A 288,358-nucleotide genomic window follows, 5' to 3' on the forward strand; every position below is an offset into this window, starting at 1 on the left:
ATTTTAAACAAAATATTGCAAGAGTTTTAAGCATGTTTATATTTTAAGTTTAAAAAAGATATCTTTAATTGTGTTGGCCCGTGTCCTCTATAAAGTCTAAAAAAGGTAAAGGTAGTCCCCTGTGCAAGCACCAGTTGTTTTCGACTCTGGGGTGATGTTGCTTTCACAATGTTTTCACAGCAGAATTTTTACGGAGTGGTTTGCCATTGCCTTCCCCAGTCATCTAACTTTCCTTCCAGCATGCTGGGTACTCATTTTACCTACCTCAGAAGGTAGGGTAGGAAGGAAGGCTGAGTCAACCTGGAGCTGGCTACCTGAACCAGCTTCTGCTGAGATTGAACTCAGGTCGTGAGAAGAGGGCTCCAGAGCTTTACCACTCTGCGCTACAGCTACTCTGCTATCTGGCATTACATTTCAGGACACACATGACTCAGCCCTACAAAATACCATTTATGTCAGATCTGGCACTCCTAACAAACGAGTTTGACACCCCTCTTCTAATATATGTTGATTGTCTGTTATGAAAGGATTTCTCTTTAGATTTCTGTATTCACACTCTCATAGAGTTGCCAGTTCTGAGTTGCAGTCTGCAGCCTACAGAAAGCGGAGTTTGGGAAGGGATGGGACCTCATCAGGTACAATGTCACAGAGTCACATCTCCAAAATGGCCATGTTGGTGAATCAGAAAGCATGAACACATCAGAAAGCATGGACACATTTTGAAAGGGAAGAACTTTGCTGCAGAATTAACGCTGTGTGGTTTGTCATCTGGAAAACAATTGTAATTCTAGGAGACTTCCAAGCACCACCTGGAGGTGGGCAACCGTACTTTGGCAGATGTATCTATACAATATATTCTGTGATAAATAACTGGATAAACGACTACTTTCAGTGAAATCCTAAACAGTGATACCTCAGTCTAAGCCCATTTATTTCAGTGGGTTTGGACTGGAGCAACTCTGTGGTGTAATACTGATTCCTAGATGTTTATTGGCAGTCTGAACTCCCCCTTAGCTAAATTTGCTTTGGCAGCAAGCAATGCATTGCTTTGGATAAGGTGAGGTCAAGGCTTTCCTTAGGCTATGCTAATGAGAGGCCAAAACCCTGGGTGGGAGACTGATCCACTGATGGAACATCTGCATGCCTACAACATTCCTGTGTGCAAAAGCTGGGGGCTTATCTATGTAATTTTGTCAGCAAATGCAAGTCCTCTAATCTAATTACTATCAAGCAGCCAGGTGGGCTTGATTACCTTTCACTGACTTTGCCTGAATATCTCCTACCAGCCTGCCTCAAGCATTGCAGAAACCTCCACCCTGCCTTGATGCGATCACCTTTTATCTCAGTCAGAGCCCAGAAATCCATAATCCTTAGAACTTCCCCTGAAATCCTGCACCTTACAATTATTTGTTTAATCTTTTTTTGCGCTGGTTCCTATAACTATTCCTATATTCTTCTATCCAAACCTGTGCTATATCATTATCCCCATTTTGTGGCTTTATATTACCCAGCTGAGCATAGGGCTGCCAACCTCCAAGTGGGACCTGGAGATCGCCCAGAATTACAACTGAACCACAGACTACAAAGATCATTTCCGCTGGAGAAAATGACTGCTTTGGAGGGTGAACTCCATGCCATTATTCCCTGCCAAGTCCCCCCCCCCCTCTGCAGGCCCCACCCACAAATTTCCAGGAATTTTTCAGCCCAGAGCTGTTAGCCCTGTCTCTCACCCATTCCTCCTTGTGGCCTTCCCTGACACAGAATTTTCATTCAGCCAGAAGCCTGGTTCCCTTTCACTTTCTCTGATGTAACTCTTCATACATGTCATCCTTCTGAACACAACAGTTTCACTGTTCTTATGTTTGAGGACCTTTCCAATTCCTTTATCAACCTATTTTCCAAGCAAACTAAAACTTGTTTAGGAAAAGATCTTATTTTGCGGTTACTGTAGAAGAAAAGAGGTTGGTTTTTGTACCCCGCTTTTCTCTTCTTTAAGAAGCCTCAGAGCAGCTTACAATCTTCTGCCTTTCCATAAGCACCTTGTGACATAAGTGGGGCTGAGAGAGTTCTGAGAGAACTGGGACTGGCCCAAGGTCACTTAGCTCGCTTCAAGTTTGGTGTAGTTTGGTGTAGTGGTTAACTGTGTGGAATTTTATCTGGGAAAACTGGAGTTGATTCCCCACTCCTCCACTTGCACCTGTTGGAATGGCCTTGGGTTAGCCATAGCTCTGGCAGAGGTTGTCCTTTAAAGAGCAGCTGCTGTGAGAGCCCTCTCAGCCCCACCCACCTCACAGGGTGTCTGTAGTGGGGGGAGAAGATATGGGAGACTGTAAGCCGCTCTGAGTCTCTGATTCAAAGAGAAGGGCGGGGTATAAATCTGCAAACCTTCTTCTTCATGTGGAGGAGACTCAAACCTGATTCTCTAGGTTAGAGTCCGCCACTCTAAACCACAACACCACAGTGGCACTCTCAAGACCCTTGACCCACATGTTCTGCTCTCTTCCAACTGGCAAGTCTTTTCCAAGCTAGCTAGGCTGTAGCAGTGAAAAGAGCCCTGGTCACACTGGTCACAGTTATAGGTGAGTGTCCGAAACTCAAGTTAGATTGTCTACACATGTGGCAGCACCATCTTAAAGCCATTGTGTTAGTTAGCAATGTGGTCAATAATGTCTATATAAAACAATTTTTAAAAATATATAGTATTCGCTGGCATATCACACACTCCCTAGATTTATTACAGATATTTAAATTCTTATTAAAATAAGATAATGCTATTGATATATAAAAAGAGAGCCAGAGACTATGTATGCCCCAGAAAGCTAGCTGTTGTCTTCAGTGGATCCAGCTTCTTAACCTGTGCTTTCAACCTTTTTTTATATCAGTGATGGCCAATAGTAACTCTCCAGATGTTTTTCGTCTACAACTCCCAAAAGCCCCAGCCAGCATGGTTGATGGCTGGGGCTGATGGGAGTTGTAGGCAAAAAACATCTGGAGAGCTACCATTGGCCACCCCTATTTTATATCTTTGAGGTATCAGCACCATAAACATTTTTTTTAAAAAAATAACCTTTCCAGCCAGCAGCAGCTCCCCCAAATAGCAAGTTGAATAAAAAATACAACCTATTGTTTCGAGATATGTAAGATGGTAAAAACAGGGATTTCATTTGGTATAGAAATGTTAATTTATGTAGGGAACCTTTTTTCTCCAGTCTTTGTCCTTGGCTGGCCCACTCTTTTACATTACTATCTCCAGAAAATATCATAAAATGCTAATGCAGACTTAGATTCTTATATACAGAAAAAAGGACAAAGTGACACTGCCTAGAGATGCTTTTGCTAGACTAATTTTTTTGCATAGATTTTCCTCCAGTACTCCTGATAAGTATGTACATTGGGAACTAAATGATACTATAAATACGAACTATTCCTCTGATAGTGGCATGCATCCAACCATGCAGTTCTTCTGATAGAATGGCAGAGAAAGAAGTACTTTTCTCCCTTTCTCACAATACAAGAACTCAGCAGTTGAGTTACAACAGATAAAAGTAAGTATTTCTTCACCCAAAAGGTATTTAACATATGGAATGTTAATCTATGCATGCAGCTACATACATAGACAGTTTCAAGAGGGGATTAGATAAACATATGGAGCAGAGGTCTATCAGTGGCTATTAGCCACAGGGCATAGATTGAACTGTGTCTGGGACACGTGATGCTCCTTATTCTTGGTACTTGGGGGGGGGCATGGCAGCAGTGGGAGGGCTTCTTGTGTCCTGGCCCCACTGGACCTCCTGGGGATTTTTTTGGCCACTGTGTGACACAGAGCATTGGACTGGATGGGCCAATGGCCTGATCCAACAAGGCTTCTCTTATGTTCTATTGGCAGTTTTGTCTGTGAAAGAAGGTTGATTTCCACTGCTTCTTCATTCTCACTGCCAATCCCCACTTTGATCTCTTTGCTGCTCCTGTGTCTCCCCTGCTCTGTACCAAGCGGGGGAAGTAGCAAAGCCCCACTTTGTGAAGCAGCTACTGTATTTTCTCTCAAGATACATAGGGTGATTCCGCATTAGCCTTTGCTCCAGCCTCGGTGCTTTGTTTCTCCCGGGGCAGATGTTGGTTTCCACATCTCTTGAACACAACCACATAACTCCACGCCCATGATTCCACCCAGTTATTTCGTCATACTTCCTTAATTTTACTCCCTTTGAAAATTATCCAATATTTTCCTGAAATAAAGTAATTTTTTTAAACAAATCACGTTTCGCGTTACAATGCGAAAAATATATAATGATGTAATACGATTTTCTTTTACTGAATACATCCCTTGCTTTCACCTGCCCCCATTCTTTATGGTATTCCATGTGATTTTGATGTGTCATTGCATTGTGATTACTTTCTTCCACCCTCCGATTAAAATCACTCCTATTATAATTTTTTTTTTCAAATAAGATCGTTACAATGCAACTAAATAAAAAGCGATGTTACACAAACTACTTTAAAGATGCACAATTGCCACCTTTATCGATTCCCCCCCCCCATGGCCTCAAATGGAAATGGGAATTTGATTATGTTTATAGGTTTATATTTTTGAAAGGTTGGGGAAACTTTCTCCCTTAACCCCTCTGCATAAATCTTCCCCCCACACACACTCACACCTTCATGCATCTGTTTGTAATTTGTTATAGCTTTTAATGGAAAACTGTGTGCTTAACATTCAGTGTGTGTGGATAAAAATGGTGGATTGCCGACTCAGATTTCCCGGGGCCTAGATAATCTGCCAATGGCAGGGCAAAAGGAAAACACGTGACTTTGCCAGTATTATGCCTCTGGCATTACGTTGTAATGCAAACAAAGACAATCACGTTGTAACGCGAACACGCATGCATGTTAAAAAAAATGGGAAACGTATAAGGGAGGGGGAAATTGCTACGATTGTGGGGGAAACTCCGGGAGCAGTAGTAATGCGTAATCAGAACACACAGAACAGATTGGGAATTGAATCTGGGAGAAATCCTCTAGTGCGGAATCGGGAAATCACACCCACATAGAACAACCCCGGAGCGAAAGGGAAGCAAATGCCAAATGAGGAATCAGCCCTAGTCTACAACAGGGCCAATCAAATCATTTGCAGTTTCCCCTACATCAAACAGATTAGCACAAAAATCCAAAAGAGTTGTGCTCAACTGCATGTGCTAACTCTCCTTCACATTCAGAGTACTTGAAGAGAAAGAAAGCTATGGAAAACGTCTTGTACACATTTTTTTAAAATGCCGTGCCTCACATTTTCATGCCATATCTAGGATTGCCCAAATAAATGTTAAAATGAAACAAAAAAATATTGAACTAGGATACCTGATGGAGTAGGCAAAGGGAAGTAGGGTGTTCCACAAATCCGGTGCTACATTGCCCAGTTCTTAACAGTGGATTATAACACCCTAAAGACGTTATATTTAACATTGTCACAAAAGCTTTTGTGGCCTAGAGGTCACTTTATCAGGTGCATGAAGAGTTATCCTAAATTACCAAACAACGAAGTATGGAGAACATTTTCTTTTTTAAAAAAAAAAAAAAAGGTGAAAAGCCCACAAATGCAGCAATTCGGTAGCCAAATATATGCAAAATCTGACGCCCAGCTGTACACAATTCGTATATCTGCTGTGCTAATTTGATATACCTTGAACGGGAAAGAACCCACAGTCCTACCGCAACAGAATGTGCCCAGTCGCCAATTTTAGTTCAGCGACTGCAGTTAAATGAGACCTAGGCTTGCAGGCGGCACCGAGAGCCTCCGCGTGCTCTCCCAAGTGCGGCAAGCACCAGCCTCGGGGCACAAGACACAGAGGGGTGGAGCTTATGCAGACTAGCAGGAGAGCGAGGGCAGGTGGGTCGCGTGACTGGCTCCCGAGTATGCGGGAAGAGGGAAACAGCGACTAGGGATCGGGAGGCTGGTTGTTCTGGCGCTGGCCCCGCCCAATGGCAACCTGGCCCCGGGAGAGCTGGGTTGCGCGCGCGCGCGCGTCTGCTCGTAGCGCCAGAGGGCTGAGGAAGGCTTCTCTGCGGTTCTTGCCAGCCACACCACTAATGCAACGCGACCCTCCCCTTGCCCTCAGCTGCAGCGTGATCGGAGTCCGGCTCGCGCTGCTTGTTTTGTGCCCCATCCGGGGGGTTGCGGAGAGTCGCTTGTGCGGATGCCCGTCGCCTCCGCCGAGTAACGAGAGCTATTTCCTTAGGAGGCCTGGCTGCCGAAGGCTGGCAGCAGGAGCCCGCGCTTCGGCTTGGAGGGGTTGGGCAGGAGCTCGGGTGCCTAAGTCGTCCTGAGCCCGGCGCGCGGTGATTTGGAGAGTGGCCGGATTCATTGGGGAGGGGGACGTGTAGGCCGGCAGGGGCGTGCTCTCCGAGGCTTGGCGGTGCTTTGAGTAGCTCCAGTCCTGAGGTTGCAAGTTCCCAGAGAGATTAGCTGATCGCGGTTCTCAAGATCTGTTTCTCTGCCGATCCCATCGCATTGATAACGCGCGACCTTTTCCTTGTAAGCTCGAGTACGGGGCGGGGGGCGTTCTTGCTTTAAAGGGGGGTAGAGTGGCCCTTCCGCGCTCCGTGCCGGGTAGGATCGGCCCTTCGCTTTGGATTTCCCGTAGGGGGGTGTCTTCCTGCAGCCGGATCCTTCCAGGGGCTTGAATGCAGTGAGACGGCGCTGCTGCCGGCGGGAGGTGAGGTTGGGCGCGCCCAGCCGCCGCGGGTGCCGCTGATGCTGGCTGAGGTCACCGCTGTGCTCGTCGCCGCGTCCTCTGCCGGTTGTGCCTCGGCGGCTGGCTGCTTTTCTCCACCGCCGAACGCGGCTGATGAGGACTGAATAGCGGGAAGGGCGATGCTGCTGCTCTTTCTGCCCCCTTTCCCTTCCGATGCTTCTAGCTCTGGCCGGGGCTTGTGTCGGGGCTTAACTGGGTCTTGGGAGCAACCTCCCGGGCTGTGCATGATTTAAAGCGAAGAAAACCTCCAAGCGAGCCCGGTTGGGCTGCCTTTGTCTTGGCCGGAGGATGTGGGTGAACCCGGAGGAGGTGCTGCTGGCGAACGCCCTGTGGATCACCGAAAGGGCCAACCCCTACTTCATCTTGCAGAGAAGGAAGGGACACGGAGGAGATGGAGGCAGCGGCGGGCTGGCTGGTAAGGGCATGCGTGTGAATGTGGAGGAGAGAGGCTTGTGTGTCTTCTCCCTTGAGAGAGGCTTCTTTAAATGGCCAAACACTGCTGATTCTTCCTTTTTGGATGGTTATTCCTGTGCGTTTTTTATCTGACTGACATCTAATATCTTGGTGCAGGAGCTACCTTCGCCACAGTCACCGTTCACTTCAGATGTATTATTTGGGTGTACAATGGTGGCCTAGGCTTATTAGAGCTCAGAAGCTAAGCAGGGTTGGCCCTGGTCAGTATTTGCATGGGAGACCACCATGGAAGTCCAGTGTTGTTATGCATAGCCAAACCACCTCTGAGCATCTCTTGCCTTGAAAACCCTAGGGAGTTGCTTTGATGGCATTTTCCACCATCCATCACAGCGGCCACTCAGGCAGTAAAACCTGGTTAGTAGTCTGAATATGCCTTTGCCAGTTTATCTTGTGGATGGCTGCATAATCTGCATCTCAAGCTGGAAACAAGATTCTTTTCTTAAAAAAAAATCTCCATAAATATTATAGGAACATTCCAAAGGATAGAGTTCTATGAAAATTCTAGGAAGGTGCTGCTGGAAAGTTACATAGAGTTAAAATAATATTAATTATGCTTATGGAATTTGAATGCTCTGATCCTGTGCACACTTACTTGAAAGTAAGATGCACTGAACTTAGTGGGTCTTATTTCTGTGTATACAATATAGATTGGTATTTTGCAATCTTTCTCTAATTTTTCTTCAAAAGGGCTGTAAATGTTGGTCATTGTTTATCTTATTTTAAAGCTACCATACTGGGAATGAAAACATAGGACCTTGTTACTCACACAGTGAATGGGAACATAGACCTTCCAAGTCCAGTTCTTTATTAATTGGAGCACCCTGCTTCTTTCTCTCACCAAGATCAAATAAGTTCAACTATCTGGCTCATGTGAACTGGGATAATTTCCCAAGCATTAGTTTCTGTGGTTTACAGTAATAAATGAATGATGGAGCATTTTCCTCACTGAATTTTCAGTTCATTCTTTCAGTAGACCGCATGTGTCCATGGAATGGAGAACTGTTCGAAGTCCAAATGAAAACTGAAACGAACTTTACTAACTCAAATGCCAGGAACCTGTGTAACTTCTCACTTTTATGCTTGTTGATGATCAAAGAGATTAGCATAATTTGCCAAATATATTCTCGGAAAATGGCAAATCATCATTCATTTAGCAGGATTGTTGTTGCAGCAAAAATGATTTGAATGGCTGACACATATGGTGGCATAATCTTTGGTGGGATCTTGGTAATTTAACACCACATCAACAGAGTGATCCTATGCAGTCTTAGATCCATTCATTTCAGTGGCGTTATTCTGCATAGGACTTGCTCTGTCAATCTTTTATATTTTAAGATGCTCTTCATTGGTCTTATCCTAAACTTGACATCCCAGATTCATTGTTCCATGGAGATTTAATAGAATCATTACATGTTTACAGTAGTTGTGCTCATGCCTGTAAATACAGTTGCTCATCTAAGGCATTTGCTGCTTCCATGGTATCATGGAAGGAAGAAAAATCACATTTGGTTTTTTTCACGTCTATATGACTGTGGTTTATATGGATGTCCATTGTATAATTCAGTCTTGGTCATAGAACAGGAGCAAAGTTCTGATGGTATCTGCAAGTATTTAATGTTTGAGATTGCCCTAAAAGGATGAAAACCAGAGAGGAGGGGGGGACAGGTGATCTTGAAAGAATATTAATACATTTTGCAATACAATGTTATTAATTTCAGCCTTTTGAGGCAGCCTGTAAATGTATGTATATTTTGTTTCAAGTGTTTTGAAAAGGCTTGGGTTTTTTTTAAGGCTTTTTTTTTTTGTAGAGTTCTTCCTTTAAGGACTGGCATCTGCATTATGATTCCTTCACACAAAGTGACATTTCTGTTCTCGCCCCCCTTTAATCATTGTGGCTTGTCATTTGCATAATACTTCCCTTGGGCAATTACCAGCATGAAAAGTACAGAAATTAATCATAACCCCTTTTCAACTTCTGCTTCCCTCCCCTCATGCCCATTATCAGCATTGATCTTTCATAACTCAGACGGTTACGACGGAACTGCATAATAGCTTAAGATCCTTTTTTCTAATGTTTGATTCTGTAAAGCAGGGTTTTAACAAACATGGGTCATTGTAGACATGTCTGCTTCAAAAAGCTGTTTGAGGCCTTTCCAGATACATCTTGCAGAAAACATAAGATCCCCATTGAGAACAAGAGTTCCCTCAGATACGTAGAACATCCATAACTGAGCAGCGATTTAGTTTGGAGTTTCTAAGTCGAGCACCAGCCACTGACTCCGGCTAGATCTGTATAACAGTCCGTAACTTCACTATAACAGGATATTTATTGTGAAAAATTGTTTTGCCTGTGCAGGCATATGTGTGTGTGCCATTTTGATCCTTGACTGTCTGGGCAAATGATGTCAATTTACAAGCAAAAGCAGACCTAAAAGAAGACCCAGTTAGCCGGAGAAAGATTTTTGCCTTGGGATAGCCTATAGTACTTCAGTGAAACCGATCTTGCTGTCTGAAGGGCATAGTCATCTCATTTGCAGCTACGTGTAATTCCTAGTGTATGCCAACACTTAGATTAGCAGGAACCAAATCTAAATAGCAGAGCATGTACTTTTCATTTAAAAGATCCCAGATTGAGTCTCTTACATTCAAACTAAGGGGGATAACTGGTAACAAATAGGGCTGAAACTTCTTTGTCCATAGTATCCTCTGTCAATCAGTGCAGACAGTAGATCAGATTAGACCAATGGTCTGTTTCATGTATGTTTGTACCCAGTTTGCACTTAAATGCAGTCCTAAGCAAGAGTTAGTCAATTGATTTAGAAGGCTGCAACTTTGCTTAGGATTGCACTGTCAGCATGTAAGTAGAAACCTCTCATAATAATAATAATAATAATAATAATAATAATAAATTTTAATTTATATCCTGCCCTCCCTGCCGAAGCAGGCTCAGGGCGGCTTACAATGACATAGTACATTGTACCATGATACAACAATAAAATTCAAAGCAATTAAAATACAATTACATATAAACAACATCTAAAATTAATAGTTTAAAGTTACAATATAATATAAGATGGTGCTACAGTCTTGATATGCATAAACATAGTTTTTATGGTGATGGTGCAATGGTTCCACCTTAAAAGGCCAGCTGAAAGGACGGTTTTACAAGCCCAACGGAACTGATTAAGGCTCTGTAGGGCCCATACCACCTCTGGTAGCTGGTTCCACCATTGGGGTGCTGTTACTGAGAAGGCCCGCTCCCTTGTCGCTTTTAGTTTGGCCTCCTTTGGCCCAGGGATTTTCAGCAGATTTTGTGAGCTAGATCTCAGTACTCTCTGGGGAACATATGGGGAGAGACTGTCTCTAAGGTAGGCAGATCCTTGGCCATATAGGGTTTTAAAGGTAATAACCAGCACCTTGTAATGAACTCGGTACACAATTGGCAGCCAATGCAGTTCCCGCAGTGCAGGCCGTATATGTTCCCACCTAGGGAGTCCCATTAACAGCCTGGCTACCGTGTTCTGCACTAGCTGCAGTTTTCGAGTTTGGCACAGGGACAGCCCCATGTAGAGGGCATTACAGTAGTCTAACCTCGAGGTGACCATTGCATGTATCACTTTTGCCAGGTTGTCACGCTCCAGGAAGGGAGCCAACTGTCTCGCCCGCCTAAGATGAAAAAAGGCAGATTTAGCAGTGGCTGCTATCTGGGCTTCCATTGTCAGAGAAGACTCCAGTAGCACCCCCAAGCTCTTGACCCTGCGCACTGCTTCCAGTGGCGCACCATCAAAAGCCGGTAGGGGAATTTCCCCTCCCAGACCGCCACGGCCCAGGCAAAGGACCTCTGTCTTCGCTGGATTTAACTTCAACCCACTCAGCCTAAGCCAACCTGCCATGGCTTGAAGCGCCAGGTCCAGATTTTTAGGGACATCATCAGTACAGCCATCCATCAATAGATAGAACTGGGTGTCATCAGCATACTGGTGACAACCCAGCCCATATCTCCAGGCAATCTGGGCAAGGGGGCGCATAGAGATGTTAAACAACATCGGGGAGAGGACCGCTCCCTGAGGCACCCCACAATTAAGTAGGTGTCTCTGGGATAGTTCTCGCCCAATTGCTACCCTTTGTCCCTGACCCTCAAGGAAAGAGGAAAGCCACTGCAAGGCCAGCCCCTGAATCCCTGCGTCGGCGAGGCGGCAGATCAGCAACTGGTGATCGACCATATCGAATGCAGCCGATAGGTCTAACAGCAACAGTACCACCAAACCACCTCGATCCAGATGCTGCTGGAGATCATCCATGAGGGCGACAAGCACTGTCTCTGTCCCATGGCCCGGGCGGAAGCCGAACTGGAATGGATCTAAGGTGGAAGCATCATCCAGAAAACTCTGCAACTGCAACGAAACTGCCCACTCTATAATTTTGCCCAAGAAAGGCAAATTTGAGACCAGCCGGTAATGCGCCAATTCGGTCGGGTCTGATGTAGCCTTTTTCAAGAGAGGGCGGACCACAGCCTCTTTAAGGGGTGTTGGAAAAAGACCCTCCGAGAGGGATCTATTTATGATATCCTGTATAGGACATCTTAGCTCCCTCTGGCAAGCTTTAATTAGCCAGGAGGGACATGGGTCCAGATCACAAGTTGTTAGACGTACAGTAGAGAGCATTCTGTCAACTTCCTCCAAGCTGAGTGTGTCGAAGCGATCCAGAGTCAAACCGGAAGGCAGTCATGGAGCCTCGAGTTCACATACTGTATCTAATGTGGCGGGGAAGTCGTGGCGGAGCAACTTGACCTTGTCTGCAAAAAATTTCGCAAAAGCCTCACAGCCTATCTCTAATTCCTTATCATTTGGCCTGCCTTGTGGCAGTGTTGTGAGATTCCGAATTGTCCTAAACAATTGTGCCGGGCGCGAATTTGCAGATGCAATCTTAGCCGCAAAATATATTTTCTTTGTGGCTTTGACTGCCATCTCATAGGACCTCATAAACTCTCTATAAGATGTTCTAGTTGCTTCATCCCGAGTACGCTGCCATTGCCTCTCTAGCCGTCTGAGTCCTCATTTCCGCTGATGTAATTCCGGAGTATACCACGAGGCCAGCTTAATACGAGGTCGCAGAGGGCGTCGAGGTGCGGTCTCATCAACGGCTCTGGAGAGCCGTCCATGCCAGGCGTCAACCAGGTCGTTGAGAGAATCTTCAGGGGGCCAGGGATCCCATAGAGCCATTTGGAACCGTTCCAGGTCCATCTGACTCCGCGGGCGAGCCATAATGAGCTCATCGCCTAAATGGGTTTTGAGTGGAGCATCCACACGAGCCCTGAGGGCAAAGTGGTCCGACCATGGCACCGCTTCTGCAGTTATATCGTCCACCATAACCCCGGCCGCAAAGATCAAGTCTAACATGTGCCCTGCCTGGTGGGTGGGGGATGTAACAAACTGAGAGAGTCCTAGTGTCGCCATGGATGATACTAGGTATGTCTCCTGACTAGAGGCTGAGTCATCAGCATGGACATTGAAGTCACCCAAGATCACCAGCCTTGGGTACTCCAATGCCCAGCCTGTTGCACCTCGATCAGGGACGGTAAGGCATTGGCTGGTTTGAATAAAACTCTTCTTTAAGATATGGTCCATAAGCATAGAGTAGATTTTTTTTTAATGATGCTGTGAGTGCCTACTCATATTGTGTACTTACTTGTCTTGTGTACTTCAAATCATTATTCAGTCCTGTTGTTTTTCTTTGGATCTTGTAAGTGCTTTCAAGTAGCATCAGTAAGATTCCTGTGTTTTTTAGGGAAGTTCCCATTCAGATGCTTCAGGGAAGTGAGAGCCATTGCCAGAAAATGAATTGTTTTGTAAAAACAGGGTTTGTGGTGGCAGCTGGTTCATACCACCATGGAGCTGTCCATGGCAGCCTTGGTGTGTAACCTGACACAAACTAGACAGAGGGGACCTGCACAAGTATCTGCAATAGTTTATTTTTAAGTGAATTAGAAAACATAGTGGCAGCATTGAAAAGCATATACAAAGTTAGTATGTAAAAAAATAATTTATACAGTCATACATAATAAGAACAGATAGATAAATGACCATTGAGAGTTATACCCCAAACCAATCAGCCATGGCTTGTGCACAGATTTTCATACAGGTCTTCATAGTAACTGCATTATTTGTTTGTTTCTTGAGACTTTTCTCTCACCCTACCACCCAAGCGGGCTTAAGGTAGCTTATACATTATATAAATCACAATAACACTTCCATAAAAACATTAACAGCAGTAAATAATATATTCTAAAAACTGACAGATCTTTTTAAAATTCAAGTATTTGTTTTTCCCTGTTTTAATGGGAAATTTTTGCTTGGTTGGTAACATTTGTCTTAGTAGCATTTTGGAGATGGTACATCTTGAACTTGTGTAGGATTATTAGGTACACCAAGATTAAGGTTTGAGGATGCTGTAGTTTGTAATACCTTGAATGAAATTAACAATAACAGCAAATGATGTTCTCAGTTGCCAACATTTTAACTGCAGGATCAGAGTACATTTGAGAGAATTCAGCACTAGAAATCTAAAAGTCTTGAAATCATTACAATGGATGGATCAAATGAGTATCATGAGATCATACATTTTTAAAGACTCAAGCCAGTGTACTCTTGTTACTCCATTCCTTATCAGGGATTAATAATGGAATTATGGAATGCAAAAAGAATCTGTCACGTTTTTAAAGATTGTCAGGATAGTCTATGGAAAATTTGTCTTCATTGGATGCCAGACATGCCTGATACATTCTGGCTTTGTGTAAAGCTCACTTGCTGAAAAGGTCATCAGGTAACTTAATGCTGTATTTGCATTGTGAGGATTTTCCATTTCTCTGACATCACCATCATGAATGCAGAGGCATTCGCATTGGCAACACAGGACTTTTATGTGGACTTTTCTCCAGCGGTTACTGTTTCCCCTACATCCTCTCCCCTCCATGGCACCAGAGGGATTCTTTTTCAGCTTTGATTTTAAAAAGTAATTGCTGGATGTTCCGATGAACTAGTAGAACACTGTCTAAAAGCAGCTAACCCTAAATATGTATTCTTTTTTATGCCCTGCATTTCTCCCAAATGGGGACCCAGAGCAGCCTACATGGTTCTGCTCTCTTCCATGATATGTTCACAATGACCTTAAAGCATAGGTCAGGCTGAGAGAATGTGACTGGCTCAAGCTTCCATGACAGAATGGGGATTCAAACTTGGGCCTCCTGGTTCCTAGTCCAACACTCTGCCTATGACATAATGAGATCTTTCTCATTAAAGGAACTTAGGTATGAGGGATTGGTTTGAGGCAGGGGAATTAAAAAAAAATTTCTTGACCCATTTGGTATTTTGGGAGTAACCAGGGCTTTTTTTTAAAGTAGGACTGCAGTTCCAGCTGGCTTGGTGTCAGAGGGTGTGGCCTAATATGCAAATGAGTTCCTGCTGGGCATTTTCTTTAAAAAAGTCCTGGAAGAAACTGATGCTAGAGTATGCTGAAGCTCGATAATAATCTTGGATGGGAGGGAACTGGAAGACACATATGAGCAGATATAAATATCATTACAGTAACTGTGTTTTAATTTTATCCTAATTATTCAACAAAGATTATGCTGCAGGCCACCATTATGGTTGTCATGAGTAATTAGCTACTTCTGATGCTTCCTACTTTGTTGCAAATTAAAATAAACTTCAGATATTAAAACAGGACCTGTTAGTCTTTTACATTTTTACATAGTAGTTTTGTGTGCAGAGTGACTATATGGTTGTTACTAATCCAAATAATGTTGTTTTCTCATGACATATGCTGTCATCTTTATTCTAAATGCATTATTATTAGGGCTATGTTTATGCATTTTTTGTTCTTTGTGTGGCTTATGCCACATGCAAGGAGTAGTAGAGCATGTAGGTGGAGGAGGCAAGCAGGTTAAGAGTTGTCCTAGAAATATTACAGCAGTTCCATACATGGAATTCTTCCTCCTTTTCCCTTTCACATTATCTGGCCTGGAATTCTAGGCTGCCATATTCAATGTTTGTGAATTTTTCAACCTTTATTCTCTATCCGCTTCGCTGCATAAATATTTTATTTTTAACATTAAAAAAAATCACTCCATGGCTCAAAATGGCCCTCAGTATATTCCTGTCAAAGTTTGTTGATGATAGATTCATGAAGCATAACATTCTGTGTCAGTCAGGTCTCATGATGATGTTTCCCAAGATATATGGAAAAAAACAAACAAGTGAGCCACATGAACTGCCTTTTGAAGTAAAGGGAAGTGATGACTCATAATAAAGGAGCCAGAATTACTTCATCATTACCTGTTTGTTTGTTCCTTGGCTCACTGAAGCAGCATAGTAAATGAACTATGAACCAGCCCATTTCCAGTTCAGATCTAAGCCAAGCTGAGGAACCTTTAGACACACTACTCTATACCACAGCTGCCTCCATCAATAATATATGGTGAAAATGCCTGTCTCTCTTATGGAATGTTGTTACAGATTGAAAATCTTTGTGAATGTTGTATGTTTGGACTAGAGAAGTCGATACTGACTAGGTAGAGAGCCAGTTAGGTGTAGTAGTTAAGTGTGTTGACTCTTATCTGGGAGAAGAGGGTTTGATTCTCCACTACTTCACTTGAAGCTGCTGGAATGGCCTTGGGTCAGCCATAACTCTTGCAGAGTTGTCCTTGAAAGGGCAACTTCTGTGAGAGCTCTCTCAGTCCCACCCACATCACAAGGTCTATGTTGTGAGGGAGGAAGGTAAAGGAGATTGTGAGCCACTAAGATTCGGAGTGGAGGGCAGGATGTAAATCCAATTTCTTCTTATGTGACTGCTACAAAAAGACAGCAGCTGATTCACAAATGGCTGAATAGACTCAACCATCTCAGATTGGAGGTTAAGTATTACAGAGAATCACATTTAAAGAAGGGTGCTGTATGTTAAAGGCTCCCTTCAAATAGAGAATTAGCAGAGAAAACAGAGTAGCTGTTGTGCTAGTTTTCTGCTTGCGTGGGTTTTTTTAGATGAAGTAGTATTCAGAGCTGGTGTCTGTTCTACCACTTTTGTTTTTCACTACTTCCTCTTATTCTGCTGTATATGCAAGCAAGGTATGAGTGTACTGTTGTATATTGAACTCTGTCTTGCCCGAGCTTGAGTCTTCAGCTAGGCTCCTAAAAACCCTAAGCTTTGCCCAATCAGGAAAGAGACTGCTTTGGAGGGAATTGTCCTGATTGGGCTTTAAACGGATATTCAGCTTGGCTGACTTTTGGAATACTTGTAACTTTGTATATAGTTAATAAAAGCTGATTGGCTGGAGGCAATGTCAGGAGTGTATATAAGTGGGGATATTGTTGTATTGTTCTTTGTGTGTTTTGAGAGCTGAATAAATCACTTACTGTTTTCGAAGAAGAAATGTTCCGGCCTCAGTTTATAATATGTACATTTTCCTCCATAACCTCTTCTAGAACTGGGGTGTCAAACTCATTTGTTATGAGGGCCAAATCTGACATAAATGAGACCTTGATGGGTCGGGGTGTGTCGCGCCATGTATGTACCTATTTAAAATTAGGTAGCAGAGATATAAATTTTATTAAGGACACAGACGAACACAATTAAATATTTTTTAAAGGAAAAAAACATAAAAATTAGCACTCATTGGTCTTAAAGGTGCTTTCTTGGTATTTCTCCCATGGAATCCAGGGAACAGGACAAAGGAAGCTCTTTCTCTCTCCTTCCACCCCCAGGGGACCAGGAGGGGGAGGAGCCTCAGTCAGTGGAGAAAATAGAGGTTTTGCTGTATCGCTCCTGTACGATTGAGCAAGCCTTGCAAAGCAAGCTGCGATTCAGAAGGAAGCAAGAGAGCGGGAGAAGGAAGCAGGCAAGACTCAGTTTCTCAGGGTCCTGATAGGAGCCCTCCAGGGACCTGATTTACCCCCTGGGCTGCATGTTTGACACCCTCATGTCATGACATCCCAACATTTTGTGTCACCTTGCTCCCTTTCATTGATGTGGTGCAGGGTTAGGGAACAGCAGACTGTTGTGAAAGCATCAAAGTAAATTCTTATAGATATTATAGAAGGAAACTATGTTCAGTTTCCATATTTTGTTATCATATTTCTTTTTAATTTTAGAATCCCATCCATTTCTTTGCTTGGCTGTGAAATCTTGGAAGGTCATGTACACTAAAAAGAATAGCTATTGATGATTTTGGAAAAACTTTGAGACTTTGAAGATCTTGGGGTACTTAAGGAGCAAGCCTAAGCATATTTACCGAGAAACAAGTCCCATTTTATTCAATAGGGCTTACTCCAAAGAAATATTCTTAGGATTGCTCCTTAGTCACTTCAGGTAGATGTAATACATTGATGAGTTTAGTATTGTGTCAAGAACTAATTTCTGAAAACAAAATTGTACACAAAGGCAAAAATCAAACATTCATGAGCACCACAGGATTTAGTAACATGCTTATCAATTATGACCTGGCATCCAAAGATTTATGCAAATATAGTTGATTATGTGCAAATAAAATATGCAGATTGTATTCAGCTTTTCTGTTTTAAGTGTGCTCCCAAAATAACCGCAATTGCTGAACAAAATTGCCAGGCCTGCTATTGTACAATTCCAGTAAGAAGTCCATATCATTCTGAATATGGTACATGAAGGATTTTTATTTGACTGTTTTACTAACTGGAGATTCCTGTTATAACAGAACAAATTTTAATGCATGCAAAATTGCAGTTTTCAGTGCACAGACAACCAAATCTTTATGTCTGAAGAATTTGCCCTAAATCAACCTGTTTGATTTTAAGATAGCCTCTACATTATCTGGAACAGCAGATAATTCTGTAGACATATAATGCAATTGATAAGTAAAGAACCTGGTATTTAAATTTTTCTCTTGACAGATGTCATATCTGTAAAAATGGAAATTCAGGGAAACAACTTCGCTGATTAGAGGTTGGATTTTATGACTTTGTAAGCAGGACCACTTGAGAGCACTTAAGATTGTGTAAGCAAATAAAATTTACAAAGTTCCTCAATCATGCTTCAAATAACTGTACATGTTTCTGAAATCCATTGGCTAAATGAATAATCCTCTTCTTTCTCTAGCTACATTCATAACTTTTCATCTGGGAAAAGCCTTTATTAAGGACATTTCCCCTAGCAAGTAGAAAGATCTTACTTAACAGGTGACCAGAACTTGGCAATTATGCATCAGCTATTTGCAATTACAGTAGTGTTAAGGTTGGTACTTCACCAGCGTTTTCAGACAGAGGCTTTCTCTGGCAGTTATAATGCTGAAATTTGTAATGTGTGGGTAAACCTGTACTGGAAAAAAGGTTTGGGGTCTAGGTCTGATTAGTAGACTGCAAATACTCAGATAGGTATTTGGCCAGACCAGACTAGCAGATACCTGATGTGTACATAGGCTTATATTAATTTGAATGTTTAGTAAAGGCTCATGGGGCATGCTTTTGAAAGGGCCACCATAACTGGGACTAGCTAGCTGAAAGGGCAAGGAATTATTATTGAGATGCATTTGAAGGTAGTGCTCTCTGAAAGGCAAAGCCAGTTTGCAGGTTTTGGATCCAAAAAGAACACAGATCTGAAACTGCTAGTTTGGCAGAACTAAACACTGTTGCCTGGGAGGGCAGCACTGGCTAGGAAGAATTGAAGAAGCTGGGAAGAGCAAGGAGCAGGAATTGCTGACAGCTAAACTCTTCATTGATTGCCTAAGGTGAACACCCTAGTACAGAGCTGCCCCATTGCATCTTGCCAGGAGGAAAGGGGAGCATCTTCACAAGAAGAAGATTTATACCCCACCCTTCTCTCTGAATCAGAGACTCAGAGCGGCTTACAATCTCCTATATCTTCTCCCCCCACAACAGACACTTTGTGTGCCAGTGGGATTAAAGTTTTGAGCTACTGTATAAGTTAGTTTGCTCTGGTGTTATTTTTCCTGAGCTAAGACAAAAATGTGTGAGCTGGAGGCTAAAGAACTGCAAGCTAGCTCACACTAACTCAGCTTAGAGGGAACACTGCCTGTGAGGTGGGTGGGGCTGAGAGGGCTCTCACAGCAGCTGCCCTTTCAAGGACAACTCCTGCAATAGCTATGGCTGACCCAAGGCCATGCTAGCAGGTGCAAGTGGAGGAGTGGGGAATCAAACCCAGTTCTCTTAGATAAGAGCCCACACACTTAACCACTACACCAAACAAAGAAGAGTTCCTGCTGTTGCAAGAAGGCCTACTGGATATCTGGGACTTAGTTTCAAGCGTAGCCTCTGGATGAACCCACAGTACTGTCTGTGCCTTCTACAAAGCGAATTGTGATAGAACTCTGCTCTGGGGACACTGGTTAATGAACCAGTATTGATAGCTTTAGGAATGTTTTTCACAGTTGTGTTCTGCTATATTTAAATAAATTGGATTTACATTCTGAATTTGTGAATGTTACTTTTGAATTTGAACCGGAACCTTGGGACTCAGGGGGTTATGTATGCCTACAAGTTAGGTGCCCATTTCCTGATTATTACAAATTCAGCTGTACTAACAGAAGTGCAACTGGGGAAAACTGCAGTTGCTTAATGGTAGATTTCAGTTTCCAAGCTTAAAATCACCAAGATAATGGGCACCATTATAAGGGTGCTTTCCAGTTTATGATACCTTGGTAGGGAAATGAAATATTTGGATTACCCTTAGTTGCTCCTTGACATACTTTACCTCTTTGCTGAAGTCCATCTAAGCTTCAGTGTCTCATTGCTTGATCAATGCATGGGTGTTGTTTCTCTGTGTTGCAGTGCAGTCCAGTGCAGAGTTAGAGTAGTCTGTGCCTATTGATTTCAGGGGGCATAGACTGGAGTGCTTTTACATAGGATTGTACCATTTAGTCATCATCAGGCACCTCTTCCATTGTTGCTGATTCAAGACTTTCTAAATTGATTGCACCATGGCTTTAGATATCTAAGCAGAAGACAGTGCACTTCTGCTCTCTCTCTGAGTTCTGCATCAACAAACACTGTACGTTTCTCAAAGACAGGGCAGACAAATTATTTTCATGTTTTTATTGTTATGTACCAAGATCAGATTACAACCACAAGAGCTAGAGAAATACTTTTTGCAATGAAATCTGATATTCACTGAATTCTAAGCAAGTGTATTGAGTGCTTGGGACTTGCTTGCAGATCACATGATGCAAAACGTTAGGATAATCTCTGGGTATGTAGTGGAGTCATGAGTTTAGTGATCTTGCAGATTCAGAATCACTTACTGAGCTTTAGCTTCTTAGCTACTTCTGTCATTAACAAAATGTCCACAATTATGATTTTACAGGGTGTATAGAGGGATAGAGCAGGGTGGACAGAAATTGTCATTAACCAGTTGCCCTTGACTAGTAGGCATCAGGAAAAACGGTAGGGGAACTAGTGACCACTACTTTGACTAGTGCTCTCTACCTGCTTAGCCAAGGCATTCTGTTTGGAATCCCTTTACTACTGTGGGAGCTGAATAGGTGTAGGTGTGTGCTGCTTGGGGGCAAAGAGGGTCCCTGCCTAGTGGCTGTTTTGCAAGTCAAGGCCCATGCAGCTTGAATGACCTTTATCAGCTGCCACCAGCAATGCTGTTCTGCTCTAACTAAAATCTCCTGCTGAGAAAAAAACAGAATTTGGTTTAACTTTTAGCCTGGGAGCAAGTAGCCAAGACAATAAAAGCCAGTGGGAAAACTGCTAGGTGATGTGAAAGCCAGGGTTACTCCATCACATTTTGCCATGTGCACTGCCACCATCTTTGCAACTCCTTTCGGCTGGGAAGACAGTTCCATCCGGCTTAGTGATCTTCCAGATTCAGGGCTACTTACTGAGTTGACTTGGAGAGGAGTTTCATAGTTGGGCCTGGCTTGCTCTTGCCTTCTGGCCCTTAGCCAAGTAGGAACTGAAGCTTGAGAAGCATTTGTCATCAAGCCAAGGCATTTTATGCACCAGGCTGCCCATTTGTGATGGCCAGAAGGAGAAAGACTTTGTTTGTTGCTCTGGGCAATGTTGCTGAGACCTGGGGAGGAAGTAGGATTGAAACTGAGACTCAAGACTTTTCAGCCGGGAAGTAGCAAAGAGGAGACATATACTGATGAGATATGAGCAAGATATCTCCCAGTGCAAGGCAGAGCAACTGATTTAGTATCTGAGCTTTCTGATTCCTTTATTGCATTTAACGGCAGCCATGGGGAAATTATCCAAAGTGTGTGAGCCTGCCCTTCATGTAAAATGGTTGAAAGTCTATTTTTAAATAAAACCAGACCATGGAGGCAAGCTGTCTCTGTTCTGTTGTTTGGAGCATATTTTCTCCTGGCTATGGAGCTGGAAGTCAGCCAGGCTGCAATGAAAATACTGGAATCAATGAAGCACGGCAAGGTGTTTTGGAGGAGCAGGGCTTTACTTCCATCTTCTGTGTACTCTATTTTTTGTAACAAAACAAAACTACACTTTTCTCTCCTATCCATCCTTGAATATGCCAGGAAAAGAGGGGAAAGCTCACTCATAGAATCATAGAGTTGGAAGGGACCTCCAGGGTCATCTAGTCCAACCCCGTGCACAATGCAGGAAACTGACAAACATCTCCCCCTAAATTCACAGGATCTTCATCACTGTCAGATGGCCATCTAGCCTCTGTTTAAAAACCTCCAAGGAAGAAAAGCCCACCACCTCCCGAGGAAGCCTGTTCTACTGAGGAATCGCTCTAACGGTCAGGAAGTTCTTCCTAATGTTGAGCCAGAAACTCTTCTGACTTAATTTCAACCCATTGGTTCTGGCCCTACCTTCTGGGGCCACAGAAAACAATTCCACACCATCCTCTATATGACAGCCCTTCAAGTACTTGAAGATGGTGATCATATCACCTCTCAGCTGCCTCCTCTCCAGGCTAAACATCCCCAGCTCCTTTGATCTTTCCTCATACGACTTGGTCTCCAGTCCCCTCACCATCTTTATTGCCCTCCTCTGGACCTGTTCCAGCTTGTCTATATCCTTAAAATGTGGTGCCCAAATCTGAACACAATACTCTGGGTGAGGTCTTACTAGAGCAGAGTAAAGCGATACCATCACATCATGTGATCTTCTGTTGATACAGCCCAAAATTACATTTGCCTTTTTAGCCACTGCATCACATTGTTGACTTATGTTCAGCGTATGATCCGCTAAGACCCCTAGATCCTTATCGCACATACTACTGCTATGACAGGTCTCCCCCATTTTTCCTGTTAAAATTCCCTGTTAAAATTCATTTTATTGATTTTAGCCCAGTTTTCCAGCCTGTCAAGGTCACCCTGTATCCTGTTTCTGTCTTCTACTGTATTTGTAACCCCTCCCAATTTAGTATCATTGGCAAATTTAATAAGCATTCCTTCTAATCCTTCATTCAAACCATTTATAAAGCTGTTGAACAAAACAGATCCCAGGACAGATCCTTGAGGCACTCCACTTGTCACTCCTCTCCAAGAGGATGAGGAACCTTTCACAAGCACTTTTTGGGTGTGATCTGTCAACCAGTTACAGATCCACCAATGGTAACAGGATCCAAACCACATTTTACCAACTTGTCAACAAGGATAGTATGTGGAACCTTATCAAAAGCCTTATTGAAATCAAGATAAACGATGTCTACAGCATCCCCCTGATCCAGCAAGGTAGTCACTTTCTCAAAAAAAAAAAAAAGGGATCAGGTTAGTCTGACATGGCTTGTTCTTGAGAGAGCCATGCTGGCTCTTAGTAATCACATCCATTCTTTCTAAATGTTCCAGGACTGACTGTTTGATGATGCGTTCTAAAACTTTTCCTGGTATCGATGTCAAGTAGTTATCCGGATCGTCTTTTTTCCCCTTCTTGAAGATGGGGAGAACATTCACCCGCCTCCAACCTCTCCTGTTCTCCCAAGAATTCTCAAAAATAATAGCCAGAGGCTCAGAAATTACATCTGCAAGCTCTTTTAGAATCCTTGGATGCAGTTCATTTGGCCCTGAGGACTTAATTTCATTTAAAGAAACTGTGTTTTTATGTACTATCCCTATGCTGATCCTAGGTTGGAAATTCATACCCTCCTTATATGTTCTGTTTTTGCCATGTTGAGCACTATTTTCCTCAAAAGAGAAGACTGAAGAAAAGTAGAAATTGAGCAGTTCCGCCCTCTCTTCATTACCTGTTACAATTTCACTTTCTTGCCCTCTCAATGGGCCTACCATGTCCTTGCTCTTTTTCTTACTCTGAACATAAGAAAAGAACCCTTTTTTGTTGTGTTTAGCATTTTTGGCCAGCCTAAGCTCATACTGAGCTTTAGCTTTCCTTTCTCTACAAGCACTGGTAATTTGTTTATATTCATCCTTGGTTATAAGGCCCTCCTTCCAATTCCTAAAGGAGTCTTTTTTATTTCTCAAGTCTTTAGAGAGTTGTTTATGGAGCCAACTCGTCGTCTTTAGGCTTTTTCCATTTTTTCTTCTCATAGGCATAATCTGTGATTGCGTGTTCAGTATTTCACTTCTAAGAAACTCCCACCCCTCCTGAAACCCCTTCTTCCTAAGTATTCCTGACCATGGGATTTTACCCAGCATAATTCTAAGTTTATCAAAGTTTGCCTTTCTGAAGTCTAACCTATAAGTCTGACTGCATATAGCTTTTCCCTTCCCTAAGACTGTAAATTCCAAAATCACATGGTCACTACTTCCCAGGGTGCCCACTATTTCCACTTCTTCAATCAATTCTTCCTTGTTTGTGAAGGAAAAGGAAGTTGTCAGCAAGATGTCAGGAATCTATTTGACTTTTCATTTTTAGCAGGGTTGGACTTCCAACAAATGTCTGGGTAATTGAAATCACTGTATCCCTTTTCTTGGAGAACTTTGCAATCTGTTGTAGGAGTATCTCATCCAAGTCCTCTGCCTGGCTTGGTGGTCTATAGCAGACCCCCACAATGATATCACTGTTATTTCTTACTCCTTTTATTTTTACCCAGAGACGCTGAACGGAGCTGCCATGCTCAGACTCGCATATTTCCTCACAAGTATATACCTTCTTCATATATACTGCTACGCCTCTGCCCTTTCTCATTTGCCTGTTCCTTTTAAATAAGTTGTAACCCTGAATCCTAATATTTCAGTTGTGAGTGTCGTCCCACCAAGTTTCAGTAAGGCCTATTATAGTCTCCTTCCTGTATTAGGACTTCCAGTTCCTCTTGTTTGTTTCCTCTTGTCTCTGTGCATTAGTATAGAGACATCGGAATCCACGTTTTGTGCATCCCAAGGGTTTAGTTTCATATAGCATCAAGTATAATTTTGGGTAGCCCAAAGTTTGTTATGGGGTAAAGAAGACATGCAGCTACCCAGTTCCATATCTGGTACATTTTATCTGTACAATAAGATTTCTGGGGGGCACCTGACTTTGAATATCTTCACCCAGGCTTTTTGCTAGGGAACGTTCTGTGTCCCTTTTAAGGCACAGTCTCTAGAGCCTGGGATAACATGATTTAGGGTGACTTAAATTTGTTTCAAGGTAAAACTGCTTCTCAGTTTTTTAATTTTAATTTCATCTTGAGGGCACCCTGTTTTACAGCCGTTAGTATTAAGATCAGACTTTAGACCAGGTAATACCATAGTTTTCCTTTCAGAGCTGAGACCCTGGATGATCAATTTGGTCTAGTCTAAAGCACATTGCTTCAAGTATCATCAATATTTGTGGTTGGATTTGCAAATAAGAAACTAGGAGCTGTGAGTAAAGAATTGGGAACCAACTTTAGTCTTGTGCCAAGAGGAAAGAATTATGTTGCTATGGACTTCTCTTATCTCCAGAAGCTTGGATGAGACAGACCACAAGCCCCAAGGAAACCAGACTCTGAGTCTGGCTTTAAAATCTTGTCTTCCTGACAAACCTCAGTACTTTTTTTTTTTAATGAGAGCATTACTTTGACCCTTTAAAAACATTAGAAATTATTTTAGACATATTGACAGCTTTGCATTTTTCAGATGCCACTGTTTACTGAATTGTGAGTATGAAGTGGCACCTTCAGCTTTTAACAAAATAGGATTTTCAACAAAATGTAGTAACAAAATCATGTGATGTTATTAAAAATGATACTGAAATTTAAGCTTCCATTATAACAGAAGCTGGCTTCCTTTTAACAAAATATGGATAATACTGGTTTATATGTCAGGTCTTCTGAGAGTACCTGTAGCAATCCTTTGCAGACTGATTTGAGGATAAGGTTTGGCGAGATCAATCAGTATGGCTGCTGACTTGTAAGAAGTAATTGTCACTGGCTGCAGCCTTAAACTTTAATTTTGTGGCTGGCTGTGCTCTGAACTGCTTTCTATGACTGACAGAGCGGATGGACCCTGGGATTCTAGTTTTTTAAAAACCCTAAAAATTACACTAGGTGACAGATGACTGAGACTGCTTACCTGCTTCCAGAACGATAGCTGATCCCCAGACAACAGACGTCAGTTCTCCTGGAGAAAATGACTGTTTTGGAGGGTGAAGTATGTGCATTATTCTCCTCAGGCATCATCCCTGATACCTCCAGGGATTTCTAAACCTGGAGTTGGCAGGCATAGTTACCAGACCATTTAGCAGGTGATCTAGTTATCCTCTCCCCCCACCCCCACTTCTTGAGGACAATTCAGAGAGGGTGGCTGTTCAGGAAATGTAGCCCTAGAAACTGGATCTTTGATGTTGAAGAAACATTGTTAACCAAACATGTACAATGACTGTATTTTATTACTAAAACCAGTCGCTTGATGGTTGCCACAAGGGCTTGACTGTTAATGAATAAATCTTACCTTTTGGAATTTGGTTGATATAGCGCTCATGTGACTGTTGTATGCTAGCATGTAGTGTCTCTGTTATGTTGTTACCCAAAGTGACAGTGATGTCCTCATTGTTAAAGCTCATAGGCTGTTGCATAGAATCGTGCTAGTCTAGGTGATAGATATAATCCAATGTAATTATTAGAATGAGTTATTCATTGAATCATTTAATGAGTTATTCATTGGGTTGGGTTTTGGGTTTTTTGCACAGTGCTATCAATGTGCATGCTCTGTTTACCTGATACAATGAAATGTATCTTTGTCTTGAGAACCTTAAGAGAACAGCCTCAAATTTATCATAAATGATATCACAAAGCAAGGAGAAGAATGAACAATGAAGACTATGCCTTCGTTTCAGCTACACATACTTGTACTTTCATTCTGTATTGAAACTAAGCTGTGTCAGATGCCTTGCAGAAAGGGAAGTGAGAGAAGTGGCATCATGGAGATGATGTGGAAGGCAGTTTCAGGCAATCAGAGGAAAAACAGTCGAGTTATTTGAGGGTGCTGAAGATCTTTTTTAAAGAATATTGTAAAGGGAAAAGTAACAAATAGGCAGCAGACTCAAAAGATACTCATATTCAAAGATAAAGCCAAGGGTTTGTGCCTGTTTTACAGATCTGATTGTGATGAATGTGAAGAGCACAGTGAGATGAAAGACTGGGAGGAAAAATGAGAAGTTAGTCAAGTTCAGTTTGAAATGATGAAGAGACATCCAAGTGGAAATATTAAACAAGAGGCAGGAGGGAAGAAGTAAGTTCAGAGTGAGTTGGATATCATCAGTATATAATACCTAAACCCATCAGGTTAGACATGGCCAATCAGGGATAATATGTAGGAAAAAAATGGGCCAAGGATAGGTTCCTAAGGAAGCCCAGCAGAGATGGGGAAGGCAGTGGGAAAGCTTCCCTGTGGGAACACTGAAAGAAGAATTAAGGGAGAACCAGCTGTGGACAGTCACAGAAAATAACATCAAGAGTGAAGCTGATGGAGAGGAGGATGTGACAATGAGAATAAACAGCAAAGTGGAAATCAGGAACCAGTTTGAGGGGGAGGGTGAATCACGGGTTGGCTTTTTCAGAATGGGACAAACTGAGGCATGTCTGAGCACAGTAGAAAAGGAACCAGAGGAAAGGTTGGGAAAGAATGGCGGATGAGTTGGCAACCAAAAGCTGTGAAATAATTGAATCAAGGTAGTATGTGAAGAAATTGGATAAGGCCAGTAGGATAGGTGACTGATTAAGTGAGGCATTTGGATGAGAGGAAAGATTAAAAAGAGGTGAAGAAAGAACTGAAAGAGGATGGAAATGGTGTAGGAGAGATCAGGACAGATTGTTCTGAAAGAATGCAATGTTTTAAGGAGGAAGGAGGTGATAGGGCAGATTTTAACAGAGCACTGAAAGTGGAAAAGAGATACTGGGGATTCCTTGACTTGGTGATGGCAGTTTCATTGTGTTGCTTAGCTTAGCAGATGGCAGTTCAGAAGAAAGAGGATGAATGTATAATGGACAAAATCAGCCAGCTCTTCTTTTCTAGGAGTGAGCAAAAATTAGCATTTAACTATGAAAGTCTGAACAGAGATACCAGATGGAATGTGTGAGCCAGAGTGAGATTAATGTTGGTCTAGGAAATTGATAGAAATAAAGAGTAAAGGACAGTGGATGAGTAACTGCAGTCTGTGGAGAAAGTTGAAATGTGGGAGGTGGAGGCAGCTTCCAAGAAAGCCACTACATGCATTGCCTGCAAATTATGGAAAGCACAAGAAACTGAGTGTGGGTCACATAGACTGTATGTAATGTGGAATGAGATAAGATGAGGGTCAGACAGAATATTCTTCAGCAGTGAGTTTGGGGGAGGGGGGAACCACTAATTTTTTAGCGAAGACAAGATCTAGGAAGTGTCCAAAGTATGTGGTGGAATCCATCTAGAAGCAGAGATTGAAAGAAAGGAAGTAGGAAATCATTGGGTTGGAAGGGATATCAGCTGTTGAGATTACCAAGAAATAAGTTGTCTGAGAGGAATAAGATGGGTCAGGCATCAGACTCTGAAATACAGGGAGAGAGGGAGCTGGTAGGGTACAGGAGCAATATGTAGATAGAGAATTGGAAGCAGAATTATACAGAATGAAAGTTGAGGAAGAGCAGACTGGGGGATCTGGGATGCGGTTGAAACTGGCAGAACACCACAGCTGTACACAATTTAAAATAATGGATCCCAAATATGGGGGAATAAGCTGTTGTCTTTGCTAAATGTTATGGCTTGAACTCTGACTCCTTAATAGCAGATTATGCTTTGTTTGTATCCCTCTGCTAATTTATTATGCAGCATATGAACATCCAAGCACTGAGACATGTTGCAACTCCAAGCAAGCTTTAGTTTTATGGTAATATGACTCTTGAGGTTCAGAGTCTCCCGAGGTGATGAGAAGCAATTCACTCCATCGATTACAATGGGATTTATGCATGAATAGTGTAACTAGATATGCTAATAGGGTATAGGAGAGAGAGCTGCAAAGAATTGAGCTCATCTAGATTTTGGATCATTTGTGTTTACATAAAGAAAGGTCACAAACTCTAGAATACCGCCAATATGGACTGTATTTCTTTTGTTTTATTTATTTTGCTGCTTACTTCCTGTGAATCTCAGACTGAACAGTCTGGAGTGCAAGGACATACATAAAGGCCCCCAAACCAGTTTTTCGGGAAGTACAAGATATGGTAGGGTGTCTATCCTTAAATGTAAAGTGTTTAGCTTGAGCTGAATAATTCTTTGAAGTCTGGCCAATAAAAAATAAGAGACCCTCTGTGATGCATAGTAAATTTCTGAAAATAGACCAAATAAAGGGGTACCCCAGTGTGAATAACAGTAGTAAAAAGAAAACACCGGGGAGTAGAACCATCAAACAATTATTCAGATATTCAAAATGTGCATACAAGCATTCATATATGTATTTATATATTATTCACAACGACTCGCAGTAAAAGCCAGGCACAACATTTTACCAAAGCACAATTTAAAGGTGCAGTACATTTTAAATAGCAAGCATTCCAAGCCACACAATTTACAAGGAGCAGTTTACAAAATAATTTTCCAGGTAAAATAAAGTCACCAAAACTATCCAAAAATCCTTTTAGTCAAATTGTAGATGTTCTAGTTGTCAAGTGCCCCTGGGAAAAAATTCACAAGCTGCGCAAATCTCAAAAAGCAGTTCACAAAACAGTTTTCCCAATAACCAAAGGCACCAAAATATACAAAAGTCCTTCAAAGTATGTTTCCAAATTAAAGGAGACAAACACCTTTTAAATGTATGGTGAAAAATCTAATGCCAAGTTAAGACCAAAAGGTGCATAAGATTTTAACCTAAAGATAAACCAAGTCTCCTTTTGAAGTAATATCCATTGGATATTTTCTATAGTATAATCCTGTGGTTGGTAGGTATACAATACAGAAAAGTTAAGTTGTTCTGCTGTATGTCCCATACACAGAAAATGTTCCACCATATTAGCCGACTTCCTCTTACTTTGGTGCTCGACTATATGAGTTCTTATAGCCCTCATTGACATGCCCACATAATATCGCTCACATGTGCAAATTAGCTTGTTTTGTTTTGCAAGTGGCAAAAAAAGAAAATTGCAACTTGATGTTCTTGTTGCTGTCCTCAAAAACATCACAGCGTGAATTTACCTGCTTTGCAGTGACCACATCTCTGGGTTCCCATTAGTTGGCATATCCATGGTCTTCTGTCCTTTCCTTAAATCAGCTCTGACAAGCAAATTTCTAATATTTTCCCCCCTATACAAACCAATCCTAGGTGGAGGAGTGCATCCTGGTATGTGTGAAATAACATGCCAGTGATGTAGAAATGCTCTACATATGCCAGCTGCCAAATGGGGAAAATGATGTATAGTAAATTTTCCTCTAAATGAAGAATGTTTGCAAACCATCATGCTAAAATCAGATTTTTTTGAAATTAAAACTCCAATGTAGCTTTGACATTTTTACATGTCACTTACTTATATTTACGTTCATGCTTTCATAGGTTCCTCTGTTTCATAATGGTGTCACATGGATGAAGACTCTGACCAGAATTCAGCTGCAGATTAACACTGCAGAAAGAGGCTGACATCTGTCCCAGTACCCAGTATCTATTCCAGATTTTGTGCCATTGGAATGAAACTTTTCCTGTGGAAGACAGTAAATGCAGGCTCAGATATCACCATGTGATACATGGAGTCAAGCAATATTTAACCCACAGGGTAACCCTATTACCAGCCCTAGTCTGCTCACACATATTTAAACTTTGCAATTTACCATTTCTTACACCTAAGGTATGCCTTTCTACTCTCAAAGCTTCAAAGCACACTGATGTGGAAAAAACAATTTAAACCATTAGGATTCTAATGTCCTTGTTATACAGAAAAGTAGAATGCTGAAAGTGAGACTTAAAACCAAGGGAAGCAAAAGTGCAAACGAAATGATCCTGATGCAGAGACAGCAGGTGGAGTAAACTGTACAAGAAGATAGACTATCAAACTGTACAAGGAGAACAAGGAAATGCATTTGTTGGCACCAAGGAGCAACGTACTGAGTCAGGGTAGGGTAGGCCAGTTGGCAGTTTCTAGAATATCCTCATTTCCTGATGGAAGAGGCAACTGCCAGATTCTTCCTCAAGCCAAAATTCTTTTGCCAAAGTTTTTTGAGAGATGATATGGATTGGAGAAGTTGGCTCCAGGCACTGAGTCTCCTCCTTTCCACCACCAGCTGAGGAAGTTGGCCATTGCTGTCTGAAGAATTTTTGCTTTTTTTCACCTAGGATGTGGTGCATACCAGCATTAAACCCCAGGCAGCCTGAGTTACTCTGCTGGAATTAAAGACACATTGCTGTAAGATTCCTTAAGGGCTAATGCATTTATCATGAAATGAACTAGTATGTGCCGTAGCCCGCTTAATCAGATACATGAAGTTGTTGGGAGTCAGTTGGCAGATACGCACCTATGGCTAGAAACAATAGAGGTCCATGTGGAAAATATTACACAGGGGTCTAGAAGATTCAGGTTTCCTGGAAAATCATTTGTAGCCTTGGACATATATATCTCTGGTAACTGAATCTAACACTTCATGTATCTGGTTGTGGCTCATAAAAGCCACACTATATTCGTTATATACTGTCATTTTGGCTGCACATTTTGCCCTAACACAGATCTCCCACTGGAATTGTTCCTCTTCTTTTGTCAGCCTCCATGTGTGGCTTGGATATTTCCTGGAATTGCAACTACTATCCAAGTGACAGAGATCAGTTTTCCAGGAGAAAATAACTGCTTTGCAGTGTGGACTGTATGGCATCACATCCCTGCTGAGGTCACTCCCCAGGCTCCACCCCCAAATCTCCAGGAATGTCCCAACCTGGAGTTAGCAACCCTATTACCAGCCCTATTAAAGTTACCTCTGATGTTTTGATATTTTAAAAAAAAATTAAGGGAAATGTGCGCTGAAAGAGGAAAATCAAAGCAAGTTTTGAAAGCAAATTCTTGAATACCTTTGAAACCTGCCAAGGACAGCTTGAGAAAATATTCAGTACAGCATTGTCTCTTCACTTAACAAAGGTTCTAAAGAAGAGATGTGACAAGGAAGGTCAAAGTCTCAGAGGGTGTTCAATTATTTATAACTCAGTGCTCTTGCATGAGCAGAGTGTAGTTCACTGTGTTAATGCTGTGTAGGCTATGCCTGACTCTTATTGACGGAGACTAGAACAAAGGAGATGTGAGCTAATGGGTATGGAGAGAAGAAATGGAGAGATTACTTCTGGCCAAAGAATGATGAACAGCTACAATCCAGAGGAGAGAGATGTCAGCTGAATGCCCACTGAAAGTCTCATTCTAATTATGCAGGGAACTTCAAAATGCCAGAATGGACTTCGCATTAGTTGAAACAGGTTGGATCTCTGTGTTACGATGGTTTTGAAGAAAAGTCCTGTCCTTTCAAATGAGTGTGTGTGTGCGCGTGCACGTGCATGCATGTGTGTAGGGATTTTCCAGCAATTCAGCCTGTCTGGAATGGCCTTGGGTTAGTCATAGCTATTGCAGGAGTTGTCCTTGAAACGGCAGCTGCTGTGAGAGCCCTCTCAGCTCCACCCTCTGTCTGTTGTGGGGGGAGAAGATATAAGAGATTGTGAGCCACTCAGTCTCTGATTCAGAGAGAAAGACGAGGTATAAATCTGCAGTCTTCTTCTTGTAAAATGTTGTGTTATTTTCAAATTTTGATGTCTGTTACAAGAAACCAGTGTGGTTACTAACTAAATTAATTTTTCTCCAGGTCTTCTTGTGGGCACTCTTGATGTTGTACTAGACTCTAGTGCAAGGGTGGCACCATATCGAATCCTCTATCAAGCTCCCGACTCTATGATATATTGGACTATTGCCTGTGGTGAGTATATGAACTCTGAGCAGCTTACTAGAGGATAGTTTGTTCTTTGTAACTCAGTGGAGTATACTGTATGCTGAATTTCTTACATTACTGATATAGAAAAGGCGATTTATAAGACTTATGCCAAGTAAAGCAATTATATTCTTCTGCACTTAGTCCCCGATAGTTTTCTGACCTAAAGACATTTATTTGTATCAAACATTTGTTTATAATACATCTTTGCAATTATTGTTGCATTGTAGACTATAATAACCTAGTAGGGCCACTTGAACTGGTGTCTTTGGCCTAGAGTAGACATAACATTGCTGATTTCTTAACAGTGGTTAATAGAGAAATAATATGGTGCAAGCTCATGCATTTCAACCCTTTCCCTCACCTCCTGTCCCTTATGAATATTCTGTTGCCCTTTCATTTTTAGATTAAATGTAGTATAGTGTTACATTTGCAGTGGTGCTAACCATGGTTAATGCCTGTCAGCATTTATTTTAGCCAGAACTGCCATCAGCTACAAACAGTTTCAAACTCTGGTTAAGAGCTCAACCTAGTTAGCATTAACCATGGTTAGCAGTGATAGAGACATCTCTGCTGGACCTCTCTTTCTAATTACTAACTGGAATAGTGCCATAGTTCTTGTGGAAAGCTTTTTTTGTGTGTGTGGCTTTTGCTTAGCAGAAAAATGTAACTGCATTTGTGCTTAAAGTAATTTTTATTTTGTACAAGTGTTTCTCCCCTTTAAAAATCTAGTTTGACTTGACTTCCAGAGTTGGAACATGGAGAGTTGAGCTGCTTCTCTAAAGAGAAGCGGACCGGAACTTCTGTTCTGGGTAGAGAAGGCGACCTCAACGCTTGCTGCCTACTTTTCTCAGTGAGGGAAAAGGCTAAGACGTGCTCAGGAAAATTCTGAGGGGATTTACTTTGGCTTGTGAGGAGTCCCAGTGGGGTTCCTTATAGGCTTTGAAGAGTCCCTGGCGAAGAATTGCATTCCCGCGTCTACAGAGGATTTCCGAGGTTATTAATTTGACTTAAATTCATCATGTTTCAAGCTTTCTTTGGACTATTCTAACATTTAAACATTTATCACTGGCAAGAACGGTGTTAAGAAGGATATATTGGGCTGCAAGGTAAGAAGATCTTTATCATTCCGAGACTAAAATCAATTTTATTTGAGATAAAGATTAAGATTTGGACTTAACTACATTATTCTAAAGTTGTAAAGAAGAGAAGGGGTTAATTTCGGGACTTTTGGCATTTAAGAAGCAAAGTTAAAAGATGAAAAACAACTATTGTTTGGAATACTTGCGGTTTCTGCAAAAAAAACCCCATCGTCACTGAGTTGCTGAACTGGAAGACGTTACAGGAAGTGGCATCATACAGGTATCGCGAGATGTCTCAACCACTGAGAACGTGACTTTGTGGCAAAAAAAGCAGGAAGGAGCCATTAGAAGAAGGGAACTTTTAAACCTCCTGGCCTTCACTAGGACTTGAAAACCATAGAGAAATTGTGGTGGCCATTAAAGGAAGGTCAAAAAATGTAAATATTCAAGAAAAGAGAATGAGACTTTGAAAATTAGTGGAGCCAGCAGATATCAAGATTACAAAGTGAAACATATTGGATTATAATATTGGAACTGATTTTGGTGACTTTTTGGTGAAAAAGGAAAAAACTTTCAAAAGGGACTGAAAAATTGCGGATGCCATTTTGTGCATTTTTAAAACTTTGAGTTAGGAAGCCCTGAGAACGGCGATTTTGGGCTTATTGAAAAGGGCATTTCCTAATCTATAAGATCTTATGGTTTAATTTGAATTTGGTGAGATCAATTTAAGAGCCTATTTTGGTAGTGGAGAAATAGTAATGTCTGATCACAAGTCGGCACCAAAACACACACGTGCAAGGACTGGTTCACTTGAGGAAGGCATAATGCCTAAAATACAAGAGCAATTGGATGCTATGGAGGCAAGATTGGTCAAAGTGATGAAAGATCTACTAATGGAGAATAAGAAGCAATTAATTAAAGAACTAAAAAAAGATATTGAAATAAATGCAGAAGTGGTGAAGACAGAAATTAAAAAAGAAATTGAGGATCTCAGAAAGGATTCACAAGCAACATTAAATAAAGTACATGTGGTTGAAAATAAGGTGAAGGATCAAGATTCCATTATTAACAAATTTCAGGAGAAAGTAGTTCTGCAAGACTGTAAGTTAATGGAAAAACAGATACGTCTGAGATGAGTACCTGAGAATGAAGGAGCTGACTTAAAGACATATATAATAAGCACTATTGCTGAGTTTTTGGAAATAGAACCTGATGAATCTAGTTATCTTTATGATTACATATACAGGGTCAATTCATCGTTTGCCAAGAAAAACTACCAAGAGATGTGGTAGTAAAATTTATTTCAAGAGACATGGTGGGAAAGATCTTAAGAAAACAATTTGAAAAAACATTGGAAATTGATGGAAGCAGAGTAATCATGAAAGAGCTGCCAAGAAAGGTTATAAATGACAGAAGATTGTACAAAAAATTAACTGACAAGCTGCGGGAGAATGAAGTGAGATACAGATGGATACTGCCTGAAGGTCTAAGTTTTGAATATGGAGGAAAGAGGATTACAATTACAAATGTACAGGAAATGAGGAGATTTTTTGAAGAAAATGAGGGATTTGGGGATACAGAATAAAAGAAGAATCGTTATGGATTACAAATTAATATCTTGGAACGTAAATGGACTAAATTCACCGCAAAAAAGAAAGGCTACATTTCATTGGATCAAGAAACAAAAATGTAACATAATTTGTTTACAAGAAGTACATATTAAACAATTGGATCACAAGTTTTTATGGAATAAACAATTGGGTAAGGAATTTTTTTCCTTGGCTAAAGAGAAAAAAAGGGGAGTGAGTTTTTATGTTAAACAGGAACTGGATCCAAAATTGATTTTTAAGGACAATGAAGGAAGATATCTAGCTGTGGAAGTGACGATGAATGATAAAAAAACATTGTTGTTGGGATTGTATGCCCCAAATGGGGCGAAAGACTCCTTTTTTAAGGATATTGTACAACAATTAGACCAAGTGACTTATGAACAAATAATGGTAATGGGAGATTTTAATGGAACAATTATTAATGATTTGGACAGATCAGGGAAAAAAATAAGGAGGGGAAGTTACCAAAGTCATTTTTTAATCTAGTAAAACAAGAAAGTCTGGAAGATATATGGAGGAAATTTAATCCTAAGGTACGTGATTACACTTTCTTTTCAGCTAGGCATAACTCTTTCTCAAGAATTGATATGTTATGGACTACAAAAGATCTTGAACTTCTAATGAAAAAATAGAGATTCTTCCTAAAGTTGGGGCTGATCGCAATCCATTGATGTGGTCGGCAAAGAGTGTGAAAAAGATTAGGAGATGGAGAATAAATGAAGATTTGCTACAGAAAACTGAGCCCTCTCCAGCCCCACCTACCTCACAGGGTGTCTGTTATGGGGGAGGAAGGTAAAGGAGATTGTGAGCCGCTCTGAGACTCTTCGGAGTGGAGGGTGGGATATAAATCCAATATCTTCTTCTTCTTAAATATTATGCTAAGTTATTTCAAGCTCAAAAGGTGGAGAAAAGAAAAATAGATGCATATTTACAGAAGATGCAAGTAAATCCCTTAACAGAAAATATGGGAAAGTTATTAAATGAACCAATTGAAAAAATTGAAGTTGAAGCAGCTATAAAGTCAATGAAAATGGGAAAGGCACCGGGTCCAGATGGTTTTACAGCAAAATTCTACAAACTCCTTGCAGAGACATTAGTACCGAAACTTCAGAAGCTGATGAATGTTACAAGGATTGATGGGATAATACCAAATACATGGAAGGAAGCAACAATTTCGTTGATACCAAAAGAAGATAGAGATACAACAAATGTAAAAAATTATAGACCATTACTTAACAATGACTACAAAATATATGCTTGGATATTAGCAGAACGACTCAAACAGCATTTGAATAATTTTATCAAAGAGGAACAAGCAGGATTTCTTCCCAGGAGACAAATTAGAGATAATATCAGAACTGTTATAGATATTGTTGAATATTATGAGAAACATCCTGAAAAAAAAGTGGCATTATTTTTTGCAGATGCAGAGAAGGCCTTGGACAATCTGAATTGGGATTTTATGTTTGCAGTAATGGAGAAATTGGGATTAGGAGAAGATTTTATAAGAATGGTTAAGGCGATATATACTGAGCAACAAGCAAGACTCTGTATAAATGCAGATTTGACAGAGAAAATGATTATTGGTAAAGGAACAAGGCAAGGCTGCCCTCTATCTCCATTGATATTTATAATGACATTAGAGATTTTGCTTAGGCAAATACAAGATGATAAAGAAATAGAGGGGTTGAAATTGAAAGGTTTTTCTTATAAATACAGAGCATTTGCTGATGATGTAATGTTTATCAATGAAAATCCCTTATCTGTGACACCATTGCTGCTTCGTAAAGTGCAGGAGTATGGAGAATTGGCAGGTTTTTATATAAATAAAGAAAAATTGAAAATTTTGTGCAAAAATATGACAAAGAGTCAACAGGAAGAACTAGAAAGTATAACAGAGTGTGAGGTCACTTCAAAAGTAAAATATTTAGGTGTGGAAGTTACCATGAAAAATATAGATTTGTATAAAAATAATTATGAAAAGCTTTGATGGAAAATTGATGAAGATTTGATAAAATGGAACAAATTGAACCTGTCTATTCTGGGCAGAATCGCTGCAATTAAAATGAATGTTCCACCAAGAATTATGTTTTTATTTCAAACAATTCCAATTGTGAAGGACAATAAACAATTTAGTAAATGGCAAAGAAAAGTTTCAGAATTTGTATGGGCTGGGAGAAAACCAAGGATCAAAATGAAAATTTTAACCGATGCAAAAGAAAGGGGAGGTTTTCAGTTACCGGATCTAAAATTGTATCATGATGCAGTGTGTTTGGTATGGTTCAAAGAATGGATGATGTTATTAAATAAGAAATTGTTGGTTTTAGAAGGCCATGGAAATATTTTTGGTTGGCATGCTTATATGTTGTATGGGAAAAATAAGTCTTTCATCTTGCTATGTGTTTGTGGCCAATCCCTTTGCTTGTATAGCTGCTTTAATAAGGCAGTCCTGGTCTGAATCTTTCAAACTCTTGATTTGTAGAATATGTGGAGTGTAAATTCTATGCATATTTACTTGTAAATAAATCCCAGTGGCTTACTACCAAATAAGTATATGTGGGGTTTCTGGTTTGTTTGTTTAATAATATAGATTTAGAAATCTGCACCCATCAGCTTTATTTCTTGTGGTACAAATAACTGCAGTTTATTTCTTCACATCTGCCACTCATAAAGACAATCTGGTTGCATTAGTGACTAAGATATTTTTACTGGGCCCTGTTTTTCTTCCCATTTTAATCTAGCAGGATGTGATAATATATCCTGACAGCAGGTCTTTTAAAACAGTTTCACAGACTCAAAACTGCTATGTGAGGGTTGCCATTTTCTTGGAACAAGTGTGAAATTGCACCATTAGTTTTAGTATGTCAGACTTTCCATTATTATCCTAAAGACCCATGCAAGCTGATAATATTTAGCTGTCCTTGATAGGCATAATATACTTGATATTCATAATAACAGCAGAGATTCTGAAGATGCCAACTTCAATTATTTATAACATGAAACTAATAAAAGTTGAAACATGGATGTTATCCATTAAAATCCATTAAGCTATTTAGGGATGCTTTTGAAGTTGGCTCAGAATTCAAGCTTCAGCCACTCGCGTGTCTTCAGAGTGGGAGTGTGTTTCACAGTTTCTAATGCTTTGACAGACAAGAATTTCCACTTCCCTGGAAAATTTAGGTTCCAGAATGCACTGGGTGCCATGAACACTAGACATTCAGGTCACTTGCAGGGGGAGGAGGAAGGAAGGAAGAATGGAAGGAAGAGATTTCCCCTTTTTTCCATCCTTAGCATCCTTTCTGTTTCAGGGAAATAAACTCTTTGGAGACAACCTGGATGACATCCTGCTAGAAACAAAGAATAGGAAGCTGTACCTAGAGCATACAGAAGAGAAAATAGAAGGTACAACCCTTCACACTCCTTTCAAAGCCAGCATACTCTGCTGTGCTTCGACCTTGACCAAAGACACACCAACTTGAACAGACAGACAGAATACTCAAGGATATCTCTGTAACAAAAAACCAAACGTTCAGCCCTTTAATTTCAATAAAGGAAATAAGCTCTAATAAAAGAGAGAATGGCACCAGATCCCCACAACTGGGAGGAGGATTAGCTGACTTCCTCTCCCAGTACAGTTGGCCCAACATCGTCCAATGGGTAATGGACATAATTAAAATGAGGTATGCAATAGAATCAAAATGTTTCCCTCCAGACAGGTTCTCCAGTCTTTAGAATCCAAACAGATAGAGAAAACCTGCTGTCTATAGAAGCCATTCATCACCTAGTAAACATTGAGGCCACAGAACAGGTTCCTGAATGTGAAGTTTCATTAGGGGTCTACTCAGTTTTCTTTACAGTCCCCAAGAGAAATGGGGACTGGTGAGTAATTCTAGATTTAAAGATTGTAAGGCTCTCTGATTCAGAGAGAAGGGCGGGGTTTAAATCTGCAGTCTTCTTCTTAATACATTTGTGGTCCAGAAGCGCTTCAGGATGGATCAGCCTTCTTGAAATCAGGGCAGTCAGACTGGCCTTAATCAGGTTCTGGGATGTGATCAGTAACAATAATGTCTTAATAAGAACAAAGACAAACAATATCTTGTTGAAAGCCTATATAAATAGGCCAGGTAAGTCCAGGTCTTCAACCCTGCACACAGAGGCAGCATGGATCATGTGTTGCTCAGAATGGAACCTCGAGTCTGTATCAAAACTTTTGTGCTTGCAAAATGTGCTAGCAGATTGCTATGGAGACAACAGGTGAATGATGAGTGGTCTCTCAAGATGGAGATATTCCTGCAGGTTGTGAAATGCTTCTGCAACCCAGTTGTGAACCTTATAGACTGAGACCTTAATCACCATGCACCCAAAAGTTCTTATGGTTCCAGATGGGGGGAGCAAAACAGCAGAGGAGGGGAGGGATGTCCCCCCTCCGGCCACCAGGCATCCTTTAAGCCTTTCCACCTGTTCTGCTAATACCAAAGATGCTGAGGAAACTGAGGCAAAAAGAAGTAACCCTGATCTGTATAGCCTTCACTTGGCCACTCAGACCCTGGTTTTCAGCATTAGTGATCAATAGAAATCCTTGGCAGAATTTTGTTATTGTGGAGGACATGCTAAGTTTCACAGGGCCTGCAAAGCAGCACTCTTCCATTTAGCTTTTCATTATTGGGTCTGTTTATGTGGGGTGTCTTTTAGTTTTATTTGTATTATTTTTTAATTGGATGTCAGTTAATACTTTAGCTTTTAGCTGCTTCAGAACTGCTTGACAGCGAGAGGCGACCTATAGTAATAATAATGCTTCAGCAGGGGCCGCTGTGGCACCCAGACCCAGCATGGCTACACCTGACTACTTGGAAATGGAAAGATTGTTCTGCAAGGATCACAAGTATCATGGTAGTCACTAGAGGAGTTTCTACATCAAGAAAGCATGCTGGTGGTGCAAATGGAAGAACCTAGACCCATTCTCTTCCATGTTATGCTAAATCCTGGAGTTCTGCAAATAGTATCAACCCAAATATTCTACACAGACAAGTGGCAGCTCTGGCTACCATTGTCCCAGAACTTGGTGGATGCTCTGTATCCAGACATCATCATATAGTCAGGCCTCTCAAAGGAGTAGTCCACATCAACTCTCCAGTTGTCCATAGATTTCCTTCTTGGCAACTACATGTAGTCTTGTTGGTGTATACTCAAACTCAATTTGAACATCTGAGAGAAGTTCCACTGAACTGATTGAAAATGAAGGTCATGTTTCTGATAGCCATGACTTCAGGAAGAAGGGTCTTAGAATCAGGAGTTTTATCTACCAAGAAAAGTCTCTGTGTTTTTCACAAGGACAAGTGAATGGATCCAGCATTCAGTCAAAAGGTCAATACTTGTTTCCACTGCTCCCAGGCAGGCCTTCATTCTGTCCAAAATCATTTCATCCCATTTCATGCTAGATCTTCAGAGCCTTAAGGATCTACATCAGGTACATAACATCAGTTCATAAAACAGACCTTTTTATCTTGGTGAGTTCACCTAACAAGGGACAGAAAATGTTTAGAGCAACGATATGTCTGAGGCAGTGCATTTCACATGCTTACCAAGGTACCACCTGGAACCACAGCTGGCTCCATTCATAGTGCTAACTGCTAACACAGCATTGGATGCTGAAGCTTCCATTGAGGAAATGTTAAAGTGTCCACATGGTTATCTCTGTTGACCTTCATCAGGCCCTAGAAAATGAATATCTTTGCTTAGCTGACAGAGCCTTCAGAAGGAGGATATTACAGCAAGTAGTGCAGGTGGATTGATTTTCCCGCACAACATGGGATACAACTGCAACAAAGGAGCAATGACACTTACCATGAGGGTTCCTTCTCATGGTAAGGGAGGGAGGGCATCTTGTCCCACACTTAAGTGAATGAGGGGATAACAATCTGTTTTTGCCATTTTAATGCCTGCTTGTTTCCTGTCTTGTGATTCCTGTTTCCTAAAATGTTGAATGGTTTACTTAAAACATTAAATAACATTAAGTAAAACATTATTAACTACTTTGGGGAAAGTGGGTGACTCTGCCCCAGGAGACAGGAAACCTGGATAAATTTTAGTCCTGCCTCCTTAATGGGCAGATGGGAATCACCCATGTCAAGGTGTCCTTCCTTCCTTCCTCAGAGCAGAGGGAACTGTCATAAGTGCCAATGTTCCCTTCTAATAGCAAAGCCTTAAATACTTAAATCCAGTAACTGGAGCTGTAAATGGGCAAGACAGATCTTTCTACAAACCTGAAGAGGGCTCCAGGCTTATAGAAAAATGTGAAATCTACACAAGATACATTGGGGGCTTTAAAAAATCCAAAAATGAAAAAAGGAGTGCCTATATCTGTAAGCAAGGCATTCCCTTAGTGGCTGTTGCTAAGCAATAACAATATTCTAGGCTGGATTTCAGTGATTAAAAGGCAGGGGAGAGGGCAGGGCCCCTTCCAGGCCTATTTTGAGTGAAGACTGATTAGGGCCAGGCCTGACTAGGTTGCCATAGAGTCCAGCTTCCAAAGCAGCCATTTTCTTCAGTGTGACAGATTTCTGTCATCTGTTCAGTTGTAACTCTAGAAGATCTCCAGGTCCCACCTGGAGCTTGGCAACAACCTCTGAGAGACTTGATACTATTCAACTTGCATGATTCAGCTAGGACTGGCTGCTTGCTGCTGTTCAACAGCAACAACCCTATCAAAGCCAGTGTGTTATAGCAGTTAGAACAAGGGTGGCCAAAGTTGCTTAACATAACAGCTACACAGAATAAACATCAGACGTTTGAGAGCCATAAGATGTTTGAGAGCCACAAGACATGAATGTTAGATGTTGGAGAGCTGCAAGAAAGGAAAGGAGGGAGAGGTGGAAAGAAAGCAACTATAACTTTAAATGCATTCTCCAAGCCACATGTGGTTTATTGACTTTATCATTTTCAATGCCCCACCCTTTTGTGGTTTTCAGACGTTATTCAAAATTTTCAGTTAGTTCTTGATAAGATCCATTCTGGTTTCTTGGACATGTGTGCTTATTTCCCTTTCCTCTTCTCATATAAGTTAAACTGTTATTAAAGAATTCCCAGTTTATTATGAGCCACAATTTAGGGAGGGCCTGTGGCTCAGTGAAAGAGGCTCCACTTTGTATATAGAAGGACCCAGATTCAATCCCTAGCATCTCCAGTTAAAAGGACCAGGTAGTAGACCTTGGATAGAGACTTTGGAGACCTTGGATAGCCACTGCCAGTCTGAGAAGACTCAATCTTGGTGGACCAAAGGTCTGATTCAGTATAAGAGGAGAATCTTACCAGATGTGGAAATTCTTGTAGGCTGATGCCATGTGCACATGTTAGAATGATGATTCCCTCTAATTTTGATCAATGTTTTGTAACACTACATTGAAGCAACAGTTGGCTCCCACAGTAGAAGTTCTCAAAATTGATATTAATTCAAATGTTTGACTTCATATTACAAGAAGAAGGAAAAAGAAACAGGAAGCTTTGGATCAACCCCCAGTTATCTTGTTGCATAGGAAGTCTGTTTGACATTTTTTTAAAAAATCTATTATGCTTTACTGCATAGGAAGTCTGTTTGAACATTTTGAGGTATTATAAGTTTCAAAAACTATTTGACATCTTTATTGTTAATTTGAGAACGCTTGTCCATATATATATAAAGGGTTTATTATTGTGAATTAGAACAAATAAATACTTTATTCAGTTCAGTCATCATAAGGGTTATGTATTGATATAAAATAGTTAAAATATAGAAAATTTAATCTTTGCTGTATAGACAATCTTTAGTATCTCTGATTTAGTATAAGACAGCTTCGTATGTGTTCAGATGTTGTGTCACAATATATTGTGACAAATTCAGGGGGGTAGTTGTGTCTGAAGCAGCAGAACAAGTTTGAGTCCAGTGACACCTTTAAGACCAAAGAATTTACAAACATGCAAGAAATGAATGACGTTATGTGTTAAATCCCTCTTTAATATTATTATGCTGTATGCTAAATTGATGCTATTCACAGGTTTTACAAACTGCCTTAATCCAATCTTAGCTACATCTGTTGCTGTTACTTATGCATCTTGACTGTAATTAGCCTTCCCTGGCAACACCCTCCCCTCCATATGTAATGGCTGATGTCTTCTGTTTCAATGAATCTGAAAAAATGTGCATGCACAGGAAAGCTTATACCCAGCATAAAACTTTGTTGGCCTTAAAGGTGCCACTGGACTCAAAATTTATTGTGATGTTTGAGCTGAGATGCTTTAATGTATTGCAGTTTTTTACTTGCAAGCTGGGATACTAAACCACCCAGTTTAAAATTCCACTTTTTGCATAAGAAACAAGCCTCAATTTGCTAAAGTTTCCCAATAGGGACATGACAATAAGTTGTAGGTAGGATGAAGGGTAAGTCTTTAGTTTCAGCTTTGTACAGAAGGAAAAGGAAGAAAGCAAAGAGGTAGAGTGTGCAAACCTAAGAATAAACCATGTTTATTGTCCTTGTGAACAAACCAGAGTTTGTTCATGACATCTTGTTTCTCAACAGTCTAAATTCTGTGTCTATGTTCAGTCTGTGGCTGCTTGCATCACTCCCAGTAGCCCTGTGTAGACATCCCAATCATGTGGGCACTCACCGCACAGAGAGGGAGAATGAGCATGTTGACTCTGTCCATTACTTCCACATGATTTCCAGGTGGTCTGCATGGACACCCACTCCCTGCAATCAGAAATTTTGCAGGTAGGGACTGTATCCATTAGTTGACATGGCATGATTATGGTACAGTTAACCCTATTTATTTGTTTTGTCAAAGACTAGGAGTACCATTTTTTAGAGAAGGCAAGCAAGAATATAAAAATAATAGTAGTTTAAAAGATTTCTTCAAATCATCAATGAATAGTGATAGTGTAGTAACAAAAAGCATTTTTTATTGCTCAGCAGAAAATGAGCCATCTTTTTGCATCCATCTAGTGATTTAAGTGCATTACCTATATGTTATGTTATAGCTCTCTGTGGATATGTAAAAGCTACAGAAAAAAGGACTTAGTCCTTAATGTCACATCCAGAGTTATAATGATACATTTTCATGTAGTAATCTTAAGCAAAAAACAGTATGATGATCATATATGAGCCTTTGCTGCCGCTGTTTAAATTATGTAGGCTTTCAGAAATGATTTGTATTCAGAGTGCAGAGTAGAAATGCAAGGCCTCCCTGGAATGGTTCAAAATGATCTCATTCCTCATCAGCAGAACTGTGTCAGAGAAGCTTATACTTGCAGTTCCCTGGAAATAATTTATCTACATGGGTAGTTTTATAGTGGATAGAAAATAATGTATTTGGTCATTGCATATACACCCATGACTTCCTAACACTCTAGTGATCTACAAACTCTTTGGGTGTTTTCCCACAGAGCTTACCTTGGAGCGACGTCCCTCTTCACCGCGCAGCGTCTGCGCGGATTTCCCACCAACTGCTCTGCAGAACCAGGAAGTGCCGGACCTTTTGCGTCGCAGATGTTAACTGCTAAAAACCAGTTTACGTTAGCGACTCAAAAGCCGCGGCTCTTCCTGGTTATGCGGAGCAGTTGGTGGGAAATCCGCGCAGACGCTGCGCGGTGAAGAGAGACGTCGCTCCGAGGTAAACTCTGTGGGAAAACGCCCTTTGTGTTCAGGGTTGCAGTATAGTCTACAAGAATAATCTGCATTTTTAAAAGCACTAATTACAGTAGGCGGGAATTATGCACACGCTTAACTCTTCCATTGAACAGATATATTAAGAGCACCTCTCTCAATGTCACTTAAATGAACTTTGGGTGGATAATACTTTATATTTACAGGTTTTGAGATAGTTAATAGAAGATGGTTCCAGTCTGGCTTCTTTTTCTAATTATGGATTATGCACGTAATTCCTTGATTTTTTAAATTGGCTCCTAACCAATTAGTTGTATGTATTTGTTTTACTTTATATATTGTTGAGGTTATTTATTGGCTGTGTGATCCTGTATCAACATAATGTGTAAGCATAAATATAAAGAAAGGCTGGAATACTACAAGCACAGCTGGTTTCCAATATTATTTAGAACTTCCATAGGACTCTTGTTAAACTGGTAAACAATTTGAATACATTTAACCCCCTCCCCCCCAAAAAAAAACCTGACACATTTTCTCCATATCAAAAGACCTGAGTTTCATAAGAATACATACTTTTTGTGCCCTTTCCCATTAATTGTGCTGTCAAAAGAGTGCAATCAAGAAAGTGTTGGATCTAGACACTTGAGTTGAAGTTGAGGATTTAATTTTGTTCCATACTATAATCTCTGATAGGCAATAGTCATGATTGCTATTTTAACAAGATTTAGCCAAAGCTTTTAAAAATATCTGGGAAATCCAGTATGCATGGGAAAGCATGTAATGTTTACATGCTTAGAATGTAAACTGGTGATCTAATCAACTGGTGGGTCACACAGGCTACCTTTGGATGAATTTAATGTTTTGTGGGGTACTCTTTGCTGTTTTCTTTGTAATCAATTTCCATGCACATGTTGGTACCTGAATCAGATTTATCGAGGGGGGGGGGGATTGGCTCAATGGTAGAGCATTTGCTTGGCCTGCAGAAGATCCCAGATTCAGTTCTTGCCATCTCCTGTTGAAAGGACCAGTAAGTAGGTGATGTGAAATACCTCTGCCTGAAAGCTGGGATATCTGCTGCTAGTTGTCAAGAGTAACTTAATCTTTATTTTTCTTGCTATATGTATCTAAATTGCTCACAGTTATACAATGCCAACGCTTGTACTTGCTATGCTAGCTGATTGCTTTGAAGCATTCTCGCTGCTTATCTAGAGGGAGGGTCGCATGTCTGGGAACTCGTATGTTACTATACAACCAAGGTCAAGGTGGAGATGTGGCCAAAGGGGTGATGCTAGAGTAGGAGGGAACCCGCACAAAATCCTCGCTACAGCTTTGCGTGCTTGGCTTAAATTGTAACAGTCAGGGCAAAGGGTTATAAGAGCAAGGAACTGGCGGGAGAGCCAGTTCCAACAACGCCTGTATCTGCCTATGATGCTGGAATAAAGATCTTGAACTGTACTTGTCTATTCCTTGCCTCTGGGTCTGACATTTTGTCGGAACTCCTCTGAGCAGCCTGAACCCAGACTAATGATGGTTGGAGAACAGAACCAAGCTATGGGGACAACTATAACCACTACAACCGACGAGGAGGAACCAAAGCCCGAAGGGCCTAGGGTGACTCCCGTCACAGTGATGGGCCGGAGGAGAGAGTGGGGTTCCATGGATTTCCAGGAGAGTATTATCGGAGATCTGAGAAAGGACCCCCATCACTGCATCTAACTCGGGGCTACAGAGATCCTACCACCCATGGGGGTTCCAGGGTGACGAGAGTGGAGGGGACTACCAGCGTGCGAGCGGCATGGGAAATGGCGCTAACAAGCAGGTCAAAAAGCCCTCACCAGCCAGAGCAGCCAACTGCACGAGGAGATGCAGGTCATGCACGCCTTTTGATCCAGGAGAAGCACAACCTCACTCGACAACTACAGTCAGTGGCGGAGTGTGTTGCGGACGCACCCCCCTGACAAGCTCTGCGAGAGGGTGACCAACCCAGGGCCCTGGTGGGAGGAGAGCCGCCAGCAGGAGAATAGCCTGGAGGGGGCGAGCTAGCCCCCAACTCAGGCCAGAGGAACCTGCCCCAGTACCAGGCAGGCCTCGGGTCAAGTTCGATGGGGACCCTGCAGACCTTGCCTACTTCATAGTGTCGGTGCGGGACCACCTCAGCATGTGGGCACGCAACTTTCCGACAGAACAGCTGTGGGTAGTGTTCATCGGGAGCTGCCTCCATGGGGCAGCTGTCCAATGGTATGTCACCCTGTTCAAAAGTCGGTCCCCGGTCCTAAACTCAGCCACGGACCTCTTAAGGGCCCTCCACCGCCACTTCGAGGACCCTCTGCAAGAGACTAACGTGATATCAGCCCTACAAGACCTGAAAAAGTGCCGGGTCGGTGTGTGACTACCTCAATGAATTCAGGGCACTGAATTCAAAGTCCACCAATGGGAGAAAGGGGCCAGGACCAAACACTTCAAGCCTGTGAGATAGAGGATTGCAACAAGATGGTCACCCTTCACAAGAAGTAACAGAGCGGGGGCCCCCAAGGAAGGCCAGGAGAGGCCCCCGAGACCGAGCCTCCCCAAGAGGGCCCCCAAGTCACTCTCCCAAGAGGAGCAAAACCGCAGAGCCAAGGTCAAACTGTGCTTCAAGTGTGGGGTTGAGAACCACATCACCAGCGAGTGTCCAAGCAAGCCGAGAGAGCCACAGACCTCCACGCCCATCAAGCCAGAAGCGAAGAAGAAAGTCGGGAGGTCGGGACCCTGATTGATAAAGCCAAGTCTGCGGTGTTCCGAGAGCCAATTCTGGAAGAGTCTGAAGGGAAGGACAGAGAGGCCCAGGTGTTGGGAAACGATAACGACTGCTGTGAGGAGCGCAGAACAGCAGGTCCAAGCCATGACCACGCCACTAAGGGTGAGATTATCCGGGACTTTGTATTATGTGCCCATAACCCTAGTGAACCCAGTCACAAAATGGTTTTCCTGCATCAGGGCCCTACTGGACTCGGGGTTGCTATCACCCAGTTTAGTAGAGGCACTGGGACTGAGAACTGTCCCCTTATGGAGTCTTATATATTTGAACAGATGGACAGGAGTCCGATGAAGGGAGAACCGTGTAGCACTGGAACGGAAGTATGCGCCCTGGAGGTGGGAGAACACTGGGAGCCCTGCACCTTGATCGTGGCCCTGGCCGCTACATTCGAGCCGTTCTCAGCCTAGAGTGGTTGGTCGATCATGATCCACTCGTCCAGTGGAGCGGGAGCACAATATACTTTCTAGACCTGGTGTGCAAGAGTCACTGCTGGGACAAAAAGTGGGGGCCGCATCCCCCTCCAACTGGAAAAGTTATGCGTTACCGAAGTAGAGACACCCACTGCCCACCAAATACCAAGATCTATATAAGGTGTTTGATGCTCAAGAAGTGGACGAGCTACCCCCTCACCGAGACACAGACTGTGCCATTGAGCTGGTAGAGTGGGAGTCACTACCCAAACCAAACTGTACTCTATGAGCCGGAGGGAGTGGGAAGAGCTGCAAAAGTTCCTGGAGCTAAACTTACTCAGGGGTTTCGAACGACCTGCCAAGTCCCCCCATCCCACCCCTGTATTTCTCAGAAAGAAAAAGGACAACAGTTTGCAGCTATGTACTGATTTTCACGGGTTGAATGCAATTTCTATATATAATATATAATAATAGATTTTATTTGTATCCCGCCCTCCCCGCCTAGGCGGCTCAGGGCAGCTAACAACATTTTGGGGGAATATACGATGAGGTGCCCCACTTGCATATTTCAAAGAAGAGGGGAGGCCTTCCTCCCGGGCACCTCCAACCCTTCCCTTCTGCTTCGTGCCCCTGGAAATGTATATCAATGGACTTTATAACTGACCTTCCCCCGTCCATGGGGAAAACCGTAATCTGGGTGGTGGTGGACACCTTTTTCAAGCAAGCCCACTTCATACCCTGTAAGCAGCTACCCACAGTTAAGCAGTTAGCCCAAATGTTTATCCAGCACATCTTTCAACTACACACTTTCCCCAGTAAGGTGATTTCCGACCACAGACCACAATTTGTTGCCAAATTTTGGTCACACCTATGTGAGTTGGCTGGGATGGAGCAAGGAATTAGCTCTGCCTATCATCCTCAAACAGACAGACAGACGGAACGCACCAACGCGGTGCTGGAATAGTTTTTACGCTGTTACGCATCTTTTCAGCAGGACAATTTGGTGACCCTTTTACCTTTTGCGGAGTATGCTTACAATAATAGTGTACATAGCGCCACCAAAATAAGCCCGTTCCAAGCAGTGCATGGCTGCGAAGGCAAACCTTTCCCCGAGCTCGTCTCCCTCCCCTGTCAGCTCCAATAAACTTTGTGGAATGGTGTAAAGGAATAGCTGAGGGATGGACAGTTATCAGGCAATAACTCCAGAGGGCACAAGAGGCCTATAAAGCACAATATGACAAAAAACACTCTGAACTGTGGGACTTGGCAGTGTGGGAGAAAGTATACATTTCAACCAAGTGCTTACCCAACGCACAAAACTGTAAAAAGTTGGGAATGAAGTACTTGGGACCTTTCCCGATTAAACGGATTATAAATTAAGTGACTGTAGAACTAGAACTGTCAAAAAACCTAAAACATGTGCACCCTTGTTTCCACGCCAGCTATCTGAAGGTGGACCCTGGGCTCTCGTCATGGCATCCCCAGACGAAGCCACTGCCCCCGACTCTGGTTCGTGGTCAGATTCATCATGAGGTACAGGAAATCCTCAACGCCAAGCTCAAACATGGTGAATTCTTTTACCTGATCAAATGGACCCATTTCCCATTATGTCAAGCAGAATGGGTTAACGCCACAGATATAAATTGCAAGGCAATGATCAAGGACTTACAACGAACATCCTGAAAAGCTCAGGAGAAGGGAACCTTAGGGGGGGCAGAATGTCAAGAGTCACTTCATCTTTGTTCCTCTTGCCATATGTATCTAAATTGCTCACAGTTACAGAATGCTAACGTTTGTGCTTGCTATGCTAGCTGATTCCTTTGAAGCATCCCCGCTGCTTATCTAGAGGGAAGGTGGCATGTCTGGGAACTCATATGTTACTATGCAACCAAGGTCAAGGAAGCTGGTGGAGATGTGGCCGAAGGGGTAGATAACAAGCACCTGGGGTGATGCTATAGGAGGGAACCCGCGCAAAATCCCTGCTAAAGCTTGGCGTGCTTGGTTTGAATTGTAACGGTCAGGGCAAGGGGTTATAAGAGAGCCAGTTCCAACAACGCCTGCGTCTGCCTATGATGCTGGAATAAAGATCTTGAACTTTACTTGTCTATTCCTTGCCTCTGGGTCTGACATTAGTCTGAGTAGGCAATACTGACCTTGATGGACCAATGATCTGATTCAGTATAAGGCTGCTTCATGCGTTCATGTGTTTTGTGCATGAAAAAAATGATTAAATATTTTTGTGCTTTGTGATGAACATGTCATAAATATTGAACCAACAGTTTATTTTGTTTTTGCAATAGGTTGTTCAAGGAAAGAAATAACTGAGCACTGGGAATGGCTGGAACAGAACTTACTGCAAACTCTTTCAATCTTTGAAAATGAAAATGACATATCCACATTTGTCAGAGGAAAAATACAGGTAGCACATGTCTTGTCCCCACAGTTAATAATCTATGCAATCCTGATTTGGTCTTATATTTGACATGCCAGCTTGTTTATTTTGCTTTTAGGAAAGCACTGTTTCCAGTAGAAACATGGCTTATCAAGCCGGAGGAAAAACTTCATTGTCAAAGGGCTGTATCAGTGTAATTAAAGAAATGAGAGATTGAGATTCAGAAAGATACTTCAGGAGCAACCAAGATCAGAGCCAGCATCAGGGATTAGTATGGTGGGGAATCTGCCAGGACTCATTGCCTGTCCCAACAGGAGACATTGGGACAGTCTTTCATTTCCATATAGGAGAAGAACCTAGAGCAGGGTTTCCCAAACTTTTAGCTCCCGTAACCCGGGAGCTTTCTTTGCCCTCTCTGCAGGATCTGGTGGGGAGACGGCAAAGGGAGAAGATCTGCCTCCCCCCCCCCCATTTAAACATTCGGGGGGGGGGGACCCGGGACCTGCCTTTGTTGTCTCCCCGGCTGACAGGGAGATGGCAAAAGGAGAAGATCTGCCTCCTCCCCCTTTCTAAACACCCTGCTGGGTGTTTAAAGGGGGGGTGAGCCCGGGACCTACCTTTGCCAGGCAGGGAGATAGCAAAGGGAGAAGATCTGCCTCCCCGCCTTATAAAAACACCTCACCAGGCTGTTTAAAAGGGGGGGGAGCCTGGGACCTGCCTTTGCGGTCTCCATGACTGGCAGGGAGATGGCAAAGAGAGAAGATCTGCCTCCTTCCCTTATACAAACACCACATTGGGGTGTTTAAAGGGGGGGGAGCTCGGGACCTGGCTTTTCCGTCTCCCCGCCTTGCAGGGAGATCTGCCTCCTTCCCCCTTCTAAACACCCTGTTGGGTTGTTTAAAGGGGAGGGGGAAGCCCAGGAGCTCCCTTTGCTGTCTCCTCGCCTGGTGGGGAAATAGCAACGGCGTTCGATCTGTGCCCCTCCCATTTAAACACCCCACTGGGGTGTTTAAAGGGGGGGAAAGCCCGGGACCTGCCTTTGCGGTCTCCTTTGCTCTCTTTCTTTGCTGTCTCCCTGGAACCTGGTGGGGAGATGGTATAGATCTGCCTCCCCCCCCCCATTTAAACACGTCGCCGGGGTGTTTAAGGGGGGGGGAAGCCCAGGACCTTGTCTCCCCGCCTGGCAGGGAGATGGCAAAAGGAGAAGATCTGCCTTCCACCCCCCCTTCTAAACATCCCACCAGGGTGTTTAAAGGGTGGGGGAGGCCTGGGACCTGCCTTTGCTGTCTCCCCGCCTGGCAGGGAGACGGCAAAAGGAGATCTGTCTTCCGCCCCCCCTCTAAACACCCTGCTGGGGTGTTTAAAGGGGGGGGAGGCCTGGGACCTGCCTTTGCTGTCTCTCTGCCTGGCAGGGAGATGGCAAAGGGAAAAGATCTGCCTCCCCCTTCTGTTTTAAACACCCCACCGGGGTGTTTAAAGGAGGGGGGAGGCCGGAACCTGCCTTTGCTGTCTTCCCGCCTCGTGTGGAGGCTGCAAAAGCAGGCCATTTGCCTCCCACCCACATTCATACACCATGTTGGGTGTTTAAATGAGGAGGGGAGCTCAGGAGCTGCCATAGCCTCCACGACCCGGTGTCCACAGGTCTGAGGCCCAGGACCGGGTTGCGACCCTGCGAATGGGAAATGCTGATCTAGAGATCTTGCTTCTTTTTCAGCTGCTGGCACCAGTGGAATAAAAAAGGAGCAGGAGCAATCACATCCCAACTCCTCCAGCATAGCCATGGTTGGGGAAAAGAGAGGAGTAGTAATTGGCGAGAAGTTGGCTGGGAAGGGGAGGACAATATAGAGCTTCCTTGAGAGGGAAAAAGTGGCCACAGTTGGGGTGAAACAAGAACGAAGCTGTAATGGAAGGGCTTATGGTCATCCTGTGTTTTAAGGACCCATGAAACTTGCAGACTGATGCATGTAATAGACTAATGGGTTTTCTGATTGATTAAATCTGGTAACAGCAGACTCTTGTGCCATTTTGGAAGATGCTTTTGAAACTTCTATCATTTTTAAAAGTCGGTTTACTATAGAGCAGGGGGTTGCTATTGTTCTAATGAAACTAAGTCCAAAGCTTCCTTATGAATGTGGAATGAGTTGAGTGGTCCTTTGGATATTGGCTGTATGGATTTCCTAGTTCAAAGGCTTCTGTGAACCTTAAGTAAATTAGATGTAGCAATTTAGATTTTACCTTTTTGTGCTTTTTCTGTACTACACTGATAAGTTGCAAATCTGCCAGTAGTCGCATGTTTTTGCTAGTCAGTACAAAAAAATTATTGTGTTGGTATTGCAATACAAAATATTCAGGTACACTCTGTGCAGCCAAACTATATTGATCTTCTGCTTCAGGGCATCATTGCAGAATATAATAAGATCAACGGTATCAAAGAGGATGATGACACTGAAAAATTTAAGGAAGCGATAGTGAAGTTCCACAAACTGTTTGGGATGCCAGAGGAAGAGAAACTGGTGAATTACTATTCCTGCAGTTATTGGAAAGGGAAGGTCCCTCGCCAGGGCTGGATGTATCTTAGCATTAACCACCTCTGTTTTTATTCCTTCCTCATGGGAAGAGAAGGTAGGTATAGTGGTTCTGTGTTTATTGATGTGGTGCAAATATTTGGGACAAAATGTATACATTTATATATCTGGGACAAGTTAGGCTTGTTAATGTATAACTGTATAAATGGCAACCTTTCCAGCTTCTTACTCATATAGATTCAATTGTCATGTATCAGTTTGTTGTAGTGTGTGGGGCTGCTAATGGAACATCAAGCCATGTTTAGTGTCCCAATGGGGAAAGTTATCTGCACATTTTAAAGGTAGTGGCCATAGCTAATACTACCTCTGTGCGGTTCTGAGACTTGTTGGCTTTACTTTGGGGGCTACAGTGATAACATATTATGCTGTTGTGATGTGAGTCAACATAGTATGCTACTGAAAATGTCACAATGGAGGACAATTAAAGGGAAGATTGACCCAATGATGTAATGAAGCCACATATAACCCTAATTTTTAATTAGTTGTTATTACACCAGTGTAAGTAGTAGTCAGTCACTTGTTGATAACTTGGAATTCAAATGCTGAAAGTAGCATAAAAAACAAAATATGATAATTTTGTATATAAACGCAGAGCAGTTTTTGTTCCAAAGAAGATGAGGGTGGTTCAGATAAAAGATGTATCTGCTGCATGATGGTTTTATAAGAAGTGCTCAGCCATACATAATTACTGTTTTTGCCTACATCCTGGCACCAGGATGTTTACCAACATCCTGGCACCAGGATAATTACAAACATTCCTAACACCTGAATCAGTTTTGAGCTCTACCTACTCAAATGTAGTAATCACAATACCTTTGATGGAACCTGCCCTGAGACTGCTTTGTGGGGAGGGCAGGATAAAAATCAAATAAAATAAATAGATAAAATAAGTAAACATTGCATTGCCTTAAAATATTGTCTCAGATTTGTTATTCTGTTACTGCACCCTGGACTGTGACTAGGATAGGGTTTGTTTTTGGAGTTCCACTTGCAGAATGGAATTTTGCCAACTCTCCCCTCTTGCTGCAGCCCACAAGATCCCTTAGCATGCTGCCCCTGGGCACTGGGAACTTCCAGGAAATGTCCCAGTAATGTGGGGGGAGGGGGGGTCCAGAGCGAAGGAACAGTAGGCAAAAATTCAGTCTCTGCTGGTGGAAAGTGACTTTTGGAAATATCTCATTGATTCAAGTACATGTCTTAATTTTGTAGATGCATCCAGAAGGGTCATCTTTGTGGGGGGGGGGGGCTCTACTTTGAACAGAAATGTTGTAGCCAGTTACCAGTCATCATCTGAGGAAAGTGGTGGTAGAGTGGTCAGGATTTCCTGGATGACACCTCTATGCTTAACCCATTTCAGTCTGACTTTAGGCCTGGCTATGGCACTGGTTACACTGGGGGATAGCCTCCAATTAAATATGCACAAAGGCTGTGTCTCCCTTCTGTTGTTAGATTTTGGCAGCCTTTGGTACGGTTAACCATTCAACATTATTGAAGCGTTCAGAGTAAGAAGCTGGATTAAGAGGAAGTAGACTGGCGTGGTTTCAGTCTTGACAGTCCTTCAAAGGGGGGTAGTAGTTTACATCATTCTCCTTTCATCTATTTTATTCTCACAACAATGCTGTGAGGTAGTTTAGGCTGAGAGTGTGTAACCAACCCAAGTCACTCAGTAAGCTTCCGTGGCAGAGTAGAAGTTCAAAGCTGCATCTTTCAGATCCTAGTATGACACTCTACCTGTGTTACCATACTAGTAAGTTAGGGGGAGCTTTTCTGTGGAATGCTGCAGGGTTCTGTATTGTCCCTAATAATTTTTTTTTAATTTTGAGGTTTGGGTCCATAAGTTTTGCACATATCATCAGACTGCCAGTGCTTTGTCTGAATCACCAGAGTCTGATGTTTCTGTTCTAAAGCCAGTGCCTGTCAACTGTAATCTAAGAGAAAATGAGTGAGCTGTTGCTAATTTACCAGCTGAGTTATCCACAATTCACACATTACACCAGTATTAGTTGCTGCATTGACTTCTTATTTGGTTCAAGATGTTTGTTATGACCGATAGAACACTTTGAGACCTAGGGTCCACATATATTCAGGACCGCCTCTTCCAGTGTACACCTACATGCTGTCATACCAGCTGATTAGAACTACATCTACCTGCCCCAGCATTTTTCCTGGTGATTCCTTTGAGGTTATTAGTCTTCCTGTGCAGGTCACTAGGGCCCCCACATTATTGAGATTTCAGATTCAGAAGAAGATGATATTGGATTTATATCCCGCCCTCCACTCCGAAGAGTCTCAGAGTGGCTCACAATCTCCTTTACCTTCCTCCCCCACAACAAACACCCTGTGAGGTGGGTGGGGCTGAGAGGGCTCTCACAGCAGCTGCCCTTTCAAGGACAACCTCTGCCAGAGCTATGGCTGACCCAAGGCCATTCCAGCAGGTGCAAGTGGAGGAGTGGGGAATCAAACCCGGTTCTCCCAGATAAGAGTCCGCACACTTAACCACTACACCAAACTGGCTCTCCGGTGTAGGAATCATCTAGATGAGTCTTCCAGTAAAAAAATTTTCTAGCCAACTGAAATTGCTTTAATTTGTGTTATATGTCGGTTTGAATTGTTTTGTTCTGGTGCATTTTAAAAATCATTGTAACCCAACTTGAGTCCCTTTTTAGGAGAATGACAGGCTAACAGTGTCATAAATAAATATTGCTAACTGTTGCATAGTCTTGCTTCTGTGAATTCTTTTTAATGCCGTCTAAGCTAGTGATGACAACTGCTGCATTTATTTCAGTGTTGGTATAATTTACTGATGTGTTTTATGGGGAAATAAATCCTGTAGCCAGCGTTAACTGAAGCAATAGCGATGCACTATATTAAAGGATCAAAATAGGATTTAAGTGTGTAGCTCTATCTATGATTTTGTTTTTTGAATTGCTGAATGATCTTTTTCTGTTGATACTTCACTCTTATTTTTTTTTTCCAGCCAAGCTAGTCATCCGGTGGGTTGACATTATCCAGCTTGAAAAGAATGCAACTCTGCTTTTACCCAATGTGATCAAAGTTAGCACAAGGTCCAGCCAGCATTTCTTTTCTGTTTTCCTTAACATAAATGAAACATTCAAACTAATGGAGCAACTTGCCAATATAGCCATGAGGCAGCTCTTGGATAATGAAGGGTTTGAGCAAGACAGGTCTCTACCCAGACTTAAAAAGAAATCCCCGAAAAAAGTATCTGCCCTAAAACGGTAAGTATATGTTTCTGTGTTTCTTTTTAATTCAAAGACCAGTGGAATCCCAAATGAAACTGACTGTGAATGTGTGTGTTACATTCTGTTATATTTTCAACAGTGTTGAAGGTATGACCTGCCCTCTCAACAGCCTGTGATTTAGGGTGGGTTGTGTGAGAGTCACTGCTCATTTCTTCAGAAAACTTTGTATCTAAAGAAGTGAGTAGTGACTCATGAAAGCTCATATCCTTTCACAAATTTTGTCAGTGTTTAAGGTGCTAGTGGACTCTTGCTCTTTTTGAGTCTCTGCTTTTTCTTACATTCACTACCATTCTTTTTTTGACTTCCCCTTCTTTAGATTTAGAACTGAGCCTTGTCTCTTTTTTTGTTACTGTAAAGCTCCATGTCCAAATAATTATGCCATGTTTTTAAAGGATTCGCACATAATCCAGAGATGTTGAATACATATATATAGCAGGATGCAGGAGAAGAGAACCTTGGGCCTGTGTTGCTTCTCCTATTGCACGCATTACCTGGATTGCAGATTGATGCTTATAGCCATGAAGTTTTCTTATTTTTAAATTTGAGGAATGTTGCATTTAAGTGCTATCCTAGAAAGTGCCCCTCTTGGCAAATATCAAACATCACATGTAAGTGTGCAAATAAGATACATATTATATATAATACTGTGGGGCATGGTTCAACAGAAAATCCTACCATGGGTGTATATCAATAACTTGCATGGTGCAGTGGTTAGTGTTAGTCTTAGATCTGGGTTCATAGCCATTCCACCAGCAATGAACTGAGTGATTTTGGGGAAGCTGTTAGCTGCCAGTTGGATAATCCATCAGTGAAACCATAATACCAGTAATCTATCATACAGAATTATTGTAAAGATGCAGATATTGCATCTTGGATTTTGCACAGATCTTTCCCTCATTTTCTCTCAAGTAGTCCTATCCAACCCAGAGAAGTTGATTCCTGGGGTTTCGGAACTCATACAGACAAATAAGAAATGTGTTGACAGAAGAGAGAAGAGGTATGATTTTGCCCCCTCCACACTGAATCCTCTGATTTTGTGCACTCTGCACTGAATCCATGTGATTGTTGATACACATGAGTACCATCACGCCAGGAATCAATTTTCCTAAGGTTGAATGAGACTGCTAAGGGAGAGGTATATAGGAAGGATCCCCAATCTTGCACTCAGGAATTAAGGGAGCCAACTCAAAATACTGTTTAATGCCTTATTTATAAATGAAGCATATAGATAGAGAATGCTACAGAAATATTAGTGTTAGTGAACTGTTGTTAAAAAAGCAAATTTGTAATGCATGCATATAACATGTGGGAAAATACATGCAGATGTACAATAATACTCTGAAATGCTCATTTTAGGGATCTTGATGCCAGAGCAAAAAGTGAAAGGTACCGTGCTTTATTCCGGCTTCCTAAAGATGAAAAACTTGATGGACACACAGATTGCACTTTGTGGACTCCCTTTAATAAAATGCACATTTTGGGCCAGATGTTTGTGTCTACAAATTACATTTGTTTTACTAGCAAGGAAGAACACTTGTGCAGCCTTATTATCCCACTGCGAGAGGTAGGTGTAAAGGCTGATTTTTTAAAAAAGTTAATTTAGTTTAGTTTTAGTTTAGTTTATTTGATTTATATCCCACCCTCCCTGCTGAAGCAGGCTCAAAGCAGCTCACAAACTTGATAGAATAACAATAAAAAAAGTTATATTAAGCATTTAAACAAACAATTTAAAACAGTTTAAACAATTTGGTGCTAATTCCATATGATTTAGGATGGCATTCAGTGTTCTTGGACATCCAATTGGATCTAATATCACGGCAGTGGTCATTCAGTTAAAAGCCAACTTAAATAATGTCTTGCAAGCCTTGCACAACTGGACAAGGTCCTGCAAGGCTCTGCTAAGTTCTACTGCATGTATAAAATTATATATCATTATCATTGCTTCTGTTACCATTGTAGCATTATATTCCATTGCCATTTTTTTCACAGTGATTGCACAATTTACTGAAAATTGATGATATCTCTCTGGCGATTATGATGATTTATACATTTCTGGTCCTTGGTTGTTGTTTAGTTTTCAAATATTCTTAAGCACTGTGCTGTGGGTTTGTAAGACAACGACTTACAAACAAAGGTACATGATACTGAAGATAAAAGGGATGTGCATATAAGCACTTACACATTATTACATAATGATTAGGTGGCATAGTCACTGCAGGAGACTATTCTGAGAGGAAACGACCTTCAGTACTAAAGTGTTTCAGTGTTGTTTGCTTATTAGTCAAAAAGATGTATATGCATAGGATGTTTTTAAGACACCATTGAAGACGACAACTCCATGATATCATCAGGATATTTCCAGTTATCTTAAGAGGTCATGGGTATGAGTCTTAACTTCCACTGTATACTTGAAGTATACTGCTGAGTTGGCTTATAGGTACAAAAGCTTCACTGAATGTTGTAGTGGTGTAAGGAATAGTCTTTGTCCTCTTCTTGTTCCATTACTCAGTATGGTCTAAGCTGCCACATACAAGAATGTAGTTTGCACAGGTAAGGCAGAACCAAATTACCTTCTTGTGCTAAGAGAGACAAGTACAACAAACTTGGCCTGTGACATTTTATCAGGACATGAGAGAAACTGAAGCATATTACAGTGCTTTTCCTGTTTAATGTATTGTTAATGTGGTATTATTGCATGTCAGACAAAAATAATAGAAAAGACATTTAAAGGAAGCTGACTGGGGAAGGGACAATGAGGAAATATCACTTAAGTAACTGAGACACAGCTTGTGATCTTTGAACACTACTTAACAGGATATGTTAAATGAAAAACAATTGCCTCTTTCAACTAATGAAACATTAAAACTCTGAACTAATGCTTGACCATAGATCATTAAACGAAAAAAACCTCTTCAAAATGAAACTAAAGCCTCTGTAAATTGAAACTCTATTATCCTGAAGTGCCTAATGCAATTTTTATTACTTCTGATAAACTATCTAAAAGCAGTGGTTTAAAGCTCTTAGAGATTTCTTCATGCTCATGACAGAGATCATTCATACACTTCATTTCAGTGCATCGTAACTACCCAGATACTCATAAACAGGCACACCTACACACAGTGTACACTCTCTAGTCTCTTACAAAAGTAATTGCAGAAGTGCCAGTGATGAGAATTAAGAAGGCAACTGTGAAGCTCTGGGATGCCACAACATGAGCTTGTCTACATTGTTACTCTTTTTGACTTCAGCTACCACCATGTACATTGCTATTGTTCAGATCTTTTTTCATCTAAAATATTTATATAGAGATGTCTTAAACTATATTTGAAAAATCACACTTCTTGCACAATCATTCACTTTTGCTGAACAACAAACTTTGTAAGGATGTGTAAACTTTGGATGACTACTTAGCATCCCCAGGTATGACTGATAAACCCAACTGGAACTGTGAGACACTGATTTGTCGAAGTCAGTAGTTATATTGGCTGATCATATGAGACTGTGATCTCTGTCTTCAACTGTGTGCAAAAATGGATGCACAGAATGTACTCTAGTTATTAGATTTATGACACTTAATATAGTGAAGGAAATCAGTAGTACATGTATTATCAAGTTGGATCCCACCAGCTCTTCAGCTTGTAAAAAGTAAAGATTTTGACTTTCAAAAAAGCTAAGCTAAGGATCATGAGACTTGCATGTACAGAACCATCATGGGTCAGGAGCTTGTAGCAAGGAGGGGAGCTGGGAGCAATTGAGTGAAAAAATTGGCCGGATCCAGACATAAGTCGATAACTTAGAACAAAAACTGTGCTGTTGCCAATGCTGTATGTGGAAAAAGCATGACCAACTGGATTTGTGCACTCATAAAACTTGTTTGCTTTTCTGTCCTCTCACCACCATTTAGGTGACCATTGTAGAAAAGGCTGACAGCTCAAGTGTATTGCCCAGCCCCTTATCTATCAGCACAAAAAACAGAATGACTTTTCTCTTTGCCAATTTGAAAGACAGAGACTTCCTTGTGCAGAGAATTTCAGACTTTCTTCAGCAAACTACTTTGAAAATATACTCTGAAAAAGAGATTTCTGGAAGTTATAACAGTTCAGATGATGAGGTGAGTAGAAAACAGTCCTTTCTGTCCATAAAGTCTGTCTCAGGTTAACATAAGTGTTAAAGCCTAGGCATGAGTTCCTGACATGAAGTGAGAAATTTGGTATAAAGACTTATTGTCTGTCAAGCTCCCTTGCTCTTAATAAAGTGATTAGTTGGACAGTTTGGTGGGCACATGTTATAGTCCTTTTATAGTTAGGGTTGCTAATGGCTGTTTTGGAGGGTAGACTCTATGACGTTATACCCTGCTGAGATTTCTTCACAGGCTCCATGCCCAAATCTTCAGGAATTTCTCAAGATGGAATTGGCAACCCTGTTCTAAGCCTGTACTAGCCAAAAACTGACCCAGTGGAGATGGCTTGTTTGAAAATGCTTGCATGTAAAAGTTTGAGCATGTGTTAAGGTCCAGCAAAAATAGCCTAGAACATAAGAACATAAGAGAAGCCATGTTGGATCAGGCCAGTGGCCCATCCAGTCCAACTCTGTGTCACACAGTGGCCAATACACACACACTGTAGCTAATAGCCACTGATGGACCTCTGCTCCATATTTTTATCCAATCCCTTCTTGAAGCTGGCTATGCTTGTAGCCGCCATCATTTCCTGTGGCAGTGAATTCCACATGTCAATCACCCTTTGGGTGAAGAAGTACTTCCTTTTATCCATTTTAACCTGACTGCTCAGCAATTTCATGGAATGCCCATGAGTTCTTGTATTGTAAGAAAGGGAGAAAAGTACTTCTCTCTCTACCCTCTCCATCCCATGCATAATCATGTAAACCTCTATCATGTCACCCCGCTGTCGACATTTCTCCAAGCTAAAGAGCCCCAAGCGTTTTAACCTTCCTTCATAGGGAAAGTGTTCCAAACCTTTAATCATTCTAGTTGCCCTTTTCTGCACTTTGTCCAATGCTATAATATCCTTTTTGAGGTGCGGTGACCAGAATTGTACACTGTATTCCAAATGAGACCGCACCACAGATTTATACAGGGGCATTATGATACTGGCTGATTTGTTTTCAATTCCCTTCCTAATAATTACCAGCATTGTGTTGGCCTTTTTTATTGCAATCGCACATTGTCTTGACATTTTCAGTGAGTTATCTACCATGACCTCTCTCTTGGTCAGTCTCTGCCAGTTCACACCCCATCAACTTGTATTTGTAGCTGGGATTCTTGGCCCCAATGTGCATTACTTTACACTTGGCCACATTGAACTTCATCTGCCACATTGACACCCACTCACCCAACCTTAACAGATCCCTTTGGAGTGCCTCACAATCCTGTCTGGTTCTCATTACCCTGAACAATTTAGTGTCATCTGCAAACTTAGCTACTTCACTGCTTACTCCCAACTCCAAATCATTTATGAACAAGTTAAAGAGCATGGGACCCAGTATTGAGCCCTGTGGCACCCGACTGCTCACCATCCTCCACTGTGAAGACTACCCATTTATACTCACTCTCTGCTTCCTATTAATTAGCCAGTTTTTGATCCACAAGAGGACCTGTCCTTTTACTCCATGACTCTCAAGCTTACTAAGGAGCCTTTGATGAGGAACTGTATCAAAAGCTTTCTGGAAGTCAAAGTAAACAACATCTATTGGGTCTCCTTTGTCCACATGTTTGTTCAACTTCTCAAAGAACTGTAACAGGTTAGTGAGGCAAGATCTTCCCTTACAGAACCCATGCTGAGTCTTCCTCAATAACTTGTGTTCATCAATGTGCCTATTTATTCTGTCCTTGATGATGGTTTCTACCAACTTTCCCAGTATTGAAGTCAGACTGACTGGCCTGTAATTTCCTGGATCTCCTCTGGAACCCTTTTTAAAAATGGGGGTGACATTTGCTACCTTCCAGTCCTCAGGAACGGAGGCAGATTTTAATGAAAGATTACATATTTTTGTCAGGAGATCCAGAAGTTCAACTTTGAGTTCTTTCAGAACTCTTGGATGTATGCCATCCGGACTTGGTGACTTATTAGTTTTTAATTCATCAATCAGTTGTAGGACCTCCTCTCTTGTCACCTCAATCTGACTCAGGTGTTTCAACACCCCTTCCAAAATTAGTGGTTCTGGAGCAGGCAAACACTTCTCATCTTCCACAGTGAAGACAGAGGCAAAAAATGCATTCAGCTTCTCAGCCATTTCCCTATCCTCCTTCATTAATCCTTTTACTCCTTGGTCATCCAAGGGCCCCACTGCCTCCCTGGCTGGTTTCCTGCTTCTAATATATTTGAAGAAATTTTTATTGTTAGTCTTTATGCTTTTTTGCAATATTCTCCTCATAGTCCCTTTTTGCCTGCCTGATCACAATCTTGCATTTGATTTGCCACAGTCTGTGTTTCCTTTTATTAATCTCACTTGGACTAGCTTTCCACCACTTAAAGGAGTCCTTCTTGCCTTTTACAGCCTGCATAGCTTAGTAACATTGTCTTTTGAAGATGAAGAGAGGGGACACTCTAAGCTGAGTCCTGAAGGCAGCACCTTAAAAATAAGAGCTTGCTTTTCCAGCTTTCTCATTTCATCACTCAGATAATACATTGTACTGATTTGATAGGAACTGATGGCTATTGCCGCTTTTTCTTTGACCCAAGCGTTAAAAAAACCTGGCATGGCAGTGATCACGAAAGTTTTGACCAGCAACCTGCAATCCCACATCTGAAAACCAAGGTTTCAAAACCTAAGTTGCTTCTGTTAAAATAAAGCTTCTGCTTGCAGGAATAAATGCAGAGAAAATGATATATTTGGCTGTATTGGAAGATATCATCTTGTCTGGAACATTGCCTGGTGCTGGTATCAGCAAAATGCCAAGTATTGAAGGTTGAATGTTTGCCAACTTGTAAATGAAATACAACCACAGTAAAACCTACAGGAAAGTAGCATGATGGAGTGCATATAAAAATTACAATAATTAAATATGAAAGTCAGCTTGTCTGTGTTGCAAATGGATTCTAATTAACAGAAACTGAAGCTTGCCATATCTTAGTTACTTTTTTTGAATGAGCTGGGATGGGGGAAGAAGTTACACTGAGCCTCCACCTAAGACTCTGGAGAGCTGCTGCCCCTCTAAATAGACAAAACTGACCATGATGGACCAAAGGTCTGGTTCAGTATAGGGCAGCTTCATGTGTGTGTTCACGTTTAAGTCATAAAATTGAGAACAACTTATTTCAGTGTCATTTCAGAGGATAGCCATGCCGATCTGCAGTATAGCAGTTTGATTTGAGTTCAGTAGCACCCTAGAGACCAGCATGGTTTCCAGGGTATGAGCTTTTCAAGAGTCAAATCTCCCTTCATCATATATCTGAAGGAGGGAGCTTTGACTTTTGGAAGCTCATAGTCCCAAAATCTTGTTAGTCACAGATGCTACTGGACTTGAAACTAACTTATTTAGATTTGTATTTAAGCTTTGCTTGTTTGCTTAGATTTGTATTTAAGCTTTGTTTGTTTTGAGCATAACATAAGAACAGCCCTGTTAAATCATACCAGTAGTACATCTGGTCCAGCATCCTGTCTCACAACAGGCAAGCAGTTACTCTGGAGGGTCAACAACAAAGCATAAAGGCTGAGGCTTTTCCCTGATGTTGCTTCCTGGCCCTGGTATTCAAAGGTTTACTATCTCTGACTGCAGTTCTGAAAGTGGAATAATGCATCCACAGTCTCAGGAATGGAATCCACTGCAGAATTTGAAGTGATTTAAGATTTCTGCCATGACCTTTTTGGAATTGGATTGCATTCTCCTGTCTCAAATTGGACCCATTGTGTTTGCCCCCCAAGTCGGAATAAAGAGGCGGACACAATTAGATTGGTGAAACTATGGGCCACTTTTATTAAAATAACCAGCAACGGCAAGGGCAACCGAACTGCGGCCAGGTCAGGGCCAGGGGTCTCCTCAGACCGCTCCCCTGCCTTTTTCAGCGGGCGAGAGACCCGGCCCCCCCCAGCCGGAGCTGTGAGCCACAGCTCCCGTTAGACAGGCCCAGCAGGGAGGCTCGCACCGGAGGGCCCAAACACCAGACGCGAGTCTCAGCGAAAGGCACCCATCCAATCGAGTCTCCAGGACAGTCTGCATTCATATACCTCGGGCCACACCAAAGGTTGATCCTGCCAGACCCCTAACTCCCCAAAAGGGGGAGGCTAACCGGTCCTCCCCAGGCCGCATGGTGCCATAAACCCTGTAAAACCTGCCACAACTAAGGCCAAGTCTCTACTTAGGGCTTAGCACCCACAGAAAGGCCCAAAGCCAACACAAGCCCTTGCCATAAATCCCTCAGGAAAAGCATATTAACCTTTTCCGAGAGATGCACACCATCCCCTCTGTAGAGGTCGGGACATTCCTTAGAAATATCCGGATGGGGCAAATAGTGGCCCAAACCACCCTCCGAAACCTTGTGAATCTCCTTATTCGCTCTATAACGAGCCCTTTCTAATCCAGCTGGATTCCAAGCACTGCGCCATACCAAGTGCGGAATCATGGCCGACCAAACTATAATGGTACCAGGCCATCTGTTCCTTATGTACTTGAAATCGTCTCAGGCCTGCAAGATCAAAGCCTTGCCTTTAATCAGCCCGAGATCATTCCCTCCCAGGTGAACAATTAATACCTGCGGAGGAGGGCCCAAACACCCATGAAATAAGAAAAGGGGGGGGGGAGCAAGCCAGGCCACTGAAGACCCCTGCTCCCCCGCCATTCAACCGTAACATATTTGCTGAGCCCCAGCTGAGAGCCAACAGCAGTTCTCCGAGCTTGACTGTGCCCGCAGATGAGAACTCTGCTCCTCCGGCCAGGAACAACAGCATCTAAAAGGAAAAACATACACGTTATAAAACCCAAACTTAAACTACACCCCACCCCCGCTCCTAATAACAACTACCAGCGGAGCAAAGGGGCGAATAGCACTTTTGTAAGCCTGAGATCGCCAACGGCCAAGGCTGAATGGACGAAGTAGGATAACCCAGGGCAGCAGCTGCAGAGGCCGCGCCGATTCTAAGAAATGGATACAAAACCTCACTCCAAATAACCCCGAAATTGATGTCTTGCCAAAGGGCTACCCTCAAAATGGCAGAACAACAGCCTTTCGCAACCTCAGAGCTACCTTACCCCCTGATAACTTAACCTACCTGAAACTAAAACTTTTAACAAATATAAACTGTCCCCATTATGTGGGTACCTGCGAAGCCATTCCTCAAGAGGACCCACCTTCATCGGGCTGAGGCCTTTCTCCAGATTGAGAAGGGGCCCCCCCTGATCCTTTCTGACCCTTGTGTGGCCTGACTCTCGGGCAGTTGTTGAAAGAGTGTGGGCCGGCGCACAGGGGGCATTCGTGCTTGAACTGGCAAGCTTTACAACTGCACGCCCCCTGGGCCCCAAACTCCCAGCAGAGCAAGCGGTGCTGAACTGCCTGCCCCGCAGCGCTGCGGAAGGATACTGAAGCACTGGAAGGAGAAGAGGAATCCTTGGTTACAAGGTGACCGCTGTCGGATCAATCCCCCAAATTGGGCCGAGCAGGTGACATCACCTGCAGCCACAACTGCTGGTGAATCCGATCCCAAGGGAGTGAAGGGTACAAAGCGGCCCTCACCCTGAACTCCTGGTCATATTGGATCCAGGCCGGGCCGCTGAACATCGTATACCCCTTGTATATGATGTCCATATACTGAATCAACTCTGTGTCACACAGTGGCCAAAACACCCAAATGCCATCAAGAGATCCAGCTCCTCCTTGTCCTTTTTCTCCAAATCCCTAAATAAAAGGGGGAATACGTCCACGTATTCCCCTTTTAAGATTTTCTCCCTCGTGGCAGGCAGCAGGTGATCACCCAGCGGCAAAGCCACTTCCCCAAAAGCCATAGCACTAAAGGGGACCGCCCCATACGGAGATGGGCAACCCCAGCCTCCAGGCCAAGCCGCTGCTGACCCCTGCTGCCCCACCCCGGGCCAATTACCAAACAGACCGAACTGACCCTGTGGCCACGTCCAGTTGCTCAGCTGCTCTAAACCTAGAGCAGAAGGAGCCCCAGCACCGCCTAACGGAGCACCCGCCCCTCTACGACCAGCAGACCCCCAAGCCCCCCAAGGCCATACAGGCCCAGAATGAGGCAAAGAGCCGTCCCCCGACTTACCAGAAGGTAAAGCAGGCACCAAAGCTGATCTGGTACTGCTCGCACCGGACAACAAGCCCGCTCCAACATCAGAGCCAGCGGGCCCCACAGCTCCTCCAGCAGCAACCGCAGCAGATCTGCCCTCCAAAAGAGATAAGCGGGTCAATATATCTGCCTGCAAAGCACGCTTAGACAACCGCCCCTTCTTAGGCAACTGAGAAGGTGGAAACCCCGATGCCTGCTCAAGTGCTCGCAGCCTCTGAAAAATGGCTGCATTAACATCATCGTCCCCTTCCTCGTCCGACGAAGGGGGGGCGGAGGCTTAGATGGAGGCTTAGGAGCCTTAGGGGCAGGCTGTTTCCCTTTTGACTTTCCACTGCCTTTGCGACCCGACATGCTCACTGAAGAGCACAGCACAAAGCAGAATTTCTTTAATTAGCTTAACCAAGCCTGAGGCAAACAAAGGAATAAAGGTGGGGAAAAACAGCCTTCAAAATGGCCACCACCCCAATGAACTCTAAAATGGCCACCATCTCAACACCTCGTAAAATGGTCGCCCCAAGAGTAGGGTTGCCAAGTCCAATTTAAGAAATATCTGGGGACTTTGGGGGTGGAGCCAGGAGACTTTGGGGGTGGAGCCAGGAGACCTTGGGTTGGAGCCAAGATCAAGGCTGTGACAAGCATAATTGAACTCCAAACGGAGTTCTGGCCATCACATTTAAAGGGACGGCACCCCTTTTGAATGCCTTCCTTCCATATGAAATAATGAAGGATAGGGGCACCTTTTTGGGGCTCATAGAATTGGACCCGCTGGTCCAATCTTTTTGAAACTTGGGGGGTATTTTGGGGAGAGGCACTAGATGCTATACTGAAAATTTGGTGCCTCTACCCCAAAAAACAGCCCCCCCAGAGCCCCAGATACCCACGGATCAATTCTCCATGATTTTCTATGGAAATAAATCTCCCTAGGGAATAATAGAGTTCCCACCAGACATTTCCCTCCCCTCCCCCCACTTTCTGACGACCCTGAAGCGCAGGGAGAGTCTCCAAACTGGGGGATCCCCTGCCCCCAGCTATAGCAACCCTATATTTTCCAACCCAGACTGGGCAACTCTACCTCTGGGCTTGGCTTGCTGGAGTCAAACATTTTGCCCTTTCTGCTAGCAAGGCAATGGAGAGGCAATCACTACCCAGTTATTTTTAGAGTGTTTTACACATGGCTACAAATCACTGAGCAGGGAGTAAAACTGCAGCCACGATCCTTTCTCACCCCTCTCGTGGTGGCCGGCCAGCTCTCTTACTGTTTTGTAGATAATTCTCCCCAGGCCCTGTGAATTCATCTGCATGGTCACTCAGCAGAACTAATAGCAAATGAATTCCAATTTCCCCTCTGAAGAGAAGCTCTCGCCCTTAAAAATTATTGCATTTTGTAAAAGGTTTGTATCCAAACCAAGCCAAAACCCTCAGAAGTCTTAAAAACACAATAAGGAAGGGGTGCAAAAAACAACTGCCAGTCCTGGGAGAGAAGGACACAGCAGTCCACACCACACAGGGCTCCGCCAGAACATCAACGGTGCCCGACCCGCACAATTCCGTTGCGCAGCATGCCAGGATCTGTCGTCCCCACTGGCGCCCGAACCGCAGAGTGACAGGGGCCCGGTGGGACGAGGGAGAGGAGATCCTTCGCCGCTCTCCCCAGGCAGCCCGCAGCGGCAGCAGCGGTGGCCTGTGCCGCGGCCGCTCTCCTCAGGCAGCCTGTAGCAGCGGCGGCGGCCGCTCTCCTCAGGCAGCCCGTAGCGGCAGCAGCAGTGGCCTGTGCCTGTGCCGCTCTCCTCAGGCAGCCTGTAGTGGCGGCGGCAGCAGCGGCGGCCGCTCTCCTCAGGCAGCCTGCGGCGGCTGCTCTCCTTAGACAGCCTGTAGCGGCGGTGGCGGCAGCGGCAGCAGCCGCTCTCCTCAGGCAGCCTGCAGCGGCCTGTGCCCGTGCTGGCAGCGCCGGGCACCGTGAGGGGGAAGCACCATCCCTCCCCCACTTCCAGATTATTGGAGAGCGGGGGAGGAGGCTGCCAACCGGGGGGTCCCCCGCCAGGGCAGGAGGGTTGGGAAGCCTACCCAAGAGCAAGGGTGTGGGGAAGAAGCAAGGCCAAAATGGCCGCCAAACACCAGGGAAAAGTACAGCACTCAAAAAATGGCCGCCCCAAGCACAGGGTATGGGGAAGAAGAAGCAAAGCCAAAATGGCCACCAAGCACCAGGGAAAAGTACAGCAACTCAACAATGGCCACCCAAAGCACCAGGAACGGGGAAGAAGCAGCAAGACTAAAAGGACCGCCAAGCCCCAGGGTAAAGTACAATTACAAGCACCCTCGAACCCATTGACCAATAGCCGCCTCTCAAAACGGCCAGCGAGCCCGGCTGCTCACCACTGTCTTGGCCAAATGGCTACCTAATCCCCTGACAGAATGAAGGGGGAGGGGGTCCAAAACTGGACTGCTATTTATAGAAGGTGCTGCTACTAGGGCCCCTGCAAAGGAAGCCTCCCTCAGCCCAAAGGGCACCCTATAACCCCCCTGGGCACACAGCCAAACTTTAAAGAACAATGCTCCAGCGACGCGCTCCGCTCGACGATCCCCAGCCTCCCGGCCTACACAGCCCTCAAACACTAGGAGCGTGCAAACACGCTCCCAGCCCTTCCGAAAATGCCGAGAGGACTGCACGGCGTCAGACAGGGCTTCAGCAATAGCTCTGAAGCCCCGCCCCCTAGAGACACGCTCAAAAGCGCGCCGAAAAAGTCCGCTCTCCCTCCAGGGGGGGCAAAATTCCCCCTCTAGCCACGCTGCGATGCAGCGGGCTCAAGGAGGCTCCATTTTCCCTAATGACTGTTGATGTGTCTGCTTTTTCTTCTCTGCAGAAGAGGCAGGGTTCATGGAAACCTGGCTTTCTGTTTTTCTGGACTCCTGCCTTATTCTCCTGCTCTATTTCTGACTTCAGGGCAGATTCCAGGTTTTGTCCTCCTTCTAAGCACATTGCCATAGCTCAACCTTCTCTACTCTGTTTGCTGTCCTTTCTTACACACATTTTACCTACTCTCTGGGATTAGTAAGGAGGACTAAAAGTGGCCAGAATCTCAGACTCCTTTCACATTATTGTTCTAGGAAAGGAAAGGTCCCCTGTGAAAGCACCAGTCATTTCTGACTTCGGCGTGACGTTGCTTTCACAACGTTTTCATGGCAGACTTTTTTACGGGTTGGTTTGCCATTGCCTTCCCCAGTCATCTACACTTTCCGCCCAGCAAACTGGGTACTCTCTTTAAGCCGGATGTTATTCATTGTTGGCCCAATTTCAAGTAAAGTGATACACAGATGGGGGTTTCATACAGCAAATTTTCTTCCATTAATGAACAGCCTCTGGAGCACTGTGGTAATTTCAAACAGTGCCACTCCTGAGGCTATGCAGTCTTCCTCTGACTTTTTTTTTAACATTCTAAGGTGAGTGCTATAGTGTTGAATTGCTAAACTTTTGAGATGCACTGGCTGAATGGAGTGCTGTAGTGCTCACCTTAAAACATTTAAAAAATAGTCTGAGGAAGATTGCCGGGGGGGGGGGGGGGACGGGTAGCAGTATTGTAGGAAGCACTGTGGACATTTTAAACAGCACACCACAGTGATTCAGAAGGTGAAACAAAGGGGTTGAAAATGGGGAAAAACAGTTTCCCTCAAAAGTGGCTCACGTACACTTTGTTAACCTGACACAAGCAAGTTTGTAAGAACAGGTAAATAAATTCCACTAGCAGCCAGTTGCTAAAACGAGTCTGTCTGAAATGACAGGAAGAAATCCATTAGCAACCAGCTGCTAAAATGGAATATAAAGGCAGTTTGAAAAAGGTCTCAGTCTTCCACTCCCCTCAGTTCCTCACTGACAAGAGAAGGTTACAGAGACTTCTGAGGCAGTTTTTTGTTTCTTGGTCAATGAGACACCTGGGCAAAGCAGGGAATCATGTCTTTGTATAGGAGTATCATTCTCTTGTTCCTTTCGCCTACATTGCTCCCATCAGGAAATGAGAGTTTTCTCTAGAGGCTTCTGTAGGAAGGAAAGTGCAACTCTTGCATAAGAGAATCACATACTTAAACACCCCCCCCCCCCAAATCTCTGTCATTCTTCCATCAGGAATGGAGATTACAGGCCCCTGGGACATCACAGGAACTTTTTGGACAATCTCCCATTTCTTGAGGGAGTGGAGAGGTTGAGCATTTCTGGTCAGCAGCAGGTCTTAGCATGTGACTCACTGTGTCACTTCCTGACACCAGTCCTATCTGACCTGCTGTTGCCATTCACCATTTATTTTCCTTTGCTTTCTTACACCAGTTTCTGCTTTCCTTTTGATAATCTCTTAACTTGATTGAAATACAGCTCCCCATATATTTTTTTATTGCTGATCAGCCTTGTGTTGTCCTGGGACCAGAATGTAAAACACAAGTATATGTGGATCACCTGTTTAACCACCTCAGACTGCTAACAAAGGGTTACATTTTGCAAGAAATACAACTGGTGTATTACCTTTCTCTATAGGATGAGTATCTATGACATAAGCATTTCTGCTTCTTTGCTTTGTCAAACACTTTCATCAGTTAAATTTTTGGGAACATTTTAAGGTAATGGCCTTGTTTAAAAGAAAAAGGAAAAAAAATGTTGTTTTGCTAGCTGGTACATATTGAAGCCAAACTCCCAGCAGGAGTAGCAGAATTTTATTGTCCTTTATTTTGAATCCTCCTGGGTACATAATTCTTAATAACTTTGCTAGTTAGAATTTACATGTGTATTAAGTTACTGTCTGAAAGGCCTCTGCTTCCTTTCTCATAATACGATGAGGTATTGTGGCGTGATTTTTAAAAAAGTTTAGAAATTTATTTTATGAGAGAATTCAGTATTCGCTTAATGCCAGAATTTGTGTTCCATAAACCTTGTTTCTATTGCCATAGCTTAATTCTCAAGGTCTGCTGCAGTTAATCTGTTTCTTAATTATTTTTATAGGACTCGGCTGTTGCAAGCAGTCACATAATTTGTTTTAGAGGGGTTTCAAAGGTTACAGATGCCTCTCTCAAAGAAAAATTTGTGTATTTTAATCGTACGTGTCAGAATGCTCGTGAGTTGTGGATTTTCTGCTGCAGCGCTACGGTCTGGCTGTCTCTCCCTCCTTCAGTAGCTTAAATTACTGTGGTTCAGCAATAAAGCTGGCAGAGGAGAAAGATGGGTAATATGATAGGAGAAGCAGTGCAAACCCAACTTCTTCCTGCCACATAGTTATTAAAGCTTAGTCAGAACAGCAATTAACAGTCCAATGGGTACTATTACACTAGCACACACTTCACATAAATTGATCCATCCTCTTTTTCCACTGACACCTGAAAAGTTTAAAGCGGTGAGGATTTTTTCCCTCCCTCCTCATCAGGTATATTCAAGGGCAAGTAGCATCATTTCATCGAGCCCTCAAAGAAGTCTTAGTTCTGAAGCAGATGGCGAACGGCAGTTCAACCTGAACGGTAACAGCATCCCAACTGTAACACAGGCACTGATGACCATGTATCGGCGGCGTTCACCTGAGGAATTCAACCCCAAATTAGTATGTTGTACTGCTTTTGTTCTCACATAAATAATGAAAGTGCTTGCTATGTTTGTTTAAAAATAATTATATTCTGTTTTTAAATTCCTTCATTTGATCCTGTGTGATCCATGTAGAAGAAATTTTAGACTAATTTAAAGCTTTGTGTCAAATGAATTGACATGAAATGATGGTGTCAGAGAGCATATTATGCAGCTAGCTTATAGGGAGTTTCTTTGAAACAGACTTAGATACTTGTATTTTTTACATATTTCCCTTTTGGTATCTGCATTCAAGAAATAAGAGATTTCATGCAGTGGTTTTGTAATTATTGTATGGCTACAAGTGAAAATCGCTGATGGCTGCACAAGTGAGGTAGACCTATTCAAAACATATCTTAAAATGATTTTTAGCACTGTGAACTTTTCCAGGGGCAATGTCATGATCAGGAAATCCTAAATTTATTTTATGAAACTCTTCTTTTACAATTTCAAGTAAAAATGCACACTATTCCCTTAGAATATGCATATTAAAAATTAAAACGTTTTTAAATTATGAAATATATAAAAACCCCAATAATAATGTAGGAAATTTTATTGACAATAGAATTACAATCTTCCTGTACTTTACCACATAACATGTAATTTCAGTCATGGTATGAACACAAGTAAGGCTAAAAATAAATCAACAAGAACATTTCCTTTGGTGGTATCTGGGTGTTATGACTAGTTTCTCATATTCCAGATTTCCTTCCCTGAGTTTTACTCGATTTGGGCATAATTTCAGTTCAGGTATTGCATTAAGCCATGTTTAAGGAAGTTTGAATAAGGTTTGGAATGCTGTGTAAACCAATAGACCATAGTTTACAGTCAGCAGGCAAATCAGAAAAAATTGTTCCAACTGTGGACTAGTGCAGTGACTGAATTAACCAATCAAAGTTATGGTTGTTGCACTACTTCCAAAGGTTGCTGCATCTTGGTGATGGGAGTGGGTTTATAAACCTGAGTGTTGGGGGGGGGGAGTAGAAGCTTCTGTAAACTGGCTTGTCTGTTGTGTATTTGAAAGCTAAAATCATGTTTAGTGTGATGTCTGAACTTAGCCACTGTCTCATCTCTTTCTTTTAAGGCAAAAGAGTTTTTGAAAGAACAGGCTTGGAAGATTCATTTTGCTGAATATGGTCAAGGGATCTGTATGTATCGTACAGAGAAAACAAGAGATTTGGTGTTAAAAGGTATTCCTGAAAGCATGAGAGGGGAACTCTGGCTGCTCCTGTCAGGTGGGTCTGCATACTGTTGCATACTGTTAAGTTAATGACTTCTAGCTTCTAGCTGAAACTTCTTCTGTGGAATTTGTTGCACTATCAAGCCAGTAGCTACTGGGGGGCCTCTGGCAGACCCACCCCCAATTTCCAGGGGGGCCCAACTCAGGGCCCCCACCCCAGGAAGACCCAGCCTGCCTCAGCTGAGCAGGACAGGAGAGTGAGAGGTGGTGGGTCTTTGTGCTCTCTCAGCCAAGACCCAGCCTGCCTGGCCCCACCTTTTTAGGTCAAGGGCTTTTAAAAACTTCAAACAGCTGACTGATACAAGGATTCATTTGCAATTAATCAAGTTGCTAGGTATTAACAGATGCAACTGCTTTCTGTCCCTTAGGTGTGATCAACATCAACTCCTTTGTGGGCTCTCCCAGTAGCAGCCCCCAAGCACTTTCTGGAATGGCCTTTTTGAAAGAATGAGGAAGTCCTATAGGGTATTTAGAAGGGGCATCAAGATGGAACTATTTAGAAGGTCCTGTGGGGGTTTCTGAAGCACTGAGTTTGTTTTTACTTGAATTTCTGGTGTTTAAATTAGTATAGGATATAGTGTGGATGCGCAAGCTTTTAATTGTACAGCCTTGCTCTGTTTTAAGTTCTTGTTGCTACCCACTTGAGGCCCTATAATAGAGAGGAAATAATAATATATTCTAATATTAATAAATATATAAATACTTGAAATAAAGACAAGCCTGATTTTAGGTGGGTGACTAAGAGAGGCTATTAGGCATAGACATAACATGTATGTTAGGCATGAAGCAGTGACTTTGCCTTGCCTAAGTCTTGGAAGCTGACCTCAAACTGAAATGACCCTGTATGTATCGTACAGAGAAAACAAGAGATTTGGTGCTAAAAGGTATTCCTGAGAGCTTGAGAGGGAAATGACCCTGCCTTGCCTAAATCTTGGAGCCTGCAAGCCAGTACAGTAGAGTTTAGGGAGTGGAAAGACCTTGGTAATATATAATGCTATGCAATCCACCTTCCAAAGCAGGCATTTTCTCAAAGAGGAGTGGAATAAACATTTTAAAGAAACAGATAATCTGGTTGGTCTCTAAAGTTCTCCTGAATTCAAATCAAGCTGTACATAGAAACAGTATATCAGATAAAAATGGCATATAAGATAAAAACTCTTTTGTTAAATTTATACATACAATTTCTTTTTATTTCTTTTTTCTTTTTTAGTAAAGACAACATTTGGGTTGGTGCACACATAGTACATTAGTTAGCATGATTCTGTTTTTGTGTTATGATCCAATTAATGTTATCTTAGAAGAAGCGCCAGGTGTTTATTGACAGTGGAAAACAAAAAGTGACTAGTTAACTTGGACACACAAGTTAACCCAGTGGCTGTACCCAGTGGCTGAGATCCAAAGAGGATATCAAGGGAGTTGAACATGATTAGCAGGATCTGACCCCCCCCCCACACACACACTTCGAACAGTCAACCCTTTGTGCCATTAACAGATCCACCTGCAATGTCAAAAGTTGCTTACTGTGTCATTTAGAGGGTGAGAGGAGCTGCTTTTCAAGGAAAGACAAGCTATTTGTGGTGTACAGAACTATCTGCGCAGTTCTTTTGTTCACAGCATGTATCTGTAACCTCTTTTTCAATGTGTTCTTTTAACTTGGTAGGAGCTATTAATGAAATGGCCACCCATGCTGGGTATTACGAAGACTTGGTGGAAAAATCCATGGGAAAATATAATCTTGCCACAGAAGAGATTGAGAGGGATTTGCACCGTTCTCTGCCGGAACACCCTGCATTCCAGAATGAGATGGGCATTGCTGCTCTGAGGAGAGTGCTCACAGCCTATGCATTTAGAAATCCAAACATAGGATACTGTCAGGTATTTGAAACTCTCTTTCTCATTTTAAGAATTCAGTTTCTTTCATTTCAGGAATTATTGTTGAATTGAGTTTTTTGTGTTGGAAGCAAATCTTCCAGAAACAGTTATGTACGTGTGCTGGTTAGGTTAGATGCAGTTTTATGAGGATGAAAAATGCCTCCTGTTCAGTGATGTCCTGCTTGGGTTCTGGGCATGGGGGTGTTTGAGCATCAACATATTGTAGAGGGAAGAAGATTCAGGAGAAGGGAAAAGAAAAAAAGACTTTTTTTTTCTATCTCACCTCCCAGTGCTCTTCCTCACCATCCTGTAGCACTAAAGCCATCCGATTGTTGTTGGTCTCTGATATGACACAGAAAGAGGTTTCACATGCCGCATACCGATGTTGTACTTGAAAAGAAGATGTCATACTTGTAAAGAAAGTTCAGCTTTTTGTTGTAGGGTCCCAGTTTGTATATTGTAATGGCACTTTTGTGGTTGCTTGAATATGAGACTGATGGGGGCAACTAACAGTTATGGGAAGCACTTTCTCTTAAGCACATGACAGAGTGTTGTTAAGTATCTGACCATACAGTTTGGCTCATTTCAGCCTTGCTTGTGAGAAGCCTTCTTCCTTAAAGGTGTAAAGAACAGCTGAGAGTTAATAGTCCTTTTAAAACTTCTTTTCTCTAGGCCATGAATATTGTTACATCAGTGCTGCTTTTGTATGCAAAGGAGGAGGAAGCTTTTTGGCTGCTTGTGGCTTTGTGTGAACGCATGCTGCCAGATTACTACAACACAAGAGTAGTTGGTATGTTAAAGGACATTTTGTTGGAATGATCACTGGCTATTTCAGGGCTAGTAAAACCACCAGAGAGTAACTGATTTGCAGGTGATGGATGCTTGAATTCAATGATGTTGAATGATAATTGCATGGTTGAGGCCCTACTTATTATTTGGGGGAACTTCTTCACATTGTGTCTGAATATATCTTCTCTATATTTAATTTCAAGTCTATTAAATAGAAACATTTTTTGTTTTATTTACAACCTTTTTCACTAAGACTCAAGGCAGACTACACAGTGTAAATCAGTAGAATCAATATAAGATTGCAGCAATCTGGAACAAGGCATTAAGTATTTAACATGATATGATTAAACAGTGCAGAAAATGATATTACTTAAATATAAGAACAAAGCAACAAGAGTAGGGTAATACATGCAGCAAAAAGATAAACATATTATCTACAGTGGAAGAGTTAAGAGTCCTTCTTCCTTTAGCACCATCCTGAAACATTTTGATTATATTCTTATTACCTTTACAAAAATGCCCTCCAGTGCAATTCTGTTTTACATAGTTTGCAGAAAGACAGGCCATCCAACCATCTCTTTCTGTTGAAAGGGGAGATTTCTACTGGTTTCCCTCCATCCCTCCACAAATGCTCCCTTTTATCCCAGTACTGCTCATGCTGGTCTGCTAATCTCCAGGAACAAAATTGAGGGCAGGGCAGGCTCAGCATTGTGCAGCCTGAGAGTGTGCTAGGAAAGTTTCAGTGTGGTCTTGTCACAGTCTCATACAACATAAGCCATCAAACTGCCATCATAACAGTTAAGATTTACAACCAGCCTAACTAAATCATAAAATTAGTCACATGCATGGGGGTCAAGAGATAAAATGTAGCAAGAGAAGACATAACAAAGGGCCAAAGACTGTAGGATGTTAAGAACATATAACCCATACACAAACAATCAAAACAAAATTTAAAAAAAACATTGACCAAAAGCCTCAGTAATTACCAGCATTTTGCATTGTACCAAGAAGTAAATAAGCAGCCTGTATGGTTCTGCTACAACTTGAGAGAGAGTGATGTTCCTAGATTTGTCATGGAATTTTGTATCCGTTGCAGACACTAGAAGGTATTTTCAATGACATAGTAGATCTTGAATGTTAAAAATGTGTTGGTTTGTTTAAAATACAGTATTTGTATTCTGCTTCTTCAGTATACATAAGCCCAAGGCGATTTATAATTAAATTACTAGCACTTACTTAAACTGACAGAAAAACCATATGAAGTAACTAAAACAGCAACATCATAATGAAACAGAAAAGTAACTGAAGGGAAAGAAAAGTCCATTAATAACCAGTGGAAATAAGACCCTTGACCAGATACTGCAAGTTATTCAGCAGTGGCTCCAAGTGCAAAGTAAGAAGGTCATTCCATAGCCAGGGATAGTTAGATATGGGTGTGAGACCATTAAAAGGTCTTTGGGTTGAATCCAACCAGCTTTTCTCCTGGTGAAAAAAGGACAGGTATTCTTGGACTACCAAAAAAGACTGTAGTAGGGATCATTGGGATCTTCATAGACAAAAGCTATGTGAGATAGGGCTGGCATAAGGAAGAGAATGTGAAAGCTGGCTAGATCTAATTTTTTGTCATATCTTGCTTTGCTTTAGAAGGCAGGGGAGCACAGAAGCAGTCCTTGAAATAACTACTGCTGAAAGAAAGAACGTATTGTCTTTGTGTCAAGAAACTTGTGTTCTGTTTAGGTTATACATTCCTTAATGGCTCATATTTCACTCTTGTCCAATACTGACTGTGTCCTGCAGGTGCACTGGTGGATCAAGGCGTGTTTGAAGAGTTGGCTCGGGATTACGTTCCACAGCTCTATGACTGTATGCAGGACTTGGGGGTCATCTCCACCATCTCTCTTTCCTGGTTTCTCACACTCTTTCTTAGCGTAATGCCCTTTGAAAGTGCTGTGGTGGTTGTGGACTGTTTCTTCTGTGAAGGCATAAAGGTGATATTCCAGTTAGCATTGGCTGTGCTGGATGCTAATGTGGACAAGCTGCTGAATTGTAAAGATGATGGTGAAGCTATGACAGTGCTTGGAAGGTACTTACTGAAAATTTTGTTATGTCTGAAACGCGTTGTAAGAGTAAACATCCCATTTGTGTTACTGCCCTTGCCATGTACATTGCCCTTTTCCCTTTAAATCAGTCCTGTTGAATTGTCAAAAAGTGTTCCTTTTGATAAAGAGAAAACATAGTCATTGAATGAAGAATTCTGACTCATCTGGTTCTGTCTTAATAATTGGCCCCTGCTAGTATTGGAAAGGAATACTGCCTGTAACACAGTATTGTTTGATTTCATTGTAAGGAGTCATCTCATACTTAGGCCAGTGGTTCTTCCCTTCATAGCATTGTCAGCCTTGACTTGCTGTGACCATACAAGCTTTCAAAGCTCCATTAACAAAAGGGCTTTTATTTGGAGATGGTAAGAATTACCACATGCTTGCAAACCGTGCATATTATAATTTAGCCTCTATGCCAGGGTTTCCCAAACTTTTCTTTCCCGTGGCCCGGTTATTTTTACACTTCTGCTTTGTGGCCCACTAAAATTTGGGGGTGGAGCCAGGAGACTTTTGGGGTGGAGCCGGGAAACAGGAATTATGTCATTTCCTGTGGTGTCAAGAACCAAGTGATGTCACTTCTGGGGCACACTGAACCAAAACTCCACCTTTTCCTGTTATGTCACTTCCAAGACACTCCCCCAAACCTGCCTCTTCTTCGGAAGTAAATTCAATTTCAGAAAAATCTCTCTGAAACTCATGCTGAGCCAAAATGGTGGTGGAAAGTAGGCGGTCCTCTCTTTTCACCCCCACACCTGCATGCACCTATCTGTGTATTCTTCTCCAGCTTGCAAGCACTCCTAATGCCCATGTTCAATTGCCTGCACCACCTACACATCCCTTCCTCAACAGCACTGGCCAGTGTATGCAATTGGGAGTGCTGTTGCCATTGTCATCAGGAATGACAACGATTTGTACCACCCACACTGGGCCCTGGCAGCTGCTCTACCTCAAAATATGCTGACACATTTAGTAGGCCCTTCCTTCAGCTGCTACTACTGGAACCCTGCCTTAAGCTACAACCAAGCTTGCTTGGTTTCAAGAAAATCTTTCGACAGCTATTTTTCATACTTTTCTTTGGTTGAAACACAGGGAAATTGCTGTGAAAGGTAGCAGAGAATTGTATTGCAATTAATGAATTAATTTCAAGTTATATGAAGTTCATACAAGCTTTTCTGCAGTTATCCCAAACAGGATATTTATGAGGGACTTGCAGCTTTTTACTGGCTGTGTTTCCCATGCCTTTAAAGCAACCTGTTGTGCAGATACTTAGCCAGTGAACTACTTTCATCATTTTTAATATCTACAGGAGGAGTTTAATTTTGATGTCAGACAGCTGTTAAAAGCAGGACCAGTAAAATGGTGCCAAGTTCATAGTATCATCTTTTCCAGTGCTGTTGAGATATACTGCAGTAATCTCCAATCTCTTTCTGCCGCACATCTCTTACTCTCACTCACTCACACAGAAATCTCATAGAAGACCACCTGGCTACAACTGGGGGTGCCAACTTTTCATTGGCAGAGTTCCTATGTCTGCAACAACAGTATGATGAGCAGAAAAGTTTCATCCAGTAAAAATTGAAAGAAAAAAAGAAAGAGACATGGAAAGAATGAAATGGAAGGAAAAGGAAAGAAAAGAAAGACATGGAAAGAAAGAACATAAACATAAGAGGAGCCATGTTGGATCAAGCCAGTGGACTATCCAGTCCAAAATTCCCTCATACAATGTCCAAAAAGCACCAGAATGTCCAGCAGTGGGACCAGGGCACTAGAAGCCCTGCCACTGTTGCTTCCCCCCCTCCCAGCACCAAGAATACAGGCAGAGCATCACTTGCAGGGGAAGGAAGGGGGAGGGAGGGAGAGAGAGAGGGGCAAAGAACCCCCCCCCCTTCCTCACCATCAGATGGCCCCAACCAGCAACCATTCTGCCCAGGGGTCATTTGGTACAAAAATAATAGCTACTGGAATGCCCACGCCCCTCCCGGCTGAAAAAAACACACACACCCTTCTTTGCCGCCCAGCCCTCCCGGGGAAATCTCCCCAAAAGAACATACTGCAGGGCACATGAAAACTCATACCCTGAAGAACACTTCATGGGTCTAAAGTGCCAGTGGATGCTAGTTTTTCTCTCAAACACTGGGAGTGGGGGAGAAGGAAGGAGAGGTAGCCCAGCTCCTCTCTGCACAACACAGAGATGGGGCTAGCTTTGGCTTTTCTTGTGATCCAATAGTGAGGATTCCGTGGCCTGGTACCGGGTCACGACCCTGCAAATGGGAAACACTGCTCTATGCTGTTTGTATTTTATGGAGTGTTCAACTGCAGGTTGTGCTCTATTCAGAAAAAGTAGTAATGTGTGCATGGTAGAAATGGAAATAAAATGGAGAGAATGATGTATGACCACCTGATCAAAAGCAATGTTGGGTGCTGTAGATTCTGTAAAGGTTTGGACTGGAGAACTTTTTGAGTACCTGCCAGCCCTGGTTCTGTGCCTTTATTGTGGCTAGTTAGAGGCATCACATCTTTAACTTCATCCACAAATTCTGCCTCATCCTTTATTTTTCTCCTCCATTTAGACAGTCTTAGGCAAGCCACAAGCTCTAGCCAACTCCTATGTGTAATATGAGTTTAATAATAAACATCTGCATTATAAGTTTGATGTAAGAATATCTGAAGTAATGTATATTATGTGCTGTATGATCTTGGGAAAGGCTATACACTATAAATATCAAGCTTCCAGATAGTCTGGATTTTTTAGAAAATTGAACTCTTGAGGAGAAAAAACATGTACAGTACTTTTAAGCTTGGATGAATGTTAGACACTGAGTGCACCTGAATGTGTTACATTTGCTTTCTCTTGCCTTCCGTAGGTATTTGGACAGTGTGACAAATAAGGACAGCACTTTGCCACCAATCCCTCACCTTCATTCATTGCTTAGTGATGATGTTGGACCTCACCCTGAAGTGGATATCTTCAGACTCATCAGAACTTCCTATGAGGTAATATGACCAAGATGTCAGCAGCTATGAGTTGAAAGGTGAGCAAGGGAAAGGAAAAACAAATTGCAGCAAGGCCAGTTTGCAGAGAGCACTGCAGTGAATCTTACCAAGATCCTCCTCATGATGTGAGACACACGCATGCACATCCTGTCTGCCACAAGAAGGGAGTGGCTAGATCCTACAGGTTGGGCAAATGCATTTATGGGAATGTATAAGCACAAAGTCACAGGTGGCATTCTTTTGTAGTAGTAGGGGGAATATATGAGGCCAGTATTTGCTTCCCTGTTCCGCTTCCTTGTAGATCCTATGTATCTTGTGTGAAACAAGCCCTTTGTAGACTGATTTCTTTCTGAAAAGTGTTAGATCAAAATGTGTAGTAGTATGTGAATTCTTGTCAAATATATCAGATACATTCCCTCTGTCCCCTTCATTTAATTGTGAAAAACTATATAGTAACAATGCCCCAAGTTAAAGGATGTTTTTGTCTCTGTTGTTCAGAAGCATCTGTAAAAATAGAGCTAAGTTTAAAACATGGTTGCATGCAGCCATGCAAGGTAAAGTACTTGAGTAATGAACTACATGCAATATGTGCAATGAACTATATGCAATATTCATGTGAACAGAATGATTATGAACCGTTGGCTAATTGTGGCTTCCCTGACTATGGAGACACTTTGCCAGTCTGTGAAATTATAAAAACTTCTGCTTCCTAAACCATGCTTGCTCAGCAAAGACTTTCTGTCCTTTACTACCACAAGAGACGTAGCCAACCTCCACTGACATAAACAAGTGTAATGTGAGCAACCCTTCCACTCTCAGCATTATGTGTTGGCAATGCAATACAAAAATGTTAGCTATATCCAACATGGGCTATAATCAGATTTAACCACACAGATAAACCTGTAATCCCACCAATTTTCAGTAGTTTTTAGATGCATCTAATATTCTGGGAGCTGCATTCCAGAATTTGCACTTCTATATCTCTCTTCCATTGGGCATAGCTGAGAAAATTCAGCTCCTCTGATACAAAAAGAATAAGGCTCAGTAATAAATACAAAGTGCAAAGCTATTGCTTTTGTTCATTATAAAACTTTGCTAGAGAACATAGAAGGCATAAATGAAGCTGTCTTTTAAGATTCTGCATCAAAATTGAACAATATTTTTCCCTTTAGAAATTTGGAAGCATACGAGCAGATTTGATTGAACAAATGAGATTCAAGCAGAGACTGAAGGTGATCCAGACACTTGAGGACACTACAAAACGCAATGTGGTAAATTTTTGGAGTGCTTTTCTAACTCATTCTTGAAGTGCAGGTCTTTACTATGTGTCAAAACTCTTTGTGCTTTTATATTTTGCAAGGTACGGACCATAGTGACTGAGACCTCTTTTACTATAGATGAGCTAGAGGAGCTCTATGCCCTTTTCAAGGTAAATTTGAAATACTTGGTTAGTTCTTAATTTACCCTGTGGTATTGCAAGTACATGTTTTGTTACCATCAGAAGCAAATAAGAATTGTCCATCTGATGACGATGGAGTTTAAAACTGTGCTTGAGTAAGTGGGCAGAGAGCGTCTTTGACTTATCAAGCAGGACTATTTCATATGATGCTAAGTGTATTGTGGGTATGATCTTCTAACATGCCAAATTAAAGTGAATGTAGAATTGTGGGGAACAAATTCCCATGTACCAATAATTTTCATGTTCATAATTGTTCAAATAAAAACTTCCACACTAATTTTTTCTGCAAAATCACCATAATTTCAATGGTGAATTAGGCTGCCCAGTTGTAGAAAAGGAAGTGATTGTAGCACAAAGAGCCTAGGGCTGCCATTCTGAGAACACTTTCCTCTGGAGTAAGTCCATTAAACAACAAAGGATTTTCTTCTGAGTAGACATGCTTAGGATGGCATCCGTCACATTAAATTTTGAGACTCACCCCTCCTTTAAATCCATCACTGTAGTGCAGTCTGGAGCATAAGAGTATCCAGATGTCTGTATGGGTGCAAAAGTGCATAAACAATTTCTGCCTATGCAAATTGTGCACAGATATTTCAGTGGCTGGCCATCTCTCCCTTGACTGTTGGGGGCGGGGGCGGGTTTGACATACTACATACCTTCACGCTAATCATGAGCTTGGAGTGCAGGTGTACATCTGTAGCTGCTCATCACAGATGGGATTTTGTAACTGGGAAATATCGGCTGCAATCCTTTTGTGCGGGTGTTCTACATAGAGGGTTTTATTTATTAAAATATTTATACCCCACCTATCCTTTGTGGCTCAAGGTGGCTTACGATACCAAGTTTAGCAACATAAACAATAAAACCGCAAGTAACACATGTGGTTTATTTCCATACAAATCTCATGATACATGTTGTAGTCTTTTGGGTGATCAAAATGGCATATCTTCCTTTTTTTCACCAGTGGAAAAACTGTCAGGATCCTACTAGTTTCAATGTGTCTGAATAATATTAATTATCCTCTGGGTCAAAAACAGCTTGAAAGGACCCACTAGAGAAGTAGTATAAATCATGGATGCTGCTGCTGCTGAAATGGATACAAATCTTGTAATAGAACTAATCATATTTGCCTTGATTTTCTTCAGGCAGAGCATTTGACAAGCTGCTACTGGGGAGGCACCAGCAATGCCGTTGACCGCCATGACCCAAGCCTGCCGTATTTAGAACAGTATCGCATTGACTTTGAGCAGTTCAAGGGAATGTTTGCTCTCCTTTTTCCTTGGGGCTGTGGAACTCACTCTGATGTTTTGGCCGCACGTTTGTTCAGATTACTGGATGAAAATGGAGATTCATTAATCAACTTTCGGGAATTTGTTTCTGGGCTAAGTAAGGAGAATGCATGGCATGAGCTTTTAAAACACCCCAAGCCCTACATGTATGGTCCATCAAGGACCAAGTCTCTTATCTTCCTTATCCCTTAAAACTGAAATCTGTGATTTGGAATGCAGTTTTATTTTTTGCATTTTAAATGGATGTGCTGTTTGGTCACTTTGATATGATTGTGTTTATCACATTTGCTTTCATACAATATCTGATTATGGTTGGATTAATATTCTGCCCCAAAACTCAACTATATATTTTTAATCTATTATAAGGAGAGAATCAGTGTTGTCATTTGTCAGTTACAGTGGAGCATGTGTTTTTACATACTAAGAAATAAGCAGTATATTATTTCTCTAAGTGATATATATTGGACACAGTTTTCTTTTCAACAAGACCCTTGAGGTTTGTTGAAAAAAAATTCATTCCATAAACAAGGTAACATTTGAATTGGATTCAGTGCAAGAATGCCCAAGTTTCTTGTTGTTGACATTTTTAAAGGGTCACATCATGAATCTGAGAAGTTTTCTGATGAGCAAGCTTTCTTGGGCTTCCCCTCCCCCCAAAAAACCCCATCCAGTTTATCTAATTTCACGTGAGAATCATGTATGCATGTTCCTTTAAAAAAAAAAAAGACCAGAAACACATGCTGCGCTTGAGGAGCCAGGAAAACAGGGAAAGGTCACACACACGTCTGTGTTCTTGTACATCCCTCCCCCACCCCCCGTTATCCACATTTAGGGAAATATACAATAGGGCTAATATCTTTATTTTTAAAGCTACTCTTCTACATCTAGGGGGCATTCAAGGTGGCTTACAATGTCAAATGACATAAAACAATGTAAATTCATATTAATAATAAAAGCCCCAGCATTAAACAGCAGCAATACAAACTCTGCATCATAAAAATTAGTGTTGAACACAATTAAAAGACGTAACCATCAGAAGCTGAATATACACAAGACATAACTTTATTTATTTTGTATTTTTGTGTGCGCACACCTGGAAATCATGGCAACCCCTACTTGGGACCTGGAAGATATTTAGGGAGGTGGCTGAATAAAACCTGGCCCCGCTTCCTAGTATGCCAAGGAGGTCTCCCATCTAAGTACTTGTCAGAGTCAACCCAGCTTAGCTTCCAAGATCTGATAAGATTGGGCTTGCCTGGGCTATCCAGGTCAGGGCTAGGATGTTTGAATGATTACATGTGTTGCATGTTCGTTATTCTGTTACAGTGACTGTACCTCTTCTAGGTGCAGCATGCCATGGGGATCTTACTGAGAAGTTGAAGCTGCTGTATAAAATGCATGTTTTGCCTGGTGAGTAACAGGGCTACTTAAAATTAGACTGAAACATCTTACTGGGATATTTGCTGTTTTTCTGGACTATTGCCACTAAGGGGGTGTCTGTTTCTACAAAGCAAAGGGGTGAGGAGTGAAGAATAGCTGCACTATGAGGTACAGCCAAAATCCTGTGCATGTATCCATGCTTGTGCTTAAAAGATGTGTGCCACTTCTGGTGCTGTAACTGTGTGTATGGGAAAAACACACCACTTAAGATCCTACCAGTACACATGACTGCCATTTCTTCTGAAAGGGGTGGTGCATGGATGTTTCATTCTCAAGCACATGCCGAGGCTAAAACATCCTAGTGTTGCCTCTTCCAAGAAGTGGCTATCGTGCATATCACATTTGCCTATACATATAGATCTTCTTCGTGGTCTCTGTGCATCACACTGATGGGATTAAGGCGCCTGCGCCGATCACGATCGGTAACTTCAAAAGCTGCGGATTTCCGCGCCCCAGGCCCGGTGCGCATGCGCACAGCCCCCACTGCGCATGCTCACCGAGCCCGGAGCGGACATCCCGCCAGTTCTCTTCTGACCGCCGCTCGGATCAGTCGATCTTTTCGCTACGGTCGGTATTTTCTCCTATATCTATACGTAGACTGTGGATTTCCAGAAGTTTTTTCTTATTTTCTTTCTTATTTTAGTTTATTATTTTCGTTTTAAGAGGAGGAAACGAAATTGGGATTCTCCTCTCCAGTTCCCGTTTTTTTCCTCGCCTTCCCCCCCCCCCTCATCCTTTCCCGCCACGCATGGAAAGGCGCTGGGGATTTTTCCGGAGGTGCACGAGGTGTGGCAGCAAGATAGCCCCTCCAGACGGACACTCCCTCTGCCTGCTCTGCCTTGGGGAGTCCCATATTCCTGACTCTTGCATACATTGCTCGAGATTTTCAAAGCAAACCAGAAAAAATCGCGCAGCCCGGCTGGCCGCCGCATTAATGGAGAGGGCACTTTCACCGAAGAAGATGTCGACCGCTTCAAAACCGTCGACATCCGAGTCGGTCGGTACCGACAGGGCCCTTACCGACGCCGATCGCCCCAGCAAGAAAGCGGGCTCGGCACCGAAGTCGGACTCCTCTACGCCCGCAAAACGGCCTAGAGAGGAGAAGGTCGCCCACACCGAAACAAAGAAAAAGAAGGCAGACAAACCCAAACCCAGTGGGCATTCTGCTTCTTCCGCCCCGACATCGCCATCAGCACAGGCGATCGGGAAGGTTCCACCGCTTAGGCTATTCGCCTCGCCTAGCCATCGTCACAGCTCACCGACACTCTCAGCCATGTCGACGCAGATAGCGATTTCATCGGACTCCGACATCGAACTCGCCCAACGCTCGGGAACGGAACAGAGTCCTACGGACGAGCACCGCCCTCGAACCCCATCCCCGCAACCTAAGAGAGATGACCGTGTTACTCCCCCAAGGGGTCGGTCGCGGAGCCCACGCAGACCTCTCACCCCCCGCCATCGCTCCCGAAGCAGACGTCGGGACCGATCACATAGCCGCTCCAGGAGCCCTAGACGTCGGCACCGATCACGTGAGTCGACCAAGGCCAGATCGCCGGTCGATCGTTCACCGAGATCGAAGCCCAGAGACATTTCACCACCCCGGAAACCACCACCCCCGATACCATGGGACCAGAGACAGTGGCAATACTTATATGGCTCTTACCAGATGCCTTCAGTTTTTCCTTGGTTGCCCCCCAGACAAATAGACTGGGACCAGCAATCTGAGGCGTCAGTGAGATCCAGAACCTCCTATCATACACCGAGGCATGCATCATCGGCGTCACTGGCAAAACCCCCGAGCATCGAAAAGCCCCCAAAGCAAAGCTCTCCTCGACCCCGAGGACAGGAAAAGGTGACACCAGAACCGGATAAGACCCCAGAACCCCATCCTAGGTCAGAGCACTCGGAATCGCCAGACGATTCGAAGTCAGGGGAGGAGTCTGCCTCAGAAGAACAAGGCACCCCTTCCTCCCCGGAGGAACCATCACCTCCGGAGAAGGTCGGGGAAGAACAACCTATATCCCCATCTGAAGATCTTAAATCTTATGGGGATCTCATCAAACGCATGGCCCAGACACTGGCCCTGACTACTGTTCAGCCTCAACCGGTAGTCACTGACAATGTGTTCGATGTAGTGCAACTCGACACCTCCACGGCAGTGGCACTCCCTCTAACGTCTGTCATGCTACACACGGCCAAATCCGCATGGGACAAACCTGCGTCGACACCAATATCGTCACGCAGGCTTGACCACATGTATAGAATTCAGGAATCGACTGCTGAATTTCTATTTAACCACCCTAAGCCGAACTCGGTGGTGGTCGCCTCCTCTTCCAAAGCTAGGAAGACCCATTCGACCCCCCCTGACAGGGAGGGCAAGAAGCTGGACAACCTGGGTAGGCGGTTTTATACAGCGGGTTCACTAGGCGTGAAAATGGCGAACTACACAGCATGCATGGGGCGCTACCAATATGCGTTATGGGACCAACTCTCCTCCATTTTACCTACTCTCCCAGAACAAGCAAAGACAGCAGTCAGGAAACTGCAAAAAGAGGGAATCTTACTGGCGAAACAACAAATCAGTTCCGCAAAACACGTCGGCGATATAGGGGCAAAGACCATCTCCTCGGCCGTGACACTCAGAAGGCATTCGTGGCTAAGGTCAACGGCCCTCCAACCTGATACTCAATCATATATAGAGGATTTGCCATTCGATGGTAGCGGTCTGTTCAGTGCAAACACCGACACCGCTTTACAAGAATTAGATAAAAGCATTAAAACATCAAGAAACCTAGGGGTATCCACCTCATCGAAAACACAGACCAAACGACCTTGGTCAAAGACTTGGAACAAGAAACCGTTCTCAAAGCAGCAAGGGGACCAGCAGTGGAGACCAAAAAGTTCGGGCTCTTTCTCCAAGCCTCAATATGGTGCAAAGACGAAATACTCACCAACTTCTACGCAGACCCCTCGCCAAAAGGGAAATAGGCAGCCCAAACAGAGCCTTTGACTGCCTCCCCCTGTGTTTTTCCCTATCCCCATCCCCTGGGAACCAGACAAGACTCTACCCTTTCTTCCCAGCTTGGACCAAGATTACTACCGACAAATGGGTCCTATCTGTTATTCTACTGGGCTACCAAATAGAGTTTCAACAACAACCCACTGTCCCTACGGTCGTCTACACCACACACTCTCCAATACTAAAAGAAGAAGTACAAGCTCTTCTACACAAGAATGCAATAGAGGCAGTCCCACAGTATCAGGAAAGACAGGGATTCTACTCCCGATATTTTATAATCCCCAAGCGGGATGGTGGCCTCCGGCCTATCATGGACCTGAGAGCTCTCAATATTTTCATCACTCATCACAGGTTCAGGATGACCTCACTGCAGAACATTCTACCTCTGCTCAACCAGGGAGACTGGATGGCCACGTTAGACCTGCAGGACGCATACTTCCATATAAGTATCCACCCAGACCATCGGAAGTTCCTCAGGTTTACCATCGGGAAATCCCATTTCCAATACCGGGCGTTGCCATTCGGACTTTCAACGGCCCCAAGGGTCTTTACGAAGACCATGGCAGTAGTGGCAGCACATCTGAGACTGCAAGGGATAGTGATATTTCCCTATATAGACGATTGGCTCCTGGTGGCAAACTCCAAGGACCGTCTACTACACCACATCCAGATAACCTTAACCCTTCTACAAGAACTGGGGTTACAGGTCAACAACAAAAAGTCACATCTCCAACCATGCCAAAGGATACAATTCATAGGAGCGATCCTAGATACAAGGAAATGCAAGGCGTTTCTCCCACCAAGCAGAGCAAACGACATAGTCTCGCTTGTGTCAGAATTCTTCCACAACCCAACGGTGAGAGCGAGACAGATACAGCGCCTTTTAGGGCTGATGGCCGCAACCACAGCAGTCATCACGTTTGCCAGGTTCCACATGCGGATGCTCCAATTATGGTTCATCAATGCATTCAACTGCCTGAGGGACCCCCCGTCACGCAGGATGCGTGTTCCAGAACCAGTCCTTTTCTCTCTAACGTGGTGGCACCAGAGACAACATCTAACGGAGGGTGCCCCATTTCACAAGAGGGCCCCTTCCCTGACGATAACCACAGACGCATCCCTATGGGGCTGGGGAGCACATCTGAACGGCATGTGCGTTGGGGACAGGTGGCCTCCATGCCACCTAGAATTTCACATAAACTTTTTAGAGCTGTTGGCAATCCATCACGCCATCATCTCATTCCGGAAACTACTCACCAACAGATCGGTGGCAATTCTTACAGACAATACGACAGCCCTAGCATACATAAACAGGCAAGGGGGCACAGTGTCCCGGAAGCTTTGCCTGCTAGCTTTACGCATTTGGGAGATATGCAGAGAAACACGGACAACCCTAACTGCAGCACATCTCCCGGGCACTCTCAACTCTTGTGCGGACTCTCTAAGCAGAGGAGGTGCCGTACTCCACGAATGGGAAATGAACTGGCAATTCCTTCAACCAGTTTTTCAGAAGTGGGGAACACCGGAAATAGACGTGTTTGCGACTCGCAGAAATTCAAAGTGCAGGAAATTCTGCTGCAGGGGGGGAGCCGACCCGAGATCGCTGGGAGACGGCCTGATATTTCCATGGAAGGGACAGCACGTTTACCTGTTCCCTCCCATCCCGCTCATAACCAAGGTGATCCACAAGATTCACAGCGAAAGGCCACGGGGAATCCTAGTCACCCCTTGGTGGCCGAGACAACATTGGTTTGCCCCAATCCTGAGCATATCCGAAGGGGTCTACCATCAGTTCCCACCAGCCGCAGACCTACTAGTATCGCATCAGGGAAGGGTGACTCATCACGATGCACCGCACCTGAAATTGACGGCGTGGCGGCTATAACTGCCCCATTATCAGCCAGGGCACAAGAAGTTATTCTGAACTGCAGAAAACTATCCACTCGGAAGTCCTATGACTACAAGTGGTCTAAGTTTGTGGAGTTTGCTTCATCAGAGGGAGCAGACCCCGCCACAGCGGGCCTTTCCACGGTGTTGGACTTCATCCTCGCCCTAATCGACAGGGGACTAGCAGTATCATCAGCAAGAGTGTACTTGGCTGCCATATCAGCTAATCACGTGAACATTGAAGGCCACTCGGTGTTCTCACACCCAGACTCTAAGAAATTCCTTCGTGGCCTTGCCAGACTGTACCCTGTAGTAAGGGTTCCAGCCCCCGCATGGGACCTCCCTGGAGTCCTACACGCCTTATCGGGGAAACCATTTGAACCCATGGCGACATGTCCTCTGCAGTTGCTAACGTGGAAGACGGCTTTCCTCTTAGCCATTACGTCGGCCAGGAGAGTAGGTGAACTGGCCGCTCTCCGATGTGACAACCCATACTTACGCTTTAGTGCAGACGGTGTCTGGTTAAGACCAGATATCAGATTCCTCCCCAAGGTGGTATCCTCTTTCCACTTAAATAAGGAAATATACCTGCCGGTGTATTTCCCGAACCCTACGACAGATGGGGAACGCAAACTCCATGCACTAGATGTCAAAAGGGCATTATCCTTTTACCTACACAGAACGGGACCCTTCCGGAGGGACTCCAGACTTTTTCTGTCCTACGCCCCAGCGTCTCAAGGGAGCAAGGTCTCAGCTCAGAGGATCTCAAAATGGATCTCAGAGACCATAAAACTCTGTTACTTGATAAATAAGAGGCCCTTGCCTGGCCCCATTAGAGCACACTCCACGAGGGCGATGGCCACTTCAGCAGCCTTCATGAAGGGAGTGCCCCTGAGTGACATTTGTGCAGCAGCCACGTGGTCCTCGCCGCATACCTTCGTTAGACACTATGCGTTGGACCTGAGATGGCATCAGGGCACTTCGGTGGGCCAGGCGGTACTGCAGTCGCTGTCTTACTGATGAACCGGAGCACCCTCCTCCAGGTAGGACATTGGCTTGCTAGTCTCCCATCAGTGTGATGCACAGAGACCACGAAGAAGATAAACAGGTTGCCTACCTGTGGCTGGTGATCTTCGAGTGGTCATCTGTGCAGTCACACTACCCGCCCTCCTTCCCCTCTGCTGCCGGTCCATCAGTGGATCATGCAGCGGTCAGAAGGAACTGGCGGGATGTCCGCTCCGGGCTCGGTGAGCATGCGCAGTGGGGGCTGTGCGCATGCGCACCGGGCCTGGGGCGCGGAAATCCGCAGCTTTTGAAGTTACCGATCGTGATCGGCGCAGGCGCCTTAATCCCATCAGTGTGACTGCACAGATGACCACTCGAAGATCATCAGTTACAGGTAGGCAACCTGTTTTTGCCACACCAACAGAGAGAGAGAGAGATAATTATGGCACCAAGCCAGTATATCATATAGCTAAAACATATAATTGCTGATAGCATAGCTAAAAATTACGTTAAACATAAGCAAGCTTGGGTACTACTACACCAGTAGTTTTCCCCAGTACTAGAGAAGTAATTTTTAAGCATCTAGTTACTGTAGGTGCCTAATCATTAATAACATTTAAAACAAATGAAATCATTAAATGGTGACATAGTTTTGTGGGGGGATGTTTGCTTTGTGATGTCTACTAGAGATCCTGTTTGTCTTGAGGGACTAATATAATTTAGCTCTTGTTAGGAAAGGATGCAATAGTCCAGGCTGCATAGTTTATGAACTCTGTAAAGGCAGTTATTAAGTGTTTTCAATAGAGGTTCAAGGCTCCTATATGAAACTTGTTTGAAAGTATTTTTAATGTAATTATACCCATTAATAGTCTGTTCTTGACCTGTAACAAATACTGTTTATAAACTCAAATATATATATGGGGTTTTCATAATTGAATAGATCCAGGTGGATTAACTGATCTATCCAATGCATACTAATACTTGATTCTTCTTTGTATAGATCCATCCTCTGACCAGGAAGAGCCAGATTCTGCTTTTGAAGCAACTCAGTACTTCTTTGAAGACATCACACCAGAGTGTACACATGGTATGTGGCTTTATTTCAGATTTATTAACTTGTTCCTCTCACAAAGCATGAGAAAGGTGTCTAAACACTTATAAAAATAAAACATAGCTTCAGCTACCATTAATATCTTGCAGAAGAAAGATATTTTTAATAAGGATACCTTTGTGATGTTGAAGTGTCCTGTAGTAACAAATATAAGCTGTATTCAGTATATTTACAAATGCTTCTGGTAAGGCTTAGTAGGTAGCTGAGAACACTAAATTTCTAATTAGACCCATGGTAGTCTTGATAGAATATCCAGGTACTCTGGAGCCTCCTGCCCTCCTGCCATCACAGGAATAGAAACAGGGGGAAGGGAACTTTAGTTCTAGTTATTAGTGCAATCCCTCCATTAGAGATTTTTTGAAACTCTGAGATTAACACTATGACAAAAGGAATACTAACATTCTTCCCACAGATGTAGTCCATACACATTGTAACCTGTTCAAGGCCTAGATTATGGAGAACAGATGGATTTATTACAACAAAAACCTCAGAATGGATGCTGTAATACATACAGTATTAAAAATTACCCTATCGTATAAATAAATAAATGCAGCTTCATCTTTTACTGCTGGAGATATGGTAATGTACAGTATGGGCTTATTTGCCATACTGTTGATGTTTCAGAGGTAGTGAAAAACAGACATTGATTTCTCTGACTTCAGTCAACAAGCTGGAGTTGCTGCTTAAACAACCTGAAGAGTCAAAGAATCTTCCACAGAACATGGAGGTCAGCGTTTAGGAGAGTCTGTTCTTCAGTTTGTTCACAGTAACCAGTAGTGCTTGCCTCAGAGAGCCTAGCTGATATCAGCTTTTTCTAGCTCATTTATCACAGATGTACTTTCATTGTGTCTATACACATGTTTCTAAAATGACATTAGCTTTCCTTTCTGAATATTATTAGTTGTTGGCGTGGGCAGCAAGAACAGACATGGATCAGATGAAGGGTTTGTCAATGTGAGTGTGAGAACTGAAAAAGGTATGCTTTTCATCTTATCAGGGCCAATAATGGGGTAGGGGGCTGGAGGTGTGTGTGTGGGGATGTTCAGTATAAACTGAACCAAATAAATATCCCAAAAATACCTTATCTGTATTTTGGGGTATTAATTCATCCAAATACAGATCAAAGGATCTGATCCCACTACTGATGTAGCTGAGCCTGAAGAAAAGCTGATTTCTTGACTTCTATTCAGGTTAGCTATACCAAGGAGAGGATCAGCTGGGGCAGCAGGAGTTGAGAGCTCCACATTGCCTCGACTGCTGGGCTCTTCAAGCCAGGTCTGAATGTGGTGAGAAGAGACTTCCCTGGCGCACACAGAACCTTGGGCCAGCTTCTCCTGCCTGGAAGCCTCCCATCCAAGTCTTTGTGCTGTGGCAAGAGACCTCTCCATTGTACATAGATCCTGGGGCCAGCTTCTCCTGCAGTTAACTCACCACTTTGGAGTTGACTTGTGCACAGTGCAGCTTGCAAAAGCCATTTAAAGCATTCCCTTTAAATAACTTTTCTTCATCCATTGGAAATAACGCAGGATGGGGCACCTTCTTTTGAGGTTCACAGAATTGGACCCACTGGCCCAATCTTTTTGAAATTGGGTGGGGGGAGGTGAAGAGAGGCACCAGCAGTTATGCTGTGAATTTGATGCCTCTACCTCAAGAAATATCCCCCACAGAGCCCCAGACACTGCTGGATCGATTCTGCATTACACCCATAGAGTATAATGGAGCCAAATAAATTCTGGTTTCCCAAATACTTACTGAATCCCAATACCATACCAATATTGGGATTCAAGAATATTAGAAAATATCAATATTTTAGGAGTCCAATAGACCCAAATCCGAAAAACAATTTTTTCTTGCACACCCCTAGCTGGGAGTTCAGAATTCTCAGGGCCCAAGTTGCAGGGAGGGGGAAATAAGCCAAACAATCTATGTGCCTCACTTTGTTCTTACCAAGCCCTTTGCCAGTACTCTTCGGCTCCAACAACAATTAGAAGTCGTCTTAGGAAATAATTACTAGTTTAAATAGCACTTTTCATTTTTTAAAAACCACGTGTTAAAATGAGCAATTACAGATTCTCAGTAAGGCTTTCCTTCATCCCTTTCATTAGAAATTGCCAGATTCTATCTCCTCTGTGTGTGTGTTTGTCTTCCTTAAATGTGTGGAGGTGGGGAATATGGAATTCTTTCCAGAGACCTGTGGGGGCTCCCAGAAGCCTGCATCTCTTTTTCTAATGTGGTGGGGAGAACATTTTTGAAGGAAGTAAGCATTACATCATTTTCCCTTCTCTTTTCTGGAAAAAAATTGTCATAGGTAAGAAGAATTCTCAAGACAACCGAAATTACCTTAGAATGTGGAGTCAGGAGAATAAATCCAAAGCAAAGAATGCAAAGGATTTGCCCAAATTAAATCAGGTAAGTGTCATTGGATAAGTTTTTGATATTTCTTCAGCTATAGGTGTTTATGATGGCCTTACCACATTCTGATCCAGCAAGGATGATATGTATGCAGAAGAGGACTTCTGTGCACAACTTGCCGTCTGGACCAAACACATTCAAAAGCATAGTTAGTGGAACAGAAGACCCTATATCCAGCACTTTGCATTCTGTGTTTGCCTCACTCTAAAAGCACAGAGGCATATTACTATTGTAACATTTATATTGTATGTCATATGCAGCAGCCTCTCTGCCAAAGTAACAAGAGTCTTAGAATTTTTAAATTTCCACCTAAAAAGGTGCTGAGTATACCATCCTGACCTATCACACTAACCAATCCCTCAGCCTCCTCCTTCTAAGCTTAGTTTCCCCCCTGAATTTTTCCTATTCTTTTTTTGATAAGAACATAAGAGAAGCCATGTTAGATCAGGCCAATGGCCCATCCAGTCCAACATTCTGTGTCACACAGCGGCCAAATATATATATACACACACACACACACACACTGTGGCTAATAGCCACTGATGGACTTCTGCTCCATATTTTTATCTAACCCCCTCTTGAAGGTGGCCATGCTTGCGGCCGCCACCACCTCCTGTGGCAGCGAATTCCACATGTTAATCACCCTTTGGGTGAAGAAGTACTTCCTTTTATCCGTTTTAACCTGTCTGCTCAGCAATTTCATCGAATGCCCACGAGTTCTTGTATTGTGATGTTACCATTTAGTATGTAATTAAAATCCTTATTTTGTCACAGCTTGGCTGAGAGCAATTTGTTCAAATTGGGCTGAACAGTAGATGCTATTGAAAATTTCTAGATCCATTTTTGAAAGCAAAACTAGTCGATAGGAATTCTTATTAATAGCCTGCTAGCATAGCCTATCTACAAACAGTTGCTTGCTGAAGTTTAGTCTCCTGAACAGAAGTATTGAAAAACAAATGTTCTTGCAGAACAAACTATATTTTGCTTTCTTGATTTTCATTAGCATTGTATTTTTCTTTTGCATCTAGGGGCAATTTATTGAATTGTGCAAGACAATGTATAATATGTTCAGTGAAGACCCCAATGAGCAAGATCTTTATCATGCTACTGCTGCGGTAACAAGTCTACTGTTGGAGATCGGTGAAGTTGGCAAGTTATTTAGTGTACAGCCTATAAAAGAGGCTGAGCGCAGCAGTAAAGCCACACAAAATTCAGTACTCCAGAAGAAGGATAACCAGCAGTATCACATTGAGCATCACAATCTTTTCCAAGGTGGCTTCCTTGCTGATGATGAAGAGAATGTCTGTGGTGACGGTACCCAGATGGAAGACATTAAGCTGGAAGACTCTTCTCCTAGGGACAATGGAGCTGGTTCTTCCATGCTTATTTCTGATGATGACACTAAAGATGACAGTTCCATGTCTTCCTATTCTGTGCTAAGTGCAGGTTCTCATGAGGAGGATAAGCTACACTGCGAAGATATAGGTGAAGACACTGTTTTGGTGCGAAGCAACAACACTGCTTCTCTGCCAGGGAGCACTAGCATTGACAGAGACTGGGCCATCACCTTTGAGCAGTTTTTGGCTTCACTCTTGACTGAATCAGCCCTTGTCCGGTATTTTGATAAGCCACTGTGTATGATGGCACGGATTACTAATGCAAAGAATGTAAGGATGATGGGGAAACCTATAACATCTGCAAGTGACTATGAGATCTCTGCTATGTCAGGCTAAGTGGGCCTTATATGGAGGTGTTTTTTTTTAACTTTTAAGTTTTTATTATGTATTTATTACTGCCAGGCACAGGTACAGATATTTTCAAAACATGGGTAAATCTTGACAATGTAAACATGTTGGGGTGTAAATCCATACTTACCTTGAATTATGGGCATTTTTTTCTCTGTGGAAACTATTACCAGAATGCTTGTTTGTAACCAATATATGTGTTTGGCGGGGGGGGGGGTCAGTGTCAGTTCTGTCTTGTATGATTAGCCTTCTTATCAACTGATAAATGGTGACAATTAGTTCAGTTTTAATTGTAGAAGTGAATGTTTGTGTATGCTTTTAAAACAGGTTTGAAGTCTTGGAGTATGGAGAAAAATTGGGAAGCTTAAAACGCCACAAGCTGTGTAGGGGTTGCAGTGTACACATGGCGCTCCTTTTTAGTCTTCCCCATTCTTTTGAGGAAGGGCAGTATTTATATCCATTCTGTTCACACATAACTGCTCCCTTTATTGAAGTGAATGGAAAAGCAGAAGTCCTTTCGGGCAAGGGAGCACCTTGGGTGCATTTTAGTCCATGTGCCTGTAAGAGATTGGTGGGTTAGGGGAAAGATAGAAAGGGATGCTGTCAATTTGTTTAGGGTTCAAACATAAGATCTGTGCAGCATCCCTGGTGGATGTCTCTTTATATAATTTTTAAGAGGCTAGTGATTCCTAATACTTTTTTAAATACATTATTCAGAGATACTGCCATGGACCTGCCTTGACAATGCCAATGTTCTGACCTAAACAATTCATAGTACCCCTTTTTAAAGTGCGTTTTAAAACATATTTTCTGTAGATAATTGTCATTGATACTGTAAATCTAAGCATTATCATGAATCTAATGTATTGTAGATCAAGCATTCATAGATGAACTGCATAAATGTTAATTTAAGCACTGTTATTAACAGGAATGTAATCTGGAAAAATCTGCAAGAATATGTAATTGAATGTTTGAAAGTCTTAACAACAACACTGTCACTTTATTATATAGATGAACAATGTATAATGTAATAATTTACTGAATGGTATGTTGAATGACAATTGGAGCACCTGCACTTTGAATCCTTGCTTCTTTTACAGGAACACTGAATGGACACTTATTTTGTTCCACTGTGGGCACAATACCCACTCCACAGGGATTCCCACAGGCTCAATAGCAACCTGTTTGCCCCCCCCCCCACAACAGTACCGCTAGAAGTAGGAGGAGGAATCAGGGCCCTACAAAGCCTATGGAAATTTCTTGCACAGGGTTACTGTCTCCACCATGGGACTAAATTGTGCCCAGTATTTTTTAAATTTCTTGGCTCATTCATAACTCATAACTAATTTAAGTCAGACTCATTCTAACCTGCCTGAACTTTATTTGCTGCTTTCAAAACTATTTCCATCACTTTTTAATATATATGCTGTTGTATTTTATGATCATATAACTTTTCTAGGGTTTTTTTTTAGCTGAAGCTATTGGTTTAATTGTTTAAAATATTTAAATAATCAGAAGTGGTTTTAGCCACAGTAAGGTAATCATGAATAAACTTTTTTTTAAAAAGACATTAAACTATTATCAGATGGAAAATTTTGGTTGTCATTCATGGTAAAGCTTCTGTTGTGACAGTCCACATGCTATAATCTCTACTGTTATGTAACAAATCATATCAAATCAGTGTGTAGTAAGTAAAAGCCTACCTCTGCAATTGATACTTCTCTGTTAAATTTTGAGCTTTTCATTATCTTATTGTTACAGGGAGTGGGGAGTTGGTGGGCCATATATTTTCTACAGATTTACTACCAAAGCACAGAAATGTGGATGTCATTTAAATCACCCTAGATGGCATCCTGAGAATATAATGTACTTTATTTCTTGAACAAGTTTATAGCCCTCTCATATGCACACAGAAGTAATGTGTGAACTTTAAACAGTACAGATGAAAAAACATCACTGCAGGAATTGGTTTTAGTGCTTGATGGACTAAACCTATGCAGTATGTTTGGTACTAGAAACAATGAAGCTATCAGCTAAAACTTCACCGTATGCATACATGATATTCCTGGACAAGAGGTTCTCTGGATCAAGATTAGTGACATTCTTATCAGAATTCAAGAAGACTGAACTGAAGCCGTGAATTATTGGACTAACTGCAGTAAAATAAACTGCTAACATGAACAAATGATATGCTTTCTCTAGGAAAAAATGTTGCAACAAGATGAAGCAAACTTTGGTTCAATATTCATTATTATATGCTGTTCAGTTTGCTAAACCTGTCATAAATAAGGGGCAGGTGTTTTTCTGTGGAGACTAGACTGTACAAAATGTGTTTAGGATATACAACACATTTTTAGTGGCGCATGTGAGATTCTGGAATAACATATCAACAAATGATCTGAAATTCAACCAATTTTTCCCACGTGACTAGAAATTATTAGAAACCCAAGCATACATACAGCGATATAATGGCTGCTAGGAAGCCATGGAAGGACTTGGTTTTGTATTGAGGCTTTGACCCACATTCTCACAGAGGCCTTATACGGTAGGGCAATCCCAATGTTAAGATAGGGGAAAGCAGTGTTTTAAATAAATTAAGGTTTATGGCAATGCAATTCCTGGACAACAGAATTTCCTTCATGCAGAATTTCATCTGCCTCCATCAACTTTTTGCCTACCTGCCAAGTTTCACCATAATAACTCAAGTACCATATTTTTTGGACCATAAGACACACTTCCCCCCCCACACTTTTTTGGGGGGAAAGTGTGTGCGTCTTATGGAGCGAGGGGATGATAGGACTTACCTTCCTCCGGAGGGGGGGCGATCCACTGCCTTCGCCTCCAATCCCGGCACTTCCCCCGTGCCTGGCTCCAGCTCTGCTTCCAGCAAGCGCTGGGATCGCTCCACGCTGCCCCCACCGCAAACCCAGCACTTCACGTCGGCTGCGGAGGGGGCAGCGTGCTTCCGCCGTGCCTATCTGCCTCCAGCTCTGACGCTTACAGCAAGTGCCAGAATTGCTCCCTCTGCCCTCTGATCCTGGCACTTGCTGTAAGCATCAGAGCTGGAGCCAGGCAGACAGGCACGGAGGAAGCACCCGCCCCCTCCGCAAACCCAGCGCTTCGCGAGCGCCGGCTGCGGAGGGGGCGGCGTGCTTCCTCCGTGCCTGTCTGCCTGGCTCCAGCTCTGATGCTTACAGCAAGCGCCGGGATCGGAGGGCGGAGGGAGCGATCCTGGTGCTTGCTGTAAGCATCAGAGCTGGAGCCAGGCACGGAAGAAGCACGCTGTCCCCTCCGCAGCTGGCGCTCGCGAAGCGCTGGGTTTGCGGTGGGGGCAGCGTGGAGCGATCCCAGCGCTTGCTGGAAGCAGAGCTGGAGCCAGGTAGGCAGGCGCAGGGGAAGCGCCGGGATCGGAGGCAGCAGATCGCCCCCCAGGAGGAAGGTGCGTCCTATGGTCTGAAGCGCCTTATGGACCAAAAAATACATAAACCATTTTGTACAGTGCAACCCTATTATCTGTGTAGAAAAAACATGAATAGTTTTGCATAGTTGGTAGAAAGCCAAGAGTGGGAGCTTTCCTGGCCTCCTTGCACAAGCCGTTCCACAAGACACGACCCAAAATCGGAGAAACGTGTAGAGGTGGTTGTTGATTTTACTAATTTGCAGGTTGGCACTTTCAGAAGCCTCTGCTGACATAAGCAAAGTTGTCATGGTGGAATATAAGGAGACAGTCCCATAAAGCTATGAAGGGCTTTGTATGTGATAACAATTCCTAAACTGAGCCTAATAACAGATGGGCAGCCAATGGAGCTTCTGTAGAATGGGAGTAATATGCATACTCCATCTAGCTCCTATTAATAGCCACAACATTCTGGACAATGCATTACAATAGTCTACTCTTCGTATTTTTGTAGTGTGTGTATCTGAACCTGAAAGTCCCAGTGACTGACCCTGCTGGGGGCATGGAGGATATTCAGAGAGGCGGCTAAATAAAGCCTGACTACTGGTATTTCAAGGAGGTCTCCCATCAAAATACTTGCCACAGTCGACGCTGCTTAGCTTCTGAGATCTAATGAGATTGAGCTTGTCTAGGCTATCTAGGGCTTAATAGTCTACTCTTGATGTTATTGTGGCATTGATCCAAGTGGCCAGGTCAGTTGTAAGGGGCCAGGCTTACAGGCCAGGCTTAGTTATAGAAAGCCTTTTTTGCAGCTGCATCAAGTTGGCTTCTCCAGTAATAAAGCTGGATGTACTGTGACCCCACCAAGGCTCTGACCCTCTGCAATGGTCAGTTTAATTCCATAAAAAGTGGGGAGTATAAGTAATTAAACTGCGAAAGTCACTGCCAGCAGGGGTAGTGATAGGCAGAAGCACAGATTGCTTTAGATGGAGTTAGACAAATTCATAGAGGACACGACTGAAGGCAACGTCTGTGTACAGAGGCAGCAAACCTCTGACTACCAGCACTGGGGAGTATGATTAGAAAGGGCCTTAACCTCTATGGCCTGGTTGTTTAGCTCTGCAGGACAACCGAGTTGTCTGCTGTGAGAAACAGTATGTTGGGCAAAATGAACTACTGGTCTGACCTAGTAGGGTTTAAATACGTTCTAATGCAACTAAAGAATAGGGGCTGCATGCAAGGGCACTAAAATTATAACCTACCAAAGGCAGCTTCTTTTAAAGTACCGTCAAGTCACAACCAACTCATGGTGACTCTTTTCATGCTGTTTGCCATTGTTTTTCTCCACATGGTAGCCAAGCTAATACTGTATACCACATGAGTTTCTAACCATGTGATCTTCTGATCCACCATTCCAAACCACCATCACATTTTATTGCTTCATGATGTAACAGGCATGTACATTTCTAGTAGTGAACAGTGAGTCTTACACCATACAGGTTTACAAGTCATCACTTCTAGCAGAAAACACAACACAAAAATCAACTGAAAACTGTTACAAATGTGACCTTCACAGACATAACACAAGTGCAAATAATACAGACTAAAAACATAGTAATTACAGAGCCTCTCCTGTACAACAGTGTAACTTAGAAAACTAACAAAGTTTAGAAAACTAGTAAGTTTGTTTCAAGAGTATATGGTCTACCTTTCCACATTTGGAATGCATGACAGATGACTTTTCAAGTTATCAATAGCATAGGGGAAAAGGTAATGGCTCAGTGGTAGAACATCTGTTTTTTATCCAGAAGGTCCCAGGTTCAAACCCCAACATACTAATTTTTTTAACTAGGTAAGTGATTTGGAAGACTATATGAGCCTTTGAAGAGCTGCTGCCAGTCCGAGTAGACAATACTGACCTTAGAAGACCAGTGGTCTGACTCAGTATATGGAAGTTTTATGTCTGAAATGCATCTCTAATGTCCTGCATTGGGTCATAATAAAATAATCTTCATACATAAAATTGATTTTGTGATGCGGTTTGCAAATTCCAATTTGTCAATGTCTACTCTGTAGGTATCTGAAAATAAATACATCTTTGAACACTGTTACGTTTACTTGAGACTTAGCTGAAAGAAATTAACAGGTCTTATGGTTACTGTATCAAATTCTTAACCATTATGGTCAACACATGCAATTTTAAACATTTAAATAACAATGCTGCAAAGGAACCAACTTTTTATGTGAGCAGCTGAATTTTTCCAATATGATTAGGTTTAGAAGCTCTCAAAGGAAAAAATGTAAAAGGGGCAGGAGAAAGTATACAGAGAACAACAGCCAGTTCTGTCATAATAGCTGCATAGTTCCAGATATTAAATAATGGAAACAGCCACATCTATACTTATTCCCTTATCCTGGTTATATTCACATTTCTTCATTTGATCCTGTCTACCAATGTAAAGGATTGTGTGCAAAAATGAACAGCTGCTCACATGTCAGCCAGCACATGTATTTCATTCAAGATGAAATTAATTGCTGTCTTCCACTTTAAAGATGCAAATCAATAAGTGTATTGTCATAAGATTGTCTTAATGCAATGTTTAGCAGAAAAACCTTTTACGAAGTGATGTCTAAAAACATGTTTCCACACCACCAAAAATAGACTACTTACATACTCAAACACAAAAAATGCATTACTCAAAGAAAATACAAGCACACTGAACATACTGCATGGGAAAACAATGAATTAAAAAAAATGCATTAGGTCCTAATTATTATACCTGAACAGACATCTACATGGATCTACATATTGAGAGAATGCTGCCTTGCATTAAAAGAAGATAGTCTAAAGGGGAGGCAGATTAGCTTCTCATATATATGTATATATTCAAAAGTTAAGAGTACAAATTACTCCAATTGGAAGTATTTAAATTGTAGCAACTACTCTCTCAGACTATAAAAACCTCCTTACAAACAACTTCCAAATATGATTGTTAGCATGGGAGGGGGAGGGAGGGAGATGGTAATCATTTACTGTTAAACTGAAATTGAAAAAGGTAGTGACCAACACCCTGTGCTTTGGTGGTAACTATTTTCATTAGATGCTTTGCAATATTTAATTTTTAACAGCTAACCTGTTCCACAAATAGTGGCTTCTGTACAGCAAGATTTTGTGGCTAATCTAGAAACCAAATTTCCAGTTTCAAAATCCATTCATATCTGGAATCCAGTCTGGAACTTGGACAGAATCGGAATCCATACATCTGATCCGTCTGAAACATTTTCTGGGTGGAACCAAGCAATTCCACCAATTTCTGTTTTAAGAAATTAATGGAATTTCTCATATAACTGCAGTCTTTCATAAACTTCTAGCATATTTCATACAAATTTTAAGTCCCATTGACAGAAACCTGCCTTTCACAATTATTTTGTGACCAAATATACACTAAGGAAATCACTGGGTCAGTGCAGATTCTGCAATGCACATAAAAATGATGGAATAGGATTTATGTAAAAAAAAATGCCCTTTTTTGTGAATAAAACTAATGTGGTGCACTGCTAAATTGATGAATGAGCAACATTAGGACACACTCTTGAATCTCCTCTGGCACATACTTGCACCAGTGTCCTCAGTTCCGTTTAGTTACATATAACCCAGTGAAATTTTTTAATTAACTGCAGCTTCTTAAATATTCACAGCTTTCATGATTAAACTGCTAAAAACCTAGTCAAATAGAACTGAATGTGTGATTACAATACCTCCACATTGCACAAAAAGGATATATGTCACATTTACTGCAGTATTTCAAACAAAAATGATGTTGTGAACCAGCAACTTCAGTACTTATATATAGCTAACTCTGTTTTCCTCCATGATAGAAAACCCTACCATGAATGGGAAGAAAAGAGAGGGCTATCCTAGCACACAAGAGCTCCAGGGAAGCATCTAAGGCTAAGCCATAGACATTTGGTTTTGCACACCAAGTTTATTTTGGTTCATACCACATTTGTTTTGTAGTAATTAGTGCTTCTATTCCACAAAAAATATTGAACAGTTACAGAAACAAATGAAGACACTGAATTTTCAATCCTCCTTATTTCTCTTACCCCCCAAAGGAACAAGACTTTGAGAAGTTTTATTAAGATATTAAACTTTACTGTACATTAGAGAAAATTTTCCAATTTTTTAAAAATTGTCAGGTACTAGTTAGAAAGTATAGGCTATAAGTAATATTTGCAGGGTAGATAATGACTACAGCATTAAAGTGTCGGCAGGATATGAAATCCTGTTTTCCTTTAGATCATTCTTGCTGTGCTCTTAATTGCAAATGAAGAACAGTTATCTATCATTGATCAGGTGGGCAAAATTAAGCAATACTTATGTATTTTGCTAAATCTGCTATTATCAACCCATAACATAGAGACCACAACATGCTCAGAACTGTCGCACAACAGATACAGCCCCAGTTCAAAAAAGTTTAACTGTAGTCAGCAGAAGGCACTTTGAAGATTAAGCTTTGAGCCCCAACAAAACATAAAGATAAGTCGATTGGAAACCAAACATTTTTATAAAATAATTAATAAATTTACCATATATATAAAATCGTATTGCCTCGATTGTCTAGAAATATACCACCCAAGTGGCCTTCTTCAATACATAAAAATGTACAGAAGAAAGAATCCAGTTAAATGGACAGTTACTTGTCACTCCTAAGAATTTTGAGCTGCAGCCTTCTCAGGCTTCTCTACCAGTTGAGAATGTGTGGGTAGACAAAAAGAAAGTCCAATAATTGAAATATGAAATCAGCTGCATAGCCTTAAATAAGAAGTATGACACAGAAAAACATTTAGTTCAAAGTATTATTGGCAACATGCAAAGACTTATCAAAAGCTTTTTTTAATCCGGTGTTCTAGTTGCATAGTTCCCTAAAATCCCTTTAATGAAAGCATTACAGAATAATCTCATTTAACTCAAGAGTGAAGATGTTTACACATCCAAATGATTTAATCCGTTTGCATGTCCCTTCCTCCAACAAGAAAGCATGTTACATGTCAGAAAAACAGATCTAAAACCAAAGTTGTTTCTCTTCCAAAAAGTATTGAAAGTATCTGGCTGTAAACTAATCACTGGTCATATCTGGAAAGGCAACTATTATTAGGTAATATGGGAAAGCCCAAGTACCTGTCTCATCTTCCTGACAGAAGTGTATAAAAGTTATGAGGTCCTATGATCCAGTGAAGATCTTTGTATTTTAAAAGTTCTTCCCTTCAGCAAATACTATACAATTCTAAATAAGTGTTGATTGTCCAAGCTCTCCCAAGTGATTTTTTAAAGTTATAAAACTTGATCATTAAGTGAAGATTTTTGGTTAAAAATGAGGATTCCATTCAAGTGCATAATTTTTATGTACAGTACCCAAAGGTCTGGATGCTATTTTTCACTTTATAAGGCAAGAACTACATCATAATCCTGAAGGCGTCTTTTGATTATTTCATGAAATTTTTCTCTGTACTGATTGAAGTACATAATACTTTCCGGTTCTTCTTCAAACCAAAATTTGTCAAACTCATATGCCAAGTAACCTGTGAAAACCAAACCAACATTTAATCAGAGAAAACCATTTACTTGTAGGCAACATTAAAAATAAAATAATGACTTGTATACAACCATGTAGTTTAAGGACATTTCTACTATAAGAAAAGGCGGCAGCAACTTTTTCCCTCTTCTTATAGCAACCCCCCATTTTGCACCCTATGTTGTTCTTAAGGGTTCACTGGCCCGCAAACCAAAAGTATGAGATGACAGGTCTCAGTGGACCTCTGCTGGCTGTGAGGACTATTCCACAAATGGATCTCGTTGGGTACAAACTGGTGCCCATTATTAGAGTTTATCAGTTCCGCAAGGCCTGTAAGACAGTTCTCTTCCGGCAAGCCTTCAGTTACTGTAGGAGAATTCTGGAACAACTGTCGTCCTGAGAATGAGTAACATCTAATTTGTAGCACCAACTGTATATTGTTTTTCATTTATATTGTTTAATGGTTTTATTGATTTTATGATTGCAATCATAGTATACTATGATCTGATGTAAGGCACCCTGAGCCTGCCTCAGCGGGGAGGGCGGGGTATAAATCAAATTAAACATAAACAGAGCAAGTTTTCAACTGAATATACTGTCTCCAATCAAAAAAACTCCTTTAGGCAAATCCAAGTGTTTGAGTGCACCCAGAAGTATTTCTGGATTTTTTTTCCTTTGAAGAGAATTCCCCTTCTTCTCCCCATGCTGTATCTAACAAAATTAATTCTAATTTAAATCTGGACTACTTGACATTGAATAAGAAATTGAAAAGAGATCAAGAGCACAGCATATAAGAAACATATTTCTTCTGTATTCTCTTAATAAAAAATCAGCTTTCATTTACCATAAAGCAATATGTTTACTGGAGCAATCCTAAGCAAGTCTACTTGGAAGCCAACCCCATGTTACTCACATGTTATTCATAGTATTCTTAGTACTGCAGCTGAGTCTTCAGGATAAAACAACAGCCTCTGGTTCAGGTTAAGTTTTAATATGTTTTTCCAAGAAACATACTACATTCCCTTTTTCAAATATTTCTGAAATTATGGCAGCTGATAGTCTAGTACAACAGCGAGATCAACTGGTAATTAGCTCAGGAAGAACAATTCCTGAGAATGCAGACGCTAGTAGGACAGTTAAAGATACTCACAGTAAAAGCGGTGGAAGTGATCCATTTGTGCTACAGAAGGAACCAGGTTGTAGAAGTAAGTTTTTAAAGCACCATTCTTTAATAAACTGTAAGCCATCTCTGTCAAGTTGATCCCAACTATTGCATAAGAATATCTGCAAAATACAAAAATTCTTAACACTACAGAAACTGATCTTCTGCAGTTAACCAATATGCATATCCAAAATAATCGAACTTGTATTGAACAGCCAACAAGGGTGCCTTTGAATAGGAGGTTAAAGTTTTGTTTTAATTCTACTGAACCTAAACATCATCCATTTGTTATTGGTTTGAATCCTTGGTCTTGGAACAATATTGGCATGGAGGGTGGGCATGGTGGTGGGAGAAGGTGAAGATTTAGGATGTTTGGTATAGAAATGCTCTGACTTCTCATTCCCAATCCATTCCCAATCCATCCCAGAGTCATTCCTCTTTCTCAGGCTTGATGCTGTGTTATGTCAGGTCAATGTTTAAAAGGACTGCTATTCTCAAGGAGCTTATCTAAAGAGGGAATTTCAACCTGGTGTGCTTGACTGAGACCTGGATGGGCAAAGATGAAGTGATTCCACTCACTCAGATGACTCCACCAGGCTACTTGGTCCTCAAACAACCTTGAACAGGAAGACTGGAGCAATCTGGCAATCTTCATCTGAGATTCTTTCTCCTTCCAAAGGATCCCTGTACCAACAATCCCCAGCACTGAATGTGTTGGTCTAGTGTGGGGTGTCAAGGAGAGGGTGAGTGTCTTCTTGGTTTATCACCCACCTAGTACACCAGCTGACACCCTGCTAAGGCAGTGGCCGGAAGGAGGAGGCATTGTACTTTTCCAGACTGTTCGTCTCAGGGGATTTCAATATCCATGAGAAATATGCCTAATTAAGGGCTGCCTCAGACTTCATGATTGCCATGGCAACACTGGGACTCTCTCAGATTGTTTTGGCCTCATGCATGAGGCAGGCCACACACTGGATTTGGTCTTTTGTGCAAGGTGGTTTTGTGTGAACTGGTGCTATGATCAGATCACTTCCTTGTGAAATTTGGTTTGGGTTTTCCCCTTCCTTATTAATTATCAGCCATAGAGACTTATGAATCCAACTGATTTCCAGAATGCTTTGCAGAATTTTCTGGACCTGCTGACAGTTCTTTTGATGAGTTAACAGAGGCCTTGAATTTAGACTTGCAGGAAGCCCTCTACACTCTCCAATCTCCTTGGCCCTCTGGTATACAGAAGAGCTGAGGAATGTAAAGAGAGAGCTCAGATGACTAGAGCAATGCTAGCAACAGATTTGTAATGAAGCATCAAGAACACTTTATAAAGCCCATCTAAGGAAGGCCTATGAAGTGGCCATGAAGGCAGCAAAGTAATCTCACTTTTCTGCCTCCACTGCATCCGCTAGTTTACGTCCAGTGTAATTTAGACTAATTCAGCAGTTGACTACTCCTGCAGTGATTCCTAAAACATATAACAATTTGGCTATTAGTAGAAACACTTTTGCGACATTTTTTGCAGATAAAGTCTCTTCCCTCATCAGGACCTGGATCCCAGGTTTGGAACAAGTAGCAGAATGGAGGCTCCACCTGCCATGTTGGGTCCTTTTTTGGACTTCATCAGCCTGGAATGACAGGGTCCTGATTAAATGTGACCCACTACCTGCTCCTTGGATCCCTACCTTTTGTGGCTAGTGAAAGCCTGCAAAGAAATGTGAGGAGCAGATCTGAGAGAAAATATTAATCTCTCCTTTTATCAGGGCTCTTTTCCTAGCTCCCTTAAAAAGATCTCCCCAGGCTCTCCTGACAAAAAAAATTGTTCAACCTAGCTAATTATTGCTCCCAGTATCTTCAATTACTGGGAAAGGTGACTGAGGAAGCAATGACAAAGCAGCTTCAGGATTTCCTGGATGAAAGATTGGCCCTGGATTCCTCCAATCCAGTTTCCAACTGGGGTTCAGTACTGAGACAGCCCTGGTAGCCTCGGCTGATGACCTGATTACATCTTGACAAAGGCTGTCAGCAGTTTTCAACACAATTGATCAACTGGTTCTGGTTGACCATCCAGCTTCCCTGGTGGTGAGGGGCACTGCATTGAGGTGGTTCTCGTCATTCCTCCAGGGATGCTCACAGATGGTAGCTGTTGGTGGAGAGAGGGCGACTCCCTAGACACTAACCTGTGGGTCTTTCAGGGGGTCAGTCCTCTCCCCAATGTTGTTTAATATCTATATGCACCCTCTGGCAGATATTGTCAGGTCTGGAGTTGGGTGTCACCAATATATGAATGACACCCAGGTCTACCTTCTGCTTGAAAAGCAGCCAGCTGCCAGGAACTCGGCCCTGGCCTCGTGCCTGGATGTCATAGTGGACTGGTTAAATTAGAGCTGGCTGAAGTTAAACCTTTCAAAAACGGACATCATGCAGTTGGGTAGGTCCAGGACCCAGGGGGTGGCTGGCTTTACCACCACTTGACAAAGTCCAGCTGTCTGCAGTAAACTCTATTAGGAGCTTTGGGGTGTTGCTCAATTCTACCCTTATCCTCATCAAATATGTGTTCAGGATGGCAGATAGTGTTTTATCACCTACATCAAGCCTACTAGCTGGCCCCCTATCTGTCCTGCTTTGACCTTGCCACTATGATCCATGCGACATTCTAGATTAAACTACTGCAACACGCTCTACATACGGCTGCCTTTAAATATGCTTCAGAAGCTTCAGGCAGTCTAAATGGGGCTGCTAGATTGCTGGCTGGGTCTACCTGGTCTGTACATTTAACACCAATACTTTGGCACCTGCACAGGTTACTGGGTCAACTTCTGGTGCAAATCTGAAGTGCTGGGTTTTACCTTCGAAGTCCTAAATGGTGTGGGACCATTAAACCAGCAGGATTACCTCTCCCAGTATGATCCCCCTCACCTCCTCAGATCATCACTGCAGAGCCTTCTACAGGTGCTTGGCCTGTAAGCTGCCTGCCTGTCAATCACCAGGGCAAGGTCATTTTCAGTGGTTCCTCTTCTCACTGGAATCAGCTCCCAGGGAAGTTTGTCCCCTCCGGGATCTTCCAGAATTCTGCAGAGTATGTAAGGCTGCTTTGTTGTATGTAGCCTTCAATTAATGTTAAGAACTGGGGAGCTGGCCAGTTGCTTTATTTGTCTGAGTAATTTGTGATGTTGATGTTTAAATTGGTTTTGTTGCTTTATTTACTTCATTTATTTGTATTTATTGTTGGAATTATTATTAAATGTTGGAAGCAACCTCGACTGCCCCATGGGTAGAAGGGGCAGGGTCTAAATAAAATACTGTCAGTGTGCATGTGTGAACAGAAAAGCAGTTTCAAATGCAGGTATTGCGTTCTGAAATTCCTTGGTATGAAGGAAGGGTGATTTACAATCATATTTCAATTTGCCTGCATTTTACAATACATGTGCAATTGCTGTCTCAGAACTACCACCTCAGTCTAAGACAAGAAGGATGTTCACATTCAATACATACTATTTCTTAACCCAGATAATAAAATGTTCCTTTAGTTAACAGCAATATTGGTGGTTTCTATTTCTGAACTTTTTTGTCCTATGTTCAAATGGGCAAAAAACAAGATATGCTGAGGTATGTTACCTGGACAGTAGCTAGCCTAATCTATGATATAGAGCTTCTTGTAAGAATAAAATGGAGAACCACTCTGGGCTCCTGCAGGGAGGAGAAATCTCTGAACCTACACATGCTAAAAATCTGGCAGTGACCTCATCTCACCATTCTCCTGCTCCTCCTCTGTACATAACTACAGACAAGACTGCTTTTGGGTTTTGTTTTTCAGCTTTAAACATTAACCTTGGTAACTTTCATTCTTTTTGTAGAAGTAACTTACCCCAGTTTTGGATTATTTGAACGAATAAGGATTTGACGTGCTTTGTGGGTATAATGTTTACTGAAGTATCTGAAAATATACATAAAAACTGAAAGTAAATTACTTCAATTTAGAGAATAGTGCTCATATTAGTGATAAAAATACTATTTTTTCAGAATATCTCCACTATATTAGAGTTAATTTCCATGAATGACAGAAAAATGGGCTTTGAAATACTGCTTTATTCTGAACACTAAATCTCATGCTAAATGCTTCATTTTTCTACTCAATACCCACTTACATCATAGAAACATACCCCATGTTACCTAGATGTATTTGATTTTAAACCAAGGAAAAGTATTTTGACTTACAGAAGATTAACTAATCCCAGCATGCCCATTCCTCTGAAGTCTGTTTTAGGGTCATCACCTTGGAAACCAATGTCACACCACTGCTTCGTGATTCTAGCCTTCAGTTTTTCATGGGGCATCAACAAATTCCAAAGCTGCATAAATATTCTTCTGTTAACAGAATTATCAGTATTTTCCTATCCTCATTCTGAACTATAATGTCAGTTAACAGTAAGATACAGTCAACATGTTATGCTTTTTGTTACAGACAAAACAACTACATCAGCAACTGACAAACATTCTGAAACATGCATAACATTTAATAATTGAAAAATGCTCTCCTTTTTGGTTGGGTCCAACTGAATGAATTCTTATCAGTCACACTGCAGTTTACTCAGGAAGGGCACTCTTCAGCCTGCCAGACTTCCTACTCATTTCAGTGGAAAGGGTGGACTGTAAATGTATAGATCTGTTCTCTCTGTTGAGGTTAACTGAATAAGTCAACCCACAAGTTACATGGGAACAGGGCCGGATCTACTCCTTTTTTGAGGGGGGGGGGGGCAAAACTAAAAAATGGTGTCCCCCACTCAAAAAACGGTGAGGGTGTGTACCTGCTGCCCCAGGCAAGGCAACTCCACCCCCATCCCCACAAAGCAGCCCCAGTCTTCTACACCCCAGGCTCCCGGCCTTTTTCCTTTCCCAGGTCTGTGCACACACACCTCTGGGACGCTGTCACTTTCTCCTCCTCGGGTCTGTGCACACAAGGTTAATGAAGGCTGCTGTGAGCATGGCCAAGCCCCTGGTCCCTGGCTGGCTGCCCACTCTCTTAATCCAGAGATTGTTATGCAGCTGCACCAATGGACAAGGTAGGTGGGGAGGAAGAGGGGGTACCCTCAGACAGGTTCAGGAGCTGTGCTCCTGAGAGCTCCTAATGAACCTGAGGACTGCCTGTGCTTCAGTGATTGACAGTTACATAACAGGGAGTATCCTGTCCTGTGTTAACACATGGAATTCATTGCCACAGGAGGTGGTAGTGTTTACAAGCATAGACAGCTTCAAGAGGGGATTGGATAAGCACGTGGAGCAGAGGTCCATCAGTGGCTATTAGCCACAGCATATTGTTGGAACTCTCCGTCTGGGACAGTGATGCTCTGTACTATTGGTGCTTGGGGGGAGGGCACAGTGGGAGGGCTTCTAGTGTCCTGGCCCCAATGGTGGACCTCCTGATGGCACTTGATTTTTTTGGCCACTCTGCGACACAGAGTGTTGGACTGGATGGGCCACTGGCCTAATCCAACATGGCTTCTCTTATGTTCTCTTATGCCCCTCCCCATTTAAAAAACAGATATGTAGGGAAAGTGAAGGAACTTGAAATGATTTACATTTGTAATTTACTGTTTTTTTTAATTTTAATTTTTAAAAAAACCCTAAGAATAAGTAATATAATATCATCATGGGTGGTTTATTTTTAATCCTAGACATACAGGGGAATTCTGAAACTGTCAAGAGATTTACCACCTTTCACTAACCTAAAGCATGAAGCAATACCACACTGACCTGCATAACATTGGCTATATACCAAGCTGAGTGCGAACAAGTTTTCATCAGCTTTTTCATAGTAGCACAGGAACATCTTAGGTGCTATAAAAGTATAGTGCATAGGAGGGAACAGCTCAAATTGTGATGTCTTTCATGAAAAAACTACCTCAACTTTACTCAGCAAGCCTACCTAAAAGTCAAGCTTGACAATGTGCTTGGAACATCTGCTGCTATTATTGAGCATCATTTTATAAAACCATCCTCCAGATTCAAGAGAAGTCTTCATTCACTGAAGTGTCTGTCTCTAATCAGTTTGTATGTGCCTTGTGGTGACAGGATATTTTATAGACATTAGTCCTTTTACTCTAGGGGCAAATAAGACCCCATACCATGTAGCATGTGCCTCCTCCACTGGGGGCTGGGCTTGTAGTGCCTGGCTGGGAGGTAGGTAGGGCAGTGTTGCTGGCAGGCAGGGGCTGGCAGCAGTGGGTGGCAAGCTTGGAAGCTGGAGGGAGGCAGAACCGCTGGGCTGGAGCGGGTGCACTTGGCAGGTAGACTGTGGGGGGGAGCACACATGAGCTTCTCTCCAGCATTTTCCCCTCCTCCTTCCCAGTGTGGGCTTTCTTCCCCCAAGGCTCCCTCCCTTCTTCCGACTCACAGGGGTTTAAGGCATCGGCCAGGACGAGCAGTAAAGCAGTCGAGAAAAGTGGCCCCCAGGAGGAGACGCAGGAGAGCAGCGGCATCTCAGCAAGGGTGTCAGGGGCGGGAGAAAGGGGCGGGGGCAGCGTTTGGGCCCTTCCTCAGCTCCAAGGACAATTCAAACATCAATGGGACACCCTCACTTTATCCTCCCCATGTCTGTGCACACAGACCTGGGGAGAAGAAAAATGTGGATGGGATGGCCAATTTGGCGCCCCCCCCCACGGCGCCGGGGGCAGGCACCCCCTCTTGGCCCCCCCTAAATCTGGCCCTGCATGGGAACACCAGGTTGAATGGGGAGATTGGACTGACACACAAGTTTTTGATCAATGTATTTATTTGAAAAGTTTTGCCAACAAATGCAGGGGATAAGCCATGCAGGTTGCATTCACTTTTTAGTCTGCTGCCCAACAGCAACTGACATAAATACCACCATTATGGATCAGACCGAGGTCTACCATTCTTTCTCCAACAGTGGCCAGTCAAATGCCTCTAAAAGTTCATAAGGAGCATTGTCTTAACCATCATGCTCCTGTTCTTTACTCCCAGTAATTAAAAATACATGATCTACAAATATGAATGTTTTAACTTTTATGAGTAACTATCATGTTTACTTCTACTGTCCATGTCTGTTTATTCTTCTTTAAAGCCAGCTAAGCTGGTAGCCATTACAACATCCTGCAGCAATTAATTTCATCAATTAATTATGTGATGTGCGAAGGCTTCCTGTTTCCTGTACTGAGCCCAACATTAATCCATTTCACTAGATGAGTACTTGTTTTACTGTTATTACAGACATTTCTTTTTGTTCACTATTCACAATTCAGAAGTTTCTATAACTGGCAAGAAGTGTTGAAGTACCATAACAGGTCCACCTCATGGACAGCTGCAATCAGAAGTGTGCAGCTCTGGTAAACCATAATGAACACCAAATGCACTTCAGTCACAAATTTGAATTTGATGAATGAGCCACTTAAAACCCAACAATAATTTTTACCTCAATTAATTGATTCTCATGCTCTTCATTATTAGAGTTATATGAACATTTTCTCAGGTCTTCTACATCCAAATAAAGTTTTTTATAACCAGTTATCTGCAGCAAACACATCTGGAGCTTCAAGGAGAATCTATAATATATGCAAAACATAACTATAAACATGACAGATTTGATCAGCAATAAAAATGAACTTAACTACTTTTGCTAGTACTTTTTGAATAAATGAAATAGATCATTTTGGTATTCCACGCTAACAAACTTGTACTACTGTAAGACCACAGGATCCATGACAAAGATTAAATGTAGGTAACATAGGCACAGTCTTGTATCAAGCTGACCAGTGTGTGCAGGAACAACTAACAACCACACATGGTTTTCCAATCTTTACGTGTACAAAAACAGATGAAGATGGCTTATACTGAACCACACCATTGGTCCATCAAGATCAGTATTATATATTCAGACTGTCACTGGCTCTCCAGGGTCTCAGGAATAGGTGTTTCATATCACCTTCCACCAGCTGCATTTAACTGGAGATGCTGGGGATTTTCTGCTTGTACAGCTGCCTGGTTCATTATACCCTTATTAATGTAGAAAAAAACTTCAATGCCTTCTCAAACTCCAGCTCAACATCACCAGAATATCAAACATTCTAAGTGTTATGTCAGCATCATTCTTTTTGTCCTAAGGCCAAGCTACTAACAAGAGACTAAGCATATGGGAATTTACCTACAACATGAGGCAAAACTACTCAATTTGCCTTTGTTTGACTTCACATCCTCATGTATCACCTTGAATTTATCACGAAAAATTTCTAATGCAATAGCTATCAAGAAATTCCTTTCACCTGGCCTACAAGGAATCCAAAAATCTTGCTTGGTCTCAAAGATATACTAGAAGAATTGTAAATCCAGTGGAGAGACATTTTTGTTCTTGCTCAGAAAAACTACATGCAAACTGACATGGAAGACACCAATGTACATCTGCTTTCCTCACCTGCACTGAGCACAGGGATGATGACAAGACCATTAAAATCAAAGTTTCCCCCTAATTAGAACCCAAAGTAGCTTACCACACCATTCTCCCCTTAACCACCTTATCTTCACAATAAAAGCCCCGTGAGAAAAATTAGGTGAAACTATGTGATCGTACCATAGTCACCAAGCAAACTTCCATGCCGGAGTGCGGATCCAACCCGGATATCCTAGGTCCTAGACTGACTCTCTACCATTACACCACAATGATGATGATATTGGATTTATATCCCGCCCCCCACTCCGAATCTCAGAGCGGCTCACAATATCCTTTATCTCCCTCCCCCACAATAGGCACCCTGTGAGGTGAGTGGGGCTTAGAGGGCTCTCACAGCAGCTGCCCTTTCAAGGACAACCTCTGCCAGAGCTATGGCTGTCCCAAGGCCATTCCAGCAGGTGCAAGTGGAGGAGTGGGGAATCAAACCCGGTTCTCCTAAATAAGAGTCCGCACACTTAACCACTACACCAAACTGGCTCTCAGCAGTGGCCAACACTGTACCATAGCTGGTGGAATTTGAAGAACCTAAAAGATCAAATGGTGAGAGTCCAAACTGAAAAACTGTAACTGTTTTGAAATACACCAAAGGCCCACTTAATCTGAATTCACTAGTTCCTCATGTCATTTCATAAATGGCCGTCTTCTTTATCTGCACTTCTGATTTTTGTAATGTTTGGGTTGTCCCTACTGCACAGTCTCCCCTAGATCATTCTCATAACTGAGTCTACTACTTAATCTAATATTGTGGTTTTATGCACTACCTAGTTTTTTAAGCTAGGTAGTGCATAGGCAGCAATTTTTCTTCAAGCCAGTTTTGCCAGGGATCCTGGACTATCTTCTGGGTGTGAAAAGGTGTTACTGGGGTATGTGTGTGGGGGTAGGTATTGGTGAATTTCCTCCACTGTGCAGGGAGCTGGACTAGATGACCCTGGAGGTTCCTTCCAACTCTATGATTCTACTCATTATATACTAGTGGAAAACATATGCTAAGTTATATGCACTATTTCTTTTACAAACATGAATTTTTCAAGCAATAAATAACTGTTTGAATGAAAGAAACAGAGTTGAAAAAGACACGGTCACAAAGAACAGTATCTTTGAAACAGAAACAGAGTTGAAAAAGACATAGTCACAAAGAACAGTATCTTTGAAACAGAAGCAAACATACCCTGTATCCTTTTGTATATCAATCTTCTTTTCTTTCATGATGAGTGCTACATATTTTTTTACTTCATCTTCAGGAGCGTGCACAGCACTTTGCAATACCTGATCAACACAGCACAGATTGAATCAAGTACTCCTTTTATTAACTCACTGAAATACCATCTATTCATAGTGGCCACAAAGCAATGGTTTATAGAATGTCAGAAGATCGTTAAGACTGAGATCTGTCAGTACCAAATATTTTTTAAATTAATATTAATAATAATGTCCAATAGCCAACATAGAGATATATTTAGTCAGCACAGGCTTTGTGATAAATTCAAGTACATATGAATTGATTTACATGACAACTTCTACTTGACAGTTAACTGACATGGCTAGCTTGTAAAAGCTGTGCTGATCAGGGCTAATAAACAGAAACCTGTAGCAGTCTTCTCTCAAAGGCCCAAACAGCACTGGAAAGGGACTCCCCTTCCCTACCTTTTACTGACAGAAACCATAGCTTGAAGGCTGGCAATACTGTTGTGGTTGCCTAGCAACCTCCACCAAGGGCATCAATTTCTTAAAGCTACAGGCACCACTTCTATTATTTTAGGAATTAACACCCCCTTTTTTAGATTTCAGATCTAAACCTGCGGAGTTTTCCAAATTTGCAGAAAGATCTGTTGTGATTGTTTATGGCACCAGTCTCTGGATATAAGTATCCATAGATCTGGTTATGTTGATAATCAGATATATTGATCTTCAAAAGTTCTGCTGACACAGCTAACATTTGTTGAAATCTAATTTGGCATAATTCTACAAGTCAGTTCAGTTCAAACAACAATTCAGTGAAACATTATTAACAATGCACTGTGATTTGAACACCACCTGTAGAAACACAAGAGACCTATAAAAAAGAAAATACTTTCTGTAAAGAACTGTGGGATGGGTTAAACATACTCAACAATGCTGTGAATTTCTAAAGCAGTCTGTCACAGCAACGTGACCTGCTCAAAAAAGGCAATTATCACATGACACATGCAAGCCCTTGACCTTGTATCTTAACCACAGTGTCAAGATAGCTTACCTTACTCTTTGATGATTCCAGTGAATGCTCTATAAAATAAACATTTACAAGTTACCACGGTGTGCAAAATCAAGATTTAGATTTCTTAATTCATTGAGAGTAGATTAGTAGATATGCTTATGACCATGATTTAGGATCCCATAAGTAATCTATTTTTAAAACCCATTGAACAACCAGCAACAAGCCAAATCCTTTCCCACAGAGGTATTCTTTTCAGAAAGTCATAGGCACATAAACAAGCATGAGAACACTATTCCGTATCTGATTTACATCCAGAATAAAATATCCGCACCCAAGCATTAGTACAACTACATTTAAAACAAAATAATTGTGATCCTCTCTCCTCCATTCCCCCAACATCTCTTGAAAAATCACTTGGCAATCACAGGAGGCTCATGGATAATATGCTACAAAGCATGGTAAACTGCAAAACATCACTGTCATTTTCCTCTTGCACCAACAGAGCTTTCTGCATCAGTAGAAACTGCTGATAGAAGAATGAAGAGGGATGATGTTGCCCAACTCAGTATAAAACTCCACCCACATCTTTCATAAAAATTATAACTTTTATAAGTCTAAAATGCTTTACTGCAGGGGTGGTCAATGGTAGCTCTCCAGATGTTTTTTGCCTACAACTCCCATCAGCCCCAGCCAGCATGGCCAATGGCTGGGGTTGATCAGAGTTGTAGGCAAAAAACTTCTGGAGAGCTACTGTTGGCCACTCCTGCTTTATTGTGTTTCTTAACTACATACTTAGTGGTTGCACTAAGTCATAAAATCACCTGTTTCCCCATGTCTGCCCATTTGGCACCCTTGCATCAATCACATACCAAAAAAAATTAAGATAAAAGAGAAGAATTTCATAAAATGTACAAGGCTTCATGCCTCCTGAATATCTAGATGAGTTAAATTAAGAAATAAAATGTCAGAGGTGGAAACTAGTCAGAGGGTCAAAATTACTGATTTTACAGACAAAAATTATAATTAAAAAAACCCACCCTGACCAAATATTGATGAAAAACTGACAAATTACTGAACAATTTAATTTCAGCCTATCTATAAATTAGTGTTTTAAAAGTAAAACTGGAACTTCATTAAAATTATTATCTGGCCTCCATTGTCCCCATAGTCAACCATCACACACTTTTATTGAAAAACATTTTTATAAAGATAGGACAATGTTTTCATTACTTTACAAAATTTAAAGCAAAAAATATTCCTTTTTAAAAATAATCACATATTGCAGACCATAAAGCAGCAAAACGTATTAAAAATCATACATAAAACAACCATTATGAGAACAAAACATAATTACTGTAAGATAAAACATGTATTTGCTTATACTTCGTCTTTGGGTTTGATTTTTGCTAAAAACAGAAGTTATTCAACTCTTTAGCTTCTCAACAGTTTTCTGCACTGCATCCACAAGAATTTTTTTCTTGTTCTCTTCTTCCGTTGCGTTTCCCACTCCTTCTAGCATAAGCTGTGCTATGTTGAATCTTACCCTTTTTCTCAGCAGCCTCCTTTACATGTTTGGTTGCATCACTTAGTAATACTCTAGCAATCATCATCTTCTCATTCTGTTTTTATTTCAGCTTTTTCAGTTTTGCTTCCTTCTCTTGTATCCTATTCTTTTCATAATATATCTTCTTAAACCTTTCTAACTCCTCTGCCTTTCCCCTTTCTTTTTTGCTCATTCTCTTTAATAGCATGCTGTTCGTCACAATACTGCCTGTAATGAACATGAGCTGCTCTTGTCAAATCTCCTCCATGATATTAACATGGTATACCTTGTTTTTGTATACATTATAAAAAGCTTCTTTGACTATCAGTTGGGCATTCAAAGTTTTCTCTGATATGCTGGCCCTTTCATTGGTCAAAATGAATCCAGATTTTGAAAACCCTCTTTCTAGGTTCACACTACTTCATGTTAATGAGATGCTGCTTTCACCATCTCGGTAACCAGTGGGTAATTTGGATCTCCAGATGGTTTCATCTTTTCAAAGAATTTTCAGTATGAATTTCAGTATATATCTATGATGCAAGTTTCACTGCCAGTTTCATCTTCAAATTTAAGTTTCCATTAATCCACAATAATGCCCAGTGGAATATCCATTGAGAATGTTGATGCTCCTTTCATTATATCCTGTGGATTCCTTCCTTGACTTGCTCTGCTGGAGCTAAACATTGAAGGTTTTTCTGAGGATGGGCTTGTCCAAGATGATTGAAGTAAAAGGTGCTTGCAGGCTGCTATGGATTGTTGTTGTTGTTCCTGCTAAAAAGAGTAGCTGTTCCTTTTCAGAAAGTTTTTCCCAGTTCATCACAGATTCTACTTTCACTGGTTACTTCAGTTGAAATGGGAGAAAAATCTGTCTTCTCACTAGGAAGTCATCATTTTCTCCCCCAAATGTAGTAACGAAAACAAAAAACCCCCACACAAATTGTATTCACAAAAACAAAGAAACACACACCTTACTGACCAATTTTTTTAAAAAAAAAACTGATAAATTAATGAGCAAGATTTTAAAAATGGGCTTTTACTGACCATTTTCCACCCCTGAAATGTAAATATTAGTTTAAATTGACAGTCCATCTGGTATAATTGCTAGACTAGTATCTGGAAGACCAAGATTCAAATCCCCATTCATGTCATGGAAACTCACTGGGTGACCTTGGGCCAGTCATATTCCTTCAGCCTAACCTACCTGTATGGTCCTAGAGAGCCCTACTCCAGCTCCCAGGCACTGAAATTATAGCCATCTGGCCTAGCCAGGAGCCTTAAGAGATCTAAACCTTTTAACACCTACTCCAAGGCACCAAAACTACAGCCAGCTGGACCAGCTAGGACCCTCAAGGGTTCTAAATCCTTTTCCAGAGACTTTTCAGCTTCCCAGGTTCTCCTCTGAGGTTATCTGCATATACGTAGTAACTCTAGGCATCAGAAAATAGAGAATGTTCAAGTCTTAGTAAACTGTTCAAGTTACAAAAAGTATATGCTGGACTGGAAATATTCTAAAGGCACACATACAATGACAAATAAAAAAAAGAATCTTGCTCATCAGATGCAAGTCAACCACATGTTCTTGAATGCAGGCTTGAAAGAGAGAGTCCAAGTTTTTTTTGAGGGGGAGATCATATCCTCTTCTCAGCTGCTGATAGAATAGCTGGCCTCCCACTTCCCAAACAAGGCATATTTTCAGACATCCTTGCCTCCGCTTAGCTAATTGGCACCACTAAGTAGAAACATATTAGGGAGACTCCCAAAGATGATTCTCTTTACAGCTAAAAAGCCACTGGTGAATGTAGTTAAAACAAGCACATTGCTTTTAACATGCCGGCCAGAGGCCTACAAAAGCTTACAGGTTATGAAAAATGATAAACCTAGCAGCATAAAGGCTTAATGGAGACTATCCCTTACACTACTTCACAGGGTTGTTCTGAGGATAAAATTAAAGAAAGGAGAATGATGTAAGCTGCTTTGGGTCTCCACTGGACAGAAAGGCAGGGTATAATTGAAAAAATTAAAACAATTACTTACCTATTGTGAGTGTTCTTTCTGCACTTTTCTTTGAACCATCACAGATACGCTGCAGTTCACATTTTCCAGTGAGCTGTCTCAAGATCCATTTTATCCAAAATCGAAAGACATGTTTATACAAGTAGCTCCATAAGTGTATAATCATTTTCTAAAAACCACACAAACAAAAAAAAGGGGACTTAATATAACCCTACAAAACCTGCTCTATATATCAGAGCTCATGTGCAGCTTAATTCTATGTTTATTCAAAAGTAAATCCAACTAAATTCATAATACTTACTCCCATGTAGCGTACACTGGCTTGGAAAACCTTAAATTCCAGATCTAGCTGTGCCTCAGTATTGCCAAAAGGTACAATTAACTCAAATACAAGCTCTTTTAAGCAGGCGTTTGCCTCTCTCATTCAAATAAATAAGCCTTAAAAGGACTGAACTTTTGGTGACACATGCCCCAACCTTCAGCGAACCAGGAGTCTTCAAGGCCAGCAAACCATTCCACATTAATAGTTACCAAAAGTCTTAGGGTGGAAAGACTGCATATTGTTTTGTGATTCTTTGGCTCTTCCTAATTTTTTTTAAAACTTGCATTCCTGTTTCATTGGGATTTTTTTTTTAAAGAACGAATGCCACTACCACCCAGCAGAACAATTTAACATTTTGGATATTACTAGTAGTTTAAGAAGATGATTTTGGATTTCTCAGAGCGGTCACCATCTCTTCTACCTCCCTCCCCCCACAACAAACACCCTGTGGGGTAGGTGGGGCTAAGAGTGCTTTTACAGTAGCTGCCCTTTCAAGGACAGCTTCTATTTAAGCTATGGCTGACCCAAGGCCATCTCAGCAGGAGAAAGTGGAGGAGTGGGGAACCAAACCCGGTTTTCCCAGATAAGAGTCCGGGCACTTAACCACTACACCAAACTGGCTCTCATTTACTGCTCTCTTCAGGGCTGCTTTTTCTTACCTAAACACACACACACTAAGCACTATAAAAGCAAAGCGTCAAAAAGTCATTAACTGAACAAAGCTATCCAGCATGAGCCATAAGGTGCTGTCACAATTCCTGCAGAACTACCTGATCCCGGAAGCGAATATTGGGCCGGTGTTTAGAGACAGCATTCGGCCTTCTCCCTTCCATCCCACCTCTTCCTGTAGTTTTCTCACCCCGTCCCCCCCTCCCCCCTCAGACCAGCGACAAAGTTCCCAGTGGATCGCGCCCCCCCCCCCCGCCTGCCCGCTCGCTCGCTATACCAAATTTGGGTCACATCCTCACTCCCGTAAATGAACAGCAAGACTGGCGGAGGCCTCACTTCACCTTCAGCGGCACAACCAAAGGAAGTTGCCTCCCCCAGACCCGGAAGTGACTGATGTGGCGCGGAGATGGCCATTTAATTGTCGTGTGAGATGAACAGTCCCACCTTTGCATCTTTCCTCCTCTCATCCCCCCTCCCATACCCTTTTTTCCACATCAGCACAGGAGACACGAGGGGAGACGAAAGTAAGTGTCTCCATGGTTAAAGCCGACAGCACAGCCGTTAGGACAAACGATCAGAGGGGGGGTGGGGTGCCTTCCTTCACGTCGGTTCCATAGTGGGTGGAGCTATCGCTTGCAGCTCCGACCTCAACGATGAAATAGTGTGCTTGCAGCCGTTGTTAAGGTAACCGTGCTCGGCCGAGCAAGGGGGCTTGGCGACCCAGCCTTCTCTAAAGTGCCGCAAGCCTAGGCGCCCTTCTGGCAGCAGGAGGCGGTCGTGCGCGCGGTGGTGACCGGTCGCGGAGGGGGGAGAAAGCGAGGACTGGAAAAGGGCGCGAGGGAACGTCAGTTAGTGGTCGTGAGTTCTTCAGGAGCGTGTTTCCATCGCGAGTCACGAAAGAGCTTTGCCAGGGTGTTGGGAGTGGGATGGGAAAGCCCCTTGAGGAGAGGGAGGGAGCCCCGAATCCGCCAGACCAGGGAAACTGAGCAGGTGTTGTTAAGAGAGAGAAGCTGGGAGAGCTGCTGAGTGGCAGCACAAGTGTCCGAAGAGGCTGTGTCATAATAGAAATGTCTGTCGTCGGCGTCTGATGAAGTTAGTGTGGTCAGAGAGAATGAAGAGACGACTAGGGAGACCTGGGTTCAGCTTTTGCTCGGTACCTGAAGTTCGCTTGGTTGCCTTAAACCCGTCAGGAGCTTACGGTAAACAACCAGAGTGAGAAGATAAAATGAGAAAGAAAACTGCTGCTCGAAGGCAGGATGTTATGTAATCCGCCTTGAGAGAAAAGCAGACTATAAATCGGGTAAACAAAACAACAGCTGGGCTCAAGTCCTTGGAAGCTGATGCTGCAGTAAAATCTTGAAGCTGCCACAAAGCGGGCTAGAATATATCACAGTTTGCATTTGTAACCTCAGCTTGTGGGTTCTGTGGGGCAGAACTTGGAATGATTCTTGCAATAATTCCAAGAGAATAAAACATTTTTACTTTTAATTTAACATCATATCATGTAACAGAAACACAACAGTCTACATTGGCACTACCCAACGCAGTATCAACACCCGTCTCACCGAACACAAGAGACACTGTCGCTTGTTTCAGCCAGAAAAATCAGCTGTAGCTGAACATGCACTTCAAGAAGGAGACCACGTCATCCACTTTGAAAGAACTGAAGTCCTTTCTACGGTCTCACATTATCATACCCGCCTGAACAGAGAAGCTATTGAGATTTACAAACACCAGCACAATATTAACAGAAAGGAAGAAGGCATTTTCATCCACCAATTTTGGTACCCAGCTTTGCAAAACACCCTACAGACTATAAATTGCAGAAAGTCACAGAACAACCAGCAAATTCCACAGAACAATCAGCACAGTCAACAACCATCTTCCTTATCTTCACACCCCTTCCAACCCTCCCAGCAATTAACACAGAACAATGGTCACATTCAACAGCCAGTTTCCTTATCACTACCCTTCCAGGAAGCCCCACCAAACAATGGGCACATCCACAAACCAATTGCCCTTTCATCACAGCCCCTCCAGCCTTTAAATAGCAGCTCTCCAGCAGCCCTGGCCCCACTCAATGCACAGCAGCCAAGAAGGTCAGAGCACCTGTTCCGGCTGCAATGCCACTGAGGGTGTTCTCCGCACCTGAGAACAAAACGTCTGGAAGGAAAATTTTCTCCAGTAGAACACGGCACTTGAGCCCGAAAGATTCTACAAACCCTAATGATGTTACCAGCCATGAAAACCTGAAATCTTTGAGAAACACAACAGTTACACGATAGAACAATGATATTTGAAAGTCCAAACAATAGGGCTTACTCCCAGAAACAATTAACTTTTCCTGTATCACAGCTTGCCACTCCTGAAGTCCAGGGCTTTTTTTCTGGGGAATGTGAAGGAACAGAGTAACAGAACCTCTTTGTGGAAACAGAATTCTCAGTAAATGTTTAAAAGTTCATGAGGGGCACATGTGTTTCTCCTTGTTTCCCTCTTGAGTGGTTAAGTTTACTGACTCTTATCTGGGAGAACTGGGTTTGATTTCCCACTCCTCCACTTGCAGCTGCTGGAATGGCCTTGGGTTAGTCATAGCTCTCACAGAGCTGTCTTTGAAAGGGCAACTTCTGTGAGAGCTCTCTCAGCCCCACCTACCTCACAGGGTGTCTGTTGTGGGGGAGAAAGGTAAAGGAGATTGTAGGCCGCTTTAAGACTCTGAGATTTAGAGAGAGAAGGATGGGGTATAGATCCAATATCATCATCATTATTATCACTTCTTTTTCCAGAAAAAAAAAACTTTGCCGAAGTTCATCTGTTTCCTCTTGTTAGTTCAGGAAGTCTCCAGCTAACCCTAATCCTGTGCACCAGCTTCGAAGATGTGGGTCTCAAATGAACTCCCCAGTAGATAGCACAGCCCTGAAGCAATAATTCTAAAATTTACAATTCAGAAGAAAAGTATCCCTCCCTTTACAATTTCCATACAAAAACCATAGTTTCCTTAAACAAGGTGTTAAGAGCCTATGATTAAGGTTCAGACTCCCCAGCAGTCTACCCTGCTGCATCTAAAGGCTCTGGCCTTTACTGGCTCATTCCATTCCTAGCCAAGGGGTACACGCTCTGCCAAGGTGTCTGCTTCTGAAGCTAGCAAGTAATCTCTGGAAAGGATAGCTTGTATAGATGTGCTCAAGCATCTGGGTACAAGATGTTTGAGCACACCATCCCTGCTGCAGAGGCACTAGTTGAATATAGATCCCAAGAAGAGGGAAGTGTACAGGTGTCATCTTGTACTCTTGGGAAGCTTGCAGTTGTCATCTGCTTCTAGTTCTGCATCCCCCGCCCCCTTTTGTAAAACAAAAAATCTGCTGGGCTTGCTGCTCCTGCATATGTATATAATCACATATCTTCCACTGTTCTCTTGTTACTAAATGCTATGTAGTTGTATAATACAATTGTCAGTTCTTTTTGAAGAGGAATATTATCCCCAAACATATTTTCTTAGAATCAAGCCACTAACTCACTCCTCCTAGTTTCCAAATAATGCTGGAGACATGTGCCCACTTGCTTGAAAGACTTTATCTTCCACAAGTAAACCATGTGAAGAGAATATGAGAGGCTGCCCAACACCAGGATGTGGGGAGAGGCAATGACAGACTGTATAGGTAGTTCAACCTTTGTGCTGCTGTGATTTTTGAAAGGGAACTTCTGGTTTTCAGCTTGTCTAGACAGTTATGTTTATTTTTAAAAATACTTGTAGGCAGTCTTGTCCCATTAATAGTGATAACCATGAAGTAAGGGGAGGATGACCTGTAAAATGGAGCTATGAGAAGTGTTCCCTCTAAGCTGAGTTAGTGTGAGCTAGCTCACCGTTTTTTAGCCTCCAGCTCACACATTTTTGTCTTAGCTCAGGAAAAATGGGATTACAGCAAACTAAATTATGCAGTAGCTCACAACTTTAATGGCAGTAGCTCACAAAGTAGAATTTTTGCTCACAAGACTCCCCAGCTTAGAGGGAATATTGGTTATGAGGAAGTAGTAAGTGAGAGAAAGTGCCAGTGGTAATGTGTAGTGAAGAAGATGGGAATTTTCATCCAGGCATGAAAAACAGACTTGCAATATTATGCAGAGCAAAACCAGTGTAAGTATATTAGAATAAGTAACACTGGAATAACTTTGTACATGGTTGTTTTGTAAATGCTGACAGTTCCAGTAGTCTGCCTGTTTTTTAGCTAAGAAGCCTAACTGGAAAGTTTAAATGCTTGCTTCTTCCTGAATGAAGAAACATTGTCCATCTTTGAACTGGCCATTTGGGGGGTATTTAATGCATGCCTCTAGGAGCACCATGTGTTGGTAACCTTGCATATTTTCTTCTGTATAGCTATGTAGTAAAATAACGTTGGGTTTCAGCTGTTCCTCTTGTGGATTGGATTTCTAGTGCACTTAATAATTCTACTAAAAGGAAAATTTCTTGTAAATCTAATCATCAGTGTTCATCAGAAAAAAAAACAATTAGGCTCCTTACTCTAGATAAAACTTACAGACTAGTCTTGAGATGCTGATACATTATTGTTGCTAGTCAGTTCCTGTGCCTACTGCACAAATGGAACAAATGTGAAATAAAATCCCTTGCCAAATTCAGGGAGAAAATGTATTTAAATATATTATTATTAAGCAACAAAGCCTACTTAGGGAAAATCGGCATAGCGTCTGCCCTGACTCATCAGCCTTTAGAGATCTTTGAGCAGGTTAACATGTATATATAGATAACAATGACCTGGTAGACATTATAAACTTGAATATCCAAAAAGCTTTTGACAGGACACATCACCAAAGACTCCGGCTCAACATTAGGAAGAACTTCCTGACCATTAGAGCGATTCCTCAGTGGAACAGGCTTCCTTGGGAGGTGGTGGGCTTCCTTCCTTGTTGGTTTTTAAACAGAGGCTAGATGGCCATCTGACAGTGATGAAGATCCTGTGAATTTGGGGTAGGTATTTGTGGGTTTCCTGCATTGTGCAGGGGGTTGGACAAGATGACCCTGGAGGTCCCTTCTAACTCTTATGATTCTATGAACTATTCTTTAAGGCAAGGCTGTTCAGGCAATGCACACATTAGTTACATGGTGGGCAGGGAGAAACAACGGCAGCAGCCCCAATTTGAGACAGGGTTCCTCCTTTGCTTACCTGTATAGGATGCATTTTCCTTGCATCCCTAGCTGGGTAAGTAGTCTTCCCCTTAGTCCTCCTGAAGAAGAGTACTTGTTAGGGTTCTTTTAAGCAAAGCACTCTTAGACATACACAACAATGGTTTGTGCTCTCCCTTGGCTGCGGGTGCTTAGTGGCCCCTTGTTGTGCAAAGTCTTCTTTTGTGGGGTTCCCATCCCTCTCTGTGTGTGCGCATGTTCTAAATGTGCATGACTTGAGCCCAGAGTGCCACATGCCCTATGTGCTGAGTCTTGGTTTCTTAACTGGAGTTTATGCAATGTTTTGAAGGGCTGTGAACATAGAATCATGGAATCACAAAGTTGAAAGGGGCCATATAAGCCATCTAGTCCAACCCCCGGCTCAGTGCAGGATCAGCCTAGAGAAGGGGTGGCAAGAGCCACATAGAATAAATGTTAGATGTTGAGAGCCACAAGGGAAGGAAGGAAAATAGATATAGGAGGAGGGAGAGGTGGAATGAAAGCAACTTTTAACTTTAAAGATATTCACCAAGCTGCTGGCTGTCTTGGCTTTGAAAAATGATTTAAAGAGACAAATGCCTTATCCAAGCTGGCTGATGGGTTAGGGGCTTCGAAAGCCACACAATATGTGTGAAAGAGCCACAGTTTGGTCACTCTTGGCCTAGAGCATCCCTGACAAGTGTTTGTCCAGCTGCTGCTTACAGACTGCCAGTGTGAGGGAGCTCACCACCTTCCTAGATAGCTAATTCCACTGTTGAAAAACTATTACTGTTAAAATGTTTTCCCCAATATCTAGCCAGTACCTTCTTCCCCTTAATTTATACCCATTATTGCAAGTCCTCTATTCTGTTGCCAACAGGAACAGTTCCCTGCCCTCCTCTAAGTGACAGCCCTTCATATACTTAAAAACAGCAATAATGCCCTCTCCCACCTCCTCTTCTCAAGACTGAATATTCCCAAATCCCCCAGCCTTTCCTCATAGGCCTTGGTCTCTAGGCCCCTGATCATCCTTGTCACTTTCCTCTGCACTGGCTCCATTCTATCCACATCCCTTTTGAAGTGAGGCTTCCAGAACTGCACACAGTACTCAGGTGTGGCCTGACCAATGCAGTGTACATCAGGACTGTGACATCTTGAGACTTGGATGTTATTGATACACCCCCAAGATCTCATTAGCCTTTTTTGTTGTTGCATCACACTGACTCCTCATATTTAATTTACAGTCCACCCATACTCCAAGATCTTGTTCACACACACTGCTACCCAAAAGCATATCTCCCATCCAGTATGCATGTCCCTCATTTTTGTTACCCAGATGCAGAACTCTGCACTTATCCTTGCTAAATTGTGTCTTGTTCACATCCACCCAGTTTTCCAGCATGTTCAGAGCTTGTTGAATTCTGTATCTTCTGGTAACTACTCTTTGAGTGCAGTTCTCCAACAGTTCCCTACCAATCAGCTATCCTAGAGTCCAGTCCACAATCCTCTATTTACCCATCAGAACATCATGGAGAACTCTTATCAAAAGCTTCAGTGAAATCCAGGTAAACAACATCAACAGCATTCCCTAGATCCAGTAAGCTAGTCACTTGATCAAAGAAGGAAATGAGATTGGTCTGGCACTGGCAGGATCTGTCGCTCACTTCCCCAGATCACCAAATTGTCCTTCTGATGCTCACAGATTGATCCTTTTACAATCTGCTCCAGTATCTTCCCTGGGACAGAGGTCAGACTGACAGACCTGCCATTTCCTGGGTCATTTCTCCTCCCTTTTTTAAAAATTGGGATAATATTTGCCCTCCTCCAGTCTTGTGGTACATCTCCCATCCTCCAAGAAGTCTGGAAGATGATGGACAAAGGCTCTGCAAACTCTATAAAAAATTTTGAGCACTCTTGGATTCATACTATCTGGCTTGGGGGATTTGAACTTATTCAATGTAGCCAGGTACTTTGTGATTGACTGCAGACTTAGTTGGCATTCTAAGTTGCACTGGTGCCCAGAGGTAAGGGAAAGAGGTTGGGAATTTGAGTGTGTGTAATAATAATAATAATAATAATAATAAACTTTTATTTATATCCTGCCCTCCCCACCAAGGCAGGCTCAGGGCGGCTCACAAGACATGGAATGTACCATGATTATGATAAATACATTATACAATAAAATACATTTAAAATAAATTAATTAAAACCGCAACAGTTAAAGGTGCTACAGTACAACGCAGTATATATGTATATATCAGATGGCTAGGTGTCACTTAAGGATTCCATCTTATAGGCCATTTGAAAAAGGACAGTTTTACAGGCGCTGCGGAACTGATTATAGTCCCGCAGGGCTCGCACCTCTTCTGGTAGTTGATTCTACCAATGGGGAGCCATTATTGAGAAGGCCTGCTCCCGCGTTGTTTTCAGTTTGGCCTCCCTTGGTCCAGGGATTTTTAGGAGATTTTGGGAACTAGATCTCAGTGTTCTCTGGGGGATATATAATAATAATATTTAATTTATACCCCGCCCTCCTCGCCGAAGCAGGCTCATATGGAGTGTCTATATGGAATGTTTGTGACATATGCCAGCCCTTATGTGGTGTAACTTTGTGCCAGTTTTGGGGAAATGCCAGAGCTGGAGAGACTTAAGAAGCAACTAAGCTTCCCTCTGCCATGACACACATCTGATACCACCTAGCTGTATGCTAACACAGCAGTTACACCTGTCTTTGAGTTATGCCAGCATAGGATTTAGTTATCCCATGGCCTTTGGAGACACAGTTTAGGATTCTGATGTTAGTTTTCTGCAGGTGTAATACCCACCTGTAATACCCATTAATTATACTTTCATGTGGAAAGCCATGTTAGTCTGCAGTAGAAGAGCTAGTTTCAAGTCCAGTAGCATCTTAAAGACCAACAAGATTTCCAGGTTAGAAGCTGTCAGGGTCAAAGCACCCTTTATCATACAACTAATGGAGCTTTTACACTTGTTGTATTGCTTTTCTGGAAAGCCATTGTGTGAATGCTTGAATATACTTACATTCCTGTTTTATAAATGTTATAATGGTAGATGTGGACCTGGGTGGAACTGTTGCCATAAGGTGTTCTTTATAAGGTGGCTTGTACACAGTTTAAATATAATAGTAGGTGGGGAAACAGTAGAAAGGTTTTAAACTCGCTCGGTCACATTCTATTCTATTCTATTTCCATTATTGCCCTATAAAGTAATCAGGCTAGCCTTTTAGTTCAGATATGTCACAAATAATCTAACCTTCAGCATTTTTCAACTGGCTGTTCCTGGCCGCAGAATTTTTTAAGGCCCATAAAAAACTTGGAAGAGTTGCATCATATCTCTGTAGCTGTTTTACTGCAAAGGAATTTCAGAAACATTGCTGAATTTCAAGTTATTGCAATGCTCAAGATAATGGAACTCCTCAGAGTTTAACAGAAATATTGCATTCTTAGCTTACTACACATGCTAAGTCACTCAGCTCTCACTTATACCCAGATTTAAACTTTGCTGCTCTGAAAGGTGCCACTGAACTCAAACTTAGTTCTCACATTTGTTGTTAGTTATGCTAATTTGCTGCTATTCACAGACCTTACTAACTTCATTATTGTAATCTTAGTTCTATTTATGCTTCTTGACTCTAATTACCCCTTCCTGGGAACCAACACCTCCCCTCTACCTACATGTAATGCTTGATGAAATCAGTTTCAATACAGCTAAGGAAGTGTGCATCTTAGGGTTGCCAGGTCCAACTCAGAAAGTACCTGGGGCATTTGGGGGTAGAGCCAGGAGACTTTCCTTTTTCCCAAAATAAATAAATAAAAATAAAGGCAGTGCAGTTCCCCCGAACACAGTCTTTATTTCCACATCTCCCAGCAGCTGGTTGCACTTTCACTAAATGAAAAAGGACACACCCATACATACTCACAAAGCAGCCACAATAAATGCAGTTTGCATGCACACACTTTTGTTAATCTCACTGGGGCAGTTTATTCATGGGAGTTGCTGAATGTAACCATCTCCTGTATTTCCTCCAACTTCTTCAGAATAACACAGGAAATGAAAGATTCTAGTTTACTCTTTACAAACTGCTAAAAGGAATGTAAAACAAATGGAGGGACTGGGCTCTCTTCCTTTCTCACAGCTTCACAGACTCACTGGGAAAAGCCATGTGGCTCTGCGGGCTTGCCCCACCCCTATTCAGCCTTGCTCCTCATCACACACTGCTATGGTGACGCCAGCCGATCACCTCCTGCCTCAGCGAGGGCAGCTAAATATACGCTAGTCTCTTCGGGGGTCTGATACGGTAGATGAGCAGGGGACCACTGCAGATTTGAAGTCTTTCCCAATCATACAGGCATCAGAGAACGTAAAGCAAACTATAGTTCTTTATTTACAAAATAGGCTTTAACTGGAGGATGGGATGTATATACAGAGGCTAGTTTGTATCTTGTAAGAATAACATTTTCTATACAGTATGTCAGCTAGACCCTCCAGCAATGTTCTGAGGTATTTCAGGGTACACAGTTCTTCTTTTAATCCACTCTCCTAGACTTTAATCAGGCTGGCCTCTTGGGCTTTGAGTGCCTGGTCCCTCGGGTCGTCTGGTTTGACAAGCCCCAGCTCTCCTGACTCCCTCAGACCCACGGCTCTCCCTCAGCCACCTTATAAACTCCTAGGAGCAGTGTATCATATGTCTGTGACCACTGAGGTCTTCCACTTAGACTCTTTCTGTCACCTTCCTCTTCCTTAGAGGGCACTCGTGACCTAGCGATATGCCTCACGCTCAGCCACCTGACTGATTTCACAGAGTGTATATAGAGCTTCACTTCACACCAAGCCTCTCTCACACTCTCTGAGTCCAACTCCCTCTTTCTGACTGTTTTTTTTTCTGACAGTTAACCTCTGAGCCCTTAGCTGTCACTCAGGACTTGAGAGTTCTGAGCACCCCTGGCCCCCACCTTCGGGTCACATGACTCAGGGTTCTCTGAGTCCTCAGCTTCTCCATTAACCCTTTGATTCCGTCACACTCCTACTGAGATTTAAAGGCACACACATCTTCCAAGTTTCCATGGTGCTTCTAAGCCTTCTGAGGTAGAAAGGCACATTTTTTTAGTTCAGTTACCTTTATTGGCATTAAAGGAGATATAAAAGAGAGAAAAAATAGATGCACACACATATGCATAGAAATAGATGAAACATGCCAACATGAGTCAAGACAAAAGAATGTTTTAAAAGGGTCTAAAATCCATACAAAAATAAGTCAAAAATCAATCTGTCTAATACAAATTTAAATTACAATACATTACTGCATATCAGAAGAGCAGCCTGCAAAAACTTTCCCACAGCATCAGTGGCTGTTGGGTTGGGGTTTCCCCACCAGCCAGCTGACTGGAAGTGGGGAAGAGCCTGCAAAACTGGGGAATCTCCCACTGGGGACTGGCAAGCCTAGTGCATCTAAGACATGCTACGTCTCGCAGTTCTTCAACTTTGTTGGTCTTGAAGGTGCCACTGGCCTCAAACTTAGTTCTCACAACTATTTATTAACTCTTGTATTTGCAGGGCTTTTTTGGTGCCAGACTCCACTGGAGCACAGCTGCACCTGAACTAGCCAGGGCTCTGGCTGCCCCGACCCGCCATGTGGGAGCCGCATGTTCCCAGGCCAGGTGGGGCCTTGAGGTTCCTCCGCAATAGCAGAGGAGACTGGGGAAGCTGGGTGCCACTGGTAGGGCTGGCTGGCAGTGCTCCAAGCCAGCTGCATCCCACCTCCTTTGAACCTCTGCACTGGACAACCTGAGTGCTGCCACCACCACTTTTGTCCTTAAGGCATCTTCCCTCTCTTTCAGTGATTTCTCTCTCACTCATACACACAAACCCACTCAAGCTTCCCCAGCTGCTTGCTGCCCTTTTCCATTGGCTGGAGATGTGTCTCTGAACAGCGGCACCCAACTTCTCCCTCGATTGGTGTGACAAGTGGAGGGGCTGGGAATCAGCTGGAGCTGGGAACTGCTACTGGGGAAGCCAGACATTGGGAAAGGAGGTGAACTGCTGGGCAGGGGGAAGAGAAAGGCAAGGTAAGGGGCAGGAAGCGAGAGACACAGCAGGAAGACAACAAATGGCAAGACTTGGGGGAGATGATAAGCAGGATTGAATGGGAGCCAGCTCAGCCCCAGAGTCTCTTGGCAATGCCCAGAAAGGGGGTGAGGAAGTGAATCTGGTGAAAATACTGCCACTGTTGCACTCAATTCACCCAATTGTAATGCAGCCTTGCTGCGCTCAACCTCTGACTTCTTGAAAGCTGGTGATTTTAAATATAACAGGAAGTGAGGAGGCATGTGTTTCTCTCTTTCCCTGCCAGTCTCTGTGGTTCCTAGCAGAACTGGATTAACAATTAGACCAAGTAGGCACTGGGCTATGGGCCTCCACACCTTTACGGGCCCCGGGCCAGCTGCTCCCCAGTTTTCCCCTGTTCACAGCCCCCCCAGCCTGCACGTGTAGACAGCAACTGAGCTGCTCTTTGCCCAACTTGCCTGGTGCAGCTGCTACTGGCGTCATTGCCAGATTTGCCTCTCCCCTGAAACTTAGTTAAAGGGACTTTCAAGAAGGTGCCTGCAGGCTGCAGCAGGGGTCGTGGGTGGCAGGGTGGGTGTTCAGACTCTGAGATAATTCGTGTGGGGGCACCCAAGATTTCAACTGCCTAGGGGCCACCGCAGGGTTTAATCCGGCACTGGTTCCTAGCAGCCCCCTTCTGTCACATACTCCCAGGGCCTACAATCAGACAAGGATTACAGGGCACCATGCGGGAGAGCGTGCAATCCAAATTGGTTCCCAAGTAAACACACAACCAGGCTGGGGTCAAAGGAAATTGCTTACATGGGTGATGCCTCGATACGCTGATCTGGATTTCTTTGCACAGTGGTTCCCTCCCAGCAAATGCCATTTTTCATAATGCAGACATGCCCCAAGACTGGCATCTCTGATCACTTCCTAGTCGTTCAGGGTGGTTTGAATCTCTTGTCTTTCCATTGTGATTTAGGACTTTAGTGGTTTCAGGCTAAATTTATATGCCTCAGTTCTTCACTCTGTAGGATAGTCCTCTGCTAATAATCGCAGACCAGTTTCCCACTCGCCTTACGCTGCTCTCACGCTGCTCTTCTCAACGGGACTTCCATCCAGTTTCACATTATCTGCCCAGGAGCTGCAACTAGCTTTGGCTTTTTCACACGGTAAACAGAAACTGGTTTTCAGAGGTTTTTATGTGCCGTGCGAAAAAGCCAAAGCTAGTTGCAGCCCCGGGGCAGATAGTGTGAAATCAGAGCTCAGATAAAATACATACCACAAGTTAGGAAAGGCACAAACAGGCATAAGAAAAGGCCTGCGTGGTTAACAAACAAAGTAATGGAAGCTGTAAAAGGTAAGAAGGACTCCTTTAAGCGGTGGAAAACCAGTCCAAGTGAGATTAGTAAAAGGGAACACAGGCTGTGGCAAATCAAATGCAAGACTGTGATCAGGCAGGCAAAAAGGGACTATGAGGAGCATATTGCAAAAAACATAAAGACCAACAATAAAAATTTCTTCAAATATATTAGAAGTAGGAAACCAGCCAGGGAGGCAGTGGGGCCCTTGGATGACCATGGGGTAAAAGGATTACTGAAGGAGGATAGGGAAATGGCTGAGAAGCTAAATGAATTTTTTGCCTCCGTCTTCACTGTGGAAGACGAGAACTTTTTGCCCGCCCCAGAACCACTAATTTTGGAAGGGGTGTTGAAAGACCTGAGTCAGATTGAGGTGACAAAAGAGGAGGTCCTACAACTGATAGACAAATTAAAAACTAATAAGTCACCGGGTCCGGATGGCATACATCCGAGAGTTCTGAAAGAACTCAAAGTTGAACTTGTGGATCTTCTAACAAAAATCTGTAATCTTTCATTGAAATCTGCCTCCGTTCCTGAGGACTGGAAGGTAGCAAATGTCACCCCCATCGTTAAAAAGGGTTCCAGAGGAGATCCGGGAAATTACAGGCCAGTCAGTCTGACTTCAATACCGGGAAAGTTGGTAGAAACCATTATCAAGGACAGAATGAGTAGGCACATTGATGAACACGGGTTATTGAGGAAGACTCAGCATGGGTTCTGCAAGGGAAGATCTTGCCTCACTAACCTGTTACATTTCTTTGAGGGGGTGAACAAACATGTGGACAAAGGCGACCCGATAGATGTTGTTTACCTTGACTTCCAGAAAGCTTTTGATAAAGTTCCTCATCAAAGGCTCCTTAGAAAACTTGAGAGTCATGGAGTAAAAGGACAGGTCCTCTTGTGGATCAAAAACTGGCTTAGTAATAGGAAGCAGAGAGTCAGTATAAATGGGCAGTCTTCGCAGTGGAGGACGGTAAGCAGTGGGGTGCCGCAGGGCTCGGTACTGGGTCCCATGCTCTTTAACTTGTTCATAAATGATTTAGAGTTGGGAGTGAGCAGTGAAGTGGCCAAGTTTGCGGATAACACTAAATTGTTCAGGGTGGTAAGAACCAGAGAGGATTGTGAGGAACTCCAAAGGGATCTGTTGAGGCTGGGTGAGTGGGCGTCAACGTGGCAGATGCGGTTCAATGTGGCCAAGTGCAAAGTAATGCACATTGGGGCCAAGAATCCCAGCTACAAATACAAGTTGATGGGGTGTGAACTGGCAGAGACTGACCAAGAGAGAGATCTTGGGGTCGTGGTAGATAACTCACTGAAAATGTCAAGACAGTGTGCGTCTGCAATAAAAAAGGCCAACGCCATGCTGGGAATTATTAGGAAGGGAATTGAAAACAAATCAGCCAGTATCATAATGCCCCTGTATAAATCGATGGTGCGGTCTCATTTGGAGTACTGTGTGCAGTTCTGGTCGCCGCACCTCAAAAAGGATATTATAGCATTGGAGAAAGTCCAGAGAAGGGCAACTAGAATGATTAAAGGGCTGGAGCACTTTCCCTATGAAGAAAGGTTGAAACGCTTGGGACTCTTTAGCTTGGAGAAACGTCGACTGCGGGGTGACATGATAGAGGTTTACAAGATAATGCATGGGATGGAGAAAGTAGAGAAAGAAGTACTTTTCTCCCTTTCTCACAATACAAGAACTCGTGGGCATTCGATGAAATTGCTGAGCAGAAAGGTTAAAACGGATAAAAGGAAGTACTTCTTCACCCAAAGGGTGATTAACATGTGGAATTCACTGCCACAGGAGGTGGTGGCGGCCACAAGTATAGCCACCTTCAAGAGGGGTTTAGATAAAAATATGGAGCACAGGTCCATTAGTGGCTATTAGCCACAGTGTATGTGTGTATATAAAATTTTTTGCCACTGTGTGACACAGAGTGTTGGACTTGATGGGCCGTTGGCCTGATCCAACATGGCTTCTCTTATGTTCTTATGTTCTAGAGGGTAACCCTGCTGAGAAGAGGAGTGTGAGAGCGGTGTAAGGTGAGTGGGAAATGTGTCTCAGCGAGTGTCAGCTGCACCAGGAGCATCTGAAATGTGTTCAGAGCTGAATTTGTTGAGCCTTTGGATGGAGAGAGTATGTGTAGTGGTTAGTGTTATTCTTCAATCTGAGAGATGCTGGTTCACATCCTCATTCTGCCATGAAAGTTGCTGTATTAAATATGGTTGCCAGCCTCCAGGTGGAGCCTGGAGATCTGCTTTTACAACTGATCTCTAGATGGCAGAAATCAGGTCCCCTGGAGACAATGCCCGCTTTAAAGGGTTGACTCTATGCCATGGCATTGTACCACACTGAGGCCCCTTCCCTCCCCAAACCCCACCCTCTCCTGGATCCAGCCCCAAATATATATGCAAAAGAGCTCCTGCTTGGCTTTTTCTACCAAAAAAGCCCTGTGTATTTGTATGCTACTTTGCTGCCATTCACAGGTTTTACCAACTGTTTTAATCCAATCTAAGCTATACTTATTGCCCAGCTATGAAATTTTTGAGTTTTTAATACACACACACACAAAATATATACCTCAGTTTCTTATAATAAATTAGTAAAGGATTTTTCAATAGTTTGAATTGTATTAGGATTTTTTGTTATATTTTCACAGTTTTGGCTTGTGTATACCTATTGATTTTGTTCTGTGGAACTCTTGCGTGTGCTAGCTTCGAGGTGGGGAAGCAAAACCAAGGATTAAATGAAGCTCCTTTCCATGCAATCCCTGCCCCCTTTCTCCCAGCTGTGGCAAGCTATGGCCAGGAGAAAGGTGGAAGGGAAGTTGCTTCCAGGGTGATCCCTGCCCCTTTCTCCCAGCCACAGCTTGCCACAACTGGGAGAAACGAGTGACTGAACTTGCCAAACTAGTTCAGTTCATGTGGAGTCTATTCAGTTCAGGGTTCCATCCATGTGCTGCCCCAAACTGCCTTTTTTAGGTTTGCGCCCATCCCTACCACATAGCTTGTTTGTTTAATAAAAATATAAGTATCAGAGGATGACTATCCTCGTCTTTAGTTAACAGTCAAGTCCATGACAACTGTGTCACGTGGATGCCTTTTCCTGTGACCTAGAGGCTGATAGGAATCCTTTTTTTGTAAATATACAGTTGTGTGTATCTATTTTCTTTATTTATAGTCTGCCTTTTGCACTGAGACTCAAGTTGTTCCTGTGTTGATTCAACATAAGAACACATAGAATCAAGGAGTTGGAGGCAATCTCCAGGGTCATCTAGTCCACCCCTTGCACAAGGCAGCAAATTCACCTTCTCAGTGACCCCAGTTCCATGCTCAGAAGATAGCAAAAACAAAACAAAAAACCCTTCAAGGATCCCTGGCCAAACTGGCCTGGTGAAAAATTGCGGACTGACTCCAAAGTAGCAATCATCATTTCCCTTGGTGTGTAAGAAAGGGCCACAGGAACAAAGCACTGATGCAATCCTTCCTGTCCTCCCCCTCATGATCTGCCTAAGTTCTCAGAATCAGCATTGCTGTCAGATGGCCATCGAACCTCAGTTTAAAAACCTTCAAGGAAGGAGAGCCCACCACCTCCCAAGGAAGCCTGTTCCACTGAGAAACCACTTTAGTTGTCTGGAGGTTCTTCCTAATGTTTAACTGAAAACTCTTTTGATCTAATTTCAACCTGTTGGTTCTGGTCCAACCTTTTGGGACAACAGAAAACAACTGCACACCATCCCCTTTATGACGGCCCTTCAAGTACTTGAAGAGGGTGATCATATCACCTCTCAGTTGTCTCTTCTCCAGATTAAACATTCCCAGCTCCTTCAGCCTTTCCTCATAGGACATGGTCTCCAGACCCCTCACCATCTTTGTTGCCCTGCTCTGGATGTGTTCCAGCTTTTCTATATCCTTCTTAAATTGTGGTGCCCAAAACTGAACAATACTCTAGGTGAACTCTAACCAAAGCAGAGTAGAGCGATACCATCACTTCATGTGATCTAGACATTATACTTCTGTTGATGCAGTCCAGAATTGCATTTGCTTTTTTAGGCCCCCAGAGGGCTCCTAAAGACCACCTTCTCTTATATTGCCCAGCTGCCACTTAAGAGCCTCCTCAAAAGCTCTAGTCCATGTCTCCCTATATACAGAGATGAGGCAGGTGGCAATCAAAGACAGGGCTTTTTCAGTGGTGACGCCTTGTGTATGGAATGCTCTTTCCCTTGGGGCTTATCCATTGTGTATCATATTCCCTTTTATGCCCCAGGACAAAATATTCCTTTTCACCCTGGCTTTTAATTAGGGGTTAAGCTTTTAAAACGTTTTTGCTGTCTGCTTTAGTTTGTTTTATGAGACTGATATTTATTTATATATATTCTTTAGTTTAACCCACCCTCCCCACAATAATTTGTTTTCTGTACTGTACTTAATTTCTGCATCATGAACAAATGGAAAAGTCTAACAAGTGGTTGTGCTTATGGACCATTTTTTTGAGAACAGAGACTTTTAAAACTGTTAAATGTTTTATGCTATATATACGCTTTGACTTATTTTTTAAAAATATTGTGTTAGTTTAATTTTTAACAATTTTTTATCTGTTGTGGGGGTTTTATATTTTACTTGTCAGCTGCCTTGAGCTGGCTTCCCGGAGAGGTGGCATAAAAATGTTCTAAATTAAAAAATACAAATAAATAAACATGTTCCTTTTTAAAAGCCTCTCTTTTTTTTCTATGTATGGCTTCCCTGAATTGTATTGTTAATCATGCAGGCATCCTTTCAGACTTGATGGTACCATTTCTAACCTGAGATATGCGTTCTAACTGGACCTTATTTACTGTGGTTTTAAATAGCTGCCAAGTATCCTGGAGCTACTCAACTCTCTTGATTTCCACTTTTTACTTCTTCCTGACCAGTCCCCTCATTTTGTAAAGTTTTCTCTATGCCATAGGCATACACAGCTTTAAAGGTGAGATTAGACAAGTTTGTGGAGGATAGGTCTATCAATCTCTACTAGTCATAATGACTAAAGGGAACCTCCATATTCAGAGGCAATAAGCCTCTCCTCTGAATACCAGTGCCAAGATGCAGAGTCTTGCAGAATTTACTAAGGTTATATGATCTAAGGAAAGTCCTCAAACTACCCCTTCCCTTACACTGTTAAGGATATCTTTAAATTATAAATTATGTCAGGTGGCAGGCAGCCTAATGTCAGGACAGCAGGGGTGCATCAGAGTTCTGCGGCTGGCTGTTTCTGTCTGCCTGTCCAAGACACATATCACTTGAGAAAATACAAGTCATATGATAAATCCTACATGTGTTGCAGCTCAGCTTTCAGTGGCCTCACTGCCTGAATGCTAGGCAACATCTCTGTGGATAAAAGGTTACTGATCCAAGACAAATCAGAGTGGTGTCAGAGGCTGCAGTTGCTTATTTGAAGATGAATACACTACTTTGTGCATTTGTTACTAAGGATCGCATGGGGGTATGATGCAAAAAAGGTCCTTATCCTTTCTGGTATGGAAGGAAAGTACTGTCAGAGGTCAGGCTGAAAAACTGATCACATCAAATGGAGTTCTCTGAAACCACTGCAATCGTATATATTGATTCTGCTTGGACAATTATTAGTGATAAGTAGTATTTCTATGTACTAGTTTTAATACTAAGAGCAAAACCACCGTTCTGTGTACTTAGTTGAAAATAAATCCCATTGGACAAAGTGTGGAACACTTCTGTACATTTTTTTTTGTAATAGACAGGCCTCGAATTCAGTGGGAGCTCACAGGAGCGCAGCTCCTGAACCTTTCTGAGAGTTCCACCTCCTCCTTCTCAGAGTTCCACCTCCTTGTCCATTGAATAGTATGTGCATTTGCATAACAATCCCTGGATGAGCTCCACCGCCTATTTTTCTACAAAATGACCCCTGGTATATAAGGGATATGACATAAGGGAAATGACAAAAAAGTGAAATGGATAATTTTGCCATAGAAGTGAAATGGATAATTTTGCCATAGAAGAGAATCTAACAGCCTGATCCCATGAAGAATGCAGTTTAAAAGTGCCTGGCTCTGATAAGAATCGGGGGCTAATAAGCTTGACGAGAGAGCAATAAATAAATTACAGTTACATAGAAAAAATGTCTAAATTTGAACAATAACTCAAGCTGTCAGAATAAAAAAAATTGCAGTGTTTTGCAAGAATAATCACTGTAGTTTTTGAATATTCAGATATTTTTTACACCAAAAAGAAGAATTTTCAGACAAGTTGTTGTCAGCCATTCCTGGCATGAAAACTGTCTCAGTAACAAAGTTATGGACCTTAATATTTGAACTGTTACATGAAACTGCCTCACACTTGAGGGGAGGCAGGAATCAGGTGCTCAGAATAAAAGATGCATTTAATTGGCCCACACATCAGTGTCCTACAGTGTAAAAACATGATTTAAATGCTAAATTTATTGCAAAAGTCTGTTAGCTACATACAGGTTTTTTTCTGGAAAATGAGGTGCTGAAATTCTCAATAGAGAAACACATGGGTGCCCCTGATTAACTTTGAAACATTTTTTTAATCATATTGTTTTCATGAAGAGGTTCTGGAACTCCATTCCACCAGAAGAAAAAAAGCCTTGGCTATATATGTGTATTATGGTCCATGTTGCAGACAATAATTGTTCAATGGAAGTTCTTTTAGCTGATTATTCTCATTATTTTTTTTACCCACAAGTTCTTTGTTTCAGAAATCACACTGAAAGCTCTATAGGAAAAGGCTGACTTTTTATGTTGCTGTAACAGCACACTCGTTATACATTCCAATACACTCATGGGCACTATAAACAAATAATTATCATTTATAACAACTATTAAGAGGGCAATAAACCTGTCCTTGTAAAATGCTAAAGAAAGGTCACACCAGCAGGAGTTAAGAAGCTTAATGTATAGTTTAAAACGGCTTCAGCTGCAAAGTAATTTTTACAGAAGATGTGCTGGCTCTTGTCCAACATATTCAGTAGACAACTTCCTTCTCTATTTCCTGCCAGTTTCTGAAATCTGTCAATTATCTTCTGAGCATGACATTAATGTCAATGATAGGCAGGAAAGGCACATAGTCAATCTTGGTAATTGCTACTGAATTCTGAAAAACTCCTCCCTGAAGATCTGCCATTACTGAGACTGAAGGCATATCAGATGATCCAGAACTGAAATAAATGTTTATTTTAGGACAGATGTGAAAAATATAAAAATTAGTGGTCACAAGAGGTATTTTGTGAAAAATAATACTGAATGACATCTCAATATTCATTTTCACTAATACAGTGACTACTTATCAGCATACACTTAGTTCTTGTATTTAAGAAGTGAAGCCCAACTTTCAAAATACTACAGCCTGAGATTTGTTCATGAAAACTACTACCTTAAGAAACCTGTAAGCTTTTCTCTCTTTTTTAAACTCTATAATAGAACTTGAGTAAGGGCTGTCTCAAGTGATATCCAAAATGCTTAACAGTTTTTTTTAAAAAAGCACTCAAAGTTCAGAATAGTTGAGTTGCATTTGTTCCAATGAACAGGGTTTAACAGTGCTTTGACTCAAGTAATCGCGGATTGTTGCTTTATTTTTGCTTGAATTAAACTGCGTGTGTTTTTAATATCCTGGACTAGATAAACGCAGCGACTAGCCCTACAGCAAACGACCTCCTTCACTTAAATCAGTCTTCTGACATACTTTGGAGTTGACTGCAGAAAGTGCTGTGTGTTATTAGAACGTGTGTTCTTATTCAACACCTGGGGTGGGCTGGCGTTCTTTGCTCAGATTCCGTGTGTCAAAGGCAACTCCCTCCACTGTCCCTCATGCAGTTTTCTGCGGAACATTCTCCTTTGGACAACTGCCCAAAGGGATTAGTATTGAAACGCTCCTCCTCCAAGAGGAGCGGGAGAACCCGTTGACACGAGGGGGACTCCTCCCAGCTCGATCACCTCGTTGTACCACAAAAGTCTCCAAAGGTGGTTGTCGACGGGCGGCGGGGGAGGGGGGAAGCAGGCGAAGCGCTTCTTCGGTATCTGGTGAGAGAGACAGTGGGCTGCTGTTGCCCTAGGTTCAAAGGGGCGCGACACCTGCAAAGGAGCAAACGCCGGAAGGCGGCTGATCTGCACGCCTGCAAGCTCCTCTGTGAAAACGGCTGGTCGACAGCCTATCTCCGCCAGTCTGATAAGGCTGCCACCGGGGAGCAGCAGGGCGCAAGGAAAAGCCCAACCCCGACCCGTGGGCTGAGGAGAGGAGAGGAGAGGAGAGGCTCAGCGCCGCAGTCGGCGAGGAGCGAGCGACTGGCTTCTCTCAGCCCGAGCGACACGCGGCGGAGGAGCGGCTCGCTCGCCCAGGCGGCGGCGGCGTGCCGCTGCGGTTGGTGGCGCCGTCCCGGGTGGGCACCTGAGGAACTCTTCGGCCGCCTCGCCGCGTAGCCAGGAGATGAGGCTCCGGCTGGGCAGTGCGCTGACCTTGGTGTGCCTGAGCGCGGTCTTCTCCTTTACTTGGTACGCAGCCCGGAGCGGGAACGAAGGTGAGAAGCGAACTGGGGCGGGCGGCAAAAAAGATCAACCCCAAAGGCGCGCTACAAAACAAAGCCTCTCTCGCGCGCGCGCGCTCCGGAGTCTGGGGAGGGCTCGGCGCACACTTTTTTCCGCGCAAGCGAGGAGGAGAAGCGGAAGGGGTCCCCTGAACCCCCCCCCCCTTGGCCCTCTTCGGAGAGCCTGCCACTTCGAGGATCCTCGCGGGGAGGCGGGCGCCCCTTGGTCAGCCCGAGCTCTGTAGCTGCAGCCTCCCCGGGCCGGCTCCCACCAACGACCACCTGGCCAGGCAGCGGCTGTGAGGTCACGAGCGAGAGCTGCTCCATCCAGTCTGAACGGCTCGCGGGTCGAGCCAGCAACCCCTTCGCGGGGCTCTGGTTGATTGCTCTCTGGCCTCTTGTCTGTCCTGACCCAGCGGCGCGACACCTCTTTTGGGCCAAGCCTAACAAGCTTTCGGAGAAACTACAGTTGAAATACAGGAAGGGTCAGTTCTCCAGAGCCGCGCAGGGGGATGAGAAAAGACCTCGTGCTCTTTCAGGCAGGGAAATCGCGCAACATTTATATTCATTCGGCGGTGGTTGGCGTCCCACACCTCATTAGTAAGCATATTTCCGTGGAACTGCCCTATGCAACTTCCGTCTAAAGGCATGTCCTTACAGGAGCTTTTTCATACTGTTGAGGCATTCTAAGTACAAATTTAGAAAAGAATACAGAGTGGAGTTACCACTGGATTTTGGCCAGCATTCTTAAACTGTGCCTCCTGCGGTGATTTCCTCCGTCTGCCACACGGACTAGGCACTAAGATCAGTGTAACTGCTGTACAGTTTCCCAGAGTTTGGTGACATGTTGTATCCAGTGCTTTCAAACAAAAACCCTACCCAGATCTGCCTTTCTTTTATTCAGTATCAGAAGGCCAATGGACTTGCCTTGAGACCAAACTCCTTGACTTGAAAATGACTATGCTTAATTTCAATTGAATTTACACTCAAAATCTATGCATATTTACTAAAAAGTTCTCACACATTTTATTCAACAGCATTTACTTCTGCATAAATGTCATTACTATTTAATTCGTTTCAAAGTAAATGTGCATATAAGTTATGTCCCCAAAGGGATATTTTTTTATTATTACAGTAGTGACTAGGGGGACAATAAGTACTGCACAGCATCAAAGTAGTGCTGAGTAGAGCAAATGCATTTACTTGCAGAATGTCTGCACACATGTATCAGTCCTTTAGTTTACTGGTCTGGCTACTATCTGATAAATATTTTAGCAGGACCAGAAGGAGGCAAAATCTGGTATTGGAGCTAAGAAACAAAGCAAGGGACTCCAGTTCTTAGATCCCTATAACATAGGGTTTCATAGCCCCGCCACATTTTCCAAACCCTTCCAGTTTTTCTGCTTGTAGCTTCAAAATACTTCAGCAACTAATTGATCCAGCCTAAATTACACTTTTAAACTCCACTGAACTAAATGGATGCATATGCTAACCTGAGAAGTACTTGAGCTTAACTAGATCATTTTAACTACTCTCAGATTTTTATTCTATTACAACATAATCTCCATTTTTATAGTCTACTTACATGTTTTGTGATATCAGTTTTTTAAAGATGTGATTCATCTTGGAGGAGACCTAGAGAGTTATCAATATCTTTTAAAGGTTTTCTGGGATATTTTGGGAGCAGAAAACATTTACCTCTTCAAAACTACTGTTTATAAGAACTAATTTAAAATTACTCTGGTATCAGCATGACAGAGGGCATAGACAGAGTATTGCCTGATGCTGTTCCATAGTCAGCATCAGCTTTGTCAACAGTACAATAGACCTGACTGATTCAGCCAAGGAACTAGCTTCTTCTGAAATAAGGAAAGCATGTATGTTTAAATGTAAAATGCAAAATACTAGAAGTTACTCACACTTCTTTATAACCATTTCAAGTTAGAACCAGTTCTCCTAAAAATACTTTTAAAATTTAAATTGTTTCATTTTCCAGTGAACAATAAAAGGGAGATTTAAAGAAATATTTTAGGATTGTTTTGTTACAGTGGGCAGTCTTAAACACATTTAATTGGAAGTGTATTTCTACTGATGTTCCACTGAAATCAACAGGCTGATTTATCATTTGTATAACAATTATTATTTCTGCATTTCCATACGGTGTCAGCTGTGTCTTATCTGTAATGACTGAGGGGGGGCATGTGTATACACACATCTGGGACTCAGCCAGTAATAGCTTTGAGCCACATAATTCTCATGTGTTTACATACATGTACTTCTCCAAATATAAAAGATGTGATGAACATGCTATGAAAATAGATGTTTCCATCTTTTCTGTAAAATATGAAGTAACTCTTCTGAATATAGCTGGCTGATCACCCATGCACATTGTAAATATGTTACCTGAAGGGCATTTTTTAATCACACTTTTTATATTCAGGTACAGGTACTTGAATTAAAAAATGATATTTCTTTCATCCTTGGGCACATACATTTCAGTCACCCATATTTTCAGCAAAGTTCATGAGGATGGGTGCCCACCCCAACCTCGTTTTGAGGGCATTTCGGCTTACACCCTACTGACTGAAATGTGTGACACCATTCAAGACTATGCAGTGTGTATATTTTCTACTCTGTAGCTAAATACAAGAGAGTGTACTGACTCCAAATCACAAACTTGAGTGGCATACTGTTGCAACCTCCCTAATGTGAGCTGAACAGTGATATGCTAGTTTACTACTCTCTGAGCATTACACATAATTTAGACAAGTGCATTGGCCACATGCACAATGACTGATGATGCACAGTGGTATCTTGAATTGCTTCTATATAAATATGTTTAAATTAAAATTAGAGTGCTTTGGTGGGATTTGAGGGTATTGGTATGTTTTTGTCTGTGCTGCTAGATTGTAAATGATTCCTCTGCTGCCACTAATTTATCACAGTGCAACTTTGTGAACATCCATGGAACTGTGGCTGATGACCACCAGTCATTCAAGAAAGACATTCATTTCCTTTTATTATAAGCATCTTGCACAAAACTGGCACACACTTGTGTGTTTTACTACATTATGCTATGAGATTTATGCATATGGCCACATGTTTAAAAATGATGTGTGAAATCATTATTAAAATCCACTTGATGTAAACTAGAGAGAAAGGCTTTTCTCTTGTTTTAATATTCTTGGGCTAATTACAAAGTTAATGCACACATATTTCCACCACTATCTAGATTTATATATATATTTTTAAATGTGACTTCGGGGGTCTTGGCCTGCTTTTAATCTAGCTGGTTTCTTTCCTGTAACTTTTGTTTTAAAAGAGAAAAATTGTCCCTGCAAAGGAACAGTGTGAGAGGATAAAGAAATGTGATCAAATAGGACTTGCTGTGGAGTCTACATTTAAAAACATCAGTACTTTTAAGGTTCAGGCTTATGAGCCATCAAGTTTTAGAAATTAGATCTATTTCCCACTTGGTTCTCTTTTAAATACCCTTCGTATTTTTGTGCTATCTAAACAGTATCTTCTGTTATATGTATTGTTACTTCCTTTCTTCTAGCCTGGTAAGTATATTTTTCACTTTCTGAATAATTATTAGAACTTGTTTTATTTTGAACCTGGTTTTGGTGTGTCATGCTAACTGTTGACTGGGGTTTTTCTCCCTGTGAGTTTACTACACAGTATTACCCCTTAATTACTGTAACAAAAAAAAAATCTGAAATTAAGACTGCAATACTATGCACAGTTACTTGAAAGTAAGCCCCACCAATCTCTAGGAAACATGTATAGGATCACATTCTAAATGTAAAATAATCACTTTGGTATTTGTTTTGTCACTGCATACGATGCTAACCAGGGCTTTTCTTTTAGAAAAGGTCCAGCAGGAATTCATTTGCATATTAGGCCACACCCCCTGACATAAAGCCAGCCGGAGCTGCGTTCCTGTGCATTCCTGCTAAAAAAAAAAGCCCTGATGCTAACATGCAACAGCAGATGAGATACACCTAGGGTCATAGCTGGCACAGTGCCCTTTGCCAATATCTTTAGGACTCCCTTGCCAGGTGCCTGCTAATGTGCGATGAGGAACTTTATTCTATAGGGTCATGGTACTTGTAGAAATGTACACCCTGTAATTTTTAACATTTGTTAACATTTCTAAGTGAGATAAAAAATCCCAAGCCCTGTTTCAACCCAGTAGGCAAGGGGGAACATATAATGTAAAAAGTGTTTGAAGCTGCCTCCATTTCAGAAGCAGTTTGCTGTGTAGCATGGAGGTGTCTGTTGGGATGCTGTGACCAGCCCTGCTGGTTTTGCTTTTGCTTCTTTCCCAGCTGTACACCTGTATCTGATCTGGCTATGCCTGCCTTTTCCCTCTTCTACTTTAAAGCACTCTAGATAAAGAGGCCTGCTTAAAAAAGAAAAGGGAGGATTGTTGACACCTGGGAGGCTAAAAGTTTGTTATTTCAGCACAAACTTTCATACCATATTTTGTCAGATGCATGGGATGTATTTCAGTTTATGCTGAAATAACATTTAGTTGATCTGTAAGGTGCCACAATGTTCCTGCTCCTTTTTGCTGCAACAGACTAATACTGCTGTCCCTTTGGATCTAGAGCCCTCCCTGGCCACCGGCTGTTCCTTAAGCTAATACCAAATGATGGCAGAATCCACTGACATAACATGATGTGGTCTGATTGAGATCCTGGCCATCAGCCTGCGTATGAGTATATTATTGCCTCATGCCCATTCCTCTAACTTATTTTACTGGAAGAACAGCAAAGTCCTTTCTATAGTTGCAAAGGTTTCTGAATTACTTTTATCACTAAAGGAAAAAAGTAATTTATCCTTTGCATAAGGAATTTATGCTTTGCATAATTTGCATGTCTACCTTGTGAGTTCATAACCAATTCTAAGGAAATGCAACCTTCAAAAGAAGTAATTTAAAATAAAATTCTCAGGTGATCAGGGATCAGAGTTGGGTTGGGACTTCAGTGTGTATAGAGCGGGGACTCATCCCCACACTATTTTCCCAACCTGACATGGCCCTGGGACATCAGTATTTGCTCTGCTGCTGAAATGTACACATTATAAATCTTTGGTTAGCATGGCTTTTTTTGAGCAGGAACGCACCGGAACACAGTTCTGGCTAGCTTGGCCAGGGTTCCAGCTGGCTTGACCAGGGTTCAAAGGGTGTGATGTTTACCCATGCTAGTTGTCACATTTGCATTCCTGCTTGGCTTGAGGGCAATGGCATGGCACAGTGTCTGTCCCAAAGGGCTATCAAACACTATGCTTTGATGATAAAAATTCAGAAGCCTCTACTCGGGGTGGGGGGATTTTATAAAAATCCTTGTTTCCAGGGCTTTTTTTTTTTTTAGCAGCAATGCAAAAGAATGCAGTTCCGGATGGCTTGCTGTGAGGCATATGTGGCCTAACATGCAAATGAGTTCCTGCTGGGATTTTTCTACAAAGCTCTGATGGTCAGTATATATTAAGTTTCCCCTGAGGAACAAATAGTGGCTGCCCAGGGCTAGGTTTGGAAAATACATGTATGAGGAAGGCCCCCTCTCCATATAGACTGCAGTCTCAGTGTAAATTGCCCCCCCCCCCCCATACCTGGGAACTGAGTTGAAATTATGGAACTCCCAGAGCTTTTCTGTCAGCTAGAGAAGTGATGGACCCAGGAAAAGTATAGGATGTTATTAGGCTTTTAAAGTGGAATCCAGTATGGTGTGGTGGTTGCTCTAGGTTCAGATCCCAACACTGCCATGAAGCTCATTGACTCTTTCTCAGCCTAGGCTGCTATACAGGGTTGTTGTGAGGATAAAACAGAACAGGGGAGAATTACCTGCTGCCTTGAGCTCCCTCGAGGAAAGGTGGAATAAAATGTACTAAATGGCAGTAAAATACAATCAACAGTAGGAAAGCCCATGAAAATTTATACTTCTTTAAAAATTAGTCATCAAGTAGCACAAGACTCCCTTTGGTTTTTTTCTGCAATAAAATAGCACAGCTGTGCCTCTGAAAACCGTTTACTTAATTATAATTTATTTATTTAATGCTAATGTTATATATATTTCTTTACTTTTTTGGTTACTCCTCCCAAATACCTGATGGGTTCAAAATGGAGGCAGGAGTTTATTTTGGCCTAGAATATCACTTCTGTTTTGCACATACTTGAATTTACCTCAGTACTTTTGTTGACATGGAGTGAACAATGCCAGAGGGCACCAGTGCCCTCCTAGTAGGTACCAAACCTGGCATCCACCAATCCCAGTGGATCCATGGATGCACCCTATAAAGTTCCACATGCCAGCCAATGATAGCCAGCTGTCTAACGATCAGCTATCTGGCAGCTCCATCCTGGAAGTGGCAAAAGGGAGCACACAGGAGAGGCTGCTCCAAAGCTGCTATTTGTCCCTCTGGGTTTGGTCATGCTGCACAGTGCTTCTAGGTAGAGGAAGACCACTGGATATGCATCAGGCCTGACTAGGGCCTTTAAAAAGCTTGAGGGAAGTGGCTGGCGAGTTTTTGTTCCCAGAGCAGAAGGGGATAGAGTTATAGCAGAGGAAGGGGAATAGGATAGTGCTAAATCCCCACTCTGTCTGAAGCCAAGGGAAGGCACTTCAGCCAAGCTGAACCTTCGCATATGAGGGTTGAAGTCAAAACCAGACAGCTTTGTCTATTGGTGCATGATTTCTCTACATTTACATTCTTAGCTTCATCACTCATAATTCCATGTTAATTATTGTATGCCACTGTGTGTAATATAGCCAGGAGATTGTCTGGTAGCCAGAAGTTCTAGTTCTTTTAGTGTTATACACCACTAGGTGGTGAGCTAGACTTAATTTTGAGACAAGAGATGCTTCAGAGGTGGTTTACCATTGCCTGACTCTGCATCATGCGTCCCTGGTATTCCTCGGAGATCACCCATCCAAATACTAGGCAGGGACAACCCTGCTTACCTTTTGAGCTGATATCCAGGTCAGGAAACCATGTAGGAAAACATGGTTTTGGTTTAAGTCATACAAAAAAAGTTGTATGTGCATAGTATTAAAATAGAGATTATGTGTTCTCAGGGCTTTTTTTTAGCAGGAACTCCTTTGCATATTAGGCCACACCTACCTGATGTAGCCAATCCTCTAAGAGCTTACAGGGCTCTTAGTACAGGACCTACTGTAAGTTCCAGGAGGATTGGCTACATCAGGGGTGTATGGCCTAATATGCAAAGGAGTCCCTGCTACAAAAAAAAGCCCTGTGTGTTCTCTTGAGGTGATCTAAAACCCCCAACATTCATAGAAGTGGCATTAGATTTATTATTGCCTTGAGATGAGTGACAGCCAGTGTGGTGTGTGATTAGAGTGTTGGATTGGGATCCGGGAGACCTAGAGTTTAAATGCCCCCCTGCTATGACCTCAGGCTAGTTACACACTGTCAGCCTGACCTATTTCACAGGGCTGTTGTGAGAAAAAATGGAGGACAGGAGAAAAATGTAAGCTGCTTTGGGTCCCTATTGGAGAGAAAGGCAGGGGATAAATAAAGTAAATTGATTGATTGATTGATTGATTGATTATCTAAAACTACATGGAACAGTGTATAATTTTCTCCACTTTTTAAAAACTAAAGGATATTCCACAGAGGATATTGCAAATTTAAGAACAGAGACAGCAGAAAAGAAAAGGGCCACAACCTTTTTCCTCAAGCTATTTTCTGCTCAAATGCCCTCACTTCTGCTTTTCTCCCTACAGTAGAAAAATAGAATTGACTTGTATCCATTTCTTCTTTTCATTTGAAAAAGCAGTTTAGGCACTCATTTTGAGCAGAAAACAACTGGAATGGCAGTGGTTCAGTAAAACCCACCGTCTTCATGCTATTCTGCTAAAACTTGCTGGTTTTAGTTTTTGGTTTAAAGAAGGAAGTGGAAAGTTATTCAAGACTAAGCATATTGTCTAGTTTGGCTGCTCACTCCCATGCAGGTTTCAATAGGGATCTCTAATACTGGTCTTAAGCAGCTTTTCTTTCAACTCTTGGCATAATGTAGGGCTTTTTTCCTCTGAAAGTCTATCTGATTTATTTAGGTTTTCTTGGAAATAAAGCCTGTTTTCACTAAGAACAGGAAAAGAAGCAGGGGTGAGGGAAGAGCACAGATTAGATGAAATCACACCTGCCAGGCTGTCTCACAGTTACCATGAACTTGGCTGAAAGGAAGGAGTGTGGCAGACAATGACAGTACAGAGATGGAAGGCCAAATAAGAGAACCTGCAAACACAAATGCCAAAGTAAACATATGTGTATTACTCTGGTGCATTAACAAAATGTCAGCTCTGTAACATTCTGATCAAGGTGACATAAGTTGGCCATAGTTTACAACAGGTAGCAATTTACAAATATCTGGGGGTCATGATTCAGTCCTCAGGGTCAAAGAAGGCTCATCACGAATATTGTGCCAACTCTGGTCATACATCGACCCCGGCCATCATTAGGTTTTTTCTTACGAAAGGGGGGGCATTTTATACCAGCTGCATTAAAACTGTACTTGGCCAAAACAATACCTCAACTCACTTATGGAACCATGTCGGATCCAACCTTATCAAGCTTCGACTCTTGAGAAAATTCAGTCCAAATTCTTGAGAGCCATTTTCCACTTTCCAACCTGTGTTTCCAATGCAGTATTATGCTTGGAAACCGGCTTGCTAAGGATAGAGGCTAGGGTGAGCCTACTTTCAATCACCACTTGTCTCAATCTCAGCCATTGCCCCACGAACATCACATTGCTAATTTTAAAGGATAGATATTGTTCCTCTTGGGTTAGAGCCATTCATCAGAAATTGTCAATGCTTGGCTTTTCACCTGAATCTTTCCAGATAATGGCCCTGGACCAAGCCAGGGACATAGTAAAACAGAGATTACAAGACATTGAGAGACAGAATGATATTGCCAAGGTCTCAGATTATTTAGTCCCCCCCCCCCCCCGGGAGATATGTGCTAGCTCCAGCCTCCTATCTCTCAAATCTAGCAATACCATCCCACAGAAGGGCCTTTTCTATGGCCCGTTGCAATATCTTTCCTTCACAAGTCGTCGAGGGCCGCTTTAAAAAGGTGCCTATGGCTGAGCGGGTCTGCCCTTGTGGTGCAGATAAAGTGGAAACGATTGGCCATGTGTTGCTTGGGTGTGGCCTTTACCTAGGCATACGCGCCAGGTACATCTATTCTGTTTGAGGGATGCCTGGGGTTCTCTGATTATAAAATCAGAAATATGCTGTTATCAGATTCTAACCCCCAATTTACATCTAATGTGCCAAATTCTTGGTGGCAGCTAAGAGAATTCGTGAAGATTATGTAATGAAGGGGTCTTGAAACTGTCTGTTTTTTAATTATTTTTGAATATTCCCAAGCTTGTATTTTACCTTATCCTAATCCCTGAGTACTCTATATACTACCATAAATGCTATTGAAACTGAAACAAATGTTAATCAGTATATTCTAGTTAATATTTTACTGGAGCTGTATAATCTTTTAATTTTTTATCTGTATTTTTTATATCATATGTTTTACTTTTTTAGGTCCCTCTAGATTTGTACAATTTTTCTGGGGGTGTTGTTGGTCTGCATTGTACTGTGTATTTGGTCATGGACTGTAATAAAGGAAATTGAATTGAAAGGTGACATAGGTGTTTTAAAACAAATATGAGACAGAAAAGTCTTTTGTGTGACAATCTCTTTTCTTTGGTGCATTTACTCCTTCTTGCCTTTCTAATTTCTTAATAAATATATTTTCCACACATAATTATCCAATTGCATTGTACAGTTTTTTAAGCCAGTGTGGCCTGGGACATCCATGCAAGTAGGTCAGTTAAGAATGAAGTATTCTTCCTTACAAAAATACTTAGAAATGGGGTGGAATTCTGTGAGCTGATCTCCTTAAGAGCAGTAGCAGAGTGCCTATACACTTTTAGTAAATGTGCAGGTGTCCCCATAAAATGGCACTGGGCCAGAGAGGAAGCTAATTAATCCATGAGTCTCCCAGGTAAATCTACAATAATTAAGTTGTGATGTATGAAGCATTCACAAAATACAGTGCTTGCTTTATTATTGCTTATCTCCTCATGAAAACAGATCTTCCACAAATATAATCTTGAGCTAATCTTAGCATTTTACTTGAAACTGATTAAAGTGATTTGTAAACAAGAACAACTGAGGTTGCTTTGTGAGAGGACAGAGTTCGAGGCTGAGTGGGTGCTTGTAGCCAGCTGGAGAGTGGTGCTTCTGTATGGATCTGTTTGAGTCTTTTGTCTGGTGTGTTGCTCATTGAGCAGGGTCTGTTGGCCTGGGGCTGATTGCAGGCCCCACTCTTTATTGGCAGGGAGGGCACTTATAGGGAAGCCGGAATATACATTCAAATAAATAAATAATACTGTTGCTGCTGGTAGGTGGGGGCTGTGGGCCTCTGAACTGTAAGACTTTTAGGCAGAGGTGGTGAAGAGTGAAAGGCACTGAAGGGTGCTGAAGAGTGAGAGTTGAACGGCTCTTGGCCTGTGGCTCTTAGTCTGGGGGTCAAGCCTGAGGACCCTGCATCACTCTAGATACCTTGAAACCACTAACCAGTTATAAAGATAGAAAGCCAGCAGGAGAGTGAGGATATCCAGTGTTTTGCAGAGAGTGCCAAATTTATGATTATCTATTCACTGAGTGAAAATGGTGGGTGTGTTGCTTAACAGAGCTCGTGACTCTCAGGGAGCAGGTTCATTCCCTTGAGGCTAGGGTTGCCAAGCTGGAGAAGCTGAGGCAGAGGGAGAGGCAGCCTGTACCCAATTTAGTACAGTGGAGCTGACTACATCACAAGTGGTGTTTGTTAGGGAAATATAGAGGATGAGAGACATGGCTAGGTAGGAGCTGACAGGTAAAAATGGGGTGGAAGAGGAACAGCACTTGGGAATACAGGCCTGGAGAGAGGCTTGAGGAAGAGACCCTCAGGAACTTACCAGAACACGCACACTCCTGTGCTGACAGCTCTTCTGCTGTTGTGGAGGATGAGAATCTTGAGGTCCAAAGGCATCATTCTGAGGAGAAGGAGGAATATCATCCCTACTAAGGACACATTTCTGGGAATAAACCCAACCGAATAAAATGGGACTTACTGCTGAGTAAACCAGTTTAGACTGCACCCTGGCAAAACAATCCATAGCAGGTTTACTCTGAATTCTACTAAAGTCTATTTAGTGGGGCCTGCTCCCAGAAAAATACTCTTAGGATTTAACTGTTAATGTAAGATCAGTGTTCAAAACAGGAGCTGCAGAACAAACCTAACTCTTTTGCAGCATGATATGGTATGATACCCTTTCCCCTGCTCATGGCTTAGTATTAAGACTGAATTTACACAACCCGCTTGAAGCACTTTTAGCCCTCTTTCCTATTGTTGTTGTTAGAGTGTGTGCATGTGAAAAACCCAACAACAATTTTAACTGTGTGTGTGTCAGGTTTCTGACATTTGAAGGCCTATGCAATTCCTTCATAGGTATGCTCCCAGAGCAGTGTGAGACCACACAAAGGTCTAAGTAGGATGTATTCTTCATATCACTATTTAAAACTTGATGGAGCTGATGGGAATAGGGTTAATTGGACCTTTGGCAATTCTACATCTCTTGGCTGTAGATTTTTATCTGGAATACAGTGGGGAGGGGGAAGACATGCCACATGGATTTGTTTTGAAAATATTGCAAGCACTTTTTAAAAAATTAAAGTATTGCTCTGACTATCATGGGACCAGTTTAGATATCTGACTTATATCTATAAACAATAAAAATCATCTGCCCCATTTTCGGAATCATTCATGGCTATTATGATGCATAGTTTTTCTTTGGAAATAGAGTTATTATACTCTTATTATATCTGACTTTTTTTGCACTGCACAGTACTATCAGATCTTGCCAGCCACATACCAACATACTTCATTATTTGTTTCATGACTGAATAACAGTAATATCCAATACAATGCAGGCAGATCTGTCTCTGTAAGTGTAGAGAGTAGAGACTTTGTCCAATTTTTGAGCAAAGAGGAAGTTCAATTAAGGGGTGTTAAACTTTACAGTCCTACCTACCCATAGCCCTGTTCTTTCAGCTGCATTCGAATGCCAAGTAAATCAGGCTAAAAAGCCTATGTGGGGGAGGGGCACAGACCACATGGAGATAAAGGAAAACAAAGGAAAGATTAGGGTTGCCAACAATGGCTGGAAAATTTCTGAAGATTTGTGGGCAGTGCCTGGGGAAGGTGGTCAGAATGGACGTGGTGGTATTAATTCCAGCCTCCAAAACTTCTATTTCCTCCAGGGAAACTGATCTCTGTAGCCTGGAGATCACTTTTGATTCCAGGAGATCTTCATGCCTCACGTGCAGGTTGGCATCCTACCTATGTAGGTTCACCAGCCCTCACAATATACATGGCTAGGACAGATCCACATTGAAAGAAATGGCTAGGTTGCTATCACATATAATTCATTTTTGAAAACCTGTTTTGTTCTTTAAAAAACAACCTAAGAATTTCACTCCCAATGTCCAAGTAATAACAATGTACTTATTGTAGGGCACAAAAAACATTGTCAGTTAGCCGGGGGGGGGGGGAATGTGGTGTCCATTTAACAGAGGTTTAATGAGCAGAAATGAGCACTTTAAGCTTTTCTGAGCATAGAGCTAAACAACATAACCTGATAATTGCTTCAGATCAAACTGGTATTAAGGGGCAGCTAGAAGGACCAGCTAAAAAGTTGGTAACCTTAGCACAAAATGATTCTGTACTTACTAGCATATGAAGGGTTACTTTTCCCTACACAGAAAGATTTATTTTTAATATAGTCTAACTTTTGCAATCATTTTTCAGAAGAATTATCCAAATACATCCCTCTCCTCCTCCTCCCAGTAGCAGACTTTGTTCTTTCTTAAAACTGTACTTCTACTGAGAATTGCTGTTGAACTGTTATATACTTGCTGATCTATATGTGGATCAGGCCCCCCCCCCCCCCCAGTGGTTCAAAGAGGCGCAATTAACACAGCAACAATATTCCCAGAACTGCAGTGGCTTCATTTAATGATGTTGTTGCCCAAAGGTCTCACCTAGTGCTTTTTGCACACAGCCTTCATCTGCCAATTTAACAGTAAAACTGTCTACCTTTGAACTCTTTGCATGCCTCTGATTTCCTTTTGGGTAGAGAAGCAATGTAGGGGCGTAGTCCAACCATATTTAGTTTGCTCATGCTAGTAGTTAACTTTATATACTTAGGCAGCTCTATGAATGATACATGCTAGGAAATGCACACAGGTTGAACTAAAGTAAGTGTGTTCCTCAGCAGGAACAGAGATCGTATGACACTCTAGGAGTAATCATATATGTTATCAGTATCTTTTAACCAACTTTTAATTTTCAAAATGCAGCTACTGGGAAGTTGGAAACTAGTAGGGTTGCCAACATCATGGAGAAAAATATTTTTCCACTTTAACAGAGGCTCAATGTGTGGAAATTGACAACTGAAGCTTTTCTTGATTTAGAGGTAACTAACATCACCTGGTAAACATTAAGAGGTGACTTACCTCTGTGCCATAAAATGCTTCAATTGTCCCTTCCCACACATTAAGCCTCTGTTAAAGGGGCAACATATTTTTTTCTCCAGGTTCTTGGCGACTCTAGAAACTCATATGTGTGTTTGTGTATCATCTTATTAACCTGTTCTTCTGCTTGATTTTCTCAGACTACTCAAATGTTTGTTAAAAGGCTCATGGAACTGTGCATAAAGTTTAGTTCCACCCTGAGCTGGGTTGCTCACCTGTTTGATAAAGTCAAACAATGCCAATATCTGTACAAGAGAATAATTGGCCAACATCATGTTTGTTCCAAAGTGCCAGCACATCATTGCTGCCTCACAAAGACATTTTTCTTGGTTGTTACTTCTCCAGGGTTTCCTTCTCATGCTGTTGCTATCCCATCTGCCTGCAGCAGCCATATCATGTCATTCTTCTCCACTTTCTTTTTGATCAAGGGAAGTTAACTATGAAAGGACAGAAAGAGGGAAAGGAAACAGAAGTGTCATTGTGGGCCCAGGAATATTGGGGATACGGTGCATTGGAGATGAAGGAATCAAGCTAGGTGCTCTTCCACTGTTTTTGGCAAACTGGATGGCTCAGACATCTGGATCTGGAGAGAGTAAAGACTGCCTCTACTGCTAATAACTTATATAGAACATCAATTATACATTAATTTGATAAGTGCTGGAAGATGGGCTGTTTTGTATGTGTGCAGTCATATTGTTCTTTGAGCACAACTGAAAAATTAGGCCCGTAAATGTTCAAGTCTATTTTACTGGAGCAAATTAGCAAAGCTTTCATTGTCAGTTAATGAAGCTTTGTAGGACAAAGCCTTTGTGCCATTCAGCTGTGTTTTGTTCAGTGATCAGTGAAGCTTTGTAACAGTGGCATGTTTAACTGGTTCCTTATAGAGCACCTTAGGGAAACATAAAAGTAAAAAGGGTCATCAATCTGTAGTCTGATTTTACTATGTGTTGGTGAGGAAGCTTATGGTCAATTATCTTATCCTGCATTTTCTTTTCAACTAAAATTTAACAGGATGAGTAATTAGCTTAGATTTGTATTTCACTCAGGAACAAAGGTATTGATCTATAAAACCATAAATGCAGGCATAAAGGCCTATAAAGCCAGTATGAGGCATATGAGTTGCATTTCCTTCTACAAAACAGTTTTCAGTCTGAAGCATAGTAACCTTTTTGTATGCTAGAGGAAAATACCATGTATCCAGCAAGTCATGAATATAATTCTAGAGGACTAGCCATCTTAGTCTGTGTTAGCAAAAATAAATGAGTCTTGTGGCATCTTAGAAATAATCAAGTTTTTCTTCTAGCATAAATTAGACTACATAGCCCAAGGTGTTAGAAGCATGTATTGGGTTCTCACTGGTTTCCATTCTGCTATTCACAACTCTGTCTCCCATAGCTGATTACTCCATCAAGATTTTTTTTTTAATTTACAATTGCAGGAACTGGTTTAGATGTGTACCAAAGTCAGTTTTTGGAACTTCACCAAAGACTCTTGTTTGCTGAAAAAGAAAATAAAAAAAGATCCCATGAGCTGAACGATGTTTTGAATGAAATCAAGAGAGTAGTTGGTGAGCGGAACAACATTTCTACAAATGTTACAGGTTTGTGTTGGAGTTTTTTTGCATGTAAGACTTCATAACCTTTAAAAAATATATTCTATTTATTTTTTGGTATTTTGTGGGGGTTTTGTGTGTGTGAGTATGATTGTGTACCTGGAAGTCATGGTGACCCTTTGGTGACTAACTCCTACTGGGGACATGAAGGATATTCAGAGAGATGGCTGAATAAAGTCTGCCTCTGGGCTCTGGTATTCCAAAGAGGTCTCCAATCCAAGTAGTTGCCAGAGTGGGCTCTGCTTAGCTTCTGAGATCTGAGGAGATCAGCTTGCCTGAGCTATCTAAGTCAGGGTGACAACATGTCTGTTTCTTTAAAAAATATATATACAGCCAACAGTTGTGTGTACCTTTCCCCTTACAAGTCTACAGCAAAAAAGGCAAGATACCTTTAAAAAAAAAGAAAATTGGGAGTTAGTCCATCATTTCAGTAGGTCCCAGTTAAGAATCCCAGTTTGTGGGAAAGAGACAAATATTAATTTGGCCAAGCACTTGCATAAGACAACATGGTAAACTAGAGTTGGATTCAAGATTTCAGAAACCACACTCTGCAAGTGAGAAGGGATGGAAGCATGCAAGGTTTGTGTCTGTCACAAACAAGTAAATTTGTTCATGACAGCTCAATACAGCTAGTTATCATGTGGTATAAAAAGTTAACAAATGCTTTTGGGCAATTTAACCTTGAATGTAACCAACACAGGCCTTTGAACCTTCAGTTCTCCACATATGATGTTGTAAAGCTACTTTTAGCAGATGATTCTAAAGATATTAATAATTCATGAAGAGCCTTGGTGTTGGTTATTTACAATTATGATAGATAGCATCCGATGCATGTATACATTTTGCTGAGGAAACACATTTTTTCCAAAAAAAACAGATGATTCTGAAATGTGTTATTACAGTTTTATTTTCCAGTCATGCGCAAACAATTTAAAGGAGAAGCTTTCATTGAGTTCAGTCTTTAAAGACAGATTCAAAAAACCAAATGCATTCCACTCTGTTTTACTCTACTTCCCCTTAATTTTGCTGGACATATTTCTGTTCTCACAGTAGGTGGTGTTTTTTTAAAAATGAATGTCTAACTCAATTGCCTCTGAGGCTGTCTTTTTACTTGCAAAGTTTTCCCAGCTGCACTTTAATGGTCACAGGATGATGGATGAGGATGTTAAACCTTGATGCAAGAGCAACAGACACCCCCTCTCTGGCTCCTGGTGACATAAGAGCTTTTTTTTTGTTCATTCATGGTCAGGAGGGAATGAGGGTGAGGAGAGGAAGGAAGTGCCATCTGGGGCACTCAGTGCATGTGACTCTATAAGTTTAAGAAATGTGGGAGGGGGGGAGAGAAACAGCCAGGAATATGTACCCATGTCTTGTTTTCTGCTTGTTGCTTATATTACCGCTTGTTTATTCTTTGTGCTTTCACATCATCTTTATGGTTAAATGGCCTCCAAGAGTTGGGTTGTGATCACAATAAAGAGCTTCCTTGTATTTGGCCTATTTACAGTGCAATCCTAAACAAAGTTATACCCTTCTAAGCTATCAACTTCAATGGATTTAAAAGGGTATAACCCTTCTGAGGATTCCAGTGTTGTAGTCTTTGCTAACTGGCATCTGTCTGATCTCTGTGAGCTGCTATGTGGGACCCTTTGAAAAGGAGGTGCCAGGGACCGAAACTGGGATCATATGCTTGCAAAGCATGTGCTCCATGGTTCCTCTTCTGGAGCCCCATGAGCCACAGAAAATGAAGAACAGCTAGAGGTCAGTTTATTATACATGTGCTGCACAGAAACAGAAGATTGATCCAAGGCAAATTGGGTAGCACATTGTTATCTGTGAGTAATTCCTCTGTTTAAAATTTTTTTATTTTCAAGAAGAAAAGGGAAAAAGAAAAATGGAAATAGAAAAGTAATACTACATCTATCAAGAAAAATAGAATATATTCTGCATGTCGCTATTTCAAATAAAAGAAAATGTCATCATGTTATTACACATTTAACCTCTCGTCACAGTAAATCATATGAAATTATATTGTAAATCCCCACTTAAGTTATCAATTTAGCTTGTATTTCAACCATATAAATTGAAGAATATTAACAAAAGTTCACATCAGAACATTTTAAGTGCCTAGCCATACATATAACTTCCCCCAGTATTTTCTTGCTTCTTCCTTGGATTTCCCAGCAAGCAATAAAGATAAGTAGTCCATCTCTGCTGCTTCCAATATTTTCTCGATCAGTTCCTGTTTCATAGATAGTTCTTGAAGCTTCCATTTCTGAGCAAACAAAATCCTAGCCGCTATGTGCCATTAGATGTCTTGTCTCTTTTGTATAGTCACTAGGGTACATATTCAGCAAAAAACAGTTTAAATTGAATCTGCAACTTCAGCATTTTCTGCAGTAGTTCATGCAACAATCTTCCAGTATTTTGCCATCTCACAGGTCCACCACATATGATAACATGACCCAACCTGTTTCCAACATTTGTTGGACATATTAGCATACATTTTAGAAAGTTTTTGAGGAGTTACATACCATCTATAAAACATACAGATTTTCCTTAAAAGCTACTGATTTAGTTAATTTGATATTAGATTTCCATAAGCTCTCCCATTCATCTAACATAATACTACGCCCTATATTCTTAGCCCATTGTACCATACAATCTTTCACAATATCATCTTGTATCTTCATCTGTATCAAGTAAGAGTATAATTTCTAGATCAGTTTTTCCTGAGAACCCAGGAAGATTTTATCAAATGGGTATTGATCAGTATTGAACCCTATTGTCTTATCTTTAGCATATCTGGACTCTATTTGCATTCTAAGCCACCAACTCACGTTGATGTTCTTACTCTCTAGTTTTTCCTTGGTTTTCAATTGATTATCTTGTTCCAATATTTCCTCATATTTGTAGCACTGATTTGGTTTTATAAGATTTGGTGGAGTAAACGCTTCAACAGGAGACACCCATCTTGGAATTCTTTTATACATTTTTGGTTTTAACCATGACCATATATGATAGAGAGATTTCTGTAGCCAGCAGTTTTTGAAGTAAGAATGTCCTTCTAGTTTTTGATACCACAAATATGTATGCCATATTGGTTAAGTTCATGTCCCTCCAGAGACAACTGTCTTCTGTCTTGCAGTAATACCCAGTCTCTCAGCCAGGTCAGCACCGAAGCGTTATAATACAGTTGCCAGTCTGGCAGGCCCAGACCTGCTCTTGTTTTACAGTCTTGCAGTCTGTAGTTTAATTCTTGGCTTTTTCTTCCGCCAGATATATACAGATACCATCATTCAACTCTTGAAAAAATGCATTAGTCAAAATTATCAGAATAGTTTGAAATAAAAATAGTAATCTTGGCAATATATTCATTTTTATCGAAGCTATTCTTCCCATTAATGATATATTCAAGTCCTGCCATTTTCCCAAGTCTCTCTTAATCTCTTTAAGCAGCTTGTCATAATTATCTGCCTTTAAAGTACTACATTTATTTGAGATATAAATACCCAAATATTTCACTTTCTTCTCATAAGAAAATCTGGACTTTTCTTGAAGAGATTGGATTTGTTCTGTTGTCATATTCTTGGCCAAAAATTTTGTTTTGCCATAATTTATCTTCAATCCTGCCCAGTGACCAAACTGGTTGATCTTATTTATCAAATGGTCAATTGAATCAAGTGGTTGTTCTAGTATGAAGACCAGATCGTCCATGTATGTTGTTCACCCTTAACCATGCACCCCCGATATTTAGATCTTCTCTTATTTGTTTATTCAAAATCTCCAAACATAAAATAAACAGGTGGTAGTGGACAGCCTTGTCTTGTGCCCTTCTGGATAACGATTGATTCTGATAATTTGCCATTCACCATCACCTTTGCACTTTGAGAGGAGTATATCGACTGTATCATTTTCAAAATGTTCTCACCACATTCCATACCATTCAATTGTTGTATCATAAATTGCCAGTGAACATTGTTAAAGGCCTTCTCTGCATCTAAGCAGATTAAAGCCAATTGCTTCTCTGAATGGTTCTCATAATGCTCCATTATATTACATATTGTCCTAACATTATCTTTCAGATATCTTCTTGGCAGAAATCTTGCTTGGTCCCGATGTATGATAGTTAACAAAATTTTCTTCAGACGTTGTGCCAGTATTGGAGCAAAGATTTTGTAGTCCACATTCAAGAGAGAAATTGGTCTAAAATTTTTTACATCTTTCAAGTCTGTACCCTCTCTTTCGAGATTAGAGATATTGTGGCTTCTTGCCATGAAAGTGGAATTTCAGCTTCCTTTTGAATCGTTTCTATAAGATGCTTAAATGAAACCGATAGAGAATCTTCAAAGGCTTTATAAAATTCTGCAGGTAAACCATCTGGGCCAGGTGATTTGCCTTTTTTTTTAGAAGTTATTGTTTCACCACTTCTCTTATCATTATTGGTTCATTTAAAATTTTCTGTTATTCATCTGTGAGTTTATTAAGATTATTCTGCCTGAGATAGTCTTCTAGAACTTCCTTTGAGACCTATTTATCTTCGACTTCCAGTTTTGGTCATGGAAGACTGAGCTGCTCTTCAGCAGACGGGCAGATCAGAACCTCTGTTCTGGGCAGAGAAGGCGACTTCACCTGCTGCCTACCCCTTCCAGGTAGGGAGGGGGCCAAGAAATGCATGTGAAGTTCTAAGGGGATTTACTTTGGCTGATGAGAAACTCCAGTGGGGTTTCTTTTTGGCTTTGAAGAGTCCCCTGAGAAGAATTGCATTCCATCATCTACAGAGGATTTCTGAGGCCATTAATTGGCTTAAATCCACCAAGATACAAAGCTTCTATGAGACTGATTAGCATTTGAGAACTTATGGAGCAGTGCGAAGAAGGATAAAAGAACTGAAGGTTATATCTATCACTCTGGGGCGAATAAAAGACTAAATAAAACTAAAAGCAAAGGTCTGGAGCCAGAAAAGCAATAATATATCTAGGAGTGTAAAGGAGGGGCTGAAATTGGGACTTTAAAATTGTGAGAAACAAGCTTAAAAGAGGAAAAATAGACTTTGTTTGGCATACCTGTGGTTTGAACAGAAAGCTCCTCCCAGAAGATCGGCTGAGCTGGTGACTACAGTACAGGAAGTTTCGTCATTGAAACAATGTGAGACTTCATAACCATAGAAAATGAGACTTCGTGTCAAGAAAGGAAGGAAGGTAAAGGAACGGTGCCATTAAGAGAAGGGAAAAATAACAAGTCCTCCAGCCCTCTCTAGGACCCAAAACCATAGAGAAGTATCAGACGCCATTAAAAGAAGGTCAAAATTTTAAAAGTTAATAAAAAGAAATGTGGACATTGAAAAATAGCAGAGCCGGCAGATATCATCATTAAAAGGTAAAAACTATTGGACTATATACTTAAAACTAATTTCGGTGCGGTTTTGGCAAAAAAAGGAAAAAAGTTTTTAAACCGATAGAAAACTGAGGCTGCCATTTTGTGCAAAAAATGTTTTCAAAAAATTAATATATTGACTTAGGAGCATCGGAGAATGCCGGTTTGGGGCTTATTTAACAGGGCATGATCTAATCTATAAGAATGTGTTCAAAACTTGAATTTGAGAAGTCAACTTTTGAACCTATTTAAAGCAACAGCCAAGCATCCATGGCAGAGCTGAGATCAGCAGTAAGGCAGCAATGTACAAGGACTGGATCACTTGAAAGAGAGGGAATGGCTAAATCTAAACCAGACAAGACAGATAAAGCAGAATGGCAAGTAGCAATGGATGCTATGGAAGCAAGATTGGCAAACATAATTAGAGAAACAAAAACAGAGCTAAAAAGAGACATTGAGACAAGTGCAGAAGATGTGAAAAAAGATTTGAAAAAAGATATTGAAGATCTTAGAAAAGATTCACAAGCAGCTTTGCAAAAAGTAGAAGAAAAGGTGAAAGACCTAGATATGAGAATAGAGCATGCAGATTCCACTATGCAAAAATTGCAGGAGAAAACATCACTAGCTGACTGTAAATTTATGGAGAACCAACTATGGCTAAGAGATGTGCCTGAGTCTACCATTACTGATCTAAGGACATATATAATTAAAATTATTGCTAGATTTTTAGGAGAGGACCCAGAAGAAACTGATCATTACTATGATTATATTTACATAGCAAATTTGGAATATGCAAAAAAAAAAAACCTACCAAGAGATGTGGTGGTAAGATTTGTGACAAGAGACATGGTGGGAAGAATTATTAGTAAACAATTTAAGAGCCCACTGGAGGTGGATGGCAGCAAAGTAAGAATCATGAAAGAACTGCCAAGGAAAGTCATCAGTGACAGGAGACGCTACAAAAAGCTGACAGAAAAGCTGAGAGAAAAAGAAATAAGATACAGATGGAAACTTCCAGAGGGTTTGAGTTTTGAATTCAAAGGACGGAGATTTACCATCACAACCATTCAACAAATGACAAACTTTTTGAGTGAGCATAAAGATTTTGGGGACCAGTTCAAGAATAAAAACCATTATGGATTACAAATTAATATCTTGGAATATAAATGGACTTAACTCACCACAAAAAAGGACAACTTTTCACTGGATTGGAAAACAAAAATGTAACATAATTTGTTTACATCAAACAAACGGATTACAAATTTTTATGGAATAAACAACTTGGTGTGGAATTTTTTTCACTGGGTAAGGAGAAAAAAAAGAGGTGTGGTATTTTATATCAAACAAGAACTTGACCCGAAATTAATATTTAAAGATGATGATGGCAGATATATTGTGGTAGAAGTGGCACTGAATTATAAAAGAACTTTGTTGCTGGGAGTATATGCTCCAAATGGAGCAAAAGACTCTTTTTTTTAAAGATATAATGCAACAATTGGACCAAGTTGTGCACGATCAAATTATGATAATGGGAGACTTTAATGGAACAGTGAAAAATACTCTGGACAGAACTGGGAAAAAAAATAACGAAGGGAAACTACCGAAATCATTCTTTGAACTGGTAAAACAAGAGAGTTTAGAAGATCTATGGAGGGAATTAAACCCCAAAGAACGTGATTATACTTACTTCTCGGCAAGGCACAACTCTTTTTCGAGAATTGACATGATTTGGGCCACAAAAGATCTTGGACTTTTAACAAACAAAATAGAGATACTTCCTAAAATAAGAGCAGACCATAATCCAATATTGTGGTCTGCAAAATCAGGGAAAAAGACTCTAAGATGGCAGATAAATGAGGATTTGCTACAGAAATAGGAAATAGTGGTTTCTCTGGAAAAGGAAACTAAATGCTTCTTCCAAATAAATGAAAAAGAAGATACCAAGTTTCAAATTGTGTGGGATGCATATAAAGCAGTAATGAGGGGCATTTTGATTACATTGAACAACAAGGATAAAAGAGCAAAAAATAAACAAATGATGGACATTCAGAAAGAAATTGGCAAAAAATTGAAAGAGCTTAAAAAACGACCTGGAAAAAAGAAGATTATAAGAGAAATTACAATACTGCAAAGCCAACTGAGCCATTTGCTGAATAAAGAATTGGAATGGAATTTAAAAAGACTACAGCAGAAATCTTTTGAAGGTGCGAATAAACCCGGAAAATATCTTGCATGGCAAATGAAAAGAAGAAGGGAGAATAAAGTAATTAACAAAATTGTATCTGGAAAAAAAGACACTGTTCACCATGAAGGCATTAAAAGGGAATTTTACAAATATTATGCCAAACTGTTTAAAAGCCAAAATGTTGATAGAAAAAGAATTGATGAGTATCTACAGAATATTAAAGTCAACTCATTAACAAAAAACATGGAGAATTTGTTGAATAAACCAATTGAGAGAAGAGAAATAGAAGAGGCGATCAACTTAATGAAATTAGAAAAAGCACCTGGTCCAGATGGCTTCACGGCAAAATTTTATAAAGTTCTCACTGAGACATTATTGCCAAAACTTCAGACATTGATGAACACTATAAGATTAGATAGGAAAGTTCCTAGTACATGGAAAGAAGCAGTAATTTCTTTGATACTGAAAGAGGACAGAGACACCACAAATGTGAAAAATTATAGACCAATTTCATTACTAAACAATGACTATAAAATATACGCAAGGATCTTAGCAGAATGCCTTAAACAGCATTTGAACAGTTCTATTAAAGAAGAACAAGCAGGATTTCTTCCCAAGAGACAAATCAGAGACAACATAAGGACAGTTATAGATATTATTGAATATTATGAGAAACACCCTGAAAAAGAAGTAGCATTATTTTTTGCAGACGCAGAGAAAGCATTTGATAATGTGCATTGGGACTTTATGTTTGCAGTGATGGAGAAACTGAGATTGGGAGAAAATTTCATTAGAATGGTAAAGGCGATATATTCTGAATAATCAGCAAGGCTCTGCATTAATGCGGTCAACAGAAAAAATGACAATAAATAAAGGAACAAGACAAGGTTGCCCTCTATCTCCACTGATATTTATAATGACTTTAGAGGTTTTGTTAATTCAAATCCAAGATGATAAAGAGATAGAGGGGTTTAAAATGAAAGGTTTTTCTTACAAATACAGAGCATTTGCAGATGATGTGATGTTTATAAATGAAAATCCCACTCACGTAACACCATTGCTGCTTCGTAAGATACAAGAATATGGAGAATTGGCAAATTTTTATATAAATAAAGAAAAATCAAAAAATTTGTGTAAAAATATGATAAAGAGCAAACAGGAAGAACTACAGCGATTAACAGAGTGTGAAATTACCTCAAAAGTAAAATATTTAGGTGTGGAAATAACAATGAAAAATATTGATTTGTATAAAAACAATTATTAAAAACTTTGGCGCAAGATCGATGGAGATATGATTAAATGGAACAAATTGAACCTGTCTATGCTGGCTAGAATCTCTGCAATTAAGATGAATGTTTTACCGAGAATTATGTTCCTGTTTCAAACAATCCCAATAGTGAAAGACAATAAACAATTTGATAGATGGCAAAGGAAACTTTCAGAATTTGTATGGGCTGGGAAAAAAACAAGAATTAAAATGAAAATCTGATTGATGCAAAAGAAAGAGGTGGATTCCAACTGCCTAATTTAAAGCTGTATCATGATGCAGTTTGCCTGATGTGGATTAAGGAATGGATGACATTATAAATTGAAAGTTGTTGACATTAGAAGGACATGGAAATGTCTTTGGATGGCATGCTTATATGTACTATGGGAAAAATAAGATGGATGGTTTCTTCTCACCATCAGAAACAATCTGTTAACTACCTGGTCAAAATATAAACTATATGGTGACGATAGGAAACCGCTTGGGATCGTACCAACAGAAGTAATAAAATTGTATTCAGATATTAAAGAAGAAAAGTGGCTAACATATAAACAACTTTTAAAGATCCAAGGAAAAAAGGTAGAATTAAAAATAGCTGAAGAAATATAATATAAATATAACTGGTTTCAACTGCAACAAATAAAGAGCTTGCTTGAACAGGATATTAAGAACTTTGGAATAAGACAAGAACAAAAAGAACTGGAGAGAATGCTATTTGGATAAAGTGAAAAGCTGATTTCAAGGACATATAAACTATTATTGAAATGGTCTACGGAAGATGAAGTAGTTAAATCACAAATGATAATATGGGCGATAAATATAAATAAGGAAATACAGATGGAGTCGTGGGAATACCTATGGAAGAACTCTATGAAAATTTATGTTATAACATTAAAGATAATTGCTTCAAAATTCTATACAGATGGTACATGACATCTAAGAAACTGGCAAAAATGAACAATCAGTTGTCAGATAGATGCTGGAAATGTAAATGCCATGAAGGATCTTTTTACCATATGTGGTGGACTTGTGAAAAGGTGAAGCAATTCTGGCAAATGATTCAGCAGGAGATCTCAAAAGTTTTGGGATATAATGTTAAGAAAGCACCAGATATTTTCCTGCTGGGACTACAAATGGAAAAATTTCAAAAGCAAGATAGAACAATAATTTGGTACATGCTTTCAGCTGCATGAACATTATATGCACAAATGTGGAAACAAGTCAAAATACCAGAAGTATGGGAATGGACTCTGAAAGTTATGCATTGGAGCGAAATGGACAAATTTCCGAGAATCGTAAAAGAACAAGATTTAGAGAAATTTAAAAACGACTGGGGAAAGTTTCAAAAATACATTGAAAAACAATGGAATGTTAAAGGACATTTAGTGATCTTTGACAATGGTTAATCTTTAAAGAAAAAATGTATGGATTACAGTTTAAAAGACATTATTGGATTATAACCTTTTTTCTTTTTCTCAATGACTAAGAAGAAATACCATGAAGATGGATTATAACTTTTGGGTTTTTCGGAGAAAGATTTTCTAATAGACAAAGTTTATTACCTTATAACAGACTAGATTAAATAATAATATGGGGACGTTTGATAAAGGGGCATGCATTGCTGGGGGTCACAAAAGGGGGTGGGGTGGAGAAAATGTTATATATGTATACCAGCATTTAATGACAAATATGAAGATATGTTATTACAATATATTACAATAAATTGTTTTTTTTTTAAAGAGAGAGACCTGTTTATATAGCTTTTTATAAAATTGTTCCACAATCTGAAGTATCTCCTGTCTTTAAAATTTCTCTTTATTACTTTCATCTCTCAATGCTGTTATTACTCTTTTGGCATTTTCTTTTCTCAGTCTATACGCCAGCCATCTCCCAGATTTATTGGTGTGTTCAAAATATTTTTTTTTTGCAAATTTCAATTTTTTTCTCTACTTCTTCCACAAGTAATAAGTTGAGCTGATGTATCTTTTTTATTTTATCTTGAAACTCTTGTTTTGTTGGTTGTAATTTTAAATTCTTATCTGCTTTTTCTGCTTGTGTCATTAACCTTTGGCAATTCTCAGATCTTTCCTTCTTCTTCTTGGCGTTGAATCTAATTGCCAACCCCCTAAAATATGCTTTAGCTGTGTCCCATACCACCTGCATCTTCATTTCCTGTGTTATATTTTGTTTAAAAAAGGATTCCATTTCTTCTTTTGTTTCTTGGAGAAAATTTTTATCTTTTAGGATTTGAGTGTTTAATCTCCAGTTTCTTCTTCTTTGTATTCCTTTAAATTTTATAGTTACTAGGCTATAGTCAGATATCACTCTAGAATGAATCTCAGCCTCTGCTAATTCCTTCATCAGACTGGTAGTCAGCCAACACATATCAATTCTTGACCATGAATGACGACTGGATGAATAATTTTTTGATTTTGGGTACCTTTTCCTCCATGCAACTACTGGTTCCATTTCTTCAGCTAATTTAAAAAATCTTCTTGGCAACTATAATCCTTTAGATTTGGTTTGTCTATGTATCTTCCTGTCCAGTTTTCTATCAAAGACTGCGTTAAAATCTCCAAGTAAACAATATTCTGAGTAGTCTAAATTCGTTTACTTGAGATTTATTAAAAAAAATTCTTGATTATCATTTGGGGCATAGATATGTGCTAACAAAATTTGTTTACCTTCCATAGTAATTTCCACCAATAGGATTCTTCCATCTTCTGAAGCAAAGAAGAGTTGTGGGTTGAATTTATCTTTTACAAAGGTTGCCACACCCCTCTTCTTTTTGTTCAAATCCGTTGCCACAAATAAATAGCCAAGCTTTTTGTTTTTCAACAGATATTGATCCTTTGCCAATATGTTAGTTTGTTGCAGACAAATTATATCAGCTTCCAATTTTGCTAAATATTTAAAAGTCTTCCTCCTCTTTACAGGAGAGTTAAGTCCATTCACATTAGTAGAGACCATTGATGTCATTATGAACCTTTCTTATCACTATCTTTTTTAGACTGTAGCCATGTTAGGTATTTCTTTGCATCACTTGGATCTTCTTCCTCTGAGCTTTCTTCTTCCCCATCTTCCTTTTTTCCCCTCTCTTCTTTCTTCCCAAATTTCTCCAAAACATTTTCCCCCTTGAAGATTGAATTAATCCTGTGTCTTTTGCCTTTGAATGTGAAAAGCAAACCTTCTGGCATTAACCATGTATATGGTACTTCTCTTTTCCTTAGAAAAATTGCCACGGTATAATATTCTCTTCTCTTCTGTCTGTAATTCCTAACTTCTGCCCTTTAATCCAGATGCAAGTGCATCTTTCCATCTACTTAAACACCTGCAATGCAAACTATGAACAGCATCATTTTGCTTCCAAGTATCTGTAGACAGAGCTCTTTATGTTACAATATTAGATTTTCAAAGCTAAGCCTGAGTAGGAGAATCCTTCCTATATACAGGGCTTTTTTTTTTTTTTGAGCAGGAATGCAGTTCCGGCTGGCTTGGTGTCAGGGGGTGTGGCCTAATATGCAAATAAGTTCATGCTGGGCTTTTTCTATCCAAAAAGCCCTGCCTATATATGATTTTGACTATCAAAACAACACACAGCTTTTAAAACTAAGTTTAAAAGTAAAACCAGGTAGTCATAGATGTATAAAAATATAATGTCACATTCTTCTTAGAACACTTTCCTACTTAAGATATATCCAAGACACTAATATATCCAAGCCTTAGCTGACTTGCCTTTGATGTTGTAATAATGTGGATAGTAAGTAAATATATAAAATCAGTGAAAACAATTAACAGTGAAGTCCTTCTTTCTCACATCTATTCAATGGGGTTTGTTTCCAATAATACAATGGCACTATAAAGCACACTCCCTCTGAACCCAGTATATGATATACGCTGTTTTAAATGTTGATATTTGTTTTTCTGTCAACCAAAATACAACAGGGATATCAACAGTTTTATGTATGATTGCTGTAATTTCAGACCTGCAAGAAGCAAAGTATAAGACAGGGGTAGCCAAACTTGCTTAACATAAGAGTTAGAGATCTGAGAGATGCAAGACATGAATATCAAAGGAATATCAAAGGAATATCAGAGGCACACAATGTGTGTGAGCTACATGTGGCTCCTAACCCTCAGTTTGGCCACCCAGACTTCAGCCTGCCAGATCAGATTATCTTATTTTCTTTCTCCATGTGCATTGGATATTCCCAATTTGATATGGGAAGCAGGCAGCCAGGCAATTCAGATTATTTTGACCCAATTGGCCAGCAGCCTTGGCTGTGATGCCAGAGGGACTCATTTGCCTCCCTGTGAGGAAGGTAGGAAGACAAGCAGACCTGTTTGAACCTGTGATTATGGGAGGGATGGAGCTTGCTGTTTTAGCAGCAGCCCCTTCCCTGCTCTTGCCAGTTTCTGTCTGGCGACTGGCCCTCCCTCCTGCCCTGATTGTTATATAGGCATTTGCTGGTCGCCTCATGGTCTGAGGGGCCGGGTAGGAATTTTTTGATCCCCAGCTTATTGGCATGAATGTTGGAGTGTTTTTTCCGCCTACCCTGCATAGCATGTCAGTGGATTGTGGAATTGGCTACAGGGAGGGTGCTGTTAAATAGGCTGGTCACTTTAGTTCTGGCAGGTTTTTTGTGGTTGATGATCTTATGCGGCTAGGGGAGGACCAGAAAGCAATTCCCTCTTGTGGATTAGGGGTTAGGGGTCTGGCAGGATCAGCCTTTGAGTTGGACGACCCGGGATGGGAGAATGCAGACCATCCTTTGGGGCTTACCCGGAAGGTTCCTTCCATTGAGGTGGACGTCTGGTGGATGGACCTCCTGGGCTTTGTCGGCTTGCTAAGCTGGCCTGGTTGGAGCTGCGGTGTACAGCTCCGGCCAGGGGCTGGGTTGCTCACCCACTGAATGGCAGGGGAGGTGTCTGTTGAGACCCCTGGCCCTGACCAGGCCACAGTTTTGGTTAGCCTTTGCCAATATTATCTAAATTAAATAAAGTGGCCCTTAGTTTTATCCAACTTCTTTGTGTCTGACTCTTTATTCCAACTTGGGGGGCAACTACTGGATTCACCCTTGCATGTGTTACTACTGAGGCCCAAACTAGATGTAACTGTGGGGCTTCCATGTATTTAAATACAGAACAGCATAAATCATGTTGAATAATAGGAACAAAGTCCTAGACTGATTTCCCACTAGCCTTACCTTGCTCTCACTCTCCTCTTCTCAGCAAGGCTTCCCGTCAGATTTCGCACAGGCTGCCCCAAAGCTGCAACTTGCTCCGCCTCTTTTGCGCAGCAAACAAGATCCTCTAAAAACCAGTTTCTGTTTGACATGCAAAAAAGGCGAAGCTAGTTGCAGCCCCAGGGCAGATAGTGTGAAATACGACGGAAGCCCCACAGAGAAGAGGAGTGTGAGAGCGGCATAAGGCTAGTGGGAAATCAGTATGATTTTAAGAACCAAAGCATTGTGTGAGTGTGGAAAGCTTTGTTCTCACCCCAATTTACCTCCAGGCTGTGGGTTATTGTGTGAAATACCTTGAAAATAAGCCATGTTTTGCAATGCTGAAGGGAAAAAAATGATTGTGAAATAACTTGAAATGTTAATGTATTGGGGAAATTAGGGGTGCAGGAAACTTTTCATGCATTCTCATCTCCATTGTGTTCATTTGGGGAGGGAGAGAAACTTGTTTCCCAATTGCATCAAGAAAGAGAGACAGTTGTTTTAAAAAAACCCTCATTTCTTTAACTTCAATTCCAAATGTAAATTCTGTAAAGCATATACAAATCTGGTATACAGCATATAATATTAATTCAAAATTCAATATTTAAACATTATGCACAGTAATTTTATAAAGAAATCCTTGGTGGCACAGACTCAAGACCCATAACAAGGCTGGTTGGCTCAGAACAACCAGAAACAGCAATAAACTCAAACATTAAATACCCTTTCCCATCCATAGCAACTAATGTAACTGCCAATCAACTCCATGATGAGCATCTGACATACATTTAGAGTTGCTAGCCTCCAGGTTGGGCCTGGAGATCTTTGGCTTTTACAACTGATTTCCAGCTGGCAGAGATCAGTTCCCCTAGAGAAAATGGCTGCTTTGAAGGGTGGACTCTATGACATTGTACCACGCTGAGGCCTTTCTCCTTTCCAACCCCCCCTTTCCAGGATCCACCCCCAAAGTTTCCAGGTATTTTCCAACACAGACCTGGCAACCCTACATACATTTCTGATTTATACAACAGTGCCCAGCCCTTTCTTTCTTAAATCTTTCTATCTTTCACAGTCAAGAGAGTCAAGGAAACTCAGGAAGAGTTAAGATGACTAAGAGAGTACAGGAAGCTAGGTTCTGGTACTCCATTTAAACATTACCTGTCCTGCTAACAGAATGTTTCCTAAACAGAGTCTCAGAGCCGGCAGCTTTCCACCTGTACCCCTCATTTCCCCAACAGAAATAACTTATTTATTTATTTTTGATTTATATCCTGCCCTTCCCACAAAGCAGGCTCAGGATGGCTTATAGGATTTAAAATGCAGGCAATTAAAATTTCAATATCATATTTAAATCAGAATAGAAGTTGCCCCTAAAACACACACACACAAATAGAAGCCTTCTGAGTGGTGTCATGGTATTTTTAGCTCACTAGGCTGAGCTGACAGCAGGGGAGGCCAAAAGATGGAGATTTGGATATCCATTGCTTCAACTGAAAGCCCAGTAGAACAGCTCCATTTTACAGACTCTGTGGTGTTGCAGTAAATCCTAAAGGGCCCTGATCTCAGATGGGAGCTTTTTCACCAGGACTGGGGACAGGGCCGAAAAGCCCTGGCCCTAGTTGAGGCCAGTCAGACGTCCTTTGGGCCAGGGAAAGTTTTGGTTGCTTGACTGCAAAGTTCTGCATGGCACATATGGGAAGAGACAGTCCCAGAGATATGTAGGTCCCTGGCTGCACAGGGCTTTTAAAGTTAACACTAAAATCTTGACCCTGATCCAATACTCTACAGACAGCTGATGCAGCTGGTGGAGCACTGGCTGAATGTGAGCTCGCACAGGCATCGCCATCAGCACACGTGCTGCCATATTCTGCACCAGTTGCAGTTTTTGGGTCAAGGGCAGCCCTGCAAAGAGCGAGTTACAATAAACAGGTCTAGAAGTGAGCATTGCATGGATCACTGTAGCAAGGTCCTGGGGAGTGACTAGGGAGCCAGTTGCTTGACCAGCCAAAGATGATAAAAGCTGATCTCACAACCGAGGTAACCTGGGCCTCCGTAGAAGGTGAGGGATCCACAATAACTCATAGACTCTTCACCCTTTCCACTGGCACTTGAAATGTTAATGATCTAGAAAATAAAACACTTTCACAATGCTATTCATGTATATAAAAGAAAAAACTGACTCTTACATTTAACGTTGTTCTCCAGAAGTAAACCAAGCGCTACCAGGAAAAAAGTGGAAAACCCCATTCTATACTCCTGGTCTTGATATTGACTTATGGATCAGACTGAAGTACACAGAATAACTTTTCACTAAGGAAAGGGCAATCTTATAGTGTGATAAGTACATCAAACAAGTACTTGTAAGCATGCAGTTGAACCCATTGATTTGCTAGCACAGCATTAACAACCATTGTGTTATGCTTTTACAGTAGGTATATAATGCTGTCATTAAAGACAGTGTCAGTTATAACTGGTTAGATGTTGAAGAGTCAGTCTCTTTTCTTTCCTTTTTTCCAAGGCTCAGCAAAGTGGAAAATGTTGAGTGTCACCAACAGACTCCCAGTACATCTTACAAATATTCAGTACTATCTACCTCATCTCCAAGAGCATGAAGATGGCATTTACCCAAATGTTGTAATTGGACAAGGAAGAACAGGAGGTGAGAATAAAAATTAATGTTTGGTATTTTAAAAATTTAAATATACAAATGTGTCCTGCCTGGTCTAGCAATCTGTTGCTGGCATAGGGACTCTAATGCATAAAGTTCCTCTTTCTAAAACACTTTTAACTTTGTTAGAGACATTAGTTTCAGTAGAGATTGTTCATACCTGCACTTATTCCATTGATATGTGTGAAGAGCTCTGCCAGCACAAAAAATCTGTGCTCATACGAGGCCTGCAAAAACAATTCTTTGGATGGCAGGAACTTGTTTTAGTCCACTGCATCAGCTCACACAAAATTCTGGGATCATGTTACAGAATCACTGCTTACACAGTGGAGATATGCTAGTGTTGCCAGCCTACCTGTTATGACAGAGAATCTCCTGTCACCACTTCTGGGCTTTTTAAATGGCTCAAATGAGTGGTGGTGGGGAATGGGGGAAGATATCATTGATACGTCAGATAATGGCCACAACTCAGAAGTGGTGACACTGATGTCCTAGTATTTCTAAAGCATTGATGCCATCACTTATGGGTTTTAGCTGAAAATGAAATTGATATGTCAACAATGACATACCCTCCCCCCTATGCAGCACTCCCCAAAGTCTCCCAGGGGGTCCACGCATGTGACTGGTAACCCCAAGATTCACATATGGAGCTGTCTTGCCGGTGATGCCAATGGGGAAATCTTTCCTTGTGGGCAGATCAAGAATGAGTGAGCACTCTCACATGCTTAAGGAGGGATCTCAGGACAGACCAGCTTAAATAATGGTTTTGATTTCAAAATTTGACAGTAATTACTAACATTTGATTGTTGCTTGAAAATCTTAATTACAAAGACAGGCCAGATATAATGTTATGAATATTGTGTATGTTTTTTTTCTTTAAAAAACAATTTGTGCATAAAACTTAAGACAAAAGTTCTGTGCCTTATGTGTAGCTTGATATTCTTCAGTAGCCTCCCTCTGTTGTAGAAGAAGATGATGATATTGGATTTATATCCCGCCCTCCACTCCAAATCTCAGAGTCTCAGAGCGGCTCACAATCTCCTTTATCTTCCTCCCCCACAACAGACACCTTGTGAGGTGGGTGGGGCTGAAAGGGCTCTCACAGCAGCTGCCATTTCAAGGACAATTCCTGCGATAGCTATGGCTGACCCAAGGCCATGCTAGCAGGTGCAAGTGGAGGAGTGGGGAATCAAACCCAGTTCTCCCAGATAAGAGTCTGCACACTTAACCACTACACCAAGCTGACTCTCTTGTTGCATGTTCATTAGTATTTGGAGGAAATAATATTTATCATTTTACTAGAATTATGCCCTTTTGGACCAGTGGGCCCAAAGCTGCGTACATGAGCAATTTAGAGGGAGTTGTGCAATAGGGATGCCAGCCTTCAGTTGGGGCCTGGAAATCACCTGAAATTACAGCTCATCTCCAGATTACAGAGATCAGTTCCCTTGCAGAAAATGTATGCTTTGGAAGGTGGTAGACTGTGTGGCATTGTAATTCCACTGGAGTTCCTGGCCTCCCAGGCTGCACTCCCAAATCTCTAGGAGTTTCCCAACCTGGAGGTGACAACCGTACTTCTCTTTCTCCCACTGGTGGCCAGGGGAACCTTGCAACGCAATGGTGCAATACCCCTAATGAACAGCTGTAACAAGAGACTTGTAGAATTGTGCTTATACAAATCTTGAAGTAAAACAAAACTATACAAAAAATAATATTTTAAAGTTACACACCTTCAAACACACTCCTTTGGTGCACTACTACTGTGTTTTATTTTCACACCAACCCCAAGGTAAAGATGAGACCGGAACAAAGGTCATCCAGCAAACTTTATGGCTGAGCCAGGAATAGGATTTGGACTCCAATGCTCTCTTTACTAGGACACGATTTCAGTAGCACCTTTACAACAAAGTTTAATTCTGGGTATAAGCATTTGTGTGCATGCACATTTCTTCAAGTATTTGAAGAAGTGTGGATGTACATGAAAGCTTTTACCCAGAATAAAACTTTGTTCGTCTTAAAGGTGCCACTGGGCTCAAACGTTGTTTGGTTGCTTCAGACCAACATAGCTACCCAACTTAAGTTCTCTTTACTATACGCCCTAGTTCTCTGCTGTAGCATTACTGTGGTGAGTCAGGACCCCACAGGACAAACTGAGGTGGGCCACAACAGAGGCACAAACACCATTTTGTCTTTTTAACCAGGAAGACATAAAATATGTAAAAATATAATAAGAAAGGAGAAGGAAAGGAGAAAATAGACAAATGGAAATTAGACTTTTTAAAAATGAAAAGTAGGGTCCCTATAGCAAGTTGAGGTTAAATGTGGCCCTAGAATGAAAAGGATGATTGTGTATGACTAGTTTGGCAGCTCAGCACAAAGCTATTGTAAAATTCTGCCTAAATCCTTCTGTTTCACTGATAAAAATACTCTAGTAACATCTTAAAGAATTTGTGGCAGGGTATGAATTTTTGTGAGTCACTGACTCACAAAAGAAATACCCTGCCACATTTTTTAAGCCTTTAAAGTGCTACTTGGATTCTTGCTCTTTTCTACTGCTACAGACACAGCTACCTGTCTTGATCTATCATACTGATAAAAATGTGTGGGTTATTGCTGCTGTCTTTCCTATTTAGGGGGTTAATTTGCCCATAATGTCTAATTAAAAGAGATCTAGATATGAAAATCTGATTAAATAAACAGTGGGGGGCTGGGGACTATAAACTATATCCAAAATAAGGAAGTATCCTGACCAATATTCCCTCTAAGCTACAGAGTCTTGTGAGCAAAAATTCTACTTTGTGAGCTACTAACATTAAAGTTGTGAGCTACTGGCATTAAAAGTTGTGAGCTACTGCATCAATTATTGTGTTCTGGGGCCATCCTTCCTGAGCTAAGACAAAAATGTGTGAGCTGGAGGCTAAAAATCTGTGAGCTAGATCATTCCAACTCATTTAGAGGGAACACTGATCCTGACTGAAAAACTATTGGCTCAGTCTAGTAAGCTAGGGATTGCCAAGGACTTGGTATAAAGCAGTTATTCCTTACCTTTTTGGTATGGTAGTGACCCACAAGTCCAAGTGACCAATGTAAAAAAATTTTTTTTAAACCAACAACATGTACAAATCAAGAAAACTGTAAAAGCCTGGGACTTACTTTCACAGACTTCATTACTTGTCAGGACCCACAGGTAAAGAAACACTGATATAAAGCATGAATGATTCAGAGATGTCAGACTGATTTGTTATGTGGGACAGAGCTCAGTACCAATGCCTGCTATTGTCTTTTGATGTCTAAAAACACTTCACTCTCCAGGATATACAGACAGACTCACACTCTAGTGGTATCTGAAGGAGTGAGCTGCTATTGTCATTTGTTGTCTGAAGAAAACACTTCACTCTCCAATATATTAAAGACAGACGGACTCATATTCTGAAGAAGTGAGCAATGACTCGTGAAAGCTCATGCCCTGCCACAAATTTTGTTAGTTGTTAAGGTGCTACTCAATGTAATGTTCCCCTTCAGCAGTGGGTTCCCAGGATAGAGTACTCACTCAGGCACCCATTCTCAGGTCTATTCGGCAGAGAAAAGCAGTCTTGAAACATCAGCCATTTATTTGCAAGGAAGCAACTCCAGCAACTAACATTGTTAGCAAAACATACAGAACTGGAAACTGAAACAAGAGCTCCACCCAATAGGACCCGACCAAATAACACAGATACCAGAGAAGGAGCAGACTGTTCCATTAAATACAAACATGTATACAGTAAATATACCATACTGGACTCTTGCTCCCTTCCACTAATGAAGATGGCAAGCTGCGCTGTTAGAAGATATTGGATTTGGATTTATATCCCGCCCTCCACTCCGAAGAGTCTCAGAGCGGCTCACAATCTCCCCGCTCCCCCCCCCACATCTGTTAGAACTGGAAAGGGGGATCTCTCCAAGTGCCATGGGACTCTCCTCACTCTCTCTCTCTTTCACTCTCCCTGTTACTCCCTCTGCCTGAAGAAGCATGCTTGCACACGAAGGCTTATACCTGGAATAAAACATTGTTGGTCATAAAGGTTGTACAGCTCTCTCTCTCTCTCTCCTTTCCTCTCTCTTCGTCCCCAAAGGACAAGGAGGGAGAGGAGCCCTCAGCCAATCCAGGGAAAACTTGGCTTTCTTTCTCTCCCCTGGAAGCAGGAGGCTGGAGAGAGCTGGGTGAGCTGCAATGAAGGATGCCAGAAGTAGGAGGAAGCCAGTTGCTTGTGGGCCACATGGAAGTTCTGCAGGGGCCAGTCTCAGCTTGCAGGTGGTATGTCTGACACCCCTCTACTGCATCATGACCAACATGTAATAAAGTTTCCCCTCCTACAGAATAATTAAACTAATTTATTGATTTCTGTGATTAGGTCCATCATTTGTAGTGTCATGTTAAGAATATTATGTTGTGGTATCTTCTCCATTGCTGAATCATTACGATCAATAAAAGCAGTTGTATTTTGAACCAGTGCCACTTTCTCTGACCAAATGGCTGTAATTCCTCTCTTTGTAGTGTCCCTGGTAATGGGTGTTCCCACTGTGCGAAGAGAAAAACAAACCTATTTGATGAGCACACTGAATTCCCTTTTCTATGAGATGTCAGCAAAACAGAAGAATGATTGTGTGATAGTTATCTTTGTTGCAGAGGTAAGACAGCATGAAATTATAGTTAACAGAAAGAAAATGTTGGAATGTTGCTTATACATAATAGCAATCTCTGCTGTTTACTGGCTACCAGAGCTCTTTTATTTAACTGTTTTTGTATCAGCGCAAGTAAATCCCACCTTGTTCTCATGAAAAGTGAACTTTGGCTAACACCTCTAGTCTCTTTAATTAAAGGCAGGAAACAAATATGATGGGTCAGTCATATGATAGCCACAAAGTTTGTTTCTGGGTCTAAGAAGTGCTTAATTTCTTCTCCTCCTGTAGATGATGATACAATGTAAGCTCACATAATCCTTTCAGATATTACTACTGAGCATAAAAAAGTATTTCTTCAGAAAAAGTATCTGAATGACTTTTGGGTTTCAGCAACTAGTTTTCTGCAATAAAACAGAAGTGGGGAAACCCCCACAATGTTTGCAAGGGTATGATGAAACCTGATGAAATGGGAAGCCTCTTGCTTGATTTAAAAAGATGTATAATAGTGTAATCTTATCCTTGAGTACCCGCTGTGGGAGGACAGGATTGCCACAAAACTCTACTGCAGCAGCAGAATACATTAGGCTAGTGTAGCAAATTATACTGGTATAGTGATAATGTTACCATTGCACTGATTATATGTAATTCCAGCAGAACCATTACAACAACCAGACACCATTAATAAAAGGGTTAGAGATGTGGTGGATGAGGAGCAGAGGTAAGTTGGAATTGTATGCTAGCTCAGAAGGTGATTTCTACCTCCAGTGAAGGCAACAACAAAGACCACAAAAAGTAAAAACACTTCCTTTTGAGCTATTGACAAGTCCAGGATGCCTACGACTTTTTCTTCCCCACATATACCTTCCCGTACCATCATATAATATTCTGACTCTGCACCAAGCCTCAGCAAGATATTTTCAGGACTGGCACGCAATGTGAAGAAGCCCTGGTGTCTTCCATTATCACACTTCCTTTTATCACTGTCTTTCACTTGTCATCTCTCCAGGGCTTTTTTTGAGCAGGAATGCATAGGAATGCAGTTCCAGCTGGCTTGGTGTCACGGGGTGTGGCATAGTATGCAAATCAGTTCTGCCAGTACAATGTCATTACTTGGCTCAGCATTTCCGCTAGTGAAAGTTCTTCGTCTTACAAAGTGGTACTTTCCCCACCTTTCTGTTCTTCTGGAAGCCTAAAAGCTTCCTAAAATTCTATTCTTCCTAAAATTCTATTCCCCCATGCCCAGAAACAGGGATTTATGGAATTTTGGGCACCCACAGGAGTGGATGCACTCATTGGGATACAGCGTAATGACTAGTGGGTGACAGTGGAGTTTCCAGGAATACTCTTGGACCCCACCCCAGAACTTACCTGGACCTATGGAAACTCCTGGGCAGGTGGTGCAGGTCCTGCCACAGGTTGGAGCAGCTATGACAAACCTCTAGCAAGTTCTGCCAAAGAGCAGCCAAGCAAATGTCAGCTGGACCACAACGCAAGGTGATGTAGACTCAGTGGGGTGGTCACACCCACCATGCAGCCCAGAGAGGAGGTGAGGCTCTGCCACTGGGATATGATTGCAGGCAATCCCACAGATAAGACTAGCAGCATCCCCAGCCCTTCTCAGGATGGGAGAGGTCAGAGGAGAGGCACTATTTCCCAACCTGTGGGTCCCAGTCCCACCACAAAAATAGGTTGCAAAGCCTGTGAGAATAGTTTCAGACATTTGATGCTCTGTTTTAGGTGGGTCAACATAAACAGCAGCTGTGGTCATAGAAAATTGTGCTGATATTTCCATGAGCTAAAGAAGTATTCTTCCACTGCATAACTGTAAAATTTCTGTTGCAAACATTTTTTCCATCAGTGGTAGTGCAATTTTTGCTGATGGGGTTGCCAGCTTCTAGGTGGGACCTGGAGATCTCCTGAAATTACAGCTGATCCACTATGGTGGGTGGATCTCTGGTATTATAGCCAGCTGAGCACACACTCTTCTCCAAACACCACCCTCTGGACGCTTCACTCTACAAAATCTTCAGGAATTCCCCAACCTATAAATTCCCAAACTGTATAAACTATGCAGCACGAGTTATTGTGGATCACCCTAAAAGTCTAATACACCAAGCCTGATTTCAGCCTTTCTCATCCTGGAAATTTCAATATTACATCACCCCTGGTGTGCCATTTTAACTATGGAATATGTGCTAGGTACTGCATAAATACACCTGATACAGTGTTGTGCAGATTTTCACAAACACAATATACATGCATGGAATGATTGTACAAAAAAGAAAGCAGGATTGCACCCTCTGACCTCACTCATGACATCAGTATGATTTGCCAGATTTCTGACCTATGGACGTACAAGCATAGACTCATCCCTGCAAGGTGGGGTGTGGTATTCTCCAAACCCCCTCCCCCACAAGTTCTTGATCATACAGAAGATCTCTTCAAATGTTTGGCTGAATGTGCAGATGACGTATGGCAACAGACACAATCCCACTACCCTCTCTATATATACTTTTGAGTGTCTACACAGTGTGATCTCAGTAACATTTTAAGTTTGTGGTGAAATGCAATGTCATTGAACATATGCACACACTTGGCATGCCATGTGAATATGCCCTAAGTCTTTATTTTAATTTCTTATCCACTAGTTTGGAACACTAGGAAACTTTCTATAATGACTATCCTGAGGCAAGGAAACATTACTTGTGGGAATTTTCTCACCAGCAAGTTAGAGAAAGTGTGTGACTTTTTATGATGACTTCAGATAACCTTTCAATGATGAGAAACAAATCAAGGGGACATAGTTCATTGCACTTATGTAGACGGTATAACACTTTTTTGAGAGTACTTTAACACAGACAAATGTACATAGGTCAATATGCCTGTATAATAAAACCTGTAGTGAAGCAGCTCTGGAATGCTCAGTTCATCCACATAATAAACACAATTTTGCTACATTATTTTTTAATAAAGAAAATGAATGAACATTCAGATTTCCCAAATGGTCACATAGTAGAACTTCCAGATTCAGAAAATAACAGAAATATTGATGTTTTCTTTAACTTTTTAAAGGTGGATACAGAATATGTTAACAGCATTGCAGAAAACATTAGAAGCAGGTAAGCCTAAGCCTTCCATAGTGTCACAGTCTATGGTAGCTTAACATAAATCAAGTTAACATGTTCTTAAAAATACCTGACAAATAAATGTTTTCTGATCAATAGTACAGAGTTTCTGACTTGGATCCTAAGATTCTATCTATTGAGCAGGAGCTCCTGTGATGGAATGGCCTTTCCATCAGTGTAAGTGGGGGGATTTTTGCTAATTCCCATCCCCCTTCCTGCTGCAGACTCCCACTTTGCCCCACACTGTTCCTGGGGTCCAATGAACTATAGGAACACAGGTTCAGAAACACAGAAAGCAAAGCTGGCAATTGGCCATGAAAAAAATCTCCCGTTCCTTCAATAGAAGTCTCATATACAGAAATGTGCAGTTACTGCTTTTCATGGTACGGACTAAACAGTATTACCTGATTATATCAGTTTGCCTTGCAGCAATTAAAGGGACAGCTACAGAGACAAGTTTAAAAGTTGGTGAGCATAAGGTTGAAGTGAGAGGGAGGAGGTGGGAAAGTGACTTGCTTCTAGTGCTGTTATTCCTATTGCTTGGGATTCAAGCCACTACAGTGTAATGCATAATAAATTAAAGGGGGCTTATAAATAAAGTAACTAATGCCAATGTGGTCATGCATAACGCTCAAGGAGAGAGGGCAAACATTAGTTTTACCAAGTTTAGCTACTTCTTTTAGTTGTACATTAGTGGGTCTAGCTTATATTTCTTATCTTAAAGTATCTCTTAAAGAGCTCGAATTTGAAACTACTTCCCAAAGAATTTAATAGTGCAGGCCAAAGCACCCCCTGTGTACACAGAAGACTGGATTTAGTGACCTTAATGCTATGAAGCAAGGAACAATCTCTGCTGATATCTAGGCATTTCTAAAACCCTTTGTTTGGTTACTTGGAGCAGTTCTGCTTTTTTTGTAGGGACTGTGGATTTTTTTTTTTATAACTTTCCACTTTAATGTAATAAAGCAACCCATTTATTTGTGATGCCTATCAGTATAGAATAATTGTTCTTTGAAAGGCTGAATTCAAATGTGACTGTGGCTTTTCTGAGGCCCTTGTTATGAAATACAATTAAGGTCTAGATTACACTACAGTTTTTAGTTCCTTTTAAACTGTCCCCCCCCCCCCCCAAATGTATATTTTATGGAGGAGGGGGAGATGAAGTGGCTGCTTGTGCAGTAAAATAGGTAGGCAAGCCTGGAAGCTTTTCAAACAGATTTTACAAATGAAACATTGTATTCTTTCTTGCAGCTTGGTCATAGTAATGGAGCCATCATGTTTTAAGGAAAACTTAAATTCAGTGTAAGATGTAGAATAAAATGATATCTAGAGATATTAGTACCACAGTTAATATCTTCATTGCATTCACATTATATTTAATCCTGAACATGGCCTCAGCTGTGGATCCTAGATCATGTACAGGGAAAAGATATCTTTCTACAGAGCTGGAATAGTCCCCAGGTTTGTAGTAAAAATCTGAAAATCTTTCTGAAAGTTGAGAGAATGTTCAGTCTTTAAAAGATTAAACAAAAATGAGATCTCATGATGTTTGGCCACAAGATTTCAGCCCTCATGTTGAGAGTTGCCTAACAGATGCACTGGAAGGAGTGGGGGAGCTGGGAGGAAAAGGCAGCAGTAGCCATGGGAAAGAGGTATTGAATGCTGGCGATGTTTGCTTGGGAAGGGCCTGCCTCTCTGTTAGTCCTCTCTGCCTGCCATCACCACTGCCCTTGGCACACTGGGAACAGTGCTGACATAGCAGGCAGTTGGTGTGGGGAGGCTGGAAGATGCTGCTGCAATCCTGGTTGGTGGGACTCCTCCCCACCCCGAGTTTGCCACCTGCAGCAATTGCAGGAAGGATGCATGTGTGAAAACAGCAGGGAAGGGACAGAAGAAAAATGTGAGCTACCATCCTCCCTGAGGGAGCCAGGCAGGCACAGATGGCAGCAAGTCTACCCTATAAGTAATATGTGTATCTTTATGTCTGCTTGTAGAGCATACTATATTTTGTTTTTCTTTCTTTAGCTTCCCAAATGAAGTTCTTTCTGGAGCCCTGGAGGTTATTTCTCCTCCTGCTTCCTATTATCCCCAGTTCTCCAACCTGAAGGAAACATTTGGAGACTCAAAGGACAGAGTAAGGTATGAAAAGTAGCAAAACTTCACTGAACATTTTTTTAAAAATGAGGTTGATTTATTTATTTTAAAATATATATCTTACTTTTTAAAAAGAAACCAAACTGCAAATGCAAGCTAAAATCTGCACAGGCTAGAACCAAAACACCTATTTATAAAAGGTCCTTATTATAACCTTTCTGACAGTCACAGAAGTTCAGCAGATTTCTGACTCAGAAGGAACAATGAAACCATGGGGCCCCTTCCCAAGGAGCCCTAGTTTTGTCATAATGTGTTTCTTTTTTGACAGTAATGAAAGTAGTCAGAGTCTTTATTTCCCAGTTTCAATAACTGAGGGGGTACGTAGGAAGGAGTACATTCAGACATCTCAGACTCAAGCCATAAAAGTTGAAACTAGTACCAGGATTTTAGCTAAAAACTGGTAATTGGGGATCTCTTCAGACACATTCAGAAGACATGCCACCACATTCTTCAATGGCAGTGCTACATACAGTACTGTAGTAGTCAAGCTGAGAGACTACCAAAGCATTCAAAATGGGAGCTAATAAAATTAAATGTCAGTAGCAGAAATGGGCCCCCTAAGACCTGCACTGTTTACAATACTGTGTTATGCTGCACTCCTGTTTCCCCACAGTAAGGAAGAAAGAAAAAGCACAAATTCCATCTGGCCTGCTGAAGCTTCTTCCATTGTTTCCCCTGGTAGAATGCCTTGTCCTCCCAAGAAGGTCAACTGATCTTGCCAAAGAGGCCCCACTAGTGTTCTGGACCAGCACTAGCTTTGGTGTGGAGCTGTGCTGGGCTCCCTCCTGGTTGCTCCCTCACCCTCCCCTTTCAGGCAGCTGGGCAAGGGCTAACTGTGGCAGGAGCAGCAAGCAACAGGAGGGTGAAGGAGAGAGAGAGAGAGAGAGATGCTGCAGCTCCTAGTAGCTGTCCCTAGTCATTGGCTGTGAGGCAATAAAGCAGCAGCCTCAGCCACCCACTTGTCTATGTCTGGGTGAAGTGTGAGAAGAGGGAGAGAGGGAGCAGCAGAGGGCATCTTTTCAGCTCCCAATCCCCCTGAAGGTGGCTTGGGTAGCTAGATCTTTATTTTTCAATAAGATAATCAGCTTACATACTAGCCAAAGCTGGTGAAAGGCACACTTGGTCACAGCCAAGTACATTATCATCCAGGAAGAAGCACAGATCTAGGAGCAACCCAGCAATTAACAGACATATCCACCTGTCCAATTGGTGACCCATCCTAAATTTATTCATCTTGTCTGGATTGAGATTCAGTTCATTTATGTTCATCCAGCCCATTACTGGATCATTCCAGCAGCTGTTCCAGGATGACACCACTACACCACAGATGGAAAGGACAAAAAGAGCTGGGTGTCATTTGCAGATTGCAACAACCCCTGAAAATCTTTTCAAGCAATTTCATACAGAAATTTTTAAAAATGGAAGAAAATAAATTCTTGCAGAACCCCACAGGGTAATTCCCATGAGGAGGAACAGTCGTTTCTCAATATTATCTTCTAAACCCTTTCCCCAAGATAGAAGTGGATCAATGTGCCTCCTACTCCCAATTCATACAGTCTGTCTAGACAACAGTGTGGTTGATGGCATCGAACACTGCTTGAAGGCCAGGAAAGTCATTGGGTCCCATTCCCATCATGTAGATTATCCATCTACCAAATCATGCAAGGCAATCTCATTCTGAACTCCAGCCAGAAACATGATTGAAATGAGTCCAGATAAAAGTTTGTCAAGAAAGAAAGAACAGAAAGTATAAAAATAAGCTCTTTTTTAACATCAGAACTTATCGCTTCTATTTAGGTGGAGAACAAAACAGAATTTGGATTATAGCTTCTTAATGCTGTATGCCCAACCAAAGGGAACATTTTATTTACAGGTATGTTCAGCTGCTCCTTGCACACAGCTACATTGATTAAACTGTATTTTTTAAAAGAAACTTCTGGAATAAATATCGACTACTAATTACTCTTTTTTGGAGGGTACTTGCTGTGTTTCTGTGAATTTTAAGCCTCAATCAGGGTAGTATTTGAGATGTGCACAGTTATCACACAAAGCTGCCTTACTCTGAATCACACCATTGGTTCATCGTGATCAGCATAGTCAACTCAAATTGGCAGCGGCTCTCCATGATCTCAAGCAAAGGTCACCTATTGCTGGGTTCTTTTAACTGGAGATTCCATGGATTGAACCCAGGAACTCCTGGTTGCAAAGCAAAACCTCTTTCACTCTGTCACAGTCCCTCCCCAAGTGCATGGTGTCCATGTGAAGAACAATTTAAAAAGTATTAATTGAAAACTCATACTTTTCAGAAACAATGTTCCATATAATAAAGGCTTCTAATATGCTTCTCTCCAGCCTTCTCAAACCCTTCTGCAATGTCCTAGCAGCCTGATTGTCTTTTTGTCCCACATGCTGGTCTTGCTGATAAAATTACTAAATTTGTAACAGCAGTTTTATTTTATCATTTACATGACTGATCAACAAGGGATTGCACATCTCAAACCACAATCCTAAACTTACTATGTGATATTAAGTAAGTATCCCTGATTATACTGGAATATTGAGACAGGATGCTAATGAAGAAACATCTAACTGACTTAGTTAGAAACAGCCCCATCCTAATCATGTTTACTTAAATATCAGTGCCATCCTAATGAGACTTTATATCCTAAGTCAGTGCACTCAGAAGGGGGTAACTGTGTGTGTTCCGGTGCTTAACCAGTTCTTTCTTAGATCTTACTTTGCCTGAATAGTATGATTGCCACCACTTCTGTATGGTGCCATTCCATGCTGGTAACATTTGAAACCTGAAACCATGTGTGGTACAAATTATGTGATTACTTCCCATGTCACTAACGTGGCTACTAAGGGCAGAACTATGGTGGGGAACAATCATATCATATTCCCTCCTACATGGTTTCTGTGTTTCAAACATTACCGAAACAGCATAGGATGTAATCAGGGGAAGAAGTAACCACACTACTCAGGTCATGTAAGAATTGACCATTAGGACTAGAACATTAATTGCTTTTTCCCCCCCAGAAGGTCAAAAAGTGGCCTATAATGAATTATTAAAGCGTGAAAAATGACTTTACTGTAAATTCCAAATCCCAACATCACTTGCCACCAGGTTTCACATAAGTCCAAAAAGCAGTAAGCTATGAAGGTTATGCAAAATCCGATCACACCACCAACCTTCCATGCATGCAGTGATACATCTGACTGACTGAAGACTAGTGGCCATGTGCAGATTGACTCCTGAAAATAGGCCCTAAGAAAAGCAGTACACAAGGGAAACATCACAATGCTAGCAACTGGCCATGAAAAAATAAGGAAGATTCATAAAGACTAAAATATACAGTGATATGAAATAAATATGGTTATGAAAAATGGGCAGGGATATATTGAAATGTGTAATATTGCCATAGCCAGCCCATTATGGAGTTGTGGGAAAATGTGTAATTCAATTTTATCCCTGAATAAATCATAAGCTAAAGTGCCACTTGCAAAAGTGTTTTACACTAATTTTGGTTCGGATTAGACTGGGAAATGGAAAGACGGCCTAGATGAGAAGTTATTTGCATACCTTTTGTTCACTGTTTTTCTTTGGATAGATGAAGAAATTAAATTCACATGCTATGCATTCCTTAGGTATGGGGGGGTATGAGAAACCCTGTTCACATGCGTATCAGAGGAAGTGAAACAAAGTGAACTTTCCAAAGCAATTTAAAGAAATCAACCCTATTATCTGCAGCTTCATTTTTCCTATGGACAACTATGTCTCTCTCTCCCCCTCCCCCTTTAATGGAATTGTGTTTTTGTTAATCAATAAAAGATTGAGATTTAGAGCAAATTGTGTCAATATTTTCAGTGTAGTCATTCATATTTTCCGCAGTCCAGGGGAACCCCTTGAGAGATTTTTCGTCATGCCAGGGACCAGATAATGGGGCTGTATGGGAGCCATAAGAGCAGGCAGTCAAATCCCTCTTCACCTGGGGTGAATGGTAATTATTCTCTTTGTCCATTTAAGCTTCCTTCATCCTGAGATAATTATGCATTTCCACAGCTGAAAGCATCTTTGAGAAGCTCTGTTTCAGTAGTTGTTAGAAAGTGCTTTTTATCAACACTCAAGGGAGCTGAAATGAAAACATTAAAAAACGGCAGCAGCTTTTAGCATCTTGATTCAGAACTCATGCCAAAAAGTCGGGTGCATTTATTGGGAGTACTGTTTCACTTCAGTAACTAGCTTGGAGCTCACACCATCTCACAAGATGGCATTCCAATTTCTTGCAATTACCTTGCATTTTGTTTTTAAAAACATGGTAGTAATAGCAATTGAGGAACATTCTACTTGTTTCACAGTCATTCAAGAGATGTTAGGCAGATCAAGTAGCTAAAGCAAATAAAAGTAGTTTCAATGAGCAAACTATGCAACAAACCAATTTGATGTGTCTCCTACTTTAATGAGGAAAAATGCTAACATTTAAATCATCTTTGCTTTTAATGAGAGGTCAGATCCTGTGGACCTGAGACACTTTTCTCTGGCATAAGGAGCCTTCCACTGATGCCTCTTGTGACTAAGGAAGGCTTCTCACATTGCAGCTGAGTGCAGCTGTTAGCAGAATGGATCCACAGGAATCAGCAGGAACTCATTTGCATATCAGGCCACACCCACGACAAAAAGTCCAGCAGGAACATTTGCATATTAGACCACACACCCCTGGCACCAAGCCCACCAAAACTGTGTTCCTGTGCATTTCCTGCTCAAAAAAAGCTTTGGGAATCAGCATGTCCTTCTGGCAATTCTTTCCTTCCATAGCATGAAATGTAGCTTGTCATTTTACCCTGTGTAATGCTATCCATGCCTAAACAGGAGTCCTGTGGCATCTTAAAAACAAATGTAATCTTCTTCCTTTAGTCTTTAAGGTACCACAAGACTCCTGTTTATTCTTGGTGTAACAGCACAACATGGCTACTCTTCTGGAATTATTGTCCATGCTTAGTTAACTTTGTTTTTCATTCCCTTCTGTCAGCCTGTTAATGCACTGTTCATTTGCCTGTCATCTCATGTGATGGGTGTTCCAGTTCTCTGTCCATGAAAGGCAGAAGTGCCTCCTACAAAATGCCTTATCATTTATCTTCTCTCTATTCCTTTTCCACTGGAAGACACTGTATTGTCTTCAGTGTCTGAAAAGTGTATTATATGGCATGGCTGCTATTGAAAAGACTAATCTTTTTTTCAGCTAGAAGATGATATTATAGCTAAGCCTGATTATATACGGATAATAAAGGATTTTGCCGAACAACAGTCATCAAATGATTGGATGATCCTTGAATTTTCTCAGCTTGGATTTATTGGTAAGTATAGCTGCAGTAGTAAGAGACAGTTCTATACAAAGAAGGCACATTGCTTACATTTTGTTAAGGAATATCACGCACCAGTCTCTCTAACTATGGCTACTTCCACATGGTGAGGATTCTCCATTTCCCATTCATTGGCACCGCATAACAAATGCGAAAGTATGCATATTGGCAATGGAGAAATTACATATGAGTTTTCTGTGTACTCTGTTCAGAGAGCTGCATTGTTCCCTGCTATGTCGCCACAGTGCATTCTTTTAAATCACTAATTGCTGTAGCAGTGCACCCCTCTGCCTTCCTGCATATGGGCCTGTGTAACACTATAACTGTTGCCATTTTCTGGGGGGGGGGCCTTGAAAGTACTCTGGTAATGTGGTGGGGGAAATGGCAGCTGCAAAGGGCCAATGACAAGAAAATAGCAAAAATATGGGTGGACATTTTCAAAGCAAGAAAATTGGACTTGCTCAGATGATATGTCAACATGCTTGGTCTGCATTCTTCCTCAAAAGATTGGACCAAAGCAGATGTAGGAAAAAGTGTTCTGAAGATGGAAAAATATTATTAGAGCACAATTAAAACTCAACATTGTGTGGATTCTTTTAAAAAGTATTACTGCTTGGAAACCACAGTGGAAGAAAATCCTTTATAGGGAATCTGTCTCTAACCTCACATTTTGCCCAGGAGGTCATGACTCCCAGTTTTGGTTTTTGTCTGTGCATTCTGCCAGTGCCCTTAAAGAATGCAATATAGAATATATTAATATTTACAAATATGACCTATATGAATGTAAATATTAAAGTAACTTTTCTTGTCCTTACTATGATCATGGTTCACTTTATGGGGACATGGACTGGAGACTCCAGATACAGGGAGAGGAGCACAGGAGCAACTCCAGTGCATTCAGGTCATTGAATCTGGGCTTTTAAAGGATTACTCAAATTTTGATTTTTTTTAAAAAAAATACCAGGAGCAAGGGCAGACCAGTGGTAGAATAATGTAACATATAATAATGCATCTATATGATTTATTTAAATAATTTGTTTAAATAATAGGATGTCCTGTTGCAGATTTTTAAAGGCTAAAAGTACCTTGAAAGGGGGTGATAGAATTAAAATAGCTGAAACCAAAACATCAAAATAAAATGACTTCATATAAAGAATATAAGTTTCTTTTATAAAAATTCAGATTTTATCATTTATTCATAGTGGAAATGCACAGGAACACAGTTCCGGCTGGCTTAGTGTCATGGAGGGATGTTAGGGAGGGACGGTGGCTCAGTGGTAGAGCATCTGCTTGGGAAGTGGAAGGTCCCAGGTTCAATCCCTGGCATCTCCAAAAAAGGGTCCAGGCAAATAGGTGTGAAAAACCTCAGCTTGAGAACCTGGAGAGCTGCTGCCAGTCCAAGAAGACAATACTGACTTTGATGGACCAAGGGTCTGATTTAGTATAAGGCAGCTTCATAAGTTCATATGGCATGCAAATAAGTTCCTGGTGTAAGACAAATATGGCATCTGGGGAAGTGGCCAGGGTTTTTTGTAGCAGGAACTCATTTGCATATTAACCCACACACCCCTGATGTAGTCAATCCTCCAAGAGCTTACAGGGCTCTTAATACAGGGCCTATTGTAAGCTCCAGGAGGACTGACTACATCAATGGAGTGTGGCTAATATGCAAAGGAGTTCCTGCTACAAAGTCCTAGGTGTGGCCAGATATGCAAATAACTTCATGCTGGGCTTTTTCTACCAAAAAACCCCTTGAGCTTTATTATGCCTAGTTCTGTGTTTAGCTGGGGCCACTGTCCACAAAATTGATCCAAACTGTTGAAATGCTTCAGTCAGTGAGCTGGATTTGGTCATTTCTTTTCACTGTCTTACTCACTTCCACTGCTTATTATAGTCCCTGTCCTATGTGGCTTTTGCACACACAGCCCCCAACTAGTGCAAAAGGTACAAAAAGCTCCACAGATGTCTCAAGACCCTAACAGTTGCCAGTAAGAAGTCCACCATCTCTGCTGTGCTGAGCCTTGAGCTTATGGTATATGTGGGCATGAACAGGAACAGAGAAAAAAATGAAAAAAGAGTGGCACATCACTAGAATTCAGCAGCTGTTCTGCTGTGCCAGATCCTAGAAGGTACAGATATCTCTCCGCTGCAGAATGTTGGCCTTTGTTTTTAATATAGGCAAGACTGTTTAGATATAGACAATAATAGGTATTAAGCAAATAATGCTGATTTTTCTCTTCTGAATGTTTCTGTATAAAAAGTAAAGTTGTAATTTCTTCTCTTATTAAAATTATTTAAGGAAAATTATTCAGATCCAGAGACTTACCACTTATAGTAGAATTTTTTTTAATGTTCTACAAAGATAAGCCAATTGATTGGCTTCTGGACCACTTACTTTGGGTTAAAGTTTGCAATCCAGAAAGAGACGCAGTAAGTACTATATTTATTTAAGAATGTTAGATGCATTAGAGGAAAGATCTGTTACACAATGATTATATTTAAGAAGAGGAAGAATATTCTGGTGCATATTTACACAAATGAGCTAAATACCATATTTTTCAGTCCATAAGACACTCCGGACCACAGGACGCACCTTCCCCCTGGGGGGCGATCCGCTGCCTCCGCCTCCGATCCCGGTGATTCCCCGCGCCTGCCTGCCTGGCTCCAGCTCTGCTTCCAGCAAGTGCTGGGATCGCTCCACGCTGCCCCCACCGCAAACCCAGCGCTTCGCGAGCACCGGCTCCAGCTCTGATGCTTAAAGCAAGCGCCGGGATCGGAGGGCGAAGGGAGCGATCCTGGCGCTTGCTGTAAGCATCAGAGCTGGAGCCAGGCAGACAGGCATGGAGGAAGCACGCCGCCCCCTCCGCAGCCGGCGCTCGCGAAGCGCTGGGTTTGCGGTGGGAGCAGCATGGAGCGATCCCAGCGCTTGCTGGAAGCAGAGCTGGAGCCAGGCAGGCAGGCGCGGGGGAAGCGCCAGGATTGGAGGCGGAGGCAGCGGATCACCCCCCCCCCCCGGAGGAAGGTACGTCCTATCATCCATTCACTCCATAAGACGCACACACTTTCCCCCCCACTTTTTTGGGGGGGGGGGGAAGTGCATCTTATGGTCCGAAAAATACGATATACAGTGAATTCAAAATAAATACTTTAACTGCACCAGTGTTCTGAAATTCCAGTGGTCAATAATTATGTTACCCCCACTATTAAAAATTCATATTGTACCATGCTGTATGCATGTGACATAAGAGAAACAGAAATGAGAACACGGTATAAACAAATATGCTGTAATCCTACACAAAATTGCTTGATATTGCTCATTGGTACAAATTAGCTGTATAAGGAAATCGTGGCATGTCAGATTTCAGCCATCAGATTGAAACCTACCAGCTTTTCCATTGACAGGAGAATTCTGGGTAACCTCATCCAGTTCCTCTCCTCACTGCAGCCTCCATCCTGCATAGCTTACTGTTCACATTTGTCCCACAACATAACCATTTTTGGATCAAACGAGGTTCCTTCTCCTTGAACAAGTGAAAAGGGCAGGATAGAACCTGTGGTCATCTTATTCTGAGATCAAATATTAATTTGCAGTTCTTTTCCTGTTCACTCACTCTTCATTGCTCCTTGGGGTTGCTGTCACAATGCTGTTTGTGATAGCTCTTTGCTTCCTTTCTTTTTGAGATCTCTCCTCTGTTCTGAGTCAGAGCTACAAATTTCTCCTGTGCCAAGTCAGCACACATCTTTTCCCTCCCTTGTTAAACCTGAAAACTCTTTTGTGTGTGTGTGTGCATTTGAATCATTTGTTTTGTAATATCACACCAGTTTGTTCAGTCAGTTTGGGCCACAGCTGTCTGTAATACAACATAGTTGGTCTGTTCATCCACAGATTGGGCCCATACTGATTAAAAACAGACAATTTTGCAAACTTGGGGAACTCTCCAGATGTGCAGAAAGATCCGAAAAAGTTTAAAAATACAACAGAGATTTAAAATTGTACCTTCTGAACAAAAATAAATTTAACTCCTTTGGTGATGGGAGGTAGGGAGCTGTGTTGTGCCCACAGGTGATGACTGCAGTGGTGGGGTGGCAGGAACTGCAGCAGGCTTGTGGGTGGTGAAAGGAATGCTGCAGAGGGCAGAAGCCTCAGCAGACCTGACAGTAGAGGCTGGGAGTCACTCGAAACTTGCCATGGGTGAGTGGCATTCATTTGAACCCCGCAGTGGAAGCTGGGAATGACTTTTGGCTTACCGGCAGCAGAGGAGATGGGGATGGGTACCATTCTGGGCTCAGTGGTGGTGCTTGCAGCGATGGGGAGGAGTGCTCGGTAAGAGTGAGAAGGGATCCCCCTCATAGAATCACAGATCCCCATGTTCCTTCTTTTTTAAAACATAAAACAGTTTCTTTCCTTTCCAGAAACACTGTGAAAGGCAAAAGGCCTATCTGCGTATCAGTTATAAGCCATCACTTTTTCAGCATGTGGGCATTCATTCATCTTTAGCTGGAAAAATACAGAATTTGAAAGTAAGATTTCTTTTTTTTTGGTCTCCTTTCTCTAAATCCATGTTCAGAAATTGTATAGGCAAGTTCAAACAGTGGAGGGAGAGAGAGAGATAGACAGACATAGAAACTCTTGTTCAGTTGGTAGTCAGTTCAAAAAGAACAGAATGAGCCATGGAGCTTTGTACAACTGGGCCAGTGGTCATTTATGAACATTCATGGCTTGTGGTGAGGAAGTCCCCCAAACTTTATCTGATTAGAGTTGCCAACTGCAGCTTGGCAAATTACTGGAGACTTGGACATGGTGCCTGGGGAAGGAGCTCAGCAGCGATGTTATGCCAGTCAGTCCATCCTCCAAAGCTGCCAGTTCCTCCAGGGGAACTGATCTCTGTAGTCTGAGGATCAGTTGTAATTCTGGGAGAACTCTAGGCTCCACCTGGAGGTTGGCAGCCATATCTCCGATGTTTCCTTCTTTTGCACTGTTGTGCTGCAGCTCCAATCAGCTAAACTGCCCTTGGTTGTGCTTATTCTTTTTCACCTCAACATTATTAGCAGGTAGCCAATGCTTTGTTCAGGAAGAGAGAAAAGAAAGGAGGAGCACCAAAGTAGCAAGCACTCATGGTGCAAAGGAGCTTTTCTTCAGAGCAACCTCCTGCCATGGCAATACAGCTGCTGTTGTAGTGATCCAAAAGCTATTGAGGTGGGAAGAGGCTGCCTTTCTTTTCAGTGATGGGATAATGAATGTTGGAGATTGTGGCTTCCCCAACATGCTAGATAATGTATGTAAACAAATATTTCTGTCCCCAATTCAGGCCTCCATTCTTTATGAATGACTAAGGAAAAGGAAGGTGCATTTAGAAGGGTGTAAAGCTTTTTGTAAAATGTCAGTCTTTATTACAGCCCACAGGCCATTCAGAAGCAGAATAAACACATTATAGATAATTATCTACAAAAACATCTCAGCACACATCATTCATGCAACTATATCTTACTGTCTGAGCACTAGAAACAACCCATATTTTCATTACAGAGAACAGAAACTTAGGTGCAAATACTTTAGTTCTTTGGTTAACCTCCCCACTAATAAGATTTTGAGAGTCTTTTGCTCAAGGAATGGTTGTGGTTGTTTTTTAAATCAACCAACACAGGTTCCAATAAATCAAGTATCCCTGTACAAAAATCTTCACTGGAAAAATATGAACCAATGTTTCAGTCAGAATAAGGGGAAAATCTGCAACTGTATATAATGTTTTTGTATCTTATGGTCAGCAATGCAGATGGTAGCACCTTAAATATCACCTTTTTGTAAAATGGCCTTCCCTGATCCACCTGAGACTTAGCAGCAAGTTGTGTCTGTAGAGAGACATTCTACTTTGAGCTCAGTGGCACCTAAAAAAATATCAAAAATGTATTCCAGCATAAGTTTCTGGGCGTCAGACCTTTCTTCATCATCTATGTATGAAAACATATATGGAATATATTTTGCTGTTTCTAAGGTCCTGCTGATCTCCACTTTTATTCTGCTCCTCCAGACTAACATCTGGAATTTTACTTTGAGGAATCAGCGAGCAGATGCCAGCCCAGAATCCTGCTTGTAAATGACCTTGTGGCAAAAAAATCAATTTGCCACAGGAATTGCTAGTTTGATCTCTTTCTCCACTTGTCTCCTCACTTTTCTCTCTCTGTCTTCATTTTAGAGTTGTCTCTGACTTATGTACCCTGTCTTTAGCTAGCACACAGATTTCCCCAACACAGTTATTTAGACTTGATACATTAAGCTTCTATTTATACCTCAAAAGTGGGGGACAAAAAGGACTTGTGGAGGGGCATTGCATTTTCCCCATGCCCATTATTTCCTCCTTCCCTTCCCTGGCAGCCCTCATCGCCTTGTCCCTTTTCTTCCTTCCTTCTCTTCTTCCTACCAACCACCAAACTTTATCTACTTCCCTATCTTTAGCTTTCCCTCCACTCCGCCAGCCAGTCCCCAATAAACACCTGGCCCAGTTGTAAAGTGGCTGCCAGCCTGGGACCAGTTGCGTGTCACTCACTAATAAGTCCTCTTCCACCATGGGAAGTTTTGATGGCTGTTTTCAGCCTCCAAGTTTATCTCTTTCACTCTCCACACTTTGCTTTACAGAAACCAATGCCTGGAGAGTTCAGCAATAGTACTGTGGTTGCCTAGCAATCTCCATAATGACCACTGAAAGCTCATTGGGCATTCTTTTCTTAAAGCTACAATCATTGTTAGTATTATTTTGGGGAGCTTTAATCCCTTGGTATATATATTTTTTAAGATTTCAGGGGGGTTATGCAAACTTGAACCTTCTTCAGATTTGTAGCAAAATCCCCCTATTTGTCACAAGCTCCATTTTGTGAATTTATTAATCAATATTATATGGCCCAGTTTGGAAACAGATATATGATAATATCCCTTCTAATTGTTACATTTCACTGAATGTATGGGAAGAACATGCTACATATGGTCTCCTGATATGTACAATCATAGTTTTGTCTGAAAGCAGTAATGTCTGTTTTTTCAGTAATGTACCTGTGAGAGATTCCTAATTTTCCATAGTACTGGTTCATGTTTAGTGAAGCTGAAAAATATGTGTGTTGCTCTTTGGGACAAAGTGATAATTGCATGTATCAGGAAGGTTGCAGGTAGTGACTGATTTCTCACTAGGCTTGTTCTGGGCTGAGAGCCCTTTTCCCCCTGGCACGTCTGTCCGATTTTGCACAAGCTGCCAAGGGGCTGCGACTTGCCCCACCTCTTTCCCATGGCAAGCAAGATCCTCTGAAAACCGGTTTCTGCTTGCAGTGCGAAAAAGGCGGAGCAAGTCACAGCCCTGCACCAGCTTGTGCAAAATCAGACAGAAGTGCAGGGGAAGGGCTCCAAGATCGAGCAAGCCTAGTGAAGAATTGGTCAGTGGTTAGGTTTATGTTTAATTTGATTTTTACCCCGCCCTCCCCGCAAAGGCGAGCTTAAATGTGTTCTCCCCATGTATATGGTGTGACATAATGGCTGAAAAGGCCCATGTTTAATGATTTTGAAGAACATTCAGTGACATCTTATTCATAACTTCAGCCTGTATCACATTTTGAGCATACCATCTCTGTTATATTCACTTTGCATATGAATGACTTACATTTATGTCCAACAGGATAGAGATTTTGGGAAAAACCAGTTATTTAAAGCACATGACAACCCTCCTGCTGAAGTTAGTACAAGTTTAAAAGTATTCCAGCACTTTACATTAGAAAAGGCTTATAAAGGAATGGAATGTTTCTGGGCTTTTGCTCCTATGGCTGGAGATTACATCCTGTTCAGCTTTTTTCAGCCACTGAAAATTGAAAAGTAAGTAAATAATGGAAGAATATTTTCCTTAATTTATAAGCTTAATAATCATGTAAAATTTTAACTAAAATGTTTTATGCAGAGATTTTTTCAGAATAACTCAGCTTTCTAAGAAATATCAGTAGCCCAATTTAATAGGGTCTGGATGTATATTCTGATAATTTGTTCATTTCTGAGCAAAAGAATCCAAGCATCTGATAGACTCTGAGCCCATAACTTATTGGGTTAAATGTAAAAAAAAATCAATTGCTTTGGAATCACAGAAGCTTTGTGCAGTATCCCCAATCTTCCATGTTTCCTGGTTAAGGGAGGAAATACTGTACAAACAAATTACAAAGATGATTGGACTCCGGTGGTAACAAAAGAAATACATTTTACTTACAAAAATAGAAGCACAGCCAACATGACTTATTAATGTAAATGCTTAACCAAGACCTTTTTTATAGAAAAGGCCCAGTAGGAACTCATTTGCATATTAGACCGCACCCCTAATGTCACCATTTGTAGAAAAAGCCTAGCAATAACTCATTAGCTTATTAGGCCACACCCGCGATTCAAAGCCAGCCAGAACTGCATTCCTATGCGTTCGTGCTCAAAAAAAGCCCTGCATTTAACCAGGGTTTTTGTAGAAAAAACGCAGCAGGAACTTATTTGCATATTAGGCCGCACCTTGGACATCACCAGGGCTCTTTTTGTAGCAGGAGCTCCTCTGCATATTAGGCCACATACCCCTGATGTAGCCAATCCTCCTGGAGCTTACAGTAGGCCCTGTACTAAGAGCCCTCTAAGCTCTTGGAGGATTGGCTACATCAGGTGGGAGTGGCCTAATATGCAGAGGAGCTTCTGCTACAAAAAGAGCCCTGGACATCACAGGAGGAACATATTATGTCACACCCCCTGACACCAAGCCAGCCAGAACTGCATTCCTGTACATTCCTGCTCAAAAACCTCCCTGCATTTAATTTACTATGAACAGATTAACTTCAAAAAGGTGAACTTGCTTCAGCTCCAAGCCCAGGTAAGAGAGAGAAGTAGAGAAGTCCTAAATAAGATGAAAACAGAAAGCAAGCAGTAACCAAAGAGGCTCAACATCTAACTTAAGAGAGGGTGGGGCCAATTGCCAGGTGTACCTGAGTGACAGAATTCTTTTAACCCTTTCCCTCCCGAACCCTCTTGCATGCAGAGTTACAATATCCAACAGGATTTTCTTTCCAATCTTGTATAAAGATTATCAGTATCCATTCCTACATTGTCTAGAGCTTTGTGGAACCATTTTTATTTGCTGGGACAGAAAAAAAAATCTTTGGCCCAAACCATTCTTCCTACAGCTAGCAGGTTAATTATCAAGGTGAGGAGGGCAGGATTTGACAAGGAGAGACCATGTGGGGTAAAATGCCATAGAATCCACCTTCCAAAGCAGCCATATTCTCCAAGGGAACTGATCTCTCTTACCTGGAGACCAGTTGTAGTTCCAGGAGATCACCAGGCACCATATGGAAACTGGCAACCCTAGGTACTCCTGTAATCTAATTTTAACCCTTGTGGTTTCTCTTCATGTTCAAAAAGTCAACAGGGTTGGATGACTGCTATATCTATTGTATAATGTCTAGTTTGGTTGTTGAGCTAAATATGCCTATTCAAAATCTAAATATATGAAGATAATTCTGAATAATAACACTATCATAGATGCTAACAAGCTAAGTATTCGGTTCAGGGCTCTTTTTCTAGCAGGAGCTCCTCTGCATATTAGGCCACTCCCCCCTGGTGTAGCCAATCCTTTAAGAGCTAAGAGGGCTCTTGGTACAGGGCCTAATGTAAGCTCCAGGATTATACAAGTGGGTATACTGAAATAATGTGTTTTTCAGGTACTTATTTAAAAGTGGAAATGTAGAACATCCTGGAGACAAGCTATTTAATACCACTGTAGAAGTTCTTCCTGCTGATGTAAGTATTTCGGCTCTCACAGTAACATAAAGTTAGGAAAAGTAGTTGCTGTCTCCATAACTTTTCTGTGAGTAGTTCTAACCTGTGAAATGTTTATTCTTTCTAGCTAACATAGTTCTTCAAAACTTTGGTCAGAGATAAGCAGATTCTGTCTTTATTCTCCAGCCGTTTCTCTGCCTTCTATCTGATTTGAGCACATGGTGGTTTGAAATCAGTTGAAAACTATAGATTGCAGCAGGCTTCCATGATAGACTGTGCATAGGCTGGTCCAAGCAGTGGCACCTATCTTCATTATATTATAGTACCTCCAATCCTAGCTGAAAAGATGAACATAATAAAAAGGGTGTAATGGGTTTCAAATAAAAACCCCTTTCAAAGAAAGCTCAAATATATTAACAATGCACATACATAGTTGCTTCAAATTAATCTAAAAATCCAGGTTTGGAAGTGATCAATCAGCTAGCCATCTTAGTCCATACATACACAATGCCACACACTCAATATCATATTCTGTACTGATGTTAGATAAAAGCGTGTTTTGTTTTCCTGGACTGTCAAGGTCACCTGCAGTTTTCAAAATCTGTCTACCTATAGTACCATATGTGCAGAAGAATAATACATTTTAAAACAATTAGGGAGGGGATGAAAAGTTCCAAGAATCACACAAGTGATGTCTGCATATGGGTAGATATTAATTTTTAAAAAAATATTGGATGACATATTCAGTTGTTGAACAGCAAGATGGTGCTCAAAAACATGGCAATCCCTAGGAACAGGCATGAAGATGAAATTAGTAGGTCAGTGGCTAGGATGTCAAGACAATTAGGCGAGCAGCCAGGTGGAGGGAAGCAGAGCAGGTGGGTGACTGATAGAGCAAGCAGCCAGAAAGATCAGGAGAGTAGAGATGCTGCTGAGTGAAGGGATGACTGAACCAGCAGGTAGGTGAAGAGGTGGGCATCCAGAAAGACCAGGCAAGCATTGAGGGAAATGAGTGGTTAAGTTACCAAGGGGCCAGGATTGGCCCCAGGGCGCATGGCATCCTAGGCAGACTGAGGGCCTGCTGCTCCCCTCCGCCATGCCTTCTCCTTCCACCCTTCCCCACCAGGTCTAATTCAAACCTTGGGAAGGGGCGGTGAAATGCCATGCTTCCCAGGCTATGTAAAGGTGCCCCCCACAACCAGGTGATCGGCGGGTAAAACGGCACCAGAGGCTCCCAGCTCCTATGCCGGCCCTCTGGCATGCTCACTGTCAGTGCCGGGTTGAGGGGGCAGGCCAGCAGCAGCAGGAATGATGAGCAAGCCACTGAAAGAGTGGCCACGGCGGTGGCAGCAGCTGCTCTTTCAGCGGCTTGTCGTTCACATGGCAGAGACAGGTGTGTTCAAAACAATATTCATTTATTAGCAAGAGAGGATATCAGAGTGTGAGCACCTCACAACTGGTGGACAAAGGAATTCATGCAGTCTATAATTGTAACTAACAAACAAAGCTAGGGAGCAAGGACTCCACCCCATGAGACTAAAACAGCACACATAAATATCTGAGGGGGAAACAGAGTGTTCCATTGTAATGCATACAATAAATACACCACAGATTAGGGCAAATGGGTGAAAGGTAGGGGAAAGTATCGCCAGAGTGGAGGGAACAAGAGAGTGCAATACCAACTGGTGCAGAATGCTGCAGCCAGGCTGTTACTGGGTTCTCCCCTTGCGGGAGCATTTTCAACCTGCACTGAAAGCTCTGCACTGGTTACTGATTGCATACCAGATTCATTTCAAGGTGCTTGTTCTTACCTTTAAAGCCCTATATGGCCAGGGACCTGTATGCCTATGGGACTGCCTTTCCCCACATGTCCCCCAGAAAGTACTACGATATGGGTTTCAAAACCTTCTCTCAATCCCTAGCCCCAGAGAAGCCAGGCTGGCTGCAAGGGCCTTCTCAGTTGTAGCCCCGTGCTGGTGGAATGAGCTCCCTGAAGAGGTTAGGGTTCTGCAGGATCTATTACATTTCCACAGGGCCTTTAAGACGGAGCTCTTCCACCAAGCTTTTGACTGCTAAATTTGTTATCTTTGCCTCATCAAATTGAGCTGGTATCTTGTCTAGACAAAATTGAACTGATCACCATAAAGCCTGGCCTTTAGATTTGAATTACATCTGGAGATTATCTGGAGAGGACTGTTACACTGCCATCACGAATATAGTACAAATATAGCACTTAATGTTATTGTATTGGCTGTTTTAAATAGTTGTAACACTGTTATGGTAATTGTGGTTTTAACTGGTTTTAATGTATTTAATTTTGCCTATTGGCCTTGTTCACCATTCTGAGCCTGCTTTGGCAGGAAGGGGGGATATAAATAGAATAAAATAAAATAAATACTAGAGAGCAAGAGGACTCCCACAGAGGCAGGAAAGGGGAATGGAACTCCTGTGGGTCCTTGCAGGTCTTAAACTGTTGGTTTATAGTTTTATAGTTTATGGTCATTCTTAGTCTTTGGCTTAATCATTGTTTAAACTAATGTTTTATTTTTATTTTTTGTGTTTTTTAAAAAATATTCCATGGAAGCTGCCTTTCAAGCCATGATAATTATGACAAGATGTAAACTTGCCAAATACATAAATAAAAACAGGGAGTATTTCAAGCAAACCTATCAGAATTTTGACCTGCCTCATTTCCACTATCTGGGGGGAGGGCACAACAATCTAGGATTATTGACTTTGGAAGATTTGAAAAAGGAGCATTCAGAAAGTAAGGTTTCCTGTCTAAAAACCAGCTGGAATGTTTGTTTGTTTTGTTACAGGAAACAGATTTACAACTTGCAAAAGACAACACAAATTTTTTTAAAAGAACAGAGGATGGATATTTACAAATAGGTAAAAATTTGTTATTTCTAATATACGTGGACAGTAGTCTATATATTCTACTAATTTTCAGTAAGTCTGATCTTTTAACAACTGCTATTTTTAATAAGTTAGTTTTCTAAAGTAATTATCACATCAGTGAACATTTTGAATGCAAGGAAACAAAGTTTAAGTCCACTGGCACCTTAAAAACTAACGAAGTCTAATTCTGGGTATAATTTTTAATGTGCATGCACACTTCTGGATGTGATGTTCCTGAGAACCTAGACCTGAAAGATAAAATATATTAGGCTTCTGTTGTCTCCAGTGAGCTCCTCCATGCTGCTGTCTCACCCCCATAAACATAAGCTTGCTTGACAGATTGGGAACTAGCAAAAACTGCTGGTGGGTGGACAACCCAAAGTAAGCCAAACCTGAATTCTAGAGGGGTTTGAGCTGACCTTATATGCGGTGAGATTGCTGAGTTGGTGGGATTCAATTTCTCATCTGGCTTAATTTTGAATTGTCCAACATCAGTACGCTATGGAAAGGCTGAAGTTGAGTTTCCTATATCCCACTCATATTGGGCCTCTCATATCTGAGATCTCTGTATATGCCCAAATGTTGGTAGGGCCTAAATTTATCTCCTGTGAAATATTAAATAGTAATACATTCAAAAAGTATTAAGAATATATCAGCTTGTCAAGTTATGATCTATTAAAGGAGGAAAAATGGATTTTTAATGTTCACATGTCATCTCCTAGAAAATCTAACAGACTTCTAAGGCAGGGGTGTCAAACTCATTTGTTATGAGGGACGGATCTGACATAAGTGAGACCTTGTTGGGCCGGGCCATGTTGGGATGGGGCATGTGTGTACCTATTTAAAATTAGGTAGCAGAGATATATATTTTATAAAGAACATAGACAAACCCAAATATATATATTTTTAAAAAACTTAAAACATGTTTGAAACGTTAGCACTCAATGGTTTTAAAGATGTTGTCTTTGTATTTCTCCTATGGGATCCAGGGAACTGGGTAATGGAAGCTCTGGCTCTTTCCTTCCTTCCCCAGGTGACTGGGGGAGGGAGCCTCAGCCAATAGAAGGAAGAGAGGTTTGGCTCAGTAGCTGTGCTTTGCAACTGGGAGAGCCTGGCAAAGCAAGCTATTCCTCTCCCACCCCAAGGGAGGAGCCTTAGCCACTGGAGAAAATAGAGATTTCTCTCTGTAGCTCCTGTGCAATTGAGCAAGCCTGCCAAAACAAGCTGTTATGCAGAAGGATGCATGGAGAAGGAAACAGATGACAGCCAGTTGTTCAGGGGCCTGATAGGAGCCCTCCGGGGGCCTGATTTGGCCCCCGAACTGCATGTTCGACACCCCTGTCCTAAGGTTTGTAGAAGTTTTATACCTGCCTTGAAAATGCATCATATAAATTAATGCTCCAAATCTTATGTCTATGGATATGATGACTACCTAATTTTTTTATGATTTTATAATTTTTATTGATTGTAACTACAAAAAGAAGAAGTAGAAGCATAGATACATAAAGGGGGGGAAGGGCATATACAGAATGGGAAAAACAGAAACTAAGAAAAATACAAATATATCAGTTATAATTCTACCTCCAAATAAAATTCCCAATTCGTTCTACCTGCAAGTATAAAGTACTCCATATATTTTACCATCTTTGTCTTTCAGTATAAAATTTTTTTACTGAACTATTACTTGCAATACAAGTCTAAACGATTCTTCTTCAACACAAATAAATATAAAAAAGTCAGAGCAATCTCAACACAAAACTGGCTGGTTTAGCTTAACCTTGTTGAAAGCACAGACTAATTTGTTAGATAAACAATATCCTCATTAAAATAAGCACATAAAATTCATATCTTTATCCTTAACATGCTAAAAAAAATACAACATAGTAATTTGTCTATCTCAATATAAACAGTTTCTCCAGAGAAGCGTATTAAAAGCAAATCTGTCAGATTACAAAATGTTATGTCTGCCTTTTTAACAATTAATCCAACTCTTATATCCCTATTGCTCTAGAAAAAACAACTTAATATAACCCAAAAATCTCACTTAACCTTTAAAAGTAACATCTGTTCTTATTAAGAGTTCCATACCCAACTACCCCCAAAAAGAGAGACCGTTCAAGAAACCCTTCTTCCTAAAAAGAAATCTATCTTCTGATTTATAACTAAAATGCACCTTCTCTCTCCTTAATACAGTCTGAAACAAATATCTTTATCCTTAACAGGCTAAAAATAGAACACAATGATTTATCTATCTCATTACAGACAATTTCTTCAAACAAACGTATTAGAAGGAGATCTACTAATTTACAAAATAATTATGGTGTCTACCTTCTTAACAATTACAGACTAACTTGTAGGTTTACCCATATCAATAGCAAACATAAAAAGCTAATATCATTATCTGTTAAAGACAAGTTTACCAAACTACAAAATAATTATGCTGTCTGCCTTCTTAAAAGTTAAACTAAGTTAACTATTTTTACATGAAATTCTTTTCAAAAACTTTTCAGTCCTTTAGCTTTTATGTCCATATTACTCTAGACAAGACAACTTATTATAGCCCCCCCGCCCCCCAAAAAATCTCACTTAGCCTTTTAATATCACATATCAGATTTCCTTGCAAAGTCCATATCCGACTATCCACGGAGGGAGATCTAGTTCAAAAAGCCCTTCTTCCTAAAAGATTTCCACATCATGATTTTCTGGTTAAGATGCACCTTTTTATTCCTTAATGCAGTCATCCCTCTCGAAGAAAGTGGGAAAAATTTCACAGCCTTTGTTCCTCTCGGCATAGCTTCAGTCAATCTCCATTTCCGGTCTTCTTTTTTAACTGTGCTATAGGGTTCCATTTTGATTTTCTTTTGTTCGTTTCCCAATGAGTCACTCTCCCATTTCAATTACACAGATGTCACCAGGTTCTCTTTAGCACTCTGCTCGTGTAGATTTGAGATTTCGCTAGCTTTCAGCACAAAAGCACCCATTTGTTTCTTAATCAACTCTGTTAATGAACCAAGATCCTGCTTCAGAGAATTTAAACTGCTTAAAATATCTTTTTTATAGAATATTTTGCTTAGCAAAGCCATTTTTCTCTGTCAACAAACTCGGTGTATTAATCCAAGTTGAAAAGTAGCTCAGAGTCCCAGATAGTCCGTCCTTCCCAATCTCCTCCAGCTGGAGTTTTGAGTGTTAGCGTTTCAATTTCAATCAGACAACAAGGAGAAATCTCTCTAACAAATATCTTGTTTTGTTCAGACCGTATTGCAGCCAAATAATAGTCTCTTTAACAAATGTCCAATTATAATCCAGGTCGATGTAAGTATCCATATTCAGATTAATTCAAATTATTTCCAGTACTTAAAAATGTTCTTTAGCTTTTCGAGACCTCATTCACAGGGAAACTGGAGATATCGACCTCTTTCCTTTCCTTTGAACTCCCGCTTGTTGTAATGTAAAACGACCCATTAGCCAGTGGTATTGAAAGCACACTTACTTGCAACGTAGAATTGTCATACTTGAGGTAGAGAAGCGATAGATCAAAAGCTTATTGAAAAGAAGAGACGCAAGTGATTGGGCGTTCACCTCTTTCTGCTGTATTGGCATCAACACGGGGGGAGCTTTGAGGCATATAGGGAGAACAGGAACAGCTGCCGCTGTGCTCCTGTCTTGCTGTAAAAGCCCCATGCCGAAAGGAGACCCCTTCAGGGTCTCTTTGGGAGTGTCACATCCATGGCACCCCTCCATCCGCCTGATTCAGAGGGGCCGCAGGCAGGAGAACCCGCGGACCCTGCTGAGCTCAAGGCGATGTAGCCTGGAAAAAAACTTAAGTTATGATAAGGCTACGGTTATCATTTTTGTGAAGAAACTAAATAAGTAAAAATGGTCAGGTCAAAATGTTCAAAGAAGTTAGAACTTTAAAATAGCTAGAAATGTTCTTTAAGGATCATGAAATAACAAAAATAAGTTTCAGCAGAACTAGTGGAAGCAACTTCAAAGACCTGCAGTTAAAAAGCTTTTGTTGGAAAGATGGTGGTCCAGTTATGTGAGGCTGAATGGGGGGGGGGGGTTCATAATTTCCTGGAAAGTCTATAAAAACCCTAGCACAACATCAACAAGTAGGGATGTAAATTATTATACAAAAAAAAGTTACATGCATACTTATGTAAGAGTGTGTGTGTATTTATTTTAAACAATAAGGCCAATTGCAAAGAAGGCAGTCTTTTATTGAGAATCAGGAGAAAAATAAGATAATTTCCTAGTTAAATCCCCATCCCAATATCTGCCAGTATTTGTAATCAGTATTTAAATAGCCAACTAAATAGTTAAAGCAGTTACTTTTTAAATGAAATTTACATCAGCAATGCTGAGGATAGGACAAGAATGTATTAAGCTATTTTGTCACATAGGCCAACATTTCATATGATGCCAGAGAAACACTACCAAAAATTGCACATTGCAGTCCTGTCTTCTGATATTGAGGTGACAGTGAACCTGCTTCTAACAAAGATGTTCCAGGATTGCAAAACTCATTCTTTTCAATACAAACATATGTAGCAGAGGTGGCTTAGAGGACCTGGAACAAGTTGAGAATAGTGTCCTCCACAGGCTTCTGGTGTTTTTTATGAATAATGTTTCTTATTGAGGATATGGAATGGTATACTACAATACAAGACTTTGCAGAGGAAGGCAAGAGCAAATCACATCTGCCTAATCACTTGCCTTGAAAACCCTTTGCTGGTGTTTCCAGGTATTGCCAGTAGCTTATATAGATGGTAGATGCAAGAATACACCATTAGCAGGGGTGGCCCTAGGGTGCCTGGCACCCTAGGCGCCTTCTGTTGCCCCCGCAGGCAAAGCCAGAGGGCGCATGTGGTGGAGCACAGAGGCTGCTTGTCATCTGCTCGCTGTTGCTCCACTTTCTGGAGGGACCTCCCTGACCCGCGCCCTAGGCAGTCGCCTAGGACTGCCTAGTGGATGGGCCACCTCTGACCATTAGAATAGCTTTAGCCATGTGGTTAAACTGTAGTAGAAGATATCATTCACTGTTTTTAAAACTATCTATAATGATCTGGCTTTGACTTGCCCACTTTTCTGTTCCCTCCATTGCTTAAAATGCCCCCCAAAATGCTGTGTTTGTGCTGCAGCAGGAAGGGAAGGTGACAAAGATACATTCCATAGATGCTTTCAGTTGTGGAAAGTCTGTTAGATCAAACTTCTCTCGTTTCCCTCATAATCTACCTCAGTTTAGTGTGGCATTTGCTAAAGGAGAATTTTTATTCTTTCCAGTCTCATCTACAATCTGAAGAGTATTCATTGTACAAACTTTTGGTTGTCCCTTTTAATATATAATAACCCTTGCAGATTAGCCTGGTGAAAAGAATTTCATTACAGCCTGAGCCCGTTGAGAGAGGGTGGGATATAAATCTAAATAAACAGATAAATAATTTTAATTTCCATATAGGTGCCTTTGAAAATGGAATTGCAGATGGCGTCATCAGCCCATCTATAGGAAAAATACATGCTGTTCGTTTATCTATCCATTATAGTTCTCCTATGTGGCTCTTACTCAGTGAAGTAAGTATACCGGGATAGGTAGACTGTCAACAGATAATTATATTCTTCTCTAAGCTTTACAAGCAACGTCACCCCAGAGTTGGAAACAACTGGTGCTTGCACAGGGGACTACCTTTACAACCAACTTCAATAATATATATTTTTATACAATTTTCTGAAGTGATATGCAGAGAGAGCGGGGTCATTTTTGGAGTTCTCCTGTATTCTGAATATATGCTCAGAGAGAGATGGAAGGAACATGGACCCTCTTCCATTTACCTTACTGTGTATACACATTTAGCAATGTAATAGACAGCACTTTCAAAAGCTTTTTTTCAGACGTCCTAACTGTAATTAATAAGAACTCTTTGAGGAAAGCAGGATTGTATTAAAAAGTTCCACCCCTGATGAATAAGTGTTCATTGGAACCTATACAGAGAATTACATCTTCATGGCTCTCTGGTCATATAGAGAGCCATGAAGATGACCAGAGTTCTTGATGGTATGAAGAAAGCCATATATATAATTGCTTGTAGGCATAATTTCCAATGTATGCAGGTAGGCTGGGAGCAAAACTTGCCACCATGATTCAGCCCCCCTATTCTCTCACTGTGTTTATGATACATGCTTAGAATGCTTTTACAGTCATTTTGGGCTCATAGGGACATTTTGGCTATATGAGTAACTTTGGCAGAGGCAGGTTACAGTTAACTTCCGAGCTGTTGTTTTATCTTTTAAGGGCAGAATTCTTAATAATATTCTAAAATATTTTTCTACAAATAGTTTCAGAGTTCTCCAAATGATTTTTGAGAACTTTGGAGCAAGCAATGATGATTTATGTAAAGATATCAACAGACAGTCAAGTAGAGGAATTTACACGCTTAATATTCATAACGTTGACACTAATCCCTCTTCCTTTTAACACAGATATTTTTACAGACATGACAAGACGGTTCTTCAAGCCTCTGAAAAGTTTGAAGTCTGCATGGAAATAAGGCCATCTAGTGGCAGCAACAAATGTTCAACAGATTAAAACCTAATCTTCCTAATACTATGTAGTAGGAGAGGGGGAAAATGTACATTATGTATATACAATATCTCTTTTATTACATATTTTAAATAATTATAATATATTGCCAACAAGCCCTTTTCAAATAAAAATACTTTGAATAGTTTGAATAAATACAATGTTGTGTTAATTTATAATACCGTGGATTAATAATGTACCTTTTAAACAAATATGTTAAAAATAGTCAGCTATATACAACACAACGACCCAGTCAGGCTTGATCATTTTATGTGCCATTCCCGTTGGAGAAAGCATATCATTACTTAATTGATCACATATTTATCTCGCCTTCCTTCAGATGTCTCTAATGGTATGTCTTGTAAGAGCTCTTGTGGCGTAGTGATTATAGTGTCAGACTAGGATCTGGGAGCCCCAGGTTGAATCCCCACTCTGCCATGGAAGCTTGCTGGGCAACCTTGAGTCAGTCACACACTAACCTAACTCCCAGAGGAGAAGAGAATGATGTAAACTGAGGAGGGGTGGGACTTCAGACAGGTCCAATGCCACAGACTTCTCATTGGGGAGAAAGTTACAAGGCTTAAACAAAGTAAACAAGTACCTAGACTTCTTTAACTTTATCCTTACAGCAACCCCGTGAGATGCTAGAGTGAAGGAGAGAGTGGCCCAAGGCTATCTACTAAACTTCATGTTTGAGTGGTGGTTTGAAATGAGGCATCATTAATCTATTTCCAGTGCTCTAAACAGCATATTGTACAAATATATTCTTACCTTTTCATTAAAATAAATGTAATTTAGGTGGTGATTCTAAGAACACTCTCCTGGGAATAAGCCCTGTAAATAAAATGGACTTCTGAATAGACATGTACAGAATTTGTGACCAAATGAAGGGCAGAAGAGTGTCTGTCTTTGCTGGGAAACTCCCTGAGATTAAGGATTCCCTGGAAAGGGCCTAGTAATGGCTGTCACCACTCACGTGTTCCCTGAGAACATCTAGACCTGGGGTGTCAAAAGTGTAGCCTGCGGGCCAAACTGGCCTGCCCAGGGCTTCAATCAAGCTCTCTTCTCCCCCTTCCTGTCCTCACCCTGTGAAGCTCCAAGGCTGCCAACGACCTGCCTTCTCTTTGCAGAGTCTAAAGCTGAAAGCAAAGCTGCAAAGAATATGTGGGATGGATTTTCTTTTCAGGCTTCTGGGCCGAGCAGTTGTGAACAGAAAATCCACTCCAAGTTTTCCTTGCAACTTTGTCTATGTGTTTCAATGGAGAGGAAGTTCCCAGCGTTCCTATAGCCAGCTGAAGGTTCTTGGAGTTGCAAACCAAGTGTTGATGCTGTGAGCCAGCTTTATCTCTTCTCAATGGAGTGAATACTAGTGCCTAGTGAGTACTCTTAACTTTGAGAACCCACAGCCATAGGGGGATATTACACTAGAGAGCCACTGCTAATCTGTGTAGACTGGGGTCAGGAGGGGTGGGGGGAGAGAAGCTTGCAATGCCTGGCTATTTTATGTTTTTCCAGTGTGAGGAAAAAGCCCCCTACTTCTCATACATATGGACATCGTGATCACCAGTATGGTTGCCAGGGTGCCTGGAGTTTTGACTCTCACACATCTGCTCTAAGAAGTGGACTTTGCTTACAGTTTCTAAGGCTTATGTGGATACTATAAGCCTCAGCTTTGCAGCAGCATTCTACAAATGAGCTGCCAGCTACTCCTTGTGTGCCCAGTCTTGGCCACTGCAGTGGCAGAAGCCACACCGCCATGAACTGTACAGGCAAGCAGTTTCTAGCCTGTTTTCCATGAACCAAGGGCTAACACCACTCGTAGCCATCTTCCTGCCAGACTGGACTTCATTCCTTCATAGTGGAAGGCTCACGTACACACCCTGTGTCACCCTTGGCTCGCAAGCAACCCATCTGCCCCATGAATGGATTAACAGCTCAACTAATGTTCCTGATTGCCGGGCAATACCCTAAATAATAACTCCTGCCCAGAAGATGATGAGAAAAGAGGAAGAACATCTCCTCCATCAACCAAGTCTTTTGTCTTACCCTGGTGATACCTAGGCCAGTATTTGATTCTCTATTATCACCTTTTCAGATAATCCCATTTAACCTTAAGTATCCAGCCATTCCCATTCTTACCCCAGTCTAACACCTTGGAGCCACCTTAGGCCATATTGCAACTTGGAAATTTCCAGGTTCACAGGACTAAGGTGAAGTTCATTGGTTAAAGCTGACACCCAATTGGATGTCACCAAAGGACTCACCATTGGCTCTGCTAATGTCCAGCCTTCATGGTCATCACAGAGCCTCCCATCTCTCCTCCCCGTCACCTCCCATCCCCTAAGGGGTCTAAGGGAGCCTATTTAACCTCTGACCCAACTCCACTCATGTGTGCTTCTATCAGCAACCCATATTCCGCTGCATAGATCCATCCCTGATTCCTGATCAGTTTCGGGTCCTCCCCCATTCCCTCAACTGTTGCCACCGGAGCCTTCCTTGAAGTCTGCGAGAGGTAAATATTACCCTGTCTGTCTACCCTTATATGTTCCCCTATCAATCTATCTGTGTTTCTTAGACCTGTGTGAATGTGTGATTGTTTTTGTATTTTTATCTTGTGTGAAAGAACTATTCTAAATAAATTACAATTGGTTTTTATTAAATTAGAGTCCTCTTTATTGAGCAATTACCCTCTGGATGGTTGAGCCTGGTATAAATTGGTAAAAAGATCCCTAGTGAGCCAGGTGCCCACCTAACTAATTCCCCAACCTCGTTTTGAGGGCATTTGGCTTAACACCAGGCAGAGAACATTTTATTTTTTTAAGTTTCTGCTGTGATCCTTGTGCTTTTTCTTGATGTTTTATTTTTAAAATTGCATTGCAAAATCTCACTATCCCCCTTTCAGTTTTAAACAAAATATTGCAAGAGTATTAAGTCTGTTTGCATTTTAAGTTAAAAAATTATATCTTTAATTGTGTTAGCCTGTGTTCTCTATAAAGTCTATATCTCTGCTATCTGGCATTTACATTTTACGACATGCATGGCTCGGCCCCACAAAGTCCCATTTATGTCAGACCCGGCCCTCCTAGCAAGTGAGTTTGACACCCCTGATCTAGACTGACCCCCTAACAAGGATTCCTTCTAGGGTTGCCAAACTCCAGGTGGTGGAAGGGGAAAAATAGCAATGTTTCCATGTAGTCTGACTACATGGCTGAATTCTTAAAGGAATAAAGACATCAAACACCAATTAGCAAAATATTTTAGCTTCCTTCATTGTGCAACTTGTAAACAATGAAAACCAACAAAACTGAACAATAAATAAAGTGGGAAGAGGATGTAGCCTTGTAAATACTTCAGTTCAACAGGTAAGTCCATTTTTCTCTCTCTTTTAGGTCAGACATCCATGTTCCCAATGTGCAAAAGTGAAGCAGACTACAAAATGCGAAGGCAGCATACTTCCATCTGGAAGATTCTCTGATGTGAAATAATTTAATTTAAAGTCCTCTTATGCAAGCTCAAGCTGAATGGGCTTCCCGGAAGTTTTAAACCTTGTTTTCGTGGAAGCAAAGATATTTTGCTAATTGGTGTTTGATGTCTTTATTCCTTTAAGAATTCAGCCTAGACAGCCTACACGGAAGTGTTGCTTCCCCCCCGCGCCTTCCATCATCCATGAGCCTCACTTTTGTTTGCCAAAACTCCAGGTGGTGGCTGGAACTCTCCTGGGATGATAGCTGATCTCCAGGTGACAGAGTTCAGTTCACCTGAAGAAAATGGCCAATTTGAAAGGTGGATTGTAGGGCCTTATACTTCATTTAAGTACCTCCCCTCTGTACACCCTGCTTTCCTCAGGCTCCACTCTCAAAATCTCCAGGCAGGGCTTTTTTTGAGTAGGAACTCACAGGAACACAGTTCCAGCTGGCTTGGCATCAGGAGGTGTGGCTTAATATGCAAATGAGTTCCTGATGGGCTTTCTCTATTAAAAAAAACCCTGTCTCCAGGTATTTTCCAACCCAGACATGGCAACCCTTCTAGCACAGTACTAGATGAATATGGAAATAACATGGTGTAAATCTTGGAGTTTTGGAAGTTCTTTTATGTGAAGTTTTCCTTTTGGAAAACTTTGTAGCATCCATACAGTATGGCATGTAAGAAAGGGGTTAAGAGAAATATCCCAGAGAAATACCCTGCACTGAAATGAAACCAAAACATGTCTTTACATAAAAAGAAAATGTATTGTAAAAGGAAAAAAATAGGGAAAGGGTGTCAGTCAGTCAGTCAGTTTATTGCGGCTCTAGGCCAATCGACAGCAACAACACAACTCATCAATAACAGTACAACACAACACCAAGTTGAAATATAACGTAACAATATAAAACTTGTACATCCATCAAAGTGGTAATAAAATTAGCTGACGTAGGCAAGACTTAACTAAAAGCATCTTCTTTCAAAAACAGACAGCATTAAATTTCTTCCTGTCGAGGTCGGTAACATATAGAAACTTAGCAAGATCCAAAGAGAAGAATACAGTACGTACAACGCATCATCAAACAGAAATCAAAAAGTGACAGCTGCCCCTCCCCCACAATTTCCTCATTAAACAGCTGCCCCTCCCCCACACCAGCCCCCACCTCCTGATCAGTAAATGAATGCCTGACGTAGTGGGATTGTACTTTTTTGCTGCCCCTTCTAATACATTAATTGTAACCATCCCCGCATTTTCTTACACATTAAATCCTAACATTTACCTAGCCACCTAACAGCATTTTAGATGCCTATTCTAATACATTAATTGTAAACATATAGCATTTTCTTACACATTAAATCCTAACATTTTTCTATCATCTTCAGTGCCTGTTCTCAGAGTGAGACAAAAGTATTTGACCTTAAAAGGTCAAGTGCTGAAATGTATATCTCGCAGACGTGGGAGGATATTCACCCTGTGAGAGAGAGCAAGAATCTTAGCAAATTATTTAATGCTGACACAGTTTAGACCTGGACAAAATAAACAGATGAAATTAGGTTCTCACGCAATAAATTTCCTGTTCTTATGGTCTGTGATTTAAAATAGCTTTTCCATCAAATTTATGTATGGGCTAATTGTGAGAATAGTGTTTGACCCCCAAAAATGGTCCTAAGAGGTCAAGGGGTTTTATGGCTGTGAAGTGCAGAAAAATGTAGACTTAAGAAAAATGCAAAAGCAGGACAGAGATATACAATTTAGGTTATTTTAAATATAAACAAAGATAGGATTTTCTGACATGTATAGAAACACACAGGTTACAGAATGCCCCATTGGTTTTTTTGTGGATATACTCTGACTGTGTCCAATATGTAGATAAAATAAAATTTTAAATAAAAACAAGCAACAGTAAGCAGTGTTTTAAATGATTTTAGTTCTACATGCCCTGTTAAATGTGCATTCACCCCATGTTCCCCAAGTATTGTTGACAACACAAATATTTACTGCCAACTTTGGTGATTTTTGATATGGTTCCACCAAGATCAGGATCTGAGCCTTTAATTGTATTCAAGTAGGCATTCATTTGCTTTTGATGGAACTCTTAACATCAGAAGATCTGGGGCTTAGTTCTGAGCCATGCAGCTCACTTAATATCTTGGCACACAATACAACTTTTTTCCATCGTCAGCATCCTCCACCTGTTAGCACTCCAAGGAGCTGTCTGGGGGTTACTTGAGCAATGAACAGGGCCCCGGCAGTAGGAGGTTGCCTAGGATTCTATAAGAAAAAGAAGAGCTTATCGTTGCTGCTTTAGGGAGAAGAGGGGGTTGTGGGTCACGGGCAGCCTAGGAACTGATCTCCTTGATGAACCAAGGGTGCAGAGAGAGGAGCGAATTCCACATTTTAATCACTCTCTGTGTAAAATAGTATTTCCTTTTGTCCACCCTGAATATGCTATCAGCCTCGTTGTATTGAGTTCTAGTATTTTGAAAGGGGGAAAAAGTTCTGTTTGTCAACTCTCTCCACCCCTTGCATAATTTTATAAACCTCTATCTTGACCCCACACCCTCCCCCTCCCCTAACATAGCCATCGCTTTTCTAAACTGAAAAGTCACTCATCAGCCTTTCCTCATAGAGAAGGTGCTCCCCCCCCCCAACCCCCCCAATCAACTTTGCTGCCCTTCTCTGTACTTTTTCTAGCTCTGCAATGTCCTTTTGGAGATACGGTGACCAGAATTGTACACACTATTCCAAACAAGGCTGCGATATAGATCTATATGGGGGCATTACAATATAGGCTGTTTTATTCTCAATCCCGTTCCCAAGAATACCTACCACAGACTTTGCCTTTTTCACCGCTGCAGCACACAGGGTTGACACTTTCACCAAACTATCCTCAACACACTTGGGATTTTCCCCCCTCTCAGTCACAGCAAGTTCTATCCCTATTAGCTTATACGTGAAGTGGGGATTTTTTTTGACCCACTATGCCATCACCTTACACTTACCAGCACCTCACCCCTAGTTCCTAATCATTTATGAATAAATGAAATAGTCTTGCCCCCGTACCAATCCTTATCGGACCCCGTAGCATACTTCCCTACATTGTGAGAATTGTCCACAGATCCCCACTCTTTACTAACAGTCATTGAACCAGTTTTTTAATCAGAAAGAGAACCCATCCTCTTATCCCATGACTGCTAAGTTTACTCAGGAATCTCTGGCGAGTCTTTCTCAATGAACTCTAAAAGGTTGGTGAGGCAGGACTTCCCTTTGCAGAAGCCATGTAGGTGAAGAGTAGGTGGAATTCACTGCCACAGGAGGTGGTGGCGGCCACAAGTATGGCCACCTTCAAGAGGGGTTTAGATAGAAATATGGAGCACGGGTCCATCGGTGGCTATTAGCCACAGTGTATGTGTGTATATAAATTTTTTTGCCACTGTGTGACACAGAGTGTTGGACTTGATGGGCCGTTGGCCTGATCCAACATGGCTTCTCTTATGTTCTTATGTTCTTAAGATTAAAAAAACCAAAACAAAAAAACCTGGCACGATTGTGATCTGAGGGTGGAAAAATGTTTTTGTTTCAAACAGTCTTATTAGTAACATATGGCAATAAATTTCAATTTCTTACATCATTAATAATTACTTTTTATCTATCCCATATATTACTTTCTACCCACTCCTCCCCCGTTACTTGACACCCGCCGGTGTTATATACTTAAAATCTTAATATTAAAGGTACCCTTAATTAATAAGAACCAAAATTAATATCCTCCTCCCTCTTGTACTTAGTCATTATCAAAAATTGTCCAATGTCCTTTTATTTTCCACTCTTTTTCTACGTATCTTCTGAACTTTTTCCACTTCATCTTAATTACTTCTAAATCATAGTCTCTTAAGGTTCATGTTAACTTGCCCATTTCACCCCAGTGTCATAACTTTTAAAATCCAATCCCATTTTTCTGGTATTTTTTCTTGCTTCCACAACCGCGCATACAACGTCCTAACTTTTTCCACTCCATCTTAATTACTTCTAAATCATAGTCTCTTAAGGTTCATGTTAACTTGCCCATTTCACTCCATGTCATAACTTTTACAATCCTACCCCATTTCTCTGGTATTTTTTCTTGCTTCCACAACTACGCATGTTATGTCCTAGCAGCTGAAAGCAAGTACCAAATTATAGTTCTATCTTCTTTTGGATTTTTTTTTTCCATTTGTAATCCCAACAGGAAAGTCTCTGCAACTTTCTTAAATTCATATCCCGAGATCCTAGAAATTTCTTGTTGAATCATCCGCCAATACTTTTTTTTTGCCCTTTCACAAACCCACCACATACGGTAGAAAGAACCTTCATGTTTTTTTTTACATTTCCAACACCGGTCTGGCATCTTATTATTCATCTTTGCCAATATCACCCAGTGAGTTGCATTTGAACACGAGTCTCCTAGGTTCTTGTTTAGCACTTAACCCGCTAGAGCCAGCGGAGTATTTTACTTACTTTACTGTAGCCCCCCCTTTTTTGTTTTTGTTTTTTTGCTGAGACTGAAATGTAAGAACAATGTTCTCAACTAGGATAGGCATTAGAGGACCACACTAGGATCCGGAACCATCAAGTTCAAATCCTGACTCTGCCACGCAAGATTGCTGGTGACTTTGAGCCTATCACGCTCTCTTGCCTTAGCCTACCTCACAAGGTTGCTGTTGCGAAGATAAAATGGAAAAGGAGAAAAACAATTGATAAGCTGCTTGGTATCATGATTAGGGAGGGAAACAGGATGTAAAAACTAAGCACTACACCACAATGGTTTCAATGAAATGCGGAGGCTGGACAGTTGTAAGAGACCGCAGAGGCTACTGTTACACGGCTAACCCTACTGACGTCCAAGCTCTGACAAAATTGGGCTAGTCGGTTATATTCAGGCTTCCCATGAAACATTTACATGCGGATAATTAGAGAAATAAGAGCCCCAGTGGTGCAGAGTGGTAAAGCCGCAGCACAGCGGTTCTAACCTCTGCTAACGACCTGAGTTTCACGGTTAAAACAATTTTATTTGGTAACAAATTATATGTCCTGCATCATTAATAACTTCTTTTAACTATCCCACATATTACTTTCTAGCCATCCCTCCCCCATTACTTGACCCCCGCCGGTGTTATTTACTTAAAATACTAATGTTTAAAGGTACCCTTAACTAATAAAAAATGAAAATTAACATTCTTCTTTTTTTTCTAAGACTTCATCATTATCAAAAATTGTTCAACGTCCTTTTATTTTCCACTCCATCTTAAAAACTTCTAAATCATAACCTCTTAAAATTCTTGTTAACTCGTTCATTTCACACAATGTCATAACTTTTACAATCCAACCCCATTTCTCTGGTATTTTTTCATGCTTCCACAACTACGCATATAATGTCCTAGCGGCTGAAAGCATGCACCAAATTATAGTTCTATTTTCTTTTGGAAATTTTTCCATTTGTAATCCCGACAGAAAAGTCTCTGCGACTTTCTTAAATTCATATCCCAAGATCCTAGAAATTTCTTGTTGAATCATCCGCCAATACTTTTTCGCTCTTTCACAAGTCCACCGCATACGGTAGAAAGAACCTTCATGTTTTTTACATTTCCAACATCTGTCCGGCATCTTATTATTCATCTTTTGCCAATTTCTTAGGAGTCATATACCACCTGTACATCATCTTAAAACAATTTTCTTTAATACTCTGACACGTTGAGAGTTTCATAAAGTTCTTCCACAAATATCCCCAAGTTTCCATATATATTTCTTTATTTACATTAATTGCCCACTTAATCATTTGAGATGTCACTACTTCATTTTAAAAGTAACATATAGATTTTTGAAATTAATTTTTCATTGTCTCCAAGCAGAACTTTTCCCATTTCTGTTTGTTCTCATCTTATTCCTTCAGTTTTAACATCGCTTTCCACCAAACTTTTTATTTGTTGCGTTTGAAACAATCATATTTATTATTCAACTCTTTGGCAGTTTTCAATTCTATTTTACAGCTTTGTATTTTTAGTTTATACGACACCCTTTTTCCCTCTCCCATCTCCGCCGTTATCCTTATTACTTCCGCAGGCACTGAGGATAGAGAAATGTTACGACCGTTCCTTTGTCATAGATTGCTATTTGATCATGTTTTGCGCGCTTCGGTTTTAATACAAAGGCACGCAAATCGGGGCCCTCGGCGGTAGTTTCTAAAGCATCCGCGCAATTCGATGTTTTGATTACGCGTGTCTTAGACGGTCGTTGTATATAATCGAATAAAATATAATACGCGATCGCGATGTATAACGTTAGACAACCTTGTTACTCTGACTTTTGAAAACCCCGAGATAGGCCCCCTTCTGCGAATTCGGCTCAGCGGCCCGCCACCAATAGGGGAGTCGCCGTTGTTCAAACGCGCCAGCGGGTGCGGGGGGGGGGGTCGGCGCAGGATTCTCTTTAAATACGGGAAACCCGAGCGCCGTTCTGACGGCTCCGTACCACCATGGAGAAATTTTCTAACATGGAGGGACCCCTAGGCATCAAGCCTCACAAACATTCAAGAAAAGGCAACGGTGATGAGATAGAAGCGGAGAACACCGCCCCCGAGAAGACCCCTCTAGAATCTGTACCCGAAAACATGGAAGAGGAGAGTTTGGGGAACCAGGAAGCAGAAACAGATGCACAGGTAAGTTGTGAGAAAAGAGGAAAGTGGGGAGGATTGCCATGGCGGGTCATGTAGCGTTATGCCCTTTCTTTTTTTTTAAATTAGGCGGCGGAGGGATCAGAGACCAAAGTCGCTGATTTAGAGGATTTGATCATGTGTGGGATGCTAACCCTGGTGTTGCTCAAATCTTTAAGAAAGCGTGGTTCTAATCTCAAGAACTCAACACAGGTGGAGAATAATGAATCCCCTTTGAGGGAGAGTTCCACAAAGAAGGCTTGGGAAAAGGCAGAGCTCTCTGAGAATGGCGTCTCTATCAAGGAGTCAGAACGTGGAGGGAAGGCACAAGAAAATATGGAGATTGTGGAGGAAACGGTCTATTTTAAAGCGCTCTTTCCGAATGTAAGGCCTAAAAAAAAAAAACACCGAGGTGTATGGAATTGGGGGGTGGGGGGCCCGCTCATGAGACAGGATACTATTTTTTTTTCCTTCAAACTTTTAGGTAGAGAATGTGGCAGCGGTCAACTCAGGGAGGCCGGACACCTGTCACTGCCCATACTGCGGGGGTCTAGCACACTTTCAAGATTCAGATGAGGAAGATTCCCTAGCAGATGCCGAGCACGATACCGCCGGTGATTCCGGAGCGGACATGGAGGATACCTCTGGAGATTCTGAAGCAGACACGAAGGATGAAGCTGTGGAAAAGGCGAGGGAACCCCCGGTTGATGAAGCGCAAACACCGGAGTCTCCAAAGGAGGTTGATTCCCTCATGGAGGAAGAAGAAGAGGTTGCAAAGAAGGAAAAACATACAGATTAGAATCGAGAATGTCCCAACCACATGTAGATGAGAAAACACACACGTCTGTTGGTATATAAGACCCGTATCCTGAAGCGGATAGTAAGAACTGTATTTTTTCAGTAGGGTGGGGGAAATAGCACGCTTGTTTTTGTTTTCTCACATTGATAAAGCGGATGTATCGTTGCTACACTTTCTGTACATACACACGTGTCTAATCCTTGTGAATCGCAACACGACAAAGATGTACGCCGTGTATTTCTTACCCTGCCCCCCCACCCCTTGCAGGATTTCCCGGCAATCCCCCCTTCCCTCCTATTCGACACCAAAGTGGAAGACGCCTCATTCGCGGGGAACTGTAGACACGTGGGTCGGGATGCAGATTGTTGTTAATTAAAAAAAGCTACGCTTTGTATATTCTCGCTTTAATAAAATGCTTTTCTATTAGATATGACGGTATGAAACACGTGGTGTGCTCGACTGAAATAAGCTTAGAATTCCCACCGTAAAAATCCAAACACACATCGTTACGACGGTTGCACCGCAAGGTCATCTAACGTATTTTAGCATAACGCCTCAGTTCTCTAGAATGGAACTAACAAAACATACAAACTTAGGACCTGAACAATCTTTGTTTCCATTTGTTTGGTTTTTTGACGTTGCCAAGGTGGGTTGTGCTTCATTTAAACATTCAGGCCTAGACACCGATTTAAGCAACGTTATTAAAATTGTAAAAATATAGAGCGGACTCATCACGGGTACTTGTTCATAGTTTCATAGCGCTTGTTCATAGTTTCGAGTTCACGATGTACTTTTATCTCACGGCCATGAGGAAAGCTAATCCTGCTAGGACAAATCCGGCGGTCGCTATGATAGTGTTGCTTTTGGTATCGCACCGGCTGATTGAATCAGAACCGTGTTTGTTGAAGTAGCGGTAGAACCCTTCCCAGCCACCATGCGCCTCCAGCCACTCGCGCTTCTCCACAGACAGATAGATGACCAATGCCTCTGTCAGGCCGCCGATCTCCTCGTGGGCCCCCCGCTCAGCCAGAGCTGTTGCCAAGGTGCCGGTGAACACAAACAGCGCCACTACTCGACCCCAGTTAAGCCCGCCATCAGATGCCATCTGCACCGCCACACGTCTCAAATGGACGTCTGCCCTACCAGGCTCCGGCAAGATTGCCGTGGAGCAAATGGAGTGAAAGAATGTCTTCTCACGGCTCTCCAGCTTGTCAGCCACTCTCCGCAGGGTCTTGGCCGTGTGGCTGTGAGACAGCACCGAACCACTCAGGTTGCGTCGCAAGTAGCCATCCACCAGTCGCCTTGTCTCGGCTGTCAGATCGCTCAGCATAGCGACTCTTCGATGACTGCCGATGAATACGTCGGCCTGCTCCAACCGTGCCCCAATACCGCCGGTTCTATACAGATACGATTTTACAACCTACTTTCCCCCAATCGGTAGGTTTCTTACAAACCGAGAAGCCGACAAATTAAGCATCCGTAATAGATACGGTCATAGAAATGTAGAGGAAGTACCGGCCGAAAGAACATGGGTAAAAGAATGATGGGATTACCTACGTGTATAGACACGGAACATACCACCCCCCCCCCCTTTCCCTAACATGATCCAGCAGCGGACTATAACGCTGTTTCTCGTGTGTTACTTTGTAATATGTTTATTGTACCCCAGCCTGATTCCGGCCTCCCCCATTCTCACCTTTTCCCATTATGCTCACCCTCGGCCCCTTTGATTCGTAGCCATCTTTATACGATATTACACCAGCTTTCCTATATAAAATCAGATAGACTCCCTCCGTTTCTTACCCCGCCTGCCCCAGCTAATTTTAATCCGCCCAAGCAAACGCCGAAGAAACCTATCCTCCCACAATTGCGATCCGCAGCCTTTACACCGTCACTCCTACCCTGTTCAATAGGTCATATTTACAGGGGAGTGTTTCACCGTAAAGTGAAAATAAAGGAAAAAAGCTTATATGTAATAACAGGGTGTGTCCGATTATTCAGTGTATTTTTATACTTTGTTTCTTTGTTGCCCAAAGTGTTTTACAAAAAGCCATTAGCCAAAAATTGGCATGATTATACATTATTAAAACAAACCAGGAGAAGGACTTTCTGTGTTGGTGGTATCGGATGAGAGAAGAGACGGCCCCCTCCTTCAGCCGGGGCATAAGAATGGAACCGCTACAGAAAAAGACTTGCTCCGGCTTTTAAAGAACTTTTAAAGAGCTGTTCAGGATTATGTGGGAAAGAGCGTGCACGGTGTTGTTTTTTAAAGTAAGGAACCCGTGAAAACACGCTGTCGGTATTAGGACTTGTGTTTAAACAGCTCTCGGTCTATTTTAAGTTTTCTCGGTGCAGAGCCGTTATTTTCATCGTTATTGGTAAAACCATACGTCTATCGGCGTATCGGCGTCAATCTCCCTCTTACTGATAAAAAGCGACCTCCCTAAATGCAGCGTGATCTTTTTTAATATCGAATATTTTTTAGTATCAAAATTTGCACAAACTCAACGGCTTCTAAATACATTTTTATTTTTATACATGTGAATGTATAAAATGTACATTTATTACAGAAAGTTTTTAAAATTTATTTACAAAAGGGGGAAAAGAAAGGTATTCACAGATGTGCCATTCTGAAATGTATTATGCAGAAATTTCTCAACAAGTGTCACATAGGGTCGGTGGCATTTCTGAAACAACGTTCTCAATTGTTCACAGGGGGTCGGGGATGTTTGTACGCCTTCCACCAGGTTGGCCAACGTTATGACATGATTCTTGTTAATACCACAACAATCAAGAAAACACGCAATAACCGTGATCACATACAACACGGGGCCCATATTCAGATTGCGACAAACATATCTTAAGTTCTCATCGTAAAAAGCAGAGGACCACGTCAAACATACATGAGAATTCTGTCCGGGTCTATCTAAAATGCATCCGTCACACATAGAATAAGAGAGATCGTTGGAGCAATAATTGAGAACAGAATAAGCGGTGGCAGTTATCAGTTTGTACATCGCAGAACGTGACTTTTGCTTGTCCACAGGTGGAACGTCTTCATCGGACACTCCCACGTATTTTTGCAGGACGGTATGAATCGACGTCTGAACACCGGACAAGTCCACGAGACAAATTTTCTAAAAATCACAAACACACAAAATGAGAAAAGGAGCCTAAACAGAAACAACACAACCTTTTACACATCTTTCCCATGTTGTTCTACCCACCTTAAATGTATCTTGTTGTGACGGATTCACGGAGTCACAACTCTCACCATCCTGGAAACATCTACTCCGCTTCGGTGTACAGATTTCTGCCCCATCTTTCATTTTCTCGGGGGAAGCAAAAAGGCGTTTAGCAAGAACCGGCTGTACATTCTCCTTGTCAGAATCGGTGCTAGGTTTTTGAATCCTCGCTGTAGTTTTCCTCCTCACGGGTGCTCCAGGGACCACAGGATTAAAAACAGACAGGGGTGTATTCGCCATGGTGGTACGGAGCCGTCAGAACGGTGCTCGGGTTTCCCGTATTTAAAGAGAATCCTGCGCCGACCCCCCCGCACCCGCTGGCGCGTTTGAACAACGGCGACTCCCCTATTGGTGGCGGGCCGCTGAGCCGAATTCGCAGAAGGGGGCCTATCTCGGGGTTTTCAAAAGTCAGAGTAACAAGGTTGTCTAACGTTATACATCGCGATCGCGTATTATATTTTATTCGATTATATACAACGACCGTCTAAGACACGCGTAATCAAAACATCGAATTGCGCGGATGCTTTAGAAACTACCGCCGAGGGCCCCGATTTGCGTGCCTTTGTATTAAAACCGAAGCGCGCAAAACATGATCAAATAGCAATCTATGACAAAGGAACGGTCGTAACATTTCTCTATCCTCAGTGCCTGCGGAAGTAATAAGGATAACGGCGGAGATGGGAGAGGGAAAAAGGGTGTCGTATAAACTAAAAATACAAAGCTGTAAAATAGAATTGAAAACTGCCGAAGAGTTGAATAATAAATATGATTGTTTCAAACGCAACAAATAAAAAGTTTGGTGGAAAGCGATGTTAAAACTGAAGGAATAAGATGAGAACAAACAGAAATGGGAAAAGTTCTGCTTGGAGACAATGAAAAATTAATTTCAAAAATCTATATGTTACTTTTAAAATGAAGTAGTGACATCTCAAATGATTAAGTGGGCAATTAATGTAAATAAAGAAATATATATGGAAACTTGGGGATATTTGTGGAAGAACTTTATGAAACTCTCAACGTGTCAGAGTATTAAAGAAAATTGTTTTAAGATGATGTACAGGTGGTATATGACTCCTAAGAAATTGGCAAAAGATGAATAATAAGATGCCGGACAGATGTTGGAAATGTAAAAAACATGAAGGTTCTTTCTACCGTATGCGGTGGACTTGTGAAAGAGCGAAAAAGTATTGGCGGATGATTCAACAAGAAATTTCTAGGATCTTGGGATATGAATTTAAGAAAGTCGCAGAGACTTTTCTGTCGGGATTACAAATGGAAAAATTTCCAAAAGAAAATAGAACTATAATTTGGTGCATGCTTTCAGCCGCTAGGACATTATATGCGTAGTTGTGGAAGCATGAAAAAATACCAGAGAAATGGGGTTGGATTGTAAAAGTTATGACATTGTGTGAAATGAACGAGTTAACAAGAATTTTAAGAGGTTATGATTTAGAAGTTTTTAAGATGGAGTGGAAAATAAAAGGACGTTGAACAATTTTTGATAATGATGAAGTCTTAGAAAAAAAAGAAGAATGTTAATTTTCATTTTTTATTAGTTAAGGGTACCTTTAAACATTAGTATTTTAAGTAAATAACACCGGCGGGGGTCAAGTAATGGGGGAGGGATGGCTAGAAAGTAATATGTGGGATAGTTAAAAGAAGTTATTAATGATGCAGGACATATAATTTGTTACCAAATAAAATTGTTTTAACCGTGAAACTCAGGTCGTTAGCAGAGGTTAGAACCGCTGTGCTGCGGCTTTACCACTCTGCACCACTGGGGCTCTTATTTCTCTAATTATCCGCATGTAAATGTTTCATGGGAAGCCTGAATATAACCGACTAGCCCAATTTTGTCAGAGCTTGGACGTCAGTAGGGTTAGCCGTGTAACAGTAGCCTCTGCGGTCTCTTACAACTGTCCAGCCTCCGCATTTCATTGAAACCATTGTGGTGTAGTGCTTAGTTTTTACATCCTGTTTCCCTCCCTAATCATGATACCAAGCAGCTTATCAATTGTTTTTCTCCTTTTCCATTTTATCTTCGCAACAGCAACCTTGTGAGGTAGGCTAAGGCAAGAGAGCGTGATAGGCTCAAAGTCACCAGCAATCTTGCGTGGCAGAGTCAGGATTTGAACTTGATGGTTCCGGATCCTAGTGTGGTCCTCTAATGCCTATCCTAGTTGAGAACATTGTTCTTACATTTCAGTCTCAGCAAAAAAACAAAAACAAAAAAGGGGGGGCTACAGTAAAGTAAGTAAAATACTCCGCTGGCTCTAGCGGGTTAAGTGCTAAACAAGAACCTAGGAGACTCGTGTTCAAATGCAACTCACTGGGTGATATTGGCAAAGATGAATAATAAGATGCCAGACCGGTGTTGGAAATGTAAAAAAAAACATGAAGGTTCTTTCTACCGTATGTGGTGGGTTTGTGAAAGGGCAAAAAAAAAGTATTGGCGGATGATTCAACAAGAAATTTCTAGGATCTCGGGATATGAATTTAAGAAAGTTGCAGAGACTTTCCTGTTGGGATTACAAATGGAAAAAAAAAATCCAAAAGAAGATAGAACTATAATTTGGTACTTGCTTTCAGCTGCTAGGACATAACATGCGTAGTTGTGGAAGCAAGAAAAAATACCAGAGAAATGGGGTAGGATTGTAAAAGTTATGACATGGAGTGAAATGGGCAAGTTAACATGAACCTTAAGAGACTATGATTTAGAAGTAATTAAGATGGAGTGGAAAAAGTTAGGACGTTGTATGCGCGGTTGTGGAAGCAAGAAAAAATACCAGAAAAATGGGATTGGATTTTAAAAGTTATGACACTGGGGTGAAATGGGCAAGTTAACATGAACCTTAAGAGACTATGATTTAGAAGTAATTAAGATGAAGTGGAAAAAGTTCAGAAGATACGTAGAAAAAGAGTGGAAAATAAAAGGACATTGGACAATTTTTGATAATGACTAAGTACAAGAGGGAGGAGGATATTAATTTTGGTTCTTATTAATTAAGGGTACCTTTAATATTAAGATTTTAAGTATATAACACCGGCGGGTGTCAAGTAACGGGGGAGGAGTGGGTAGAAAGTAATATATGGGATAGATAAAAAGTAATTATTAATGATGTAAGAAATTGAAATTTATTGCCATATGTTACTAATAAGACTGTTTGAAACAAAAACATTTTTCCACCCTCAGATCACAATCGTGCCAGGTTTTTTTGTTTTGGTTTTTTTAATCTTAAGAACATAAGAACATAAGAGAAGCCATGTTGGATCAGGCCAACGGCCCATCAAGTCCAACACTCTGTGTCACACAGTGGCAAAAAAATTTATATACACACATACACTGTGGCTAATAGCCACCGATGGACCCGTGCTCCATATTTCTATCTAAACCCCTCTTGAAGGTGGCCATACTTGTGGCCGCCACCACCTCCTGTGGCAGTGAATTCCACCTACTCTTCACCTACATGGCTTCTGCAAAGGGAAGTCCTGCCTCACCAACCTTTTAGAGTTCATTGAGAAAGACTCGCCAGAGATTCCTGAGTAAACTTAGCAGTCATGGGATAAGAGGATGGGTTCTCTTTCTGATTAAAAAACTGGTTCAATGACTGTTAGTAAAGAGTGGGGATCTGTGGACAATTCTCACAATGTAGGGAAGTATGCTACGGGGTCCGATAAGGATTGGTACGGGGGCAAGACTATTTCATTTATTCATAAATGATTAGGAACTAGGGGTGAGGTGCTGGTAAGTGTAAGGTGATGGCATAGTGGGTCAAAAAAAATCCCCACTTCACGTATAAGCTAATAGGGATAGAACTTGCTGTGACTGAGAGGGGGGAAAATCCCAAGTGTGTTGAGGATAGTTTGGTGAAAGTGTCAACCCTGTGTGCTGCAGCGGTGAAAAAGGCAAAGTCTGTGGTAGGTATTCTTGGGAACGGGATTGAGAATAAAACAGCCTATATTGTAATGCCCCCATATAGATCTATATCGCAGCCTTGTTTGGAATAGTGTGTACAATTCTGGTCACCGTATCTCCAAAAGGACATTGCAGAGCTAGAAAAAGTACAGAGAAGGGCAGCAAAGTTGATTGGGGGGGTTGGGGGGGGGGAGCACCTTCTCTATGAGGAAAGGCTGATGAGTGACTTTTCAGTTTAGAAAAGCGATGGCTATGTTAGGGGAGGGGGAGGGTGTGGGGTCAAGATAGAGGTTTATAAAATTATGCAAGGGGTGGAGAGAGTTGACAAACAGAACTTTTTCCCCCTTTCAAAATACTAGAACTCAATACAACGAGGCTGATAGCATATTCAGGGTGGACAAAAGGAAATACTATTTTACACAGAGAGTGATTAAAATGTGGAATTCGCTCCTCTCTCTGCACCCTTGGTTCATCAAGGAGATCAGTTCCTAGGCTGCCCGTGACCCACAACCCCCTCTTCTCCCTAAAGCAGCAACGATAAGCTCTTCTTTTTCTTATAGAATCCTAGGCAACCTCCTACTGCCGGGGCCCTGTTCATTGCTCAAGTAACCCCCCAGACAGCTCCTTGGAGTGCTAACAGGTGGAGGATGCTGACGATGGAAAAAAGTTGTATTGTGTGCCAAGATATTAAGTGAGCTGCATGGCTCAGAACTAAGCCCCAGATCTTCTGATGTTAAGAGTTCCATCAAAAGCAAATGAATGCCTACTTGAATACAATTAAAGGCTCAGATCCTGATCTTGGTGGAACCATATCAAAAATCACCAAAGTTGGCAGTAAATATTTGTGTTGTCAACAATACTTGGGGAACATGGGGTGAATGCACATTTAACAGGGCATGTAGAACTAAAATCATTTAAAACACTGCTTACTGTTGCTTGTTTTTATTTAAAATTTTATTTTATCTACATATTGGACACAGTCAGAGTATATCCACAAAAAAACCAATGGGGCATTCTGTAACCTGTGTGTTTCTATACATGTCAGAAAATCCTATCTTTGTTTATATTTAAAATAACCTAAATTGTATATCTCTGTCCTGCTTTTGCATTTTTCTTAAGTCTACATTTTTCTGCACTTCACAGCCATAAAACCCCTTGACCTCTTAGGACCATTTTTGGGGGTCAAACACTATTCTCACAATTAGCCCATACATAAATTTGATGGAAAAGCTATTTTAAATCACAGACCATAAGAACAGGAAATTTATTGCGTGAGAACCTAATTTCATCTGTTTATTTTGTCCAGGTCTAAACTGTGTCAGCATTAAATAATTTGCTAAGATTCTTGCTCTCTCTCACAGGGTGAATATCCTCCCACGTCTGCGAGATATACATTTCAGCACTTGACCTTTTAAGGTCAAATACTTTTGTCTCACTCTGAGAACAGGCACTGAAGATGATAGAAAAATGTTAGGATTTAATGTGTAAGAAAATGCTATATGTTTACAATTAATGTATTAGAATAGGCATCTAAAATGCTGTTAGGTGGCTAGGTAAATGTTAGGATTTAATGTGTAAGAAAATGCTGGGATGGTTACAATTAATGTATTAGAAGGGGCAGCAAAAAAGTACAATCCCACTACGTCAGGCATTCATTTACTGATCAGGAGGTGGGGGCTGGTGTGGGGGAGGGGCAGCTGTTTAATGAGGAAATTGTGGGGGAGGGGCAGCTGTCACTTTTTGATTTCTGTTTGATGATGCGTTGTACGTACTGTATTCTTCTCCAAAGAAAGTTGATCACTCCCATCCCCTAAGAGGAAGTAAATGGTTTGGGCCTGGTTTAAAGATTCAGCTAGCATTAGATGGTTCCGCAAAAGTCTGTACCTTGCCTCTGTATGGAAAAGACAGTTCAGAATAAGGTGGGAAACCGTATCGACCTCCTCCAGGCCGCACGGACAGATCCTGTCTTCTAACGGGATCTTGTGGAAACGGCCCCTCAGTACTGCTGTGTCCAGAATGTTCAGGCGTGCCAAGGACAGCATCCGCCTGATCTTAATTGGCTGTATCTTTTCTAGATACCTGGCACATTTAAGGTCACTTGTAAAAAAGGTTGGGATATACATCCCCCCAACTTTGGCCAGAGATTGTTTTAACTCCAATTCCAGTAATCGGTCTCTGATAATTTCTTTTGCCCCGTTCTTGAACATGAGGGCTAGGGAATCAATATTCAGATCACATTCCTCTAATTTGGAATTTAATTTCCTCAACCAATTGCTGACAAATGAGTCGTAGAAGATTTGGTGTACAATGTCATCCGGATTGGCCAGCACTCTTAAAAGGAGACTCAAACCTCTATTCCACATTACTGTGGAGAGGCTTGGAAGCCCCGTTTCCAGCCTGTTTGCAATAGATGAGGCATATTTTGGCACCTGAAGGATACATCGTACAAACTTCGATTGAACCATCTCCAATTTGGTTATTTTGTTATACAGGAAAATCTCAGCTCCGTACATTAATTGGGGTATAACCTTAGCGTTATAAACCTTAATCGCCGCTAAGGCGTTATAAGCGCCCTTGGAGGTGTAAAACTCCTGCAGAGCGAGTGCCGTGCGTTGGGCGTTACAGTGTACGTTTTCAATGTGCCCTTGGTAAGATCCTGTGTGATGAAAAACAACCCCCAGATATTTGTATGTTTTAACTTGTTTCAGTTTTTCATCATTACTTTCTTGAGGGCAGAAGAAAAAATATAATGGAAAAAATAATATACTAACATACACATTTTCAAATAAAAGCCATAATCAACAAAGTACACATTGCCTAGCCTACAGTGGGTTCCTCGGAGCACACACAAAGTTCCTTGCATTACCAAGTTGATGGAGTTCTTATCCCCTACTCATCATCCTTGGAGTTACCAGATATCACATTGTTCCAGACAGAGAAGAGGGAAAATCCAAGATACCTAGAGCTAAGCCAGCCTCATTAAAGTGACTAGATCATTTAGCCAATCCAGTGCAAATCCCCATCTCTGATGTCATAAACTAACTTCACCAATGAGAAAATTGGTAAAATTATAGGCTCACCCTACCAAGTAGTCATTAATGACAAATAGTTGGTTCAGCCCCCAAACAGTTACCCTTTGTCTAGAAAAGATTAGTTTTGGCAAGGTAGTCCAATGTGGAGTGGGAGTGAAGGGGCTATTCTAAGGTAAACCCCAGAAATCCAAGATCCCAAATGCTTTTGACTAGATGGCATTCTTTAGCATAGTAAGGGTTGAAGGTTTCTGTCACAGAATTGTTCTCTGAAAAGAGACTGATTGTTTTCCCAAATCAAACTGGAAGTGAACAGGTGTGTGTGACTTTGGTACTTCTATCTTCATTCCCACAGTGTATATTCAAGCTCTGCCTCAGACCTCAAAGCTATCTCTCAGTGGTGATGGTGAAATCGGTAGATGTGGACACTGGCACCACTGCCACAGAGCAACAAGGGTTCTGAATCACAGTGCAGCAGAAAGTTAGTGTACCACCTCCTTAAGGCAGTTGCTCTGTTCCCATGAGCTGATTCAAAAGCTGCTAGGTTGGGATTTGAATATTGACTTCTTAATATTACAATAGGTAGTAGTCCTACAAGAGCAGGTAAAATTGATCTTCCCCTTTTACCTTATATTTGCATTGGGGAGTGGATTCAAAACTTATAGCGGGCAGTACACGTGAATTGCCTGGTATTTGATGCTGTTTGTAATGGTTCCAGGCTTTGCTGAAGAGACAATGCAGTGCACTGTGAAATACATATGGAGCACTTTCTTCCTCTTTTTAAAATGTGTAGCTACAAATCCAAAACTCTGCTTAGTGGAAAGATACATACAAATATCTGATGGATTAAAACTGCTGTTTGAAAAGGAAAACAATATGAAAAATACTACAGGCAATTAAAGAGCCTCACTGCTGAACATATAATCTGTACGATAAATATATAGCACAACTAATTGTCATTAAATCATGCAGTGGTGTTTGGACATAGCCTGAAAAGTGCTGAAGATTAGGAAACAATTATCTGTGGTGTGTATATGAGAGAAAGATGCTTGCTGATAAAAAGCAGCACGGGGATATTGCCTTTTCTTTGCACAATGGCAAGCAAGCTGTGTTCCTTAGCAACTTGCTCCATGGTTATTCCATGGTACTTTGTAGATGGGGCTGAGACTGGTATTGGTGTGGTAGTTATTCACTTAAAAGTTACATAGACTTGCTACTATTCCATTCTATTCTTCTATTCCAACTGTTCCATTCTCTTTCATTTCATTAGATATACCCCACTTCTTAGTAGTGAGAAGTCCCAAAACTAATTCTAGGTATCAGATTTAGGCTACTGTCCTAAGAACGCTTTCCTGGGAGAAAGTACCATTGAATAAAGTGGGACTTACTTCTGCATATACCTGCTTGGGATTGTCTTAGTTTCCTGTATCTAAGAAAACATTGAAAATTGGTGGTAACTGTAATAGTTGCTTAATTTTTCAAATGTACAAGTGAACAATACCAGAGACAAATATACTGCTCTCCACTGCAGCTACTATTCCCACGCCAGATCCTGCTTCTAAAATTCAACCTGTCAATTTCAGTCTATAGCTTCTATATTTCTGTATCTCATTCAGAAGGCTAAAGTTTGATAGGAACATGGTGGTTCCTTTTTCAGACCCCATTCCCTTCCCCCAGTGGTGGTGACCCATTTGCCAGAAGCAAGACAGCCATATTATGGAATAGCTTCCATTATGGTGTTAGATGACAAACTCTTCTCTCTGACAGCAATGAGGATCCTGTGAATTTAGGGGAAAGTATTTGTGAGTTTCCTGCATTGTGCAGGGAGTTAGACTAGATGACCCTGGATATCCCTTCCAACTCTATGATTCTATACCTTTAAGTTACTCCATGTGTACAGTTGTTTTTCTTTTTTTAAAAGAGCATGAAGGGGTTTTGTTTCTCCAAACAAAAAGTTCTAAAGTTTAACACAAAAATATTATAGAATTGGCAACATTTGCATTATCTCAGCATAACTGTGGGGTACACGTATATCAGCAATAGACAATATACAGGTCAGAACTGACTGTGGTGCAAGCTGAGGCAACTTTTTGAGGATTCATACTAGAATCCTAAACTCTTGTATGACACATTTAATATCTCAAATACAAAAAGTAATATTAGAATATAGCAGAAATGTAGCTATATTAGCTGTAACCCTATAGCCTTGAATAATGCTTCTCTGTGACCATTTTTTGTAGGGTCTTATAATGTGCTTTGGTTTCAGAAAACAGCTTAACTTTAAACACACTCCAAATAAACAAACATACATTTAGTATTCCTTACACCAAAATGAACAGGAAGATGTGAACACTCTCCTTAAAATTCTGTCTGGGAAACTGCCTTCCCCTTCTGTGGCACTATTCTTGCCTTTTCACTCTTGTATGTGTATAATCAATATACAGTATAATGCTATATTTCAACAAGTGGCATCTCTCTCTCACACACACATATACATTTATGAAAAATAAGAATGGTTGAAGTGTTGACTTCCTGGACCATCACATGAAATGTAGTAAGTGGCTAACTGCTTATGATATCACAGAGCACTGGAGACATTTGGGACTGTTAATCACGAAAGTACAAATACAAAAAGGATAGAGGGTTTTTTGTCCCCCCCCCCCCTCAAAAAAGATATTATAGCATTGAAAAAGGTGTAGAAAAGGGCAATTAAATGATTAAGAGAATAAAACACCTTTGCTATGAAGAAAGATTAAAAAAAAATAGGGCTCTTTAGCTTGGAGAAATAATGATTGGGGGGTGACATGACAGAGGTTTACAAAATTATGCATGGGATAGAGAAGGTAAAGAAAAGTGTTTTTCTCCCTTTCTCACAATACAAGAACTTGTGGGCACTCTATGAAATTAATGAGCAGTAAGCTTAGAATGGATAAAACAAAGTACTTTTTCATCCAAAGAGTAATTAATATGTAGAATTCATTGCCGCAGGAAGCTGTGGTGGCTACAAACATAGACCGTTTCAAGTTATACAATATACCACAAGGTATATTATTATTATTACTATTAAATGTATATGCTGCCTCTTGCCACTAAGCAGTCTTGAGGAAGCTAACAGCAACTAGAATATTAATAAGATATCAATTAAAAACATAATACAAATAAAACTAAAAGGCAGTCCACATAAACAAACCTGACTAATAAAAAGCTAAATACAAGAGCTCTGCTTTGCAGGTCTTGTGTGACATATCTAAGTCCCACAGGGGCTGCATACCATTTATCAATAGGACAGTCACGACAAAGAAGGTATCCTGGTGGATACCAGACAAACATTCCAGGGGCCAGGTACCTCAGGCAGTTTGTGGGTTGAAGAACACACATTTCTGGGGGAAGAACATGTCGGAAAATGTGGTCCACCAGGTATGAAGGTCCCAGATCATTTAGGGCTTTAAAGGCAATCACCATTCACCCACCAGCTTGAATTTGATTCAGAACTCAATTGACAACTAGTGCAGCTGCTGCAAGACAGAATAGGTATGATCTCTCCAAGAAGAATATGTCAGCAGTTTTGCCACTGCATTCTGGACTGCCTGTAATTTCCAGAGCACCTTCAGGGGCAGCCCTACACAAAGCAAAGTAGTCTATGTGGGAGGTGACTGTGCCATGAATTATCATGGCTACGTCAGAATGGGATAGATATGGAGATAATTGGCAGGCTTTGCACAAATAGAAAAATACCATTGTTGCCAATGCTGATACCTGCTTGTCCAGGTACAAGAAGGGGTCAAGCCAGACCCCCAGTCTCTTTAACAGTCCACTAATGAAAGTTGGACAGAATAGTAAGACTCCAAATTCAACTCCCTTGCAAACAAACACTAAATTAGTAAGGAAGACATACCATAGCTTTAACTCAAACTAAGCCGCCCTGAGCCACCTAGTGGGAAGGGCGGGATAAATAAAATAAATAAATAAATAAATAAAATAAAAATAAGTGATTTATTGAAAAAGAATAAATGACTGCTAGGAAGCACAGGAAAAAATTAACAAAGGAATACCCAGGACTTACATAGAAATATGATTGAACTGGACCTACAGTTCTGTTTTTGGATTTTTGTTTAGAACTGAATAGGCGTTCAACAGAATATGCTCCTAAGAATGGTACTCTTACACGCACTTCCACCTCCTCAGCCCCACTGGAGCTAGAATAAAGCGCCCTCAGACAAGGGGCGTTCTTAGAGGTCTCTAAATCGGTCGCTTGTGTCAATTGGCACAGACTCTTCAGCAGTACAACAAAGGCTGGCGCCGATTGGACGAATGTTACATACCGTGATCTCCTAGAACGGCGGATCCATCCAGGGTTGGGTTAGCGAGTGGGAATAAACTCTAGCCGTGATTGGCTTTCGCCAGTAAAGCGCCGGGTCGCAATTGGCCACTGTTCCCGGGCGCGCACCGAGGCACCTGCTCTTTGACGACCTGCAGTTCGGAGCGAGTGAGCGCATGCGCAGCGGGTAGTTTAGGTGATGCGCTCTGGCAAGCAGCCGGGGTTTGGCTAAAGGGACGCTGACTGACTGCGATTCGGCAACGGTAAAATGTTGTGGCGTTCCGTGTGTGTAGGGTTTATGCATGGATTACCGAGGCGGGAAGTGACGGGCGGGAAGAGAGGGAGGTGTGGTTGGCTGAGACAGAGGTCGCCTAAGAAAAGAGGGGAGAGAGGGTTTGCCTTCCCTAACCCCCCCCGATCTCGCACGAGAGTAGCTTCCTTCGGCCTTTTTTCTAACCCCTCACATTCAGGCGTAGGCAGCCGTTACTCTGCCGTTAGGGTTCGAAGCTTCTGCGCGCGGAGGGTTCTTCCTTCGTTCACCGCCCCCCCCCCCGGCTTTTCGTGTCTTCTCCCCCGGCCACGCGCCGCCAGTAGCGGGAGGAGAAGCGTTCAGCGGCTGGGCCCGGTTGCCAGAGGGCGGTGCAGTCTCCTTTCACACACAGTAGCGCGGCCTCCGTGGGGAGCAGTCCCTCCCTCGTGTGTGGCGGGGAGGAGGCGCAGAGATCAACACCCAATTAGTCTCCCTGATCAGAGGACAGGGACGCCCGCCCGGGCGGCGGCTGAAGCGGCTTCAGAGCCAGACCGATCAGAGGACGGAGTAATTACCTGTTTGAAGCGGGTGCCGACCGAGTTGTGGCTAATTGTAGCTAATCGCCTCATTTCTGCCTGTTTGTTTGGCATCAAGCAACTGCGACACTGGACTAATCTTAAAAACAGGTGCTGGACTTCTCTTAACCTCTGAACACCCTCTCCCCATGCGCACACCACGTGTACAGTAAGGCTACTGTGTAGGTCAGACGACTGAATTCATTTCCAAGGGGCCCTGTATGGTAAATCGGAATCACGGCGTAGTCATCGAAGCTTTTATTAAAACTGCAGGATGAGTCCCCGCAAAAAAACACAAAACGGTGGTATTTAGTGTCGATTAGGACTGGCCCAAGGTGTATTAAGAGATTCAGTCAAAAATATGATGCGAAATATGAGCTGTTGGGAAGCTGTTAGGTATGTCTCATTGAAAGTGGGCGTCTTGCTTGTCTCTATGTTTGAGTAAGAGATTTTCCCAATGTGTTGTGCCCCAAATTTGTTGGTTTCCCTCCCACAGCTTTAATGACACTCAATTAACAGAGTTCTTACCTGATCTTACTGTAGTACTATCCTTAGTGTAGCCTGTCTTGGTGCATTTACAGTAGATGGTATACGTGGGCAGTATATGGCTGCTGGTGTGATGTCTGCTTGGGATTATACCTTTTATGGTCTTAATGTGTGTGAAAGTGCAATTGAACACTATACAGATGCTCCCCAAGACTGCTTATAAACATTACCCTTTTAATTAATTTCTCACCCAGGCATGTTGTTGCCAAAATAATCTTTTGATGCAGCAAATAATGAATTGATCTTTTGGCAGAGATTGTTTGCTTACTAATGTTTGAATAAACAAAACACTGCTTACAAATACTTTAGTTGTATTGAGCTCTTTGATCTTAGTTATGCATTGGCTATATAGAAAAAACTGTAATTACTGAAATCAATGGGCTTGGATGCAGACGACAGCATAGAATTGAACTGCAATAGGTGCTGCAGACGACAGCATAGAATTGAACTGCAATAGGTGCTGCTATTAAGGATGCCATCTTGTGTTTTTTGAAGGGGAACTGTCTGTCTCCCACTTGACCACAGACTAGCTGCCTCCTAGAAATCTACATCAAAATCTATGGACAATGGCTCTATGAATGCTGTGCTGCTTTGGAAGATACTTGGTGGGAGGCACTTCATAGCTCAAAAAGATGCTGAGTCCATTCCTCTCACTGCTGTCCAGATAAACTCTAAATTGTGTGTTTCTGCACATGACAAAAGTATTGTGCCCCTTCTGACTGCCAGCCGTTGATGTAAGGCTAAAATTTGTCTAGCGCCAAGTTTTACATGAAAAAAAATCACTCTGTGTATGTATAGTCTCTGTTTATCTCTAGCTAGATCCAAGCGGGCAGCTGTGTTGGTCTGAAGCAGTTGAACAAAGCAGGAGAAGTTGCACCTTTAAGACCAACTAATTTTTATTTAGAATGTAAGCTTCCGTGTGCTCTTAAGCACACTTCATCAGACGAGGAATCCAGCTACAGATGTCAGGGTTGTTGTGCTGCAAGTCAGTCATGCTAAATGCAAGGGATGATGCATGGACAGATCCCAGAGGTGTACATGAGCCAGGCTTGTACATCGTGTATTTGCCTTCTTTTGCTAAATTTAAATTTTAATGGGAATTTTTTCTGAACCAATTGTTTCTGGAAAGCTCACATTATTTATTTTTATTTGAATTTATTTTATTTATGGCCCACTCTTCCTGTAAAAAGGCTCAATTGGTTAAATCAGTTGGTTAAACAGGCTCAGGGTGGGTTAAATAATAAAATCAAACAGTCAAATGGTTAAAACCAGATTAAAATTATAGAAACGAAAAGTAACAGATTCAGCATCAACAGGCACAGCCTATCGGTCCAGATCCATCAGGTCCTACAGCACTAGAATGGAAGGGAGAGGCCAATAACAGGTGATGTCCGTTGCCTTAATTGAAGGCCTGGTGGAAGAGCTCTGTTTTACAGACCCTGTGGAATCGAATTAGGTCCTTCAGGGCATGGATCTCCGCCAGGCAGGGACTAGGGCTGAAAAGACATTACTGCCTGTCATATAATTTAACCATATAAAGTTAACCAAAATATTTTAAAATATATGCAAAAGCTCTACTCATTTTAGTCATCAGATTATAAATCAGATTAAGTAGTGGTTTGTAAAAAAAATCATTCAAGTTTTAGATTAATTTTGATAGGTTGTTTCAAGGATGCTTCTGATGTGAAGTCAAGCATGATCTAGTAACTTGCTGACAAAAATGATAGTGTCAAAATATTTCAGTGTTTTGATTTATGTCTGAAAATTGGCAGGTTATTTATGTTATTAATATTCTGAGATTTTTGGTTAATATTTGAATTTATTAAATGCTTTTTTGGTTTTTATGGTGTTTTGTAGTGTATTTGTATAGAAAAATAATTTCCCCCTCAACTTTTTTCTTTGTTTTCTGGTAAATTGTAGGTTTTATTTTTCCCTCTTTTGATCATCAAAGTGCACACATCTGCATGCATTCTCTCCATCTCAGTGATAGTGGAGTTTGTAGATAGTCACACAGGTAATAATGATGCTGTTTGTCTGGAATAATCTTATTTTATAGGTAACCACTATGCAATTCCAGTGGGATTGGCTGTGCTTCAGTGTCTTGCTGTTCAGTACAGTAAATGCAGAATATCAAGGGTCAGAAGTTGAGGTGGAAGATTTTGACAAGAATTCAGAAGATGCTAATGTTGATAAAGGTGGATCATCTCTGGAAGTGAGGACTATAACTTTTATATGCATCATTTGAAATATAGTGCAGAGATTTGACTATGAATGTATCTCACTAATTTTGTTTAATGATACTGTAAGATTCTCAAATATGCAAATTTATTCTCTGAGTTTGAGATATGTAAAGCTAATTTTTTTAAGCATTTGGCGTATGGAGAAGAAATGCCTGTGGATCTCACTTCTGTGAGAAATGTTTTTAAGTAACTGCTAAGTAGTTTTTGGTATAAGTCTTTTTCATTGTATGATCGGGATTTCTTCCAAAATTGATGAAACTATGGCACACTTTCATAAGCATGCCCACACTTGTTGAGAAGCCATATATATTCTACTAAATTATTTCTTTCACTACATAATAATTTACTTGCTGGAGTGAATTATTATAGTTTCTTGTACTTAGCATAATCCTTTTTGTTTAATGCAATGATGATATATACCAGTGTGTGTTACCTCTGCAAGGTCTGTACCATGTAAGCCAAAATGCCCTCAAAACGAGGTTGGGGAATAGTCAGGTGGGCAGCTGGCTCACTAGGGATCTTTTTACCTATGTATACAAGATTAACCGTCCAGAAAGGTAATGCGTAAATAATGGGGACTCTAATTTAGTAAAATCAATTAAAATTTATTGGGGAAAATATAGACTTCCATACAAGATAAATACTCATCAAAACACACATTCAGTCCTAGGAAATACAGATAGATAGATAGGGGAACAAATGGGTAGACAAACAGAGTGATATTTACCTATCGTAGTCTTCAAGGAAGTCTCCAATGGTGACAAGCGAGGAACTGAGAAAGGGACCCGAAACTGATCAGGAATCAGAGATGGATCTATGCAGCAGAAGTTGGGATACTGATAGAAGCACACCTGTGGGTAGCTAGTCCACAGATTATAAGGACTCTCTTGAGCCCTCGGGGGATGGGAGGTACAAGGGAGGAGAAAGGGAAGGCTCTGCAGTGACCATAAGGGCTGGACTACGGCAGTAGCCAATAGAAAGTTCATTGGTGGCACCTAATTGGGTGCCTGTTATTGACCAATGGACTTGCCTGGTTTCTGGATACCTGAGAGAACTTTCAGGTTGAAACAGACCAGGGGGTGGCTCCAAAGTGACAGTTGGAAAGAAGAATAGAAGTGACTACTGGGTGGGGAACACTTAAGATTAGGGAACTCATCTGAAAGGGTGACAATAGAGAGTCTAATTGTTGCCTTGGTAACACCCAGCATGTACAAAAGAACTTGACTCTGGCTGAAGATGGTCTTCCTCTTCTTCTGTTTTCTTCTGGGCACCAGTCTTTGTCTAGAGTTCTGTTAAACAAAGAAAGTGGCAGTTGGACTATCAACCACTCTTGGGGTGGGTAGGTTGCTTGTAGGCCAAAGGTGACATCTGGTGTGTATATGAGCCTTCAGTTGGGTTGAACTGGAGTCAGGCCTGGCAGGAAGATGGCTACGTATGGTGTTAGCCCTCTACGGTGGATTCCATGGTCAGCGCTTCATAACCGTTCGCCTGGATAGCTCCTGGTGGCACAGTCTCTTCCGCTCCATGGCTAGTACACGAAACGACAGGAAGATGTTTGTGCTGCTGGTAGGCACTCTTGTACCAGTCTAGAGTGCCTAGGTAGTTTATGGCTGCTTGTATAGCATGAGTCCCTTGTGTCCCTGGGTAGATCTACCCACACTCTCTGGCCAGACATGTGTAAGTTACTTCTCCAGGTGCCCTGGCAACCAAGCTGGTAACTACAATGTTCAAAAAGGGGGCTTTTTCCTCACAACCGTGCCTAACACCAAAAACTTCCCAGCTTTCTTCAGACTTGATTTTCACTTGCAGCTATACTTCTGGGTCTTTGCACACACAAAAAAGTGACCTGGTTTATTATACTTTTAAGACTCAGCAGCTTGTTCAAGAATAAGACTTATGAATCTAAAATCTCAGAGGGCCATTTGAAAAAGATCTAATGATGGAGTATGTTTCTTGCCATTATATAATCCCAAAAGAGTTGTTCAGTTTTCAGGCCTTCTTTTCAGAAGACTGATTTCAAAAGAGAGTGTAGTTCAGGTATTCCAGAAATTCAAAATTTAGTTTAGTTTAGTTTATTCAATTTATATCCCACCCTCCCTGCCAAAGCAGGCTCAGGGCAGCTTACATAGCTGTATGTAAGTTCAAATGGTTTCTTTTACTTTGTAGATTTTAAGTTTTTGGTTAATTGTAAAAGCCAGTGCTGCAATAAAGTAGTTAGTTTATAAAACACCATAATACTTCTTGCTCATAACACAGCTTAATGTTCTTTAGGAATTATTAGCATGCATTGTTGCAACTAGGTATGGGCATGGACCAGTCCACAGACCAAAATTCGTCATGGGCTGGGTTTTGGTCCATTTGCCTGGTCCATGCATTTGCTGTTTTGACAAACTTCCACAGACTGCCAGGTTTTTTTAGATGGTTTGTTTGGTCTGTTGAAGCAGTCCATGAGGAGTGAGCTCATTTAAATGCCTCCTAAGTCCACTTCTGGATCACATGGCATGACACCAGTGGGCCCAGGATGTTTAAATGTTTCCTGTGCTTGCTCAGTGGCATCATGCTGCAGTGGCAACGTGACCTGGAAGTGGTCTGAGTACACTTCTGGGACCCCATGGACCTAACAAACCACAAACTGGTTCATAAACTGGAAAAGTCTATGGAAATTTGTTGTTTGTGAAATTCACAAACCATGGACCTCAAATTTTTCTGTTCTGTGCCCATCCATAGTTGTAACCCTAATTTTTTGAAATATTTTATAAAGGAAGAAGAGCTATAATAACCAATGAGATAACACAGGTGCATCATTATTACTGTATTCCTAGCTGTTTACATGCTTTCCTGAGTAATGTGACAAATTTACTATAGTAGTATACAGCTCAGTTCTGTATTTTTTTGCAACTACAGAATATCTGTCAGAAATTAAAAGAAAACCAATAGAGAGATAAAGTTGGGTTGTGTGACTATAAGAAATAAAAGAAAGAGAGAGATCTCTAACTTTTTCTTTCACTCTGTTTTTCTAACTTGGTATTCATCAGTATTTGCTAGGTATGATACAAGTTGATGTTTGGGTTGAGTCTTGTTGTTTAGTTGTCCACCTTGTGGGCTACTAACTTTTGCCCTGGTGACAAGAGTAGAGGAATGTTTCACAGCTGGCATTATAGCATTGATAAGTACTCTTAAGTCTGGGAAAAACAAGTCAAGTTTAGTTGATACAGAGATGTGTGATTATTTTGGAGGGGGTGTTTTTGCTTTCAAGCATGTATCAGATATTGAGGCCCCAACTCACCTAAGAAGTGAAAATGAGATCCTTATAATGCCTCAGTAGGCAAACACTAAACTAGTAAGGAACAGATACCATCAGGGCTTCTTTTTTTTAAGGAGGAACGCATAGGAACAGAATCCCGGCTGTCTTGGTGTCAGGGTGTGTGGCCTAATATGCAAATGAGTCCCTGATGGGCTTTTTCTACATAGCTTTAACTCAAGCTAATTTAATGGTTCATTGAAAGAGAATAAATGACTGTTAGGAAGCACAGGAAGAAATTAACAAAGGAATACCCAGGACTTACATAGAAATATGAATTGAACCTACAGCTCTGTTTTTGGATTTATAAACATCCTTATACCCATTCTAATTTAAAGCTAATTTACTAAATTATTCTGGGCCTATAGAACATAGATGTCCATAGGTCCTATTTCCAGGTGGCTGCAGTGCATCTTCAATTTAAAGTATCTGAGCTTCTTGATTAGACCCATCTAACAGGCTTTTGTTCATATTCTTTGATTGAGAATAGACATATTAACACCATTTTAATTCACTGTAGCAACCTGTCTTTTCCTAAGCGGGACAAAAATGCATGGAGTGGGGCAATCTAGACCTAAGGGACGTAGCTCCTCCCTGGAGGCAGGGAGGGTCACAGGCAGAAAGTTGGTGACTTGCGGTGGGAGTTATATTTTCCTCATTCTGTGACCATTTGGATTTTTGGCATGGCATCAGGCTGCCTCACTTCTGGGATGATCTCTTCAATTTAAAAGTAACATAGGTGAGCTGGCTTTGGGGGTGAGCAGGGTAGTGATGTGCCCAACTCCTCTGCACTTTTTCTAAATAGGATGTTTTAAAAGGCAGGAATGGCAGCACAAGTAGGTCTTTCTGAGCATGTGTCACAGGAGGGGGTCAGCTCTCAGCCTCTAGGCCATCTTTCTTTCCCCTCTCCTACCATGGATCAGAGATGGCAGAAGCCTCTGGTCCATATCTCTCAGGGGTTAATTCTCATGGTAACCTGCTGGGCTGGATCAAGGGAGAGATGCAAAGGGAGATTAAAGTTTCCCTTTTGGAGGTTGTCTCCAGCTTTCCTGATTCTGCTAAGCCCTCAAACAGAGCTAGGTGTCACTCACCCTCCAGTTCTGAAAAAAGGGGGGAAAGCACAATCCCTTATTCTCTTCCTTGCTATAAGGACTAAAGGAGGTTCCAGACAAATACTCTTCTAGAAATCCAAGCCCCCTAGAGGGCCAGGAGCCTGATAATTCTGATTCCTCAGTCTCTTCTTCTACAAGGGAGAAGGAGAACTACCGGATAAGGAAAAGTCATTAGTAATCACCATGCAAATCCATCTCTTTCCACAGAAGGTCTTCCCTAAGCTTCTTCCTAAGGTCCTCTGCATTAAGGAGATCCCATATAGTAAGGAAGAAGTAAAAGAGCTGGACCTGTAGACCTTTAGGCTTGACTAGGGCTTTTCCCCAAGGGGAGGAAATCTCCCTCCCTTGGAATTCATTTTCCATCAATCTTTGACAAGGTGATCAGGTCTGAATGGGAAATTTAGATGATCCTCCTTGTAATTCTGAGCTATGTACTACATTTCATGTGCTATCTGATTATGTCTAACAGCATTTATGAAGTAATGGTTATGCTCTCTATCACCCTTATCTTTTAAGACCATCTAGCTATTAAACACATGTTACATGATTGTATTTACTTGTGCTATCATAGAATCTTAATTTTATGCTATTATTATAATACTTGTTTATACTGTACATTTAGAAACTCAGTAAAATTATTTTAATTTTTTTTTAAAAGTCTGAATGGGACTCTCCGGCAAGAACCAAAACCAACCATCTAATCATCTCTTACTTCTACTCATCAGTACAGGAGGCTACAGATTGCTTGAAACTTCCTGTAGTAGATGCTTCAGTTGCCAGCCTGCATTCTAACTCTATCATTCAGGCAGAGTCAGGTGGGAGACCCTAGGGAATCTCTTGAATCCTTCATGCTCCCATAGGTTTCCTTTTGGAAATCTAAATACAGTACTGAAAGCTCTCTCTCAGGCTACTTTTGAGCCTGTGACCAGCTGCCTGCTTAAGGAGCTTACTTTTAAGACCATTTTCCTGGTAGGTCTCACCTCTGCTAGGAGGGTTTCAGAGCTTCCATTTTCCATAATGACAAAATGGTTGTGTACTAACCCAGTCTTTATCCGTGAAGTCAATTCAACTTTCCATAGGTTGGAGGAACCAGTCCTCCCCTCATTCTGCCCTAAACATCCACAAGGAAAGAGAATGGCTTTGGTTCGATGTTCAGAGAATGCTGAGCTTCTACTTGGACTAAATCCTTTTGCAAGTCAGACTCTTGTTTGTTTCCTTCAGAAAGGACTCATTGAAGAAGGGTTTCTACCTCCACCCTTAACAGATGAGTCAGAGGGTGTATTTTTTGAGATATTTAAAGCCAGAGACCTAGATCCATTGGGTGTAATAGCTCACTCCCTAAAGGAAGAGACAGCTTCAGTGGCATACCAGGCTTTCCCTTCCTTGGAAGTGGTTTCTTGTGCAGTCACCTGAAAGTGAGTTTATTCTTTCACCAAGCACTTTTATATTGACAAGACAACCTCTGCTGATGCAGCCTTTAGAAGATGGGTTTTGCAGCATACCTTTTCAGGCTAAGATTTCATTTCTAGACCTCCCACCCTACCAGGGGCATACTGTTTTTCTGTGTCCCATAGGTCTAGGCTGCCCCACCCTGTTCCGCTAGAGAATGGAAGGTTTGGTTCACTTACTGTGAATCTCCCTTTTTGTTGGTCCTAGGGTGGGGCAGTTTCTTTCTACTGAGGGGCAGAGCTGGTCCTTCTGGAGTTGCCTGTGGCCTGGTTGAATGTGCTACTTGGACCCCAGGGGTCTGAACTCTGTTGGTGGAGCATCTGTATGTCTTCTGTTTGATCTTCAGCTCTTGGTTCTTCTATTAATTCTCTGTGGTGTGCTCCATTGATTTTTGACTTTTGGTTTGGGGTTTTTTCTTGTGTGTTCTGTTGTAATTCTTATGCATAAGAAGTGGACTGCTTCAGATCCAGATTGGGAGCTGGGGAGAGAAACTCTTCCCCTAAGGGATCAAAATTGCCAGTGACCCTTCCTACCTTCAGGAAGAAGCTACTTTGACTAGGTCTATACTGCCCCACCCAAGGACCACCAAGTAGGGAAATTAACAATAAGTGAAACAAACCTTCAATTCTCACAGCATCCTCAGTGAAATCAAAATCTTTCCCTTTGTCTTCTCAGATGCTGCTTGACTTTGGCCCATCAGGGTTGGCATCTTCATTTTTGGGCTTTCTTTCCTCCCAGGTTGCTTGTGTCAGCTTTCTCATGTCTTTTCTAATATTCAGCACCTCTGTTAAATCTGGGGATTGTCAATGTGTTTTGGAGTATCCTTCAGTTCACACACACACACATCATGGGCAGTTCTAGGGTCCTTCTCTGGATAGCTCTGCATAGTGTCAGCAGTTCAGGGACATGAGATAGGCTTCACAGACCCTGCTGTAAAGTTAAAAGCTTCCCCAAACCTGCTTTTAGTAGCAACTTATCTTCTGGGGTATTATTTCACCCAGCAAAAGCAAGCTTTTCTCCAACCTTCAAATTTCTACTGAAGTCCATCGCTTTTGCGTTCCAAGAAATACACTGGTATGTTACTTAGATGCTTTTAACATTTGACAAAGTTCTTGGTTATCTTAATTCCAAACTTGTTTGGTTATAACACCATTTTAGAATGAATTTTAAAATCCAAGAAATGAATCCTCTTTAATTCAATACAGTCGTATTTTTCCTCCCATAACTGTATTCTGTGAAAATAAACATTTGTTCAAGTTCTAGAAGAAGTCATGGTATATTAAAAGAGATTCACTTACAAGGTCCCTGACCATATATCTATATATGAGATTTTCATTCCAGGCAATATTTACATTAGTGGTTTTGTCTTGTCTTCTGGAAAGCAGAACATGCCTACTTCCAGAACATAATACCTTGGTAGGTCTCATTTCCCAAAGCAAAGCACACCAGAGGTATTTCTGATCCTGTCAGTTCATCGTGTCAACTGCTTGTTCCCTTAGAAGAGCTTTCACAAACTGATGTTTCCATTGACTACGATCTGTCTTAGTTCAAGATGGATTTTGTCTGAACCTCTGGATATTTTAGGAGGTAGGAGTATCATGTTGTAAGGGACTCTATAAAGCTCCTGGATTCCTAGATGTCAGCATAACACTTTAAAGAGCTCTGATCATGTATTGTATCTTTTTCTGCCTCATGAAAGTTTGCCCTGATAGGGCATGTTAATAGGATGAGAAAAGTAGGTTATGAAGGGTCAAGTCTGCTGTTAAAAAGGGTGAGTAGATATTGTGATCAAGTGATGTCAGTCAGGAGCAAGAGATCATGATCACTGGAATGGCTACCAGGCTAGAATTTTTCAGCATGGGTTGCTGAGGTATTTACATTAGAAATTCTGTTTGTAAAGCTGTTAATGTGTTCTCTGCTCTTCTGAGGGATTTCAGGGGCAGTGTTGCCTGTCTTGGTTTTCTTTAGATGAGAAATCTTGGAAGACCTCACCTCTGCTTACGCTGTTTTCAGTTGCATACCAGAAGTTTGGATAGTGTGTGATGCTGGTCTTTTTCTATTTCTGTTGAGCAGATCTGTAAGGTTTCTGGGCCACCCCTGTTCAGCTACTTCCTAAATAGAAGTTATTCACCACTAAGGAAGTTTCTTGCTGTTTCCAGTACAAAATAACTGCCCATCAGGGGGGTGAGATTAAAACTTGGTCAGAGCTTTCAAATTGTGGGTGTATAGAATTAGCTGCTGTTTGAGATGTAAGGTTATAGGCCATATACAGCCAATACAGAAACGTTCAAAGAATGTTTAAGCATAGCCTTTTGTGGTTCTTGATGTCGAGTTTTGAGGGATGGAGGCCATCATGAGATGTGCATGGATTGACATGCACTTTGAAAGTGTGTAGTAGGTGCTAGTGAGGGAGGAGGGGAGGGTTGGTGGAGTCCACTGAAAGTTTAAAGTAAAAATGGGATTCCCAGTTTAGTTCAAGAACTGCTGACATTTAAAATAATTTTGGTGGATGATGCATTGAAAGGCTAACATTTATTTTCAGATGGATATTTTAGTCAAATATTTTTTCAGTTGAGGCAGCAAGACTAAATATTTACTTTATATTTTGTTTGCCTTTAGAATGTGATACATCAGAAAGTGACAATTCTTCTGAATGTGTTTTTGTAAATATGTTAGGTTGTATACCAGACCCCAAAGCCTACAGGAGAAGTGCATTTTACTGAAGCCTTTGATGATGGAATGCTTTCTGGGTAAGATTCACAGGATGTGTTACATCAGTGAATTTAGTTTGGATACATGTGTTCTTTGAAATTAGTTACGTTTTTCTGTTATGGAAATGTTCAGTGATGAATGAAACATTGTTCTTCATGAAGTGCTCAATATTTTGTTTGTTTTCAATCAAGTCACAGCTGACTTAACGATAACCCCATAGGGTTTTCAAGGCAAGAGATGTTCAGAGGTGGTTTGCCATTGCCTATCTCCACATGACCCTGCAATTCCTTCCTGGTTTCCCATTCAAATACTAGCCAGGGCCAAACCTGCTTAGCTTCTAAGATCTGACAGATTGGGCTAGCCCAGGTTCCAGTTCTTGTATTGTTAAATACATCTAATGAAAAACTACATTAAAATGAGTGTACAGTTAAACTTGAATCAATCAACATTTTATTTATATCCCGCCCTCCCCGCCGAAGAGTGGAAGAGCCACAAAAATTAAAAATTGAAATGTTTTCTCTCAATAATGATGGGCAGAAGTGCATTTTTTTTTGGGGGGGGGGAATCCCTGTATTATTTTTGGAATATTTGACCTACTTTGGAATAGTTCTGAATGTGAAAATCAGTATGAACCTGTGAGCAGCAACTAGGTTTGTATGTGCCAAACAATGAAAACAGAGGAATAAGCTACCTCAGGAACAGCTAGTGAAGTCTAGGAAGTAATGAAATCAGTAAAGTTAACCGTTTATATGATTGCCTTAAATACAAGCAGTAAATAAATTTTATATATAACTGTTTTATAGTGTTGGCACAAACTAACTATAATGTAAGGTCAGTTCTGTAACAGAATGATTCAGGAAGGAAAGGGACTGCCTACTTACTATACCACAGTATATAGGATGTATTATCAGTTATTACCCTGTTGTTGGTGCACTGTTTTCTACTGACATAGACCACATTTTGTACCAGTCTAATATTCTATGTTTTTTCAGATTTTTGTAGTCCTACTACATTGTTTATTAGATTAGATTTGATTGATTTGTTTTATGAGGTTCTTATCCCGCCCTCCCTGCCAAAGCAGGCTCAGGACAGCTCACAACAATTAAACAATAGACCATAATAACAATAAAATTCAATCAATTAAACATTTAAACAATTAATCAGATCAACAATTTTCACAATTAAAATAATTTAAACAGATGTCTCTTTATATTGATAGTATCAGCTGAATTCTCAGTGGGAAAGGTAGACAATATATATCATAAATAAACAATTACAGTAATGAAATATTATGTTATAGGTATTATCATTTAATAAAGAACATACTGAATCACTATCAGACAATGTTTTACTATTAATAAAATTACTTGGTTGAATACTTTTGTGTTTTACAAAGTACCTCCTGTGCCATTAACAACCAAGGGGCATTTACCTAATTGTTATTTTTTTGGTTTACTGTCAGTGGGTGTCGCAAAGTACATTGCGTCCAGTATTACAAGATAAACAAGGGCTCCACAATAGGTAATATAAATAAGATAATATTCAGATTAAAATATTTGGATATACTCCATAGTCCTATGTTAAGTGGTTTCCATGGCTGAGAATAGACTTGCAATAAACATTCTAATGCAGTGCTAAGGACAGTATGCTGGCACATTGCTGTAAAGCCTGTATGCCAGCATATGGCACCAATGTAACTAGTAAATATTTTATGGTCTGTCAGCCAAGAAAAACAAATGCCAAAAACAGCCTAACTCTGAACTGAGAACACTGCTACTACACAGTAATCCATAGTGATACCATCACACCTACCAATCATGGAGCAGTATGCTGCTGCTTTGTGAAATCAGCCAACCTGTGCATTCTGATGTAGTTATGCTTCTATGATGTCACCCTCTCTCTGCCAAAGTACAGAAAGGAACACAATTAACAATAGGAGAAGGGTCACTGAAACTGGAAATAAACTCAGACCCACAAGGCCACTGTGACCCAGAATTATTAAGAATAGTACACTATAGCATTTTGCAATATTTTAAAGCAAACAGGTATATTATAAGAGTTCAGTATACAAATTCTTTGTTGAAAACAATAATAGTGTTCAATTTACAAAGCAAGTTCACAATGGATGATCCAATTTCACTTCCTGTTTCAGTGCTTTCTTCAGGCTTGGGATTCTTAACAATTCCAAAAGATCATTGAAGAGCCATCGGAGCAATTGCCTGATCAAAAGATTACAGAGACGTTTCTGTCCCTTTGGAATTTTGTAAAATTGCATCTTCAATGATCTTTTGGAATAGTTAAATCAATAATAGCTAAATCAATAATTGTTTTTTTAAATTGTTCTGTTTAGACAGTAAATTTAGCATTAACCAGTAGAATTAATACCAGGTTTGTTCTATTACTTGGAAGAATTTGATTTTGTCTACTAAATATTTGATTTATTTTATAATTGCCTTGAACTATGTTTTTTAAATTCTTATTTTCAGTTTTAGTATTGATTATTTTCAGGATAATGGTTTGGCAGAGGATAACAATTTTTCAAATACTAATAAATTATCTTGACAGGTGGGTTTTATCTCAGACTAAAAAAGAGGATACAGATGAAGATATTGCTAAATATGATGGTAAGTCACAAGGTGTGTTCTGGTGAGAACCTAAAATTAAAGACTGAAAGTGAACCATTGTGTCAAAATATATTTTGAAATTCTCTTGGGTAATTGGATATCACATTTCTGCTTTCAGAAGTTGTTATATGTATTATATTTATACTGTTACAAGGATATGCTTTTCCATCACATTTTCCTATATTGAAATTATGGCATTATAGTCCACAAAGTCAAGGGTAATATCCCTATAGTGTGTGAAAGACAACTTTCATGGGTTTGAGCCCATATCATCAGGTGCCATGAAGTGAGCTTAAATAAACAATTAAAAAAAACCCACAGTAGAAATAAAAATGTGAACAGTGAATCAGATGCCCTAATTTGTATAATTTGTCACAGCTGAAAAGTGTACATTGTGATCATTCACAGTGACTGTGCTTAGTGATAACATGGATTGCTTAGTTATGTTTTAAAATTTATTTAGAGGTTTCTGTCCCATTTCTCTCCCTGCTGGCAATTCAGTGACTTGCCAAAAATATAAATTTAAACACAAAAAATCTCCTGGGCTGGTCCTGAATTAACTGAGCCAACTCCATTCAGGGTCACAGTTTTCAAGCCTCAGTGTCAAAGGCTCAGCCTCTGGCTATTTCCAGGCTAAGCATTTGGAATAGAAAAGGAACAGAAGTGGAAAGATATTTCCAGCCTTCCTCCCCTGCTAGCAATTTAACATCTGTAGAGACTGAGAAAATTATCAAACCTGTTGAGCCCTTTGACCTTGCTATCAAAGTATAAATAAATCTTTGGGATATAGATTTATCAAACTGAAGAACAGAGAAATCAGGTGCTGCTCATTATATCAAGTTTCTTTCCAGTGTTGCCTTCTATTCTCAAAAAAAATGAGGCATGTTTTGACCAGTAGTATGAACAGAATGCATGGTTAGGTTTCCGGGTTATGTCGCTTTGAGCTCAGCAGGGTCCATGGGTTGTCTTGCCTGCAGCCCCTCTGAATCAGGTGGGTGGAAGGGTGCCACAGATGTAACACCCCCAAAAAGACCCTGAAGGGGTCTTCTTTCAGCATGGGACTTTTACAGCAAGTCAGGGGCGCAGCAGTGGCTGTTCCTGTTCTTGTATGCCCTGAAGCTCCCCCCATCATGATAGCCAATACAGCAGAAAGAGGTGAACGCCCGACTGCTTGCTTTTCTTTCTCTCAATAAGCTTCTGATCTATCGCTTCTCTACCTCAAGCATGACAATTCTACGTGGCAAGTAAGTGTGCTTTCAATACCACTAGCTAATGGGTCGTTTTACATAACAACAAGCGGGTCAGTTCAAAGGAAGGGAAAGAGGTCGATTACATCTTTCCCTGTGAACGAGGCTTTGAAAAGTTAAAGAACATTTTTAAACTTTGGAAATAAATCAGAATTAATCTGAATATAGATATTTAAATTGACCCGGATTATAATTGGATATCTGTTAAAGAGGCTATTATTTGGCTGCAATATGGTCTGAACAAAAATGAGATATATTTTAGAGAGATTTCTCTTTGTCATCTGATGGAAATTGAAATGCTAACAAAATCTCAGCTGGAGGAGATTTGGAAAGACAGACTATCTGGGTCTCTGAGCTACTTTTCAACTTGGATTAATAGACTGAGTTTGTTGACAGAGAAAAATGGCTTTGCCAAGCAAAATCTTTTATAAAAAAGACATTTTAAGCAGCATAAATTCTCTGAAGCAGGATCTTGGTTCATTAACAGAGTTAAGAAACAAATGGGTGCTTTTGTGCTGAAAGCTAGCGAAATCTCCAATCTACACAAGCAAAGTGTTAAAGAGAACCTGGTGACGTCTGTGGAAGTGAAATGGGAGGGTGATCCGCTGAGAAACGAACAAAAGAAAACCAGAATGGAACCCTATGGCATAGTTAAAAAGAAAGACCGGAAATCAAGACTGATTTAAGTTATGTCGAGAGGAACAAAGGCTGTGGAATTCTTCCTAATTTTACTGAGAGGGATGACTGCATTAAGGAGAAAGAAGGTGCATCTTAACCAAAAAATCATGATGTGGAAATTTTTCAGGAAGAAGGGTTTTTGAACTAGCTCTCTCTCCGTGGATAGTCGGATATGGAACTTGCCAACACAAGGAAACACATACCACAGAAGAGTTAACTTAGATTAACTTTTAAGAAAGCAGAAAATATAATTATTTTGTAATCTGATAAATTTGCTTTTAATAGATAAAGATATTTGTTTCTTATGCTTATTATAATGACGATATTGTTAAACTAACAAGCTAGTCTGTATTTTGAATATGGTTGAATTAAGCAGTAAAAAGATGTGGAAATCTTTGAGGAAGAAAGATTTTTGAATTGTTGTTCCCACTGTGGGCAATTAGATACGGAATTCTTAATAAGAACTGATATGCGATTTCAAAAGGGTAAGTGAGATTTTAAAGATGGGAAAGTTTTACAAAAATGTTATATAAATAAATAGTTAATTTGGATCAATTGTTAAGAAGCTAGACTGCACAATTGTGTGCTTTGTCTGAAGAAATTGTCTATAATGAGAGAGAAATTATTGTGTTCTGTTTTTAGCTTGTTAAGGATAAATATATTTGTCTTAGATTGTATTAAGGAGAGAGAAGGTGCATTTTAGCCATAAATCAGGATATAGAATTTTTTAGGAAGAAGGGTTTTTGAATTGTTGCTCTTTCTCTCTGTGGGTAGTTGGATATGGAACTCTTAATAAGAACAGATACGTGATTTTTAAAGGTCAAGTGAGATTTTTGGGTTATATTAAGTTGCTTTTCCTAGAACAATAGGGATATAAGAGTTAAAGGATGGGAAAGTTTTGAGAAGAATTTTAAGAAAGAATGGTCTTCAAAATGTTATATAAATAAATAGTTAATTTGGATCAATTGTTAAGAAGGCAGACAGCACAATTACTTTGTAATCTGGCAGATCTGCTTTTAGTACGTTTGTCTGGAAAAACTGTCTATACTGAGATAGATAAATTACTATGTTGTATTTTTTTTAGCTTGTTAAGGATAAAGATATGAATTTTATATGCTTATTTTAATTATGATATTGTTAAACTAACAAGTTAGTCTGTGCTTTTTATATGGTTAAGCTCAGCCAGCCAGTTTTGTGTTGAAATTGCTCTGACATTTTTATACTTATATATGTTGAAGAAGAATTGTTTAGACTTGTATTTCAAGTAATAGTTTAGAAAAAAAATTATAATGAAAGACAAAGAAGGTAAAATATATGGAGAACTTCATACTTGCAGATAGAAAGAATTGGGTATTTTATTTGGAGGTAGAATTATAACTGTTATATTTGTATTCTTTGTTTCGGTTTTTCCCATTCTGTATACACCCCTTCCCCTCTTTAATGTATCTATGCTTGTGCTTCTTCTTTTTTGTAGTTAAAATCAATAAAAATTATAAAAACCAAATAGAATGCATGGTTGTCCTAAGCTAAACTTTGTATATTGTGTAAGAATCTTAGCTTGAACATGTTCAATAAGCCTTCAGTAATTTCAGTCAGTATTAATAGCTTCTTCATATAGTAAATGAAGTGGAGTTTGAATTGAAAAATAATGCATATAGGAAGATTAACATTTTGCTTTTTTGCCCTTAATGAAAGTTTCATCAGGCTATAGAAGTAGGGTGTGAGTATTATTGGGAGTTTTCAGCCAGTAATATAGAAAGGCTTATCTATACGTGCAAGTGGCTGGGAAATTGAAATTCCTAAATGACCTATTCCTTCTCAAAATGACCTCTTCCTTTTCTTGTGAGTGGCTTTAAGGATATTTTTTTTCTTGTACATGGAGCACTACGATAAATTATGTTCATAATAAAAGGGTTTATTATTGGTAGACATACTTAATAGTTAAAGGATTTTGCTGTGTGGCCCAAGACACATGTGTGAATTGAATAGTTGTGAGCTGGAAAATTCTAGAGCAGGGGTGTCAAACACCCAGCCCGCAGGCCACAACCAGCCCGCCCAGGACTTTAGTCAGGCCTGTGGAGCTCTTCCCCTCCTCCTCCTCCCCCCCCTCCTGTCCTCACCCTTTGAAGCCCCGATGCTGTGGACACCATTTCCAGCTCATTCTGCCTTGTCTTTCCTGGCTTCTGGGCTTGCAAAGCTAAAAGGAAAACACAAAATGGATTTTACTTTGAGATCTCTGCACCCACTGATCTTAACAGAAAATCAGTTCCACTGATCTTTACAAAAATCCATTCCATGTTTTTCTTGCATCATGCTGCAGTGTATTTCAATGGACTGGAGCCAAGGCTGCGTTTTGCAGCTTTTTGCAGCATTGATGGCCAGTTGAAGCTCCTTGAAGATAAAAGGGTTGCTCCTTTGAGCCAGCTTGCCTCTGAGGAATGACCTGGTGATTAGTGAGTACTCTAACCTGGGAACCCACATCTGAAGGGGGATATTATACTGGAGAGTGCCATCGCCAATCTGAGTAGACTGAGGGGGGGAGCTTGCAAAACCTAAGCATTTCATGTTTTCCTAGGCTCAGAGTATTTTATATTTTTAGTTTATATTTTAATTTCTGCTGTGATCTTTGTGCTTTTTATTATTTTTTTAAAAAAATTGCATTGCCAAATCCCAGTATTCCCCTATCCATTTTAAACAAAATATCAAAAGAGTTTTAAGCATGTTTTAAGTTTAAAATAATATCTTTAATTGTGTTTATCTGTATCCTTTATAAAGTTTATATCTCCCCTATCTGGCAATACATTTTATGGCACACATGGCTCGGCCCCACAAAGTCCCATTATTGTCAAATCTGGCCCTTGTAGCAAATGAGTTCGACACCCCTGGTCTAGAGATTCAAGAATTTTGTACATACACTAAAATAACTGGACAAAATATGGCTGTTACTACATCATAATTGATTTATTTTCCTGTTATACTTGTTCTTCCTATTTCTGTTTTAGGAAGATGGGAAATAGAGCCACTAAAGGAGAATATGGTGCCTGGTGACAGAGGATTAGTATTAAAATCAATAGCAAAGCATCATGCAATATCAGCTATGTTAACACAACCATTTATTTTTGATAGTAAGCCACTTATAATTCAGTAAGTATATTTTCATACTTTGATACTGCAGTTGAACTGGCTTTCAAAATCATCATAGCTAATAATTCCCTAATGGTGGTGGCCAAATGGAGTGACTGGCACTCAACAAATCATTGGCCCATCATGCATCAGTCACCACCTCTGGGTTCCCATTGGCTGAATCCTCTGTCCTCCGCCTACTGCATGCCCAGGAAGAGTCTTACCTCAGAGACAGACACATCTGCAACACTTATCTGTGTCCTCTCCATCAACCGGCTTCAGAAAGGACTGCGGCTCTTCTGTTTCCTCACAAAGCGTTTCCTCAGAAACCATGGCAGCTGCCTCTTTCCTATCACTCCCAGTTTGGTGTAGTGGTTAACTGTGTGGACTCTTATCTGGGAGAACCAGGTTTGATTCCCCATTCATCCATTTGCAGCTGCTGGAATGATCTTGAGTCAGCCATAGCTCTCGCAGAGGTTGTCCTTGAAAGAGCAGCTTCTGAGAGAGCTCTCTCAGCCCCACTTACCTCATAAGGTGTCTGTTGTGTGTGTGGGGGGGAGGTAAAGGAGATTATGACTGCTCTGAAAGTATAGGGTGGGATATAAATCTTATCTTCTTCTCTCCTTCCTCTCCTCAGCCTCGCCCTAGAACAGATGAGGATTGGCCCACTGGGGAAGCTGCTAGCCAGGGCCTGTTGCTAAGCAAACTAGGTTGCTTCTATCAGTAAAGGGAGAGCCCTCAGCTGAATATAATGCCATAGAGTCCACCCTCCAAAGCAGTTATTTTCTCCAGGATGGGGAGAGAGATCTGTTGTCTGATTGTGATCCCAGGAGATCTTCAGGCTCCACTTGGAGGTTGACTACTCTAGGCCTGGCAGCACTGGGTGACTTGATGCCACTTGACTAGCATGACAACTAGGCCTGGCTGCTTACTCCTGTTCAGCAGCAGCCCTCCCTATGACAGCCAGTGTGACTTAGCAGTTGCCGACTCCAGGTTGGCAAACTCCTGGAGATTTGAGGGATGGAGCCTGGAGATGGTGGGTTTGAGGAGGGATGGGACCTCAGACAGGTACAGTGCCATAGACTCCACCCTCCAAACCAACCATTTCCTTCTGGGGAACCATTTTTGCCAGTCTCCAGGTAAGGGCTGTAGACCACTCAGAATTACAACTGCTCTCCAGGTGGCAGAAGTCAGCTGCCTTGGAGAAAATGTATACTTTGCAGGGTGAACCCTGTGTCATTATACCCTGCTGAAATTGCTTCCCTCCTGCTTTTGTCCACGCTATGGAGAAAGACTACTTTTCCTAGGTAGAGGCTGCAGGGAGTGGGGAGGAGATGGAAAGCTGATCAGTTCCCCTACAAAAAACAGCTGCCTTAAGGAGCTACTCTATGGTATGCCAAAACACAGCCAGGCAAAAAAACCCAGATTATGCCACAAGCTCATGCTGATGCTAAATGCCACAAGGCTGAACATGACAGGAAAAGGTGGCAGCAATGCAGTGCAATCAAAAGGAGTTCTCAGCTTCAGAATCTGTGTGACTGTCATCATGCCCCCCTGCACCCCCATAATTATTCTTCTGACTGGCATGACTTAACTAGACCTGACTACTTGCTTTTGTTCAACTAGAAAACACGAGATTTCTCCCTTGTTCAATGAAAACAATGTACTTAATAACACAATTGCATGAAAAATACACAAAACAGTGGTAATACAGATGACAAAAAATTTAAAATGTTGTAACATGCACGCTGTTACCAGTAAATAAAATGGTCAAAAATACATAAACCAAGTTCCAATACAATTCCAGGCTTCTAAGGAATATGTAAAAAATTCAACACTCAAGAGTAGTATGAATATAAATTCTCCAAATGTGCATAAAGTAGGTTTTCAATGGAATTTTGATTGTTGTACTTCCCATTTTGATAAATATCTTTATCAAGAGATGTGCATATAAACAAATTAAGCCTTTACACTGAGGTTCTCAAAACTATGCATCAAGTTCAAAATATTTTTAATGCTTCTTATTTCTGGAGCCTTGCAGCCTCGAACATTCGTAACACAGTGGTACATTCTTCCTCCAGGCTAGAAGCTCGCAATGATCACTCACAATTTTTTTACATATTCCTTGGAAGCCTGGAATTATATTGGAACTTGGTGGTTTGGTTTATGTATTTTTGACTGTCATGGAAAAATTCTGAGTTGGCCCCTTTATGAAAACAATCCTTGAAATTTGTAAGTCATTCATACACTTTTTGAAGCAATTAAAATCACTTGTTGCCTATAAGCTTTGTAGAATTTAGCTGCCAGAAGAATTTAGGTCAGGAGAGTTTATCTAAGGAGAATTTCAGATGGAAAAGGAGTAAAAATTGGCACGAAATATGTTTTGCTTAACTGAAGATGAAAAACTGTAGATAGCAAAAATCTCTCACTGGGCATTATCTGAGTCCAGTTTGAGATAAAAGAAAAATGGACATTAGCCAACATGGGAGTCCATCTGCACTAGCAGGTGCAGAGAAATATGTCAAAGTAAGATTAATAGGAAAGATATTTATCTGAGATAAGTATGTGAGAAGAGTTCTCATAGCTAAAAGCTATATAAGCCTCAAGTTTTTCCCCATATCTCGCTGCCATATCAGAAAGCTGAATTGTTGTATTGGGTGCCAGCCATTTTCTTTTAGAGATCTCTAACAGATATGTGCTGAGAGAACTTAGAAAAATTTTCAGAGTTTTGAGATGTAACCTTTGAAATGCTTAGAATTTAGCAGGTACAGAAAATTATAAGAGTCTCTAACAAATAAAGCATAGTGTGTAAGTGTGTTACCTATAACTGGAAATTGTTTTGCCTTTTCTATTAGCAACTTGGATATGGAGACAAAGTTTTATCAGTTGTTCATGGAACAGTGACTCTGTGTTTCTTCTTGTATTAGATGCTGGGGAAATAAGCTTTGTTTTGAGAAACAGTGCTAAGAAAAAGTGTCTACATAATATAAGGAAATAACAGGGAAAATTCCCAAATATTGATCACTGTATTTATTGACAGCAGTGTGTGTGTGTTACAACATTTTGACTTTTTTGCCATATGCATTGCTAGTGTTTTATGTATTTTTCATGTGTTTGTGTAATTAAGTACATTGTTTTCATTGAACAGGACAGATACCTGGTGTTTTCTGGTTGCGTAGTCTTTCTCCTCGTCCCTGGATTTTCATTGTTGCTCTTGTTCAACAGCAGCCCCCCATGACAGCCAGTGTGACTTAGCAGTTGCCAACTCCAAGTTGGCAGATTCCTGGAGATTTGAAGGGTGGAACCTAGAGACAGTAAGGTTTGAGGAGGGGTGGGACCTCAGACAGATACAGTGCCATAGACTTTGCTCTCCATAAAGCCATTTCCTCCTGGGGAACTATTGTTGCCAATCTCCAGGTGAGGGCTGGAGATCACTCAGAATTACAACTGCTCTCCAGATAGCAGAGATCAGCTCTCCTTGAAGTGTGTGTGGGGGAATGAATGCCTTCACTTGGGTGGGTGACAGTGGGGGGCACTTGCTCAGGGCCTCTATATAGAGCCCATTGTATTTTTCTTCACAACAGGACTTATTCCTAGTTACCCAGGGCTTTTATCAGGCCCCAGGCTCTTTCCTTCCCCCTCCTGTCCTCCCTGTTTGAAGCTCCAAGACTGATGAAGTTCCCTGCTCTTTCGGTTCCCTGCCTTTTCTGCCTTGTCTTTGCAAGCTGCAGCACGGACAAAGCTGCAAGGAAAACAATGAACAGACTTTCCATCAAAGCTGCAGGAAGAGCACGGAGTGGATTTTCCATTAAGGACTTTGTGCCCAGATAGATAGGGCCAAGGGACCTTGATGGAAGATCCCTTCCACGTTTTCCTTGCAGATTTGTGCTGCAGTGTGTTTCAGTGTAATGGAGTTAGTTTCATTTTCAGCATTCCTATATAGACAACTGAAGCTTAGGCTTCATGGAGTGGTGTTCTTGCAAATAAAGAGTTGATGCTTTGAGCCAGCTTCATTTCTGCTCAATGGACCTGACCTAGTGAGTACTGTAACCTGGGAACCTACAGCCAAAGGGGCATATTATACTGGAGAGCCATTGCCAATCTGAGGAGACCTGGGGCAGGGGGAGAGAAGCTTGCGATGCCATTTCATTGTTTTCCCAGGCTCAGAACATTTTATATATTTAGTTTCTGCTGTGATCCTTGTGCTTTGTCTTGATGTTTTATTTTTAAAATTGCATTGCCAGACTCCACTATTCCCCCACCTTCCAAAATATTGCAAGAGTTCTAAGCATGTTTATATTTTAAGTTAAAAAATATATTTGTCTGTGTCTTGTATAAAGTTTATATTTCCACTACTTCACATTACATTTTATGACACACATGGCCCGGCCCCACAAAGTTCCAGTTGTGTCAGATCTGGCTCTCCCAAATGAGTTCAACACCCCTGTGTTTAACTTTTAATAGTAACATTTGAAAGTTGGAATAAACAAATTATTATTCAGGACAGACATGGGAATAAAATGGGGAGGAGACACACACATTGGGCAAAGTGTAACCAAATAGCCAAGTGTGTACTTAATACATACTATTCTCATTGTGCAGGTATGAAGTAAATTTTCAAGATGGCATTGATTGTGGTGGCGCATATGTTAAGCTTCTTTCCAAAAGTGATGACTTGAATCTGGTATGTTACAATTGGGGAAAATAATTAGAAATAGTTCATTTAGGGGGAGGCTAACTCCCAGAACTTTGGGTATGTGACCTGCTGTGGTTCTGTAACATATTCAAGGAAGTTACATAATAAAATTGCAGTCCATACCTGGTCCAAGGTGATGCATGAGGAGCAATGTGGAGGTTCATAAGAGAAAAAGGCATTTGTCTTCAGTCTTCTGTGCAGTCCCACATCGGGGGATTGCACACATGCAGGCCTGCTGCCAGAGGAAACACTTCTAGCTTCCTAGGAGTAGAGAGGGTGCCCTCTCCCCTTTGGTGCATGCTCAGAATGTTACCCACCAAAAAAAATGCCAAAGGAGAGGAGCATCATTTTCCCTCAGTTCTTCTTTTCCTGCTGAGCATAGAGGAGCAGTTTCTAGCTTCACGTTCTACTGACCTTATATCTTAATTGTTCTTTCTTCATTGGATTCTTTATTGGACCCATCACGACCCATCACATAACTCTGGGCAATTCTTCAGGTCAGTTCCCACTGAAATGCCCTCAAAATCCCTTTTTAAAAAGTGCCTTCAGTGTGGCACAAAAATACCTCACACAGATGAACACTCCCTGTATGTTATCTGCCTAGGGGAGTCTCGCAATGTCGGCAAACTCAGCACCTTTTGCATTTGCCAACAATTTACCCCCATGGCTAGGGTAGATAAGAACCTGTCTTAAAGCCACCCTGTGGGAATGTGCTGTTTTGAGTTTGGATAAGCTGGCAGCTAAGTCATCTGCCTTGTGTGAACTTATTCTGAGGGCTGAATCTGTAGCTTCAGCATGTTTGGTTCCAATTCTGAATCTTCACTGACCTTTGTCCCCGACTTTGGACTCCTCTGCCCAGTGGAGCAAGTCTGAGCCTCTGGCAGTGAAGGCACGCTTGAAGTCAAAGTATTATGACAAGACTTTGGTTTTGGGCTGTCCTAAGCAGTGTGAAAGGCCATCGAGAATTCTGACCCAAGATTCCCCAGAACCTGTACTGTTGGAGGATATCTTATCTCTGGTTCCACATGCACTATTGCCACATTGTCAAGAGCCTGACAATTCTGGTTTTGAAGGTGAACCTCTCTTGCTTCTTCTGGTTCCTGCAGTGATAGAAAAACCAGGTCCAGCTTCACAGACCTTGGTTCTAATGCAACAGGGCCAGCATGCAATGCCAATCCAGCCATCTCCACCTTAGCCTTCATTGGGTGCCCCTTGACTTTTCCTACACTAGCAGAGCCCATGGCCAGCATACCCACCTTTCCCATAGCCATTGAGGTGATCCTCAGATTTCAAATGCAGCTGCTTCACAAGCATGAGCCTCAGTTTTATTCCAGGCTCTGGTCTCATACTTCCATTCAGGAACCCCCTCAGTGACCCCGGAACACTTCTCTGACTCTGAACAAGAGGGAGGAAGGTTCCCATTCCAATCCCAGTTCAGAGGTAGCCACTGATCCTTCTTCAGACAAGGCTATTGGGGACACCACTCCAGTTTCCCCTGAGGACTTATGCCTATTCTCTAAGCAGATGTTTAGAATCGCAAAATCACTGGAACTGAATATTCTGTCCGCCACTCCAACACCCAAGGATAAGATCTTTCAGCCCTCTATTTTGCTGCCCCTATCTCTATCACCCTTCCAGTTCTTGAGGGTTTCTTGGACAGGGCTAAGAGCATACAGGAAGAGCTATCCACTGTCCAAAATCACAGAAATAAGGAATTAATGACCTGATTACCCTAAGTAATTATGTCAAGCAAGAACTAGCAGATGCAGTGGAGGATGTATTAAATTCTCTTTTAGCAGTCTTCACCACTATCTCATTTTTTGAGTGCTTGGCAGAATATCACCACTGATTCCTGTGTTTTGGCTACCGTAAAAAAGGGGTACAAAATATGCGTTGGGTCTTGAGTCAAAGCTCCAGTGTTCCTAAGACATTTCCACATAGAGGTTAGCAATGTTTGACACACATGGGCTGCCCATTGTAGTGCCCTTAATCTGCAAGAAGAATTGTTCACAGTACCTGAAATAATTGTGCTCTAAAATGATATCCACTAAATCAAGCAGAAAATGTGAAGGATGTGAAGTTTTAGTTAACAGCATGGCTCCTAAACCCTTCCAATTAGCCTTCTTCTCAGGGATACTGAAGGTAGTTTTACACTTTAGAAAGCTTTCTGCCCACAATTCCTACACTTGGAAATGGGATAATTTTACTATCTAGCCAAAAGTTTCCTTTTGCCCCTGGTTCTGGAGTACCTTTTGTCCCTTAAGAACTTGGAACTGACTCCTTCTTTAGTGAATATTCGTCTGTCTGCAATTTCATCCTTTCATGAATCTGTAGATGGCTCATCTGATTTTTCACATCACCTTTCTAGACAATTCCTCAAGGGTGTCTCCAGTTTGTGTCCTCCAAGGCCCCTTGTGATGGCTCAGTGGTCTCTGTCCTTGGCCCTGTCTCAACTAATGTTGCCTCCCTTTGAATTACTTCAAAGTTGTTCTGCCCTGCTGTGAGCCTTCTCTGTGAGTTGTGGTTTGCACTCTTGGAGGGGCTTGATGGCACAGGAAGTACTGATGGAAAATGACACCCCTCCCCCTCAGGTTTATGGGATGGCTAGATTTAGAGCTGCATCCATTTGGTTCCTTACACATTCAGATGCTTACATGCAGGTCTCTGACAAATAGTCTTTTGCTTGTGAAAGGAGTGGTGACAGAAGAAAGTGCTGGCTGTAGGAAGCTCCCATTTGCAGAGAAGCTTACAGGATAAATGGAAGTGAAATATTCAGCAGCATCTCTATATAATGCTTACTATTATATATTGTCATTATTTGAATGAAAAATAATTTCATAAATATTTGGTGTTTAACTTCTACTAAGCACACTTGGAGGTTCCATTGGAAATTGCACAGCTAGGGTCAAAGTAAGCAAAGATTTTTTTTAAAAAAAAACTTTTGCTGTCTAAGATTATTCTTGCTTCTATTCTACAGGAATACTTCTATGATAGAACACCATACACAATTATGTTTGGACCGGATAAATGTGGAGAAGATTACAAACTACACTTCATCTTCAGGCATAAACACCCTAAAACTGAAGACTATGAGGAAAAGCATGCCAAACGTCCTGATGTAGACCTTAAAAAGTTTTATACTGACAAGAAGACTCATCTGTATACTCTTGGTAGGCTTAAATTTTTGAAGTTGTATATAGAAAAATAAGATAGAGGTGGAAATATTCTTAAAGCTCCAGAATTTTTAGTTGCTTGGAGATGTAAATGTAGATTTTGAATAATATAACAATTATTAGGAAAGGAAATTGTATGAAATTGGAGTATTGGGGTAACAGAAAAAGTCCTTTCTATGACAGCATCTGTTCACTTGACATTGCTAATCCAAATAAATATTACATATTCAAAGGATCCCTTCATCTAACAAGAAGTCATGAACACAGCCCAAGCTTTTTTTACCCCACCAATACAACTTGCCTTTGTATGTCAAAGAGACTCGTCAGCATTTTTGAAGACATCTGTATGCAAAATAGAACTTTTCTGACAAAAACAAAATTGCAAGTAGTCTGTGTGAATTCTTTGCTTCAGAGTTCAAAGAAGTTCAACAGACCTTTACACTTCATGCAATACAGAAATAGCCTTTTTTTTGCGGGGGGGGGGGGAGGTTTACATTCATGAAGGCAATTTATGTTAAAGTATGTAAACTTATAAATCTTTACACTGAGGTAGGGCAAGGACTCTGGTCATTTGACTGGTCGATTAAATTTCACAAAGGTCCTTGTAGTCAAAAAGACTTTTGAAAATCTCAACTTCTTAAAATTGCACCTCTCATTTAAGATCAGTAACCTGTGTCATGAAACTTTCCTGAGAGTTTCTGTTCTTCCTACAATAGAGTTATATGCATGCTGTATTGATTCTTTCGAAAACATGGTAAAAGTTTACTACTAAGGATCTGCTTTCATTCAGTATTCCTTAGCAAGTCATTGTCATATACCTATAACCTCATTTTGAATACACTTAATCAAAAGTAAATTCCATTCTAAGCAGGGTCAACTGTGGTTAGTACTTGGATGAGAGACTGTCCTTAAAATACCCAGTTGGGAGGCGGAGCAGACTTATTCAGCCACCTCCCTGAATATCCTCCCAGCCCCCAGTAGGGGTCAGTCACCAGAGACTGACATGACTTCCAGGTGCGTGCGCGCACACACACACACAATTTTAAAAATTAAATTCCATTTATTTAATTGGGACAGCATAGGGAGTATTCAGGAAGCTCATCAGGAGGACAGGCAAGGTCGTGGTTAACTTGTGGGGCATGGTAGTGTATCTAAGGTAGACTCTCATGGTAAACTGGGGAAGACAAGGTGTCCTAAGCTAAGGGCATACACTTCCAGGGCAAAAAGGGTGGACTTGGGTGATGTAATCCTTGTTCCATCTGCTGTGGCCTTATTCTGAGCCTTAGTGAACCCCAAAGAGGCAAGGCACAACAGCAGAAGGGAAGAGGGCGTCTCCTGCAATGTATGATCCTCACAGTAGTATATCAGGATTTCAGTGTTCAACATATTTCACCTTGTAATCTTTCTTTCCTCTCCAACCCACTGCCTGTTCTGCAGGGTTTAAGTTTTAAATGCCGCCACTGTGAAGGAAACTTTCTCTGTATTTACTGCTTTCTGTCATGATGTAGGTTCCTGCCCTTATTGTTTTAATTTACCTTGCATATACTACAATAGGAGATATTCCTCAGCTGTAGATATCCCTACGGTGTTACAATCTTATCCTTCCACTGGATTATATAGCTATGGTTCTAACTGTTGCCTGAAAGCCTATGTCTTCAACAGGTAGTTTGTGAGCTACTGGAAGATTGCTAGCTGCCACAAAGTAGCTCACAAAAAATATCCTCTGGGCTTTTTAAAAAGGCTTTTATTACATAGGATTTTTGTCTGAACTACTTGGTTGATAGCTTCATTTCTTGTACTCTTTCTAGTCTGTTCCATTTCTAGGAAATAATCAAACTTGGTAAAATGCCAGTGTTGGGGAAGTATTTCTTCTGCAGTGTGTCCCTGTATTGTGCACCTTCTGCTTCTCTGATAAGATTGTTTGGAGCCAAAAGTTGTGGTTTTCACAATATTAATTTCTACCATAACCACCCTGCCACCTTCTGTTTTATCAGCAATGCTGCAAACACCACAGCTTTTGTATAGAAATACAATTCTGTTCATATCCATTACAGCTGTGAAAGTGCAAGGATTGGGTCCTCTGTCTCAGATGTGGAAGCTAAAGCATATAAATGGCAACTTTCCTATCTCTGAGTAGTTTCTTATGCTTCTCTGAGGCTCAAGTGAAATTGCCTTCCCCTCTCTTCCATTAGTAGAAGGGAAGGTTAAGATCTGCTCTGTTGAACAAGCAAAAGGTGTCCTATCTGATGTTGAATCAGCAGAGGACTTAGGTGCTTTTAACTTCTCCTGTTTGGAAATCCTCCTTAAATTATAATTTGGCTATATCAGTGGATATTGTCCTTCATCTCCCTCAGATGATCTCAGGTTCTGTATAAGTTTGGCAGACTTCTGTATGTTTTAGATACAGAAGTGCAAGAACCTCCACTAAAGAGTATGGACTGGTTCCAGTGTAAGCTGCATCCCCTGCCATATTCCTGATGTCAGTAGTCCTGCTAGAGGCTACTAAAGATGTCTAGACCAAATCATCCTCAGTACCATACACATCTTATAGACAGAAGAATATGAAAGTAAATGGATAATTCTTGTTTGGCTCTGTTATAAGGAAGATAAAAAAGATGGAATCATAGACGGAAGCTGCATTCCATGGTTCTCTTTGTTTGGCTGCTCAGCTACCAGTATATACAAGTAAGGAGTGGTACTGTCTCTGCCAGCAACTGACAGCTCTTTGGCAGTATCTGCCAGAAGATTTATAATCATTTTAAATTCACCTAATCAAAAGCTGTCAAGACTTACAAGAAGCAAATCAATATGTCCATACGTGTTGACTTCAGCCCATAATTTTGAGTTCTCATGAATGGCTGGGATTCACCTTACTCTTGGCAGATTCCAACATATGTATAGGAGATGTGTTTGTTGATGGGACTAGCCTTTTCTGTAATTTCATGGATAATGTGCTAGAAAGCATGGATAAAGATAATCTTGAAGAGAATAAAGATAAAGAGAATCTTGAAAGTTACCCAGACTTCATCACAGTTCCAGTCAGCACTTATGGTCTTGTTCTTCCTACATCACCACAGACCTCTTCTGAGACTCTGAACAAGAGAAGACAATGCTTCTTTACTGCAGAGTGCCTATATCATCCAAGACAAAGGCAGTATACTAATTAAAAGATTCCTTCAAAGTCTTTCAAACCGGAGAGCCGGTTTGGTGTGGAGAGCCGGTTTGGTGTAGTGGTTAAGTGTGCGGACTCTTATCTGGGAGAACCGGGTTTGATTCCCCACTCCTCCACTTGCACCTGCTAGCATGGCCTTGGGTCAGCCATAGCTCTGGCAGAGGTTGTCCTTGAAAGGGCAGCTGCTGTGAGAGCCCTCTCCAGCCCCACCCACCTCAAAGGGTGTCTGTTGTGGGGGAGGAAGGTAAAGGAGATTGTGAGCCGCTCTGAGACTCTTCGGAGTGGAGGGCAGGATATAAATCCAATATCTTCTTCTTCAAGGAACTCTCCAACTCATCAAAAACCCTGATGGGAACCAGATTGTAACCATTCCTGTCAGCATAGGAGTCAGAACAGGTCTTGACCATAATCAACACGTGATGTGCCATTGATTTGGATTCCCCCCCCCCCGCCCCCCGCCTCTAAGTTCTTCTGAATCTCATCCTTATATGTAAACTACAGTTCTCTGGAGCACATCTTAATGCAGCCACAGGTATCTAGCTTTGGAGATTCCTGGATGACACATTGCTACTAGAGACATTTCAATCTGACTTCCACCCGAGCCACGGGACAGAGACAGCATTGGTTGCCCTCACGGATATTCTCCACAGGCAGCTGAATCGAGGCAGGTCAGCGCTGCTAATACTACTTGATCTTACAGCAGTGTTTGACATAATCAACCACAGCCTCCTGACTTACCACCTCGCCAACACTGGAATCTGTGGTGTAGCCTTAAAATGGCTTACCTCCTTCCTTCATGGGTGGAACTATGAGGGAGAGTGTCTCCAAGGTACCCACTGGAGTGTGGGGTTCCTCAAGGAGCACTTCTCTCTCCCTGATGTTATTTAACATCTTCATGAACCCCCCTCGCCCAGTTAGCATGGAGTTTCAGACTGGGGTGTCATCAATATGCTGGTGACACATACAGCTATTTCTGTTGATGGGCAGCTGGTTGGATGCCATCCTCAGGAACTTGGCCGAGGGTTTGGAGGCTTTGGTTGGGTGGTTAAAGCAGAGTCGGCTAAAGCTGAATCCGGGTAGTACAGAGATTCTTTGGCTGGGTAGTGGGGAGGCTAGGTTGGGTTACCAGTTACCAACCCTTGATGGTGTCCCCTTAACACTAGTGCTGACTGTCAAGAGTCTGGGTGTGACCTTGGATGCCTCCCTGTCCATGGAGGCCTAGGTCATGAAAGTTGCTAAGCTGCCATTTCTCCAAGTCCACCAGGTTAGGTGACTGGCTCCCTACCTGTCCCACCATGACCTAGCCACAGTAATCCATGGAACAGTCACCTCTAGGATAGACTACTGTAATTTGCTCTATGCAGGCCTACCCTTGTGCCTGACATGGATGTACTAACCAATCTAGAGTGCGGCTGTTTGGATCCTTACCTGTGCGAAGCAAGCTGCACTGGCCTCCAGTGGAGAACCGGATCAAGTTCAAGGGTTTGGTTCTGACCTTCAAGACCCTTAGCAGTCAGAGACCCACATACCTTTGGGACTACCTCTCCCAGAATGCCCCCATAAGAGCATTATATTCTGAGACAAGAACCTCCTAGTGGTCCCTAGCCCAAGAGATATCTGGCTGTCCTCAACCAGGGCCAGAGCTTTCTTGGCCCAGGCCCCCACCTGGTGGAACTCTCTGCCAGAAAACATCCATGTCCTGCAGGAGTTATTACCTTTCTGCAAGGCATGCAAGGCAGAGCTGTTCTGCCAGGCATTTGGTTGAGGGTAGCTGTGGGACAGCACAAACACTGACATTCTCATACTCTCGCACCATTGTAATCGTAACCCTCTCCCAGGGAGGCTTTAGAAGCTTGTTTTCTTCTATCTGAAAGTATATACTGTATGACTGATGTTTTCAGGGGTTTAATTTTGGGTTTTAATTGAAACTATTGATTGTACCTTTTATGTGTTGTAAGCTGCCCTGAGCCCTACTTGTAAGGAAGGACAGCCTATTAAATCCAGTGTAATAAATATCTCATTTTTCTATCAACCTACAATAAACATCCATCAAAAAGTCCCCAAAAGCTTGCACTGTAGAGGATCTATCTCTCCAGACTATACTGATTAGCATACACAAGGAATTCCTCCCCTTCAAAAATTTTCTCCTGAGTAAGCATTATATGGAGCTAAACACCATCTATGCCATGCTACAGCTTCTGTTCTAGACATATGGACCTACATTCTATAGCTACAAGATTCCTGGTCTGATTTATTTCTCAGTTGAAGGCACATTTAATGATCATTTTTTCTGTTCATATTTGACATTCAAAATCTCTTGTTTCTTACATAGTTTGGAATGGTTTCTAAATTGTTCCTAAATTTACACCCTCCTGCTTGTCCTTTGGCTGATCTCTAGAATTTATTCCTTTCTAAACTTATTGTCAAACACTCAAGACTCATGGTGCCTTCCAGTTTACTGTCACTTCTTGTTGGTCATTACATCTATGAAACAAGCAAGTTAAGTGTGCAGTTTAAGATGAGATCCTCTGTTTAGACTTCCATGACAGCACAATATTGCTGCATCCACACCTCAGCTTCCAACCAAGTTGATGTTATCTTTCCATGTTATATAAAATATTATACTCCCTGATTTCAACCCACCCACCCCCACCTTCAGTGATGGACAGGGGACACTTCAAAGATGCCTCTTGTCTTACATTTATCACACTAAAGATTTCAGAAAGGATCCTACTGTGTTTCTGTTGCACAGTAGCCCGACTGACAACCTGAGTGGAATCTGCATAGTGTGTGGTCTCAGCTAGCTTGCCATGTTACTGGTTAGAAGAATCACTTTTGTCAAAAGTTCTGCACTACACTTGGCACAAGCCATTTCTACTTTTCTAAAGCGTGTGCCTGAGACAAATTTACCAAGCTGGAACTTGGCAACTACCTAACCTTCTTGTACTATGCCTTTGATATCCGTACATGGGAAGTGGGAGACAGTATTTGGACCAGGCTATATTTATTCAATCCTCTTACGCATTTGTATGTGGGATTGTACAGAGGTTGCAAAGAAGTAAAACAGGTTGCTTAAAGGGGCCATCAGTGCAGTCATACAGTCCACCCCCAGTTGACTTTCATTCTGTAACACTGGATTAGAAAAGCTACCCCTGGTAGTCTGAAAGAACTGAATGGGCATGTGTTTGTACTGAGAGAGACAAATGTTTGTAATCAGTGAAGGCAATTTGTGTGCCAGTTTCTTGATTAGAGCTCTAAAATATGGCCATGTTAGTCCTGCTCAGGTGAAGAATTCTTGTTTTGGATTGCACACATGATCATTCAGAGAATACATTAAAGGAAAGCAAGCTGTTAGTCTATGAGCACTTGAAATCTTAGACTTTCTTGAAAGCACCATATATTTAGTAGCAATGCTGCTGTTTGGAGAACCTTTTCTTTGTAAGTATCTCTGTTAATAAAAATGAGCAAGTGCATTTTTTCAGATTCTCTTCTGTTTCTTATGAAACCTACTCCATTTGAGAGGGGGGCTTAAAGGCAATTTGCCCTTTGATTTCCTCTGTTTACTTCATACTCCTGACTGATGCATTGAAATATTGCCAGTGGGCCTGACCTGGATAGCCAAGGCAAGCCTGATCTTGTCCGATCTTGGAAGCTAAGCAAGGTCCACTGTGGTTAGTACTTGGATCGGAGACTTTCTTGAAATACCCAAGAAGACAGAGGCATGCTCTATTCAGCCACCTCTCTGAATATCTGCCAGGCCCCCTGTAAGGGTCAATTATCAGAGGTTGACATGACTTCCAGGTGCAAACACACACTTGCACAAAAATATACAAAATACCAAAAAGAAAAATACTGCCAGTGGGATGGGAATTAGAACATTGTGTAATTGTTAAATCATTTCTCTGTGCATAAATCAGAAGTCACTGGTCCTTAATTTATATTTGACTGCAGGATTGTAGCCTAAAATCACAGGCATTTACAATGAGAATATTTTGGTTGTGTAGTAAACAGCATATAGAAATGTTGTAAAAATGTTAACTAAAATATGATGTAATGAAGGAAATACAAAGTTCCAGTACACTTTTCAACATTCTTCTCAAATGGGAGGACAGTTCTGGTTAGGATGACAGAGGGTTTTTTTTTCTTTAAATGCATCTTGCTGTGTGTAATACTGATAAAGCCATGTAACATCTAATTTGAATAAAATGGTAAATAGTCAGGATAGGTAGGTTAGTTATGAAATATGAAACCGTATTTAGGATCTAAGTGTCTAAAACAAGAATCACATGAATGTTACAGAAAACTGAGAAGCATTTAAGACCCTACTGCATAGGAAAATAAACCAGAGCCTTTTGTGGGACTGAAAAAGCTAAAAAGACTGGATAAGCTAAAGATCGCATTAGCATGGCAATGGCATTTTTGAAATGTGGGCCAGAACATGACCTGCTGTTAATTATCTTGAAAAACCTCATTTTCCACAAATATCTTGTGGACTTAAGCTACTGTCAGACAAGCAACCATTTGGGAAAATATTGCATTGGAATCAGTGGATGTTGCCTTCAAATGTTGTTGTTGTTGCTGTTCAGTCGCAGTCGAGTCCGACTCTTTGTGACCCCATGGACCAAGACATGCCAGGCCCTCCTGTCTTCCACCATCCTCCTAAGTCTGCTCAAATTCACGTTAGTTATATCAGTAATGCTTCCCAGCCATCTCAACTTTTGCCATCCCCTTCTTCTTTTGTCTTTTGCAGCATCAGGATCTTCTCCAGCGAGTGCTCGCTTCTCATTTTGTGGCCAAAGTATTTGAACTTTCAAATATATGTTGGGCTATTAAGTCCTGCATTCTACTGAAAAAAAAATCATGGCAACAATTGTTTGCCAACACAAGGAAACATATACCACAGAAGAGAGTTCTTGATTGATAGCTGGTTATAAGTACGAAGTAACTTTTTAAAAAGTTTACATCACTTGTCCTTTAATAAAAATATTTATTGTGCTTTAGTGCTGAAACCTGACAACACATTTGAAGTGTCAATTGACCAAACTGTTATTGGCAAGGGAAACCTCCTGGAAGACATGGTTCCGCCTGTTAATCCCCCCAGAGAAATAGAAGATCCCAATGATAAGAAGCCTGAAGACTGGGATGAAAGAGCTAAAATTCCTGATTTAAATGCTGTCAAGCCAGATGATTGGTAACTACAATGATATTCTTTCTCTTCAGTTAAGTATCAATCAGGCTTTGCATTTTTACTTTATGAATCTGAACTTCTAAAGATTTTTTCAAGCTGAAGAAGTTTTCAGATGAAATGTTTCATGTTGTTTCCCCAATTTGGGAGTCATTTGTCTGTCAGAAAGTGGGAAATTATAATGCCCAGTTATTTTATTTATTTATTTATTCGAGATTTATATCCCGCCCTTCCCACAAGTGGCTCAGGGCGGCTTCCAAAATTGATCAAACATGAAAATTAAACAATTTTAAGTATAAAAACAATTAAATATTTAAGCAATTAAAACCTTAAAAACCAATAACATTTCAATTACATATAAACAGATGGCTGGCCAAGTTACATCAAGTTTTCATCCTAGCTAGGTGTAAGCTAGCCGGAAGAGGGTCGTCTTACAGGCCCTGTGGAACTGAACCAGGTCCCGCAGGGCCCTCACCTCCTCCGGCAGCTGATTCCACCATGTGGGGGCCATAACGGAGAAAGCCCTTTCTCTAGTGGATTTCAAGCGGGCTTCTTTTGGCCCGGGGATAGTGAGGAGATTTTGTGTTCCTGACCTCAGTGCTCTCTGGGGAACATGTGGGGAGAGACGGTCCTTCAGGTAGGCAGGTCCCAGGCCATATAGGGCTATCTTACAGCTGTCTTGATTTTGGGAAGGGCTTCACTTTGCTTTGTCTTCCTTCATCTACCCTGCTGTTGTGTTGTCTGTCTTCTGGTAATATTGATCTCTAATTTAAGGAATGAAGACGAGCCTCCCAACATAGAAGATCCTGATGCTGTTAAACCTGAAGATTGGCTTGATGATGAACCAGAATACATTCCAGATCCCAATGCCAAAAAGCCAGAGGACTGGTAGGAATATCTTTTGTTGATTCATTGTCTTGAACAGACTGTGGAAATTTCTTTCAAGTTCCAGATAATTAAAATGCAATGAAATAACTTATCTGTTTATATTGCTAAAACGTCTAAGTGAATTTGAAGCCAAGTTGGTAGAAAGGGTAGAGTATGTTTTAAAATTAATACAGAATCTTATTAAAACACATATGAAAGTTAAACCATTGTTTTTAGACAGTGTATTCTAGAACATTTTGCCAGGTTGTGTTTCCAAATTTAATTGTGTAGTTGCTCCCTTCAAGGCATGGATCTTATAAACTTATGATAGAGGAAGTGTAGAAACATAAAGTATAAGGGTGTCTTCATGGTCTCCTTCAACTTGCACCATTTCGTGTGAGATGCCACCTTATGTGACATTAGTATGATTGAAGTGCTTAGAATTCAGGAAACTGACTTGGTGATTAGTACCTAAAATACCGTAAGGTACAATGAGCATGCACACACACACAATATCCAAAATAAGTTCTTGCTGCTTATGACATCATATATGTGGAACTTGGCTTATGGTGAACACCTAGAGAAGTGGCTAGTTTGATGTTCAGTTTGTTAGCTTGCTACACTTTTCATCTTAGCTACATTTTATCTTTAAATTTAGAAGATGAATTTTTTTCTTTATTAGTGAAAGCTTAGCTTAGTGATACAATAGTTTGTGATGTGGATACATGAAAAGCAGACTGATAAAAGTGTAAACATACTAAATCACAGGATAGAGTTTAAGTATTCGCTTAATTATTTGTAGGGATGATGAAATGGATGGTGAATGGGAAGCCCCGCAGATTCCTAATCCAAAATGTGACAAGAGTGTATCTGGCTGTGGAGAATGGGTACGCCCACTGATAAGCAATCCAAACTATAAAGGAAAGTGGAAACCACCAATGATAGACAATCCTAATTATCAGGTAATAGCATCAGGTTATCTATCCTGTACAGATCCTTCACTGGAATCTAGAACTGGCTTCATTAATAGTCTTAATTAGAAACTTGTCACATCAGACTTTTAAAAAACGTGCATGGTAGGAGTGGCAGGAAGTCAAAGTGATTTGATTTGTTAGAAGGATTCTGTATTTATAAATACAGAAAAAGGATGTGTGTATAGCTTGGATATGTGTATAGAGTTTTAGACTAGGATTTGAGTCTCAAATTTGAGTTTCAAATTCCCTCTCTGCCGTGGAAGCTTGTCGCAGGATGCAGCCCACGCACCAGTGATAAGAGTAAGATTTCACCAAAAAGAAAACACACACACACACTCAAGGATACACAGGGAGGCGCCTGGATCAATTTTTAAAGTTCATCGGAGTTGCTAGCAGCTTGTCATAATTCATGAATCTCTTTAACTCTCTCTCCCCCCTGTGCAACTACCGATGGCCGTTTTTATTCATTTCATGACCTCATAACATTCCACTTGCTCCAGCCAATTAATTACCGTGTGTATTCTGCCCAGAGACAGCAGGCACATGCGTAAACAAACAACAAGACCATAAATCAAGTTAGTCTGCAAAACATCCCATCCACATTTTTATCTCACTTTGCTCCCAAGTTACTCCAACACATCTTCTCTGTACTTAAACTGAATCCCCACATCTCCTCTCTTTTTATTTATTTTTTCAACTATTAGGGCTAAAGGAAAACATTAACTACATAATCTAAATACATTGATTTATGAAAAAATACATTGAATATAAAACAAGCTATTAATAATATGAATATCATAATCACCACTATTACAAAATTTCCCAACTACTTCAATTTGGAAACCAGGATCATATTTTAACCATGGCTTCCTCTATAACCTTTGATTCACTTATATAAAAACAACAAGATTGATTTAAAAAAGATATAAAACCTCATTCTATAAAAATAGAAAATCTAAACCAAGACAATTCTAAAAAACAGTATTCATAACAAAATTCATTTCAATTAGCAAAGCAGCAATACCTATTTTTAAAGCATTAGTAAATAATTCTATATCTTTAGAAATGGTTAAGTATCAAATCATTACTATCAAAAATCATAATAAGAATAAAACTTATAATATCCAATAATACTATCTGTAACTTATTCAGTGCTTGCTTATACATATATATGTGTGAATGAGGATTATATGATACCATAATATCAATGTTTAACAGTATACATGTCATAAGGACCAAGAGCAATTAGAGTACATTTGCTTCTCTAATAAGAAAACAAAACCTTATAAGCACTATATTTACAAATAAAATACACCATCTTTCAAACCATAACTATAATTTTCAGTTGTTTCCACATTTGTCTTTCATTTCAGAATTACATTTCCCACCCCAACTGTCACTCTTAACATTGAGATTACAAAAACAATCCAAATTCTCTACGCCATGGTTTGACACATCGAGCAGGGATCCATAGAGGTCCTTTCTCTAATGCTACTGCAGCATAGGCAGGCGCATTGTCCATTTTCAAACATCCTGGCCTTCCCATAACTACAAAGGCTCAAATACAATGTTGAATAACATGACGTGATGTTTCTTCTTTCATGGGCGTGGCTCAAATAAAACCCAAAAATGTGTTTATTATGAGATGTAACTTGTTGAGAGGAGCTAATGTTGGCACATGAATCACATCCATTTGCCAAATCTGGTTGGCCTGAGTTCCTCGAGGATTCACTGCATCATAAGAAAAGCTAATGGAAGTCTTATAACAAGAAGGACACGCAGACACAATGTCCCTTGCTTGTGACATCTGGATGGAGAACATTCTATGCAAAGTCTTTGCAGACTGATGGAATGCAGCATGTGACTGAATAGGATTGTCAAATAAGGAAAAAACATTATTCCGAAGAGCTGCATCTGCACGTGCATTTCCTTCCACCAACATCCCTGGTAGGCCAGAGTGGGAACGAATGTGTGTAACAAAACAGAAAGCTCTTCTTCCCTGTAATAAAAACTGCAACTGACAAAACATTTAATACAACTCTTTGTCAATAGATGAAACACATAAGACAAAGGTAGATACATTATTAGTCTGAACACATATTAAGTATCTACTACAAGAGTAAAATCATTATTCTTGAACAACTGAAATGCTAAAATTATAGCAGCCAACTCTGACCGCTGGGCTAATGACTGTGAATTTATAAATTTCACTTCCCACACCCCGGAGATCCATCTGTAAAAAGAGTTAACACATCTTACAAAGGGTGTGGAGAAAAGCAAGTTGTTAGTTTGTAAGACATTTGGAAAAACAACAACAAACATTTATCTTGGGGGGGTGTTACAAAGGATTGTTCCCAACCGATGTATCTCATCCTGTGAAAAGGGAAAATAAACATTAATATCTTTTTCTGTTAACTGGATTGTATTACTTCTGGATTTAAAAAACAAGTCAAAGATTGCTATAATCTATGGGTACAAGTTCTTTGAAGGAGTATGTGGTAGATGAATCCATTTCACGATAGCAATTTCTTCAAAGGTAGACTTCATCTCTTGGGTCACTTCAATCTTTTCTGCAGGAAATGAATGTCCAGCAAGTGCTAAAAACATACTTTATAATTGGACCAATGTCAATGCTTTTGGAAGCTGTAATTGTGGAAAAACTGGAATTGATGAAGTTGTGGAAAGCTTGTGCCCTAAATACATATAAGGACTTTAACGTTGAATCTTTTCTGGGGCAATTATCAAACCATGTGCTTGTAACACTTTTTCTAAAAAAAAAAAAATCCACATGATGTCTTGCAATTCCACTTCCAGCCAGCAGAATGTCATCCATATTTCCAGTGTATAGGCAGGACATGTAATGGCGCTGCTGGAATTAATGATCCTTGAGCAGCTTGAACTGCAGCTGCCAGAAGTCGAGCTGCATGCGATTGAGATCCCACATTTTGGCACACCTTCAACATGGCTTGTATGTCAGTTTCCGGATTGTTATAGATAGGTGTGAGAGCATTTTTACAGTCTTCATTTGCATTTTCAAACGCCAATTGCTTTCCAGCCCCAGCACTGTCAATCTGCCTTTCCACCGCCCTCATAAGTCTATTAACAAATTCAGTATAGGGTTCTGTGGCGCCTTGGCGTGTGTTAGCAAAACTAGCCAAGGAATTTTCACCAGCCTCCGGGATTTTTTTACAGGCTTTTGTGACAAGTGAGGCCAATTGAGAGAGTGCTCCATCCGTCAGCGCCACCTGCTGTACGGCTGTGATATAAGGTACTGATTTTTGCAGCTCATTCAGAGTTTGGAATGTTAGTAAATCATATCTCGCTGAGGCTCCTCTCCCACCTGGGGCTCCTCGAATAATTGGAAAAACAACTTGAGTTTGGCCTACATCCCCATCCTCCAGCACTGCAGTTTGGAGGGCCGTAGCTAGTTGTGCTGGCCTCTGCATCATTGGAGCAAGAACAATGCTGTTGAATAGTTCATTATTTGATTCTGAGCCATCTGGTGATTTAGGGGGTAGATGATAAGTTTGATCGTACCCGGGGGCTGTGACAAATGACCCTGGGAGCAATGGTGGCAAAATTTGAGGTAAGAAGCCAGAAGTCATTGCTTCAGCCTCTGTCTGCTGATTAAATAGAATGTTGGTGGGCTTAACCCCTTCTAAACAAGCTTTCACTTTGCCCCAGGTGCACAGAATTTTGGCAGAGATCTTTGGATGATCATGAAAAACATTTCCTATTTTTTGCCAGTCTTGTATTGTTAAAGTTCCACTCTCAGGAACACACAGACAAACATCTGTAATGGCTTTCACCAAATCAAAAACATCAGATTTCTTAACAACAAGTCCTTCTTTGGAAAGAAGACAGTGTAAATCTTTTCTGAGGCCAGCTTGGACAGCTGATAAGGGAGAACCCATTTTCTGCTCTTAGGGTCTGTGTGCTGACTTGACAAATTACACTCACCGTTGGGATCCTTAACCGAATGAATAAGACCTCTTTGGAGCCCTTCCTCGGGCGGAGTGAAGTGTATGGTTGAAGCAATAAATCAGCTTTTTTTCAGAGCCTCACACGGGGCACCAAATGTCGCAGGATCTAGCCCATGCACCAGTGATAAGAGTAAGATTACACCAAAAAGAAAACACACACACACTCAAGGATACACAGGGAGGCGCCTGGATCAATTTTTAAAGTTCATCGGAGTTGCTAGCAGCTTGTCATAATTCATGAATCTCTTTAACTCTCTCTCCCCCCTGTGCAACTACCGATGGCCGTTTTTATTCATTTCATGACCTCATAACCAATTAATTACCGTGTGTATTCTGCCCAGAGACAGCAGGCACATGCGTAAACAAACAAGTTTCTTTGAGACCATAAATCAAGTTAGTCTGCAAAACATCCCGTCCACATTTTTATCTCACTTTGCTCCCAAGTTACTCCAACACATCTTCTCTGTACTTAAACTGAATCCCCATAGAAACTCACTGGTTGAGGGCCAGTCACACACTGTCAGCCTAAGGTTTGTATGGGTTCATGACCCCTGCTTTCTGCTCTCCACCACATTTCACAGGGAGGAATGGTTTAAACAGCTCTGAACCATTTAAACCACTGCTTTCTGCTCCACACAAAAAGCTGCAGAGAGCAAAAAGCAGTTGTTTGAGTGGGTGGGAGCCATATACACCAAACAGCTAAGCAGTGGAGTGCCACTCAGCTGTTTGGTTTAAATGACTCAAAACTGAACCCAAGGAACATTTAAAGGGTCTTTCTTGGGCAGTGAGCCTCAGGGGCTGTCCAAGAAAGCTCCTTTAAATAGCTGAGCTGTAGGAGAAAGCTCAGCTGTTTACAGCCTGAAACAGCTCAGTGGTGAGAGCATCTGCCCCTGAGGCTCAGCTTTTTCTGAGAAGCCAAGATAAGCCACTCAGCTGTTTTGGCAGCTTTTGTGGGGAGGAGAAAGTAGAGGTTTCTTTTTAAAACCCTTTCTTAAAAGTTTGTGGAGGGTTGTGGCTGGGCAACAGTTCACAAACTTCAGTTCATGAACCACCCAAAATTCATCACAAACAAAGGTTCATGTCTGGTTCATACCCACCCGTAGTTGTAGCCTGCTTTGGGTCTCCATTGGGGTATAAATATCTAAAATGTGTATTAGTGGTTACTTGCTTGTAAACAAGATAATAAACAGAAGCCTGAAGTATGCCATCTTGTACCTCTTAATATATATTTGGATGATAAGCTTTTTCAGAAGGTTAGTAACTTTGATAATTACAAAGTGATCAGTTAGAATCACAGCCACTTAGACAAACAAGTTTGCTATTACTTCTCCTCATTGAACCACGCTGAAGACAGCAGTTCACAGCATAACATTTTGATAACCTGTTTCTCCTTGTCCAAATAGGCAGTTCCAGAGAGGCTACTCATGGCTGCTCTATTGTTTTTATGGCAGTTGGATATGTGAGGAAGTTAGGAGGTAAACAGAAGGACTGTAGGCGTCCTAGATGCTTCTCTGTTTCTGACCTAAGCCTAACAGGCTGCTCTATTCCAAAGGAGCCATTGTTGTAGCACAGCCATCCCTAAATCCTTGAAAGAATATCTTACATGAACAAAATAACAATTGCATCAGGTATTGTCTTAAAGAGGGGACTTCAGATATAAGTGAATAAGAATTATCTGCAGATGGGTTTACATATAAACACTGATCCAATAGGTGTTGGGCGGCCCTTTTTTAAAAACAAAAATACCACTGATACATTGTTTCTACATGGAAAAAACAAATCTAGTTCCCTTTCTTCAAACTAGTGACTGTTATTTTAGCATTTTAGAAAGGGTTATGGATATACATTTCTGACTTGCTTGATCAGAGAAGGGAAACTGGGTGAGACCTAATTAATATTTGGCTTCCCATCTAGCTACATATTTGAAGGGCTAAAAATGTTGCCATTTATTGAGACAATATCTAAAATAATTGATTTTTTCCCTGAAATAATTCATTTAACATGAATTTAAATTTAAATTCCACATTCATAGAAAATGTCAGCTTTTATAGGACATGTATTGTTCTTTTACAGGGAATATGGAGCCCACAGAAAATCCCTAATCCTGATTATTTTGAGGATCCTCATCCTTTTCAGATGACTCCTGTCAGTGCTATTGGCTTGGAACTTTGGTCTATGACATCTGATATTTACTTTGATAATTTCATCATCTGTTCAGACCAAGAAGTAGCTGATCGATGGGCAGCAGATGGCTGGGGATTGAAAAAAATGGTTGCAAGTGCTAATGAAGTAAGAATTTACTATATTGTGCCCATAATGCATGTTTCTGCAAGCAGTTTTCTGGGTTTTAAAATTATTAACATTTCCCAAGCTCTAGTTCAGGGGTGTCAGACATATACCTCTGCACAACTTCCTTCTGCTTCCCTTTCCAGGGTTTTTGTTGCAGACATATTGTAGCTTGCTTTCCTCCCAACTCCCTTAGGGCTCTTTGCTTCCTGCCTCTTGCTTCCCCCCCTTCAACACACATAGCTCCATGAATGCTTTGTCTGAAGAGATACAAAAACAACTCCCCCCCCCCGCCCCCCACACAACTTTTGCTTCCTGCTCTGGGGCTGATTCTCCTCTTTAGAGGAGAAGAGGGTACACAAAATATTTCATAACTGTTGTTGGTCTTTGCATTGATCCATTACTGTCTTTACTCTTTGGGATCTCTGGAGTTTATATATGACATTGGACTTGTACAAGTCACAGACAGAGCTTTGTACTGGGGTGTCAAACTCATTTGTTATGAGGGCCGGATCTGACATAAATGAGACCTTGTTTGGGCTGGGCCATGTTGGGTTGGGCCAAGCCATGTCGGGCCAGGCCATGTGAGTACCTATTTAAAATTAGGTAGCAGAGATAAAAAAAACCTTAAAACATGCTTAAAACGTCAGCACTCATTGGTCTTAAAGATTCTTTCTTTGTATTTCTCCCATGGGATCCAGGGAACTGGGCAAAGGAAGCTCTGACCTCCCCAGGGGACATGGGGGAGCCTCAGCCAATAGAAGGAAGAGAGGCTTGGCTCAGTAGTTCTGCTGTGCAATTGAGAGAGCCTGGCAAAGCAAGCTATTCCTCCCCCCCTTCCTCCCCAAGGGAGGAACCTCAGCCAATGGAGAAAATAGAGGTTTTGCTCTGTAGTTCCTGTGCAATTGAGCAAGCCTTGCAAAGCAAGCTGTGTGTAAAAGGAAGCAAGAGATAGGGAGAAGGAAGCAGATGACAGCCAGTAGCTTAGGGGCCTGATAGGACCCCCGAACTGTGTGTTTGACACCCCTGTTCTAGATGCTGCAAAAGAGTTGTCCCTTTTTACCTGCACACTCAGCCTTTAGCTGATTCACTTTAGTAGGTATATGGGAGACATCATATAGATGAAACCAGTGAGTTGGATCCAAAGATGCCTTTCCACAGAAGGCATCTTCTGCTCACATGGAATTCTTTACTTGTTCTATAACTTCTTATGAAACATCAGACTACCACTATTATAAGAACTTGGGGAACAGCACATTTATCTTTACTCACAGTTCCTTTGGTCCAGTCCTAAATTTCATATAATGCATAAAAACTCCATTTTGAACTTAAATGTTTCTAGCAAATCTTTGTGAGCTCTAAGTGTTTGTATGTTTTTTCCTTCCTTCCTTTTTAGCCCGGTATGTTTAGTCAGCTTATAACTGCTGCAGAAGAGCGCCCATGGCTTTGGATAATTTATATCTTGACTTTAGCACTACCTGTAGGGTTGGGCGTATTATTTTGTTGGCCATCCAAGGTATGTAAGTGATATCCTTATTTTTTTCTTTGTAGGATAAGAAATGTGCTTTATTTCAGATTTCTTCAGTCTAAAAATCCATTGGATTGGGTGGGTCTATGAAGGAAGGCCAACCTTATTTTACAGTTTTGTAAATACTTATCAGCTTTTTCATAGCTGTCCTTTTGTTTTAGAAAGTAGATGAAGATTTGGACTACAAAAAAACAGATGTTGCCAAGCCAAGTACGAAAGGTGAATTAGAACAAGAGATATGTGGACAGGATGAAGAACTAGAAGGACCAAATGACAATGCTGGTGATGGTGGTAAGAAGATCCAGTACATTTTAGCTATATCCATTAAAAGGAATTACTTTTCTGGATAGGTTGAAAATAATCATTATAAACACTTGTAGTACAATATAGACTGAAAAACCAAGATTAAGGAGTCTAGATTCTCCATACAGTTGCTGAGCTCCACCTTCTACTATGCAGCTATCATTGTCATTGTTTAGGTACTTGTAATAGTCTGGTACATTAATAATGAAAATAGTTTGAGGGGAAAGCCTCACAGTTTCTTGTGATTGTCACTTTACTACACACAATCAGACCTTGGAACTTTCTCCAGAGTATATATGGTTGGATGTCAGCAGGCAAGATGGTGCACTGATTGCTTTGGCTTCTTCCAGTTGTACTATTATTGAGATCTGTAGAACTTGCCACTGGCTTCTGTTTGAGTTATGATTAGGTTTGAAAATTATGCTCAAAACAAATCTGAGGACTTTGATCACAGTTCTGTCACAACAGGATCTCTCTCCATGCAATTCTGAATTCTTAAATAAACCATTTCTAACCTTAGACTACCATATGACAGGATGCTTGAAGTTCTTAAGCTTCCAAATTAAAAAAGTAACTTCTGCTTTCATCTTTTGCAGCTGTGATTAAGAAAACTATACATGTATATGGGAGGGAGTCATGTATACAGTTGAGATTTTTTTTGAAGTTTCCACAGCTGTTTCTTAAAATTCTTGTTCTTCTTTGGGGGGGGGCGTGCTTTAAAATCTCAGCTTCTGTTCTCTTTAACTTTTTCTAACCATGAACAGTTGGCGAGCAGATTAAGTTCTACATGTAGGAAAAAAGATTTCTTCTGTAATGGAATTATTAATGGGTACATGGGACCACTATCTTGTAGACTTCTAGATTTTTTGTAAGATATTTGCTTAGTGTAGAACTTCTGTTATCTCTGATCAAGGGGAACCGTGGAAAAAAGTTATGCTAAGCAATATTCAGAATCTTGAATTAATGAGCACGTATCAATTCACCCAAATACTCTGATGGAATCTTTAAAGGTGCTTAGTTAAGGTCTTGATGAGTTGTCGTGAATGACATTAATTTTTTAAATACTTGTTTTTGAGGCTTGCTTGGAGGAGGGTTCAATGTTAAAAAGAATATTTAGCCATGCCTCCTCAATTCCTTTACTTCTCAAGACAAGTGTGCTCTTTTCAGCCAGCTTTAATGGTACATTTGTGTCTGGTATCTTATGTAGCTTCAAATTCATTCATTCAGGTAATTATTTTCACACATACAGAGCTCTCATGGGACTCTTCTGTCAGTTTCTGCAAATTAGAAGACATGTTTCTCCATGTGCTCTTGGAAAAACTCACCTTTTTATAGTAATTAGAGTGAGATGATTTTGCAATGTTGAGAGGAGCATTTTTGCTTCTTTAAAAAAATCTTATTACCAGTTTGCTATTCTCACCTCTGAAACCCTGATTCCTCAGATTTTTGGACTGCACTTTCTTTTAATTATTTAGGAAATGTAGGATCATTCTCTTTATCTTAACATCATTTGTCAAATCAGTGTTAAACTGATCACTACAGTAAAACAGTAATGAAACCTGTTGAACTGGGAAGAGCATCCCTGCACAATCACATTAGTTGTGCAGAGTGGTAGGGAACAATATTCCCTTTTCCAGTATTTTGTCAGTCTGAATCTTAAATTGCATCATTACAGTAAAACAGTTACACTAAATCATTACAGTTTAATATAAAAAGTCTAAATGTCTGCTTAAGTTGAATCTAACATCTTTAATTTTGATAAAAGAAAATACACACACACACACACTCAGTTTTCATTCTTCTGAAGTGGAAGAAAGTGAAAACATGAGTTTGATCCTTTCCATCTGTTTTGGCCACTTCCCTGATTTTCAAGACTTATTTCTGATGGCATGGAAGGCAAGCCTACTACATTTGTTCTGATTATCATGTACTCCACAGAAAGAAGCCATGAAGAGAAGAAAACTAAGCTTATAGTGGAACAAGAAAAAGCTATTCCTTCAACAGGTAGTGAGAAGGGGTGTGTGACTGGGATCAGAGCTTAGTACTGCTTTTTCATATTGTGACATTTTTCAGTTTTCTGTTTGTCTACCACATATATGTTGAAAATAGTGCTCTTGCTTCTTCTTGATATCTGCCTGACTTCCTGAGTAAATTATTTAAGTAGTCCTAGTTAATTCAGGATGCAGTTTTTGCTTACTTGCATATGCTGCCTTTCATCTTTGTTGCAAAAAGAGAAGCCTTCAAAGGTATACCAGATCAGCCAAAAAGAAGAGAAGCTATTAATTGATGGCAGATAATGCAGAGGTGAAGAGCTGTCCAGTTCTAATGCGTGCACTTGTGAATTCGTACATCTTGACCACATGCATACTTTCACTAAGAAGGAACTACCAATAAATAAACCCTGCTGGGAAGGAGGGGCTTCAGCTTTTTTGCCAGTCCTTTGTAATCCACAGACAAAATTATAGCCACGTACAGTGCATTGGAAACCTGCTGCAGAACAAAAACTAATCTGAGCCGATGGCTCCTCCTTTTCCATGGCTAGGAATTATGGTGCCCTCTTGGAGAACAATTTCTTTTATCAATCTGCACTGCCTGCTGACCTGAGATTTGGTTTGTTTTCTAAGCTTTAAACAGAACTAGTGATAAACAGCTTAAAATGAGTTTGGAATTCTTCATGTTTTGGGACTATTCTATTCCTTTTAATACTACAGGTCATTAGGAACACCATTTAACTGTTTGCCTCTTATAAAAGCATGTGGGAGGAGAGGCTAAAACAAGTGAACAGAAAACTACAACAACTTCAGTCACAAGATGTATTCTGTAATACCTCTATGAATTTTAGAACAATTAATTATGAAAGTTTGATTTTACTGAAGCTGGATTTTGAATGTATTTTCTGTTAATATTAGCTAATTGTATTGTTGCCCAAGAAATGGTAAAGAACAGACCCTTAAAAACCCCAAAACATCCTTCTTAAGTGCAGTTTAGTATTTTGCTATAGGCCATAGGGTTATTTACCAGATGTGCTTTATTTAATAAGATTGTGGGTTGTATCTTGCTAATTCTGTTCAGCTAAGAGCACAATGGTTTAACAAAAGAAGTTTTGCTAGCAAAAGCCTTTTGAACTGGAAAGAGAATCCCTGCGCAATTGCAAAATTAGCTGTGCAGAGTGGTAGGGAACAACATTCCCTTTTCCAGTATTTTGTCAGTCTGAATCTTAAATTGCATAATTTATGCCTTTTACTCACATGGACTGGCCAACCTGAGCACCTCATACAGTTCTTTTCTCACCAGTGCTTCTTAGGATTATGGGAGTGAGCTGGAAAAGGATGACAGTAGAATTTGTACCCCTTTTAAATTCCATAGTGCACTAAGAAAGCTGGCTTGTTCTCAGACCTTGCTAAATTCAAACTGTATTAACATGCATGCAATTTAAGATTATTTTTAAATTTTATTGCTTATTTCCCTTTAACATTTAACAATCTTATAAAATAAATACCAGATACTGCAAAATATTCTTTGAAACTGGCTAGTTCTGCAGATGTACATAAGTTGCTAGATATCAGATTTGCTGGTTTACATCTTGGTAGCAATCTCTGTGCTGCACTGTGGTATTAGAGAAAGCTAGCAGTAGGCTTGGTAATTGTTCTCTTGCTTATATCTTAGTGTAACCTTATGCACAATCAAGTTTATTAATGATTGACTTTCATCTTAGAAGATGAAGGTGGTGAAGATGAAGACTCTGAAGAGGAAAATGAAACTGCTCAAGGAAGTCGTGAAGAAGAGAGCAGTAAATCAAATAAATCTGGCTCAGAAGATGAGGTGAGGTTTTGTCTACAAAATGACCTGTTAAGAATGCATAGTACAGAACAGTAAAAAGTGCATGGCTGTAGGATACATCTACAATGAGCAGTGGGGTAGGCAAGTGTACTTACCTGGGCAGCTGGGGGGTGGGAAGGAGCCTTCCTGGAGGGCAGGGCACTGCCATTGGTGAGATGACATCACACAGAAGTGATACTATCACACAGCATATGTCACTCGGTGACACTCTAGCATTTTATTTATTACTTTAAATTTCTATCCCGCCCTCTCCACAAGCGGACTCAGGGCAGCTAATAACATTCATTTTTACAGATTAAAACCAATAAAAATTACAATTTAAAATTATTTAAAACATGACATCATCATGCTGATGATGTGGGAGTTTTTTGGAGCTGAGACTTCCCCAGCCAGCTGGCAGATAGGAGCCCCCAAAATTGGGGGAACCCCCACCCCAATAAGCGGTCTGGCAACCCTAATGAGCACAGTGATTTGTGGAACTATCAAAAGCACGGTTTATAGAATAATCTTAATGCACATGTTCACCAAATTCTGAAAGTTCTTTTAGAAAATGATATGTCTTAAAGTCAAAGAGAACCCATAAGAATGTAATAAATGCAGTTCAAACTCTTCTGAGGAAAGCTGCAAAATCCATTCACTTTTTCTTTTATGAATAAGATGAACCTTTTTTTGAATAAGGTAAAACAACTTTCTCCTTCTTCACAAAGAATAAATCTTGTGCCAAGTGAAAAATAACTTTTTCCAGACGGGTTGCCAGCTCTACTACCATTTTGAATAACTCTTCATCAGGAATATTTCAATCTAAAGATAAGGAATACTGCCAACTGATTATGCAACAGATACAATATATAACCATCCAATTAGTAGAAAAGACACTAACCTTTCATATCAAAATACAGTTAATCAGGTTTCCAAGATTCCAATTAAACTGTCATAAATTCTTCATACTAGAAGGGTAAAAATATATCCCTATTTAATTGAAAAACAAGCTAATGATGATATACAAGAGACAACTGCATGCCTTTTATATATTTCATCATGTAGAAAAGCCCTTATGGTCATAGTGGATCATTCTATAACAGAATATTAAAGTTTAAATAGTATTTTTCATTTAAACCATTGAGAACTAAAGATAGTAAGGTATAAATCCAATATACATCACACTGTAGATGTCTAGTAGCATTCAATTGACTGTAAGAATGTTTGATCTCTTTCTCTATAACTGCAAATTTAAAGTCATATGGTTTGTGGCTCATAATTCAAAAATGTAAAACTAAAGGGGTTACCAATTCTCCCTGTTAAGAATGCAAAAATCATTTGTACCAAAAAGCAATTATAATACTGAACTGCTGAATGGATGTTTGCACTTGTGCCATTTGAGGAGGAGGTGTAACAAATCTTATAAACAGTGGTGAAAAGAACATGACAGGAAGAAACTGACTAGGGTGGAATAAGAAAATAAGGCAGCAAGGGAGGTGAGGAAGGGAGAAGAAAATTGGTGGCAAAGAAGCTACAACAGGAGGTGGAGAAAGGCAGAAAAGGATACAAGCACCGGATCTCCTCTCACTCACAAGTTCCAAAAAGGACCGCTGTTTCTATCATAGTATATTTCTATCATAGTATATTCCTTTCATTAAATCTTTGTTCTCACAGATGAAAGAAGCAGATGAAAGCACAGGGTCTGGTGATGGCCCAGCAAAATCAGTACGCAAAAGAAGAGTACGGAAAGACTAAGTTATTTCCAGCTAGTATTGATTCCCAGTTACAGAACATAGGCATGCTATTCTGGTTTGCCCAACAGCATGCCGGTTGCTGAGTTGTAAATTCAAATAAAGACCAACCTCCAATATTTAGCCTTCTGTGTCCAGTTTCCAGTCCGGTACCTCCTACTCTTGTCATTTTTTTTAATTTAAAGGGAAACGTATGCCTAAGTTGTCTGTTGCTTTATTTAATATAATTAAAGAAAAATGGTGATATGACTGATTTACTATAAGTCTTTGAAGTTATGCATTTCTGACTTCCAAATATTACCCTTAAAAAGGTGATCTAATATTCTGTACAACTTTAGCACAAATAAACTGTTTACACCTCAGATTAAAAGGAATAAACAGTTGCAACTTCCACTACAGCCCCACCCACCCCAAGCTGAGGATAAGCAACTTCCTGTGCTAAATGCAATAACTGTGTTTCGGCCATTTGATTACATCAACTTTTTTATTGTAATGTCTGCATATTTGTTACATGTTGGTTTTTGACATTTGTTCCAGTTGCTGTTTTTGTTTTACAGAGAACCAGGTTGTCCTTGATTATAACTGATAGAATAGCATGGTTTACATTTAATTGCAAAAATGTTGACTATATCAGAGTATAATGGTGTACAGGAGACTTTTTTCACATTTTTATAGTTTTTATGTTTTAAGCCAAAATGGCATAGCCTGTTTACAAAATATTTGCTGTGTATATTGCCTCCTGAATAAAATATTTAATATAATATATTCTGCTTCAATTAAATTTTGACTCTTTAAATAGTTTAATTAGAAAACAGGAAACTCCATTGGTTTTAAAGCCAAGTTAATGCAGGAGTTCACACACTGTGGGGTGGGACTCAATTGTGAAAGTTCTACATGAGGATTGAGAACCAGTGGAGCAGGGGTGAGCTAGAGGGCTTGATAATAACTTTTGGGTTTGCCTTTGTGTCATGTGTAAAATGGCTGTGAAATACAATCCGTTAAATCATCATCAATATGTCTTAATTCCCAACATGGCCCCATCTGTGGACACTTAAATCCAGAGATTGGAGTTATGAACAGACAAGACAAATCTCTCTATAAACCTGAGAGAAATCTGAAACCTTAAAAAAAACAACTTTGGAAGGGTTATGCTCCCTCTCCCCCAAGCAATACTTGTACCTTTAAGAAATGGATGCCCTCAGATCTCAGGGGCCATTGTGTAGGTTGCTAGGCAACCACAACAATATTGCCAGCCTTGAAACCTTGGTTTCCATAGTAAAGGAGATTGGAGACTTTGGTATTGGGGACTAGCTGCAGAGCTAAACTGTAACATTTCTGCTCCTGTTTTGGGCTGGGTCCACTTCCTTCTGGTAGGGAAAGGTCAAAATGGAGCCCCAGATATTTAGGTATTGTTTGACTGGGGAATCAGCATTACATAAGACTCTTACGATTCAACTCAAAAAGCACTTATGTCAGTACCTCCTAGCAGGGTGGATGTACCTGGTGGTGTTTTCAATCATCACTGTGTTTTCTTGCAGGCACTGCAGGTGTTTCTTGCAGGCACTGCTTTCAAGGATGATGAATATTCTTACGTAAAAGGAAATCACGCTGTTATATCCAAACCATTTAGAAATCCTTCTGTCTACAATAAAATTCTGTTGGATCCAGCCTAATAGGTGTGCACTCCATGTTAGTTACACGTAGCACTGTGTAATAATTTTACATTATTTATTTATTTTATTAGATCTCTAACCAACCCTTCCTTGCATAACAAGGCTCAGAGCAGGGTATAGCAAATTAAAACAGTAAAATTATTAAAAACAATTTCATACAATAATAATCAAAACTAAAATCAGATGGTGCCTT

At 41.3% G+C, this 288,358-nt stretch overlaps 5 protein-coding genes across 12 annotated transcripts; 3 read left to right on the forward strand and 2 right to left on the reverse strand.

Moving 5' to 3' along the window:
• The first annotated feature begins 6,641 nt into the window (after window positions 1–6,641).
• On the forward strand, window positions 6,642–96,499 carry TBC1D9 (TBC1 domain family member 9). Its single transcript, XM_060246721.1, has 21 exons — window positions 6,642–7,161; window positions 32,383–32,493; window positions 50,340–50,458; window positions 52,825–53,053; window positions 55,994–56,255; window positions 57,636–57,843; window positions 60,184–60,390; window positions 71,933–72,103; window positions 73,208–73,358; window positions 75,024–75,238; window positions 75,908–76,025; window positions 77,822–78,107; window positions 80,991–81,120; window positions 82,293–82,391; window positions 82,481–82,549; window positions 83,725–83,965; window positions 85,213–85,278; window positions 92,220–92,306; window positions 93,232–93,306; window positions 94,639–94,739; window positions 95,771–96,499. Exons 1-21 carry the CDS (start codon window positions 7,035–7,037, stop codon window positions 96,473–96,475), a joined length of 3,777 nt encoding a protein of 1,258 aa, XP_060102704.1. The 5' UTR covers window positions 6,642–7,034; the 3' UTR covers window positions 96,476–96,499.
• Window positions 96,500–101,296: 4,797 nt separating this feature from the next.
• ELMOD2 (ELMO domain containing 2) lies at window positions 101,297–122,254 on the reverse strand. 3 transcript variants are annotated; one of them, XM_060246725.1, is made up of 9 exons: window positions 122,160–122,254; window positions 120,849–120,996; window positions 117,311–117,339; window positions 116,246–116,343; window positions 114,046–114,175; window positions 110,832–110,965; window positions 110,482–110,550; window positions 106,611–106,744; window positions 101,297–105,467 (listed from the first exon to the last, which is right to left on the reverse strand). In XM_060246725.1, the coding sequence occupies exons 2-9, from the start codon at window positions 120,991–120,993 to the stop codon at window positions 105,328–105,330; spliced, it is 879 nt and encodes a 292-aa protein (XP_060102708.1). In that variant the 5' UTR covers window positions 120,994–120,996; window positions 122,160–122,254; the 3' UTR covers window positions 101,297–105,327. The 3 variants fall into 3 exon arrangements, with proteins under 3 accessions (XP_060102708.1, XP_060102710.1, XP_060102709.1); XM_060246727.1 differs by having other exon boundaries at window positions 103,851–105,467; window positions 122,096–122,183; XM_060246726.1 differs by lacking the exon at window positions 122,160–122,254 and adding an exon at window positions 121,920–121,942 and having other exon boundaries at window positions 103,851–105,467.
• On the forward strand, window positions 122,195–209,596 carry MGAT4D (MGAT4 family member D). 2 transcript variants are annotated; one of them, XM_060246722.1, is made up of 15 exons: window positions 122,195–122,342; window positions 157,991–158,152; window positions 174,733–174,873; window positions 179,420–179,553; window positions 182,620–182,666; window positions 184,698–184,811; window positions 186,624–186,699; window positions 190,067–190,181; window positions 192,487–192,617; window positions 194,601–194,708; window positions 197,846–198,039; window positions 199,905–199,983; window positions 202,782–202,854; window positions 208,322–208,434; window positions 209,341–209,596. In XM_060246722.1, exons 1-15 carry the CDS (start codon window positions 122,249–122,251, stop codon window positions 209,356–209,358), a joined length of 1,599 nt encoding a protein of 532 aa, XP_060102705.1. In that variant the 5' UTR covers window positions 122,195–122,248; the 3' UTR covers window positions 209,359–209,596. The 2 variants fall into 2 exon arrangements, with proteins under 2 accessions (XP_060102705.1, XP_060102707.1); XM_060246724.1 differs by lacking the exon at window positions 122,195–122,342 and adding an exon at window positions 142,786–142,948.
• Window positions 209,597–221,183: 11,587 nt separating this feature from the next.
• On the reverse strand, window positions 221,184–221,720 carry LOC132577520 (anti-apoptotic protein NR13-like). The gene has a single exon (XM_060247310.1). It carries the CDS (start codon window positions 221,718–221,720, stop codon window positions 221,184–221,186), a length of 537 nt encoding a protein of 178 aa, XP_060103293.1.
• A 13,267-nt stretch (window positions 221,721–234,987) lies between these two features.
• CLGN (calmegin) lies at window positions 234,988–287,255 on the forward strand. 5 transcript variants are annotated; one of them, XM_060246728.1, is made up of 16 exons: window positions 234,988–235,161; window positions 238,326–238,481; window positions 247,048–247,121; window positions 249,649–249,707; window positions 254,635–254,776; window positions 259,358–259,439; window positions 262,429–262,621; window positions 270,798–270,987; window positions 271,756–271,869; window positions 272,651–272,810; window positions 278,879–279,094; window positions 280,488–280,607; window positions 280,781–280,910; window positions 282,861–282,926; window positions 284,638–284,744; window positions 286,416–287,255. In XM_060246728.1, the coding sequence occupies exons 2-16, from the start codon at window positions 238,335–238,337 to the stop codon at window positions 286,494–286,496; spliced, it is 1,881 nt and encodes a 626-aa protein (XP_060102711.1). In that variant the 5' UTR covers window positions 234,988–235,161; window positions 238,326–238,334; the 3' UTR covers window positions 286,497–287,255. The 5 variants fall into 5 exon arrangements, with proteins under 5 accessions (XP_060102711.1, XP_060102713.1, XP_060102715.1 ...); XM_060246729.1 differs by lacking the exon at window positions 234,988–235,161 and adding an exon at window positions 235,640–235,834; XM_060246730.1 differs by lacking the exon at window positions 282,861–282,926.
• The last annotated feature ends 1,103 nt before the right edge of the window (window positions 287,256–288,358 follow it).

This window comes from Heteronotia binoei, chromosome 9 (genome assembly GCF_032191835.1).
Source record: "Heteronotia binoei isolate CCM8104 ecotype False Entrance Well chromosome 9, APGP_CSIRO_Hbin_v1, whole genome shotgun sequence".
Classification (NCBI taxonomy): Eukaryota; Metazoa; Chordata; class Lepidosauria; order Squamata; family Gekkonidae; genus Heteronotia; species Heteronotia binoei.

Excerpts from the sequence above, each read along its gene's own strand:
- TBC1D9 (XM_060246721.1), top strand. The coding sequence starts at position 7,035 with ATGTGGGTGAACCCGGAGGAGGTGCTGCTGGCGAACGCCCTGTGGATC. Across the intron at positions 75,239-75,907 it reads CAAACATAGGATACTGTCAG|GCCATGAATATTGTTACATC; the intron begins GTATTTGAAACT and ends TCTTTTCTCTAG. Across the intron at positions 93,307-94,638 it reads GAGTGTGAGAACTGAAAAAG|GTAAGAAGAATTCTCAAGAC; the intron begins GTATGCTTTTCA and ends AAATTGTCATAG.
- ELMOD2 (XM_060246725.1), bottom strand. The coding sequence starts at position 120,993 with ATGATTATACACTTATGGAGCTACTTGTATAAACATGTCTTTCGATTT. Across the intron at positions 117,340-120,848 it reads AGAAAGAACACTCACAATAG|AGCATTCACTGGAATCATCA; the intron begins GTAAGTAATTGT and ends TTTATTTTATAG. Across the intron at positions 116,344-117,310 it reads TGGAATCATCAAAGAGTAAG|GTATTGCAAAGTGCTGTGCA; the intron begins GTAAGCTATCTT and ends TGTGTTGATCAG.
- MGAT4D (XM_060246722.1), top strand. The coding sequence starts at position 122,249 with ATGAACAGTCCCACCTTTGCATCTTTCCTCCTCTCATCCCCCCTCCCA. Across the intron at positions 199,984-202,781 it reads TAGAAGTTCTTCCTGCTGAT|GAAACAGATTTACAACTTGC; the intron begins GTAAGTATTTCG and ends GTTTTGTTACAG. Across the intron at positions 202,855-208,321 it reads GGATGGATATTTACAAATAG|GTGCCTTTGAAAATGGAATT; the intron begins GTAAAAATTTGT and ends ATTTCCATATAG.
- LOC132577520 (XM_060247310.1), bottom strand. The coding sequence starts at position 221,720 with ATGCTGAGCGATCTGACAGCCGAGACAAGGCGACTGGTGGATGGCTAC.
- CLGN (XM_060246728.1), top strand. The coding sequence starts at position 238,335 with ATGCAATTCCAGTGGGATTGGCTGTGCTTCAGTGTCTTGCTGTTCAGT. Across the intron at positions 238,482-247,047 it reads AAGGTGGATCATCTCTGGAA|GTTGTATACCAGACCCCAAA; the intron begins GTGAGGACTATA and ends TAAATATGTTAG. Across the intron at positions 272,811-278,878 it reads TAGACAATCCTAATTATCAG|GGAATATGGAGCCCACAGAA; the intron begins GTAATAGCATCA and ends GTTCTTTTACAG.